Source organism: Leptinotarsa decemlineata, unplaced genomic scaffold (genome assembly GCF_025532065.1).
Source record: "Leptinotarsa decemlineata unplaced genomic scaffold, Ldec_3_MD MMD2_tig00000505_RagTag_RagTag, whole genome shotgun sequence".
NCBI lineage: Eukaryota > Metazoa > Arthropoda > Insecta > Coleoptera > Chrysomelidae > Leptinotarsa > Leptinotarsa decemlineata.
Genome location: NW_027412549.1, coordinates 19,418,919 through 19,680,880, shown reverse-complemented (window position 1 = coordinate 19,680,880; position 261,962 = coordinate 19,418,919). Strand labels below are relative to the sequence as shown.

Below are 261,962 nucleotides of genomic sequence, written 5' to 3'. Positions count from 1 at the left end.
CCCCTGCAACACAGAAACTCTGAAAACTGTACTTATATTCAACTCAAAAACTTTGTTTTACTTCAGTGTAGGTACTAATTAAGTGGTGATAGAATTAATTTCAATCCACTTTCCATGGAAAACACATTAAATGAAAAGTTAGAAAACTTCAGAAGTTAGAAAAAGTTAAATATTGATTGAATTGAAAGGCTATATTTTTAGGAGAGATTTTTTTTGAATTAAAGTTTTTGGCCTTCTACTTCTTCAGACACAAACCAGTAGAAAAAGCCCTGTCGAAACAGCTATTTACGTATAAACATTGAATTACACAAAAGAAAAATACATTCGACACAAATACTTTTATATGAACGCTGAATTATACGAAAAACACTTTTCTATTCCATTTGTGTTCCAAACATTCATATGAAGTCAAATCAGATATTATGTAGAAATTCTGTGAATATCTGATTTTTCGTATAATTCAGTGTTTATATAAAAGTATTTGTTTCGAAAGTATTTTCTTTCTTGTTATTCAATGTTTATATGAAAATAGCTGTTTCAAGAGGGCTTTTTCTTCTAGTTTGTGTCTGAAAGTTACTTCTTCACATGATCTACACATCTTTGTATAAAGTTGATTTTTTGAATTTAATTCCTTCCTTTCTTCGAAAAATTCCCACATTTTTTTTATCAAGATGGAGAAGCCGAAGGCGAAAAACTTTCTTTCCCATTAAATATTGAGTCGTTTCAAAAGTTTTGTCGGTTTTTATGAGCCTAATTTAAACTGTCGCGTACTTCTGATATGTACCGCTCTTGGTGGAATCAAATGTGCCAAGTCACTTGAACATTTCCCGTGAAAGTATCTATAGAAGAGAGACAAATCTCCAACCCAGTATGAAAGAAAATAATTTTAGAAGATAGTTTTGTTTAATATCTACTTAACACCAGAGGACTGGACCAAGATAATTTAATCTTGATAACTCACCCCGTACAAGTTAACCCAAAAATAATTACCTTAAACAATCTTTCACCCTATGCGCCTGTCTCAAGTTTATGCTAAAATACCTACTATGCGACCCTTGTCCCAGTTCAACTAGGATGCAAATGAAACAAACGAAAACTTTAATGAACTGTATATTAATTATGAGTGGGTATTTAATTCAAATAACTGAAGTATAGCATATAATTAATTATAATTGGTGAGAACATTGGGCCTGCACGTTATTAACCAATCGATGAATTCTTGGCTTCACATTGATCAGCGCAGATCATTTTCGACATGTATTTTATTTCTTGGCTTCGTTTTTATACCCAACACCATTGCAAAACTCCATTTACACAGACAGGTAGTCGAGAACGGTAAAAGAATACGCAGTACTTCCTTTTCGACAACAGTATAAATGGAATACTTTATCCAAAATTCAGTCAAATCCATGTGGCTAAAATTATCGTGAGCAGACACACCATTTTTCACGTTCAAAGCGTCTTCAATTCAATTTATTCATTGGTTTCACAGACTACAGTGAAATTAATATGAAACACGTCACAAATTACTAATAGGTAGACATTTCACAGTTGAAACTGACAATTTTGAAAATAGAGTACGTAAATTAAAAAATATTATTGAATGAAAGTATCCAATTAGCTGGAGTGAAATTCCAGCTTAATGCTTGTCTGTGTATCAGACAGTGTGTTGATATTATTGACGGATTTTTTTTGAGTAGCTTCACAAATCCTGAACAACAACCAATCATGCTAGGAGCGGCGTACTCCAATAAGATTTTTCCATCAAAACTCATGAGTATCGAAAAAAATCAGTAAATGCCGCCATAACATCAGAGGCTTGATGTTGCTTTTCAATCTTGAACAAATAGAAGCTCCTCTATGCTGTCTTCATATATGTAGCATGCAAATACTAAAAGTTGGCAACAATTTGCCACATCAGTGCTTTCACTACACTAGACTGCAAACCTGGGAGAAAATTTGCTCCCCTCCACAATCTAGTTTTGTAAATCTACACCCATATCATCAATATGCCTTCTCACTGTCTGAGACTGAAATATTTGGCAAATTCTTCTTATTCTGTGGACAGAGTATTATTTCTGCTGCTTTTCATTTAACAAACAGAGCTTTACTAGGGACTCGTCAACAGTATGAGGTTTTTAGCTATGAGCAGTGAAAGTTCAACAATTTTACCTGTTGATGGGGCGAACGACGCAGCTGTATTGCTGTGGATTCGTTTCATTTCTCGTCTTTTCATTACAAAATAGTCTTCTAGGTTGTTTTTAATGGGGCGTGTTTTGTTTCAAGATGTCACATGAGCTGTGTTGGTCACAAAGCACCATTTCTTAACACCAGTCGGTTCGACGTGGGTGCTTTGTTCACTGCTCACTCAAATCCACCGCCGTGTTGGTCGGTGGGTTAAGCCCCAGGCTGAACAATCGATTTTCACTTGCTATCGTCCAACCCGTGTGAGGAATCAAACGTTAAAAAGTAAGACCTCGTTAGTCCTTAGCTCACACAAGATTTGACTATACTCTAACTGTGTAACTGAATAAGTGTGAAACATTCAAGGTGAATATTACTGGAGTTTTTTCCCAACACCAAATCGTTATTTTCACACCTCGACACGTGTTTCGATCACCAAGTGATCATCTTCAAGAGGAAGATAAAACTAAAAACTACTCAAAACTAAAGCTACTTATAATCAGGTACATCATACAGGTAGGTAATCAGTAATACCACCCATACAAGTGCACCACCCTAAATTAATTTCACAATTGCCCTTTCTATTAGTTCACAATATGTCCTTATGTATGTTTAAATGTTACAGATATGTATATAGAACAATTTTCAACTATATAAAATTAGTTTCACATATTGCCTATCTAAATATATTTACAATGTGTCTTTTTGTAGTAATCAGTTAACCCAACAATATTATTTCAACAAGCTATATAGTATGCTATTTGGTATTGGTCCGTTATCGTTATTCATAATATTATTATGTTTACTTATTTCTACACTCTCATAGGCATCTAGCTGCCTGTTGTTGTTAACTTGTCTAACTAATCTTAAAGAACTGAAGTCTATGGAATGGTTTTGTTGTAAAATATGATGGGCGACTGCTGATTTTTCAGGTCTTCCATATTGTAAGTGTGCTATGTGTTCCTTATATCTCACTTTAATAGATCTTTTTGTCTGTCCATAATATTTTGCATCGCAGTCCTTACATTCAATTTCGTAAATTCCAGACTTTTCCAAATTCTCGACTTTGTCTTTTGGACTTCCCAAAAGACTCTGCAGTGTATGACTTGTTTTAAAAACCACCTTCATACCTAGTTCCTTGAAAATCTTTCCAAAGTTCTTCGTATATTGGTGATATGGAACTGTGATGTATTTATCTTGGTTTTTGTCCTTTCTGAAAGTCGAGATTTCGTTCATTCTTAACCTAAACTTCTTTTTCCTAATTATGTCATCTACAATACCCCTCGGGAAACCGTTAGTGGCTGCTATTTCCTGTATTGTACGTTTCTCTTTTGTGAACCTATCATGTGTTAGAGGGAAAGTCAAAAGACCATGCACCAAAAAATTCAACCCAGCACGTTTGTGCTGTCCACAGTGATGTGAACTGTCAGAAATATACCTGTACGTACTTGTTTCTTTTCCAAATATATCGTATTCTAACCCTCCATCTTTGCTCCTCATTACCAAAACGTCAAGAAATGGTAGTTGTACCTTATTTTCTAATTCATACGTGAATTTTATTGATGGACATCTATTATTTAAAAAGGAAACAAAGTCCTCGATATTCGATTTTTTGGTATCGAATACCGCGAAAATATCGTCCACATACCTTAGCCAAATCCTAGGAAAATACTTTGACTTTTCTTTAGTTTCCATTTTGAATCTGCTCATGAACAGGTCTGCCAGGTAGGGGGACAAGGGATTTCCCATGGCCGTTCCTTCCTGTTGTTCATAAAAGTAACCTTCTACCTGTAAACGATTTTGTTTCATACACAAATTGGTAAGAGAAACGAATTCATCGATTTCGTTGTTATTGAAATTATTTTTCTCTAGTAGTTCCCTGAGGTATAGCAAGGTCTATGGAGTTGGCATGCTAGGAAATAATGAACTAACATCAAGAAAACCAAAATCTCACCTTCTTGCAGAACCATGTTTTTTGTATGTTGTATGAACTCTAAAGAGTTTTTTATACTAAAACCTGGTTCTGCAATAGACAAGGTTTCAAATTCCTTAGTGAGCCACTTCGCTATTTGGTAGGTAGGAGCTCCAATAGCTGACACGATGGGGCGCATTGATTTTCCTGGTTTATGGATTTTTGGGAGGCAATATAGTTTCGACACCATTGGGTTGGAAACTTATAACTTCCGTTTCAGTTGAGGGGTAAGTATGTTGTCGCGACAACATTACTGCATCCATTAATGCTGGAGGAAGTTCCTTTGGGCGTCAGAAGGGATATGTTTTTTATGCATGATGGGGCTCCCGCTCATTTTAGTCAAGTAGCACGTCAGCATTCAACTGAAACAAATTCAAATCAGTGGATAGGTTGAGGAGGACCACAGAACTGGCCCGCTCGATCCCCGGATCTCAATCCTCTCGATTTCTCTATTTGGGGCCATTTACAGCATTTGGTTTATCGTACTCCTGTTCGCGATATAGAGGACTTAAGAAACCGCATCATCGATGCGTGCAGGGTAATCAGAGAGACTCCAGGAATATTTGAGCGAAATGCGTGGCTCAATGCGCCGGCGTCTAGACGCATGCTTAATGTCCGAAGGTAGACATATTGAACATTTACTATGATTTCTACATGTTGTGTGTTTTATTATTAATAAATTTGTTTTGTTTATTACCTTTTAATCGTTTAATGCAGGTACTAACTACAAAATAACAATAAATCCAGTTCGCATTTATGACAATGTATCTCAGCAGTTGTTTGTAAAATAATTTTTTGCTGCGAACTGGTTTATTTTGGGCAAAAAACCCAAGAGACATTTTTTGTTTAGAATGAAACAGGCTATCGGAATTGAATTTTTAAATGGTAAACAAATAAGACAAAAAGTTACATTGGGAATAAATTTTAGGGGTTGCGTTTTCCACCCCTTACAACCATGGGGTAAACCAAATAAATTACTGGCTAAGTGTCTTTTTGGTAGTACAAAACGTCAGGTTAATTTCAATATTGTAACTTTTTCAGTGCTTGTGATAAAATTGTTATACAAATTTTATGTACCCCCTTTAAGGGGCTGTATCTTAACAAGGGATGCTTCAATTAAGTTTCTTTGTATGACAGATCCTATCTTTTTTTCGATAAGGAATCACCTCCTTGAATGTTTTACACTTATTCAGTTACACGCTGTATTTTGTTTTTTTACTAGAAGTACTCATTTTTGCGTTACACACCTCAAAACAAAATAACTGCAAATAAATTTGCATGATTTCAAGCAAAATAATCCCAATTGATTAACAGGTGGAATAGTGAAGTCCTCTTTCATTTCCTGAAAATTTGTGACATAGGTTTACTTGATTATCAATATTTTAAAGGACACCTCAAAATACTTTTATTACTACTTAAATTACAAATGTTTGAACCTAACAAGATTGAAAAAAATATAAATATATACTTTGTTCTAGTGAAATACAAACATTCACTGGAAGTCCTAATACATTAATAATAACTTTTTTGATGCATGAGAATTACTATCTCATATATGCTTAATACTATCTTTCAGATGTATGATATTCGATGATATTAACATTTCCATTTCAAATCCGAAATAGATAATATTATTCCCAAGTCCAGTATCTGGAAATAAGTCTGTATCCCAATCACGTGCTGGTTATAACATCTGGTGGCATGTGGCCTGTATCACCCAAAACTCTTAAAATACACCTTCCGCTAGGTGTTATTGAAATCCATGTGATACTTCCATTATACAGAGACAATCTGAGCCAAGCCTCTGCTGGGAATTGAAGTGCCCTAAAATATATATATTTATATTATAAGTACAAAGGTTATATTTTGTCTCATAATGAAACCCTGTTGATTATAGAGGCCAATTTCTGAATGTGAAAAATAATATTGTTGCTGTCTCAACTCAAAAGCGGACTTATGAGGGGTAATGGGAGTGTGATTGACTCCCTCTCGACATCAACATTCAATACATTTCAAATGAGTATTGTTATACAGGGTGTCCAAACCAAAACATTAAAAAGTAAATAATAGATTCCTTGCAACAAGGTTTATCCAAATATACCCCATGTATATCATCCGATTTTTTGTAGTTTGTTTTTAGTAGAAATTTATGGCCAGTTCAAATTTTTTTTCAGTTCTTTACAAACAGTCCTGAACTATAACCCTTTCAGACCTGATTTTTATTATTTTATAAAAAAAATATTTGTTGTTGCTAAGTGTTTTCTATCGTATCAAAGAATCGTAATGTCAAAAAAAAAATAATTTTATTAACAAAAATATTATGGTGTGTACATTATACAGTCCATTGGGACTCAAAAGTTGCCGTTGTACATTTCCATTTGTTTTGCGACCAAAAGGTAGCAAAACAAATTTTATACATCTTTAAAATAATACTTTATTTTCTATGGAACTTCACGAAACAATTGCGATTTTTCGCAAGACAAAGGTGGACTTTACATTTTTGACAAAAAATATGACTTCGTTGCTTGCAACCTGCCAGTTTGCATCTAGTGGCTTCCTTATTATTGCTATACAGAGGCATATGATCAACATTTTCAAATTGAACATCAGCAATGGGTCTTTTCTCGCCTCTTCTGACAGTTTTTGATGATGTTGGTGTATCATCACAAGCTGAGCTGGGTCTTCCTCTTTTTTTTATATTCTCAATGGGCCTACCTGCTTTTATGAGACCATTAGTTACATCAAAGCAGAAATGAAGAAAATCCATAACTTTATTTTTGGGAATATTTTTTAGTTGACAGTCTCTTTTATATTCCAGCCATGAATTAGCCAGAACAAAATCTATCATGTGCATTATTAATCGCAAAGTCCATTTTCGTGATTTTATGAAAATTCTATAGGTGCTAATCATTTGGTCTAATAGGTCAATACCTCCCATTGATTGATTGTATTTTGCAATGACTTCAGGCCTCGGTATATTCAAATATTTATTAGATTTCTTGTACCACCTTCTAGCAATATCTTCCTTTCCTTTTCCAATGAAGTTGGAAGCCATGCAAACAGTTTTATTGTCTAACCATTTAACCAGTGAGATGTTATCTGCACTCCTAACTTCGCCTGTAAAACCCTTTTTGTCTTTTTTTATTTCTTTGTCAGATAACACAGGTGGATTTTGAAACTGATTCAGTCTCACGGTACCTGCTGCCCAAATTTTTTTTCTGTCAGAGCCTTCAAAACATTATAGGATGAAAAGTAATTGTCATAGTAGAGTTTATGATTATTTGGAGGAATTCTGTTAGCAAAATGTAAGGCAACACTGCCCCCTAGTCCATATTGGTTTAGATTTTGCTCATCTAACCCCGTTTCTTTTCCTTGGTAGAAGAGGAAATCATAGGCGATTCCACTTTTTCCACACAAACAATAATTTTTTTATGTCCCAAGGATATGGTTTTCCTTTTACATATTGCTTGATGTTAAGATTACCGGTAAATGGAACCATTTGCTCGTCGATGCAAAGGTCTTCCTCTAAAATCAGTTAGGAACAACGTTTCCTAACAACATCTAACAAAGGACGAACTCTAAAAAACTTGTCTTTGCAAGTATCAGGATGGCGAAGGAGGTCAACGAAATGCAAACATGTTCGTAGCTGAAAAAATCTGTCCCGTGATATATTTTCTAGAAATAGACTGATACCAAGAGTCGTATCCCAATATAATCTGAGTTTTGGAAACTTGTTAAGGGAACCGATGGCAATATGAAGTGCTATAAGAGTTTTCATTTCACGTTAATTAGTTAGCTTGAATGAAGGTATTCCTTTTTGCAGAGCATACATATTGGTGTACTGAACCATTTCTTGAAAAACATCATCTCCAATATATCGTAAAAAATACTGCAATGGCGAATCTAAACTTTGTGGTGGACTGTAGTTATTTGAATCTTGTAAAAATGTAGTATCTGGAGTAATAATTGCCTCTCGCATCCAAACAATTGTTGATTTTGTTTTTTTCTTCTTGGTACTTGTTGAGTTGATGACTCATTTATGGTTTCTTCAAGTTCTGGTTGATCTTCTTCAGATTCAGACTCGTTGAAGGATTCTGATGATACGTTTTTAGCGATTTCTTTTTGTCCAATTCTGTTGGTTTGTTGTGGAACATAGTCATCATCGCTGCTATAATCCGACCAAAAATCTATATCTGAAGTGTCATCTTGAATATATTCTAATAGATCTTGTATATCTGTACCATTATTCAGATTATAATGCTCTTTTCTCTGTCTTTTTTGTGTAGGTGTCCTTGATGGACCTTGAATAGGTGAAATTTTAGTGTCAACATAGCGTTCATTCAAGACCTAATGTACTATGTACAAAAGTTGTTACGAGGACCTAATGTACATGATACTGTACACTCATTCAAAACGTGGATTTGAACATCAAATATACTATTTCATGCTTCGTAGACTTATGTGAGAGTACATATTCATCAATAAGTAACTTATTGTGCGAAAATTCAAATGAAATTACTTAAAGTTTCAGCAAAAAACTACAATGAATAATCACTCAACAGGCAAATCCAATTTATCGTCGGCCATGTTCAACAAGTTATAAATTAGTTTAGTCCCTACCTACTAGATGTCGCTGGTCTTCTCAGTATTTCAAAACACATGTACATGAGAAATGCCACACGGTCCTAAAACGTAAATTGCGAACAAAATAATAATAATAATAACTGATTAATAGTATGTACACTATAGCGTACTATGGGTCTGAAAGGGTTAAGGAAAGTTTGGGTCGAGTATTTCTGAGAAACGATCTAGAAATCTACAACCTTTTCACACAGCTATGTCTCACACTAATTATATATTTCATGCTCAGGTCAACAGAATGCCAAGACTTGCAAATAGATATGACTTTCCTCTCAATAAATAAATAAATCATTATTATCTTACCGACAAGTAAAATACCGAATCACATTGGCATGACAAACAAGTAATGTGTATGAATCATTTTCTTGACTGGGTTCTGCCCGATGGAAGTATTTCCGAAATGCAGCTTCAATTCTTGATCCATCCTGGTAATACTTCTTGTTTTACATAAAAAATAAATCGTTAAAAATAAGCAAGTAAATATATTATTGACAACAAAAAAGTGACTTAAAAATTTTCTATTGAATATAAGAAAAAATAATTGTTTTCAAAAAGAATGGTATATACTGAATTTCAGAAAAAAAAAATTCTTACATAATTCTCCGGTTTCCATCCTCCAATGGGGGGTTCTGGAGGAACAGGTGCTCCCTCTCTTAAAAGGTCACAGTTTGACACAGGTACCTAAAGAACAATCACCTTTAAATATATACAGAACTTAATATTGAGGGAGGATATAAACCCTCGTTATGCTCATTAATTTGGTAAAGTACATAACATAGAATGGGGGTGGTACTCTTAATAATTTAATAAGATCTTCGAAAACAATCAGTAACTAACCCATCATAACCTAATCATACAATACAAGATAATGTGGAAGAACTCAGTAATGTTTGAGTAAATCCACAAAATTTGTTCACAGTCTCCATTACTGTAAAAAAAAAACAGATATTTTGAAGTTTAATTTTTATTCGACGTAATTGAGTAATACTTTATCGAGAGTTTTTCACGTAACAGTTTACAAAATCTAACATGTGTTTCACTAAATAATAGCTTCTTCAGGTGTGTACTATTAAACATATGTTGAGGTTTTGAAAACCGACATAGTTTTTTGATGGATTATCGAGATATTCGTTCAGTAAACACAGATTATAGGTACCTCGAAGTTTTTTTCATTATGGACACATAATTCATTCACTTTTTATATATGTTTACTTACATTTGGAATAAATTCTGATATGATGCTGCCAGTTTCTGACGCTCTGCACATGGTAGATTTAACTATATTTGTATAAGGAAAGTTCAATTCTTTTAATCTTTTTCCTGTATATTCAGCTTGAAGTCTTCCTGAAAATGAGATGAGAAAAAGGTGGTATTAAAATAGAAATAACCAAAAAACATTCAATTGCAGTGGAGTTACGTTGGGATTACATACCTAATTTGGTGAGACACCTGTCTTCATCCTTTTGTGCATTCAGATTGTATTGTCCATGTCTTATAAGAATCAGATGTCTACAGGCCTTCGGTATGGACAATTCCTTTTCTTCATTAATTTGATTTTCTTCTTTAATACTCAATTTTTTATGTGGTTTCGTTATAGAGTGTGGAGATCGACTTGAATAAATCAAAAAGATGTTAATGTCTTATCAGTAACTCAAGTTATAGCGCAAAACAGTGAATAAGTACCTATATGTAGTAAAATGTTTCTATAAAAATCAAGAATTTTTCTGGCTATATCCATGAGAAAATAAGTATATTAAAATATTGTTATTGCATTCAGCGTCGCCAATCTACCAGCAATTTCTGAAATTGTAATTTCAACCCTATCTGTAATTTGTGAGTAATAGTGATTTTCAAGGAATCTGTAACAATCAATTATTCAATGAACAAGAATTACACACTAAATATTATATAAGAGGAAATAGTAATTGACATTGATTTCAAATTTGAATTTTGTGAACTTGCACTTTCCATATTCCATATTATAACAATACAAGTCTATGTGACCAATTACAAAGTACTACTTAAATTTTCTTCAATAAAATGAGACACCTAAATTAGTGTGTCTCGCCCTGTCTCTTCTTAATTCATGAATCAATAAAAAATCTCTTGTCATGAACTATTATTGTGACATATTCAGCAAGTAATTTTCAAGGATCCAGAGTAATTGCCAGTTGATTTGAGATAGCAACTCTGATTGCACTATATGAATGATTATTCTTCAATGAATTTCAATTTATTCTTAAATGAAAAACTATAATAACAATAAATAAAAAAGTTTGTAAAGAAAGGTATCAATGATGAAAATTCATCATATTTACTTACTGATCCCTGTTGTAAATGGGATGGATTTTTATAATTTTATCGGTTTTAAAATAGACTTTGACTTTTCTCGTAATGACTTTTATTAATAATTTTTAACAACTGAACTCTACTTTATACAATAGTTACCAAAAACATAAAACAAAATTATTCCTATAGGGAGATAAAATATTAACATCGATATATTATAATAAACAATTCCAACATTCTCCCCCCATTTTGCAATCTAATTGCAAAATCATTCCAACCCAAAACGCTTCGGTATCTTCACTCTTCTTCCAGATCTTGTTATTACTTGTGATGAAGCCGTCGCATCTTGGTGTCTTCTTTCGCATCTATTTTCTCCCTCTTCATCTTCTCCTTGCTGTGTTACCTTTCCATTGTATATGCTATTGTTTTCTACGTTTCGATTTTCTGGTATCTCGTTAGTATCCCCTTCTCTAGTCTCCTTTAATTGGTTCGCCGTGTCTGCCTCAATTTCTAATGGAAACAATCGCTGAAGAGGACGAATTAATTCCCCTCGTTCTGTTTTAACACGTGCTACCCTTTCTATTCCATCTCTTCCTGGAAACAGTTGTAAAATTTTCCCCAATGGCCAGTTTACTCGTTTTTTGTTGTCACTTCCAATGAGTACAATATCTCCAATTTTGAGTGAAGTTACCCTTTTTTGACCAGTATGGACTAATTCTGCCAGATATTCCTTCCTAAATCGACTACGAAGGCCCTCTCGAAGTTTTTGCAGATACTTGTACCTTTTCAGTAGATGACCTCTATCAACCATATCCAACTCTGGAGTATCGGTGCTTGAGTTTGAACTGATAAACATCAAAGGCGTTAATGGAATCAGATCATCTTCGCTACTTGAGATATATGTGAGAGGTCGAGCATTAATATTTGCTTCACAGTCACACAAAACAGTCATGAGTTCTTCGTAATTTAACGATGATTTTCCCAAATTACGACGCAATAGTTCCTTTATAATTCTGACTATTCGCTCCCACCATCCTCCCCACCAAGGAGCAGTTGGAGCATTGAAAATCCATTTAATTTTTCTAGTTGTCGAATATTCTTCAATCTCTTTCCACGAAATTTTCTGCAGCAAATTCCAAGTACCTACAAAATTCCCACCGTTATCCGAATAGATTACAGAAATATTTCCTCTTCTTGCCACGAATCGTCTGAGTGCCATCAAGAAATCCTCAGTAGACAGGGATCGCACTAATTCAAAATGTACTGCCCTGTATACCGCACACGTGAAGATAACAATCCAAAATTTCTCGCCTCCTTTAAGAAAAAGCGGTCCTGCCAAATCCACACCAGTTACTTGGAATGGTGAAGACTGTTTGATTCTATTTAAAGGTAACGGTGCATACGGTGTATCTGCGGGGTTTTTCTTATGTTTCATACAAATCAAACATTTTGCCACAACATCCTTGACAAACTTCCTTCCTTTCAGTATCCAAAATTTTTCTCTCAATAATCCTAGAAGAGTTTGGACTCCTATATGACAATGTATTCGATGTTGTTGTCTAATCATTCTTTCTACAAGTTCGTGTTTGTATGGCAATATAATAGGATATTTGAAATCAAATGAATCATCACTTAGGATTAATTTAGTTTTTACCCTCAACAGACCATCTTCTGAACGAAACAAATTGATATTTTGAAGAACGTCCATATTTTCAGAAAAACTTTCATTCTGTATTGCTCTGAATAAACAAATTTCAGCATGTTCAATTTCATCGAAAGTTAATGGACCTGATTTTCTATGATTCTCTTTATTCGCATTATAACAAAATCTGAATAGCCAAGCAATCATCCTAGTAATTTTCGTGAACACAGAAAAATATTTGAATATTTGTGTAAACCACTGGTTTTGATTACTGACACAAGAAGTTACAGTCTTTTTTCTTTCTTTATCAACTTCATCATTCGTACAGTAAATCTCTACGTTTGGCCAGTGTTTTGGATCATTCTTCAACCACTCTGGTCCCTTCCACCATTGTTTCTCAACCAAAGTCTTACTCGAGCAACCTCTTGAAGCAACGTCTGCCGGATTTAAGTGACCAGGTACATGTCGCCAATCATTAACATTGCTCACTGAAGTTATTTCTTTCACTCTGTTACCTACGAAAGTATTCCAGTGACCTTGTGTTTTAATCCATGTGAGAGCAACCATCGAATCACTCCAGAAGTACGTTTTCAGAACACTCAGTTCATTCACACTTTTTACAGTTTTCCAAAGTCTGACCCCTATAACAGTGGCTAACAATTCCAACCTAGGTAGGGTTATATTTTTAGGAGCTATTCTTGATTTGGCCTCAACAAGTTCAACAAACACTCTTCCTTCCACTACATTTCTTAGAAATACGCAGCAAGCATAAGCAGATTTACTAGCATCCGAAAACACATGAATCGTTGCATGGTTATAATCAACTCTTTGGCCACTACTGAGTGATCTTGGAATTTTACACAGACTGAGAAAATGTATTTGTTTCAACCACATATCGAACGGTTTCACAATATCACTTGGCAAAACTTCATCCCAAGCAACTTTTAGATTCCAAATTTCTTTTAATAATAATTTTGGAATAAGTGTTACTGGGCATGTAAAACCTATCGGATCAAATACTCTATGTGCTGCTGATAGTATTCCTCTTTTCGTTCTTGGAGTGTTTTCTAATTGAATGAGTGCGTTTACATCACACGAGAGTTCATCATTATGAAAATTCCAAATCAATCCCAAAACATATATATTTTCATTTTGAGCTACTTCATCTTTCATGCCTGAATTGGAATTGGAAGTCCAATCTCTAAGATTGAAGCCTCCCAAAGACATTAATTGTTTGGATTCAATAATAAATTTATTCATATCTTTCTCAGAATCAAAACTACATAAACAGTTATCTACATAAAACGATTTCTTCAACAAATAAGCTGTGTCTTGGAATTCTGGAGGTGATCTAGATAAATGGTAGTTGATAGTTGCAGCTAAAAGGAATGGACTACATTTCAAACCAAAAACTACTCGACGATGCCTAAAAAATTTTATTTTTTCATATGAATCATCTTGCCACCAAAGAAATCTTAGAAAATCCCGATCCTTTTCAGTAACACTGATCTGTAAAAATGCTTTCTCAATGTCAGCTGTTACTCCTATCTTTCCTAATCTGAATTTAACTAAAAGTGATGGGATTAAATCAATCATATTTGGACCTTTTTCTAGACACCCATTCAAAGATACACCTCTCTTATCAGTTGCCGAAGCATAAAAAACCGGCCTCACCTTTGTGGTTATACTGACTTCTTTAATGACAGCGTGATGTGGTAAATAGTGTACTTTTTTGTCCTCAGCTTGTTTTGCTTCCTCAATAATTGCCAGTGTTTCCCAGTCATGAAGAATTTTTTCATATTCTTGTAATTTACCTGTATTTCTTAACTTTTTTGTAGTAGACATCAATCGAGAATTGGCCATTTCATCATTTCTCATTATTTCTGGATGACCTTCAATCCAAGGTAGATGAACTTCATATCTGTTCTCCTTCCAAGTTATCGTTTGATTAAACTTCTTTAAAACTTCTTCTTCATGTTCATCTTTGGTTTTGATATGTGCAACATCTTTTATTCCTATCACATCCAAATTCCATAGATCTGCAATGGAAAACTCAGTAAAACCGGCAAATATAGTAGAATATGTCGAACATTCACTTACTCTCTGACCCATTATTGTCCAACCTAAATAAGTTTCGAGAGCAACGTAGCCATTCATCAAATTTTCGATTTTTCCTGTCAAAAGCTTACCAAAAACATCGGCTCCTAATAATAATTGTATTTCATTTGAAACATCAAAGTTTCTAGTATCACTCAAAATTATATTTCTTTGTTTCAAATAGTCTATAACGGATAAATCAATCAAACGAGGTAAGTTGTTACATATTTTCACTTGTTCCACCACATTCACTTCTGTTTCAAACGTATTATTTGGATTTTGAATAATAATATTATACACATCATGTATTTTTGGTTCTGACTGAAACCCACCAAAAACACCTTGTACAATATTTTCCTGACGAACACTATCCAATCGTAATTCAGCTGCACATTGTCGTGAAATATATGATCTTTGCGATCCTGAATCAAGTAACGTTCTAATCAATTTCTGTTTGTCATTATTGACAATTTTGACAACAACCGTTTGCAATAGAGTTTCGTTCGAAAAATTGTTAGTTAAAGTATTTTCAACCTTATTGTTTGGATTTTTATCATCTTGATCAGTGATACCTTTCTTCACATGCAAATTAGGACATAAAATGGGGTAATGTTTCTTTGAACATATCAAACACCTAATTACAGCTCGACAATTCTTACTAATGTGATTCAATTTTAAACAAGAAAAACATCCACGTTTTTTCATTATTCTAGATTTTCTTTCATCAATTGAAAGACTTTGAGCTTTCAAACAATCCTTACTTGCATGTGAATTCAAATCGCAGAATAAACAATTATTTTGCTTATCTTTTAAATAATCTTTGGGATTAGCTGTGTACAAAGCAGCTGCTGTATATAATTCGGGCTCACCTTGTTTTGGAAAATATTTATTCTTACTGTCATGATATTTGTTGTGCTCGTGTCCTTTTCCAAATCCTTTTTGTGCCAAATTTATCCGTTCTTCTGACTCAACCTCCATTTTTAAAAAACCTAATAACATATTCAAATAATTAGTACCTTTGGAAGTGTCATTATCATCCTTCTCATTTCGTTGATTGAAATTACGATGTCTTTCCCAAGTTCTTAAAACTTCTGCAGGCAAAGCCGATTCTACAAGAGGGAAAAGCATAGCCGCATATTTTTCGCTAGTAACTCCTAGGGATTCCAAAGCTCTTAACTGGGTTTCAAGTTTATCATACAGATTGGAAAGAGACATACCTGTTTTAGCTTTTGAAGATTGTTGCAGTACAAGTTGTAATAGTTCCCTTACGTAAACTTCGATTAGGAATTCGTCCCTGGCAAAACGAGTCTTCAACTGGTCAATGGCTTTAATGTAATTGGGCCCAGACGGGGGGTAACTTTCTACTAAATCTCGAGCAACTGAACCACTTTCCGTCGCTTGTAAAAGATACTGAAACTTGTCTTCATTATCTATTTCTGGGTCGTTGTGAATCTTCTTGAATTGTCCCCAGAACCCAATCCAGTTCTTCACGTTCCCATCGAATTTCTTCAGTTCTATTCTTGGTAAATGAAATTTTCTCTGAATTTTCTCCGTTATAGAGAAATTGGCACAGCTCAAATTATCTTCTTGGGTCTTCGTAATCTCGTTCAAACGGAATTCGCATTTGGATTTATATTTTATCAGTTCGTCTCTGTAATATTCTACCTCGTCGTACTCCTCTTCTAATTCAATATCATCGACGGCTTCTAATGACAATTTTTCTTTAACTCCTTCATCTGCCTCGAATAATCTGCTACTCTTATCCTCCAATTGTCTCAGTAGAAACAGTAAATCATCTTTGGTCGAATCTCTCAGTTTCAAAGCTCCATCAAGCGCTTCAACAGATTTTTTGAAAAGTCTCCTCAACTGCTGCCTATTTTTCTTCAAACTATCCATCTTTTATGTCCTGTCACGGTCGCCAAATGTTGTAAATGGGATGGATTTTTATAATTTTATCGGTTTTAAAATAGACTTTGACTTTTCTCGTAATGACTTTTATTAATAATTTTTAACAACTGAACTCTACTTTATACAATAGTTACCAAAAACATAAAACAAAATTATTCCTATAGGGAGATAAAATATTAACATCGATATATTATAATAAACAATTCCAACAATCCCAATTATCGTCCCATTTAGCAAAGGCAGATGGAGTGTAATTTGTAGTCCATGCTGCGTGTACAGTATTTCTTTCCTTTTTCAAATAGCAAATAGTCACTACCCCGGACACTGCACCCAATCCAAGAAGCAGACGCTTTGCTTTACTGAAGGACATCTGACAAAAAAAAAATTAAGAGGGGGCCCGAATTTTTACTGAACTATTGCTAACCTTAAAGTCAAGGAAATGTGCTGTTTAATAGTACCAAACTGAACCAAAATAACTTTCTATCACTCAGAAAATCTATTCACAACCTCCTCCACTGAATAAAGATATTAAGCTTGATAATTAGCTTTGTTCGCTGAACATTTACTGTACAATTAATTTCAATATTGCTTTACTCGTCTTCGACTGGTAGCTGGTAGCTGGTACTGCTGGTAGGTAATTGCTCAACTTAACCTAAAATTCTTCTTCGTCTTCTTATTTTCCATACAATGGCCTCAGCAACTAAGGCTATGTGTCCAGTTAACCTATAATTCTAAAAAATACCCATGACCACGTTCCGTTTCCCCAGACCGTTACAATTTACATTTTGCCGTCCGGTTATTCTGATTAGAGGCGTGGCCATTTAATGCGCCTAAATAGAAGCGAAATTCATTGAAATACTGGTTGAAACGGGACGCGCTTCCTGAAAAAAATAACTCATCTGATTATAATTATATTTGCAGCACTAAAACAGTCAGACAAGGGTCCTGTGAGAAAATTGAGAAAGTTTTTAAAGGCAAAACATAAGCACTACAGGAAAATCTTTAAGGCACTCTCAGAGCGGTGCCTGTGAAGTTCGAGGTGTACTGAGTTGAACCTCAAAACGATGAGCAGCCACAGTCCATCGCGTACTTCTGACATGAACCGCTCTTGGCGGAATGAAATGTGCCAAGACACTTGAACACCTCCCATGAAAGTATCTACAGAAGAGAGAAACATCTCCAACCTTTCTTCGATGTTCCAGGCTATTGAGTTTACACATGATGTTCACGTCTCATCCAATCAGTGGGATGGCTCTTTTCTGAATGGAATCCAGCAACTTCAGGGTATGTTTGGGGGCAGAGCTCCATGCATGAGAAGAATACTCCAAAGAAGGTCTGATCTTAGCTTAATGAAGCATCAAAAGTTACTGAGGTGTGTACAGTTTTTTTGTTCGGAACAGTATTTCAAGCGTTTGAGAAGCAGCCTTTGCAATTCCAGCGACATGATTATGCCAAAACATATTGGTGTCCATTTCAACCCCAAACAAACTAATCGAAGCAGAAAGCGGAATTGTCTAACCCGAAATTATTATATCCGTTTCGAAGACTTTTATCTTCTTCGAGAAGACCGATGCCTGGGTTTTGTGTCATTGAATTGAACCTGGTTACTTCCACCTCAATTGAAAATCACTTCTAGATCCTCATTAAGATATGCAATCTACTGCTGCTGGTGAAGATATGTGCCTCCGTAGCCAATGTCCTGGAATCCAAATGGAATGACGAGACAAGTGTGCTATCGTCAGCAAAGCAATATATTGGATTCTTAGTTTTTTTCAATAATTTGTTGATATACAATAGAAAGAGGGTTGGAGACGATATGGATCCCTGGGGAACACAAGCGTTGATGGAAAAAGTATTCGAGAGATATCCAACCACGGCCACTTGCAGGGAACATTCTTACACAAAAATAATAGTTCCTAAAAAAGTATCATCGAAGTTTGGCCAGCAAACCCTCAACAAACATATCAAGCGCAACAGCTCTTGATTCTCGATGTTTTTCAATTGCGTTATTCTAAATATAGGTGACATACGACAGAAGATCGCCTGTTGATATTTGTTTCCGAAAACGATATTGATGATCGCTCAAATTTTTGAGGATATAGTGGTTTACGACCTTCTCCATGATTTTTGATATTACTGATAGCAAAGCGACTCGTCTATAGTTATTTGGAAGATTTTTCTTGCCCTTTTTGGGAATAGGCTGAACGCGAGCAATCTTCTAACAAGAAGAAAAAAACCCTTTCTTGTGAGACAGGTTTAAACGTCTGCAAAATACTGATGCAAAATACTGAAATTAATTTCAGCGAATGGATCATCGATAATTAGCATGAGATACCAAAGCACAAAAAAACAACTTTTTAAAAATCAACTCTCTATAATTGTATATCTCTCTATAACAAGCTACAAGAGTAATCACAGGAGTAATCGACAAGTGTTAACAAGTACTCGCACAGGGTAGTGAAATGTATGCGTTTGTGGTATTCGTTATTATTGAATGTATTTTATGTAATACAATGAGTGGCAGAAACTTTTAGATTTGTTGAATTATATGCACAACATTAATATGTCTGTGGAATATAAGTAGGTACTAACTCTTTTTTAGAGAAAATCTAAATTTTCAGGTGGCATTCCCAGATGATTTCTATAACTTGTAGGATCCTCCTCACGAAGTTCTGACAAGAGTGAACTTGAAGAGCTCCCATATTTGAGCGACGTTCAATCCACCTTCGAATCCAAACCCATTTTTCCTGTTTGTCTGTTCCCCCATAATTTCTTGTGTCTTTTCCATATCATCAAAACCACTTTCCACGAACAACTGAACTAGGCCGATTGCTTTTGTACCGAGTACTAGTATTGCGTGTGCAAATCTCTCCATAGTCCTCTGGGCCCAGTCACCAATTCGGGCGAGTGTACTAGCAGTATGTGTAAATGAGCTTCATGAAATATTACCATTTTGTCTGGGCTAATTCTGGACTAGGTTGACACAAAATAAACTGAAGATGTGACGACGCGTTTATTTTTGAATCACTAGTGGATCAATATGTGCAGATGACGTCATAGTGAACAATTCTAGAAATATCGGTATCCTTAAAACATTCGCAGTTCTTTGATTTGATTGTTACTAGCCAGGGTGGTTATTGTGCAAGTTGCACACTTTCAAGATATTTTGTTTACTACCAATTTGCAACAATAATAAACGAGATTTTTTCTTGTGCAGGTTCTGCGCTGTCTTTGTCTCTCTTCCATTGATACTCATTTCTATTCTGAATTATACTATGAATCAGTTTGATCTTCGTCTTTAAGATGATCACTTGGTGATCAAAACACGTGTCGAGCTGTTAAAATAACGGTTTGGTGTTGGGAAAAAACTCCAGTAATATTCATTACTACACCAAAGGTTCCCAACAGTACATCACAATTTACCATGAATAATATTTTTGACTTGACACTTGATGTTTTGTTTGACGATATAAACGAGTTCTTCATATGGCCGATGAGTCTACCGATTGATTCGATGGATTCATCTATTGCTCCATTAGTAACGTTGGCGCGTTTTCATTGGCTGAAGCATACAAAAATTTTCTGTTAGATTCGAGAACTCACTTTATACCTCTAACTTGAATAATTGTAGGTACTCGTGCCCAAAGAAGAAATATTTCTACAAAGATATACTTGATTTGTATTAATGCACGCAACCATAAAAAATTGTAATATTTTCAGTTTTCAATATCTGAAACTCAACCCACTCTCTAAGTGAGTTTAGGAATATTTTGATTTCTGCGATTAATATGTTTGAATTCCTGAGAATGATGAAAAATAAACTCCAAGAATACTGATTTTAAAGGGATCGTTCGTACGAACGATCGCCGAACTACGATTGATTCGAGAATAGCCCCACTGGTCGCATCACATAAAAAATAGTTTGTTTGAAGGTGATTGACAATGTTTCGTGATGAATTTCACTATTTCGGACTTCCATTGTCTACTATTTCATTTCAGGTTTATTGTTTAAAAAATCTGTTTAAAATCTGTTTTTCCGTTAACCAGCTGTCGCACCCCTACGAACGACAACCCTCAGAAGTCGAAACTTGTGCGAGCCAAGGATTAACGAGGTCTTACCTTTTAACGTGTGATTCCTAACACGGGTTGTCGGTAGCAAGTGAAGATCGATCGTTCAGACTAGGGCTTGAACCACCGACCAGCACGGCAGTCAATTCGAGTGAGTGAACAAAGCACCCACACCGAACCGCTTGGCTACCGACTGACCGTTGTTGCTTAATATAATTGTTAATATAATTGTTATTTTCAACTATTCTTTTTTAATTATTCTTTTTTACTTGTTTCAGGGATTTCAAATCAATTTATATAGTAGACAATGGAAGTCCGAAATAGTGAAATAAAAAATAGTAATACTCTACGACCACTCCTGGAAAATAAACTAAACGAGAAGACTGGGTAATGGGTAATTTCTTTAAAATAATACAAAAATAATAGAAAAAGTAGAAGAAGAAATAGAATTATGTCACAAAAACATTTAGAAAGTTAACATTTTCCTTTCAAATATTTTCAAGAGTAATATTATTTCATTTCACATCAAAAACCAACAGGTAATATGTAAAATTTCATCAAACAATTTTTTGAGTAGGTAAAGGACACTGGACTAAAAACCAACTTCATAATGAAAAAAATATTTAATTTAAAAATCCGTAACCAAATACGGCTAATGTCCAGTGTAAAACCAAAAGACCACTATAAATCTCTTGGTATAACTCCTTCGTCTACACAAGGTGAGATAAAATCAGCATATTACAAATTATCTATGGTTTACCATCCCGACAAAAACCAAGATTCAAATGCCCAATCTGCTCAAAAGTTTAGAGATATCACAGAAGCATATGAAGTTTTAGGAAACATTAAAACAAGAAAATTATATGACAAAGGTAAGATGTAGTTGTCTCGAGAAGGCTTCTTGTCCCAGTTTGTATCTGAAAGTAACTTATATACATGATCTACACATTTTTGTACAGAATTCATTTTGGAAGTAATTGCTTTTTTCCTACATTTTTGTATGAAGATGGAGAAGTGGAAAGTTAAAACCTTCCATTCCCAAAAGTTTATTTCTCCTAAAATTATACCCCATTCAATTTTCACAAAAGTAATCTTCATCAACTATTACTAACCAAAATTATATTACTTTCAGTAAAAGTACTTTGAATATGAATACATCATTTCCAGGTCTGTATTTCCGTTCTACTCCTTCAGCAACTGAAGAGGATGTTGACAAATTTTACAAATCCAGAGAAACCAGATCAAGACCCCCTCCCCCCTCCAGTGGGATACCAATCTATGATTTTGACGAGTGGTCTAAATCTCATTATGGGGCAACCTTTAGACGTCAAATGGAAAATAAGAACCGAACAAGAGAGTATATAATCAGACGTGAAAAAGAGAAGGAACATACGAAAATTGAAAATATGCTTCTAGTGTTTCTAGGAATATCTTTCATGTTTATGTTGTATTTCAAAGAGACAGACTATGATAAAGTATATGTCAATAACAAACCAGGCAGGCAACTTTCTAAAGAGGCCAGTAGCTGACGATAGGACTCCTATTAGATAATTCACCAGAAGTAATCCGACCATGTGCAGATGACTAATGGTTTTAATGACAGTTCATGCTTATTTGTTGTATATTAGAAATTATTTTTGTCAATAGAACGTCAAAATATTTGCATTTTAAAATATTGAATTATTGTTTTACAAGTCATGAGTGAGCTATCACAAGTTTTTAGAGTCTATCTCTAATGATGAAATGTAAAAATGTGATACTAATGATAAAGGAAAACTGGCAAATTATGATGTTATAATTTATTTTACTGTTATAGAAATACAGATAATATAATCCGATTTATTTAATTTATTCTTTCAATAAAAAAAATGAAGCGGCATACATTGAAATATTCTAGGGTTGATAACTAATATTTTTTTTGTGTCATCAGCATCAACTACTGTAGTCAATAGCCCGTTCCCAGTAGGTTATGTTGATAACTCTCCAAGCCACCTAAGGAGCATCATAACTATTTGCAGTACCGCAACTAGTCTTTATTCATTATCTAGAGAAACAGCTTTCAGTATCAGTATAAAAATAAGAACTGGTTTGAAAAAGTATGGAATTCCCCAGTAATACTGAATAGAATTTATTTATCGTTAAAATGTACACATTATACATAAACAGAAGAAAACACTATCTTGACTCATTAATTTTGGTTTAATTAATTAAAAATAAACCTGCCATTATTTTAATCGAAAGGGCGGAGTCCTTTCCGATTTTGATTCAAGAATTTCTCTAAAAAACATCCTCAGGTTCTAAACTCCAGAAAATAATACTTGAAGATCAAAAACACAGAACACGGAGTGAAACCTGGAAAAACGGCTCATTATACTTTGACTGTGAGAAACTACATATATAAATCAAGAAAGGGTAATGTAGTCAAGCTGCTGGAAAATAATTCTATTGAAATCAAACGATAAAGATGAGTACTATTCTGATCTTTTCCAATTTGATTTCAATTTAAGAGCCACCAGTAGACAGCTGTTTCAGCCTGTTGGGCATCATCAGTACTGGGCAGGCCGTCCTGACGTATATATATATATATATATATATATATATATATATATATATATATATATATATTTGCAAATGACTTCAAAGTCGAAGCCAAAACGTCAAACCAATAAAAACACAAGACCCTGTTGAACCTGGATTATAAATAATCATACTGCAGACCACAGAAAGCTTTTTATGTAATCAAAACAAACTTCATAGAATCTGATCAATATATTACAAAACTATATATTTTAGGTAACAAATTTTGCATGATTATGCAATATATGTCTGTAAGAAAATAGTTCATAATCACATTCTGATGAGTTTAAATTTTTGTTACCCCCATTTGGTTTATATATTACATTGAAGAAGCATAATCATAAATTACATCTATACTGGAATAAAGTCAGCTTATGGAGTCACAAAACGGAAGTTCCTCAATGAAGTTCAATATTTCCCTAGTTGTTGAAGATTTGTTTGTTACCTTTTCTGTTGTTACAGATTTCAATGTGGTGCTGAAATCTTGTGGTATATATATTTGGTCATATACCTGTTTTTTCCTATGTAGCTCCGCCCATCTTCTAGTTATTTTTTTACTAAAAGCCTTTCGAAATGCCATGCAATGTAAATGTGATAATTTCTCATATTTAATTCTTGAAAATCCAATTTCGGCTAAAATAAACTGCCACGACTTTATGACTTTTGAATTGGATCCAATATGGTTAGAGTCTGGAGTGATCAATACCAGTATTCCTTCAGTACTTAATAATCTGTAAGCTTTTTCACAACAAACTTTCCTTTGTGAAGGACTGGGTAAATATTCTAGGAATAAACTGAAAACTATTATATCAAAGTAGTCATTTGGAAGTTTTACAAGTTTGTTATTAAAATAAGTAGTTTCTCCACCAACTTCCAATTTTAAAAAATCACAATGAATAACATCGCTTACTGCTGGTGCAATGTCAATGGCTATAACCTCGAAACAGTCAAACTGATTAAATGGGTTATAACAACTACCCACATCCAATAATTTGAAACTGGTCTTTACTTTTTCTGAATGTGGTTGAATCTTTAGATCAATTTTTTCAGCTACACCAAATTCTTTTGTGCGCTGGTTAAAAATATCTTTGGCAAAATAATCATTACTAATATTATATGTCCATATAATTCTTGTTACATCTTTAGAGTTCTTTTCCCAGTGATTTGTTGCTAGTTCTTTCATGGCTGCAGCATATTGTTTCAAACAGATTTCATCTGCACAGTGATTTTCCCAAGCTTCTTCGGCTAGCAATTTATATTTTTCTCGCAATTGTTTATGAACATTTTTTATGAAATCTGCTAGCTCAATTTGGTTGTTCGACTCTATATTTTCATTTTTACTCGTCATTAGTAATAATTTTTCAAACTTTCCTCGTGCATATTGACATAACGTTATACAAATGTCATCTATAATGTCAAAGTCACAGAATAGTACTATTCTGTGGCAACATCACTAATGTCACCCATTCAAGGTAAATCTAGATTCCGGGCTCCAGTAAATAAGAGAAAAACGAGTTATTGACCATAAATTTATCACTTTCAATGAAATAATTCAGTGCTTCGGTCATACAGTATCTTATCTAATCACGTAAGATTTATATTGTTCATTCTAAAATAATTGAAATATGTGAAATGTTATTCTTAGTACAATACAATACACAACAATGCCATCTACCAATAATTGAAGTACTCATTGCTATGAGATTAAGATTACATGAGATGAACAAATAATAAATCTACTGAAAAATTTACAACCATTTCTACGTGAATAATGGCAGCTTGCCTCCAATAATCAGTACATGAAAAACGAACCTCTAACTACAGATAAAGAACTGTGTTTCGATTCCATTTCACGGATAAGGTTTCTGTGGCTATTTATGAATGACGGGATTTGTAGTAGTCGGAAATAATCTAATTAAATAACAGTAATTGAACCACATCATATACTTTTTCAGTTGTTGCAGGGATTCAGATACAAACAACTCAGTTGCTTTAATCTTCGATATCAGTGTCAGATTGGCCATATCCTCGAGGTGGCGTTGCCAGACCTGGTAGGCTACCTAGTTCGTTCGTTTGCACATTTTTGATCTAACAATTTCATTCTGAGTCGATCAAAATGAGAGAAAAATTGAAAATATTTCCCAAAAACTGATGAATGCATTCATTATAATTATATTTAGTGTTTCCGAACTGGATCTACTTGTTGCTTTTAAATAAGTTTTAAAAAAAGATACCTGATGATTCAGTATCGAACTGTATTCAATTAATGAATTGAAGAAAGTCAGATATACATATAAATATCTTTTCTTGTTGATCGAAGAAGTGTAAAATATAGTATACCTCATCGATGAAACTGATATGAAATCTGTGGTTTCTGGAGGAACGAGAGGAAAAGTTAAAAGAAATTCCTTTTGTAAACCTTTTAGAAAACATGAAAGTGGATTGTAAGAATTTTATATTTGAAAATAAAGTATTTTGGCAAACATTTTTTTATACTTATATAAATTATTTTATATTTTATACTTATATGATTATAAACTACGCATTATAAGTTATGTTATATATACAAAAATTTGAAATATTCACTCAAGTCATTTTAGCGACCAATATATTTGATTTCATTATATTCTTGTCTAAAATATGCTAGTTTTCTGATAAAAAAATCAGAATTGCCAATTTTCAGAATAAATAGCGTAATCTTTCAGTTAAGAAAAAAGAGATTTAACTTTATATAGAGGCTAGATTCAACAATTACCGTTTATCAGTCAAAAGTGAACGGTAAAGCGGCTTTATCGGTTTGAAGATGTTGGAGGCAAGTGATGACATTTGATTTGTCACGTGTCAAAAGCTATTTTTTTCTATCTTTGGAATAAGGACAATAACAATAACTATTTAGTCATATTAAAATGTCTATAGAAATTCTACAGGCCGATTGTAAAAGAGCAGTAGCTAAACTCGGTCATCTGAATAATGACGAATTGGATGGAATCATGAATGATGAAGAACAAATTCAAAAAATCCTCTCAGAGTTGGATCAGGTATACTTTCAATATATCTAGAAGTACATATTACTATTACTCATCATGTGTTTTAGTCATACTTGAAAGAAATAGAAAATGAGAAGGAAAATATGTTGGCCAGTAATAATTCCATGGCTGAATTCAACTTATCAAAAGAACCTGAGTTGGTAGAAGGACGTGAAAAACTTCAAGAACTATCTGAATTGGGAGAACAGCTTTCGAAAAGTGTTGAGGAAAAAACCAAAGAATTGAGTAAACATTTCTTGGCTTATAAATCAACATGGATAAAACCCTGGTGAAATGATTTGATTAGATATTGTTACTTTATAGATCCTTCAATGGCATTTTTAGTGTTGCAATAATCAATTGATCACTGTCAAATATCAAAAATGACAACCAAAATGTTTCGATGCATTTCCCTAACATCGTAGCTTCCTCGGTAGAAAGCTATGAGGAAATTACGATGTTAGAGAAACGCATCTAGAAATAAAAATGTTTGTGAAAATTTTTTAGTTATCATAGATATGAGGTATAGTTAAATCTTTCTCGGTTACTATGAACCACGCAGGTAATTTCCAAAACGAACAGTCCATATTTCATTGCTTTATGATATTGGTCAACATGGACCTCTTTAGTTTATGTTGCAAAGAGCCTTGCATGACTCTTTTTTATATTACTTAAAAAAACTTGCATAAGTTGCTTAGAGGGTAGATAGCAAAATGCATAATAGGCAGATTTAGCATTTCTTAGAAATCTTTCTCACAGCCTAGTCTGCAGAAGATGGTTTTTTTGTGTAGCTGTTCACTATGGTTGTTGAGTTTGAGATCTTTATCTATATTCAGTCCCAGGAATTTCAAATCGCATGTTTTTTATTTCTCCATTACTCAACTTAAATGAAGAACCAAAATTACCATGAAAAGTCAGTGAGTTTTCTTTAAATTGAACAGTAGTAGATTTGTGTTGAACCATTTTTTCAGTAACTTAAAATCAGGTCTGTGTGGTGTCATTGGCGAAAAGTGTAAATATCCTATATAAATTCAGGTGTGCTGGATTAATGTATAACAGGATAAAAATTGGTCCAAGTGGTCCTTGTGGTACACCACAACCAATATTTTTTGTATATGACAAGTTGTCTGCGATTTTCAAAATACAACTTAAACCAATTTATATGTGAACCTTTGAATCATCCATAATGAATAAGTTTCATTAGCAATATCTCATGATTCATTCAATCAAAAGATTTGGACAAATCATGAAATATTGCGGTAACCAGCTCACTATTGTTAGATTTATTATACTTGTTTGCAGAAAATGAAAATACGGCATTGTTGACCTTTTCAAAATCCAAATTTTCTTTCACTCAATGAGTGAATGAGAATGACATGAGAAATTCAACTTTTTTAAATATTTTTTGCCAGGGTTGCAATAAAATATACAGGGCATGATTACTAATTTTTGAGGTGATTTACTAAATCTGCATCAAATTAAATATTAGTTAAGTTCGGTCGCATGGATCCACGTTGTTAGTATTCTTGACTATTCTACTGATAATTTTAACTTCACTCATCAATAATTCAACTATAAGACACATATATCAGATTTTTTTCAACAAAGATTTATGCCTATAAAAGTGTTCAAGAAATTTCACCAGGGTTTCCATTCATCTTGTTGCAAAAAAAATAAATTTTGTTTTGTAGGAGATAAAGGTGGTGATATGTCCTTAGAAACCGCGTTAGCATTGCTTCAAACTGCTGCCAGTGAGATGGAAGAAGAATCTGACAAAGTTGCAAAAAAATTCTTGGACAGCGAATCAGAAATTGAAGAATTCATAGACACATTTTTAGAGAAGCGTAAGATTATGCATATGCGTCTGGTGAAAGCAGAAAAACTTTCAAAACTATTGCAGAGGGATCCATCACTTGGTAATCCTAACTACATAAATGCTCCCCCAGTCAACATCAATTCCAACTATTTTCCTGGTATTCCCACAAATACTCCAAGTTCACTACCATATCCTATTGGACCTCCTTCAGTGCCTTATCCCACAGGTCCTTTGAATATGCCTATGCCTCCACCTAGAAATAATTATTTTCAAAATCACTATTGATAAAAAAATAATTTGTTGTAAATTTTTTTTTAACGAACTGATTATGATAAAACTGTAAGAACTCGTGCATAAATACAGTCAGTCCTCTACTGAAAACAAAAGACAAAAAAAAATAAATTCAAATTGACTCAAATTTCTGCAGAACTGTTCAACAAGCCGAGAAAACACAAATTAATTTGTTTTATATTTTTTTGTACTAAAAAATATTGAGAAGTTGCCATCAACCGCATCCCCATTTGAAATTGTTAGGGGGGTGGTTTTTTTACCGTTAAGTTTGAAGTTAAAATGAAGTATGAATTTTAACAGAATGAATTTTTCAAAAATTAACTTGAAAATGTATATTTAGGTATTATCATGTAAGCATAGTAATTTAATAGTTGTAATAAATTTTGTTTCAATATTCGTCATATTTTTAAATAGGGAACTTCAAGAGTTGTAGATATTTTCAACATAATTCATCTGATTGAGATTATTATAAGATTCCGGCAGAAGGTCAGAAATCGCCAATTACAGTGCCTCAGAGAGTGTTGAACTTCATTCACAAATATTCTTCGAAGGAAAATTCGGTGTTAGCAGTTTTGGTATCAATATCAGTGTTGTTTGAAAATGAGTATTTTAAATTTTCAGTGAGATGAGGTGCATGTATCCTCTCTTGTCATTTTTCGGTATTGCAGCTGCCATAGTTCTGAGCGAGTTTCTCAAAGTTTTGCTGAGACAAATAATGAGCATTTTCACGAATTTTAAATTTGTTTTTCTCTCTCTCTTGTGGCCAAGGTTTTCAGTGTCAGTATTTTTCAGTTTTGAAGGCTGTCGATTTTTAGAATTTCATCCTGATATTTTACTGGCGCGAGTGGCTAGGTTCTTCAGAGGTTATACATCCTGAGTTTATATCCAATGACTAGATATTATGGCTGGGTAAAGCGTATTTATGTTAACTCAAGTGTGGATTAGGTAATTTGTCAATAACATTTGTTGACCTTTTTCTACCTGCCGTGATGCTGTATGCTAATCTTGAACTTCTTAGAATGGGACTCCATATTTGGTTGAAGTTCAAAGCTTCTTCTTTTCTGTTGAAGTTATTCGTATATTTGTGGTATTCCTGGTTGGGGGCAACAAATTTCGTGTTTTCAAACAATATGTATATATATTGAATATATATATATATATATATATATATATATATATATATATATATATGTATATATATATATATATATATATATATATATATATATATATATATATATATATATAGCTAAGTTGAGAAACAGTATAAGATTGGATCAGGTACTGCAGTCGGAGACAAGAAAAATGAGAACTTTTTTTCTGTTCAAGATTTCGAGGCATTATTGGCTCTTCTTCAGGAACTGTATAGTGTTATATTCTCTAGGGAATCTAACATGGTGTCAGGTGTGGTGTTAAAATCTTCATCAGTTTTTTCATAATTTTATTTCTGAAACATGCTTTGGCAAAATGTCCTATTCCTTGACAGGATGCACATGTCGTTCCATAGGCTGAACAAATTTTTCTCTCTGGCTGGAAGGTTTTCACATCCTTCCTCAGGGCATGAACTTCTTCTTCTGGATTCAATGTTTTTGAATGTTGTTTACTGAAGGCTATCGACACAGTAGTCTACAATTTTTGCAGTAGTTATATCTGGCTCCCTTATCAGCCTAGCTTGGATCTGTTTTTCATTTATGCCTAGGATTAATCTATCCCTTATCATACGTTCTTTGTAACTGGTTTTGCAATACTCCTTTTCACATATAAAACTGCACAACTTAGCTTGAGTTCTTAGTTCTGTAAGATATTGCTCTATCGTTTATGTATCTGATGGAAGAAGGTTATTGAACTTGAATGTTTCCATTGGTATAACTTTCTTTGGAATGAAATACTCATCATATGCTTTCAAGACATCTGCTAAGGTTTTCGTTTGCTCTGATGGTATTGTATTGAAACTATCAAGTCCTTCATCACCTAGTGAGTTCAATAAAATCGCTATTTTGGTATCTTCATCAACACTCTTTTTATTTGCTGCTCGTGAATAAATATCAAATTTCTGTTTACATACTGACCAGTTTTTTTTTATCATATTCTGTTAAAGGGTTAGGTGGTCTGAATGCCTCCATTTTGTGCCGTTTTCTGTTTGGTCTGGGTATAAATCTAGATCCCTCATTTTAATCTTAGCGTTGCTGTGAGCTTAAACCACAAAACAGCCACACATAGAACGGTAACGGCAATGTTGACGACAGAACCACTTTTCTCAGCGCCTCCAGTGTTTGGCAGCCGAACCTAAGAGATATAGCGCGAAATTCAAATAGTGGCTGTTCTCATTTTACTTTTTTGTTGAAACTTTTCCTAGAGATCAATTACCCTAACACCAAAGTGATATTTTTGCACTCGACGCGCGTTTCGCTAACAAGGTTAGCATCTTCAGAAGAAGAAAATTGATACAGTATCAATTTTCTTCTCCTGAAGATGCTAACCTTGATAGCGAAACGCGCGTCGAGTGCAAAAATATCAGTTTGGTGTTAGGGAGATTGATCTCCAGGAAAAGTTTCAACTGTTACACCACAGGTTCCAATCTCATCATTTATCGTTATTGTTGCTTCACTACCGGTCAGGTTTTGATTCCACAGAAATCATCTGGGAAAAACCTTGACCAATCAAAAATATCAACAAGTGAAGCAACAATAAATATGTGAACTGAATTACCTCAAATTATGATCAACCATATTTATTTTCAGTTAAATTTGTGTAAATGTGGTAATGAAACTATATGAACTCAGTTCAAAATTTATTGGAAATACGTAAACCTCAACTTACACTAATGTTTTTTCAATAAACGATTCTTTTTCTTCAAAAATTTTTCATGAGCAGACAATATAATTGGATCAATGAAATCGCTGTTTGTCTGGGTGTTCAAAAACCTAATGAATTTTTTATCTCTTCCCCTAGTAACCAAATTGACTTTTCTACACCAAAAATACAAACAGCATCTAACAATCAGATGACACAGTTTTGAATCATTGTCAGAATTATCTGGACAGTTGACTAGGTTAAAGGATAGTTGCTCCAGTATTATTTTCCTCAAAATTTGTGAAATATTTGTAAAATTACACAAACGCTTATTCTATTCCTTGTTGGTGTCCGGAAGTGACTTTCTTGCTCTTGCTCAAAAGTGGAAGTTGATGGCTGGTTTATATAGCTATTATCACAGCTTCCATGACCTGAAAAATTACATGAATATATAATTTCTCTTTCTTTCTTTCATATATTGTGTAAAATTAACAAATTGGTGTGTATGATGAACATTCCAAGATTTTTCTATTCAAACCTTGGGTAACACTGATAATTTCATTTCTGGAAGGTGTACCAAAACAAATTTCTTGCTCAGGTATGGAAGTGGAGGGCTGACACATGTCCTCATATTGTTCTTGGCCTATAAAATGAAATTGCAGCATTTGTATGGATTTTTTCTATAAACTACATATATTTTGGAACTACAGTTTTACAATAATTCTTACCTGCCACAAAAGACCTACTCATTCTTGCCATACCTCTTGGTTCTTCGATAGTTTCTGAAAACATGTAGAACACTATTATTCAACCACATGATAACATCTCTATTTTTCTGCAAATTCATATAGCAATACTTATGGTGCACTCGATGAGTGGTTAATCAAATTGTTGTTTAATAATGAGAATATGATGAATAAGATTTATAAACTAGAATTGCAAGATATCGAAAGGAGTAAGGATTATGCTTACTTACCAGGAAGAAATAAAACAGGTACAGCATGTCGTTTTAAACCTCTTTTGCTAGTTTTATTTTCAACAGCGAAATGTCTGTCACAAACTCGTGAGTTACAATAAATTGTCTCATGGGGTACATTGAAGAGTTCTTTATTGTTTATATTCTTGAGCCAAACATCGAAAACAGAGGGGTCATCTTTGGGAAACCGATGTTGACTACTATTCCTATCCTCACAAGAAGGAACGCAGCACTTTTTTCGATATCGTTTATGTTCGGAAGTACTCATTACGATAAATAAAAATATGAAACTGACAGTACACAAGCAAAAACACAATTTCAAAAGGAAAACAGTCCCAAACCATATTTATACATTATTATCACAACAAAACTAACGGACGTCCTACCTAATTTGAGTTCATTCTTCTTCTGTAAACAGTAATTTGAATCATGCGCGCGCAGAAGGCACGTGATTCATTACAGAAAACTGGAGAAAACCCCGATAGTGTCGCCATCCCTGGTTTGGCAGCCGCGTAACATATAACCAAGTGTTGCCATTTAACTTACATTTCTATGTGTGGCTGTTTTGTGGCTTAAACTAGCTGATCTCGTCTCCACATCAGACACCATTCCCTAGAGAATATAACATATAGTACATTGAGATATTATATAAATCATTGCAAAAAAATGGAAAGTAGTACTTACAAAAGATTAATTTATGAATATGAAGTTTTAATGAACCATTAAATCTGAAGGATATAAGAACACTTGTAGAGTTTGAACACATGGCACAGTAAATACATGAAACAGTACGTAGTAAAAACGGGGGATGACTCAAATGAAATCATAATAATTGTTTTCAAATTTTTGGACTTGTTTCTTGAGAGGGACACATCCAAGTCCTCTTGGGGATATATCCTTCACAAAAAGTTTATTATATAAGTTTGAAAATGTCCGTATAGGACGAAACTGCAGTAACGTTAGTTACAAATAAAAGTGGTAGAAAACATAGAAAGTTTCACTTCTCTTTTCTTAAAAAAAAATCTGTTTTTCCGTTAACCAGTTGTCGCACCCCTACGAACGACAACTCTCAGAAGTCGAAACTAAATTCGAGTGAGTGAACAAAGCACCCACATCGAACGCCTGGCTAGCGACTGGCCGATTGCTTGAAATTACTTTGTTAATAAGCCATTATTACTCGAAAATAAAAAATGGTTCTTATAGGTTATCCTAGATTGTGGACTTTTTCGTAGGGTTCAGCCAGAGTTTGCAATTTAAGCGCGAAAAAATTTTTATTTATGACATCACATTAGAAACCCCTAAAAATTATCAGTGTTCCTCCACTATGTTATACATGTTGTATACTCTATTGAAAAAAACCCGTATCAAAATTCGTTGCGTAGTTTGATATCTAGTTCCATTCGAAAGTTAACAGGGAGGACTTTTTACGTCTGTAAATGTGGATCACAAATTACTTACTCTATTTGTGATGTGGATTTGAAAATGCATCCCTTTGGGTATACTTTCCTTACGGAAGATCAAAAATGCAATGTTTCTGATTACACTGCAATGTTTTTGTAAAAATTTTGTGATTAGTAATTTATTGGGTCTCTTTGATTTTGACAGCGGTAGCTTAATCAAGAGCCCAATTTAGAAGAAACTGCAAGGAAATCAGAAATTAAGTCAAGAACTATGAAAAAAGCGAACCTCCCAGAAAACCTTATTTCATCGGCACTTTTTCAGCGATACAACGGTTATCGGCATTTTTTTTGAGCCGTTACTGGCATAAACATGAATAGGTTTCTAAAATATATAAATACCATTGAGAAATGTAAATTTACATTTTTCATATCAAAATTCACATTCAAGTTTGTTTCTTCAGGAAGTAGTTTTTTTAATAATAACTGAAATAAAACAGCTCAATCAGATGATTTGAGATACAGTAAAACATATTCGTTATCGTTTTTTATAAGCCGTAGCTATACATCAGAATTTTTCTGTAGGATTTAAGAACTAGTCCATATATTGGATGACGGACTGTCTTTATTGATGGTCCTAAATCCGTGGCCATACAAACGAGGAAGAAGAATACAAGGTTAACCTTAAAGGTTATTGGTTATGTTTTGTTAAAATTTTTAGACATTGAGGTAAAAATGGTCGAGGTAAACGATGAAAGCCTTGAAAAAGTGAAAAAGGCGTTAAATAGGACGGTTATTGATAATTTTACTTATTTAACGCATCAACAAGAGGCAGTGCGTTTTAAAGGAATCATAAATCTTCTCAGACATTTGTCCGGAGATGGGGATTCTGTAAAAGTGAGGTTATTCAACACTCCTGAAGCATGGTAATTTATTTTCTTTTTTAGGATGATGAAGTGAAATATGCATTTGGAAGAATAATTAGAGGATTAGGGGCCTCTACTAGTAATGCAAGGACGGGGTTTTATACGGCATTAGTGGCACTTTTGAATATCAAAAATGAAATAACAGTAGATGTTTTGTTTGAACACATTCTGAAACACTTAAATAAGTCGGGTAGTAATAGTAAATCAGTAAGTTCATGACTATTTTATATACGAAGTAGGATTTACCTTTTATTTGTAGGAAAATGCGGATATTTCTTCAGGACAAATATTGGCATGTGGGGCCATTATCAGATCAAATCTTTGGGAAAGAAGTTCATTCCAAGACAAATTCAAAGTATTTGAATGTTTAATGAAATCCTCTAGGGAACGATCATATCTAAAAATACTTGCTTATCAATTTGCAATAGCAGCACTAGACAAGGTGAGTTACAAATATCTGAAATCTTACCTATTTCCTTGTACCAGTAATATGTGATTGTTATTTCAGCTTGTTTGAATTTCCTTTTTCAAAATAACTTCAGTGAAGTTTCTTGGTGTTCAACTGGCATCAGTGAAATAACAAGAATTACATGTGCTAAATAAACAGCTATAACAAGAAGTATTTAATCAATCGGTGGTGTAACCAGTTGAACCTCTTTCCTATGTAAAATATTTTGTCATAAATATTAAACTTACTTGATACACGTTCTGAAAACTTTGCCATGTGACTCTGTCAAGTTGACATGTCAAAGTTTATTTTTGTTCATGAATTGATTGTTTTTATGTGTTTTTGGAACATTGATTTTTTTATTCAACATTATCGCTGAATGCATCTTTATAGAAATTTAAGATTGTTGATGATCTGAATTTGTGCCATATATAACTTGAGTTTTTCTTCAAGGAGTAATATTTTTTGATTTAATAAAGTGATTCAACCAGTGACTCTTTATCGTTAAAGATGATGGTTTTATCTGCAATTATTTGTTTGAGCAACAAAATTTTTGTTAGCCAAGTAAACTTTATCTGTCATCAGGTATTTTTCTTCAAGTTTATCATCTTTGTTCTATCTCCACAAGCATTATGGTAAACTGCATCACATTCCATACACACTAGTCCGGAAATAGCATTTATTTATAATATTTTCATATTTTCTTCAGTTTATCAAAACTATTGTTGTCATTTGCAGCCATCTCAAATTGTCTATAAATATGGGATATGTATTATAATATTTTCAGGTTGATGAAAGAGGCTTTCAGAAGATACTGCCGATTCTAGAAAATGAAATTGCCAAGCCCTGGTCTGAACAAAATCTGGACACACTTTATATGCTTTACAGTATCAAAAATAAGTGTCCGAATATCATAAATGAAATGTTTTTGAAAAAAGTCATTGGTACCCATGAAATTATTTGCCCAGAGAATATTGGAAATCTGTGTTTAGTGTTGATGGTAGGTTATTGTTACTAATTCTTCTCTTATTAATTTTATTATTTTGAGGTAAGTTATAATAACATTGAATATTTCATTTCAGTCTATACTAAGATTGGCATCGATGCAGCATTTTGTTTATGAACTTGTAGCAGAAGAAATAGCTGACTCTGTTCTACTGTCTGATTTCGTGGAAGAACTTGATAAGCACATAGATTATCCTAATAGAAATAAACAGCTGCTTGTAGCCCACATTTTTACGTTGGTATTGCAAAAGTTGAAAAACCCCTCAGTCATACCCGTTTTTCTGACCAAAAATTTCGTACAGCAAACTCTGAACTTTTATAAGACTCTCAGAGGTAAAAATCAGGACCCTGAATTTCAACAAATAATGCAAAACTTCTTTGACCAGTTGCTCGCTTCATTAAAATGTGATAATGTCAAATCTAAAACAAAAATTATTGTTCTGAGGAAGCTCCTTCTTTCCCCTGGAACATTTATATTTGAAAAAATCACCAAAAGTAAGCTCATTCAACTTGTCACCCTCAATTTGAATAATAAAGGGGTAAAAAAATTAGCAGAACTCTATCGAGGAGTAATTGATGGTACTGAAATCATTGACAGTCAATATGGACATGGTGAAGATTGGCTAAATAATGATAAACTGTATGCAGCTCATTTATTGATCAAACTTTTGAATCATACTGCCGTAAAAGAAGAAAATGATTGGAAAGTGGAACAACTCTCTTATCTCATGAATTTAGGGTTGTTGAGAAACGAGAATGGAACACATATAGGTTCTGAATTAGCAGGTAATTTTTTTTTTCAATTTGATCTGTAACATCTACAATTAAAATATGAAATAAATTGATAGATGTCGCCGTTACTACATGGTAGGAGATCATCATGAAAAATGAATATTAAAACTTCATAGTTACAAATACTTTGTATTTGTACCTAGGTCTCAATAAGATCCTGATGCTTTAAATGTTCAAATTCCTTAATATCTTCAGAACTTTTACCAGTTCTTCAAGTTCTTGTCTGCAGATATCCATTATCAAATCTTTCTATGGTCTATCTCCTTTTATGGTCTTCATGATTGTTTTAGCAGTCCAAAAAATAGTTTCTCTGTATTTTTATATAACTTTTTTCCCAAAGAGATGTTCATTTTGCTTCCTTAATTCCTAAATTAATTTTATGTCAATTATCTTCCGTATATTCAAACATTTTTTTTAAATATTGTTTCCCTCCATTTTTTTCTACTGTATTCCATTATAATGGTTTTTCTGTTTCATTTGTTTTTTTTTTCAACAAATCTCTGATTTTCAATATTTTGTTGCACTATCAGTTCAACTAATTTTTGTATTTTCTATTGCCAAGTTTTCATATTTCTGTTATTGAAGGATTGTATACTTTCTGAACAAATCAATTAAAATGTGAGCATTTATATATTTTCCAAATTTTGCAAATAATTTGAGTGTATGATGATTTGATAAAATTCTGAGACCTACAATTGCGGAATTATATTATATTTAAAATGGTTTGCTTGAAAGTAATACTTTTTATGAATTGATTTGAGAAATTGAAGTAGTATTATTGAGCTAATATTTCTTCCAGCCTCCTTGAAAACAGCATTCTTCGGTTCCTTAGATTTGAAGCTAACAAAACTGGAAGATTTACATGCCATCCTGATCCAACTTGTCCAACATTTAGATTCCAAACTAAATACAGAAGACCTAGGAGCTATTTTGAGAAACCCTCTCACAGAAGAACAGCACAATATTTGGAAAGAAACATTTCAAATCATAACAAAAATATTCAATAAACTCCAAAAGAAGAAAAAAGTGGGCCTTAAATCTGTGTTTCTTACTCTATTTCTTCATATGGGTCTTCAGTTATTCAATGAACCTAAATTAGCCACAGATTCCCTCAACGAGCTATTCATTTGCTACCAAAAAACAAAAAAGAATAGAGATATCTCCCAAAACTTTGACGATACAGTTGAAGATCATTCTAATGATAACAGTGATCTGTTGTGGATAGAAGTGGTTATTGATTTGATTTTGAATCTGCTTTCTCACAACTCTCATTTATTAAGAAGCATAATCAAGACAGTTTTCCCTCATTTGTGTCAATATATGACGCCGTCAACAATTCACCAACTACTTTCGGTCATGGATCCGAAGAACGAAGATAATCCATTGTCAAAAGGCACTGAGGAAAGTAGCAGTGAAGAAGATGATGACTCTGAAAATGAAACAAAGGAAGAACATTCTGAAGAAGACGATGATGATGACGACGACGACGATGAAGATGCTAATGATGAAACTGTCAATGATAAACTGCGCATGGCTCTTCATAAGGTGCTGATAAGTAATGGTTACAAATCTGATGAAGAAAGCATTGACATTGATCAAATGAGCGAAACTGAAGGTGAAAAGCTTGACAAAGCTTTAGCAGATGCTTTCAGGCAGTTCAAACCCAACCATGGTAGACGTAATAAGCAAACCAAAGATGAGGAAACTTTAACTCACTTCAGAATAAGGGTATTAGACTTGGTTGAAATTTATGTAGAGTCTACTCCCTCCATGCTCATTTCACTTGAAATAATGCTGCCTCTTTTGCAATCTGTAGAATTCTGCATAAGAGATGAACATCAGAAAGCTCTAATGACAAGGTTGAAATCATGCTTGAAGAAACTGACAAATTTGAAAAAGTTCAGTGATACCGACGGGGTAAATGAAACTGTTCTGCATGACCTACTGAAAAGTTTGTTAGACAAGGGCAGTAAAACTGCTTGGATTGTTCAAGATATGGGTTCACAGATAGCAGATTGTTGCCTTTTTATCATTCGTTGTTCAAATATTTTACTTTCTTCAGAAGGTACCCCTAAGAAGATTAAGAAACGATTGAAGTCTTCCATACAGGAAACGATAACAAAAGAATTGGAAATATACATGCATCAAAGAGATTGTTTCACTCCACTGATACTCTTCAAAAATATTCTTCGGCAGTCCTGGGATGGTTCCCTTGGGCTGGTGTCTTTACTTTTACAGTATATTTTTGATAAGAATATCAAGCCCTTCAAGAAAAATCAAGTGTTCGAACTACTGAAATTATTTTATACAAATCAAAGATATCTGAGTTCTAATTCAGATAAAGTAATAGAAATTCTGTCGGAAGATCATTCAACGTTTTCTGAAAATGTTTTAAACTTGTTTAGAAAGCTCTCCGAGAACGCCGAAGCAGAGAATACAAAAGAGAAATTCGTTTGTAACTTGTTCGATTTATTAGCTACAATAAAATCCACTTGTTTGAATGTTGATAATATTCGGTGGCAAGAAATTGCAGAAAATGTAAGGGAATATAGAAGCACGGTAACTCTCTCCAAGGATTCAAAAGCTTGTTTCAACAGGCTTTGCCATCGTTTAGGTGTGTCTAATGTTGTGAAGATGAAGCCTAGATCTATCAGTTCGGCAAAAGTTGTCACAAGTGATGCCGATGATAATGATGAAGAGAAAAACGTTGAAAAGAAGAAAAGAAAGTCTAAAAATAAAGAAAAACTGAGATTGAAGAAAGAGGCCAAGGAATTGAGGCTGAAAAGTTTGTCTGAAGGATTCGGAGGGGTAGACTTCAAAGCTGGGGCAGAAATAGATATGGAATCAGTAGACACCTATGCTATACCTTCGGATGTTGTTTTAGAATCCAGTAAAAATCCGGAAAATGGTATAGAGGAAGAAAGTGACAGTAGTGAAAAGACAAGTAATACTAAAAAAAGGAAAGTAGACAAAGAAGCAGATGATTTACCCAATGGGCAGTACAAACAAAAATCACAAAAGAAAAAGAAGCTAGATAAAGATGATGGGATTGGAGCCAAGAAAAAAGTTGTAAAAATAAGTTAATAAAAGTTATAAATGGCCATTAGTTTCTTTATATGCTCCTTATTGAAATGAACTAAATAATTTCCCCTTGATTGTATCGCATCTAATACTGCTTACATGTGGGGGTAATTTGAGAACGGAATATAACATCGTTATCCTAATTACAAAATTTTGTGAATAAGCTCAACAGATACTTTTGTTTAACTGAGTTGAAATAAATGAAATAAAATCTCGAAGTATTCATCTCTCCCAACTATCTACATCGTATATACTGGTAAATGCCTGCCGGAAAGCAAATACTTTCCCGGCTAATACCACGCTGGATATTGAAATATATCCGACAGACATTTATGCACAGAGGTTTGTATCGTAGTTGTTTCTCATTCGTCCAGTAGCAGTATCATCTTGATATTATACGGGTGGATCACCTACAGACTGGTTTCGAGGTAATACCTCTCATCAGTGCATCAAAGATCCGACCCAAATAGCAAAGTGACTGGGACTCGATTAATTTCAACACAGCTTAACTGCATTTATGAAACCTTCATGTAAGACAAAGATTGTTAACTAGTAGTAGTAGGATAGGAACATCCCTTGTACAGACACTGTTTCAGTATTGGTACATGGGATCTTTCTTTTCCACTTGGGACTTTGTTCACGAGATGGAGTTGTTATTTCTCTTGGAGGAAGGACATTTTGCTGTTTGGGTCGGATCTTTCTTGCACTGATTAGAGGTAATATTCCGATACCAGTCTCTAGGTGATCTACTCGACCGATTTAAGCATGGTTGGTCCTGTTGCTGGAAGAACGAGAAACATCTAAGAGACTAATCTCGGTGAGGAATCTTCCATAAATGTCTGTCGGATATAATTCAATATTCAGTGACGTATTAGCCGGGGAAGTAGTTGTTTTCCAGCATGCATTTACCTGTACCTACCGTGCAGGTAGTTGGGAGAAATGAATTTTATATATAGTAAAAATAAAATTAGTAGAACGTTTCCATCAGATTAAAATTACCTGATATATTTTACCCAAACAACGTTCGTTATTTTTGTAAATCATAATTCTTTTAAATTTATAAAGATTCAATTAGTCTGTACAGCTCCAAAAATGTATTCCTAACTTTTTTTTTTATACCACCACCGTGTCTGCATGGAAATATAATTTAAAAAATCATTCCGTGCCTGCATAAAAAGATATTTAAAAACATAATTCCATGCCTGCTTGGAAATATATTTTGAAAATATTCCATGCCTTCATGGAAAGATCAGAAATCTGAGTTGCCGTTCAGAGAAGGAAAAATGTTCTCAATCTACACAGAAAGAACTTACTGAAACTCCAAAAAAGTTTAGAAAGCTTGTCAGAAGTACCTTTTATGGAAAAATTAAATGAAACTAGAAAAGAAAAGGTGATATGAAGGCTAGAAACTAGAAAAAAAAATGGGAAAATGAAGAAAATACAATAGGTAACAATGTAACTACGGAATACAGTGTGTCACAAACTGTACTATAATTATAAACGATGAATGCAACCACGAACATTCTTGGCGTGAGAGGGTGCTGAGGAGCGTGAGGTCAGCTCTTTTGGTTTTTTCATGAATGAGAATAAATATTTCAAATCCAACTGATTCATCTTCATTTTTATTATTTACATATTCTTGGCCTAAATTTATTATTCCATCCATATGATTTCATTTCAAGTCACAATAATTTGTTTTATTTTCAAATTAGTGTTTCTATATTTTTTAAAATTTCATACTCATTTTTTCTCAGGTGGATTTTTTGTCAACTCGTATTCATTCGGAGTGAAATGTTCATTCTGATCAATTCGTAGACATTTTAATTAACACGTGATTTATTTGCCAAAATCACATAAATTAAATCTAAAATTATTAAAACGAAGCCAAAATCAAACATCCAAGTGCCAGAAACTTAAATAGCTGTTAAATGTATGAGTTTGAAAATGTCCTTATAGGACATTATAGGTCCTTATAGAAAATTATACAAACGGCAAGATTAGAATGAAAAACTCTTACGAATAAATGAAATATATGAAATGTATATTTTCAGTTGAATACTGTCTTTCACATGAATCCAATGAGGGAATCATTGCATGAAACAAACAAATTTTCACATAACAAATCGGGAGCCAGGCTTCAACCTGAACAAAATCAAGATGGATAATATAACAAATCCATATTTCTCTTGTCAAAAAGAGGCATTTCGTGTTGTACAGTTGGCTACCATACTAATAACAAATTTTCTTTTCATACAGTCTATAAACCGCATTTCACTTGACAAAAGATGAGGCATTTTGTATTTTATTGTTAGCTACCTTTATTCAAGGCAAATATTAAAAGTTCGGTTTCGTAGTAGCTGTAATTGATTGATTGCAATAAACGATTTTTAGGTGTTTTAATATATTTCATGATTTATTATATTCAACAGCAAGAGTAGCCAATATTATAACATAAAATGCCTTATATGTTTAGAGTGAAATTCGGTCTATCGACCGAGTCAAGGTTGGCAGAATGTTATGATAAATAAATTATTTTTTGTTTTCAAAATCACAAGTTGATTATTGTCAGACAATTAAAGGATCCCATATCATTTATATCTATTTTGCAAATCACATTTATTATTGTCCTTACAAATACAATATAAATTTTTGTATGATAAAACTATGGAATGACGTTGTTATCGTTAGCAGACGTTTTGTGAATTGTAGGACTCGGATTCAGTGCGCAGGCCCTTTAATGTGAAACATGGCCGGTCGCAGCGAGTATGATGAAAGGGAAAACAGGTAAAAATTAAACATTTACACTTAACCAGCCTGTAGTTATTGTATGTTTTCTGGTGATATTTAAGTCCGAATATTATTTTGTAATCATAAATTGATATATTGATGAATGCCAAGTGATATCAGTGATTTTCAAAGTTAGGCGGCAATGCTGTCCACGGATGCACATGCTTATTCTCGCCATTCAAAGAGGTTTCACTGCTTTGAAGTTATTTTATATAATAAAATTAAAACATCCGTAGTTTATTATGTATTGGTATCGATTGTAATGCATTATTTGCAATCTATATTTGATTACTTTTTGAATTAGTTTGTAGAAAATTTCAACAAACATACATGATTTCTTTATTCTAATATGCACCAGTGTTTTTCTTTCAAGCTTCAAAGTAGCGGGTTGAAAGTATCTATTTCATATGTATCTAAAGGCTTGACCAGGTTCATTAGCTTTGTCATTGTTTTATAAGAGTAAAGGAACCTATTTGGAAAAGGAACCTAAATTTGGTTAAATCAGAAAATAGATATTAATTATAGTTGATTTTAAAGTGCCTCGAATGGAGCAGTATGAATATCAATTATCAAAGGCAATAATGAATGTATTTTACTCTCAAGAATACTGTAGAAGATTTTATCTAACTTTGATAACTTTGATGATTACATTTATAGCAAGAACAACCTAATGTAGATGAAATTATGAATGTCACTTAAAAATACAAATATAATCCTGTAACAATTAAAGAGGATTTTTGTGGCTATTTTACATCTTAGGTTTCGAGTCGGAAGCATTCATGCAAGTGTTTTGAATTCAACAGTCTGAAAGTTTTGCGCCAATAATTCATAATAATAATGATGATTATAATGTCTCAAAACTTGTGAGACAAAACGTGTCATGGTTAGTAAGCTACCATGGCTGGTGTCTAACAAATTGTTCAATGTTTCCTGGTCTGTTAGCCGTAATCTGTAGGTTTTTTTACTTCACCTTTTGTCTGTTACTGTAGCAGACATTATCTAAGGCGATAGTCGAAGTGTGCTATCTTGTTGCGATATGCAAAATGAAAATAGTCCTGATGTGTTTGTACATATAATGGGACTAGGTGTCAGATGACCATCTGATCTTGTACCTGATTGGTGTCACCCTTCTTCAATTATTGGGAGAATCTTTGTGTTATGTAGTGCCGGTATCCATGACTTCTTGACAATTCAAGCTCTCTTCCCTGTGGTTGAAATGATTTTTGTGTTTATTTATTTCAATGGACTCTCTGAATAGCCTCAGATAGTACCTCTGGTTTTATCATTCGTTCGAAGACAATTTCAGGGCTACCTTCTAAGAGAGTATGTTCTGCAACTGCCGAATTATCATTTTTGACATAAAGGCAACTTCTTTTATAGTCAGTCAAGTGCGTTTTTAACACTTTTCTTTGTGATTCTGATGTGGAACAAACCACAACCACTGCTACTTCTTCTTTTATAAGGGTGAACACTTCAAATTTCCTTTTTTAACATTGGCACCACTTTCAATACCTAAAATAAGTTCCGAAACCTCTGTCCACATGTTGATAATTATAGTTAGGGAAAGAGTAAGTATCCCTAATTCTGTGGCTACTTCATTTCCGACTCTACTTGACAATGATGTTGAAGTTTCTACCATTGTCCCTATTTCAAAAGTTGAAATTTCAAATGAAGTACAGCTGCCGGACTGAGTCATGGCCAGTGAGAAACCCCTCAAAATATTTAGAACTTTTCAAAGAAAAACCAAGTCATGGGTTCTCCAAACTCCCCGCCTTCAAGTTCATCGAAATTTAATGTAAAAAATGTTAATTACTTCTAAAAATTATTCAGTTTTTTAAGACACTGATACATAAATTTGAATGTGATTCAAAAAAATATTATTCCTTTTGTAATTATGTGTTTCTTATGCATGTATTTATATATTTGTGTATACTCGTATGTCTATAGGATAGAATATGTTTATTTCATCACATTAACTACAAACAAGAATAACAATAATTGAACAATAGTTGTTGTTATACCCGCTGATTACATCTAAAACAATTATTATGGAAATAAAAAAAAATAAAAAACACATGTAACATATTAAAATATTAATGTCTCACAATTCAAATATTCCTCGATGGAGTAGAAACAGTGCCTTAATAGCGAGTGTTTAACTCTAGCTTTGAAACGGTTATAACTCGGACTGGTACTGTCTGTTGGTATTTTATTGTATAAATGTAAGTTGAGTGAATTTCGAGCTGATAGATCCAGTTTATAAAATTGAGGCCTCAGGTGTGCACCTCTTCGAGTATGGTAATTATAAAAGTCAGCATTTGTAAGGTACTTAGTATTATTTTTGTGAATCTCTAAAATGTTATAAAGTATGAAAATACATGGCAAAGGTAGAATTTTGAGTTTTTGAAATAGAGGACGACAGAGTTCTCTGTAAGAAACATTGGCTCTGATCCGGATTGCTTTTTTTTTTGGATACCAAAGGCTTTAATTGCATTTGAAGACTGACCCCATAAAAGTATGCCATATGCTAGGTGGCAGTTAAAAAGAGAAAAGTAAGTCTGTAATACCATACTTTGACAAATTTTCAACTGTCTTAATGTCTAGCTTGTGGTTAAGCAGCTCACGCTCAAGAGTTACCTTAATTCATCTGCAACACATAACATTTTTGTATAACTTGTGTGTCAATGAATTATTATTATTAAAAAATATTATTCATGATTAAAAATGACGCCCATACAAGTACAAATGATAAGATACAAATGGATGAATAAATAACTGATAATTGAAAAGTAACTTAATACTTGTTTCAAAGTGGTAAAACAAGAATAGAAATACATAAAATATACGAACGATATGAACAATCTGACAAAAGTCTAATCAATTTCCAATTAAAAAAAAACAACATATACACTTCACACATCTGCTTACACACCTATACGTTGAATATACTTATTCAGACGCACGCATATAATATACAGTAATACATAGTATAGTAAGTTGTACAAACCAGATTACATTTCAAAAGATTATTGATTTTTTTCCTTCGATGATGTCACTAATTGAATTTCTAGGTGCTTTTTGAAGAAAATATAATAGGGTTTTTTTGAATAGAAAAGAAATGTTGATGCTGGTTATTCTATATGAAAGAGAGTTGTATAATTTTTGTGCAATGTAGGTGTTATCTGAAGAAATCAGAATGATAAAGGTGTGCTTCTTAGAGCTTTGTTATATTTTATACTAGTACTATGTTGCTGTATCGCTGCTGTTCCAATTTTTTGACAGAATCAGAATTAACGAACACTGCTTTAAAAAAATTGTTCTACAGCGCCATCTAGTGGCAAGTTACAGAAAAATTGATAGCCTAAAAACCTTCTCTATGAAAAATTACTTATACATGTCAAGTTTCATTACGATCGGTTGAGCGATGTAGAAGTTTATCACTTACCAACCAACAAACATCCATTTTTATATTTTAGATAATTATGACAGTGGTGAATGCTGGAAAGTTTTCAGTTCACCTGTTTGGTATAATACATTTCAATATTTCTCAGGATAAAACTATGAATAAGTAGACAAGGTAATCAGTAAGAAACTGGAAAATATTTACAGACGTTGTGTATATTATTGAAACTACTTTTAAAAAAGTAAATTCAAATTATGTTGAAATGTGAGAGAAAGAGTAGTCCGTTCATAGTAGGTTAGCTTAAAAAAATGATGAGGTGCTAAACACTTGATTATCTAGGTGTTATTGAAAACCGAGGGTTGAATATTTGAGAACATGGAAATTTTATTATTTGCAATATCAAAAAGAAAGCTAAACTGCTCGAGAAGTACAAGAAAACTGGTAATATGCAGTACAATTATGAATTCAAGAGCCTTAGACTTGTCATCATAAACCAAATCAAAGCTGCATATGATATTTATTTAAATTCTATGCAAGAATCTGTAGTATCTAATCCTCAATCATTGTGGTCATACGTACATTCCAAGAATAGAACCTCTATTCCAGGTAGGATGGAATATGATGGCTTCACTATTGATTCTCCAGATGAAATTATAAATAGTTTTGTACATTTTTTTCAAAGTACATATTCAAACTCTTCAGTTGATGAAAATACTTTGCATCCATGCTTATCAATTTCAAATTGTTTTTATAATAATATAAACTTTGCAAACATCAGCGAACAGGAAATCTTGATTGCGGCACGTAAACTAAAAAATAAGTTCACTTCTGGTCCTGATAAGATACCGTCCTTTTTTGTAAACGATTGCATCGGTGTATTGGTCTATCCCTTACTGACACTTTTCAATCTCGCAGTTAAAAATAATAATTTTGCTGAATTATGGAAGATATAACGAGTTTGTCCCATTTTTAAGTCTGGAGATCCATTTGATATTCGGAATTATCGTCCTGTCTCAATCCTTTGCAAAACTTTTCGAAATTGTCATCTATAATCGCATACATTCCTCAGTTCGTAATATCACATCTCCGCAAAAACATGGATTTATGTCAAACAGATCCACCATAACAAATTTAATTGTATTGACTCAAAATGTCAGTGATATCTTAGATAATCGTGGTCAAGTTGATGTGATATATACTGATTTTGCTAAAGCATTTGATCGACTTGATCACATGATCAGTCTACAAAAACTCCACTAATTTGATTTCCATAATTCAGCAGTACTTTTCATTAAATCCTACTTACTTCAACGTGAACAGTTTGTATCTTAATTTCACAAACTACACTTAAACGATTTGATCTCCACTAACTTTATTGAAAATAATCATAACATGTTTCGCTAAAACATTAGCTTTTTCAAATGATTAATACATCCAAGCATCCTTACATTCATATTTATATACTACAGGTAACCACAATCGAGACTACCTGTAAGAAATTACCTGAATCTCTACATCACATACCTGCTCGATTATGCTTACCTAAAGCAAATTGCCTACCATCTACATCAATAATAATTCTTTATGGGTTTTTAAGAAAACAAGTTCAATAATGGTGATCTATTCAAATCTAATTGGTCATTCATTAGAATATTTGAATTTTTAAGTTTATTAATTTCCATTGCTTCTAAATGATTCAGTTTGAAACCTTTATTTTCAATGTGCAAAATTTCGAATTCTTCATTAAAGATGTGATTTTCTTCTAGAAGATGATTTGAATACGTTGAATTTGTTTTCTTGTTTACATAGCTCTTATGATGTTCCTGGATTCGATTCCTAAATGTCCTGCCAGTTTGACCAATATATACCTTAGGGCACGTTCCACACTTTAATTTATATACCCCTGATTTCTCGAATTTAGATGTCTTATCTTTATTATTTTTAACTAGCTTTCCCAACGTATTACTTGTTCTATATGCAATTTTAATATCTCTATTTCTCAAAAATGAAGCCACTTTTTCCGTTGGTTGTCCAAAATAGGTTAAAGCTCTATAATTTTGATTATCTACCTTATCAATGGGAAAAACGTCTCGCATCGCTTTTGTGTAGACTTTCTTGGCAAGTATTTTGTTTATTAATTCGGCTTTAAACCCATTGTTTACCGCAATTTGCTTGATGATATTGAGTTCTTTATCAAAATTATCTATTGAAAGAGGAACATTGACTAATCTATGAATCATGCTATTATAAGCTGATACTTTGTGTTGATACGGATGGGTAGAATCGTAATGTATCGTAATATCCGTATAGGACGGTTTGTGATAAATTGAAAAATCATGTTTGTTGTTCCTCCTACTAATTGTTAGGTCCAAAAAATTGATTGAGTTGTCTGTTTCTATTTCAATAGTGAATTTAATGTTCTCATGAATTTTGTTAATATCCCGATGAAAAGTATCTAATTGCCTCTTAGTACCTGTAAAACATACCAAAACGTCATCCACATATCTATGCCAATACAAGAAATTCTTAATCAAAGGATGTTTAAAGATTGACTTCTCTAGATTATCCATGAAAATTTCTGCAAGTAATGGGCTTAATGGATTTCCCATAATTAAACCTTTTGAGGAGGAATAAATATTGTTGTTGAATTGAAAATAATTTTGGTTGAGACATAATGACAGAAGGTCAATTATTTCTCGTTTTATGACTGGGTTCACTCTATTTTTATCTAATAATTCTATTACCAAAGTAGTAGTATCATCTGGAGGTATACTGGGAAATAGATTCTGCACATCAAAGGATAGTAATTTTGCGTTGTCTGGTAGAGATAAGTTCTCTATTTTATTGATTAAGTCATATGAGTTCCGTAGACTAAATTTTGGTTGGAAGTTACTATGGTTTAAGATGATATTGATAAGCCTTTCTGATAATTTCACTGATGGTGCAGTGACAAAGGAAACCACTGGTCTAATTGGATAACCCTGTTTGTGCAGTTTTATGAGTGAATATAATTTTGGCATTTGGGGGTTCATCAATGTTAATTTGAACTTTTCCCTTTCTGTAAAAAGTATGTTAGAATTTTTCAAAAAATCTTTCACTTGTCTTTGAAATAAATTAGTTGGATCACGTTTCAGCGTTTCAAAATTTCCTAAATTCAAGAAATCAAGGGTTCCGTTGACATAGTCCTTTCGATCAATAGCAACTACAGTATTGCCTTTATCTGCTCTAGTTAATATAACATTATTTTCGTTAATTTTACTACGTATTGATTTAACAAGTTTCAATTCATTCGTAAAAGTACCTTCTTTCAGAAATTCTGACTTTATGATATGTGACGCCAAATGTTTGTTATTAATGTTATTCAATGTCCCTCCTAATGCCATTTCAGTTTCTATTCCCAAAATTTCAAAGTTGTTAGTGCTATTTTTATGTCCAATGTTGTATTTGAAACCTTTTTCTATCAACCCATTTTCCATGTCTGTGAACTGAACTTTCGATAAATTTATGAACCTGTCATAAAATTTATGATTCGAGAAATTGTTTCTAATAGATAGAGATGGTTTCTGTGCTATTAGTGAATTTAGTTTTTTCTATCTTATAACGGCTATGATTCTTTTTATTCCACTTCTGTTCTTATTATTTATTAATGACCTCAATAATTATGTCCATTGTAAAAGTTATTTTTTGCATCCAAATGTAAAGTAGTGTCTTATAGTAAGAAAATGTCAGTCATCGAGTACAATTATCGAGTAGATATTATTTCACTGTCAAGAAGTAACTCAATTAAAGATCTTGGTGTATATTTTGATCAAAATTTGTCTTTTTCCAACCACATTCGATCAAAAGTAAGTGAAGCATTGAGAGATTATGGCTTCATAGTTCGCAATTGTAGATCTTTTTTAAACATATCTGCTCTATTGACTCTTTATGTAGCCTACGTAAGGTCAAAATTAGAATATGGCTCTGTTCTATGGTCTCCATTCTACAATTGCTATAATACATTAATTGAAAAAGTTCAACGTCGTTACCTAAAGTTTATTTACTTCAAATCTTATGGTATCTATCCTGTTAGAGGTATTCCATATGAATCTGTTACCATAACATTTAGTATTGAAAGTCTTCAATTATGCAGAAAACTTGCTGGAATAATTTTTCTGTATAAATTACTGTACAACAATGTAGATGCTATGGAGGTGTTTTCTTTTATAAATTTCTGTGTGCCTCATTTTAGAACTAGAAGCACAAAAACTTTTTACAGTTGACTGGCGAGAACCAATTTGTATCTCAAGTCACCTATCTTTAGCATTTGCAATAATTTCAATTTAATTTCAAATTTGTGTGATATCAATTTTGATTCCCTAGAATATATTGTTGACACTGCATCTCAGTATTTCATGGAGAAATTTTAATTTTCTGGTATAGTTTTTTTTATATTATAAATTCATTCATTTTCTCAAATTGTAACTTTGTAGTTATAAGGATCGATATAATTTTTTTAACATACTTAGTTAACCCTGTAAATGGTGCTATTATTATTATTATAAAAAAAAGTCGTGCAACGTGAATGACGTTATCTTGTCCTAAACTAACTCGAATAAGGGATTTGTTCGTTTAAATGGTTGCCTGTTCATAAATTCCTCTTGTATCAAGCTCCACGTTATTTACAAAACAAAAATCACTTTTATTTCTGAAAACCACAATTACAATACCAGGACACAAAATATTTTTCTATACCAGGTGTTACAAGAAAAACATCCTAAAATTCAGTTCTCTTCTGAGGGCTGAATGCATATAAGAAACTCACCAATGACCTTAAGACTTTAGGAAGTCTCATTATATTCAAAGTCAAATTGAAAAACCCCGCTTTCATTCACAATTAGAAACATATTTTCGCGTTTATAAATTCTTAACCATATTTTCTTTGACAGTACCTAATGTAATTTATTATTCTTGTTTTTATTTCCTGTGTAATTCAATTAAGTACAAAAAATGTGATATTTCTCATCTTTAAATTACCTGATGAAATCATGTTATTCAGGAATTAGGCTTGTGCTAAACGATCTTTATTATTTATCATCAATTTTTTGAAGTCAACTGGAAGAGCAATTAATAATTTATCAGTAAAAATTGGACGTATCAGTGGTTTTCAACTCATTCTCATGTGTCTCAACTTTATTTTGATCAACTTTTTATTAGTTGTGAGCAATGAATGCATTTTTTATTATTATTCTGTTACCTTTCAGAGACTATGGTGGAGGTCGAAGGGGTGGGGGGAGAAAACCCCTTCCAACAGAACCTCCATTCACAGCTTATGTTGGGAATCTTCCTAAGGGCATCATTCAAGGAGATATTGAACTAATATTTCCTCAACTCCACGTTAAGAATATAAGGCTCGTTATGGATAAAGAGACTGATGTCTTCAAAGGATTTGGTTACGTTGAGTTCGAAACATTGGATGACTTGGTGAAAGCTATTGAATTGAACGGTGACATAGACGTTGAAGGTCATATGATAAAAATTGATGTAGCAGAAGGTATGTTTTGAATGAGTTTAAATAGTTACTAGCTTTTGCATGTTTTATTATATCAAAATGTTTCAATACCGTTTGTCAAATGTATTGCGTTCGTGAGAAAACCAAGGGAGTTTATTTCATTATTTCTTTTTCTTCAATGATTTTGGTACTTTTTCTAGGTATTTCACTTGCAGCATTTTAGTATCCTGTATCGGACTGCTCATTTAGGGCAGGTGGTTCTTGCCAGCCGGGCCCTAAACTATGCGGCTCCGACTCTACCTACTCTCAAACAACTTATATACATACATAACAGCTCATTCATATTTCCAATTGCAAAAATGGTCGACCCTGAGCCATCTTTGCAACTTCTCGCTATTTTTTGAACTCAAAGGGGTCAAAAATATTATTGTTCATAATTATTGAGTTCCTCGAACTTGAAGGTATTTAGTTTTTTGTTCATCTTTGAATTACTTGAGCTCAAAGAATGATACTGCTTTTATTATGTTTTGAATAAATTATGTTCACCAAGCGATTAACTGAATTAGTGAATTTGATGCTGTATTTTTTTATGCAGGAAATAATGTCTTGAAAAATATTGAAGATATTTGAAAGTTATTTAGAAGCACCACTTCTTTGAAAGCGTTTTTGGCAATATCTTGTGAAACAACGCATTTTAAACTTATTTCAACCTTTTTCTTTAAAAAATTATTTAAATACTTAAAAAAGAGGAATGAAATAATGCATTCAACATTTAAAGGGATTCGTTTCTATTTCACCATTTGGCAACATCGGTTATAGTTAATAAAGGACAATGAATCTGTTACCTGTATGAGACAAACAAAGATGACATATTTTAGAGGCATGCTGTTCTGTTTACTTATGTTCCGAGTTCCGAGACATTCTGTGATATATGACATTTTGTGCACCTAACCTACCTTCCTCTATATAAATTGTTGTTTATGTGGCTTGTGGAGGTGGTATTGAACTATAATTTATATTTTGCCTTAATTGTTGATTCATAAAGATAATTTTCCTTTTTTAAAGTAGAATATCTAGGTACGTATAAATTATTTCAACTTGATATAAGCGCTGTTGCCAATCTCTGAATTAGAAACAAATCCCTTTAAAAATTAAAACCCAATATTTGAAACACCAATTTGAATACTTTTTGAAGTGAATTTGAAAAACGATAAAGTCAACGTAAATAATACCAAAGATTAAAAAAATAATACATTATCTGAAATTTCCAATTTCTAGAAAGCCAAATATCTGAAAATTAGATAGTTAAAAATATTGTCATTAGTATTTTGTTCTTGAATGAAGGGGTTAGCGAAATGAATACAATATACTGTAAACCTAACATTGACTCAAAATTTCTCAAAATATTTTAATTTAATAACAGATTTGGTTGCACATTTGAAGTTTGCTCGACCTTCTGACTTATCTTATTGAATGACAATAATAGTTTTAGCTGTTTATCCCATGAAAAATAATATTAGTAATTAAACTTTTGAATTATAATTACTTCAGTGCATGTCAAATGATATGTGAAAAATTTGTTTTTCATTGTACATCTAGCAACTCCAATTTCTATTTTAGATCCTTCATAATAATAATAATTTTCCCAAGAAACATAGTGTTTATACTAGGGAAAAACAATATAGAAAAAATTAACAGAAAGTTCAGATATTTTTTGGTTTTTTTAGTTTCATTTTGCTGACATTTTTCGGAGAATTTGCCAAAACTAATCCAATAAATGAATTGTTTTCCAATATTTGATCTAATATAATATACTTTGCATTTCCACTCGGATGTGATTCATTCATTGTGGCAAGTCATAATTAACTGATATCACGTCAGTTTTGATGATGATTTTAGTGGAATTATCAACTCGAATCAACTCAACTTAGAAAAACAACTACCTCCCCGGCTAATACCACGTTGGACATTGAATTATATCTGACAGACATTTATGCAAAATACCTCACAGAGATTAATCTTGCAGATGTTTCTCGTTCATCCAGCAGCAGGACATACTTAAATCAGTTGAGTAGATCACCTACAGACCGGTTTCGAGGTATTACCTCTTATCAGTGCAGGAAAGATTCCAAACAGCAGTGTGCTTGGGACTCGATGAATTCCAACGCTGATCCACTGCATGTATGAAACCTTCTAAGAGAAAGATTGTTAACTAGTAACAGCTCCATCTTGTGAACAAAGCCCCAAGCGTGACAGAAACATCCCAAGTGTATCAATTCTCTGACCGAAATCAAAATGAGTTTGAGTACTGTATCGAGGAGAGATACATTACATATAAGAAAATAAATATTTCGAAGGGATTGATATATATATTTTAATTTTTTGTCAAATATCAATTTTGACAAAGTAGGAGAATAAGAACATGTTCATGAATATTATATGATGAAATAGTAAGTTTTCATTATTAATATTTGATCAACATTTCACTATTCATATTATTGTAAATGTTGCACTATTGGACTTGTCAGAGACCTTTGACTGCATTTCCCACAGCATTATACTCGAAAAACTCACATTATGGTGTGAGAGGTACTCCTTTGGGTTTGACCGAAACTTACCCGAATAATCGTTTCCAGAGGGTTTTTTTAATAACAGCAGGGATGGGTTTTGGGCTCGCTTTTTTTATTTACATCAACTATTTTTACAACTATATGACAGAAAAAAGCTCTGAGAATTCTTGCTGGAATCGGTTTTAGGGATTATTTGATTACCGTGGCATAGTGCATCAGCAGTTCTTGCCACATGGTCGTACGGTCAATATAAGAAGTATTATCACAACACTGTAATCATGCCTCAGCCACCGTATTCACTAGGTTTGGCCTCCTGGAACTTTTTCCTATTTCCACGATCGAAGATTCCCATGAAAGGACGGCGCATTAGCTAAAACAACTGAATGTTCTAGGTTGAATTCAAGGGTTTTTACATATTTCTTTGAAAACTGCTCTTTGAAACAAATACTCTGAAACAAATACTCTGAAACTATTTTTGGCTATTTCACCATCATTTTGGAGACCTGTGAATTGACTACCCATAGCAAGCTTTTTTTTATGGATGACAGCTTCATTTGACAGTTACTTTATGTTGTTGGTTTCCTGAAAGATGTCACTGAACATGTCCACCTTGGTTGAGAGGAAAAAAGTACTTGTCCCACCCCTGTTTGGGTGCGAACCGGTACTAATTTTGCCTTTTGGCAGGTCATTTTCTTTGGCATTATTGTAATTTTAGTTTGAATCTACCAATGAAATCGTTTATTTTTCAACCGTTTATAACATTGTACTCGAACATATTTGCTCTCTATGTGGCACTTTTCCTTTATAAATCATAACGAGCCTGTTTACATTTATGTAGTTAATTTTTTTTACATTTCCTTTCAGGAAAACGCAACGATAGGGGTGGAGGATTTGACAGATCTGGGCGAGGAGGACGTGGCAGAGGAGGTGGAGGTTTCAGAGGTGATAGATATGGCAATGACGACTTTGACAGAAGAGGAGGGCCACCAAGAGGCAATTTTAATGACCGTGACAGAGCTGGTAACCGAGGAAATTATGGAAATTTCACAGGTAAAAAATTACTTTTTCAATAAAATTTTTATCATAATAATTATTTTATTATAATTGATATAAATTGGTAAAAAAATTGATTTGATATGGTTTCAAACTGTTTCTGTTCTGAATTTTATTCAAAATTGATTTATGAAATTAGCTACACTACATTAGTTATATTTAAAATTCGAAATACTCTTAGATTTGGATATGAAACATAGAAAATATGGGTTTCAGTTTCTTATATATTGCCGTAAACACATTTCTGATTTTAAGTTGTGTATGCTATAATTTTTTCCAAAGAGTCAGTATATTTGTTAATGAAATGTATGATTCGATTTCTCAACTCAAGTTAGCCTTGTCTCATTCAGCAATAGCACAGTTTTTATGAAATAAAATCCATAGATTTCTTGAAGTAGATTCTCTTGAGCACTCTGTCATATTGTCTCGAAATAACTTTTTCCATATGCAAAATCATTTTATCGCCACATATTGCACACTAATTCGTTTTTAACCATCACCTTCAAATAATTGATTCCTCAACCTGTCTGGTATCTATGAAATATATGCATTGCAAGGTCTGTTCAAAATAATGAGTTGAATGTTCAAATTTCTTGGGCTACGATTTTTAATTTTTTTTATGTTGGTACACTTATCTTGAACATATTTACACAGTTTCAGCTGCTTAACATGTTTAGTTTGTTTGTGAGAGACATAAAAGTTAGAAGTGTTTTGCCTATTCAGCGATTTTTTGCTATCAAAAACCTGTATCAAAGAATAGGGAATGTTCCTCCTGACGAAAATGAAGTAGTTTTCATAAAAGAGCTCTAAAACAACGCATTTTAAACTTATCATTTCAACCTTTTTCTTTAAAAAATCAATCAATTACTTAAAAAAGAGGGATGAAATAATGCATTCAACATTTAAAGGGATTCTTTTCTATTTTACCATTTGGCAACATCGGTTATAGCTAATAAAGGACAATGAATCTGTTACCTGTATGAGACAAACAAAGAAGAAATATTTTAGAGGCGTGCTGTTCTTTTACTTATGTTCCGAGTTCCGAGACATTCTGTGACATATGCCATTTGTGCACCTAATCTATATAAATAAATAACAAAACAACTGTTGTTTATGTGGCTTGTGGAGGTGGTATTGAACTATAATTTATATTTTGCCTTAATTGTTGATTCATAAAGATAATTTTCCTTTTTTAAAGTAGAATATCTAGGTACGTATAAATTATTTCAACTTGATATAAGGGCTGTTGCCAATATGTGAATTAGAAACAAATCCCTTTAAAAATTAAAACCCAACATTTGAAACATCAATTTGAATACTTTTCGAAGTGAATTTGAAAAACTCATGAATTAAACTCAAGTTTATTTTGTTCAAACTTGCATTTGCTGTAATAACCCAAATTGAGGAACATTCCTTATTTGCATAAAATTTTGTGTGAGAAATAGAATTATGTGCCAAAACACTTGAAATGTTGACAGCTTTTCACAGAAGATCAAGAAGATGTAACGGATCTATAGTTCATTTCGGTTAATTCAACTAAAAGCGACTTTACGTCACCGCGCCATCTCTTAGCGAACTTCTGCCACACACAACGGTAGTAAGATATATAGGGCACTGTTAAAGATCTTTTCCCATCAGCTTATTAGTTCAAGGTTAGATAGGAGGGAAATGGGGGGCGCCGCGCGTTTCACTTGTTGAATATTCGTTCTCGTTGTGAGGTTAGTTTTTTCTGTGTTGAAGAAAACGGGCCGTATTTTTTCTAGAGAGTGTGGTACGGAAATCGCAGAGTATCGAATGGTAGAAGATTGCTTTGGGTTTTCAAAGAACTGTGCATTCCACGGGATCTTGCACCCGCATATTTTATTTTAGGTATGGTAATTGTGATTGAAAGTGTTACTTGCTTAGTGAATAATGTTTTACGCCATGTGGTCGTGAGAGGTATCAGATCTCATTGTAACAAAATGTTCGTACTGAGACGCATATTTTATTATAGATACTCAAAATCAGAAGCCATATTACTGTCATCCAGCATTACTTGTGAAATACAAAATCGTAGCTAACTGGTGTTTCCAATTCCTTTTCTCGTCACCCTACCGACCGGCGTACCCAAACCCTGCATTCTAAGAGGCTCTTGTGCAAAGATATACATGATGACATTTGCACTGAACGCCTCAGCACATCAACAACCGATGAAAATGTTGAGAAAGTTAAGGAAATTGTAATGGAGAATTGTCGAATCACTATCAGAGAAGTTGCTAAGTATGTCGGCATATCGGTTGGCTCATGTCATGCATTAGCATCACACAGGAATTGTTGAGTGACGTTAACGGCGATCCAGATCGTCTTAAAAGGGTCATAACTGATGACGAATCATGAGTGTATGGTTATGACATACAAACCAAAGCCCAATCGTCTCAATGGAAGTGTATAACATAGTATAATTATTTGGTCCTCAGCCAATTAAATCTATTTTGCAGCAATAGAAAGAGTACAGGGCACAAATCATGACTACACTAATATTCTATGAGAATTGATCGTCCATTCATTAAGAACAAGCTATATTCATTTCAACTTATGCTTTCATCCTAAACCAGCCAATGGTGAAATCTCAAACTCTCGATTGTTGTTATTTTGTAGTGTATTTTTAATTTTTTTTTTCATTCATTTAGTGTTATGCTGTCTCTTAATTTTTATGAAGCAGTTGGTTCAATTTTGTAATTTCATTGAAATGATTTTTATCCTGTGAAATAAATAAACCAATTAAAAGCAGGTCTTTTCTCTTATGTAAGCCTCAAGATTTAAACTTGAGGTACTATAATAATCTCTGCTGATATCTATCACTAGACTATGAAATAAAAAATCATTTGAAATTTTATATCAAGTTCTGATAATAAAAATTGAACAGGTGATGATGGAGGACCTCATCAACAGCGAGGAGGCGGAGGTGAATGGAGTTCCAACCGTAACCGAGGAAATATGGGAGGACAAGGAGGATTTAGTGGTGGAGGTAGACCTCGCCAAGAAAGGAAAAGTTTCTCTGAGGATCTTCCTAACCCAGCACCAGGTAATTTTGTTGGTTCAATTATTTATCATTATTATATAATCATTTGTTTTCTTTTATTAATTTAGATACAAGCGGAAGGCCGAAATTGAAACTGTTGCCGAGAACAGTAAAAGCCCCTGTTAATGCCATAGCAGAATCGTCTCAGACTTCCTCTATATTTGGGGGGGCCAAACCGAGAGAAGAGAAAGTGGTGGAGGATGGTAACAACGTTTAATTTTTGTGTGTCCTTAATATTTAAGTTATTGTGGAAGGAAATTTTACATTTCGCAAAATGTAACCTGAATAAAACTACGTGCAGGCTGTTTTAAAAAAAGAACTACTACTGCATAAGTTGTTTTTTTGTTTCTCTTTTTATATGTACGAAAAAGATTTATTCACGCTGTTCAGTAAGTTATTCTATGTAAAGTTTTTATGGCGATCTTTTACTATGTTATGTAGAACTAGACGTGTCTTATAATTTTCAGGCACCAGTTTTAGATTTCATATTTGAAATTTTCTGATAATCGTGGTTCTCTCAAAACATACTGAACTTGAATATCTTGCAATCAATTTCAAACTGAAAAGGCATGTACGAAACAACGAATTATTGGAAACCTTGATTCTAATCAGTGATTCAATTTTTTTTCTCGGTTAATAATATAGCAGATGACGATGAATTGTGGAAGTGGAAAACCATGATTTGGTGAATAGGAGATATATCTTCAATTGGGTTATAAATTAATATGTATGGAATATTTCAATTATAGATTGAAAGTAGGCAAAACAGTTCAAATTGCAGGCACTCATTTGGAAGTAGTTGGTCATCATGAGTGTAGAGTAGCTATGCTGAAGATTGGAATTATTTAGTTGCAGAAAACAAATCCAGTCACATTTGTGGTTTGGGTTGCTCCATCATGTAATATGGGTTATATTTTCTCCAATATGTTTATAAACTGTCATTTGAAACCATAATGCAAGTTATATGAAAGCTATTTTCCGTGTTTTTTGACTGTAGTCTGCAGGTTTTGATGCCTGCCCTTTCGTCTACTACTGCGGTTGACATTTTCAAAGGCAATGTGGTAACGGTCGTAGTGCCTGTGTTGGTGTTCCCGTTGTTCCGAATGCATTTACTACGATGCTAGTATTTGACTCTGGTTTTATATTATTATTGGTAGAGGTGACTTGGGTTTATCTGAATTGGAATACCTAACCCTGTTTGTGTATAATATGAACAGGTAACCAGATTTTATTGATGTTCATTGCCTCTTCTTTTCTATTGGAATTATCCCTATGTTTTTGGATTTTTATTGTCCCTCTATATATTCTTGGATAGTTGAATTTTGAGTTTTATCTCATTCGAAGATTCAGTAATACACGATAAAACTCGCAATTACTATCCAAGTGTATATGGAGAGGCAATAGAAATACAAAAACAGGGATAATTTCAATAAAAAAAAGGCAACGAACATCAATAAGGTCTGGCTACCTGTCCTCAGAGGTACACAAACAAGGCAATGCCAATTGAGAGAAATTAAGCCACGCCCATTAATAATAATATAAAACCAGAATCAAATACTAGCAACGTACTAACATGTGTTCGGGCACCAACTCAGACACTGTGACCGTTACCACATCATCTACCGCGGTTCGAACGAAACGCCAGGCATAAAAACCTCCAGACCACTGCCAAAAAACCTGGAAAATAGCTTTTATAGTTATACCCTGCCGTTGAAGTTTACATTGCTTGATCATAATGTGATTTGTTACGATTATTTCCAAAATTTAAGTGTTATTCAGACACTTCTTTATCTGTTTGTGAACGTCTCATGTTTCTGTTGTTTCTGTTGCTGACATCTCTTGTCTAAGTATAAAATTACTTTTCTCAAAATTGTACTTTCAAGTTAGTGGTTTTGTATTTGGACAAAAGATGTCGGCACCAAATACAAAAGATTATCAGTAACAGAACTTGTCCTTCTTAAGTATAGATAAATAAAAAATATGAACACAATGACATGTTTTGAGTAATTATTGTTCCCAGCATTTTTATGAACATATTCAAATTGTCGGTTACTGGAATTAGATTGAATGTGTAACTCACGAAAATTGAATATTTAATTTTATTTTGAATCAACTATTTGGTAATATTAAAAAGTTATATATAGTTATATAGGAAAAATTACGTTAGTTCCATCGAGAGAACATCTCCAGATTTTGAGTAAACTGATTATTTTATAAGTTACCAGCTACCATCATGGTTGCTAGAGGGTGAAGTTTTGCAGACAGTGTTTCTGAAGTAGTTATTTTAGGATCTGAAAATGAATTCGGCGTAAGCTAATATATGTGAAATAGAAGTGTTTATATAGATCAGATAAATATTTCAAATTATACTGACAAGGTGAAAAAAATGACCATCTTGGAGAGTACCCGTGTTATTTGTAATATATCTTATATTTTTTAAACAGGAATGGAGTACATATTTTGTTTATTTAAAACTGCTACTTTTCTCAATTCAAAGTCGAATGTGAACCTAATATATTCAGATAAACATTAATAATCAAAAAATCTCAGAGTAAGAAAGTATTGATATGAATTGAAATATTCAGATATTGTAAATTGTTTGGGAAGTAATTCCGGTCTACGTACAAATTCATATGAATTATGTTCGCTTCAAAATTGTTGTTTGGAGAGGCAAATTGCTCATCACTTTTTTCCAAATCATCAGTTCAGAAAGCTAACCATAAATTACATGTTTGACTAGGCCTTGGTATAAATATATACTTTCAAAAACATATTGTTATAACAAGGAACAAACTGAAACATTACTATTAACAGGATTTAAAATTCAGCTTACGTTGGAACACAATTTCTTTGTAATATAACATTTATTATCAGTACTGTATATAATACCAAAATATAAAGTTCACTTTTGAATTGATTGCAAAGTGTGTTGAATAAGGTGTGACAGATATTATGCAATAACAATTTTCTTTATTATAAATTTACTAAGCTTCGTTTTATTTTCATGTATGTTTTGGAGAAGCTTCCATTACAAACTTTGACTTGAAATATTTACTATTGAAATGGTAGCATTGTAAAAATCCTAGGTACAAATTGTGATTTTTTGTATATTTTCTTAATTTTTACAATGCTATGGACGTTGTTTTTTGCACATATTGTGTGAATCATCAACGTCTGTGTATAATATAATAAAATAATGTCGAATTACACAGTTTGTTTTTCATTGAATCGGTGTTTTTTTTTCAGACTCCTTCAGCCTTTTCTATATCTTTATCTGAGAACGTGTATTTTCTGTGTACTTTCATTTTAGTTATTTATCACAAATGAATGGTAGTTGCAAACATCAAAATGCATATTGTGGCAATAGTGTTGTGTTAACCAGAACAAAGCAAATGAACTTGGAATTTATTTCAGAAAAACACAAATATTTACTTCCTAGGCTTCGTATATAGTTTTACACCTAATACACTTGCCATTTGAACTAAATAAGATGTTGGCAAAGAATATTACTGGAGTTTTTTCCCAACTACAAATTTTTTATTTAACACCTCGACACGTGTTTCGATCACCAAGTGATCATCTTCAAGAGGCAAGTGTAATTGAACCTCTGGTGTAGAATTAATTATCTGATCGATCCATGAATTACCTCACATGTTAAAGGGGCATATTTGCAACAAAATATTGATACTGGTGTTGTTGAGTTGGTGGTTGTCGTAGTATAATTTCTTAATTATTTTCTGATAGTCAAAATTATTGAAGACGACAAGTTACCAATAATTTATTTTTTTTCATGAAAAACACTTTGAATTTATGAAGTAACTTATGTTGAGAAAGAAGAAAATTGTTATGGAAAATTGTTGAATAACTGTAAGAGAAAATGCTGAGGATATCGGTAGGCTCGTGCCATTTTTTAATTTTTTTTTGAGAATTTTGGCATGGAGCGTGTTGCAGCGAAGTTTTCGAAAATTTCTGGATTTTGACCAAAAAATCCGTCGTATGAGCATTGTTCAGGAATTGATTAATGACAACGGCGATCCAGATTTGTTTAAAAGGGTTTAAACTGGGGGCAAATCATGGGTATATGGTTATAACAGTGAAACCGAAGTCCAATCGTCCCAATAGAGAGCCAAGACCAGAAAAAGCACGTCAAGTTCGATCAAATTTCAAGGTTTTGCTCACTGTTTTCTTCAATTACTGTGGCGTAGTGCATCAGGAGTTCTTGTCACATGGTCGAACGGTCAATAAGGAGTATTATCTTGAAATTAGGCGTCACTCATCAATTCTTGTTCGAAATTTTTTAATTTTTTAGCCAAAAACAACACCGTAATCATGCCTCAGCCACCGTATTCACCAAATTTGTCTCCTGTGACTTTTTCCTGTTCCCAAGATTGAAAAGACCAATGAAAGGACGCCCTTTTGCGACGATTGAGAAGATAAAATCCGAATCGCTGAGAGAGCTCAAGCACATCCCAAAAAGTGCATATCAGAACATCTTCGAGGATTGGAAAAAACGCTGGCACAAGTGTATTATATTTAAGGGAGCTAGACAGACCTCGTAGAAGAATATTTTTGATTCTTGAATTCAAAGTTTTTTCTTTTCCACCTTGACTATTCGATAGATCGTTTCCTGCAAAGCTATCTTGCTTCTCAAACATCCATACACAACATTTGAATAGTTTAAATTTGCCTGACATATAAACATATTGTCAAACTAGCTTTTAAGGTATGGACTTTTCCATAGATTTCAGGGAAATTTGCTTTTTGTGCCTTCTCTATCACATTTTATCTCAATGTCACATACTTTCTGCCAATATTCTCTGCCATTTTCAGAAAGCTACAGAACACTTATTGAGTCTGCTACATACAAAAAATTCTGCTGTTTTTATTGAATTTTTCAAACTAAGGTTCTTCATCAATAAATATTTAATGAACACGAATCAGTATGGGTTCCAAAAAGGCAAATCAACCTCAAATGCAGTGGTGACGCTTGTAAGTAGACTTTTGGAGAAGTTACGACAAAGGTATCAAAGTGGTTTGCACTTTTTTGGATCTAAGCAAGGCATTCGATCTTGTCAACCATGAAATTCTTTTAACAAAACTAGAACTGTACGGTTTCAGAGGAGTGGTACATGATTGGCTAAAAAGTTATCTAACAAACGGGATGCAGTATGTTCAAGAAAACAATCACACTTCGCTGAAAACAACAAATGATGTAGAGGTTTCCCAGGGTTCTGTTTTAGGTCCTCTGTTATATCTGATATACGTGAATGACATTTCTAATGAAAGTTGTATAATGTATGCAGACGACACCTCCCTCATAGCTACAGGGAGAGCAAACAGTCCTGAAGGCCAATGAAGAAATCAAAATATCTGAGGAATGGTTCTCTCCAAATGGATTAGTTTTGAACATGGAGAAGACAACGTTCATAAGATTTAGTCACTCAAATAATAAACTCGACCACAGCTTGTTGCTAAAATCTAACGGCAGATCTATCACTCAAGCACCTTCTACGAAGTTCCTTGGGCTGTATGTGAATGAACGCTGTACATGGACTACCCATATAAATGAAGTGTGCAAAAAACTAGCTCCAAAGTGTTATCTCCTGTACCAACTCAGGAAGACTGTTGAAAAATCAGTACTAATGATAATATATTTTGCACACTTTCGGTCAGTAATGACATATGGAATCATAGTATGGGGAGTATCACAGGAGGCCGATAGGGTACTCAAACTCCAGAAATGACCCGTTAGAAATATCGTTGGAGTGGCCAGGAGAGTAAGCTGTAAGAATATATTTGTACAGCTGAAAATCCTGACTTTCCATTCTTTGTATGTCATACACATACTGATATATGCCAAAACAGAGTTGGCCTCATTCAAAGCGCTGGAAAACAGTAGATATAACACAAGAAATGCAGCAATCCTGGAAGTGCCGAATCACCGTCTCCAAAAAACAGAACGTTGCCCAAACTACATGGCAACAACTTTGTTCAATCATCTTCCAAACTGCTACAAAAATCTTCCTTTGAATAAATTTAAAATAGTATGCATGCGTATTTTCATATTTTATATTCTATCAAACCACTTGTTTTTATTGCTTTTAGATGTTTTTATGTATGTTATGTGGTTCTTTTCTAATATAACATGTATGATCTGTAATCTGTTTATAAGTTAGGTTTCTTGTTTGTATAATCGAAAACTCGCGTGGACAAACTGTTCCTGACACCTGACTTGTTCTGTTTTATGTATGAAATAGTAATAAGAACCAATTACAAATAATTAACTACCAATATTATTATATTAAGCCCTTTTACATGCTGTCATACACTTAGTTACATCAATAACTATATTAATTATATTGACTACAATTTAGGTAAAATGTTTTTAATATTAATTTATCTTATACTGATACTGTACTATGCTGACTTGTTCTATGTCATGCTAGACATAATCTAAAGAACTAATAGATTATTATTATTATGTTTGGTTAGACAGAATATACTGTTTTGATGACTCATTGCCTGCAAACTCCTGATTTATCTACTACTAACCTTTTTTCTGTTCCTCTACATTGAACATTACCTCATGAAGTTGCTGCTTGGAATTTCATGAAGTTATTTTTTTATTATTCGATTGTTTCAAAACGTCAGCATAAAAAGTGGGTGCTCGGGATTCGATATAATCGACGAAGGTCGCTTCTGTCTAGTCCTAATTGGCGAAGGTTCTACCGATGAGAAAGTTATTGAAGTGCTTGAAAAATGGTAGTCACTTGGCGAGAGGTCTGTAGAGTATGGTGGATGATGTAGAACTCGGACGCTCAATTCATTTAATTTTCGTACGGGCGTTGTCGTGGAGTACGATTGGACCTTTCTGTTGACCAGCTGCTGACCGCCATGATTTTCGTTGGGTTTTCACCTTTGGGAAGTGTCTGGTGTCCAACCACTATTCTGTACGTCTACTGTTGTCGTACAGGATCCACTTTTCATCACACGTGACAAACCGATCCAAAAAATTATCAAATCATGAAACATCTACTTTTGGAGCTTTTTAACGTTTCCAATATGTTTTAACCATCAAAAATCCCATATTGAAATCATAGGTTAGGTTTAAAGTTAACCTGTTCACTGTTGGCTTGGTATAGTAGATTAATTAGTTAAAATATTCTGGACCATCATTATGTCTTGCTTTTTTAGAGGGTGGGTGGTGTAATGAAAAAAAACTCAATTTGCAATGCCATTTATTAAAATATTTCTTTCGTTCATGTTGGTGAGTAGAATGAGAAAAACAAGTTTTACAATAATCATATACACTCATATATTGAAGATTATTCTTTGCATTCAGTTTACCATCATTTACATACAAGTTTATCTCTGGTAATCTGAAAAAGCTAGGTTACATAGTGAGAGCATGTACAATGTAGAATATTTTCATAGTATGTCCAAGCTTGCAAAATTGCCTAAATTTCAATAAGACTTTCAATAATATTTTCAACAGACAGAAAAAGTTGTCATAATAAACTGCAGAATGCAAGAAATAAATCTTCAAAGATAAAAGGAAATACAAAATATTAAACTATAATAAAATAATAACTACAAAGTAGATGCAAAAATAAAATAATATGCTAAAATGATGCACCTAAACAACTGAAACATATTTGTTTTACTAAATGAGGACTTGTCGGGATATCACATAAATTATTTTTCTTGAAAATTGCTTTGAACTGTTGAACTTTCAAATGTACCAAAATATTTCAAATATTCAGATGGTAAATTCAAAAATAGTCCCTGCAGGATAAAAATGAAAGATATATAGACATAAACTACGGAATGCTTCAAGGGAAGACTGAATATTCCGAATTTTTTCCTCAATCATATAAATCCGTTTGTTGTTCAAAAGAAAAATCAGTTTAGAAGTGCATGCCAGATCTTTTTTGAAGGTAAAATCAATTTTATTTGAGAGAAACAGTTATTTAGATGGATAAAGAACAAAATGTAGATAAATGGACTGGAAATATATAACACTTGAAATAAATCCATAAAAAACATTTTAAAAACTAATAAAATATACATATTAGCAAAAATTTATTCAGAATGCACACACACACATCTTTGGTGAATGTAACACAACACTGACATTGGTGGGAAATATCAACATGTGAACTTCTAAAAAAATTTCAAAAAAGAAGTAGAAATTTAAAATATTGTGCAGAAAAATATGTTCTTCAAAATTTGAGTAAAAGTTTCAAAACTGATTTGCTGATAGCTGTTGATGAAGTATAAAAAAATTAAAATAAAATATCTGTTTTCAGGACATTAGAACTACAGAACTCTACAATCAGTTTATTACATGAAATACAGTGTAGAAGTTTGTGAGAAAAACTACTCCATATTTTAAAATAAAAAACTGACAAAAATAGATGAAAGATAAATTATAGATTCATAAAAAACTAGGTAAATGCGAGTAGAAAAATACATTGATTCATTTTACATTCTAGTATTTTATCTATGTGGGTCTCATCTACACTCTAAAATTACATTGTTTGGTAGCTTCAATGTAAAGTAACTACTATGGTACATGAACACCATTTTATATCGCCTTTCTCACTGATCAATGTAAATTGCTGTACATGGTCTTTTATACAGTGCTCTAAGTGATGTGTTGGTTGTAGATATATTGATTTATATTTCAATTGTATTACACAAATTGTGGTACCTCATTAACACTTTATTCTTCAGTACGATAGATTATTCAGAGTGAAATTATTTTTTTTTAAATGTCAATAGTGGAATGAACGTCTAATTTTTAAGCGACTTCATTTTTTTTCCTACCTTCTTAACTCAATTCTTTGGCACAATTTTTTAAAGAAAAAGTGAATATGAAGCTGTTGTAGATTATTGAATTTCCTACAAAAAAGATTCCATTAGTAAAAGCTGTATGATCCACAGTTTTCAAATAAATGAAAATGAAAGATAAATTTGATAAAAATACTCATTCAATTCCTAATAATTTTGAATTTATTGATGTTGTATGGAGAATTGACTAACAACAGATCTATATGGCTCTTGAATTATTGATTTTGGGAAGTAATCATTACAGTAACTGAATAAATATATTTTACCTTTTACCTATTGTTAAATTGATGGTGCCAGTTAATGTTTGTAATTTGTTTTCTATGCATTGTTACAACTTGTAATGAGTCAGGGACGTATACAAGGGGGTGCAAATGCCCCTCCCAGGGTACAGTAAAAAATGGAAAGGCTCTTATCATTTCATATGATGAACATGATTGGGATGCTTGATACCCTCCTCCCCCAGGAATACATTCTGAATATACACTGAAATAAATATTGTTTTTTGGCCTTCGTTGAAATCAAATATGGTCATAGGTTTTTTCTGTTTTTTTTCGGAAGATTCCCATATTTTTTGAAAAATGATGAAGAAAACAAAGACTTTTCTCCAAAAATAATTTCTCCTCAATTTGAATGTATTATAAGTTCCATTATATCTCCACAAAACTGTAGTTTCTAAATTTCAGATGGGACATTAAACAGTAAAATTCGAGTGTTTTTCTGTGAATAAACGAGTATTTTTTGAAATTATTAATTTGAAATCCTTCTGGAGTCTATTGTTAGTTATTTGTCTAGGTATAATATCAATAAATTCAATAAAAGTTTTTCAACACAAAAAAATCGGATTGAAACGATAAAAAATGTTTAATTTGTTAATAAAATTTAAAATCAAATTTTCAGACGTGCAAGAAATCTAATTTTGAACAGCTATGTTTTTTGTTTGTATATATCAGATATTCCGGCAGAAAAGAAAGAAAAATGCATAAGAAGAATATAACACCCAATGTGAGTCATAAGGAGTTATTTTGGATATAATCTGTAACAAAAGTTCAATGAAAAAGTTTAGGCTTAAAATGAAACATGTATTTTTAGTGGCATGTTCCATTATAAATTCTGAATAACCGAATTGGTCAGCTTTATTGGGCTGAATTAAATTGCCACTTATTTATCTCAGAGCACTGTAAGTTTTCCTCTCACATTTTTACACCTCACTTATCAGTTGGTCAGTAGCTGCAACCTACTTGAAAAAATAAACAATAACAACTCAACTATCGCATTTCAATCATCCATAGTAAGTTCACCATTGGATGTTCAAAAATAACTCAGAATGTAAAAAAAACCACTTCATTAAAACAATTCCTCTGCAAATGCTAGGTTAACCTTCCTCCCATCAAATCATGGTAACAGTTTGTCAAATTTTGCTAGCCTCCATTCTATGAACAAAGTTTCGAGATAAAAATATATTCACACGTTTCCGAAAATTACTAGAAATATCAAGAGATTTTGAAAAAAGCATTAAGAATTTTGAAGTGTTTGGTAGAAAACCAAAAATGAATGTGAATTTACATCTCAAATAGTTTACGATTTTGAACAAGATCTTTAGTTCGATATTAACCAATAGACAAAATTATACTTCTGATTTTACAGCTTAGAAATATTTCAGCATTCAATTTTGAAATTATTATACTTTATATCAAAATTAAAGCCAGATGCAATCCACTTAAAAAACTCTTTTTGAAATCTCTATAGTTTTTTTATATTTTCATTATTGTCCATAAGATTCAAAAAATACTTCGGTAATATAGTGAATAATATATTTATTTTGATTCAAATTTTTCAAAGTCGAACTCCAATTATTCGACATTGTACTTTGAAAATATATATTTTTCATTTAAAGTTTAAGTATAAAAAGTTCTCTAACGGAGCTTTTTTAGAAGATTTCTTTATGGCACTGGAGGTAACATCAGAAATAATGGTTGTGGCTGGAGCAAAATTTGACAAAAACAATAAAATATTTTCAATGAATTATTTGACAGTGGTTGGTACTCTTGTTACTGTAGCACCCGGTATTTTTCCCAGAACTTTTGAGATATCGACTCCCGTCAAGGCATTTACGGCAGGGGGTATTTGTCCTACTAAACGGGCTATGTCTGCCGTGGTATTATCAGGTCCGCCAATTAGAACAATTTCTTCGGTTTTGGCTAGAGGTGAAGCAACTTCGGCAGCAATCTGTAAAAATGAATATACATGACTTAAAGCGATGTTAATTGAGTTGGGTGAATAGTTCAGAGTTTTCAAGTTATGTGATAATAATAACAATAATAATGTCGTCTTTATTATATCATGAAATTAAAAAAAAAAAACAAAACATAAGTTATATACAAAAACCTTTGTATATAGACTAACCCTAAATACAAAGCAAAAACTATCAAGTGAATTAAAGGGCAAAGTTCAACGTCCGTATTGCAATGCATCACAGAGAATGTTTTTCCACTTAACCCTGGAGAAAAAAAAAAAATAAAAAAAATAAAACTGATTAAATTTCATTAGTTCGGACTTCCATTGTCTAATAATATATAAAATAATTTGAAATCCCTAAAAGATACAAATTAAAAATTAAAAAGAATAGCTGAAAGTAACAATTATAATAACAAAAAAACCTTAAAATAAAATAGCAGTGAAATAAAATACAAGTAAAAAAAATTGAACGACTGAACAAAAAATTAAAAGTTAAAAGATTCCAAACCAAGTTACTTGACGACGTTTTTATTGTTGGTATCTACAATAGTCTTCGGGTGATGACTGGACTAATTCCTCAGAGAGATGACTATTTATGGATCATTCAGTACTTTCACTCATCTCCTCTTTCCGCTTCACCGGTTTAGTGGGAGATGACCGTTTGAAGGAAGTGGCCATTTTTCGCTTGATTATGGGTTTCCATACGTTGCGTATCTCTACGTTAGCTTGGCTGAATACATTATTGGACATGTATGCGGCTTCTTTGAATTTCCTCCTAAACCAGTGTTCCTCCTTATGTATGATCTCAGCTTGGGACTACTCGAAGTTATGTTGAGGTGTCCAAACATGCTCTGCTATTCCTGATTTGCTGGTTTTTCCTCGCTGTGTGTGTTTCTTGTGCTCGGCAATGCGAACGATCAATGGCCACACAAGGAGGAACACTGGCTTAGGAGGAAATTCAAAAAAGCCACATACATGTTGTCCAACAACGTATTCAGCCAAGCTAGCGTTGAGATACGCAACATATCCCCATGATCAAGTGATAAATAACCAACTCCCGCCAAACTGCCATCTCCCGGTGAAGCGGAAAGCGGGGATAAGTGAAAGTACTCGAATGACCCATAAATTATCATCTCTAGGAGGAATTAGTCCATTCATCACCCGAAGACGATTGTGGATACTAACAATCGAAACGTCGTGAAGTAACATGTTTTGGGATTTTTTAATTTTGTATTTTTTATGTAATTGTTCTATTTGTTTACTTGTATTTTATTTCACTGTAATTTTATTTTAGGATTTTTTTGCTCAATATAATTATTACTTCAAGCTATTCTTTTTAATTTTTGTTTTGTATTGTTTCTTTTAGGGATTTCAAATCATTTTATATATTATTAGACAATGGAAATTCATCATGAAACATTTTCAACAACTTTCGAACAAACGTAAAACTGTTATTGTTGTATATATTAATATTATAAAGAGTTTAGTTTATCTATTTCCTACAAGATATCAATCATTTACTTTCATTTTATATCTTTATATCTAGTTTTAAAATTTGTGAAATTTATTAGTTTGATTGAGTTGGGGACAGAATTATATATACTTGAATTTGTTAAATGAAAGACCAAATGGATACTTTTGTTCTGAATTTTAGCATTGCAATCATATTTTTTATCGAATATTGAAGTTGGGGAAAACAGACAGCGTGAAATAACCTTCTTTTCTCCATGTTCAATCAACCACCCAATTCCTTGAAGCTTACATGAGATCCTTTGTCGAGGATCAATACCAAAAATTATTGTAAGGCACAAGTGTTGAACTTTTTGAATCTCATTTTTGTATTGAGTGGTTGCAAATGGACCATGAAGAACATCCGCGTAGTTGAAAACTGAAAACACCAATGATTCACATAAGGACTTTTTCACATAAAGCAAAATATGTCGATTACCATAAATGATTTTTAGTGCAGAGTAGGCAAGTTATAAGAGTTTTTTCATGAATTTTTCAAATATTCGATCTATCTCCATGAAAACACCAAGTTTTTTTGCTTCATTAACAATATCTAGAGGTCATTTTGAATGCAGATATTCGCCGATTTAATCACTAGGAAACGGTAAAATTTTGGACCAAAGATGATTGCATTCGATTTACTGAGACTTATAAATGAACAGTGGTCCGTTGCTAGTTCAACAAATCTCTTTATATTGACAAGCATCAAAAGCTGTGATGTATTTGAGTATCATCAGCGTATGAAAAGTGTGAAGTATATATAGAAAACAGTAAAGGGCCGAGAATGGATCCTTGAGGTACCCCTGATTTGAGATATAAGCTATCTGCTGATAAAGCGTTGGCTGGAAAACCAATATAATCCAAAATACCTAACAAAAGATTATGAGTGATAGTATCAAACGCCCGGATGAAATCTAGTAGGACTGGCACCATACATTTGTTTTCATCAATTGCTTCTATTACGTCATCCGCAATATGTAGAAGAGCGGTTGTACAGAAGGCAACAGAGAAAAGTTCAAGAGATGATTTTTAATTGCAAGTATATATTCTCTCTTTCTGGTACTTTTTAAGATTTGGTCAGATATAAATTATAACTGAATTGAAAAACCAATACAGTAAATATTTTTAGTCTATATAATAATCATGATAATAATTCGTCTTTATTATCTCCAATATTAAGTAATAACAGCTTTATACAATAACATTTTTATTACAGGGAAATGAAAGGCAAATTTCAGTTTATTTTCATTTAAGGGCCTAACCTAACCTCGAAATACCACTTTGAATATCTATTTTTAGAGTAATAGTGTAAACAAAAAGTATATACATAAATTTCAAGTTAAATAAATAATAAGGGCAACTACTGATTAAGCTTGGGTGATCTATACTACCATTCTAATCATAAAATCTATTGTAGGAGAAGATGATTTTTTATGCAGTCTTTGATATTTGAAGTTGTATTGGATATGAGTTCCACAATCGTGAGTGTTGTATTTGGTCATAAATTGAAGGAATTCTTTCATTCATAGATGTATAATGATAAAATACATAATTACTCACAGCTTTTTAAACCTACAATGCAGCTAAATTCTACAATCTCGTGCTTGGTGAATTCAAATCCTACACAATAAAAAACTTGAAAAAAAGACTCAAACTGCATTTTTTTCAATACCTAGTTCATTTTTCTCGTGCTAACCGTGGCTCATTTGTTTACGCAAAACGATTTGTTGACCAAATAATAATAATTTTTTGAAACTGTATGTATTGTATTTATTATTTTATTTTTTTCCATTCCGGGATTTGAGTTTGAATACAGATTTGCTAACACTCCGCTCATTCACCTCAATATTTTTTTGTATACTGTTTTTTATGTTGTTATATAAAGTAACTAACGACGTTTTATTATTATTATTATTAGTATCATAAAATAGAATAACCGGAGGTTGATCCTCAAGTGTTTATTTCAGTCAGCGGTATGTTCTTACTTTTGGTAGGGCTTCGAGAACAATAGACATAATGGCAGCATCTCCATATTGCTTATAAACGGCAGCTTTCTGTCTCATCCTTTCAGCATCTGCTTTACCAACGCTTGAAATGGCAGAAGCTTCTGCTGAACCTAGCAACTTTATTTTCTCGCTCTCCGCCTGAGCATTCTTCACCGTTTGAGTCCTGCAAAGTGTAATAAATTGATTATTAAAAATATCAGACTCCCTACGAAGCACTTCGAGGTTGAAACGCATGAAACATTACAAAAGTAATAGAAAACATTCACTATAGTTGACAATTTTTTTTTGGTATTAGGGGTATTGACTACTAGGGTCATTATAGCCCACCGTCAAACAGAATTATTGACAAAATTATTGTAAAAGTTGTTATATAAAAATTAACTCAAAAATATTTCTCATTAGCAACAATACAAAAGAAAACAGTACTTAATTGGTCAATAAATCATTATAATGGAAAAATCACTAAACGCTAAGTATGCCTATTTATTAATTTCTACATGTACCCATATTTATTGATTTCAATCAACATTTCAGTTTCTTTAGATCGATTTGATTAGGTCAGACCCCGAATAACCTACATATATTATGCCCAATTCAACTTGGAAATAAGTATCTTTCGGAAGATACCTCTCGAAGATCAAAAATATATACAGGGCTATTCAAATTCGTTTCTGTACATGGGGATCTCGTAAACGGTAAGAGATGGACTGTCGGTTAAATTGTGGCAGAGTTGCGTATTTTAGAGACCTATTCAATTATGTGAAAAAATCGAATATAGCTCTTTTGGTTCTGGAGATATACAGGAAAAACCAAAAAATCCCAAATAATTTTTTTGCCTATATCTTCTTTATTCGCAGACATGTTGAAAATCTGTCCACATTTTGCTATTGGCACTTGATGTGAGCTATCTGAATATGTTCATGAATCTTTTACATAGGGTGTCATCTGACTTGGGCCACCCTCATCTTTGAATTTTTAAATACGGACCTGTATTTTTTGTTGTAGTTTTTGGATCGTAGCCGTTCACTTTATACTGAGAAATTAAATTCTATTTTATATTCCTGGATGTTTCGGTAATATTTGATTATAATTGGGTGAATTATTCCCTTTTGAATTACGGCCCTGGAAATTGGTTAACTGAGTTAAATAAAAAGACAATAGCAACTTTTACGTCTCCTTATGTACCGTAGAGTTTTTAGAGAGTTTTGTTTTTTATTTTTAGGTACCTATTCATATTTTTTCATATTTCCATTGCTCTGAGCGTTTTCTACAATGAACTTCGGATTGGAAAATCTTTTATGATTATCTGAAACATATCTCCAACAAAAATATATTATATGTGTTTTTATGAGCACAAAAATAAATGATAGCATTAATAACATCCATAACAAACACTATAATTGTAATAAAAGATGAAATGAAGAAATTTATTTACACAAAAAATTAATGGCATAATAAATGTTCGAATTGGAGTCCTTCCATTTTGAGACAAATAATGGGCCAATAAGAGGGACTGCCAGATCACCAGATATTATGGACTTTTTTTCTATGGGGGACATTGAAAAATAGGATTTACGCTGGCAGAGAGATAGAAAATCTGGAAGACTCAAAATTGAGGATTTTGAATGATTGTGCAACAATGCAGCAAATAAGTGTATTAAGGGCAATAAATAATATGAAAAACCAGTTCAAAAATGTTCGAGACCCGATGTTGGCCCATTATTTGTCTCGAAATGGAATGGCTATATTGGTTGTTTCAAAAGTTTTGTTCGTTGTTCTGAGTCTACTTTCACACTGTCATTTCTCACAGAATACTTATTCAATTCAATCGAAACAAGCATCATTTCAATTGATGCACAAGTCGATTAATTCCGTCTGCATTAGGATTCGATGAAGTCGACGAAGGCCGTTTTTGCCTGGTCCTGATTGGCGAGGATTGTACTGGTGATGGTAGTCGGTTGGCAAGAGGTCTGGGGAGTATGTTGGGTGAGGAAGAACTTCGAAGCTCAATTCTTTTAATTTTCGGACGGTAATTTGTGAAACGTTGTCGTGGAGCAGTATCGGACCTCTTCTGCTGACCAGTGTCGGATGCTGCTAACGTATTTTTTGCCTTTGGGAAGTGCCTGGGTGGTTTATCAATGTCCAATTACTGTTCTGAACGTCTCCTGTTGTCGTAGAGGATCCATTTTTCATCACACGTGACGAACAGATCTCGAAACGTGAAGATTTTTGTCGATGATTCAAATCCCACACACTTTTTGAGCTTTTTGACCTTTCCAATACGTTTTGAAGCATTGAGATATGTAGCTACAGAAACACATGACATTGAAACGGACAAAACTTTTTCTATTTTTCATTTCACTTTATCGTGATTTCATCAGAAGTTCAACATAGTTTTAATTCTCGAGATGAGATGTTCGGGACAGACAAATAACTTCACAGTGTTTCATTTCAGTATTTGTGGATATCACGTTATACATATATTGACATTTTACCTATATTGAAAAGTGGGATATAGGGATATCGACAAATATTTTAGGGATATCACAAGTTCGTAAAATATTCTTTGGACATAAAGTTGACTGGGAACCAATCAGGAAATCTTCAACACAATGAAAAAATCCATTAAGAAAGAGTGACAGCTCACTCTCCTACATAAAGTCGTAAATAGACATTGAATTAGATTCAAAAAACCGTTTTGATAATTTTCCGATATCAGTTTAGTTGGTAGAGAGTAGTATTTTAACAATCCTAACAATCCTACATTAAAACAACACATAATCAAAAGATATCCCGGTTGCAAGTTTCATCCCCACTGACAAATAGGCATTACCTCTTTCCTTCGGCAATAACTTCAACCCTGTAACTTTCAGCTTCCGCTGGCAACCGCACTGTGGCGTTCAGTTCGCTTTCTTTTCTCATAACTTCTTGGGACTCTATCTCGATCTGCTTCTTTCTTTCCACAACTTCGATTTGAATTTCCTCGTTTCGGATTTTTTGTCGGATCTTCGCAGCTTGTAGTTCGTAGGCCAGTTGGGCCTGAGCTTTCTGTTAACATGAGATAGAAAAATGTATTGAAAAGAATATGAAAGTTTAATTTTTTCTTTTATATAATTGTTCTGAAGAATTTTTATAGTTTTCAGGGTAGGGTATTTCAGCAGAATGGAAAAAACTAGATACAATAATAGCTATTTATGATATGAGCGTTAAAAGTAAGGTTTTATTTTGTGAGTGAAAACGAGCGTAGCGAGTTGAACAATTTCACGAACAAAATAAAACTTACTTTCAACACAAATATCATACAAAGTTTTTTGTACAACTGTCCTGTTTCTATAAAACACACAGTTAACTATTTTCATGTTATCGCATTTGCTGTGAAGTGGCCGTGTCAGGTGACGCTGAATCACCAAAGAACAGGATTGTTTACAGCTCAAACGTTTTATTTAAAGTCACATTTGAAGTTCTTGCTATGTCTTGCATAATGAAGAACAATAGTGAGGAATTGTGTGTTCCTGACGATATTGAAGAGGCTGCAAAAAGAACTTCAATTGAATTGTTACCAAAAAAATCGGCTCAAAAGTACGACATCGCATATTCTAATTTTCTTAGCTGGTGTAGACTTGAAAACGTCGAAGGAAATTTCAGCGAAACCATCTTCTTAGCCTATCAAGAAGAGAAATAAAAAATATGGAACTCGTCATCTTTGTGGAGTCTAGTGCGCCCGTTAAAAATGGTATAAATCTGTTTAAAATCTGTTTTTCCGTTAACCAGCTGTCGCACCCCTAAGAACGACAACCCTCAGAAGTCGAAACTTGTGCGAGTTAAGGATTAACGGGGTCTTACCTTTTAACGTGTGATTCCTAACACGGGTTGGACGGTAGCAAGTGAAGATCGATCGTTCAGACTAGGGCTTGAACCACCGACCAACACAGCAGTCAATTCGAGTGAGTGAACAAAGCACACACGCCGAACCGTTTGGCTACCTATCGATCATACAATACAAGTAAATACATACCAATACAAGTAAATATTTCAAGGTAATAGCATTCTTAAAGCGAAAAAATGAAAGTTATAGGTCCAAAAAATCAAAAACTCTTACGTTGAACAAGTCCAGAGGTTTATAAATGAGGCGCCAGATGAAAAATATTTGATGATGAAAGTTGATACTATTTTCATAATATATTGAGCTTACCAGCGTGAAGAGCTTTGTCATTTATTGATAGAAGACATTAAAATAATGGATAAATCATTGATTGTTCAAATTTCAAATACAAAAACGAAAATAAGTCGTTCTTTTTGCATTGTTGGAAAAAACATTGACTATTTTAATAAATACATTGCCTTACACCCTTCTGTTATCAATCATCAACGTTTTTTTTTCTGAAATATTCAAATTATAAATGCAGTGCCAACCCAGTTGGTATAAACACGTTTGGGAAAATTCCCTCTACCATTGCTGAGTTTCTCAACCTCCTAGAACCAAAGGAATATACAAGTCACTGTTTCAGAAGGTCTTCTGCTTCTTTGCTAGCAGAATCAGGAGCAAATATAATGGATATTAAGAAGCACGGAGGATGGAAGTCTACAACAGTAGCTGTGGGTTACATCGATCAATCTATTTTTTATAAAAAGGCTATTGCTAAAGGAATAATCCCAACAGCTAGCTTCAGCGTTACATCATCGTCCTCTTCACTTCAAGAATTGAATGTTAATGCCCATGAAATTGTCAACTCAGATAGTTCAGATTACAAGGCTCTTCAACATCGCAAGGTATTGATATCAGCAGTTGTTCTAATTGTACTTATCATATTAATGTTCATAAATAATAATAATAATGAAATTAATGTATATAATACCTACATTTGTAACAGAATTTAATTGTATCTATATCTATTGTTCATAATAAAACTCCCTTGAAAATTGAATAATTATGTTTTTTTATTGCTATTTACTTGAATTGAATGTTGATATTAGCTTAAAAATAAAAGATGTTAGTTGTCGCGCCCTCTAGTAGCATATGTAGCAGTTACTTTGTATTCCCGTTCCTTTTCTAATAAAGCAGTTTCTTGCTGATAGTTGAACAAGTCGGAGTGTTTTTATTGTTTCCTTCCGCCTGCTTTTTAATAGGTTATGGGCCCAGAACACCACGTGTAAATAAAAACATTGAAACAAGTGTTACCGCAGTTTGTTCATTCAGTAAAGTGAAATGTCGATCAACTATTTAAACAGTTGTCCAAAACTACTCGGTCGCGAGAACTTCGACGAGTGGAGTTTTGCACTGGAAAACATCTTTGTCTTGGAGGGCTTGACCAAATGTATTGATGGGACCGAGACGGACACAGTTTTAATCGCGAAAGCGAAGGCAAAACTCATCCTTACCATTGATCCCTCTTTATATATGCACGTTAAAGATGCCGCTACCGCAAAGGACGTCTGGTTAAAAATTAAAAACCTCTATGAAGACACTGGTTTTGTCAGAAAAATCGGGCTCCTGCGTACGTTAATATCCCTTCGTTTGGAAAGCTGTGAAAACATGGAAAGCTACGTCAACCAAGTCGTTGAAACGTCTCAGAAATTGAAAAGGACAGGTTTTAACATCGACGAGGAATGGATCGGTTCTCTGCTTTTGGCCGGTCTCCCAGAAAGGTTTGCACCCATGATCATGGCAGTGGAGCATTCAGGTATGAAGATTACTACCGATTCAATTAAAACAAAGTTATTAGACATGTGCACAGATGGCACCACCAGAGGCAAAAGTGGAAACGCTTTCGTAGCTAAGCGAAACTTTACGACACAACCAAGAGATGGCAAGGCAAAGACATTTAACAGAAAATCGTCAGACAGTTGTCAAAGTCAAAACGACAAATATCAAAAACAAAAACAAAAGGATTTAACCGAAATTATTTGTTTTAAGTGCAAGAAAACTGGGCATTACATGTCTCATTGTCCGGAAAAATCAAATTCATCACAAAGAAATGCCTTTAGTGCAGTATTTCTTAGTGGCAAATATAATAAATACGATTTTTACCTAGACTCCGGAGCCAGTAAACATATGACTCCTAATGAAAGTTGGCTGCATGACTGTTCAGAAGCAACTGTAAAAGAAATTTTAGTGGCAAACGAAGAAATTTTACCAGTAAAATTCTCTGGGAGTTTGAATATTGTCACAGATTGTAATGGAAAATCTCATGAAATAGAAGTTGAAGAAGTTTTGTGCATACCAAAACTAACCACAAACCTCATATCAGTAAGTGAGATTATTGCTAAAGGTAACAGAGTTATATTCACCCACGAAGGATGTTCGATTGTTAATAGCTCTGGTGTACAGATAGCTACAGCAAGCTTAGTAGACGGCGTTTATAAACTAAACTTGAAGATAGAACAATGCTTATTGGCCATATCCCCTGAAACGTGGCACAGACGATTAGCTCACATCAACAGCCAAGATATGTACAAAATGAAGGATTGTGTGAATGGATTATCACTAAAAGAGAAGGTAAACATAGATAAATCTAACTGCATAGTTTGCTGTGAGGGCAAACAAACAAGATTACCTTTTTCAAATACAAGTAAGCTTAGTCTGAACTTATTAGACATAATACATGGTGACATCTGTGGTCCCATGGAAAATGTGTCCATTGGCGGCTCTAGGTATTTTCTACTTTTAGTCGATGACTGTAGTCGCATGTCATTTGTGTATTTCTTAAAGTCTAAAAGTCAAGCTTTTTCTAAGTTTAAAGAATTTAAAGCTATGGCAGAAAAACAGAAAAGCAAAAAAATAAAAGTATTCCGCACAGATCAAGGTGGTGAATTTTGTTCAAATGAGTTTAAGACATTTTTAAAAACCGAAGGAATAATACACCAAATGACCAATGCCTACACGCCAGAACAAAATGGGGTTGCTGAGCGCCATAATCGAACCCTTATAGAAAAAGCAAGATGCCTACTGTTTGATGCTGGCTTAGAAAAACGTTTCTGGGCAGAAGCAGTCAACACTGCTAGTTATCTAAGAAATCGTTGTGTAGCAAGTGGTATTGATGGAAAAACACCATATGAAATTTGGGTAGGACAAAAACCGGACCTGTCAAAGCTCAAAATTTTTGGAAGTTCCTGTATGGTGCATATACCTAAGGACAAGCGTACAAAATTTGAAAAAAAGGCAAAAAGACACATACTTGTTGGCTATTCAGAGAATATCAAAGGTTATAGAGTCTATAACCCAGACATTGATGACATAACAACCAGTAGAGATGTCATAGTTTATGAAGACTATACAAGTAAAAGATTTGAAAATACATCAGAAGTAGTAAACTATGAAGAAGTTGTTGGAATGTCAGAAGCAGTGGGGGATTTAGATTCCAATCCAGCTGTTGAGAATATTAGTGAAGGCAGTTCGTTCACTGACTTGGACGATTTAGATCCAGACTATATTCCAAACAATGCTGATGATGTTGAAACTCGAACAGAAGTAAGAAGATCTGGAAGAGAAAGAAAAGAAAAGAAATTTGAGGATTATGTTACTTATCTGAGCGCTGCAGATAGCAACATCTATTTTGAGGAGTTCCCAACCACATACTCACAGGCTATGGGTAGAAACGACAAAGACGAGTGGCAAAAGGCCATGCAGGAAGAGATGAACAACCTGGTGGAAAATGAATCGTGGGAAGTTGTCGACCTACCATCGAACGGTACATTGGTTGAGTGCAAGTGGGTATATAAAATAAAATGTGATACTGAAAATAATAAAAGCTATCGTGCTAGATTAGTGGCGAAAGGTTTTACTCAAAGAGAAGGAGTGGACTATGGTGAAACCTTCTCACCGGTAGTTAGGTATTCTACACTTAGGTTACTAATGGCATTGTCTGTAGATTTAGGTCTAGACGTAAGTCACTTAGATGTAACTACGGCCTTTTTACACGGACACTTAGACGAAGTTGTATATATGAGACAACCTGAGGGTTTTATCAAATCAGGATATGAAGGCAAAGTTTTAAGGTTAAAACGTGCCCTTTATGGCTTAAAACAAGCGTCACGTGTCTGGTATAAAAAAGTCGAGGATATATTGTTGTGTCTAGGCTATAGTGAATCAGCTCTTGAACCTTGCGTTTTTATAAAGCATGTCAATAGTTTTCTTACTGTGATTGCACTATATGTTGACGATTTTTTAATTTTCTCAAACAACATAGCCGAAAGTACAGATTTGAAAGAGAAATTGGCAGACCATTTTAAACTAAAAGACTTAGGTCAGGCCAAACATATTTTGGGAGTAAGTGTGTGCATTGATAAGAAAAACGAAGTTATAACCCTAGATCAAAGTAAATACATTGATTCACTATTGACTCGATTCAACATGATTGACTGTAAACCTATTGATACTCCTATGGAAAATGGTTTAAGCTTAAATAAGGGTGACAAAAACTGTAATTCATTGTTACCATATAGGCAGCTCATTGGTGGATTAATGTATCTCGCCGTAATGACGAGACCTGATATTTCTTACTCAGTCAGCTATCTTAGTCAGTACAATAGTTGCTTTGATGTTAGTCATTGGAAATCCGCAAAAAGAGTTTTAAAATATTTGCAGAAAACCAGAAATTTTTGTCTTAAGTATAAAAAGGGTTCTGGTCAATTACTGGGTTTTGTAGACTCTGACTGGGGTAGCAGCACAGTTGACAGGAGGTCTTATACTGGTTTCTGTTTTAAATATTCCGAGTGTGTTATTTCCTGGGAAAGCACCAAACAAAAAACTGTAGCACTCTCAACGACGGAAGCCGAATATATGGCCTTGTCTGAGGCATCGAAAGAAGCCGTTTATCTGAGGAACTTGTTAGGTGAAATTAAAGGCTCATTTAATTGTGTTCAGCTATACTGTGACAATCAAAGCGCAATTAAATTATGTAATAATCCTGTATATCACAAAAGAACAAAGCATATAGATGTACGACACCATTACATCAGAGATGTTGTTACTAACAAATTTATAAATGTTGTGTACATTCAAACAAATGAAATGGTGGCTGACATCTTGACTAAGGCTTTACCTTCTGTTAAGCATTATAAGTTTCTGAAGACTCTTGGAATAGAATGATTTTTATTGTTTAACCTAGTGGGGGTGTTGATATTAGCTTAAAAATAAAAGATGTTAGTTGTCGCGCCCTCTAGTAGCATATGTAGCAGTTACTTTGTATTCCCGTTCCTTTTCTAATAAAGCAGTTTCTTGCTGATAGTTGAACAAGTCGGAGTGTTTTTATTGTTTCCTTCCGCCTGCTTTTTAATATTGAAAGGGGTTATATTTTTAGGAGTAATTAATTTTTGGTAAAGAAAGTTTTTTGTGATGCACTGTTTGGAACCTTTGGTGTAGTAATGAATAATACTAGAGTTTTTTGGTGTTGGGAGAAAAAAAAACTCCAGTAATATTTATTGCTATTTGGTCGAAAAAAATTGTTACAAAAATACTTTTAACACTAGTGTTAAAAATATTTTCCACACGCTACTTTGTAAACATCATCTTTTAATACTCTTGGCAACATGGCAACCATTAAAAATGTCACTTTCAATGACAGTTGTACCAAACTTTTTTGCTCCCTATATTGAAGAGGCGAAGTGAAAAGCCAAAATAGATTTCTTTAATTTATTTTTCGTTTTGGTATTTGTTAAAACAGGTACTTACGGCAGTGTTGATTTCCTGATCAAAGTTTGCTTTTTGCAATTTGAACATCCTGGAATTATCTTCAATTTTTGTGTCTGTGGAATATTTTATGTCCATAGCTGATTTCTGACATTCGGCTTCCTAGAAAAAAATGAAACACAAATTAGAAACGATATCATTTGATGTCATGAAGTAATTGATAATAAAAGGAAAAACTGGATGAATATGAAATATGTCAAATTACAGCTTGTCAAATAACTTGAAGAGCTTATTTAAACTGAGAGGGTTATATTTTTAGGAGAGGTTAACTTTTGGGAAAGTTTTTGGCTTTCTACTTAATTTAAAGCTATCATATCTGACCAAAGGTGGATTCGAACTCAACACTGTCGGTCGAGATATTATTTTTTTCTATTGAAATAGATGAAGCTTGATCTTCATTTGATTTTTTGACTAACTTTTCATATTTATTCTGGAATAAACTTAGAAAATATACGTATGACATCTTTTCCCCGCTATAATAATTTCTTTGATAATTTCATTCTCATGTGAAATTCCCCATACATTTTCTTATACAGTGGATCTGCTTAAGTTCGCACCATATGGAAAACTTTAATATTATGAATTTTCGAAAATAGGTTATTATTCATAAAAATTTATGAACGGTCTCAAACCTGAAATGCAACGATCAGATATCAAATTTTATCAGTCGTGTACGAGGTTTGTCAGAAAATATTAATTTTGTCCAACAGTTGAGTAAATATATTTTTAAAAATATCAGAAACTTTTATCCGTTATCTCTTGATTCGTTAAAAATTCAATAACCTTTACGTTTCTTAACCTCTGTCTCATATTTTGATGATGCATCAAAATAAATAATAAATAACAAATAACTCATTTCACAATAATTATCAACTACATGAATACAGTGCAAATAATGATAATTGCGTAACAAGCGTGTAATAATTTATCATAAATTCAGTGTTGCTTCAACGTATCCGCCTTCTCTCACAATACAGGTTTCCGTTCTAGAAGAAAATTCCTTCAATACATATCTAATCATATTCAGAGTTATTCTCTGAATTGTTTCCGCAATAATTGTTTCCAAATGTTTTACGTTTGTGAATGGCCTGGGTTCATATACCTTTTCTTTTAAGTAACCCCAGAAAAACCTCCAATGGGGTTAAATCTGGCCAAAAAATATCGGAATATCTAGGAATTGACCTTCCATCAAAAATATTTTCAAGATATTGCCTTACTTTCATCGTACTATGATATGGTACCATATCCTGCTGGTACCATACCTGTTGCCGTCACGAAGAAAATCAGGCAACTGACTAATAATAATAATAATAATAATAGAATTTATTCATCAATCAAAGGTTATACAAGGCATTATACATACACATACATAACACTTATCAGACTAGTCAAGAAAGAAAAGAAGGTAATCTACAAATAAGTTGTTAATCGGAAACAAACCAGATAAATTGTACATACAATAGTCAGTCTTACAATTATGAGATATCACGAATTATAAAAAGTCTTCAACATTATAAAATACTTTTTCAAGAAGAAAGTTTTTCAATTTATTTTTGAATAGAATGTCATTCAGATTCACATCTATCAAATCTCTTATTTTATTGAAACACTTGATACCAATATGCTTTGGTGAATTTTCACTTGTCATATATAGTCGAAAAAAGGGCTAATATGTATGTTTTTCTAAATACTTATCTATTATTTCTATTAATGGCTAGTTGCTAGCTGGATTATCACAATTATTTTGTTCATGCACTTTTATTTCGAGAAAGCTACTTCTTGTTAGTTATTTGTTGGGTTATTGGGATATTTCTCAGTAGGAAGTCCACGTTGAATCTTAACTATGTAAAAAACCGTTCAGGACTTTTGTTATCATTGACGAACGGGGATTTTTGTGTTCTGTTTAGGAGATATTAAAAATTAAAATTGAATATTACATTCACCAGTTGTTTTGCCTTCAGTAATAGGTAGAAGCTCGGATGAATACGATGAATGGATTCATCGTTTGACAAATAAGTTTCACAAACAATATGAACAAATAATAGAAGCGACATACAGTGCATTCCATTGAAAACGAGCCACCCTGAATAACTTTTGGTACAATGATTTGCAGGAAAAATAAAAAACACGTCAACCATAGTATTCGGGGGGACATATTTTGACATATTCTCATTTGATGTTACTTCCCCTATCGCACCCCCAGAGCATGTCACCAACTTTTTTTTTAAATGGATCACCCTATATTGTGTATAGTTCAAGTAAAAGATATAGTGCCCCCTACCTTCCAGCAGTTCCCCTTTAATAACACACACAACGCGGTACTCATCGCTACATTCTGTTGGTCACTGTAACATGACTTCAAATTTAATATTATGACTCTTCAGCCAATCATAAAACTCGGTTAGTAAAAATTATCCAATACCAACCGCCAATATTTCAGTCTACGTGGACTAATTCGTTGCGGCATAATTCCTTTGTATTGTTTTTTTTTGCCTTTGACTTCGCCGACACCTTTAAGATTACTATATCGGTTACTTCGACTACAATCTGTTATAGTCGAAGTAACTGATTTTGTATTTGTCTCATTTTACAATAACGATTAACCACCAGTTGAAGTTACAATTTGTGTTTCTGTTTTTGTGAATTCTTGAGAAGCAATGGTTTATACGCTTCGAAAACGGATTAAGTTTGTAATACCAGAAAGGAAATAGTGCTAGAGCTGCTGGTCGTTTGTTCAATGATAATCATTCAGGAAGAAATATACGATACAAATACGTTTCGGAATTATTGAACAAATTTATGGAAACCGGATCTCTTGACAAAAAAAGCATAACCGTCAGGCAGGGCCGTTGTCATAAGGGGGGATGGGGGGAGCGTCCCCCCCTGCTTTTTCAACTTGGGAAAAAGTTGGGAAACGTTGGTAAATTTTGGGCCATGAAGATAGAAAAAAATAATAGTAAAAAAAATAATAAAAATAAAAAATAAAAATGAGAGAAAAGAAAAGGAGAGGTGATAAGAAAAGGGAAAGAAGCAGGAGAAAGTTGGGATTTCCCAACATGCATAACTTGAAGAGAATTCTGAGTTGTTTGAAATCTTCAAAAAAGTTTAATTTCTCCCAGGTAAGAAAACAGTTCTGAATAGTCCACAAATTTTGAAGTGACAATTTTACAAAATTCTCAACTTTTCGCTGTTTTTCCGACTTGGAAAAGTTGGGAAATTTCGGGCCGTGAAGATAGAAAAAATAATAGTAGAAAACAATAAGCACAATATTATTTAAGTGTTGTTTCCTTTCATTTGTATTGAATATTCCTATACATGCTGGATATGGTGGAAGACCAAGGACCTTGGTCCAAAGTGGAATAATTCCCATTATTATTTTTATAATTACCAAAATTTATTTTTGTTTGTGCATACCCCAACGGGCATAAGCATTCAGCCAATTTTTGGATAGCTAAGTAAGAAAATTAATATATTATAGTAGTAACTGATCCCTCGGCTTTCATTTCTTCGAAAGTTGGGAAATTTTGCTGGTGGAGTTGGGAAAATTTGAATTCCCTAACCCTCTGGCTTTTCTTTTCGCTACGGCCCTGCATTCAGGAGTTGTCAACGATGAAGCTATTTGCACTGCAGTTTTAGGGCACGTTGGTCTAATAGAAAATTCGCAATCTCTTACTAAGTTATCTCAAGAATCAGTAATCAGTCGTACCAATGTTTGCAGGATCCTTCATCAGTATAAATTTCATCCATATAAGATAAGAATAGTTCATGAATTGAACGAAGTTGATTTCAATAGACGCATCGAGTTTTGTGAAAGTCTCACTGAACGGATAAAATTGCATTAGAATTCCTTGTATAAAATTAATTGTTTGGATGAATGTACGTTTAGTTTGATTGAAGAGGTGAATCGGCAACATTGTCGATATTGGAGTGATACGAATCCTCATTTATACCGTCAAGTTCAAACCCAACGACCTCAAAAACTGAATGTTTGGGAAGGAGTTTTAGGTGACCATATCATAGGACCTTTTTTTATCGATCATAATTTGACAAGTGATAAATATTTGGATATGTTGAAGAATCGAATAATACTGTGTATCAACAGGACAATTGAGGAGGATATTAGTTTTTCAGCAGGATGGTGCACCTCCTCATTATGCAGCACCAGTGCGAAAATTTTTGGATGATCATTTTCCTGGTCGCTGGATTGGCAGAAGACGTCCTACAGAATGGCCACCATAGATTTCTTGCTATGGAGTCATTTGAAGTCCAAAGTGTATGAGATAGAATCAACAACATTAGAAGATTTGAAAGAGAATAGACATGAGGCATTGCAAAGACATCACTCCCGAGATTCTCAACCATGAGAGAGCGGCAATCTAAGCACGTTTGTACCATTGTATTTAAGTTAGTGGAAACGTTTTTGAACAATTACTATAGAATTTTTTTTGTCGATATGTCAAAATTTGGCCTCCTGTTTGATGACCTGTTTTTTTATTTTTCCTGCAAATAATTGTTTCAAAAGTTATTCAGGGTGGCTCGTTTTCAACTCAAATTATTTGTAGCTCCCGAACCATGAGCTTTAGACCATATATTTCATACTTTGTTGAAATCTGGTCATCATGGAGCATCTGATAATGCAAAACAATATAGGGTGATCCATTTAAAAAAAATGGTGACATGTTCTGGGTGTGCGATAGGGGAAGTAACATCAAATGTGAATATGTCAAAATGTGCCCCCCTGTATACTATTGTACACGTGTTTTTTTATTTTTCCTGAAAAATCATTGTACCAATAATTATTCAGGGTGGCTCGTTTTAAATGGAATGCACTGTATATATTTATATATAATATATAGAAATTTGATCTTTAACAACGCGACATTCCTTATGCGTAATAAAATTGAATGTGATGTTTGTACAATCATCTGAATCTGAAGGTGAATCACATTGAAAACAACCGGAAAGTTCTAAGAAATTATTATTGAAAGTTCAACAACCTTCTATACATACGAATGTGAGGACAGAACACGAAAAAACCTTTACATACGGGGAACATTAAAATAAAAATGATCAATGATCTTTTCACAGAACGATGTCTGAGGTAGCGGAGCATCGGAAACGGTAGGGGGATTCCGCTGAGATGGTTCAAGGCCAAAGTGACCACAAAACCGTTCTGTTCACTCTTCCGTTGTTTTAATTTTCACAATGAATGAACCTTTTTCCCGAAGTACGAAAAATCACTCCGAGGCAGCGCTAGTAGTTCGGTAGGGACAAACACTGCCTAATCCTCATATGAACATATGGTAAAGTACAATTAAAAAAGAATGTTTTCAACAGATGTTCCTGGAGCAAAACTAAAATTTGCAACTGTGAAGGATAACAATGTTGTAACATTAAAACGTTGGCTTGCATGCCGTAAAAGTGAATAGTATACAGGTTAGTATACAGACTCTAGTAAGAGTAGCGGTAGATTTAAACTGTAATAAAAGAAATTTAAAATAATTATGAATTTTTGATTTATTTACGAGTGAAATATGAATCAAATATAGATGGTACTGACATAAATTTAATTAAATATAATAAATGAATACAATTTAATGAGCGATTGAGGTTATATCTCATTCTTATCAATGGTAATTAACTATGAAAAATTTACTATTCATTTCATGTTTAGAGCATACATATGAATATTTATTAATTTTTTTGCACTGTTAAATCCACTCTCCTCGAAAAATGTATCCATTTCTTATCTAACCTCAATAATATGAGGTATTATAAGTGGTATAAAAAACAACGTTTTCTTCCGGATATCGATTATCCGTTGTACAATTCTCAAAACAGCATTGCTTTGTTGGCATTATACCAGCACAAAATAATTTTTCATATCAGATTTATATTTTTAAATAATGAATTAATATGACGTTATTATAATACTGTTTTAGGTACATGTGAATAGTTTATGTTTGTCCCTACTACTAGTGCTGCCTCTCGTGACACGTTCGCTGTACTATTCTCAGGAAAAAAAGGTTCATTGTCACAAAACATTTGGCTACTTATTTATCGTTCGTATAAATTTTATTAATCAAATACAAACTACGAACCTAAAAATCGTATCGTTATTTCTAAACCCGATACATAGTATTGGCGATGAGTTGGTGGTTTGTGTTCGAATGTCGTTTGTCTATGAACGAACCAAGTAATAAAAAAACAAGAACCAGGTCAGCGTCGAGAGTTCATTGACCTTGTCTGAAATCAAAGTTGTCGAAGTTTTTTTTTGTAGTGTGTTGGTATTGAAAAAAGTCATGGCATTCATAGGAATCATTGAACCGTCTAATCTCAAATATGATTTCACATCCTATATAGAGAGATTGGAGCATCTGTTCAAAGTAAATAAAACCGAGGAGGATATCAAGTTGTTAATGTTGATTAGGTACAATGGGTGGCCCTGAGCTATACAATATAATGAAGAGTCTGGTAGCACCAAAAAACCCGGAGGAAGCCACTTCGGCTTCCTCCGGAAGTTGTGAAACTGTCGAAAAACCATTTCCACCCAGCCAAGTTGGAAATCGCAGAAACATTCAATTTCAACAATTCAGCAACTGATTTACTCTGTTTCTGAATATGTGGTGGAGCTGAAAAAATTGGCACGTTCTTGCAAATTTGGAAAATCAATACTGTAGATTACTGAGGAGAGTGGTATGATGACTGCTACCTAGGACCTTCCGAATTATTTTTTAGCCTTTAGAACATTATCTTCATTATCTTTTTTTCAATAGAGACGTTTAACATATTTTTTACTTATTTTATTTTAAAAATAAGTATCAAATCTCTATATTTTCTGCGTGCCTAGAGAGAAGGTATGTTCACTATGCGTTCTAATGCAACATACTCATAGTACACACGCATCTTGAAGGCAACATACCTCAAAAAATTGTTCTGTACATCCTCAAGTTTCACTTCATGTGTAACGTTATGGGGGGACCCAACTGTGGAACAACAATCGAGATGAGATCTAACTAGGAAAAAATAGACTTACGAGTAATAGTGATGTTGGTGAAATTGCAGGTGGTTCTCATTATGAAGCCAAATATCGTCATGTATTTCTGAATTACAGCGGAAATGTGTGATTCATAGCTTAAGTGAGGAGTCTAGGATAACACCTAGGTCTTGAGTTTTAAAAGCAGAATGTGAGGTCAGATTATCTGTATTATAATCAGAAGTGATTGTGTGATGTGTTCGATGAAAACGAAGAGTATGGCATTTGGATGCGTTCAAACACATATCATTTTGCGTACACCCAGGGCCGCAGCGAAAAGAAAAACCAGGAGGGGGAGGGAATCCAAATTTTCCCAACCCCACCAGCAAAATTTCCCAACTTTCGAAAAACTGAAAGCCGAGGGATTAGTTACTACTACTACTATACTATATTAATTTTCTTACTTAGCTACCCAAATATTGGCTGAAGGCTTATACCCGTTAGGGTATGTACAAACAAAAATAGATTTTGGTAATTATAAAAATAATAATGAGGGTTACTCCACTTTGGACCAAGGTCCTTGGTCTACCACCATATCGATCATGTATAGGAATATTCAATACAAATGAAAGGAAACAACACTTAAATAATATTGTGCGTATTGTTTTCTACTATTATTTTTTCTATTTTCACGGCCCGAAATTTCCCAACTTCTCCAAGTCGAATGAACAGCTAAAAGTTGGGAATTTCGTTAAATTGTCACTTCAAAATTTGTGAACTGTTCAGAATTGTTCTCTTACTTGGGAGAAATTAAACTTTTTTGAAGTTTTCAAACAACTCAGAATTTCAAAGTATGGGATCTCCAAGTTATGCATGTTGGGAAATCCCAACATTGTCCTGGTTTTTTCCCTTTTCTTATTACCTCTCCCTTTCTTTTCTCTCATTTTTATTTTTTGAATTTCTGTTCATTTTTTTACTATTATTTTTTTCTTCACGGCCCAAAATTTCCCAACTTTTTTTTAAGTCGAAAAAGCAGGGGAGGAGGCTCCCCTCATCCCTCCATGGCGATGACCCTACGTACACCTATTAGATAGGCAATTTATATCGTTTTGTAGTATCAATGTTTCACTTATTTTAAAACATTTTAAATCGTCAGCAAATAGCAAATCTCCACTTTCATGAGAAGGAGTTTAGTTATAGTTGTTGAAATTGTGAATAGTTTGTTCAATGTCAATTGCATTTTCGTGATCTACGTTTTACGTTCAATAAAAATAATCAAAAATGTTATTACATTAAGGTAGCTCCCCTGATTCTTTATCTTCGTTTTGTTACATTTCACAAACATATATTACACACATATATTTCTCCTTAGTACATTTTTTTTTCATTCAATGGGGGTTCCCTTTTCTCTAAATTTACATACAGGAGAATAAAACCAGGTGTATACTCGGGATTGTAGTATTCACTTTAGAAGAAATATTGTGAATGTAAAACTACCCAATTCATAACAAATCCTGAATATTTCAAACTAGTGAAGGTTAAGTTATGTGTTCATTTCCATATTCAATTTATCAACAAAGAATTTTTTTCACTTCATACATTTCAATATTATATTTCCTCATCGAATATAAACAAATGAGTGAGTATTAACTAATATACTTTCGATGAAAATCAAGTCATTCAAAACCTTACCCTGATTCCGGCGTCCCTATTGGCTTCAGCGACCCCTGCGTCGGCGTCCCTCTTGACCATGGCCGTTTGTGCCTTGCCGAGAGACGTCAGATACTGGACATCATCGTAGACGTCCTTGATAGTGAAAGAAAGGATTTCGATGCCCATGCGGCCGACATCCGGCGCAGCCACCTCTCGCACAAGAGCAGCAAATTGATCTCGATCGCGATATACCTCTTCTACTGTAAGAGTTCCTACGAAAAACAAAATATTGTTAACAATGGATAGTACACATTTTGGTAAGAATGTAGATAACATAATATTGTTGTAAATCATGCCCCAAAGAAAATAACGCTGGCCGCCACTGGTAGCCATCTGGATCTGGATCTGGAGAGCAGGGAGGATGAGGGTAGGCCCACAGCACTTAGGCCACATGTGACCCATTGTATACCCTCCCAAAGAGTTGTTATCCTAGGTCATCATCCATCCTGTCCTTTCCAGGAAAGTGGAGAGGTCTCTGGGAGACATCTCCATTATATCGGCAGGTGTAGGCCAAGATTCGTCGTACACACACTCTCTTATTGACGATAACTCCGGACACTCGCATAAGACATGCCTGACAGTTTCATCTTCCTGTTCACACATCCTGCATAGAGGTGTGACCTCTAGCCCCATATTATAGAGGTGTTTCCTTAGTTGACAGTGGCCAGTCAGAAATCCTACTGTTAAGCATATATTTTTTTCCGGTTATCGCCAGATATTTTTTTGGCGCCAGCTTCCCAGGGTCGCCCAGGGTGATCCTGGCAAGATTACATCCTTTGATTCCATCTCATCTCTTTAGGAATTGAGCATGGGTGTGACATTTGGCTAGTTCCGCAATTGTCGAAGTCATCAGGCCATGTCACTGGGTCCTAAAATTCTTAGTCCAGCCGCTTCCTTGGCTAAAGAGTCGGCAATGCGATTACCTTTACTCCTGTCGTGCCCTTTAAACCACCTCAGGATTATGTTATTATCTACCGAGGCTTTGGCTAAATCTTGGTAACACGTTGTCGGTTCAAGGCTAATAGGCCCCACTTAATCCTTAGGCTTAGTGATCTGGAGTACACTCCACATCCTGAGCCTTGTTTGGTTTTTGAGCCGTCTGGTAACCATAAACCAATTGTGATGTAGCTAAGAGCGCGCGAATGTACGATGTTCGCTGCCGAACATCGTACATTCGTACATATAAGCGCCATCCATTCGCCCATTGGGACAGTTAAGTGGAAGTTACAGTGCGGTACGCGAAGCGATCTAGTAAGGCGATAAATATTCGAATAATAGTTGAAGTGTTTGTTGTATGTAAAGTGGAATAAAGTTAAGTTTGATTATGGTTCAGTGTAGTCAACTATTTTTAAACCCACGGGGAAAAACGTAACAATATCTCGATCTTCGATAGTCCGGCCATCACTAAGGAATAGTCCAAGCTCAAAAATTAAACCTGATTTGATAAAATGCTGGTTTTATCATTTTAATTTTTTCAATATGGCCATTACCCGGACGACGTTAACCACCAAGATCATTGGTCTACCTTTGTTATCCCAACAGAATAGTTATGATCATGGAATGTGTTCTATATTTTATTAGTTTGTTTCGAAAGTTTTTGCCGTTTTTGTGAGTTTACTTTAAACTGTGATATCTCAGTAAATATCTATTCAATTTCTGGTTCATTTTGTCGTTTACCTCACAATAGGACCCTGCTGTGATAGTTTGGTCTGGTTCCAGAAAGTTATAGTGAATCATACCAGTCGCTGACCACCATACACAAACCGTGCTCTTCTTTTGGTTGGTATTCGCTTTTGGAAAGTGTATAGATCGGTGTCCAACCAATGTCCGAAACGTCTCCTTTTGCCGTAGATGATCCACTTTCCATCACACGTGATGATCAGATCCAAAAAAGGTTCGTTTTGGTTGCGCAAAAGCAAAGAGGAACAGACCTCGAAATGTGACAATTTCTGTCAACCGTTCAAATCGTAGAGCACCCACTTTTCGAGCTTTTGGACCTTTCCAATACGTTTTAAATCAACAAAACTCGCATGAGAGCTGACGTCCAGTTCATGATAATAATAAAGATCTTCATTTTCCACCATAATAAACTTAAATGAAATTAAAAAGAATTCAATACAATGGGAAAAGGCTGGAGATCAGATTAGCTGCTGGCAGCCCAGTTATTATTCCCACTCACCGTTTGTGATGGAGATCGTTTTGAATGTTTTCCTTTACCTTGGTTTCACAATGTGAACATTTAAGTTTACGAAGAATAAAAACTCAAAGTCGTCTCTTCGCAAATCTACTGCACTCCGCTTTGAAATATAATGGACTTCTACCAGAGGTGAACATTCAAAGAATGAAGTATATTCTCCTCTGCTTCTGGGCCTTGATTTGACCTCTTTGACCTTCAAATGTCCTAGCCTTGACATGATGGAGTTGAACTGAGCCCAGATACGGATTTGGCGACTTCAGAAACCTACGACTGACCTAGTTTCGGTACGGTTTGTCATGGAGAGGAAAAAGGTCACCTAATATACGCCAGCTCCAAGATTGTCTCAAATTTCAGAGAAGTTTCGTCCTGGAAAGTAGGTATACAGTCGGGTCAAAAATCGAACATAAGACGGGAGCAGGAGTATACTGTTCTGGGAGAAGCTCACATCACAACTATAGCCTCGCTCAATATATACCCCTATTTCAAGTGGAGGTATATGCAAGCAGTACGGAAGGAATACCAATTTAAAGAGACCTCTACAAAATGAGCGGCTCAGTATTCTTAAAGACATCCAAATTGCATTGGGCCAAATTGATGAAAATTGAGTAATTGAGCAAAAATAGTAATATCTCCGACGTCTTCCAACAGTCCGAGTCTTCAGACGACACTGACCTGTGAGAAGGCATGTTAGTAGTTCATCCCTACAACTGTTTGGTTTCAAGCTTCGAAGGATAAATGAACGCCTTGGAGTGAGCCAATCCTGGAAGATTCTGCCAGAAGTCCATTTGCCATCCAGGTGTTAAGTGTTTGTTTGGCAAAACCTAAAGCGATGACAATGACAGGTTCCGATCCGATGAAGCTACTTCCAGCACCCTCCTTTGCAAGGGAGTCAGCAGCCTCATTGCCTTCCAAGCCATTGTGGCTAGGAATCCAGACTAGACACAATTTGTTAAGTCTTCCTACTGATGAGGGTTATTTTTTGCAATTTGCTACCAATTTAGATGTTGCTCGGTAGGAGCCAAGAGCTTTCAACGCCGCTTGATTGCTTGAAATACAGTCGCATAGGTCCCTAGGCAAGTTGATATCTCTGTCCTGGGTCTGCAACTGAAAACACCTGCACCAGAGCCTGAATGTGATTTTGATTCATCTCTGAACCAAAAACTATCCGCTCTTAATATTTCCTTCTACCGGAGGATCCAGACCTCTCTACTAGGTACTTCTACAATGATTACCAAATTGAAAGTGTGAGCCCTATAACAGTATTCTCCTGATGACACCGATCTATTTATTGAAATACTGGCTAAAAGGATGATGCAGTTTTGGGTATGGAGAAGCGTTTGTGATTTCTGTCTTTCAAGCGGTAGGCTAAATGGTGGGAGAGATTTGAGTAACACTGGTTTTTAATGATAGTAACTTGTTTAAAAAGTTTCAAAATTTATTACTTCGCTCTCATTGCAAAGTAGAGGACCAGAATAGGGAGTAGGCAGGTGTAACAAGAACAATAACAAGAACTTGTGACAACTCCTTTAAATATTAACAACCTGAGTATTGAAAAAGTTTTTGAATATTGTGGATGTGTATTTGAAACTCATAAAATAATTACAATGTATAGATCACCAACAGGGAACTTCCATTTATTCTGCCAGAAACTTCAGGGAATGTTAGACCAAATATTTAGCATAAACTCACTTTTATGGATCTTAGGTGAATTTAATATAGACTTCAACATCTTATCACATGAACGAGAGGAAATACTTGATATATTTGCACAAAACGGCCTTCATAGTATTGTTTATCAGAATACAAGAATATCATCAAGTTCTAGTACAAAAATTGACAATACCCCAAAATCGTGGATCACCGATGAAATCAAAAGGTCGAGTGTACAGTTGATAGATCTGTATATTCTTCGGAAGAATTACTCTATTTTGAAAGGTCAATATCAAATACAAAAGCGAAAACACCATAATCTTGTGGAAACTTGTAAAAGAAATTATTATAACCAAATAATTCAATTATCTGAAAATAAAAATGAAACCTCCTGGACAGTTATCAATAAATTGAAAAATAATAAGAAACCCAAATGATCCAATATAAAAATCTTCCATGAAAATAAAGAAATCTCCTGTCCTGACGACATTGCAAATCTGTTCAATAATTTTTTCATAGGTGCTCCCAAACAGGTTATAGACGATATATCACAGGTTAATAGTAACAACTTTGATCATAGCCTCAATAGAAATATTACTTCAATGGTCGTACTTCCTTTCACCGAGGAAGAAATGCTAAATATATTCTCTAAACTCAAAAATAAAAAATATTCGTCTGTACCTGATGACTTACCTAACAATGTAATAAAAGAATTCAAAAATGATTTGGTGAAACCTATAACTCACTTAATAAACTTTTCACTAGAAACAGGCATATTTCCCGACGCTCTCAAAATAGCGAAAGTGATTCCACTCCATAAAAAGAAGGAAACAAATATAATGAATAATATAGACCCATATCACTCACATCAGTTTTTTCCAAACTTTTTTAATATTGTATACTAGAGAGGCTAAACTCATTCATTGCAAGGTTCAGAATTATCCCAGAAGACCTGCATGGATTCAGAAAATCTACATCTACGGCAACCACAGATACATATATACACATTTTTAATGAATTATAAAAAAAGCCCTATATATTGTGACTTAAGTAAAGCCTTTGATTATGTTCCACACGATCGACTACTTGACAAGCTTTGGTCTTATGGTATCAGGGGATCTGCTTTTAGCTGGTTCGAATCTTTTCTCAAAAATAGATATCAGTATGTACAAAAATCTTGCAATGAGAATAGCGGTCAAAACACAATTCACCACTCTCATCTTGCACCTGTGGAAGTTGGAGTTCCTCAGGGGAGTGTTCTTGCTCAAGCTCTATTTTTAATCTACATAGCAGACATTGTAAAATATCTCTCACATTTTAAATTAACGTTATACGCTGATGATCTCTCCATATTAGTATCACAAAAATCTCACGATCTCAATCAACAAGCTTGCAATGATCTCATAAAAAAAATCATTCTATCGTTCTCCATTAATAGTCTTTATATCAATGCTAGCAAGACACACTTTTCGGGAGGGAGCGCCAGCATTATCAACCCGCAATGACCACTCCCCACACCGTAGGGTAGTGATCATTGGGTCCGAGAATCATGTGTCCTGAGCAACCGCAATGAGCTAAGAATGACAGCCTTCTGCATCTGTGCGGCTAAGATTTCTGCCTTAGTGCGGCAAGCCGGTATGATTTTAAGATTCGAGAGTAGAGAGGACATCATTCCACCAAGGACTCCAATAATCAGAACAACCATTATTAAACGAGATTCCTATGGCTCGGATTTAATAAAAAACGCGACTGAATGTTATTTACGTACTGTCATCGATGACATGGCTACTGAAGAGTCGATAAGGAAAGGGAGATTTTACTTCTTTCAATAATTATATTGTGTAGAAATTCTGTGAATGATATCTGATTTGATTCCATTACGAATATTTGAAATACAAACGGAATAGAGAAAAAAGAGTTTTTCATATAATTCAGCGATCATATAGAAGTATTTGTTTCGAAAGTATTTTTCTTACGTGCAATTCAATGTTTATATGAAAATAGCTGTTTTGAGAGGGTTTTTATTTCCAGTTTGTGTTTGAAAATTACTTGTTTGCATGATCTACACATCTTTGTATAGAGTTAATTTTTGAAATCGATTGCTTCCTTCCTTTCTTTGAAAGATTCCCACATATTTTATATCAAGATGGCCAAAAAATTTCTTTTTTCATTTCTGTATTTTCAAAATGTTGTAAATTTGTTGTGATCGGGGAAAAATCTTTATGGAAAATTGTTGAATAAGCAATAATTGATTCTTATATAAAAGTTTCTCAATCCCCAATTGAAAGTTCGTAAAATATATTTGCATCTTTCCTCAAATACCATTCCTAACCTCAGATGCAATGCTCATTCGTCCACAAAAAATATCATACCTCGCAATGACTGCAAATGTAACTCCCATGGTAAGACCAACATTTAACAAACTCATCCACAGCAATTCCATATCTCAACTATTTCCTTCACACTTTGAGAGTCTGAACACAAATATTTTTGGCGAAAAACTTATCAAGCGTACTTAAGTACTCGAAAAACCATCAAATGTCGAAATGGATCGGTTTCCGTAAATAACTGACTAATCGTATACGCGTTTCTGCCGATGACAGTTCAAGATTAACAAATCGACTCCTCGAACATATCTATTGAATGGATTATTTATTTAAATCTCGAGAAATAACTTATCGAAACAATCGAACAACTAATCACGCGACTGTCAGCTTTTTCGAAGGTGCATCTGCGCTATCAAAAACAGTTGGCTTTATATATTCGAATGGTTATTCGACGATAGAAGCACGTGTCTCCCCTTCCAAGGAGGTGATCACTTGTTACAATTTAAAGGCCACTTTGATTATTAACACAAATTACTCCGTATTAGCGAAAATCGCTGTGGAACTCGTGCGATTTTGTAGAGTCCAAAATGTGTGGAGGAAAGAGACCGATAACCAGTTTTATTGTGACGCTCTTTGCCAGTCGGCAATGACGAAGGTGGAAAGTATTTACTAAATAATTAAATTATATTTCAGACGCAGAATATGAAGATAATGTCGATGTCGTAAAGTAATAAAACACATTTTTTTTGTTTGATGACGCACAGTTTTGTTGATCAATTAAGATAAAAATCCAGAAACTTTGTCGCCTGAAAGTATGAGGTAGTATGAGTATGCTTCAAACTCGTTAGTTCTGATTTTTTGCAGACTAGTTTGTGATGTTGGCCTAATGAATAATCCAAGTTTGTGACCTCGGGCGCTGAACGCAACTTTGTCAAAAATCGAAAAAACCGTGAAAAAATCGGGTATTTTCTCCAATTTTGGCGATAATAACCCTAAAGGACTAGTTTTTGAAATCCGGTAGTTCTGATTTTTTACAGACTTGTATATGATGTTAGCCTAATGAATAATCCAAGTTTGTGACCTCGGGCGCCGAACGCAACTTTATAAAAAATCGAAAAGAAAGCGAAAAATCGGGTTTCTCTCTACAATTTTGGCGATAATAACCCTAAAGGACTAGTTTTTAAAATCCGATAGTTCTGATTTGGAGCAGACTTCTTTGTGATGTTGGCCTAATGAATAATCCTAGTTTGTGACCTCGGGCGCCGAACGCAACTTTGTCAAAAATCGAAAAAACCGAGAAAAAATCGGGTATTTTCTCCAATTTTGGCGATAATAACCCTAAAGGACTAGTTTTTGAAATCCAGTAGTTCTGATTTTTTACAGACTTGTATATGATGTTAGCCTAATGAATAATCTAAGTTTGTGACCTCGGGCGCCGAACGCAACTTTATAAAAAATCGAAAAGAAAGCGAAAAATCGGGTTTCTCTCTACAATTTTGGCGATAATAACCCTAAAGGACTAGTTTTTGAAATCCGGTAGTTCTGATTTTTTACAGACTTGTATATGATGTTAGCCTAATGAATAATCCAAGTTTGTGACCTCGGGCGCCGAACGCAACTTTATAAAAAATCGAAAAGAAAGCGAAAAATCGGGTTTCTCTCTACAATTTTGGCGATAATAACCCTAAAGGACTAGTTTTTAAAATCCGGTAAATCTGATTTTGTGCAGACTACTTTGTGATGTTGGCCTAATGAATAATCCTAGTTTGTGACCTCGGGCGCCGAACGCAACTTTGTCAAAAATCGAAAAAACCGAGAAAAAATCGGGTATTTTCTCCAATTTTGGCGATAATAACCCTAAAGGACTAGTTTTTGAAATCTGGTAGTTCTGATTTTTTATAGACTTGTATATGATGTTACCCTAATGAATAATCCAAGTTTGTGACCTCGAGCGCCGTACGCAACTTTGTCAAAAATCGAAAAGAAAGCGAAAAATCGGGTTTTTTTCCAATTTTGGCGATAATAACTCTAAAGGACTAGTTTTTAAAATCCGGTAGTTCTGATTTGGAGCAGACTTCTTTGTGATGTTGGCCTAATCAATAATCCAAGTTTGTGACCTCGGGCGCCGAACGCAACTTTATAAAAAATCGAAAAGAAAGCGAAAAACCGGGTTTCTTTCTACAATTTTGGCGATAATAACCCTAAAGGACTAGTTTTTAAAATCCGGTAAATCTGATTTTGTGCAGACTTCTTTGTGATGTTGGCCTAATGAATAATCCTAGTTTGTGACCTCGGGCGCCGAACGCAACTTTGTCAAAAATCGAAAAAACCGAGAAAAAATCGGGTATTTTCTCCAATTTTGGCGATAATAACCCTAAAGGACTAGTTTTTGAAATCCGGTAGTTCTGATTTTTTACAGACTTGTATGTGATGTTAGCCTAATGAATAATCCAAGTTTGTGACCTCGGGCGCCGTACGCAACTTTGTCAAAAATCGAAAAGAAAGCGAAAAATCGGGTTTTTTTTCCAATTTTGGCGATAATAACTCTAAAGGACTAGTTTTTAAAATCCGGTAGTTCTGATTTGGAGCAGACTTCTTTGTGATGTTGGCCTAATGAATAATCCAAGTTTGTGACCTCGGGCGCCGAACGCAACTTTATAAAAAATCGAAAAGAAAGCGAAAAACCGGGTTTCTTTCTACAATTTTGGCGATAATAACCCTAAAGGACTAGTTTTTAAAATCCGGTAAATCTGATTTTGTGCAGACTTCTTTGTGATGTTGGCCTAATGAATAATCCTAGTTTGTGACCTCGGGCGCCGAACGCAACTTCGTCAAAAATCGAAAAAACCGAGAAAAAATCGGGTATTTTCTCCAATTTTGGCGATAATAACCCTAAAGGACTAGTTTTTGAAATCCGGTAGTTCTGATTTTTTACAGACTTGTATATGATGTTAGCCTAATGAATAATCCAAGTTTGTGACCTCGGGCGCCGAACGCAACTTTATAAAAAATCGAAAAGAAAGCGAAAAATCGGGTTTCTCTCTACAATTTTGGCGATAATAACCCTAAAGGACTAGTTTTTAAAATCCGGTAGTTCTGATTTTGTGCAGACTTCTTTGTGATGTTGGCCTAATGAATAATCCTAGTTTGTGACTTCGGGCGCCGAACGCAACTTTGTCAAAAATCGAAAAAACCGAGAAAAAATCGGGTATTTTCTCCAATTTTGGCGATAATAACCCTAAAGGACTAGTTTTTGAAATCCGGTAGTTCTGATTTTTTACAGACTTGTATATGATGTTAGCCTAATGAATAATCCAAGTTTGTGACCTCGGGCGCCGAACGCAACTTTATAAAAAATCGAAAAGAAAGCGAAAAATCGGGTTTCTCTCTACAATTTTGGCGATAATAACACTAAAGGACTAGTTTTTAAAATCCGGTAGTTCTGATTTTGTGCAGACTTCTTTGTGATGTTGGCCTAATGAATAATCCTAGTTTGTGACCTCGGGCGCCGAACGCAACTTTGTCAAAAATCGAAAAAACCGAGAAAAAATCGGGTATTTTCTCCAATTTTGGCGATAATAACCCTAAAGGACTAGTTTTTGAAATCTGGTAGTTCTGATTTTTTATAGACTTGTATATGATGTTACCCTAATGAATAATCCAAGTTTGTGACCTCGAGCGCCGTACGCAACTTTGTCAAAAATCGAAAAGAAAGCGAAAAATCGGGTTTCTCTCTACAATTTTGGCGATAATAACCCTAAAGGACTAGTTTTTGAAATCCGGTAGTTCTGATTTTTTACAGACTTGTATATGATGTTAGCCTAATGAATAATCCAAGTTTGTGACCTCGGGCGCCGAACGCAACTTTATAAAAAATCGAAAAGAAAGCGAAAAATCGGGTTTCTCTCTACAATTTTGGCGATAATAACCCTAAAGGACTAGTTTTTAAAATCCGGTAAATCTGATTTTGTGCAGACTACTTTGTGATGTTGGCCTAATGAATAATCCTAGTTTGTGACCTCGGGCGCCGAACGCAACTTTGTCAAAAATCGAAAAAACCGAGAAAAAATCGGGTATTTTCTCCAATTTTGGCGATAATAACCCTAAAGGACTAGTTTTTGAAATCTGGTAGTTCTGATTTTTTATAGACTTGTATATGATGTTACCCTAATGAATAATCCAAGTTTGTGACCTCGAGCGCCGTACGCAACTTTGTCAAAAATCGAAAAGAAAGCGAAAAATCGGGTTTTTTTCCAATTTTGGCGATAATAACTCTAAAGGACTAGTTTTTAAAATCCGGTAGTTCTGATTTGGAGCAGACTTCTTTGTGATGTTGGCCTAATCAATAATCCAAGTTTGTGACCTCGGGCGCCGAACGCAACTTTATAAAAAATCGAAAAGAAAGCGAAAAACCGGGTTTCTTTCTACAATTTTGGCGATAATAACCCTAAAGGACTAGTTTTTAAAATCCGGTAAATCTGATTTTGTGCAGACTTCTTTGTGATGTTGGCCTAATGAATAATCCTAGTTTGTGACCTCGGGCGCCGAACGCAACTTTGTCAAAAATCGAAAAAACCGAGAAAAAATCGGGTATTTTCTCCAATTTTGGCGATAATAACCCTAAAGGACTAGTTTTTGAAATCCGGTAGTTCTGATTTTTTACAGACTTGTATGTGATGTTAGCCTAATGAATAATCCAAGTTTGTGACCTCGGGCGCCGTACGCAACTTTGTCAAAAATCGAAAAGAAAGCGAAAAATCGGGTTTTTTTTCCAATTTTGGCGATAATAACTCTAAAGGACTAGTTTTTAAAATCCGGTAGTTCTGATTTGGAGCAGACTTCTTTGTGATGTTGGCCTAATGAATAATCCAAGTTTGTGACCTCGGGCGCCGAACGCAACTTTATAAAAAATCGAAAAGAAAGCGAAAAACCGGGTTTCTTTCTACAATTTTGGCGATAATAACCCTAAAGGACTAGTTTTTAAAATCCGGTAAATCTGATTTTGTGCAGACTTCTTTGTGATGTTGGCCTAATGAATAATCCTAGTTTGTGACCTCGGGCGCCGAACGCAACTTTGTCAAAAATCGAAAAAACCGAGAAAAAATCGGGTATTTTCTCCAATTTTGGCGATAATAACCCTAAAGGACTAGTTTTTGAAATCCGGTAGTTCTGATTTTTTACAGACTTGTATGTGATGTTAGCCTAATGAATAATCCAAGTTTGTGACCTCGGGCGCCGTACGCAACTTTGTCAAAAATCGAAAAGAAAGCGAAAAATCGGGTTTTTTTTCCAATTTTGGCGATAATAACTCTAAAGGACTAGTTTTTAAAATCCGGTAGTTCTGATTTGGAGCAGACTTCTTTGTGATGTTGGCCTAATGAATAATCCAAGTTTGTGACCTCGGGCGCCGAACGCAACTTTATAAAAAATCGAAAAGAAAGCGAAAAACCGGGTTTCTTTCTACAATTTTGGCGATAATAACCCTAAAGGACTAGTTTTTAAAATCCGGTAAATCTGATTTTGTGCAGACTTCTTTGTGATGTTGGCCTAATGAATAATCCTAGTTTGTGACCTCGGGCGCCGAACGCAACTTCGTCAAAAATCGAAAAAACCGAGAAAAAATCGGGTATTTTCTCCAATTTTGGCGATAATAACCCTAAAGGACTAGTTTTTGAAATCCGGTAGTTCTGATTTTTTACAGACTTGTATATGATGTTAGCCTAATGAATAATCCAAGTTTGTGACCTCGGGCGCCGAACGCAACTTTATAAAAAATCGAAAAGAAAGCGAAAAATCGGGTTTCTCTCTACAATTTTGGCGATAATAACCCTAAAGGACTAGTTTTTAAAATCCGGTAGTTCTGATTTTGTGCAGACTTCTTTGTGATGTTGGCCTAATGAATAATCCTAGTTTGTGACTTCGGGCGCCGAACGCAACTTTGTCAAAAATCGAAAAAACCGAGAAAAAATCGGGTATTTTCTCCAATTTTGGCGATAATAACCCTAAAGGACTAGTTTTTGAAATCCGGTAGTTCTGATTTTTTACAGACTTGTATATGATGTTAGCCTAATGAATAATCCAAGTTTGTGACCTCGGGCGCCGAACGCAACTTTATAAAAAATCGAAAAGAAAGCGAAAAATCGGGTTTCTCTCTACAATTTTGGCGATAATAACACTAAAGGACTAGTTTTTAAAATCCGGTAGTTCTGATTTTGTGCAGACTTCTTTGTGATGTTGGCCTAATGAATAATCCTAGTTTGTGACCTCGGGCGCCGAACGCAACTTTGTCAAAAATCGAAAAAACCGAGAAAAAATCGGGTATTTTCTCCAATTTTGGCGATAATAACCCTAAAGGACTAGTTTTTGAAATCTGGTAGTTCTGATTTTTTATAGACTTGTATATGATGTTACCCTAATGAATAATCCAAGTTTGTGACCTCGAGCGCCGTACGCAACTTTGTCAAAAATCGAAAAGAAAGCGAAAAATCGGGTTTCTCTCTACAATTTTGGCGATAATAACCCTAAAGGACTAGTTTTTGAAATCCGGTAGTTCTGATTTTTTACAGACTTGTATATGATGTTAGCCTAATGAATAATCCAAGTTTGTGACCTCGGGCGCCGAACGCAACTTTATAAAAAATCGAAAAGAAAGCGAAAAATCGGGTTTCTCTCTACAATTTTGGCGATAATAACCCTAAAGGACTAGTTTTTAAAATCCGGTAAATCTGATTTTGTGCAGACTACTTTGTGATGTTGGCCTAATGAATAATCCTAGTTTGTGACCTCGGGCGCCGAACGCAACTTTGTCAAAAATCGAAAAAACCGAGAAAAAATCGGGTATTTTCTCCAATTTTGGCGATAATAACCCTAAAGGACTAGTTTTTGAAATCTGGTAGTTCTGATTTTTTATAGACTTGTATATGATGTTACCCTAATGAATAATCCAAGTTTGTGACCTCGAGCGCCGTACGCAACTTTGTCAAAAATCGAAAAAACCGAGAAAAAATCGGGTATTTTCTCCAATTTTGGCGATAATAACCCTAAAGGACTAGTTTTTGAAATCCGGTAGTTCTGATTTTTTACAGACTTGTATGTGATGTTAGCCTAATGAATAATCCAAGTTTGTGACCTCGGGCGCCGTACGCAACTTTGTCAAAAATCGAAAAGAAAGCGAAAAATCGGGTTTTTTTTCCAATTTTGGCGATAATAACTCTAAAGGACTAGTTTTTAAAATCCGGTAGTTCTGATTTGGAGCAGACTTCTTTGTGATGTTGGCCTAATGAATAATCCAAGTTTGTGACCTCGGGCGCCGAACGCAACTTTATAAAAAATCGAAAAGAAAGCGAAAAACCGGGTTTCTTTCTACAATTTTGGCGATAATAACCCTAAAGGACTAGTTTTTAAAATCCGGTAAATCTGATTTTGTGCAGACTTCTTTGTGATGTTGGCCTAATGAATAATCCTAGTTTGTGACCTCGGGCGCCGAACGCAACTTCGTCAAAAATCGAAAAAACCGAGAAAAAATCGGGTATTTTCTCCAATTTTGGCGATAATAACCCTAAAGGACTAGTTTTTGAAATCCGGTAGTTCTGATTTTTTACAGACTTGTATATGATGTTAGCCTAATGAATAATCCAAGTTTGTGACCTCGGGCGCCGAACGCAACTTTATAAAAAATCGAAAAGAAAGCGAAAAATCGGGTTTCTCTCTACAATTTTGGCGATAATAACCCTAAAGGACTAGTTTTTAAAATCCGGTAGTTCTGATTTTGTGCAGACTTCTTTGTGATGTTGGCCTAATGAATAATCCTAGTTTGTGACTTCGGGCGCCGAACGCAACTTTGTCAAAAATCGAAAAAACCGAGAAAAAATCGGGTATTTTCTCCAATTTTGGCGATAATAACCCTAAAGGACTAGTTTTTGAAATCCGGTAGTTCTGATTTTTTACAGACTTGTATATGATGTTAGCCTAATGAATAATCCAAGTTTGTGACCTCGGGCGCCGAACGCAACTTTATAAAAAATCGAAAAGAAAGCGAAAAATCGGGTTTCTCTCTACAATTTTGGCGATAATAACACTAAAGGACTAGTTTTTAAAATCCGGTAGTTCTGATTTTGTGCAGACTTCTTTGTGATGTTGGCCTAATGAATAATCCAAGTTTGTGACCTCGTGCGCCTAACGCAACTTTGTCAAAAATCGAAAAAATCGGGTATTTTCTCCAATTTTGGCGATAATAACCCTAAAGGACTAGTTTTTGAAATCTGGTAGTTCTGATTTTTTATAGACTTGTATATGATGTTACCCTAATGAATAATCCAAGTTTGTGACCTCGAGCGCCGAACGCAACTTTGTCAAAAATCGAAAAGAAAGCGAAAAATCGGATTTTTTTCCAATTTTGGCGATAATAACTCTAAAGGACTAGTTTTTAAAATCCGGTAGTTCTGATTTGGAGCAGACTTCTTTGTGATGTTGGCCTAATGAATAATCCAAGTTTGTGGCCTCGGGCGCCGAACGCAACTTTGTCAAAAATAGGAAAAACTGCGAAAAATCAGGTCTTTTCTCCAATTTTGGCGATAATAACTCTAAAGGACTAGTTTTTAAAATCCGGTAGTTCTGATTTGGTGCAGACTTCTTTGTGATATTGGCCTAATGAATAATCCAAGTTTGTGATCTCGGGCGCCGAACGCAACTTTATAAAAAATCGAAAAGAAAGCGAAAAATCGGGTTTCTCTCTACAATTTTGGCGATAATAACCCTAAAGGACTAGTTTTTAAAATCCGGTAGTTCTGATTTTGTGCAGACTTCTTTGTGATGTTGGCCTAATGAATAATCCAAGTTTGTGACCTCGTGCGCCTAACGCAACTTTGTCAAAAATCGAAAAAAAAAGCGAAAAATCGTGTTTTTTCTACAATTTTGACGATTGTAACCCTAAAAAGACTAGTTTTTGAAATCCGGTAGTCCTGATTTTCTGTAGACTTGTTTGTGATGTTGGCCTACTGAGTAATCCAATTTTTTTTCGTTTCAGTTGTTAACTGGCCAGCTGATCCCAGTGCCAGCCTGGGTTTGTGTTTTATATGTAAGGATACTTCAAGTGAAAAAAAATCTGTTTAACAACTCTGTTTGATAACAAAAAAGTTTTTATTTGAATTTTCATTGCTTGTTTAATAAACGATTACCTTTTTTCTATTAATTTTTTTCTCTTTCTACATAATGTAACTAACAAAAAGAACCATAATTCAAATGACGCATATTCTGATTGAACTGAATAAATATTTCAGTTTAAAGTTGACTTATAAAAACGGACAAAACTTTTGAAACAACTAATAGAAATAAATCCGCAGAAAGTTGCGGATTTATTTGACGTTTTCCATTCAAGAATCAAATGAGATAAATTGTGTCTATTAGCGACACTAAAATCTTCCGTTGTTGAGATGTGACTTCAATAGATCATAATTTACTTTTATGATTTGCTCGTATGTACGTCACACGTTTGCGGTAATTACTTCACTTACAATGAAAATAAAAATATCGTCAATTGAAAACATTTATTACATTTACAGATTACAGATACCGTATATTATAGTGTCAGTCAACATATTTCTCTCTTTCCCTCAGTAACGTAATATATTATTCAATATGTATAGAAAGACATACTTGAGGAATACTGAATTGAACTCCTTGTCGTTTTTGAATATTACTGTAGTTTTTTCCAACATCAAACCGTTATTTTAACACCTCGACACGTGTTTCGATAACCAAGTGATCATCTTCAAGGGGAGAATTAAATTAATCATACTTACAAAGTTATCCTTATTTATACCATAGATACCTGTTCTAGGTAACTGCGTCTTGAGTGTATTACATTAATTTCCCAATATTGAGTGATATAATAGTCTTAAATTAATTTTACAATGTGTCCTTGTGTAATAGACAGGTAAATATGATTATTAAAATATTATAAGCTATATAAAATTAATTTCACAATATTGCCTTATCTACTTGTCTTGAAATTAATTTTACAATGTGTACTTATGTAATAGTCAGGCAAATCTAATAATTAAAATATTTCAATAAGCTTTATAGTATACTATTGGGTATTGGTCCACCATCGTTATTCATAATATTATTATGTTTACTCATTTCTACACTATTATAGGCATCTAGATGCCTGTTGTTGTTAACTTGTCTAACTAATGGTAATGAACTGAAGGCGACTGCTGATTTTTCAGGTCTTCCATATTTTAAGTGTACTAAGTGTTCCTTGTATCTCATTTTAATAGATTTTTTTGTCTGTCCATAATAATTTGCATCGCAGTCCTTACATTTAATTTCGTAAATTTCAGACTTTTCCGAATTCTCGACTTTGTCTTTTGGACTTCCTGAAAGCCTCTGTAGTGTTTGACTTGTTTTAAAAACCACCTTCATACCTTCCTTGAAAATATTTCCAAAGTTTTTCGTGTATTGTGGTATGGAACTGAAATATATTTATCTTGGTTTTTGTCGTTTTTAAAAGTCGAGGTTTCGTTCACTCTTAACCTAAACTTCTTCCTTATTATGTCATCTACAATATCCCTCGAAAAACCGTTAGTGGCTGCTATTTCCTGTATTGTACGTTTTTTTGTGAACCTTTCATATGTAAGAGAAAAAGTCGAAAGACGATGCACTAGAAAATTCAGTCCAGCACGTTTGTGCTGTCGACAGTGATGTGAACTGTCAGGAATATACCTGTACGTGCTTGTTTCTTTACTAAATACATCGTATTAGCCCCTCATATTGGCTCCTCATTACCAAAACGTCAAAAAATGGAAGTTGTCCTTCATTTTGTAACTCATACGTGAATGTTATTGATGAAAATTTGTTATTTAAAAAGATAACAAAGTCCTCAATAATCAATTTTTTGTTATCGAATATCGCGAAAACATCATCCACATACCTTAGCCTATCCTAGGAAAATACTTTGACTTTTTTTTGGTTTCCATTTCGTATCTGCTCGTGAACAGGTTTGCCAGGTAAAGGGGACAAGGGGTTACCCATAGCCGTTCCCTCCTGTTGTTCATAAAAGCAATCTTCTACTTGGAACCGGTTTTGTTTCATACACAAATTAGTGAGAGAAACGAATTCATCAAATTCGTTATCATTGAAATTATTTTTCCCTAGTAATTCTCTGAGGTATTTAAGGTCTGTGGAATTGGGACGCCAGAAAATAAGAAACTCTCATCAAAACGAACACAAATCTCACCTTTTGCAGAACGATGTTTTTTGTATGTTGTATGAACTCTAAGGAGTTTTTTCATACTAAAACCTGGTTCTGCAATAAACAATTCTTCAAATTCCATTTTGCTATTTGGTAGATAGGATATCCAATAGTTGCCACGATGGGGCGCATTGATTTTCCCGGTTTGTGGATTTCTGGGAGGCAATATAGTTTTGACACCGTTGGGTTGGAAACTTGTAAGTTCCGTTTCAGTTGAAGGGTAAGTATATTGCCGCATTTTTTGAGGATGACTTACTTCGGCAATCATCTTTGGTAACGGGTTCCTGGACAATTTCGTATACAGTCCGTTAGTGATGAGAGTATTGACCCTTTCGTAGTAGACCGATTAATCCAGAATTACTATTTTGTTACCTTTGTCGGCTTTCAAGTGAAAAACGTTTTTGTCTTTCAATCGTTTGATAAATTTCTTTTGGTTTTTATTGTTTATTAAATGTTTCCGTATATCTGTTATCATGTTCCTGGAGATTATATTCCTGACTTTCTCCAAGGTGTCATTCGCTTCGTATTTTTGCCTAGAAAGTTAAGGAAAGGTCCGAAAACGCGCCGATAAAAATTACAAAAGTTATAAACAATCAAGTGAAAAAAAAATGGGGCTTTAGTTTTTTCTTAATATCTCGGAAAATTTTCAAAATTTTGGAAATTTGAAAAGATCAATGAATTTGCGTAAAAAACGTCTCGACTCCCGAAACTGTATCTCGATTATTTGTAATTTTCACAGTGTTGGGATACATCAATAAACAATAATCCGCAGACAAACAATTTTTATCCCAATTTTAACGCTAATTATAAATTTGTTAATTAATAACTTTTTCTGAATTGTTAATATAAAAATCCCTATAATTATTAAACCAAAACCCTGGCATTTTTTCCTTTGGTGAAGTTATCCTTAATAGGCAAAAAAATAGATTACCGTTGCCAAAATAAAAAAATTGTTATTTTCTATTTTTTTATTGACAATTGAAAATTATAATTTTATAAAAAATACATTACCTACAGATTTTTTTTTCTAATTTTTTATTGTTTCAATGTCTCATGGCTAAAAAATAATTAATAATATTTTTTTTCAATTTTTTACAGCTATTGTTAATAAATTTATCATAAACAAATACATTGTTTATGAGCAATGAGCCACCGCCACTAAAACGATCTGAAAGATTACAAAAAAAAATAATATAAATTATAAAAAACTTTCAACTGTACTAAACATGATTAAATTAAAAATTAAAAAATAGAAAATATTTTTTTTTATTTTGGCACCGGTAATCTATTTTTTTGCCTATTAAGGATAACTTCACCAAAGTAAAAAAATGCCAGGGTTTTAGTTTAATAATTATAGGGATTTTTATATTAACTTACAATTCAGAAAAAGTTATTAATTAACAAATTTATAATTAACGTTAAAATTGGGATAAAAATTTTTTGACTGCGGATTATTGTTTATTGATGTATCCCAACATTACATGAATTTTTTCATTCCTTAATATTTAGATTTAATATGTTTAAATAATTTTTTTTGTTTTCATGTCAGAGTGACGAAAGGCGCGCGGAAGCCAGACTAACCGCTTTTGACTCTACTTTCAGGGCTCTGTAAAAATTATAAATAATCGAGATACAGTTCCGGGAGTCGAGACGTTTTTTACGCAAATTCATTGATCTTTTCAAATCTTTTTTCAAATTTCCAAAATTTTGAAAATTTTCCGAGATATTAGGAAAAAACTAAAGTCCCTTTTTTATCACTTGATTGTTTATAACTTTTGTAATTTTTATCGGCGCGTTTTCGGACCTTTCCTTAAACTTTCTAGGCAAAAATACGAATCGAATGACACTTTGGTCGTAATTTTTGGACATGTGAACTAGACTACAGTCTTTTCGAGGAATCAGGCATACATTGAATGAAACTTTCAACACAAGCAACGTTATCCTCAAGGAATTTCTCGGAAAACGGGATGCCAAATTTTAAAAACAGTTGTTCAAAAGGTTGATCTCTTCCTTATCAAACGATTGTGATGAATAATTTTTGACAATATTTATGACTTTTGGAGTGGCTTCCTTTGGTTTATTCTTTGATATAAGGGTTTTGTGTTTCTTATTCAGCGTACACATTTTCCTTATATATTTTGATTCAATCATCCGAAAGATTCCTCTCTGAAAGTCATTCCAAATGAATGTTGAGCTTCGCTCAAAGGGTGTACGTTGACTGTTGAAAAAATAAGGTGATTTCATAGTTCGAACTGAAATCTCTGGTGTGAAATGAATCTATTGAAAATACTTTCCCAACACCAGAACCAAGTTACGGTCTCTCGACGCGCGTTTCGTTAACCAAGTCAGCGTCCTCAGGAGATCAATATGACGAAATTTGAACATTCATTTTAACAGACCTCGTATGCAATTTGATGATGTTAAAATCGAAAATTTGATATAGTAAATTTTTCTGATATTTACTTAAAAGTTCAAAATTGAGAAAAAAATATTTAATTCATTTCTGACATTGCTTCACATTGTAATGTCAAGAATGTTACAGGGTTGGATACGAAATTCAAAGACCTTTCAAATAAGGTGTCACTCCACTATTCCCAATAGGAAACTTGCATAAAAATTCAATCACGAAAATTACATTGAGAATCAAAAGATATCATTGTAATAAAGTCTTTGTTACCAAGAAACTATTTTTTAAATACTACAAGTTCTATAAAAACTGTTGAAGTTTACTAAAATTTAAATTTCATCACGTGACCAAAAACGCCCAGTCATTGGATGTGACGTCATACTGTATTTCCCTACTCGCCATTCCATTCATGTTGAACTGTTTGCATTTGCTGGTTCGAAGTTTCTGTTGTTATTGTGACATTTTTGTCCAGATCTCTGGTTTCTACTGAATTCATCTTCAGGTACTCTTATAAATATTTTATTGTGTGATTTAATGGAAGTATTTGTGCACAGAGGCAAAATGCAATAAGTATTTGTAATATTGTTTGTGTTCCATTGCCTTTGAAATTGAAAGTCCCTGTTAGATTTATAAATTCAACAACACACAAACAAAGCTGAATCAAGGTTAAACACAAATCACGAAACTATACCTACAACTCAATAATACCAATCTATTGAAAAAAACAGGACTTCATCACATTTTACACGAAAGCGTTTCGCTGCCGCTGCTTAAATGAGTAAAATTAAATCACAGTCACAGCCTGCGCCATATGCATGCGCCCAGATTGATACAGTATGACGTCATGACAGTTCGCGCTTTTAAATGCTTGTTTGAATGGGCTTGTTTCATGATTTTTGGTTTACAGTTCATTTGGCAGTAATTTCAAATTGAAAAATAGTGTAACTTGTTTCAGCTCTCTAAATAGCGTTGTTTTCTCGTAATTCATTATTGAAAATAGGATTTTTTTGGCCCGTGACGTAACGGGCCTAGTCTCGCTTCTTGTTCGATTGACCAATAGGAACAATACAAATAATGAACATTGCCAAATTGTAGAATTCACGCTGCGTATAAACAGTTTCTAATTCATTCGTGATTCAAAGTAAAATCACTCTCATTTCCGACAACGAAATCTAAGAAGAAAGTGTAAGAAATGCATTGGAAGGGAGAATCAATTATACATGGGATCCAAATAACACAAAATGCAATAAAAACGTTATTTTTGAAATATCTCCGGCAGTAGACATTTTCATGTTTCCATCACAAACATTTTAATAAAAGAAGTGTATATGAACCCGTTAACGTTTAAATTCATGAGAAAATTTTCAATATGAAATAAAATGTACCCGAAAACCATGGTTCTAAATAGAATTTAACGAGCTATATTTTTAAATGGTGCTCAAAGGCTCATGAACCCTAATAAAATAAATCAATTATGCATTCATGCCACCCACCAAAAATAAGAAATTCAACGTTATATATTAGTCATATTGCCACCCAGTCAGCTATATCTCTTGAATGTATGAGACCATATACTCTTTCTAATGTTTCATAACTTCGTATTTTGTTCAAATAATTGGCACTTGGCAACACCGCTGTAGAAACGATCAATTTTATTGGTTAACAGACACGCGGCCAATTTAAACTATTGTTTATCGAAGTTTTCTTTTTTCTGCAAATATAAAGAGCATATTTTTATACTCCAAAAATATGCTATCCGAATAATTGATGATCTAGAATGGCAACAGTCATGTAGAGATTCCTTCAAGAAATTGAGAATTCTCACTCTTGCTGGGTTGTATATATATGAATCATGTATTTATGTGTTCAAAAATATATCTTCATTTGAAGCGAATCGAGAAAATCATGGCTACTCAACTCGATCAAAAATTTTTTGGTAACTGCTGCACATCGGACTGCACTTTTTCAGAAAAGTTATCTATACCTTGGCCCAAAATTTTTCAATAAGTTAGACGGCACAGTGAGAGAATCTCCTAATATTTCGATTTTTAAAGCACGATTGAAAGCCTATCTCATCCAAAAAAACTGCTACACCATCAATGAATTTTTTGCAAACCAATAATTCTTCACTCTAGACGGGCAGCTATTAGTAAACAATTTACCCTCTCATATGTATGTTGACTATAAATGTTATAAATTTGTATTGTAATATATTTATTATGTTTTACACCCCATTTGTATGTTAGACGGTAAATGTTTTTAAATTTGTATTGTTTTATATTTAATATGTTTTACACTCCATTTTTTTAATTTGTATTGTATTATGTTTATTGTGTTTTACACACTATGGACGTCTTCCTTGTTACTGTGTACTATTTTGTGAAAGAAATTTTATACTTTTTAACGAGAGAAGTTAATAAATATTATTATTATTATTATTTTTATTATTATTATTGGGACCGATTAGGCTCGAGAAGTCTTTAAGCAAACCAGAATCATTTTCGATAGCATGAAACAAGCAAAAACAATGGTTTTTCAATACAAGAAACTTTTTATATTTTTTATAAACTGACTAATGATATTTCACTGCTCATATTTTACAATCGTTAATAGTTATCATGGCAGAACACATTTACGATGTAAAAAAAACTGCAAGTTCCCTATTGAAATTTTTGATAAGTGGGTTGTTGGCCGACATGGACTCGATTTTTTACTTATAAATGTTGTCTCTCGAAAACTAGAGTTGACTTGTTTCACGAAATGTTTTACATTCTCATCATCAAATGACAGGGTGTCATATTTCAACTGGAATGCACTCCATTTTAATATTCAATGAGAGCGATTGTTATAGCAATACCACGAACATTTTCTTGACCTTTCATAAAGTGTCTCTGTTGATTTAGAAGTTCACGTTCTAAGGATGAAATTCTGTAGTCAGGTCGAGTAGACTATAAATAACTTTTATGGTAATTGGGAATCGTAGGAAAGAGTAGCGGAACTGAAAACATAACGACGGAAATACATTAGTATTCAGAGAAGTAGAATTTATTCAAAGAAGTACAAGGACCATATTGTATTTGAGGAAAATATTAAGTTGAAAATTTTAAGAAATATGTCAATATATAATCTAGCATATTTTTTTCATGAATTTAGAGGGTATAGTTCAAAAACTACTCTTCTACACTTCGATTATTTTAACTATTACCGATAAGTCATCGTTGATGTGCATATGAAATAAATCGCGAAATTGTAGTCAAATGTAAGACGAAGTGGCTAATATCCCGATCAAAATTATAACGTGTAGGTAATGACAATAAATTAACATTTTCAAATTTATGGAAATGTCGGATCCCAACAACCTCAAAAGTTAGTTTTTATGTAGATGTGACAGTTAACGAAAAAGGTGGCATTGCAATGTTTCCAAAACATTTGCAGACATTAATATTAACAAACGAGTATCCATTAAATCAACCGTGCATAGATGCAGAGACACAGTATCACTGACGAAAACAATACCCAATAACATAAAACAATGATACTGTCAACTGTCAATATCATGTTTGGCAAATGTAGGTAAATTGTAAAAGACTGTCGGCTGTCTGATTATCTCTTTCCACTGTTATGAGTATTAATTGATCACCACTATAATATAAGTCTTTGATTAGAAGACAAATGTTAACGAATTGTCATCTGTTCGTAGCGGTTGATAGAAAGAGATGTTACATAGAGGGTGTGTGATTTCTATGATCATAAATTGATGACGTATCGGTAAAGTTAAATTAATCGAAGTGTAGTTATTAATGAAGACGGATTGATATGTTTTCTGAGAAAAATATTTGGATTAGATAGGCTTATATTGAGTTTATGCTTGAAACACTGGATTTTGTAATTGAAATACATCGATATAGGACCTGTTCAAAATGTAATGCGTTACGTTTTAAGCAGCCTACTTTAGAATTCCAAAAGGGGTTGGAACACCATATTTTGTTTTTTTTGCTGATCTGTATGAAATGTTTGATAGTATATTTTGAAAACACATATACAGGTAGTAGTGAAAGCAAGAATGTCAGCGGCCATGGATATCGTTTTAGATCTACCTCCTCTTCATATTTTTCTGAAGAGAGATGCTAGATGGACTGCATATAGACTTGTGCACATTACCAATTGCACAAATATTTAATGCAGAGTGCAACAGACTGTTGGTTGACACTGGAAATGACCTCTGACTTTATGCATCCAACTGTCAACTACGAACTGTACTATTATGTACTATTATGAAGTACTAATAATATTAAGAGCAGATAGTTGGTGGTTCACAGATGGATCAAAAACACCTTCCGTTTCTAGTGCAGGTGTTTTCAGTCGCAGACCCAGGACAGAGATATCAAATGGTAGCAAATTGCCAAAAAACCATTCTCCTCTATAGGAGGACTAAACAGATTGTCTGTGGTCTGGATTTCTGGCCATACTGTCCTGGAAGGCAATAAGGCTGCTGACTCCCTTGCTGCAAGCCGCTTCATCGGACCAGAACCTGTCATTGGCATCACTTTAGGCTTTGCCAAGAAAATATTGAACACCTGGATGGCAAGAAGATTAATGGACTTCTGGCAGAATCTTCCAGGATGGCTGTCTCCAAGGCGTTTATTCCACCCATCGGAGTTTGATACCAAACAGTTGTTGGATTACAGTAGGAATTAACCACAATGTCTAACAGGTCTTTATACAGGTCACTATCATTTGTTTGGAAAATGATGAAACAGCAGAGTATATACTTTGTGCCTGCCTTGCTGAGAACCGAATCAGGTTTTTAGAATTTCACTAGTTTGGACTTCCATTGTCTACTATATAAAATGATTTGAAATCCCTGAAACAAATAAAAAAGAAGAATTGAAAATGAATAGCTGAAAATAACAATTATATTAACCAAAATAAACCTGAAATGAAATAATAGTGAAATAAAATACAAGTAAAAATAGAACAATTGAATAAATAAAAACAAAAAAATGAAAAAAGAAAATAAAAATAAAAAATTGGAGAGATTCCAAGGCACGTTAGTTCACGACGTTTCGATTGTTAGTATGTTAGTAATGACTGGACTGATTCCTCCGAGAGATGACTATTTATAGGTCGTTCGAGTACTTTCACTTATCCCCGCTTTCCATTTTCCGCTTCAATGGTTCCGTGGGAGATGACCGTTTTAGCGGGAGTTATCCATTTTTCGCTTGATGGTTTCCATATGTTGCGCATTTCTACGCTGGCTTGGCTGAATACGTTGTTGGACAACATGTATGCGGCTTCCTTGAATTTTCTCCTAAACCAATGTTCCTCTCTGTGCAAGATCTCAGCTTGGGACCACTCGATGTTGTGTTGATGGGTCCAAACATGGTCTGCTATTCCTGATTTGCTGGTTTCCCCTCGCTGTGTGTTTTTTTGTGTTCGGCAATGCGAACATTCAATGGCCTCTTAGTTTCACCAATATAGGATTTTCCGCACTCACAGAGTATCCGGTAAATGCAATTCTTGGAATCGTAGTCCGCGTTTGGTGGCCTGGTTTTCGTGAGGCTGCTACGGATAGTGTTACCGGATCTGAAGCAGGTTTTGATGTTGTACTTGGAACCAATTCTTCTTATCCTCTCCGATAATCCTCTGATGTAGGGAAGTGCAAGCACTGGTTGTGACGGCTTCTCTTCCTTGCGAGGCTCCTGCTGTCTTCTAGCTGAAGTATTTTCTACCATCGCTTTGGAGTAGCCATTGTGGGTTGCGGGGGGGTCGAATAGACCCACTCACTTTAGACCTAACCTAACCTAACCGGCAGAGGTCACTGTCATTTGAATCATCATATGCAGAGACTTGGACTGTCGGAAGAAAGTGTGTGGAAAATGATGAAATAGCAGATCATTTACTTTATGCCTGCCCCGCTTGGGGACCAAATCAGGTTCTTAGAGTTCGGCAGAGCATACTCTTACCATCTGACCTGAAAGACCACTCACCACCACTAATCAGCTTCGTTGAGAAGCTGGGTTTATTGGGTCGAGTGTGAATAGGTGTGAGCCACAATAAACTCTTGCGGGTTGCGGTGGACCTAACCTAACACTCGTCTCGAACATATGTTCACAGCTTCAGATGTTTAGCGTGTTTAGTTTTTTGGTGAAAGGCCTCAAAGTAAAAAGTGTTTTTTTGCGTGTTCAGCGATTTTCTTCTATGCTATGATCAAAGTGTACTACTAATGAAATAAAGGTTATTGGTTGCTAATAGAGCTTTGTTTGTAGCTTCATATTTCAATAAATATTTATTTTAGTGTGTCACCGTGAATACTGTTCGACGGGAATTCAGTTAATTTTTTTCAAAATTTTGAGTTTTTGCCTCTTCTCAGTTCATTACTAAATGATGTCATTAAGCAATTTTTGGTCAGTTTTTCACTACGAATTTGAACTGGACCAAAGTGCTCCGAAACAGTCCGAAAAATTAACCAGGCATTTGGCAATGATAGTGTTAATAAACGCATTGTTCGAGGTTGATTTGCAAAATTTCGTTCCAGAGATTTTAACCCCGAAGATTAGCCCCAAAGTGGTCGACCTACAATAATTCAGGACGGGGATTTGAGGACTCTAGTGGTGACTGGGATGACGAAGGAATTGGGCGTTAGCTTCCATGAGATTTTTGATGTTGAAAACGTATTGGAAAGGTCAAAAATCTCGAAAACTAGGTGCCCCACGATTTGAATCGACATAAATTGTAACGTTTTGAGGTCTGTTCTTCCTTGCTTTCACGCAACCAAAACGATCCTTCTCCAGATCGGATCATTACGTGTGATGAAAAGTGGATTCTCTACGACAACAGAAGACGTTCGAGACAGTGGTTGGACACCAATGAGCCACCCAGGAACTTTCACCAAAAAAAAACCATAGTCAGCAGCTGCTGATATTCACTATAACTTCTTGCAACCAGTCAAAAACATTACAGCAGAGTTCTATTGCGAGAAAGTCGACGAAATGCACTGAAAATTGCGTCAGCAGAAGCTGGCACTGGTCAACAGAAGAGGCCCAATACCGCTCCACGACAACGTCCGTCCGCACGTTCCTTTAAACACCCTCCTAAAAGTAAACGATTTGAGCGACTACAAGCAGTTCGATATCTTTTTTACCGGTAGAACTTTCGGTTGAATTGAATGAATATTTACTAAGATATTAACGTTTAAAGTAGACTCATGAAAACGAATAAAACTTTTGAAACAACCTAATATTTATGACTGACGGTTGCCGAAACAATACTAGCTTGTAGCTACATTTTTATCGTCCTGTATATAAAATGCTTCTTGATGAGTAGATATGAAAAAGAAAGTTGAACAATATATTCTGTACGGAGACAAAAACAAAAATTGAACTTCATCATCATACTTGAATCTATTTCAACATCATATAAGCCACGAACGTAATATTAATAAGCGATGTGACGTAATTCCTTAAATCGTTGATCAACTCCAACTCTGTTGCAAATTTTATTACTTTGAACTTGGCCAAGACCCTGAGCCATCTGATCTTGTGTAAACAATTCCGAATTGAATAAACAATACGACTTATAAGTCCACAGTTCATATACGATTTTCATCAAGCCTCAAGCACTCGGATCCGTTTCCGGAATTAAGAAATGCCGTCTATCATCTCTAAAAAGCTGGGGCCGCACTGCAGGAAGGTTGGTTGGATGGTGGATGGTAGATAACTGCCTGGCGAATATCCTGCTATTTATAAACGTGAGTAACAGAACGACGGTAGCAGCAGTGGCCCCCCACTACCATCTAACCTCCAGAAACCATCCGAAGGTACTCCAGGCGTCTATCCAACCTAATCAGTCGTGCTTGATATTCCTACCGGGTAGCCTAGCTATGGAGGAAAGCGTATTAAGTTCTGTTTACAAAAGAATGGCAATTTGGGACCCAGCAGACCCATCAAGGAAAAATTTGCACTTCTGGAAAAAGAAACCAGTTCCGAAGAAGATCCGGGTTTGTGTTTCTTCAAGAGTTTACTTCCATATATGCGGGAATTAAGCCCAGGCCGTAGGCTGAGTCCGTGGGAAAATTCAAGACCCTATCTTGAATGAATATGAAAAAAAGAAATTTGTCTGTGGGAGTCCCTCAATTTGGCCACGAGTATGATAGTCATACCCAGTACTCATCATTGTCAAATTCTACTGATGTTTCATGCTTTTCGATGGAACAACAATCATTAGATTCGTATGGTGGAACACCTACAACTCAGCAGCAAGATCCTTTTTTTCATAATATGTAATTCTTTTCTTTAACGTTAATGTTCTAATGTTTAGTTTCAATGATTTTGTTTATTTATTAAAGAGAGGCATGCTTGTTACTTTTCCGCTGTCAGTTAGATACTGGCTTCATATCACTGCGTCCACGATGCATTGCCCCTCCACTATTCACCTTTACCATCCACCCTCCAAGCGACCATTTAGCATCCTGCAGTGCGGCCCTGGGTTAAATGTTCAGATGGAATTTTTCAGTTTTGACGGTTTCAATTGCTTGAGACTAACGGAAACTATTCCGCATAGATCTGCTGGAGTATGCAGTTTTGTTATGGTATGTTATGTTATATATGTTATGGCTGTATAGATTTGAAGCCAAAGGCAATGGAATAATTGAAATGAATGACTGAAGTAGAAAATATTGAATAGGAATTTGTGGAAAATTACAAATATTATTGACCACATCACCTTCACATCTTATTTCATTTTGTTTGACACTTCTCAGTTCAGTAATCAACATTTTTCCTATATTTATTTATCGATTTCTATTTTGTCTATTTTCAAAGTAGTCCCCTCAGATATGACACGCTTGTGCCAGCGTTTTTTTCAATACTCGAAGCAGTTCTGATATGCAAAACGCCGTTGTTTCATGGGTCTCTTCGAAACTGGGAACAGGAAAAAGTCGCAGGGGGACAACTCTGGTGAATACTGTGGCTGAGGCAAGATTACGGTGTTGTTTTTGTACAAAAACTTAAAAGAAGCAATGAAGAGTGAGCAGGTGCAAAAGTCATGTATTGTTTTTCCGCAATACCGGACGTTTTCTTTGTATTGCTTCTCGCAAGCGGTGCATAACTCAAAATAATACTCTTGCCACAGTAATCGCCATGGTAATCGAAGACAATAGTAAGCAAAATCTTGACATTTGATCGAACTCTGATCGTCCTTTCATTGATCTTGGCTCTCCTGGACTCTTCCATTGGAACGATTAGACTTTGGTATCAATGTCATAACCATATACCCATGATTCGTCACCATGTATGACACTTTCGAAAATTCTTGAGCAATGCTCATGCGTTGGTTCGTTGGTCAAAATTCAGCAGCTTCGGAACGAACTTCGCTGCCACACGCTGCATGCTCAACATTTTTGAAAAACTTGATATGCCGACATCCTCAGCAACTTCTCTAATAGTGAGTAGACGATTCTCCATCACCATTTTCTTTACTTTCTCTACCTTTTCATCGGATGTTTGCTGACTGTCTGGCGGGAGTTAGCCGTTTTCCGCTTGATTATAGGTTTCCATATGTTGCGTATCTCTATGCTAGCTTGGCTAAATGCGTTGTTGAACAACAATAATGCGGCTTCTTTGAATTTTCTCCTAAACCAAGATTCCTCTCTGTAGATGATTTCAGCTTGAGACCACTTGACGTTATGTTAATGAGTCCAAATATGCCCTGCTATTCCTTATTTCCTGGTTTCTCCTCGCTGTGTGTGTTTTTTGTGCTCGGCAATACGAACTTTCAATGGCCTCTTGTTTCACTGATGTAGGATTCTCCGCACTAGCAGGGTATCCGATAAATGCAATTCTTGGAATCGCAGTCCGCGTTTGGTAGCCTGATTTTCATGAGGTTGCTATGGATAGTGTTCCCGGATCTGAAGCAGGTTCTGTTGTATCTGGACCCAATTCTTATCATTTCCGATAATCATCTGATGTGAGGCAGTGCAAGCAGTGGTTGTGACGACTTCTCTTCCTTGCGAGACTCCTGCTGTCTTTTAGCCAAGTCTGTTTCACCATCGCTTTGGAGTAGCTATTTCCTTGAAGATCATCTCCGCTTTTTTTTTCCGCTTCACCGATTTAGTGGGAGATGACTGTTTGGCAGAAGTTGGCCATTTCTCGCTTGATTATGGGTTTCCATATGTTGCGTATCACTACGCTACCTTGGATGAATACATTGTTGGACAACATGTATGCGGCTTCTTTGAATTTTCTCCCAAACCAATGTTCCTCCCTATGTATGATGTCAGCTTGGGACCACTCGATGTTATCTTGATGGGTCCAAACATGCTCTGCTATTCCTGATTTGCTGGTTTCCCCTCGCTGTGTGCGCGTGTGGGTATCCGATAAATGCAATTCTTGGAATCGCAGTCCGCGTTTGGTGGCCTGGTTTTCGTGAAGCCGCTGCAGGTAGTGTTCCCAGATCTGAAGCAGGTTCTAATGTAATACTTGGATCCAATTTTTCTTATCCTTTCCGACAATCCTCTGATGTAGGAAAGTACAGGTACTGGTTGTGGCAGCTTCTCTTCCTTGTGAGGCTCTTGCTTACTGTTATAAATTGAATTGTTTATAACAAATTATTTATCGAATAAACAATGAAAATTCAAATGGTTATTTAGAGAGCAAGATGAATTATGATTAAAAAATGGTTCCTTGATATTACTTATAAGTGGTAGAAAAAATGTTGATTAACAATTCCGTTTTTGAGCAATACAATATTTTTTTTTTGGAAACGATTTTTTTAAATCATAATGTGCCTCAAAAAATTATTTTCGAATTATCCTAAACACAACGCATTTGTTCATAACAAGTTTTCAAACAATAGGAGATGAACATTTATGTAGTTAATGATTATAAAAAAACGGATCGATAATTAATCAATGATTAATTAAACTTTTTATTTTTAACCTGAGTGAATTGTTGACAACAAATTGAGAAATAACAATTTTTTTATTTTCCCATCGGAAGTATATTTGGAGGCCTTTCAAAAATATCTCAGAAAAAATAAAAAATCTCAGATTTGTTATTTAACAATTATTGCACTTGCAATGTTCCTGTTGTTAATTAACCAATGCATTATAAACTGGAAAATCACGATGAAAATTTTTTGACCGCGGATTATTGTTCATACATTTATCCAGTGTGTGCCTGAATTTTTTCAATTTTCAATTTTGATATTTAATAAGTGGAAATAATATTTTTTTATTGAAGCTCCAAAGTTGGAGTGTCTTGTGCAAGCGCAGATTGCCCGTTTCAGGAAATATTTTCAACCTTCTGGGAAAATTATAAATATTAATCCTACAGGATTTGGTGGTAATTTGGTGAAATTTCCTCCTCTATTTGAATCTTTTTTCAAATTTGAAAAATGTCTAATAGTTTTTGAAATATTTGCAACACACCAAACCCCATTTTTTCAGTTAATTGTTCATCAGTTTTCCAATTTTTGCAAACGGTACATGAATCTTTTCAAAAATCACCTATACGCTATTCCGAAACGAATGAAGAAGAAAAACGTTCAACCTGAAAGGCATTCGTAATCTTGTGAACTTTTACTGTCACTGTCACTGATAATAAACCGTATTTGACGTGTTGATTTTTTAATTTAATAGGAAATAAACGTCAACTTTAGTATATGATTCAGATAGTCCTGAAAACTTACAAAAAAACTAAATGATTCAGCAGAAGAATTCATAAATTGGTGTAACAAATTTTTCGATAGTGAATTCAGAGAAAACAGTCTGTATGCATTTCCATTCTAGGTGGAGATCTCCAAGATATCCAAGTGGTTGTCAAAAATAGTAACATCAATCTTTCTGAAGTTACGAAATTTCTTGGAACTTTTATATATAGTGGAATGAGTTGGGAAAATAATATTGATGCCATAAGCAAAAAAGTGAACACAGGTTATCATGCTTTATTAAAATTAAAAACTATGTTCAATACCAATCAACTCATCGATGTATATTATGCTTTAATCTACTGCAACTACTACAATCTACCAGTAAAAATGCTCCTAAAAAAGAATTATTCGACTCATTTTCAATCTAAAACCAGATGAATCGTGTCGAACATATCTTCAAAAATATAAAATTTTAATCGTTCCATGTATTTATGTTTTTAAATGTATAATGTATATGTTTAATGTTAACAGTTTCTCATTGCCATGGTTACCCAACTAGAAATAGAGACCTCATTAGAATTTCTGTTTTTTAATCATCTTCCCGCAAACTTGAGAGAGCAACGGAATAAAAACTCCTTCAAATCAGAATTGACAAGACAAATGTTACTATAGTATCAAAAAATTTCTTGTTGCAGAATTAAAATGTGTTTGCTCATATGTATGAATATGAAAGTAATAAATGTTTTCATGTATATTTTAATATTGTTGATTGTAAATTAGTCTGCCATCACACGGTTTTTCATTTGTGACGTATCCTATATCATGCTGTATGTCATCTGTAAGGGGTGAATAAAGATTATTATTATTATGGATGTCAAAAAACATCTTGTATTTTTATGATGATATGAATTGTATCAGTGTAAATACAAGGATCATCACGACCAAAAAATACAACCCAGAACTCTTGAGCTATGTCTAATAATAATAATAATAGTAATAATAATAATGATAGTCATTAATTTCCTTAAGACATTTACAAATCATATGGAAAAAGTCATTTGTTTACATTAAAAAAAAATACTAATACTAAAAAACTTATTTCTCCGCAAATTGCCACGACAAATATTCATCCAGTTTATAAAAACATTGTTCTGAAAAAATGATTTTATGATGCACTGTTTGGAACCTTTGGTGTAGTAATGAATATTACTGGAGTTTTTTCCCAACACCAACTTGTTATTTTTAACACCTCGACAGGTGTTTCGATCACCAAGTGATCACCTTCAAAGAGGAAGATTAAAACTTAAGTTTCTCTCATTCGAAGGAAGATATTCTAGGAGCCATATGACTGGGAGATTGGTGAGTTATTTTGAATTTTCGAAATGGAATTGAAAAATCATTCTTTTGTCTTGTATTGAAACTATGATTTTGTTCGCTCTTCACGTAAATTTCATCATTATTGTCGAATACTAGCACACTCAACTCTGATTTGACAAGACATGGTAATGTTAATATTTTCAGTTTCTTAAATATATATTTGCATGAATCAGTCTGTGAAAGCCACGTCATTGATCGTAAAATTCGTTTTTGTGCCACGAAGATATCTTTTGCTAGGGTAGATAAACCCCAAAATATCACACCGTATCGTAGCCTACTTTCAACTTGTGCATAGTAGAGCTGTATCGATTGATCAATATTGAGTACAGGCCGCAAATTTCTAAATTGAAAGGCAATCCAATTCAACTTTGAGAACAGGTAATGGGAGTGAGCCTTCCAATTGAGATTTTTATCTATGGTGATATGGTGAAATCTCAGTGCTTGCATTTTCGAAGTATTTATCATTCAATGGAGTCATCACTTCATTGCATTTATCACGCAAGGAAGGGTCCATTTTTTCAGATATGATTTACGACGTATCATCAGCGTACATTGTGAAGGATGCAGGTACAGAAAGTTTATCCAAATCATTAATATAGAACAAGAACAGAATTGGCCCCAATGTGGACCCCTGAGGGACATCAATGTCTGTTTCAGTTTGCTGTGAGAACTGAGTGTTGATTGCTACATATTGTGTACGTTTGAATATGAATGATTTTATCCAATCTAGAGGACAGCCTCTAATACCATGCGTTTAGTTTCTCGTCACATTTTTTATGAGTCGTACAAAATGATTCGATTACACAACTCACCTAGAATTGCTCTCAAGTGGCCTTCCAGAGTCTGCAGAATGGTCATCTTGATTTCCTTAACTGTTTTACCCAAAAACTGTTCCGAAGCTGTTTGCAAAAGTTCATCTGCCTTCATTATCTTGCACTGGGCTACTCCAGTCACCGAAAGCGGTACGCCCTGAGACGTTTCGACGCTTTCGCATTGAGGATTCAGGGTCATTACTTCCAAGGACAGACGTTGAACGTCCGTCACGAACCACCACGCCCATGACCATCCTCCTACTATGGTTACTTTTTTGGTGGATCCGCAGCATCCTCCTGAAATTTAAAATATATTATAAATTATAGGCAGAAGAAATGTATGAAAACAAAGTACATCGAAAAATGTCTTTTGAGACATTGTAAGATAGTTCCTCCGAAACAATCAGAACCCCCAGTTCGAACGAGGGAGGTTTCGTAAACGATTATAGTCGAAGTAAACGATATTGTGCACTCTTAAAGTGGCGGCACTCTCAAAGGTCAAAAAAACCAATACATAGAAATGAACCGGCAGCTAACTTATACACGTGGACTGTAGACTTAACGGTTCGTATTGGATAATTTTACAAACCGAGTATTATGATTGGCTAAAGAGTCATGAACATATTTGTCACCGTGTTACGGTGACAAATATAAATCGGGGAATCGGAGATGGTTATCGCCGTCGTGTTCAGTTCAGGAACTGATCGCGATTTGGGTGTTGAAATTCGATATTGGTGCAGTTATAATTACTTAAAGATTTTCTTATCTGTTTAAAATGTGGCGTCCTTGGATAACAACTAATAGTAATAAAGAGTGTAATAACAACCCAGACTTTTTCTAGTGTAGTGATTCCAATAGCGATAGTGAACAATGCGAAAAAGAGATACCAGTGAATAAGATTCGGATGCATTTGAATACTGAAACACAAAGAGTATGTTTCAATGTATATAAAAATCTACATCTTAAGTTTGGTGTCGAGGGAAAGAAACTATTACAAGCAACATCAGATTTGACCGAAATTCCTTTCTCAACTGTACGTAAAATAGTCAAAAACAAACCTTATGAACGTAAGACGCGATGTGATACAGAATTACCAAAACCTTTAGATGTTCATTTGATAAAATCATTGAAAAAAACAATATACGACTATTACAAAAGCAATGAGATTGCTACAACTGAAATCATAAGGAAGAAATTGAATATTTCCGGCCATAACGTGAGCTGCTGTGACAAAACTCTTCAGAATTGGATGAAGAAACTAGGATATAGATTTAAAATAATAAACAAACGCCAAGCAGTTAGGGAAAGCAGAAGAATAGTGGAATTGCGTAACAAATACTCAGAACAAATAACTAAACATAGACAAGAACAACGGCAAATTTTCTATTTGGACGAAACTTGGTATGACACTCACGACATACTTACGAAACGGTGGCTAGGTTAGGTTAGGTCCTAAGTGAATAGGTCTATTCGACCCGCCACCGCAACCCGCGAGGGTTTATTGTGGCTCACACCTATTCTCACTCGGCCAAACAAACCCAGCTTCTTAATGAAGCCGATTACTTTGTATGGTGAGTGGTCTTTCAGGTCAGATGGTAAGAGTACGGCTCTGCTGATGGACTCTAAAGACCTGATTCGGTCCCCAGCGGGGCAGGCATAAAGTATATGCTCTGTTAATGAGGTAGTCGGATAGTCAAGTTGCAAGATTCCCACCTTGATACCCACGACAACCTTCCCATATGAGGGTTTTTGCACGTCAGCTACACCTGACGATGCCTTAGATTCATCCGTGCAGGGCTTTTCTGCCTCTGGTTTTGCTGAAACCTCTCTTGAGCACAAACGTTTGGTAACCTGCTCATGGGGGGTTTAGTTCCCCCACCTGAGACAGATTCTGCGTACGCCGCAGCTTTCGCTCCTGAACTAAATTTACAGGGAGGTCAGTCGGTCAGGTCAGGTCATCCATCTCCTCTGTAGACTCGCTCCTGAACTAAATTTACAGTGAGGTCCGTTGGAGTCGTGAATTCGACATTCATCTCCTCTGCAGACTCGCTCCTGAACTAAATTTACAGGGAGGTATGAAAGGATGGACTGATGGTTCGAGAATGTGTACGCCTAACATGCCTGCAAACATAGGATCGCGACTAATCATTGTGCATTGCGGAGGAAGCGAAAGATGGGTTCCGAATTCTTTGAAATTATGTGAAAAAAAAAAAAGCTGAGAACTGCAATGGGTATTATCATAAAAACATGGAAGCTAATATTTTCGAGTAATGCTTTGAAAACACATCGATCCCAAATTTGGATGCGAACAGTGTAATAGTTTTTGACAACGCTTCCTATCATTCCGACAGCTCATCAAAGTACCGAATGAAAATTCGAGGAAAGATGAAATACAAAGTTTTTCAATGGAAAAAAATTTGTATTTTGAAAATTACTATACCAAAAACCAACTACTTCAAGTTTTACAGACAAAAACATTTGAAAAAGTGTATGCTCTCGAGAGTATTGCTGAAAAGTATGGACACACCATACTGAGACTTCCCCTCTATTTTTGTGTTTTCAATCCCATTGAGTTGAATTGGAGGAAATTGAAACAAAGCATCAGGCGTGAAAATAATTTTCCAAAATTTGATAAGAAAGTGATAGAGCTAATTAAAGAAGAAGTATCTAATCTTACCGAAAAAGACTGGCAGATATGGATTAAAAAAGTAATTTTAGTTGAAGACTACTATCTGGAGATTGTACACTTCCATATTAATGATGGAAATAAAATCATTATTGATTTAAATGATGACAGTGATAGTGAAACAGAGAATATGGAAGAGGAATTATCAGAAGAGAGTTAGTGATGTGTTTTGGAAGCGATCGATTGTATATATATATATATATATATATATATATATATATATATATATATATATATATATATATATATATATATATATTATCGAGTTTGCATGATACAAATCAAAAATGGAACAATTCGTGGACACAACACTCCAAAAAGGGGGGCAAACCGCGGACACGTGTTTCTGGCTATTGGCCTTATCAGCACGGTGCAGCCAAGTGTAAAGATGGGCAACACTTGTTTGCCGAAAGCAGGAAACAACACATACGCACGGAGTCAATAACAGAAGCCAACCGCACATTTGTGGTTCCAGTTAGAAGACCTAGAATTCCCAGGTTACATCTAACATGACCACGTAGGCAGCTATAGCTACCTGCGTGACATCCGGGTCCAGGATATAAATACAAATAGAGATTTTATCGAGTGTGCATGATACAAATCAAAAATGAAACAATTCTTGGACACAACACTCCAAAAAGGGGGGCAAACCGCGGACACGTGTTTCTGGCTATTGGCCTCATCAGCGCGGTGCAGCCAAGTGTAAAGATGGGCAACACTTGTTTGCCGAAAGCAGGAAACAACACATACGCACGGAGTCAACAACAGAAGCCAACCGCACATTTGTGGTTCCAGTTAGAAGACCTAGAATTCCCGGGCTACATCCACATCAAACAAGTGTTGCCCATCTTTACACTTGGCTGCACCACGCTGATGAGGCCAATAGCCAGAAACACGTGTCCGCGGTTTGCCCCCTTTTTGGAGTGTTGTGTCCACACATTGTTTCATTTTTGGTTTATATATATATATATATATATATATATATATATATATATATATATATATATATATATATGCGGTTGGCTCCTGTTGGTGGCTCCGTGCATTTGTATTTCTATATTTCTATCTTTTGGTAATCAAGTGTTGCCCATCCTTACTTGGCTGCACCATACTGATGATGGGCCAAAAGCCCGAAACACGTGTCTATGGTTTGCCACTTTCATGAGTGCTATGTCCGATATTAACTTCTGTTTCTATATCAAGACACTCAATACCTTTCATATTTATATATATATATATATATATATATATATATATATATATATATATGTGAGTCAATAGATATGAAAGATATTCAATGCAGAGGGGTGTTTTTATTGAACATTAAACATCTTTTCTGATTTAGTCGATAGTGTGGACACTTAATATTCGTCAGTTCTTTCATAAGGAACCCAGAGAGAAAATGAAATAAACAATCATTTCTTTGAAAATTTTTATTTTTTAAAACTTACCAATAAACACTTTTTAACAATCTCTGAAAACAGCTGTTCACATAAATCCTACTTTCAAATCACAAAATTATTCACTAGTCTTGTTAATGGAAAAACTATTGGTTTTCAAAACAACGGATCATATAATTAAAATTCCTTTAGTCTATTAAAAAACGTTACCACTGGGGTCTTCCACCGGTACGTACTCTGAATCAATAAGTGAAGAATTGAAAAGATCACCTTTCTCTGGTCATCACCGTTACTAATATGTCCAGGAATTTTGATTTTACCTGCTTACAGTCACGTAGGACGTTAGGAGTCTCCAACAAGTTTCACTTCTTTGAACAATTCGCATTAAATCTATATTAAATCCAACGAAAAAACGGGGAAATAAACTGAATCACCGTGACGATAATGTAAAGGTTTTTTTACGAAAGTCTTGATTCACTGACGCCATTCAGTATGGTAAGTGTGGAAGTGGAAACTTTTAATACCTTCTTCAGTGTCTTTATTTGGACATTCATTTTATTAAACTGAAAGGGGTAAAGTTTCAGGTGAGATTAATTTTTGGAACAAAAAGGTTTCGGCTTTCCATTTCTCCATCTTTATATAAAAAATGTGGGAATCTTCCAAAGGAAGGAAGGAAGCAATCGATTTAAAAAAATCATGCAAATAAGTAACTGGACACCAAAAACTGGAAGAAAAACCCCTTTCGAAATAGCTGCTTTCATATCAACATTGAATTATCCAAAAAAATACTTTCGAAACGAATACTGAATAACACTTTTCTCTATTCGCTTTGTATTATAGAGATTCGTTATGAAATTGAATCAGATATTATTCACAGGATTGCTACACCATATAGTAAATGAAAGAAGTGGAATTTCAATTACAGGTACACATCCGATATTTTGCCGAGCTCATCAGCTCTTCACTACCAAATCTGTACAACATTATAAGACAAAAAAAAAACACCAAATTTATTCATAAAATTGGCTACGACTTTATGTTACGGAATGAGTTTGTTCTACTCATGTCATCGATGACATTACGTAATGATATTCATTCGCTTATTTGCTGAATTCCCCCAGCCATAGGCGTAGGGATTTTGTTTAAATTGAAAGGGGTATAATTTTAGGAGACAATAATAAAAAAATATCTATTTGGTTTGCATTCCAAACATTCGTTATGAAATTGAATCAGATATTATTCACAGGATTGATACACCATATAGTAAATGAAACAGGTAAAATTTCACTTACATGGAAGACTATCATCCTTACTGGTACACATCCGATGTTTCGCCTTAAGACACTTTGCCTTATGGTCTCTTCAGTACCAAATCAGATAAAATTTTAGAAAAAAATATTCCATTTGATTAGATCCCAGCCATAGGAATTTTGTTTGAATTGAAAGGGGTATAATTTTAGGAGAGATTGATTTTTGGGAAAGAAAGGTTTTGAATTATTGGAATCTTCTGAAATTTCTACTGAAATTGAAGTTCCATTGACCATTCCCATAAATACATGTTCAAAATGGTTGTTTTTCTAAAATATTCAAAACGGGAATAATCAAACCGCTCTACAAAAAGGATAAAATTGATATGACTAATTACGGACCAATTATACCACCATTTTAATAACTTAGCGGCTATTTTCAGAACGTTCCATGTAACATAATAACTTTACTCAAGCTATTGTTCTTGTCATTCTGTACTAATTCATTGATCATTTTATCAAATACAAAATATTATATTTTGCGTTCAACCGTCAATAAACATTGTTGCTGAACTACTGTAAATATTAGCCTGATCGTAAGGACTATTTCATAACTCAGACTTTTTTTTAATAATTTTTCAACATTGATTTTATACTACTTCTTATGATGAATTTCAACTTACCTCATATGTACTAATTTTTTATTTTTTATTATTTACCGATATGGCTATATCACGTACAAGAAACACCCCTACGGCGATGATCCTTCTATGATGCCGTTGTTTATTTACTCCTTTTCATATTTGAGAATTATGTATACATTTTATCTTATATTAGGCGAATAAACATTATTATTAAAAAAAAAATTTCAAACAATTAACTCTATACAAAGATGTGTAAATCATGCAAAGAAGTAACTTCAAGACAAACTGGAAGAAAAGCCCTTTTGAATAATTCAGTTTTCAAATAAAAGTATGTTTCGTTTAATTCAATGTTTATATGAAAGTAGTTGTTTCGATTGGGCTTTTTCTTCCAGTTTGTGCCTGACTGACTGGGTCATCAGATATTATTCCAGTATGTATAAACCTCTGAAGAAGCTAGTCCTCGCACCAGCGAAACGTCATGAAGAAATTTAAAAAATCTACGGCCTTCGAACCCGAAAAATAGTGACATATCAATAGATATTTGTTTCACCAGTTCACTCAATACTTTATTTTTCAAAAATTGACATATCAAGTAACTTTCAAAATTATTGCAGATATAAAAAGCCTTAGTTTTGTACCCAATAACGAAAATGTTCTTTCTTCATTGCCGTTTCAAAACTTTCATATACAGATTGTAACTGAATAAGTGTAAAATATTTAAGGAGGTGATTCCTCTCGAAAAAACGATAGGATCTTTCATATAAAGAAATTTCATTGGAGCATTCCTTGTTAAGATACAGCCCCTTAAAGGGGGTACATAAAATTTGTATAACAATTTTTTTCACAAGCACTAAAGAGTTACAATATTCAAATTAACCTGACGTTTTGTACTATCAAAAAGACACTTAGCCAGAAATTTATTTGGTTTACCCCATGGTTTTAAGGGGTGGAACACGCAAACCCTAAAATTTATTTCCAATGTAACTTTTTGTCTTATTATTTGTTCACCATTTGAAAATTGATTTCCGATAGCCTGTTTCATTCTAAACAAAAAATGTCTCCTGGGTTTTTTGCCCAAAATAAACCAGTTCGCAGCAAAAAATTATTTTACGAACAACTACAGAGATACATCGTCATAAATGCGAACTGGATTTATTGTTATTTTGTAGTTAGTACCTGCATTAAACGATTAAAGGGTAATAAACAAAACTAATTCATCAATAACAAAACACACAACATGTAGAAATCATGGTAAATGTTCAATATGTCTACCTTCAGACGTTACGCATGCGTCTAGACGTCGGCGCGTTGAGCCACGTATTCGCTCAAATATTCCTGGAGTCTCTCTGATTACCCTGCACGCATCGATGATGCGGTTTCTTAAGTCCTCTACATCGCGAACAGGAGTACGATAAACCAAATGCTCGTGCGGGCCAGTTTTGTGGTCCTCCTCGACCTATCCACTGATTTGCATATGTTTCAGTTAAATGCTGACGTGCTACTTGACTAAAATGGGCGGGTGCCCCATCATGCATAAAAAACATATCGCTTATGACGCCCAAAGGAACTTCCACCAGCAGTACTGGATGCACTTCTCTTAAAAATTGAACGTATGCCTCACCATTTAATCGAGGAGGTAGAAAATGAGGCCCAATTAAATCATCCCCAATAACTCCGAGCCACACGTTAAGAGAAAACTGTTCTTGATGGTTAGTTTCGACAATAGCGTGAAGGTTTTCATCAGCCCATATGTGGTAATTATGAAAATTAATAATCTTGTCCCGAGAAAAACTACATTCGTCTGTGAATTCTATCGTCTTCAGAAAGTCACAATTTCTTCTAATCATTTCCAGAATCCAATTGCAAAATTCAAGACGGTTCGGAAAGTCTCGCGGTAACAGTGCCTGTACTCGTTGCAGATGGTAAGGGTATAAGAGTTGTTCCTTTAAAATTCGAAATACCGTCATATGATCAACATTAAGCTGGAAAGCAATCTTTCTAGTACTGGTAGTAGGTTGTTCTTCAATCAAATTAAGCACTGCTTTCTCAAGCTGTGGTGTTCGTACTTCTCGATGACGACCACAATCCTGCGTTCTTTTGTCGAATGAACCATATTCTCGTAATCGTTGATGAAGTCGAGTAAATATTCTATGTGAAGGATGCTGTCGTTGAGGATACATTTCAGCATATCTTCTAAAAGCTTCTAACCCATTCCCCTGCGACAGACCGTAAACGTAATGCATATCAGCCATTTCCTCATTTGTGTATGACATTTTAATAACAAGTGAATTACTGAAGTAACAAATTAAGAACTGAACAAATACACACAATAAGTATTATTTCAATTTCGAAAATTCACATACTGACAGCGTCATACCAATTTAATTGTCACTATCGCTAATAGCGACCTACTAGATAGATTAGTATCTCACGATGTATCTCGTAGTTGTTCCTAAAATAATTTTTTGCTGCGAACTGGTTTATTTTGGGCAAAAAACCCAAGAGACATTTTTTGTTTAGAATGAAACAGGTTATCGGAAATAAATGGTAAACAAATAATAAGACAAAAACTTACATTGGAAATACATTTTAGGGGTTGCTTTTTCCACCCCTTACAACCATGGGGTAAACCAAATAAATTTCTGGCAAAGTGTCTTTTTTGGTAGTACAAAACTTCAGGTTAATTTCAATATTGTAACTTTTTTAGTGCTTGTGAAAAAAATTTGTATACAAATTTCATGTACCCCCTTTAAGGGACTGTATCTTAACAAGGGATGCTCCAATGAAATTTCTTTATTTCATCTTTTTTTCGATGAGGAATCACCTCCTTAAATGTTTTACACTTATTTAGTTACACCCTGTACAATATGATTTGAAATCTCTAAAAGACCAAGATTGTGGATGTTAACAATCGAAACGCTGTGACGTAACTTAGTTTATTGCCTAATATAATTGTTATTTTAGGCTATTCATTTTATTTCTTAATTATATTTGTTCCTAAAAATATAACCCTTTTGATTCAAATTATATTATATTAGAGAATGGAAGTCCTAATAGTAACCTGTAAATGAATCTCCAATAACTCTCTAACGATCAGAGGATGATAGTGAGACGCTAGATATCGAATAAAGTGAAGACTAGAAATATGATCTGTTAAAAATTTCATGTTAAAATCTGTTTTCCGTTAACCAGCTGTTGCACCCCTAGAAATACAACTCCCAAAAGAAGAAGCATGTGCGAGCCAAGGACTAACAAGGTCTTACTGTTCAACGTGTGATTCCTAATACGGGTTGGACGATAGGAAGTGAAAATAGATCGTCCGGCCTTGCAGTTCGAACCACCGGTTGACACAGCGGTCGACTGAGTGAGCAAAGCAAACCACCCATGTCAACCCACCTGAGAATAATATGCTTTTGAAAATTGAATGAATACGATTTTGATACAAAAGAAAGAAACCAGTTTTGTTCAATCGCAGTTTAATTACATTTGCCATCTGGTGGGCGTACCTACTAAAGCACGGTATATAATTCATAACATTGTATAATTAATCAGTACCCAAGCGGAAAACGTAAATGTTTCAAATAGAGACTCCTCACCGTTACGAATAATAAGGTCGAATAGTCAGACAGAACAAATAGAAAGTGTCATTCACTTTTATAGCTAATTGAAAGAACCAACTGACCGATTGTAAGAAATTCCTTTTCGCCTTGAGAACGTAAAATCGGTCAGATGGAATATCAAGCATCCTTATGAAAACTGTCGCTAGAAATTATTTTCGGTAGAATTAAAAAAAAACTGCACTCTCTGAATTTGAAAAAAAAATTAGACGTAGATGTTTACGTACCTTGACGGGTAGATTACGAATCCGAAAGAAAAAATACGGGCTTCCCCTCATTTTCACAGATACTGCCCTTCAAAGTTCCATAAATTGAAACGTTTTATACAATAAAAACTATAGAAAAATACAAGTACTTATTTATTCACCACATCACTTTTACATCTCATCTCTTTTTCTTTGACACTTTTCAGTTTATTAAAAAAAGTTTATTAATCTACATTTTTCCTAATAAAAACTTGATTTCATAGTGGATCCGTTCTTTGGTGACAGTCCTTCATTTCAAGGTTACACAAGTGACATTTCGGAAAGAAGCGGTTGGTTACTCACTGTGCGATTTACTTATAAAACGCTTGAACATGAATTTGAACGAAATTTCAGAAGTTTTGTCTACAGTGTCGTGGTAGATTCTAATGGATAGAGATGCTGTTCATCTTTTCCAAAATTTTTTTTGAATTCTATGAATTCAAATTGAATCAAAGGTCTGCCGGTTAGGTTAGGTTAGGTCTAAAGTGAGTGGGTCTATTCGACCCTTCCCCGCAACCCACAAGAGTCTATTGTGGTTCACACCTATTCACAATCGACCAAATAAACCCAGCTTCTTAACGAAGAAAATTAGTTTGTGTGGTGAGTGGTCTTTCAGGTCATATGGTAAGAGTACGGCTCTGCCGAACTCAAAAAACCTGATTCGGTTCCCAGCGAGGCAGGCACAAAGTAAATGCTCTGCTGTTTCATCATTTTCCAAAGAGAAGCGGCACACACTGTCTTCCGACAGTCCAAGTCTCTGCATATGATGATTCAAATGACAGTGACCTGTAAGAAGGCCCGTTAGACATTGTAGTTCATCTCTACTGTGGTCCAACAACTGTTTGGTATCAAGCTTCGAAGGGTGAATAAACGCCTTGGAGTGAGCCACTCCTGGAAGATTCTGCGAGAAATCCATAAATCTTCTTGCCAACTAGGTGTTCAATATTTGTTTGGCAAAGCCTAAAGCGATGCCAATGACAGGTTCTGGTCCGATGAAGCTGCTTGCAGCACTCTCCTTGGCAAGGGGTCAGCAGCCTCATTGCCTTCCAGGCCTGTATGGCCAGGAATCCAGACCAATTTGCTACCAATTCAGAGGTTGCTCGGTAGGAGCCAAGAGCTTCCAACGCCGCATGACTGTCCAAGAAAATTTTTTTGGCTTATGTATGAGGTTGGATTCTTCCAATTTCTCTGCACATAATTCAATAGCGTAAATTTCCGCATACAATACAGTCGCATAGGTTGCTAGGCAGGTTGGTATATATGTCCTGGGTCTGCGACTGAAAACACCTGCACCAGAACCGGAAGGTGTTTTTGATCCATCTGTGAACCAACAACTACCTATCTGTTCTTAATATTTCTTTCTACCGAAGGATCCAGTCCTATCTACTTGAGAACAATACTTTATAAAGCAGTTCTTAGTTGACAGTTGGAGACATAAAGTCAGAAGTAATTTCCAGAATGCTGTGACTTCCAGTGTCAATCAGCAGTCTATTGTACTCTGCATCAGATTGATTTGGGCAATTGGCAATGTGCCCACGTCTATATGCAGCCCATTTAGCCTCTCTCTCCAGAAAAATGTGGAGAGGAGGTAGATTTAGAAGGATCTTCATGGCCGCTGATGGTGTGGTACTGATGGCCACCACTGATGGCCAGACAAGCCTGTCTCTGTAAGCCAGAGAGCTTCGCCTAGGCCGTTTTCTGTAAAGCCTGCGGCCACCAGGCAATTACATCAAAAGTTATCAATTGTTTGACAATCAACACATAAATCCAATGGATTTGTTTGGGACCTGAACCCCAAGTTTCACCACAAATCCTTCGACATGTCCATAGAGACAGTCTGGCTTTGTGTAAAACTTTTTCCAAGTGAGCGTTCCAGATGAGTTTTTCATCAAGGACAATACCATGATATTTCACCTCCGTTTCAAATAAAATGACCTCATCAATGAGGGAAAGTGGCGTTAGTCCAATTTACTCCTCCTGTTGAAGGAGATTTTCACAGTTTTGCTGGGGTTGACAGACATCTGCTCCCTCAGGCACCAACTGTGAACAACTTTCATCGTGCTTTGGAGGATATTACACGCTACCCTTCCCGATGGTAGTAGATTTTTCAAAAAATGCTATGGATATTATTACCTTCAAAATTTATTGACGTCTTTGAGGAAGGTTTCTGTTTTTAGCTGAACGCCGTGCTCCTCAAGATATATGAGTTCGAATTTTTGCCATCTTGGAATTTCTCTAAAAAAAGTCCCACACTATTTGAGATTATTCAATAAAATTGTAGAACATCCCGGAACAATCTGGAATAGTCTGCAACCTAATGAATAGTTTCAGAACATCTCAGGTTATTTCAGTACAATTTCGAATACTTCGGAATGTTTTGGAACATTGTGGACCATTCGAAATTTTTTTGAAAGGGGTATATAAAGCAAAACCCAACAAGTTACCAGCTGTAACTAATAATAATGATCTTTGATCAAATTCAATCAAACAAAATCATGTTCACAACTATCAATTTCAATTTTTAAATAGCTGAGTACCTATCTATCTAAAGACAACACAAAACAAAAATGCGACATTAACCTTCAAAATGATTCACCAAGTTATAAAGGCAATCGCCACCTTTCTTCATCACGCGTGTCGCATTAATTTTTATCGCGTGATAGTGGTAATCTTGCGGTATTGATGTGAATTGTATGATGTAAAGGACCATTTTGATATGCAAGAAATGTTTGGGCAAATAATGAAATATAAATAATAATATGAAGAATAATATTGTAAAACATTTCAAAATTGGGATTTTTAGGCAAAAATTAAAAACTGAACTACTAGGTAAACAAACTTAAATACTCAATAGTTTATCCATATGTATATATATTTTTTTCTTTGTTGTTATTGAAATGCTGATTGATATCAGATGTATAATGTATTACTTTTTCAATTATTGTTGTTTGTTTGTATTTGTTTTTTTTTTGTTGCCAGTTCTCGTAGCTGGCTGTGGGGGTTAAGTGGTAGAACAAACCTGTAGTGTTCTACACTGCAGTTTTGAACTTCGCCTTTTGGATGTTATATTGTATTTCACCCAATAAAGACCATTATTATCATTATTATTATTATTGAGTATCTCAATAGCTTTCCAGTTAACACATTATATGTGACCATTATTTTAAGCACGACAGAGGCTTGAATATGGCTAGGAAGTATTGTGTTGAGTAGGTTTGTTTTAAATTTGTCTATATAACGTGTGTATCTAGTTTAAAATATCAATTGTTGAATGAAAGTTCATCTGCAAGCATCAATTTATAGTGAATTCTTTGAATCAATGGTATCACAAAAGTATAAGCCAAATCAAATAAATTCATAGAATTACTCCAGTTTTTTTTTTGTTTTTTTAAGGACCAAACACAAATGCACTACAGTAGAATCCTTAATCTAAGATCGGTGCCTATGCCAAAGTATCGATCCACGTTGGATTTGAATCATTTTAAAAAACGTTCACAGGAAGTTCATTCCTCATAAACGCAGTTTATATTTGGTCAAAATATGTATGAAAAACCCACACATTACTCTTTCATTCCCTTGGAATTTCTGTTATAATTACCAAATCAAATTATCAATTTCAAGGGGTCTCTTAATAAGCTTTTAATGACTTTTTAACATTCTTGTGTAGAAACAAACTTTATCGCGAAGTATTTTTAGTTGGTTTTGAAATATATTTTCTTGTGATTTGATGTAGTGGTGTCCTCTAAACGGTGTGTAAAAAATATATTTTTTCTCAATATATCTGAAAAGTATCAATTGAAAAACAGCAATATTTGTGTGTAGGTTCAATCCTTGTGGCAGTTCAACAAGGTATGTCTCTGTATTGGCGGAGGGTTAATCAAAAAGAGGGGATGACGTTCAAATTGAAAGGGGTAAATTTTTAGGAGAGATTAATTTTTGGAAAAGTGAGGTTTTGATTTTCTACTTCTTCATCTTTATACAAAAAAGCAATTGATCACAAAATAAACTGTCTATAAAGATGAGTAAATCATGCAGAGAAATAACTTTTAGACACAAGCTGGAAGAAAAAACTCTCTCGAAACAAATATTTTCATATAAACATTGAATTACACGAAAGAAAAAATACTTTCGAAACAACTACTTTTATATGAAGAGTAAATTATACAAAAACACTTTTTTATTCAGTTCATACTTCAAACTTTCTTTATGGAATTGATTCCGATATCTTTCACAAGATTGCTACACAATATCGTTTATGAAAGAGGTAACATTTCATTTAGATGGAATACTATCATCTTCGATGGCGGACATCGATGTTTGGAAATAAGACAGTCGTCATATTAACTTTTTAACAATAATCTGGATAACATTACCAGATAAAACACTAGCAATAGAGGTAGTTGCTCCACTAGATTAGATTAGATTGTCGGGGAGCTAGCCCATGACCTGATTCACTGCAATCTTTTCAGATCTATTGTGATGCTCCTTGAGATTATTATCTAGCTTGATCTCTTCGATGAGACTCCATAGCCTCAACAGTGGCCCCTTTATGTAGCAAGCAGCCTCTGGTTTCTCTTCCTCGCATCTTGCATCTTAGTCTTGCTATTGTTTCGCATTCACAGAGCACATGCAGTGCGGTTTCATCATCTTCTTGACAGAACCTGCATTTGGTTTCTTCTGTCAGACCCATGTTGCTCATATGGTTCCTCAGTCGCATATGCCCCGTTAATAGACCCAACACTACCCTTACAACCTTACGGTTGTGGTTTAGTAGGTCTTCCGTGAATCTGGGCGATGGTTTCTTTATGAACCTTTCGCCTGCCTCATTCCTGGGAGCTTATTCCACCAATCTATTGATTCGGCTTGTATCCATGAATTTATGGTAGCTTTCGCTACCCCGCAGAAGGGTTCTAGGCCAATCATAGCCTTGGATGTGCCTTCACCGGCCTCCTCATTGCCCTCATGTCTAGGTTCCCAAGCTAGAGTGACCCTATTTTGGGTACTTAGCTTCTTGAGAGCGTTCAGGCAGCTTCCCACCAGTCTTGAGAAAACTTGAAATGAGCTGAGCGCCTTGATTGCCGCCTGGCTGTATACAGTGTTCGATAGCCGCTACTCCTGTCTGAAACACAGTTGCATTATGTTCGAGGCTGAGTGGGATTCTCGTCTTAGCTCTGCCTCCCTATACACCGGCTCTCACTCCTTCTTGGGTCTTTGAGCCATCTGTATACCAAGTTTCTTCTGCTTTCAACGGTGGGCCGTTTTGCCAGTGCTCTCCACTTGGTATGATGATTTTGGAATCATTTTGAAAGTTATACTGCGGAACTGTGTTATCTACGAGCATTTCTAGTATTCGATCTGTACAGTTTCAAGTATTCTGCACCATTCGAGCTTCTCTTTGTATGTAGTTGGGGTCGTTCTCATGGCTTCCGCGACACCACGCCAGCCTTTGATTGCTCCCCTATAAACAGTGTGATTAATCTACAGGAATATGCCATTCGAATACTACTAGTATCATTATTATTATCATTTCATACGCAGACCAAATCACAAATGATCAAATTCAAGATACTGACCTTGATATTGGAAGGAAACAGCGATATAACAACTAAGATGATAAAAAGATACTTTCAACTATGCGAATATAATAAATATAATGAACATACGAGTCGATAGAAGACACCAGGCGATGAAGAAGCATTAATTCGCCATATTGTATTCCATTTCATGAATATTAGATCTGAAGAATGAGAAGATGATCACATTAGAATTTAATAAGGATTTGAAAAATTTCAAAAATCGGTTGTTTCATTTGGAATAAAAATAATAGTTTCAATATTGGGAACGTGCATTTTTATTCAAGTGGAACTTGAAACGAAATGATCAAAATCATAAGGAACAATGAAATGAAATTGGCTCAATATCAATATTTCAGATATTTTTCTCACCGTATAGCATCGAGCACACATTTCACCTAAAGAACTGTAAATTGTGGTCGGACTCGAAGAGATAGTGAATATTTTCTTCGACATTTCTCCGGTAACTGTACAACGTTACACCAGAAGTCAGTCAAGTTCAAGAACAAGAACTATGTGCGATTGATCTTGAAGAATTCCGTTCGTAACGTGGTGGTGACGACGTGATTATAGATTGGGGCAAAGAGCCATTATATACTCATAACTGTGTTTTTAACAATCTCAATTCGGTCATAGATACAATGTGCGTATCGCTGAAAAAATTAGAGTGCTACATTATGCTGAAGTTATGTGATACTGTGACAAGTAAATGAATTAATCAGAAAATTGCAACTGAAGTTTAGTACAAATAGTTCGGTTGTGAAATTGTGACCTAGGTGAGTTGAATTGAAAAAGGGTTTTCAACTGCTTACCTCCTAGTAGCCGCAAGTAAATTGATATTAGTAACTGTTCTCATCTGCTTAACACTTGATGAATATACAGGGTGTTTCCTCATTACGTTACGGAACTTCCTTAGGTCGATTGTGTTTTCTTCATATCAAGCTTGGTTTTCGAGAAAAAAAAATCACTTCTAAAAACTATCCATGGGCAACATAAAATAAAAACCAAAACTTAATAATAAACAATTTCGACCTTGAAGTAAATGAGCAAAATGTCATCCTTCTGATAAAATACACCACTGCAATCGATTTGTCATTGATTTTACTACAGGAAAATTCTTGAGGAGCTCTAAGAGCGGTCCATGTGCGAAAGTTGCGATTCACCTTGGATTTGAATCGTTGGAGAATAAATTCAATTGAAAAAACATTCTCAGAAAGTTTATTTCACATATATGCAGGTATACAAATGAAAGAGTTCTTGAACAGTGAAGTTCGAGGTGTACTAAGTGGAACCTCAAAACGATGAGCAGCCACAGTCCGTCGCGTATTTCTGATATGTACCGTTCTTGGTTGAATCAAATGTGACAAGTCACTTGAGAGAATTCTGAGAAGCAGCCTTTGCAATTTCAGCGACATGATTATGCCAAGACATATTTGTGTCCATTTTAACCCCCAACAAACTAATTGAAGCAGAAAGCGGAATTGTCCGACCTGACATTATATCCTGTTCAGGGACATTTATCCTTTTGGAAAAAACCGATGCCTGGGTTTTCGTGGTATTGAATTGAATCTGGTTACTTTCACCCCAATGCGAAATCACCTCTAGATCTTCACTAAGATATGCAAACTCCTGCTTCAGGTGAATATGTGTATCCGCAGCCGATGTCCTGGAATCAAAATGAAATGACGAGACAAGTGTGCTGTCGTCAGCAAAGCAATGTATTGGACTTTTAGTTTTTTCCAATAAGTCGTTGATATACAATAAAAAAGAAGGTGACAGTATGGATCCCTGGGGAATACCCGAGTTGATGGTAAAAGTATTCGAGAGATATCCATCGACAACCACTTACAGGCAACGTCTTTCAGGAAGCTGAAGAGCCACACAAAAATGATCCGACAAGCCATAGCATCGAAATTCGGCCAGTAAACCCTCATGCCACACACTGTCATATAGTCTAGTTCACATGTACTTTTTTTTTGTAACATTTTTCAGCCCTGTCCAAAAATTACGACCAAGGTGTCATTCGATACGTATTTTTGCCCTTAAACTTTCATCAATGAATTTGCGTAAAAAAAGTCCCGACTCCCGAAACTGTATCTCGATTATTTATAATTTTTACAGAGCCCTGAAAATAGAGCCAAAAGCGGGTAGTCTGGCTTCCGCACGCCTTTCGTCACTCTGACATAAAAACAAAAAAAATTATTTAAACATATTAAATGTTACTATTGAGGAATGAAAAAATTCATGTAATGTTGGGATACATCAATAAACAATAATCCGCAGTCAAAACATTTTTATCCCAATTTTAACGTTAATTATAAATTTGTCAATTAATAACTTTTTCTGAATTGAAAGTTAATATAAAAATCCCTATAATTATTAAACTAAAACCCTGGCATTTTTTCCTTTGGTGCAGTTATCCTTAATAGGCAAAATAATAGATTACCGTTGCCAAAATAAAAAAATTGTTATTTTCAATTTTTTCATTAACAATTGAAAATTAAAATTTCATAAAAAATACATTACAAATTTTTTTTTTAAATTTTTTATTGTTTCAATGTCTCATGGCTAAAAACCAATTAATAATATTTTTTTTCAAATTTTTACAGATATTGTTAATAAATTTATTATAAACAAATACATTGTTTATAAGCAATTCAAATTTTTTTTTGCATTATGTTAATTGAAAAAAATCATGATTTAGAAAAAAAAATTATTTCTTAAAAAAAATTCTTTGTTGCTAAAAAATGCGTTTGTTAATTAACAATCGTTTTTTGCAGCTAAATATTAAAATTAAGGGACCGTTTTTTTTAAATCATAAATTCTATTGTTCTTCAAGGTTTTGAAAAAACTTTTTTTATTCTTTTTTTAATTGTTTATTTAAAAAAAATATTGTTACAAACAAATTATTTTTTTATATATATTTTGTCGATACTTTGTTCTATAATAAAAGTAACTATGTATTTTTTTTTTAATTTATTCTATTTTTTATAAAACTTTCAATATTGTAATACCTTGATACTTGTCCTTCGCTTTTATAATTATAATAACTTTCAAACTATTGCAGTTATGATAAATATGCTTCAAGTCTTTTTTGTTCATTATGAAGTTACTAACAATTTAAGCCTTTTACTAAAGTTGTAGTCCTATTATTTATTTAATTATTCACCGTTATTTATTAAAAAAAGATTTTTTTTTAAGTCTTTTCAACATAAACTTCGTGTGATTATTTGCACTTTTAGTAGATGTAGGATCATTAACATTCATTTATTGTCATATTTGTATGGAGTTTAAGAAAATTAAGTGAAGCAATCAGTCATTTTGTTAATTTAATTTTAATGAGTTTACTCATTAACCTTCTTTAAATTTCCGATGCTCACAATTTTTTCAAAACCTTAAAGAATAATAGAATTTATGATATAAACAAAATTATAATGTATTTTTTATAAAAACAATTTTTTTATTTTGGCAACGGTAATCTATTTTTTTGCCTATTAAGGATAACTTCACCAAAGAAAAAAAATACCAGGGTTTAAGTATAATAATTATAGGGATTTTTATATTAACTTTCAATTCAGAAAAAGTTATTAATTAACAAATTTATAATTAACGTTAAAATTGGGATAAAAATTTTTTGACTGCGGATTATTGTTTATTGATGTATCCCAACATCACATGAATTTTTTCATTCCTTAATATTTACATTTAATATGTTTAAATATTTTTTTTGTTTTTATGTCAGAGTGACGAAAGGCGCGCGGAAGCCAGACTTCCCGCTTTTGGCTCTATTCTCAGGGCTCTGTAAAAATTATGAATAATCGAGATAAAGTTCCGGGAGTCGCGACTTTTTTTACGCAAATTCATTGATCTTTTCAAATCTTTTTTCAAATTTCTAAAATTTTGAAAATTTTCCGAGATATTAAGAAAAAACTAAAGCCTCATTTTTTTTTCACTTAATTGTTTATAACTTTTGTAATTTTCATCGGCGCGTTTTCGCCTTGGTCGTAAGTTTTGGACAGGGCTGAAAAATGTCACCAAAAAGAGCTAACTCGAGTACATGTAAACCAGGCTAATAGGCCTTAGAAATATCAAGCGCAACAGCTCTTGACTCTCCATGTTTCTCGATTGCGTTATTCCAACCTATGGCACTAGATTGATACTGAAATTAGCCTTCATATTTTTTATCAAATTAGGAACTAAAGTATGTCAAGTAACGGTGAATTACCAATCAAACGGGAATTAATGAATTCAATAAATTGTTTATAACGAATAACTCAATAACGATTTGTGAAAATGAAATGAGAAAAACAACACTGGCAATGTTTCCAAATGGTATTTAAACGATTGAAATTTTTCTCATCATTCATTTGTTCTCATCATTCATTTGTTCATAATTAGTACTAAAAAATAATAATATCTCTTTTTAGGAGTGACAAATTTTGTGGGAAAGAGAGATTTCGCTTTCTACTACTTCATCTTGATACAAAAAAAGTGAGAATCTTCCAAAGAAAGGAAGAGAGCAATCAATTTCGAAAGAAGTAACTCTATATACATAGATGTGTAGATCATGCAAAGAAGTAATTTTCAGACACAAACTGGAAGAAAAACCCCCTGAAACAGCTACTTTCATATAAACATTGAATTACACGAAAGAAAAATTCTTTCGAAAGAAATATTTTTATATGAACACTGAATTATACAAAAACACTTTTCTCTACTCAGTTTGTATTCCAAACATTCGTTATGGAATTAAGTCAATTCTACACAGTATACTAAATGAAAGGTAAAAATTTCACTGATATGGAACACTGTCATGCTCACTGGTAGACATCGATGTTTCGCCTTAAGACACTTGCCCTAAGGCTCTTCAGTACCAAATTGGATAACATTATAGAAAAAACACACAATTCATTCATAATTTACGATTTTTATCAAATCATTGTCACGAAAACATACTACTAATTGTTAATTATGCAAACATCAACTGTCATCTGCGATATGGTATTCTTAACTGGAGTACTTGTACCTCTTGGTCACGTGTTCTCGCTCTACAAAAATTTTCTGTGAGAATTGTTGCAGGACTAAATTGGAAGCAGTCATGTAGAGAGGCTTTTAAGCGACTAAAGATCCTAACTTTGACAGGCTTGTATCTGTATGAACTATGTATATATGTATTACAAACATAAAGATACATTCTTCAATGGAACAGATCATCAATATGACACTAGATACAGAAATCTTCTTGTGCCTGCTGTGCATAGAACTAATCTATACTAAAAAAGTCACTTATATTTGGGATGCAAAGTTTTTGATCACCTCGATGTCTCTATCCAAACATCTCCAAATATTAATATTTTTAAATCCAGACTTAAAGCATTTCTTATTGAGAAGAACTGTAACAGTATTAGTGAATTTATGACATAATACTATATTTTATGAAGATGTTTTCTTGTTGACAATTCAAATGTTATAATTGTGCTGTTGTTTTTCAACTGACAGTTGTCATTCATACTATGACACTTTTAACCTTTTTCTTATTTGTTCTAGTTGTGTCTTTTTTAATTAAGTCGGTAGGTTCTATGAATTTTTTATATTTCTATATAATTATATATTTTACTTCTTTTATATTAATAATAACTTATGAAATTCATTTCTATATTAATTATGACGTTTTTGTCAGTTACTGCTGGAATGTATTCATACATTTATGCTTTTTAAATGAAAAATAAATATTTATTATTATTATTTTGTAGCGCCATCTGTGTGTTAACCTACGGAATTTTCAGCCCGCCTAATATCACAAATGCCATTGAAAAAAGTGTACCGTGAAAGTTTTATGTAAAAGCCCCAGATACAACGCCATCTTTATAATTAAATTAAAATAACAGCTAGCGTCGTTTCGATCTGCCATAGCTCTTAACAGTGGTACTAGGCTAGGTCATGTACGTTACAACTCGTCCCTAACGAGAACAATCTTAATAGAAAGATTTAACAGATTGTCTCTGGTCTGGATTCCTGGCCATACTGGCCTGGAAGGCAATGCGGCCTGCTGACTCCCTTGCAAAAAAGAGGGTGCTGCAAGCAGCAGGTTCTGGTCATCGGACCAGAACCGCTGCTTGCTGGGGACCGAATCAGGTTTTTAGAGTTCGGCAGAACTGTACTCTCACCATCTGATCTGAAGGATCACTCGCCATACAAACTGATCGGCTTCGTCAAGAAGCTGAGCTTATTTGGTAGAGTGTGAATATGTGTGAGACACAATAAACCCTTGCGGGTTGCGGTGGAGGGTCAAATACACCAACTTACTTTGGACCTAACCTAACCTTACCTAACGAGAACAATCCCTTAAGATGACGTATTGGTGAGGAAAGTCCTTATCGATCGACATATTTCAGTATTCATACTTTAACCCATTTACTGCCATGGTTTCGATAACGCAACATCAAAAATATAATAGACAAAATCGATTTTTTCATTAACTTTAATTGGTATCGAATAGTGAAATATCTAAATATACTGAAATTATTTTTTTTAGTACTGAAAAATATTTGAAATTTTTTACGTCGATAACCATTCTTTGATAATTTTCCACCAAAAAATTCGATAATGATAAAAAGTCATTATAAAATCATCGATTGACTTTTTTCATCATTTATCAAAATATTCATACGAAATAAACTTCCTCATTTCTTCCTCTCATTTGCCGAATGAGAATAAAATTATTGTGGAACATTTTTTCAAGTTGTTTGAATATATGGTTGCGAAAACGCAACATTGGTACGAACAGTTTAGTAGTTGTGGAAGTCGTCAATTTTCCTGTCGGAACTTGTAGTTTCACGTCTGGACGATTTCACTGTTCTTCCGTTGCGTAGGTACTAGGTAGGGCCATTTTATTCTCATATGCGCAGTGCTATAGGAATGTTGAGAAGGTTATCGTGCATTAGAATATCGTCATCTTGAGGACTGCAGAGTAATAGTGAGTATTTCTTGTTGCCCAATGTGCGTATTTCGAATATTCATAATTGTTTCAGAGTAGAATGAACAATAATGACTGGAAGAGACCATTGACTCTTCGAGAATTAGAAGCAATTGTTGAGGATCTGGACCTGAACGAGGCAAATGATATTGATATTTGTTATATACCACCCGAGGTCGATGATCTTACGGATGAGGAGAATATCGACGAGGATGTGACAGGTAAACTAGAAAATTTGTCTGTAGATTTAGCAGGAACGTTTGAAATAATGCATGTGGCTAACGATGGCGAATTTGAAGAAAATATGCCTCATGAGGCAGCCTTGCCTCCACCAAAAAAAGCGGCAAGGATGGAAGATATGATTTGGTGTAAAACACCTGTCGACTACGAGATTGATGCAACTTCAAATGAATCAATGGTTGAGGAACTTAATGGAAAATCAGTACTAGATTTCTTCAAGCAAATGTTTGATGGGGAAGTGATGCAGTTGATAATAAATAATTCCATCAAATATTCCAGAGATCATAACCGTCCCAATTTTGAGTTAGAACAGGGTGACTTAGAGATATTTTTTGGAATATTGATTTTGAGTGGATATCACACTCTTCCACAATTACAACTCTACTGGTCTTCTGATGAAGATAAAGGAGTTCAATTTGTGAAAGATGCAATGTCTCGAAACATATTTCTTGATATAAAGCGAGATATTCACCTTGCCGACAACAATCAGCTGGATAAGGAAGACAAATTCGCCAAAGTTCGACCACTAGTTGATATTTTGAATGCGAATTACTTGAAATATGGTGTTTTCAGACATCATCTGTCGATTGATGAACAAATGGTACCCTATTTTGGTCGTCATTCGGCAAAAATGTTCCTGAAGGGAAAACCGGTACGTTTTGGTTTCAAAATGTGGTGCCTAACTTCTAGTGATGGATATTTATACCAATTCATACCTTATGGTGGAAGAAATCCTCAAAAAGTCAGAAAAGAATTTGGTTTTGGTGAAGAGGTTGTTATTGATCTATCGAAAGTGCTAAAAACTAGATCAGCTCATAAGATTTATTTCGACAACTTTTTCACAAGTTATAAGCTACTAGTTCACTTGAAAAATGAAGGATATTTTGCAACTGGAACTGTACGCGAGAACAGGATTCTGAAATGCCCATTAGAGAACAATAAAACTATAGGAAAAAAAACTGCGTGGTAGTATGGATTCCCGTTACGATCACGTGAATGAAATTGGCATAGTACTTTGGAATGATAATTCCGTGGTAACAGTAGCAACCAATTGTGAATCTGTGCAGCCTCTTGTATCTGTGAAAAGGTACAATCGAAAGGAGAAACGCGAAACTTTGATTCTCCAACCTAACATGATTGCCAGATATAACAAATATATGGGAGGCGTTGATTTACATGATAACGCAATCGCAAACTATCGAATCAATATTCGTGAGAAAAAATGGTGGTGGCCATTGTTTATGAACATGTTAGATTATTCTGTGGTGAATGCTTGGAAACTTCACCGGCTTGTATATAGTGATAAGCCTATTTCGCAGCTGGATTTCAGGTCCGAACTTGCACGAAGCCTCATGAGTACCAACAAACGTAGGGCACAATCTATTCAAGGACGTGGTTCCACATCATCTCTACCATCTTCTGTCAGACTCGATAATGTTGGTCATATAATAGAAAAAAATTCAGAGAACTGGAGAAGACGATGCAGGTTATGTAAAAGCACAACGGTTTTCATGTGCAATAAATGTAGAATTCCAGTACATTCGAACTGTTTCAAGTAATATCATGAATTATATTTGGAAATTTTTTATGCATTTGTTACCAATGTTGCGTTTACGCAACTCAAAAAAATATTGTTTAGTTTATTATTATTTTTTGTTCAAACCCCAGAGATGTTTTAGTATATATGAATAAATATGTATATGTCAAAAAATTGGAGATTTTTCTGAAAATATTGGTAGTGGTTTTAAATGGGTTAAGAAAGGTTTCTCCATAAATAGCAACGGACTATGTACTCGTAAATGCTTAACCGCACGTACACAAAAAACTGTTATTACTATTTTGTAAATCATTGCAACCATTTTTCGAAACCGTCGATATAAAATAACGCGAGAGGAATAATTAATGAAACAATAAGAAAGATATAACTTTCTCTGCTATGCAATTTCATCGTCTCATTTGGTGGTGTAACGAAAAAAACGTGGAATCTTGAATCACAAAATTCCTACAAACTATATCAGTAATCAGCGATCCTTATTGGGAATTCGTCGATGAATTTTCACTCAAGATTGAATTGAATGAAATGTTCTGTCATTGTTCCTTCGCTTTGTAATAGTTTCGGTACGGGGATTTGGTAGAAAGTGATATGTGACCAAAATTGAAAAACATTTCGCTGGCCATATATCAAAAAAATTTGAATCATGTTACTTTTGTGTGTGGTGTCTTGCAGTTGATGTACTAAAATCCGCGATAATGGTGTTTTTTACCAGTGGTAAGTGGGAAAAAATTGTGGTTAACTGGTGTGCTACATGAAGATGTGTTATAGAAAAATCATCTAACGATAAATAAGCAAAAATGTTTATTAAAGATTGACACTCCAGGAGATATTATGTAACATCATACCTACTACGGATGAATGAAAGATATAGTCAGTTTGTGTATAGTTTGATAGATAATCATCTCACTCACTCAGGTGAGAATTTTGGAAATGTAATGTAGGTATGATTTCAACTGTATATCAATTGTAATAAAGGGCTTTTCATGATGAGCGTTAATTAGCCGTTTCTGGCAAACTATTCAACGGATCAACCTGAAAATTCCACAGTATGCATAAGTCAATATGACCTATACGCCTAAAATATTTTAGACGAAGCGGCGTTGTCGCTTCTACTATAAAGTAGCGGCTTCTTTGATTTATCAAATAAAACACCCCGTATGTAATATCATATCATGATTCATTATCACTTTGTCAACAAATTCATATACTATTTCCCTCTACCTATCTATTACCGTTTAGAAGATATAAATTAATTTCGATATTTTTTTTACCAAACATGAACTTTCATAAATGCTGATAATATTGAACTCTTTTGCACTAAAACGATCAAATTTGAAATGGAGTGGAGTGATACTATGAGGATCTTCACTCCGAGTCATATTTTCATTCGCCTCATACAGGGTCTTGAAAAAATGCAGATACTTTGATCTCATGAAAAAATTAATGGAACCCAATTTTTTCAAATGGAACACCCTGTATATTTCAACATTTTTGAGGTCTACATCCAATTTTAGATTAACTTGGTTCATATAATACTATTTCTATTTTGAACCGTTTTCGAGATAAACTGTTTCAAACGGAAATTGACATGGTTTCCTTGTTCATCACTTATTTTTGTAAAAAAGATTTCGTTTGATGTTTCTCAATTAGTCACAGATAATACAATGAAAAGATAATTATTAAAATACTCCTCAATCATTGAATGAAACTTCTCTTCAAACAATAGTTTTATTAACGCTGAAACACGAACTGAAAATAATAAACCCATAAATTAATGAGTTAATTTAATCGTCAGTGTATTTCAGAATATGTTCAAACACATTTCCACTTCTATTTAAACAACATATAATCTCTTCAAAAGATTGTCATGTGTAGCGCTTCTGATCAAGCCTGGAGTCAAACTATTGAAATAGGTTGTAACTCTCGATTTCATATCTTCCATTGTTGTTATTGGAGTAGAGTAAACCATATTTTTATTGAAACCCCACACGAAAAAATCCAATGGATTGCCATCTGGTGGTCCATTATTACCAATCCATCTGTCTACGAAGATTTCGGTTAAAGCTTCGCTGACTGAATGAGAATTATGGGGTGGAGCACCATCCATTTGGTACCATACACGTTCTCTTCCTGGTCTATTATTTAAAATAATTTGAATTCCTTTCCTTAGTAAATCTTCATATTTTGATGCATTCAAATTATCATCATAAAACTCGATATAAAAAATTGATTCATTCTTTATGGCACAAAATACATTGAATTTCCATCTTTCTTGAAAACCCCTTTGGCGGACAACATGGGGATTTTCTGGCGCCCAATAATGACTGTCGTGTCTATTGAAAACTCCATTTTTTGTGAACTTGGCCTCATCTGTCCATATGATATTGTCAAGGAAATGTCCATCCTCTTGAGTCTTGACAAGTAACCATTCAAAGAATTCCACTCTACGAGGTAAATCAGTCTCTTTCAAATGTTGGACACAGTAGAACTTATAGGGATGCCATTTATGCTTATTAAGAATTTGACAAATTGTCACGTAGGGTATACCTATCTCCCTTTTAGCCTCGTGCAGAGAAGCATTTGGAAATGCATGAAAGTATCCCAAAACTGTTATACCATTGTCATCATCATCCACTTTAGTCTTCTTACGAATGATTTTTGGGCGGAAGATTTCATTCAACCTACAGTTTTTTAGTAGTCGATTTATCACATTATTATTCGGCTTCGGAAGTTGTGGATATCTTTCATGGAATACTCGGCATATTCTACTTGCAATTCTATTGCACTCACCATAAATTAATAATACATTCAAGAAATCTTCATTACTGTAACCTAATCTTGACATTATTCTATTATAATTGGTAGCTATCACAATCAGTCAAACGAATCACAATCACCAACGAAAGTCTGACGTTAAATAATTGGTTTATTTATTTTTCCAAAGCACACTATTAAAAAATATTAATGTGTACTGTTGTACGTTAGAGACCAATACCTCAATGTATAGAAATTGTAACTTTTTCTAAGGTAGGTACATACCAATTTCGAATTGACTGATCTAAGACAGTTAAAAAACTGGATCAAAAAGAAATATTGCTAAGTAAAAAAAAATGCATTTTCAGTGCTTTTCTTACAGTCTTGGGTGACATTCCCGTCTGTTCTGATACTGATCGTGAGGAGCTCGTGGGCTCTGCAGCGAATGTTCCAAAATATTCAATTTGAGCTGCTTCATTTAGTACTCTGGGGTAAATCAAGCACAAAATCAAGCACATACTGGTAACATTACAATTTGGATGTTTTTCGTTAAAAAGACATGCCGCACTTCGTGCGCACTTTCCAACTTCTCCATAAATTACAATCATTTCAATTCTGTCTTGAAGAATGTAAATCTTTTTCAACACTTTTATACACTTATTAAAGTAATCACTAATTGAATAGAACTGACCGATACTTGATGAAAATCCATATTTAAAAAACTAATGAATAGAGTTAATCTATGATTTTCACTATAAGCATAGCTTCTTCAAGCATAGGTGAAGTTATGCTTGAAGAAGCTATTGTATAGCGAAACACGTGTCGCGGTTTTTGTAAAACCCTTATAGTGAAAATCATAGATTAACTCTATTTATTAGTAATCACTAAGCTCAGATCAGACCTTCTTTGAAGTATTGTCCTCTTTCATTTAGAGAACTAAGTTTATGTAGGGAACTTCTTGAGAACGTTTTTCCAAATGGATTTAATCTCCAGCGATTCAAATCCAAAGTGAATGGCTACTTTCGCATAGGCACCGCTCTTAGAGCGGCTCAAGAATTTTTCTGTAGTGCTTCTGTTTTGTCCTTGAAAAAAAATTGGCTTTGTCATGGCAGGATCGAACCTCTTCTGTGGAACAGTGCCGGCTGCTACTGACGCAATTTTTAATACATTTCCTCGATTTCCTCAGAAAAAGACTCTGCTGTGATGGCTTGAAGTGGTTGGAGAAAGTTATAGTGAATTACACCAGCCGCTGGTAACCATGTTCTTTTTTTGGCGGGTTTTCGCCTTTGGGAAGTGCCTGGATGTCATTTCGGTGTCCATCCATTGTCTTGAACGTCTCCTGTTATCGTAGAGGATCTACTTTTCATCACAAGTGACGATCCTATCAAAAAAAAGATAATTTTGGTTGCGCAAAACCAAAGAAAAACAGACTTTGAAACGTGACTATTTCTGTTGATCGTTCAAGTCGTGAGGCATCCACTTATCGAGCTTTTTGACCTTTCCAATACGTTTTAAACCATAAAAAATCCCATTGGAGCTGACTTCCATTCCTTCCGCCATCCGACGCACCTTTTGTGATGGATCAGTATTCACCAGAGTACCCAAATCCTAGTCCTGAATGTAGGTCGACCATTTCTTGGTTCATCTTCGAAGCTTAAATCTCCGGAACAAAATTTCGCAAACCAACGTTGAACAGTGCGTTCATTAACACTATCATTATCATATGCCTGGGTAATTTTTCGGGCTTTTTCGGTAGCTCTTGAGTTCAATTTGAATTCGTGAACTAAAACTAAAATTTTGAAAAAAAAATTAATAACATCAATGTATACAGTACAAAATTCTCTATCGCTCAGTATATACTTCGAGATAGTAAAATAAATATTTCAAATCAAAATATACTTTATTGTCCGAAAATTTGCATCTTATTGACAAAGTTCAAGATATAGATATAGAAAAGTTCCAAAAATATATAAATGTAAATATAAAAAATGTTCTAAAAATGTATAGATAAAACACCACCATATATAAAGTGATAGTACAAAGAATAAATTGCTAATTTATTGTCAAAAGGATTCGCTAAAATACTCTTCCAAACTATAATAGAATCAAACAACAATAAGGTTCTTCACCGCTTTTTTGAAATGAATGTTGCTTAGATTTGCAGATCTCATTTCCAATGGTAAATGATTGAACAACTTACCACCATTATAGTATATGGAATCCTTGATTAAATTCGAAGTTGGGATGTGAGGTCTGAAGGTATAATTGCTATTATGAGTAACAAAGTTAAACTTCGATTTATGTTTATAAATAAGGCAAACCGTCTCTAAGGTAAACAGTTCGATGACTGTTAAAATTTTATTGGCAGGGAACAACTTCCTGCACGATTCTCTGGGTTCTCTTCTGTAATATCAATACAGAAGAGAGAAGGGATGAGTTGCATGCTCCCCAAAAATGTATTCCATAACCTAGTCGAGATTCAATAAGTGCATGGTGAACGGTCTTTGCGATATGGAAACCCAACCCACTTGAAACTACTCTAACTGCGTAACATCCGGAGGAGATCTTACTCTTGAGTTGTTTAAGGTGTTCATCAAATTTCAGCCTATTTTCAATGAATACACCAAGAAATTTTATGTTTAATTTGTTTTGTAATATGGCAGCGTCTATTGAAATTTCATCAAGAGAGAGTAAATTTGCATCGCACCAGCTCTTCACCTTCTTCATTATTATTTTATTTAGTTTCACTGAGTTTTTTTCATTCCACAATATTGTAGTATCTTCCGCGAATAAAGTGAAACTACCAGATATGCCAATCATAGAGATGTCATTCATGTATAGTAGAAGTAGAGTAGAGCCTAACACAGAACCCTGTGGCACACCAGATTCAAACTAGGTGTTCGTTACACCTCTAGATCCATATTTATGAACTTCTTTTAATAACATTACAATCAAACACCTTTGGATTATCACAAAAATAGCGGCGACTACTTCACCAGCATTCAACTAAAGAAAATTTCATATAAAAAAGAGAAGATAGCATCATTTGCATCTGAAACCCAAATTGGTTTCTGCTTATAATACAGTGCAGTTTTAAGAATTCATCTAAACGTAGGTACTTTCTAATTTCTCTAATTTCTCAATAATGTTTGCTGAAGTCGGTATCAAGAAAATAGGACGCAGATTGGAGGGATTATCTAAATCACCAACTTTATGTAGTGGAATGACAACGGAAGTCTTCAGAGAAGAAGGAAATGAGCCAGTTCTGAATGAGGTATTGAGATATTGAGAGGTATTGCAGATACAAAAGCACATGACATCAAAACGGACAAAACTTTTGAAACAACTTACAAATTCACTCCAGATCGGAATGGTGTAACTTCTTTTCGTCAAGGTTTCGAGACAATTTAGCATCAACTAGTTCTTCATAATGCTGATTGATACATTTTTGTTTTTGTTACAGCGATGAGTGCTCTAGCAGCACCCTTCTATGGGTTCGGAGCTATAGGAGCATCGAATTTGGCCTTGGTTCTCCCAGCCCTGATGGCATCAATAGCCTATTTTCAGTATGAACAAATGGACCCAGAAAGTAGACCCATCGATGTCCTCACTGACGAACTGCTAGATCGATACGATTTTATAGTAGTGGGAGCGGGATCAGCAGGTAAACAACATTCTCCATGTTGATAAGTCAATTTTTATAAAAACATAAAATTATTTCAAGTAGGTTATTGATATTGGGCCTTCAGGCAATTTATTTTTTTCGTGAAGTGTACACATACCATCATTTTAGCCTTTTTCAATAATTTGGGATTTTTTTGTGGGAATTTTCAATGGTTCATGTTATACAAAATTCGAGTTCCAGAGCAGAATTATGGACATTTGAGAAATCTGAATTTTTTTTATGAGCTAAAACCGAGTTCAATATCTGGGTATAGTCGAAGTAACCAATATAGTAATCTTAAAGCTATCGGCGAACTCAAAGGCCAAAAAAAACAACACAAAGATTTAATGCCGCTAGGAATTACTCCACGTGGACTGAAGAATTGGCGGTTCGTATTGAATAATTTTTACTAACCAAGTTTTATGATTGGCTGAAGAGTCATAAAATTGAATTTGAAGTCATGTTACGGTGACGAATAGAATGCAAGCCGTCGTGTTGTCAATGTTCAGTTCAGGAACTGATCGCGATTTGAGTATTGAAATTCGATATTGGTGCAGTTACCTAAAATTTTTGTTATTTGTTTCAATGCATATAAGTATCTACGTATCAAGTTTGGTTTCGAGGAAAAAAAAACTTTACAAGCAACATTAGATTTGACGAAAATTCCTTTCTCAACTGTACGTAAAATAGTCAAAAACAAACCTTATTAACGCAAGACGCAATTTGATGCGGGATTACCAAAACATTCAGATGTTCATCTGATAAAATCATTTAAAAAAACAATATACGACCGTTACAAAAGCAATGAGATTCCTACATTTGAAATCATAAGGAAGACATTGAATATTTTCGGCCATAACGTGCTGTGACAAAACTCTTCAGAATTGGATAAAGAAACTAAGATTTAGATTTAAATTAATGAACAATTGTCAATCAGTTATGGAAAGCAGAGAATAGTGGAATTGCGTAACAAATATTCAGAACAAATAACTAAATATAGATAAGAACAACGGCAAATTTTCTATTTGGACGAAACTTAGTATGATACTCACGACACAGTTACGAAAGGGTGGACTGATGGTTCGAGAATGTGTACGCCTGCAAACAAAGGATCTCGACTATAATTGTGCATTGCGGAGGAAGTGAAAGATGGGTCCCGAATTCTTTAAAATTATGTAGAAAAAACTTGAGGACTGCAATGTTGACTATCATAAGTACATAAAAGTTAATATTTTTGAGGAATGGTTTGAAAACACATTGACCCCAAATTTGGATGCGAATAGTGTAATATTTCTTGACAACGCTTCCTATCATTCGCGACAGCTCATCAAAGTACCGAATAGAAATTCTAGAAAAGATGAAATACAAAGTTTTTTAATGGATAACATTTTGTATTTTGAAGATAACTATAACAAAAAACCAACTACTTGAAGTATGGACACACCATATTGAGACTTCCCCCTATTTTTGTGTTTTCAATCCCATCGAGTTGATTTGGGGAAAATTGAAACAAAGCATCAGACGTAAAAATAATTTTACAAAATTCTAATATTACCGAAGAAGACTGGCAAAAAAGGATTAAAAAAGTAATTTTAGTTGAAAAAGACTATATGGAGATTGGACACTTCCATATCAATGGTGTTAATAAATTCATTATTGATTTAAATGACGACAGTGATAGTGAAACGGAGTATATGGAAGAGAAATTATTAGAAGCTTTCGAAAAAAGTTAGTAAAGTGTTTTTGAAGCGATCGATTGTATATATATATATATATATATATATATATATATATATATATATATATATATATATATATATATATATGTGAGTAAGTAGTTAGGTTAGGTTAGGTCACAAGTGAGTGGGTCTATTCGAGCCTCCACCGCAACCCGCTAGGGTTTATTGTGGTTCACACCTATTCAAGTGCGAGTAAGTAGAAAAATTTTCAATCATCACTCTGTTATTTGAATCCCTACTTTCCCTACTTTCCCACTCATCTTTCCCTCTCAGAAATGATTATTGAATAATAAAATTAGTTAGCTCCCTAAGTATTTTATTAAAGGGAAACTGCTGGAAGGTAGAGGGCACTATATCGTTTACTTGAACTATAATTATTTAAAGTTATGGTCTGTTTCCCGGTGATATAAAAAAGCTTGAATTGTACGTTATTCACAGGTACATTTTTATTGAAAGACGTATTTCAGGTGTAATTGCTCAGTATCCTCAGTTTTAAACATACAATATAAATCTGAACGTTGGAAATGAGTAATAGGTACATGCAAAAAACAAGGTTCATTATTATATCTACAATGATAACCATAAGTACCATAACAAAAACGCTACATATGAATAAAAGTTATTCATTTATTTATACATATATATATATATATATATATATATATATATATATATATATATATATATATATATATATATATATATATGCTCCTGTTGGTGGCTCCGTGCATTTGTATTTCTATATTTCTATCTTTTGGTAACCAAGTGTTGCCCATTCTTACACTTAGCTGCACCATACTGATGATGGGCCAAAAGCCCGAAACACGTGTCTATGGTTTGCCACTTTCATGAGTGCTATGTCCGATATTAACTTTAGAGTATGGTAGAATATGATGTGTTGTTTTGTGATGATGATGTGGTGTTTTTTCGACTATCGAATAGTACACAACGGATGAACACCCGGAAAAACAACACATCATATATATATATATATATATATATATATATATATATATATATATATATATATATAGAATTAGCTGAAGTAGAAAGATCTACTCTCAGAGATGGAACAGAAAAAATGTCGAGCTAACAACTTGCAGAATTGCATTTGATACACATGTTAAGCAGAGGTGAACGTTTCAGAATATTTGGTGTTGGTGGTGTTGGCAGATGAAAGGGATTAACCACTTCAGAGGTTAGTCTAGGTACATTGAAATTAAGTTTTTGCAGAATATGTGGGTCGAAAATTAAAATATTTATCAGTTTAAAAGGAAACATTTTGGAGTGACAATCACGACGGCAACTCAAGCTATTCATAGCACGTCTCCAATTGGAGGATAGATATTATCTTATCTATTGGAGAGAAGTTTTACGAAACGCCGTTGTATCGATTCAACTTTCTCTGGATACAACTGATGAGATGCATATTCTAATTTTGATCTGACGAAAGCATAGTATAAGGTTTTCGATGTAGATGGATCCAAATCTCTGGAGATTCGTGCAATAAATCCATACATTTTGTTTGCAGCAGACAGAATGGCTTCAATACGTGGTACGAAGGAAAGTTTTGTGTCGAAGGTAACACCTAGATCTGTGGATGTGAGAGGCCGTAATAAGTATTGAAGCATTGCTGTTCATTGCTTCACAAAGAAATGAAAAAAAAATAATAAGACATGTAGACAAAGGGAAAAAACAAATAATAAAATTGTTAACAGAGAGAATACCATGAAAAAAACAATTAGTCCCAGAAAAGTTTTTTGAGTTTTCTTATGGATTAATTTCTCACTAGAAACTTTTCGATTTTTTCAAGGTAACCTGCCAGTTATTTTTATTACGTCCGGTAGATATTTAAATCAAGCTACGACACAGATCGATGAGCTATAGTATATTCAGATCATGAAAACTAATTCTCTGGTATAAAATCGAAATCGAAGTTATATACAATTTATATTTAGAAAAAAGAAGTTGATACAAACTGGACAAGGATTTCTAAAAATTATATCTAGTTATCATATGGGTTCCATTACAACTATAGTGTTTGCACTCTCGACCAAACTACTTGTCGGTCAATTGACAACCAATGCGGCATCTCCGTTGAAAATATACTGAAACAAGCAAAAATTCCGAAAATCTCAGCAAACAGATTCTTTGTGTGGAACAGTTCATCTCTTTTGGAATTTGTTGTAGTTTAATCTTGTCACTTTCATATATTTCTTAGTTATTTACTATGCCTGACTTCTCAACCAACTCATAATGGTTGCGGGAGAGTAAAATTGCTAAATCATTTTTTTTACCGAAGTATGCGCTAGTCAGGCCCTATCCCCCGATGCCCTGATACATTCGGGAGGGCGCGCCAGCATTATTAACCAAAGACCACTCCCAACACCGTGGGGCGAGTGATCATTAGGTCCGAGAATCATGTGCCCTGAGCAAGCGCAGTGATCCAAGAATGACAGCCTTCTACATCTGTCCGGCTAAGATTTCTGCCTTAGTGCGGCATACCGTTATGATTTTAAGACTCTAGAGTAGAGAGGGCATCATTCCACCAAGGACTCTAATAATCAGAACAACTATCTTGACAGAGTGGTCTGGATAGAGTCTGCGGAGTTCGAAGAGAAAATCTTGATATTTTAACCGTTTTTCCTCCTCCTTTCGGACGGTATTCGTCTCGCTAGCAGCTGAAAACTCCACGACAAATATCGTCTTGCTCTGGTGGTTAAGAAGGACTACATCAGGCTTATTAACTTGTATGAGCCTGAGGGTGGGGAACGAATAGTTCTAATGAATTCGGCACTTCTCGTTCTCCACAATGGATTCAATATCCTCCGGAGCGTAGGTCAACAACGGTGTCTCGTCAATACCTTAAGAGTGCCGTAGATGGTAATATAGCACTCTTAGGGCCGCGTTATCTCCATGGATATAGGTCGAGACCGCATATGTTGGACATGCTAATAGCAAGTGCATTAGGGCCTGGAAAGTCTCGCGGCAGTCCCTGCACCTTGTGTCAGGAAGCTGTATGCGGTAGACTAAGGTGTTGAAGACACCATCTTGGCAAGCCATGATGAACCCCTCAGTTTCCGATTTCAGTCCACTCGACCTAAGGAACGGGAAAGTTAGGCGCTTTGATAAGCCAAGGTCTTCAATGTCATTGAAGAAGACCCCATGCATTGGCTCATCCTTGTGTTTCCACAGAAGTGAGGTGATCTCTGTCGCTTTTTTATGAGCTTTCTGCTGAACGGGTTTCAACTCGGTGATCACCTCGTTCAGTGAACCAAACCGAGTTTATCAGCTGCTCGGACAGCAGCACTCAAGAGAAATGCTCCGATTCCTGTTCTCTCATGGTCGCGGACCATGCAAAGAAGGGGTCCGAAATCCTAACGACTTTACAGGCTACATCCAGTATCATTCTGTTATGTAGACATTCCAAACTCAAAAGTCCACGGCCTCCCTGTTGTCGGAGGAAGTACAACCGTGGAACGGACAACTTGGGATGCGAACTCTTATATAGTCATTATTTTTCGGGTCTTTACGTCGAGTTGATACAGCTCTTCCCGACTCCACTTCACTACTTCAAACGAGCAGAGTATCATTATTATTATTAGACTTTTTGCAGTTTGATGGATATACCTCCAATTCTTCCATTCCATCTCTGGATTAAATATTTGTGTTTTCAGGTGCTGTCGTCGCAAATAGATTAAGTGAAGTTGAACGATGGAAGGTTTTATTGCTGGAAGCAGGAGGCGACGAAGCCGAAATTTCCGATGTCCCACTGATGGCCGCATACTTACAATTATCTGCACTAGACTGGAAATATAAGAGCGAACCCCAAGGACAGGCATGTTTGGGTAAAATTTCACTCATTCAAAAAGTTATACGCTGACAATCAGATCATCTCCCAAAACACTATCAAAATCACTTTTCAAGCAATGATCCCTTTCACAAAGTCTGATTTCCTTCAATGAAATTTCAGCCATGAACAATGGAAGATGTAATTGGCCAAGAGGTAAAGTCATAGGCGGCTCTTCTGTACTCAACTACATGTTGTACCTACGTGGGAACAAGAAAGACTACGATCTTTGGGAATCTCTAGGAAATCCAGGTTGGGGGTCCAAGGACGTGCTCTACTACTTCAAAAAATCCGAAGACAACAAGAATCCATATTTGACAAAAACTCCTTATCATTCCACCGGAGGCTACCTTACCGTTTCTGAGGCTCCTTATCACACGCCTCTGGTCGCTGCTTTTGTTGAAGCCGGAAAGCAATTGGGGTACAAAAATAGGGATATTAATGGAGAGTATCAAACCGGTTTCATGATGGCACAAGGTATGCATTTGAGAGAAACTTTGGAATGGATATAACCCAACTAGCAATTTCGTATTTTATAATAGTTGCGGAAACGTTTCGGAGAAACAAATTATAAAACTGCATTTCTCCCAGAAATGTTTTCAATATGTTTATAAAACTGCTATAAATAGGAAATTGGCACCGTTTTATAAAACATTATAGTTATCATCGATATTTTGTAAGGCCTTTTACAAACACTACAATACAGTTTTATAAACATTTTGGCAGTTACTATAAAATTTGTCTGACGCTCTTAAGAAGTAGTTTTGTAAAGACTTTTGCAACATATTTAAGCGATACTTATAAAATAATCAGAAGACAATTTTATAAGAGTTTTTTAGTAGTTCCAAGTAGGTGTTATAAAATATAATACAGCCGAAAACGATAACCATAAAATAAAAAAGTGCTAAGAATGTTTTCTTGAAGATGCAAGAAGTAATTTTGTATTGGACACCAGGAAAATATAATAGATATGTCACCAACTGAAAACTAACAAATAGAAAGGTTGAAGCCATTTTAAAATTTCACTACTGCACTCATAAAACTGTTAAAGACATTGTTTATGCTTCGAAGATTGATATTTTTACTGCAAATGAAATTTTATTGACAAATATATAGCCTATTATTAGCAAAATTTAAGCGCGCCACTCATTTATAAATGTTATCGGTAAAATTATTAATTATACAAAAATTCACTCTGTCGACGTATTAATTTTCTAGTCGCAAACTTAACTCACTTTATTCTAAATAATATAATGTTATAATATTTATGTACTTTTCAGCTGTAAATATCACTATATGTGCGGTATTTCATATTTTCAACTCATCTAATTTCAGTTCCCGGATCGTTATCATTACAAATGGCGTCGTTCTATAAAATGAATTGGTAAGCATTTCAACGTATTTTAGCTACTATGTTACCCCTATAAAACTGTTAAGAAACACTTAGTTCTGGGAGTGATGGTATTGCGGCAGAGTCGGACTACTTTTAAAGCTTTAGGTTTCTACAAAAATGCTAGTATGAATAAAAGATTTCTCACATATAGTTTGGATAAATATTATCTGACTTTGATGTTTTGGCTGAAAAGTTTCTTTCATCGATTATAAAGGCTAAACGACGGGTTTTAACCATTATCATAACCTTTTCCTGATTTTCGCAAGAAAAAATTGAAGCACTAGGTTAGGTGGGATAATTTAAAGTGTTTTTTTAGTATTTCCAATATACAGGGCGACTCAAAAAGCTTCCAGAAAGTTTTTTATGGAACACCAAGTCATTTCTACGTCTGTTTGAAGCACTTCGAACTGAATCTAAAACTATTATATACCCCCCAATAAATGTTCAAAATGGCTGAATTATACAGAAGATACTTTTCTCTACTCAGTTTGTATTTCAAACATTTGTTGTGGAATAAGAATCAGATATCATTCACATGAGTTCTACTTTGAATGAATGGTAATAAATTGTACTCACATAGAACACTGTCACCCTCACTGGTATACACCGATGTTTCGCCTTAAGACACTTGCCCTAAGGCTCTTCAGTACCACTGAGGGTGACAATGTTCTATGTGAGTACAATTTATTACCATTCATTCAAAGTAGAACTCATGTGAATGATATTTGATTCTTATTCCACAACAAATGTTTGAAATACAAACTGAGTAGAGAAAAGTATCTTCTGTATAATTCAGTGTTCATATAGAAGTATTTGTTTCGAAAGAATTATTTTCTTTCGTGTAATTCAATGTTTATATGAAAGTAGCTGTTTCAGGAGGACTTTCTTTCAGTTTGTATCTGAAAGTTACTTCTTTGCATGATCTACACATTCATGTATAGATTTTCAAATTGATTACTTCCTTCCTTTCTTTGGAAGATTCTCTCATCCCTTTTTTTGTATCAGATGGAGTAGTAGAAAGCCAAAAACTTTCTTTCCCAAAAAATTAATCACTCCTAAAAATATAACCCCTTCAATTCAAACTGTATTATGTTCACCGATCATCTAATACGATCAATTAGCATTTTGGAAGTAATTATAAAATACTAATAAAATAAAACTGTTGCAACACCATGGAATTATAAAACAACTTTGCTGGTTGGGAATTATTAACTTATTTAGAATAAGCATTTTCATTAATGTATGACATCTGCGAACCTGCAAATAGTAGTCCTGAAAAGCATTTGTTCTGTGGAAAAGTTAAATTTGCATTCCATCAACGAAAACACTTTTTTTGAATATTCATTGATCTTACACATTTCAACATCAATAAAAAAATCCCCCCATTTTCCATACTGTTATTTCCTGGCAACCTATACTAGAGAAATCTCCATTTACTGACTATGTCACAAAGGAAGATTTCAACATTTTCCTTCAAACACGGAGACAGCTTGGAGATCTATCTACTTCACAGCAAAAAGGTCGAAAGAAACAACATACCCTTGTCCAATAAAAGTTCGGCAAAGTCACTCACTTCAAAGCATCATGCTTTCAGAATATTTTTTGGGAACCCAAAAATAAAATGTGTGCAAGAGTCCAGATGTTGTATTCCGTCCGGATCCAATCAAAGAAATCTTTCTTGGCCTCAGTTTTCATTTCTAAAAAGATCTTTGAACTCTCAGCTGCACACTTTCCTGTCCAATACAATAACGCCATCGCAACATGGAAAATCAAGAGCTATTGCGCTTGATATTTCTAAGGCCTTTGACCGTTTATGGCATGAGGGTTTGCTGGCTAAACTTCGATGCTATGGCTCGTCGGATCATTTTTTTGCATAGCTTTTCAGCTTCCTCAAAGAACGTATCCTAAAAGTAGCCATTGATGGCCACTTTCAGGGTACCATCAACGCAGGTGTTTCCCAGGGATCCATATTGTCTCCAACTCTCTTTTTATTGTATATCAACGACTTATTGGAAAAAACCAAGAATCCAATATATTGCTTTGCTGACGACAGCACAATTGTCTCGTCATTCCACTTGGATTCCAGGAAATCGGCAGAGGAATGTTGCATATCTTAATGAGGATCTAGAAGTGATTTCGAATTGGGGTGAAAGTAATCAGGTTTAATTCGATGCCACACACCCCAGGCATCGATTTTCTCCAAGAAGATAAATGTCTCCGAACTGGATATAATAGACAATTCAGCTTTCTACTTCGATAAGTTTGTGGGATTTAAATGGACATCAATATGTCTTGGCACAATCATGTCGCTGGAATCGCAAAGGCTGCTTCTCAAAAGCTTGGAACACTGTTCTGATCCAGAAAACTGTACACACCTTAGCCACTTTTGATGGTTTATCAAGCTCAGATAAGATCTTCTTTGGAATATTGTTCTCATGTATGGAACCCCGCTCCTAAGCTTTTCTGAAGATTCTGGATTCCATTCAGAAAAAAGCCAATCGCGTAATTGGATACACGAACGTCACTTGCAACCTTAATAGTCTGGAATGTCGAAGAAGAGCGGTACATTTCAGAAATACGCGACGGACTGTGGCTCCTCATCGTTTTAAGGCTCAACTCAGTATTCCCCGAACTTCACTGTTCAAGAACGTTTTTCTAAATTAATTTAATCTCCAGCGATTCAAATCCAAGGTGAATCGCTACTTTCGCACAAGCACCGCTGTTAGAGCGCCTTAAAGACTTTCCTGCAGTGATTGTGTTCTGTCCTGAAAAAAAAAGTAATGGAATTCAGTCTTGAATTGATGGAAATCGTGTGTTCAATAAACTACCAGAAACAATAATAAAACTCACCTTAGTAATAGATTCTGAAAAAAAAACTGTGAAACTGTTATTGCTGAGATGCTGAGTTAAGCATTTTACACCAGTGATGTTATTAATAACTTCACAAGTCAGCTTTGTTACACAGCTGACTCGTAGTCCCTTCAGCTATATAACTCAATCTCCTCAGCTATGAAACGTAGCAGATCCAACCCAATTTCAGTTAAATAAATTGAATATTTGGTCGAAGTTGGTTTCCAACTCAGGACTCCAGGGTCGGGAGCCGTTACACCGACAGTTCACGGCACTAGTGCCGTCCTATATGATGATATGAAACGTGAACAACTTGACCTATTTTTTGTTTCAGGAACAACTCGGAGGGGAGCAAGATGTTCTACGGGAAAAGCGTTTTTGAGACCGATTCGCTTGCGAAAAAATCTCCACATTGCAATGGGAGCACATGTTACACGAGTTCTGATAGATCCCAAATCCAAAATAGCCTACGGCATTGAGTTTATGAGGGACAACAAATTAATCAGGTTCGTTGATTTGACTTGAAAATAAAGTAGAGCTTTTCTCTACATATTTAACTAGCACTTTTTTCTGTTATCATCCACACAACATGAATTTTACAGTGTGCATTGGCAGAAAAAATGAATGGTTTCTAATATCAAGCACAAAGACTAATGAACGTCTTAGAGTTGCTGTTTAGACCCTTCAAACTTTTGCAAACTTAAACGGGACCTAACACAATCAACGTTAAAGAACATTAACAAAATCATTCTCAGAACTGAATCCGTTCCATCTAGGCTCTGCGGTCTTTCGAAGGTACATGAAACCAACATGTCACTGAGACAAATAGTTTGTGCCCCAGGCTCGGCGACCTACCACCTGACGAAACATCTGGACTTGCTCCTCCAGCCTTATGTGGAAAAAAAACTGCTACGTCAATGATTCGACAGACTTCGTTGGTGAAATTAGGGACCTAACTATGGAGCCTACAGATATTCTGGTCACCTTCGATGTTGTGTCTTTGTTTACCAATGCCCCACTGGAAGGCTCTTTGAGGGGGCTATCCTACTTGTTTTCAAGTGATATCGTCGGACCCTTCAGAGAATGTCTCACGGGAAGTTTCTATCAATAAAAGGGTAACTTCTATGAGCAACTAGATGGCGTAGCGATGAGAAGTCTACTTAGCCCAGTGATAGCCAACTATTTCAATAAACGAAGAGAAAGCAAACAAGACCTTTGAATTGAAACCAACCTTGTGACTATGTTACGTGGATAACACCTTCGTCATCTGGAAACAAATCTTTTTTTTACACCATTTTTGAACGCTCAACACACCAGCATCAAGTTCATCATGGCGACTGAACAGGACCAACGGATAGCATTCCTAATGTACTCATCGAACGATGGGTGCTAGACTGACCCACAAAGTGTACCGAAACCCATGCACACGGATAGATACCTGCACGCACCATTAAACCATCATCCTAGTCAAAAGAGAGAAGTCATCTCTACTCTAACTGAACGGGCTCGAAGAATGTGTGAACAAGAGGGTCTCGAGGAAGAACTGGAACGTCTTCAAGTGACCTTGAGATTGAATAGAAACAGTGTACTCGAAACTGAAGATCTACGCGGTTCAAACAGGGAGGAAGCTCAGACGGTTGCACGTGCGTATCTACCATATCACAGACAAGATCAAACCCACCATGGAGCTACAACAAAGTCTCAGGTCGGCTAAAGACAAGAGAGAGTCACTATCAGCAACAGGGAGATATCACATACCGCGCACTTGTGGGATGGTATACATTGAAACCACCAGAAAGAGCCATGGGTAGGTACAAGGCTAAAAGAGCATGAAAAAATCTGCCCTCTAGGCCAAACGGACAATTCGGCTATGGCGGAAACCATACTTAGTGAAGAAAAACACAGGATTCTGTTTGAAAATACGAAACTCTTTCCCCCAATCAGGGATACTATAGCCAACTGGTACGGGAGGTAGTAGAGATCCACAAGCATACTCTAATTTCAACAGAAAAGAAGAAGCTGTGAAACTCAACTGAATATGGAATCCGAATCTGAGAAGTTCAAGAATAGCAAAGAGCATGACGCCAGGTAGAAAAGGGTCAGTCAACCAGAGTACACCAAATTGTCATGTGGTGGCCTGTCACCCAGCGGTGCTGACATAATATCCAGTCATCGGAGATAACTCAGGATGAATAAACTTCTGAAGAAGCTAGCCACTTGCGCCAGCGAAACGTCAGGAAGAAATTCCAAAAATCGACAGCCTGCAACCTATTAAAAACACTATTTCTCAGAATTGCACAGATTTTTGCTTTTACAAAATAAGGAATTATCATGAGAATATCAACAACGTCATTTACATTCTGAAACACACGGAGTAAAAGTAAAATAAGTGGCCATGTTAGAGCAAACTTTTATTATAAAACTATTCATCCAGTAGTAAGTCTAAGCGTTGAAGTGATTTTATTTCCATTTCAGAATTCGCGCGAACAAAGAAGTCATCCTTTCGGCAGGTTCGGTCAACTCCCCGCAACTGCTGATGCTTTCGGGTGTTGGTCCCAAAGAAGAATTGAATAAACACAAGATACCAGTCATCCAGGATCTGAAAGTGGGCCACAATTTACAAGATCACATAGGCCTAGGTGGTTTGACCTTTTTGATAAATAGGCAAGATTCCATAACATTGGACAGAGTATATTCAGTAGGTGAGAAATTGATGGTGAACCATAAAATTTAACAATGGACGATGTACGGTTTGTATTAGATTGTTTCAAAAGTTTTGTCTATTTAAATGTCATGTGTTTTTGTAGCTGCATATCTCATTGAATATTTATTCTACTGATCGATAGAAAATTTTGTACTCTATACATTGATGCTGTTTTTTTCAAATTTTAATTTTCTGCCTCTTTTCAGCTAATCTAATATATAAAATTCTCGTGTCACAGTTTTAGTTGCCATACTCCTCGGAAACGGCTTAACCCATTTTTATGAAATTTTATATGTATATTCGGTAGGTCTGATCTGTTTGTCATACCCCTAAGTGATAAGGATGCCGCACCCCAAATATGATGTGGCATCTGAAAGTACATATAACCCTCAATTTCAACCCTTTTATCATCAACCCCTATTTTTATCAGCCACCGGTCTCACTCCTCACTCAGTTAACATCACGGAGTAGGGATGACAACTTTGCCGGTCTCCTGTCTTTCTCATACAATGAGCCTTTTCTCACTCCCTACACAGTTTTCGGCCACTATTATTGTTTATCCATCAATAGTAGATACAGTTTGCGATACCACCGAAGCTGTGAATTATCCAACAGAGTTTTTGAACCCACTGGGTTTGCCAGGCATGCCACCGCATAATTTACAACTGTAGGTTGGATCGTTCCGTAATTTGAATCCACCCGGCTGTGCAACAGCACGCGATTAGTCATTAAAGAAATTACTGAGAAATGTTGCCAACCCAGCATTTTGAATGGCAAGTTCCGAGGTGGAAAATATATTAATAACATGAATCCCTATTATACCTACAGATGTGCCAATTCATTTTAAACGAGTGCAATTTCCAATAAGATTGGCATTTGTAATGACTATCAATGAGTCCAAAGGCTAAACAATGTCCAGTTTGTTTGTGTTAGCTAACGAAAAACATTGTACACACTGAAGCATTAAGAGATAAATATTATTTGTTCAAGAGCAAAAACGTATTCTAGAACTTCAACTAGCGATTCCTAATATGACTAGTAATCAATCCGTGCAAAGCTCATTATTGAATCATCTGAAAATGGAACTTATAACAGGTGATGATCGACTATATTGCCAAACATGCGCCAAAATAACTGACTGTTACCAGAAAACAAGTATAGCTGAGGCACCAGTCAATCTAGTAATAACACTGATGATCTTCAAACATGACTCATCCTCTGACGGAAGCACCAAACTTTTACGAAGGTTCGAATTAGATAAACACTTCAATCTAGCAGACCACTATTATAATCTTCATACAGTCATTGTTCACTGTGTTTCTGGCGTTGAATCTGGTCATTATTACGCCTTGGTCAAGGACGAAACGGACTGGTTTAAGTTAGACGATAGTCGTGTCACTAAGTGTTCTGGCGATGTATTGAAATTAATGGAGCCTCTAGAGACACCCTATATTTTGTTTTATGAGAGAGATAACATTGGCAGATCAAGATCTTTAGATGATGTGGTGCTGCAGGTTTTTCCAGATTTTCTTGCAACTGAAAAAGCAAATGCGCCACTGGAATTAATGAAGTCGCCCCGGAGCGCCAATTAATTTTTGTTGTTGTTTTATAAATTCATGATTTGTTTTGATATGAATGATTTATGTGGCGAAACAACGTTTGCCGGGTCAGCTAGTTGGTTTGCAAAATTTCGTTCCGGATATTTCAACTTCGTAGATGAGTCCCGAAGGACGAGAATTTGAGAACCATGGTGGAGACTGACTCATCACAAACGGTGCGTGGGATGACGGAAAAACAGGGCGTCGGCTCCCATGCGATTTTTGGTGGATCATAATGTATAGGGGAGGTCAAGAAGCTCGAAAAGTGGGCGCCCCACGATCTGAAGGATCGACAGAACTTGTCACGTTTTGAGGTATATTCTTCTTTGATTTGCGCAACCTGCTCCACGATCCTGGAGGTCCGATCCTGTTCCACACAACACTCGCCCGCACGTTCCACAAATCACAAATTAAACGAATTGAGCCACATCCATCATACTCCTCAGACCTCTCACCAACCAACTACCATCTTTTCAAGCACTTAGATAACTTTCTCACCAGTAGGACCTTCTCCAATCAGGACCAGGCAAAAACGACCTTCGTCGACTTTATCGAATCCCGAGCACCTAATTTGTAAGTTAGCGGAATTAATCGACTTACGTTACGTTGGCAAAAATGCACCAATTCAAATCGCGCTTATTTGGATTAAATTGAATGAGTATTTACTGCGACACTACCTACTCCAATACTACCTACTGTAGACGAACCGAATCTTGTAAGAGATATTAATTTGAATATTTTGAATAACACTCGCAAATTTATAGATTTTTTGGAAGCTTACGGTTTCACACGAGTAAATGATAAACCCACTAGAGTAATAAATTCAAGTGCGTCCCTGATTGATATTATTGCTGTATCCAATACTGAATATATTTTAAGCGGACAGACAATAAATTCAGATATAATTTCCGATCATAGTTTAGTATTTTGTGAGTTAATTTTTCATTCAGAAATTATAAACCTTTGACACCTAATAATTTGAGGCCCATAAATATAGTACCGGCAATATCAAAAATTGCAGAAAAGGCAGCCTATAGTCAGATATACTCTTATGTCTCTGATAATAACATACTGCCTGAACACCAATCTGGTTTTCGAAAAAATCGCAGTACATCTAGTTCTCTGTTGAAAATGACCGACGATATTTTTTCAGCCACCGATAATGAAAAGGTCACTATTTTCTTGTCTCACGATTACAGTAAGGCTTTCGACATCATGATTCACGATCTGATGTGCGCTAAACTTGGTTTTTTTGGTTACGGTAAGGAGGCATGTGATTTTATTAGTTCATTTCAAAAAAATAGAAAGCAAGTGTTGTGATAAAGGGTAGTCAGTCTGATAATATGAGTATATGTTATGGAGCCCCGCAAGGTTCAATTCTCGGCCCGCTACTCTTTATTATCTACACATCTGACTTCTCCAAGGTTCTTAAGTTATTCAAATTTCATACATATGCAGACGACACTAACTTGTACTACTCCGATAAAGTAAGTCAGCTTATTGATCACGAAACATCGCTCAATGATGATATAAAAAATCATGTTCAGATTTCGCAGCAACACTGTTTAAACCTTAATCCTAGTAAATCATCTTTAATAATTTTTGGAAAAGCCAAAGATGGTGGAAGGGCCATAGATAATATCGATTTGTACATTGATGGACATTATGTGGAGTTGACTGACAAAATAAAATGTTTAGGACTTCATATAGACTACAACCTCAGATTTGTTCATCAAGTCAATACTTTCATTCAAAGGTCGAACGGTACTCTGAAACACCTGTATTCAAACATACACTATCTTAGTAGGTCTTCCTTTCAGACGTACTGATTCTACCTATGTTTAATTATTGCGATGTTGTCTATGGCCCTTGTATCGATTCCATAACTTCTGCAAGAATCCAGAAAGTACAGAACGCCTGCATTAGACTAATATTCAGCTTGAATTACAGAGATCATGTGACTCCTTCAATCAATCAAGTGAATTGGTTAAAAATGCAAAACAGAAGAGAATTGCATTTCGCCTGTTTCATTTACAAACTGATAAAAAAACACTCCACCTATTTGGTTAATAAACTCTTTCCCAGACATCAGATACACACAATAAACCTTAAATTTAATAATAATTTTGACATTCTGAATCATAACAGCACTATCTATGAACGATTCTTCACGTATCATGCTGTAACATTCAGTGAATCTTTGAAAAATTCATCACTACCGCTGTTCAAAAGTAAATTTAAAACTGAATTGCTCAGCCAACAGTGATTCAAACATAAATATTTATATTAAATTTTACCATTATCCTGAAATTGCCATTTATTTTTTGTAATGTTTCTTTTTTTTTAAAACGTGGTTGAGTGGGAGAATAGCGCTTTGCTAAACTCCGCCACGTGAAATAAACACCATTTATCATTATTATTATTATTATATTACAGTTTAAAGTAGACTCATAAAACGAACAAAACTTTTGAAACAACCCAATACTAAGCAATGTTTTTGTAAAGAAAAACGATTTTACTTCAACAAGACCGTTTGACGTTGAAAATATTATAAATAAATGGAAAATATCAATACCCAAAAAAAACCTTAACCATAATATACACATATATACATTCAGTAACGCAAACCTGCGAATACATAATTTCAGGTCCTTTAATGCAGTATGCTGTCTTCGGTGGAGGTCCGCTGACGATCATGGGTGGCGTGGAAGGTTTAGGCTTCGTCAACACCAAATACGCCAACGCCTCCGATGATTTCCCAGACATCGAATTCCATTTCGTTTCCGGATCTACGCATTCGGACGCAGGGGCGCAAATTAAAAAAGCGCATGGTTTGACCGACGCCTTCTATGATAGAGTTTTCAAGCCCGTCCACGGAATGGACGCCTGGAGTGTTATTCCTATGTTGCTAAGACCAAGGAGCAGAGGTGAATACTTTTGTTTTTGATTATTTGGAAATTTGAAATCTCAAGACTCTCTCATGGCAGTATTTTTCAAAAAGTACGTTACGTGAGAGCTTCGCAAACATTTAAGTAAGAAGTTTTTTAATGAATTTCATTAGTTCGGACTTCCATTGTCTAATATGATATAAAATGATTTGAAATTCTTGTAAGAACCAATGCAATTCAAAAATTAAAAAAAGTAGCTGAAAATAACATTTGTATCAAGCAAAAAAACCCTGAAATGAAATTACAGTGTAATAAAATACAAGCAAAAAATTGAAAATTGAACAATTCGACAAAAAAAAAAAGATTTCAAGCCGTTACTTCGAGTAGAGAGGATTGTTTCCTCCGGGAGTAAGAAATATCGAGAGCAGATAGTTGTTGGTTCACAGATGGATCAAAAACACCTTCATTTGAATTTGCCGATGCAGGTATTTTCAGTTGCAGACCCAGGATATATCAACAAGTCAATGAAAATTTTCTCGGACAGTCAATCGGCATTGGAAGCTCTTGGTTCCTATCGAGCAACGTCTAAGTTAGTAGGAAAATGCCAAAAACGACTCTCTTCAATATTATATATATATATATATATATATATATATATATATATATATATATATATATATTTATATATATATATATATATATATATATATATATATATATATATATACATATATATATATATATATATATATATATATATATATATATATATAAATTAGGATGTAATCCTCCCAATATCGTAGGGCCACAGCTCTTCAATAAGTTATCGAATTATATTACCGAATCCCCAACCTTGAATGTTTTTAAAAATAGATTAAAAGATATGCTCGTAAAGAAGTGTATTTATTCTGTGGATTACTTTTTGTCCGGAACTGACAGATGAAAATTATTTATATTCATCCATTTCTTAATGTTTTTTATTAGGTAAAATGATTTCTGTTTATCTGACGAATCCCATACAATGTATATTGTAGAGTGGAAAATAAAATATTATTATTATTACTTCAATATTAAATTCTACAAAAAGGATTTGAAGCTTTATATCTTCTATTAATTATCTGCGAGCGCTCTCGACAGTTGGTAGTACTGTCATCATCTGGCATCATCATCTGCATCAGGTACTCTTTTTCGTGTTAGATCTTCTCTAGGAATGTGTATTGTTTTGTTCAATATATTGAATGTGAGATCTTGTTGTGTTTTGATTTGTACTTGTTCCTATGTCTGTTGAATTTATGGATGTTCAAGTTTTCTCAAATGTCCATGCGGTTTCCCTTGTTGATTTGTTTTATTAGTTTTATGTTCTCTGGTGGGGGGAAATTATGTTTGTTTTGTATGGAGTGTGTTGCAAGGTTTGATTTATTTACTGTTGGATTTATGTATGCCTTTTTGTGCTCATTGTACCTTTGGATAATTTTTTTCTTGGTTTGGCCGATATAGAATTTGTTGCAGTCCTAGCATTGTATACTGTATATCCCGTTTTGGTCTTTGTCTTTTTATTTTCATAGTTGTTTATTTTTTGTGTTATCTTCGTGCTCGGCTTGTATGTGATATTGATGTTCAGTGGTTTGAAGATGTTTGTTAGTTTTTTGGTTTGGTGTCCTACGTACGTAAATGCTGTCAATCGTTGTGTTGTTTTGTCTGTTGGGGTAGCTTGATCCTTGTTCTGTATTTTTTGTTTGATTCTGTTTTCTAGTTTATCTATTGTCTTTTGGGTGTATCCGTTTTCGTTCGCAGCGAACGAATTTAATATTGAAATACTCAAAATAAAGGAAAATTAGTTGCATCAATCAAAAAAAAAATAATATTATTATTATTATATGAGTTTATTTGTAATGCATGATTATAGCATTCAGGAAATTATCGCTTCAAAAATTATTCATGCCATACTCCCCTGCATTGACATTGGGTTCAACAAACCGTTGTTGGATTATAAAGAGGTGATTCTTTTGGCCGTCATTTGATGTAAATGCATAATGAAATCACTAGAGACCGTTCACTGGATTTTTTTGACTATAGAAGTCACTGAATGTTTCATTTCATTGGTTGATATAACGCTTTCTCAGGAAAGGAAAAATGAGATTGATTTCGTAATTTCAGGTTTCATCAAATTACGCAGCAAAAAGCCTTTCGACCCGCCCCTCATTTATCCCAACTATTTCATAGACGACATCGATATGAAAACATTGATCGAAGGTGTGAAAATTGGAGTGGCACTGAGTAAAACCCCAGCATTCCGATCTTATGGTAGCAGGCTTCTCGAATTCCCAGATTGTGCCCATATTCAAAAATACACTGATCCTTACTGGGAATGTATGATCAGACTATATTCTGTAACCATTTATCATCCTATAGGTGAGTCTAAATAAGTTATGCGCTTAGCCCTACTACAAAGCATACAACTAATAATATTATTGAGTATTTTATCAACGTTTTTGGGTACTTTCACCTTTCACAACCTGATAAATATGAAAATTTATACAAATGTAGAAAGGGCAAACTTTTTAGTTACTGAGTGAAATGTATTTTTCACAACGAAAAATGTTCTATTTATCAGTAACTTGTCGTATTTAACAATTTTTCCTATAAAAAAATTGCTAAGAAATGAACAATACTTATCTTAACGTTTCGGAGGCCAAAATCTGCCGCCGTCTTCAGAAATGGACGAAAAATTTAAAGATATCAAATATATAATTCAAAGAATAATCAGTGAAGGGATAACATCATCATCTTTGAATTTTTTGTCCATTTCTGAAGACGAAGGCAGATTTTGGCCTGCGAAATGATAAGATAAGTATTGTATTATTTCTTAGCAAAAATGGTCTATGAAAAACTGATTTTCCTCCTCGAAAACTGACTTTCGTTCAATATTCTTGAGTAGCAAATGAAAATATAATCAAATATTTCTTAAGTTCCGTGTTGAGTTGGTCCAAAGAGACTACTGGCACCCCTGTGATAAGGTACATCAGTCGCTTGCTCACAAATATCTTTGCTGTTAAAGACTACGTTATTTTGCTAACATTATTCATACTGATTTCTTTGCAATTTCTTCGTTTGTACTTTCTACAACATTTCAAAACGATTGAAGCCAATACAATACTTATGTAATTCAGAACACAGCAGTCAAGTGAAATTTAAAACAGTTAGAAACAATATTCTCATTTAATTTGAACCGAACCGTTAACAGTGATATTTTTTGTTTCTCATGAATCTATTCAACCTACTATGGGTGCAATCCTTATTGGCAATTATAAGTCAATGGGTCTTCAAGTTCATAACCTGAGGTCCATGAAAATGAAATGAGATAGATTTCTCATAGTTGAAGTTTGAAAGAAAAATCGATCGGACCAGCAATTTTCATTTGGAGTGAGAAATCTTTCAAACAATCCACAGAGGCGTGGTGTGATATAATCCTTATATTTCAAATGATCAATAATTTAGCTTCGTTCCTATTGATTTAATTGAAGGAACCAATGCGAGAGTAATTAAGTGCAGGTAGCAACATTTTAATAATGCTAATTTCCTCTTCCCTTCGATTAAAATTATTTCTATGTTTCTGAATTTACATCACCTTCCTATATAGTCTTTGATATTATCTACAGTGTGAACCATTTTTAATGGAAACACCCCCCTAAAAGTTGAAGTTGTAAACCGATTTTAATATTTTTTTTTAAATGTCAAGTACTAAAAGGTTTACCTTGAAATGTTTATTAAAGTTTCAGGGCATACTACAATATTTTTTCTTAGTCGAAAATCGGGATTTTTTATTAGCGATTTTTTTATTGAAAAAATCACTACGCCACTGGATTCAGAGTGCCTCTAAATAGGTGTGACCAAAATTTCATGAAAAAATATTCATTATTAACAAAGTTATGACAACTCAAGAATTCGAAAACTCACAAAAAACACCCTATATCAACAGATATAGCCATGAGAATTTTTTTTATGATGCCAGATGAAAAAAAAAAGCGTAAATATTTTTAATGAAAATAACGAAATTACATTCAAGTTTTCACGCAAATTAACTAAAACTAAATTAACTAAAACTAAAAACAATTTAAATCTTAGTTGCCATGGAAATGATATTACAGTTTGACACTTGTGAAAGATTTAAGTGTACTATTGTCAACAATATTCACCTTACAGCTCTTCGAATTATTTTGTGTCATGGCTGCAAGATTGAGCGTAAGAGAGAAAATTGAAATTCTACGCCTTTCGGGAGATGACGTTAGGAGTGCTACAGAGGTTTGTAGAGTATTTAATGAGAGATTTCCAGATCGTCCTCGTATTAGCTGCGGTACGGTAAATAAAATAAATAAAATATTCAAAGAAAGTGGTGCAGTATCAAAAATAATGTTAAAAAGTAATCCTGTACAAAGACGAAACAGGAGTGACAGGAATGATCAAATCATTTTAGATTATTTCTAAAGCAAGACGCCTGGAATATTGTTTATGGGCCCAAGGGAAATATTTAAACAATAGAAATTTCCTAAAAAATATGTTATATACCGACGAAACCACTTTCACTACAAATGGGGTAGTGTCATCACTGAATTGTCGCTATTGGGCAGCGGATAATCCTAACTGGGTAATAAACTGTAAAAGCCAGTATTCCCAAAAAATCAACGTCTGGTGTGGGATATTGGAGAACGAATTATTGGCCCTTTCTTTTTTGAGGAAAACATTAATGCGCAGAGGTTTCTACAATTTTTAAACACAGAGTTTTGGGATGCTATTCACGAGCTGCCAATCAATGAACGATCAAATTTAATTGTCCAGTTAGATGGGTGTTCAGTTCATTATGCCAGAGCTGTGAGGCAATGGCTTAACGAACATTTTCCAAACCGATGGATAGACCGTCGTAGTCCGTTTATAGAGTGGCCACCCAGATCTCCAGACCTAACAGTTTTGGACTTTTTTCTCTGGGGACTTCTCACACAAAAGGTTTACAAAAACCGCTCAAGAGATAGAAATGAACTTTGTGCAAAAATTCGACAGGTATGTGCAGATATTAGCCCTCAAGAACTAAGGAACGTAATCAGAAACATTCGTAAGCGCTACGACACATTATCGAAATACGTGGTGGATTAGTAGAGGCTACTAGAATATGAGTTAGAATTAATTGTTGCACTGAATCGAAACATTTCAATAATTAGTTACGTTTATTAAAATTTTTTGCTTCATTGTTAGTTGAATTGTGTGAATGTAATTCCGTTATTTTCATTAAAAATATTTACGTTATTTGTTTTTTTTATCTGGCGGCACTTTATTGTTGAAATCATAAAAAAAATGGTATATTGTGACTGTTAGCTGTGTGAGTTTTCGAATTTTTTAGTTGTCATAACTTTGTTAATAATGAATATTTTTTCATGAAATTTTGGTAACACCTATTTAGAGGCACTCTGAATCCAGTGGCGTAGTGATTTTTTCAATAAAAAAATCGCTAATAAAAAATCCCGATTTTCGACTAAGAAAAAATATCGTAGTATGCCCTGAAACGTTAATAAACATTTCAAATTTTGTCGCAAGGTAGACCTTTTAGTACTTGACATTTAAAAAAAAATATTAAAATCGATTTACAATTTCAAATTTTAGGGGGGCGTTTCCATTAAAAATGGGTCACACTGTATGAGTTCTTTCGAGCACTTAGATCACTTCGAAGATGATAACACCAGTACCTTCTCTAAGTGTTTGTTCCGCTACTGCTGTTTGTCGGTAATTGACATAATGACCAATAAAATTAAAACAAGAATGAGATTTCTCCTATTAGATGGATTGGTCGAAAAAAAAACAGTAGAGTGAGCCGCAAGATCACCCGATTTAGGTTCATTAAACTGTTTTGTGGGGGAATTTGAACAATTTTTAAAATGATAATGTAGTAAATGTTGAATGCTATTCATTTCGAGTGTCCTCCTTTGTGAGGTTGAAATAATTAACTTTTGCTTGAAATTAATGATATTTTTTTCCACAAAAATTGAATTCCAAAATTTAGAGTAACTTCCTTTATGTTGTTATTAACTTATGAACAGAATTTCTCGATATTCACTGTAACAAATGACATTTTGAACGAGGTCTCACTTGATCGTGATCGTGATTGAAAGGACCGTTTTAGTATGCAAAAACTGAGGGTTGAATAACGTTTATATTTATAATTCATAAACGAATCATTCCTACTAATAATGAAAATTACCAGTGACCCGTGTTAGAAATCACACGTTAAAAGATAAAACCTTCTTAATTCTAAACTCGCACAAGTTTTGACTTCTGAGGGTTGTCGTTCGTAGGGGTGCGACAGCTGGTTAACGGAAAAACAGATTTTTTTAAACTAATGGAAAAATATTATTTGTATAAGTTAATATGAATATAACTGAAAAAACCATTTGAAAAAGGGTGAAATAATCGGTGAAGATTAATTATCATCGATACTGACAACCAATTGACCAAGTAGATGAAATTCTGGAAAGCAAATATCTTATAAGGGTGATTTGAACTAAAGATCTTTGGTTAGTGACATTTGGTTAATGCATCCGGCATACTGCGCCAATTTCCTACATTATTTTCACAATTTTTTTTTATAGGAACTTGCAAAATGGGCCCCTACTGGGATCAAGACGCCGTGGTAGATCCTCAACTGAGGGTTTATGGAATTAAAGGACTGAGAGTTATAGACGCCTCGATTATGCCACAAATGGTCAGCGGGAACACAAATGCCCCTGCTATAATGATAGGCGAAAAAGGATCTGACATGGTGAAGGAGTTTTGGATGAAAGCTGCTAAATTCGGTCGAATACTTCACGGGGCCTAAAAATATGAGTAGGTCATACTAATGTATTTATGAATTGTGCCATGATTGGCGCCCCATATGAAAAATTTGAAATTAATATGGACTGAAATATTTCAGTGAAAATTTTCATACAAAATTTAATGTGAACAATGGATCGATAGTGTTGGAATATGTTACGAATGGATAACATATAAAAGTGATGAATTAATTGTATAGCTCTATTTAAGCATGGAAAATAATGACACATTCAATAATCTCGATTATATATTTATGTCAAAGTCACTCCTTTCACTGAAAGTTTCTATAAAATAGTAACACACTTTATATGTCAAAACATTTTTTTGATGAATGATACATTTATGTGATCCGATATAAGATTATTATTAACATATTTGAATGACTGCTGTAAATTTCAGATGTATGTAAATGAGAATGAGAGGGTTTTTGCGATAAAAAAATACACTTTCCCTCTCGACGGTGTGAATGAATATTTCATAAATCAATTTTCACATTACCATTCTTATTTATTCCAAAGATACTGTATTTTAATTAAATGTAATATAACTTTTTCAAAGTACTGTTATTTTGTGCCAAATTGTCCCCTCATCATCATCTTGAAAAATATACTATATTGCATTCTGAACAATCAGGGTTCAGACCGGAACACAGTTGTGATACAGCCTTACTTGACATTGTTGATGATATTATTAGAGAGACAGATGCAGGAAAAACAACTGTTCTTATTCTGTTAGATTATTCAAAAGCATTTGATACGATAAACAACGAAATTTTATTGTCTATTTTACACTCTAAAGGTTTTTCGGTCAGTGCTATTATCTACAGGACAGGAGTCAATATATGGAGACAGCTGTGGGTCAGTCGGCAAGAGAAAATGTCACTTGTGGGGTTCCACAAGGGTCTTTACTTGGCCCCGTACTATTTAGTATATACACAAGTGATTTCATTTCGAGCTTTACAACATGTGAAGTCCACTTTTATGCTGATGATACACACCTGTATCACTCATTTGCTCCAGAAGATTGGTTTGAGGCTCAAAAAGTTATATGTGAAAACTATATGTAAGTACTATAAAACTATATCTATTTTGAGAAAAAATTAGAGACAGTCTCTTGGCGAAGAATGAATAACTCAATGTTTCCACAGATATTTATTTACACTACAACATTTTTAAAATGAAAATGAAAATTATTTGCATGCGAACAATTATGATTAAACTTATAATCTGGGGCTGAACTACAACTTTTTCAAATTATTTTCAAATCCTTTTTGTATTCCGCTCCGGGGGATATTGAATCCGTTGTGGGGAACGAGAAGTGCCGAATTTATTGGAACTATTCGTTCCCCACCCTCAGGCTAATACAAGCTAATAAGCCTGATGTGGTCCTTCTCGACCACCAGAGCGAAACGATATTTGTCGTGGAGTTTTCAGCTCCTGACGAGACGAATATCGTCAGAAAAGAGGAGGAAAAACGGATAAAATATCGAGATTTTCTCTTCGAACTCCGCAGACTCTATCTAGATCACTCTGTTAAGATGGTTGTTCTGATTATTGGAGTCCTTGGTCGAATGATGTCCTCTCTACTCTCGAATCTCAGATTCTGCCTTAGTGCTTGCCGCACTAAGGCAGAAATCTTAGCCGTGCAGATGCAGAAGGCTCTCATTCTTGGCTCACTGCGCTTGCTCAGGGCACATGATTCTCGGACCCAATGATCACTTACCCCATGGTGTGGGGAGTAATCATTGGTTGATAATGCTGGCGCGCCCTCCCGAATGTATTGGGGCTTCGGGGGATAGGGCCTGACCAGCGCACACTACGATGAAGAAAATAATAATAATAATAATATATATATATATATATATATATATATATATATATATATATATATATATATATATATATATATATATATATATACATATAAAACTAAGATGGCCAATTTCCTTAATAGTCCGAGCCATTTTTTTAAATTTGGAAATTTTCGCGAGTCGCAATACACGTATTTAGGTATGCAAAAAAGGTAAAAAAATTAAAGAAATTATTTTTATTGAAAACATATAAATAAACGTACAGAATATGTTGGAAAAAAAGTTTTTGGCTTTCTATGACCCCTTCTGGATACAAAAAATGTGGGAATCTTCCAAAGTATAGGAGGGATGAAATCAATTTCAAAAATTAACTCTATTCAAAGATGTGTAGATCAAGAAAATAATTCACTTTCAGACATAAACTGAAAGAAAAAGCCCTCACGATAAAGCTATTTTTATATAAACATCAAATTACACGAAAGAAAAATACTTTCGAAACAATTACTTTTATATGAACGCTGAATTAAGCAAAAAGCACGTTTATCTATTCCGTTTGTATTCCAAACATTCATGATGGAAGCGAATCAGATATCATTCACAGGATTCCTACACAATATAATTAATGAAAGAAGTAAAACTACACTTACATAGAACATTATAAAAAAACACTCAATTCGTTCATAAAATTACGACTTTTTATAACGGAATGAGTTGAATACACCCATGTCATCGACGACCCTACGTAAATAACATTCATTCGCTTATTTGATTAAATTTCAGCATTTTACTGTGTCCCAGCCACAGGAATCTTGTTTAAATTGAAATGGTATATTTTTAGGAGAGATTAATTTTTGAGGAAAAATTTTGGCTTTCTATTTCTCCTTCTTTATACATGAAATGAAATTGATTGCTTTTTTCCTTTCTTTGGAAGATTCCCACATTTTTTGTATCAAGAAGAAGAAGTAGAAAGCCAAAAACTTTTTTTCATAAATGAATTGAGTGTTTATTCTACTAAAAATATACCCTTACAAAATATATGTATTGAATTTAAATAATAAAAAATTTAACGCATTTATTTTACTTCCCTTGATAATTCTTTAATATTTGGTGACAGCACTTCTACGAGTGGTAATGCGGAATAAAATGATTCACATAAGTAGTAATAGAGGAGCCCAAGCGGGGAATTTGGGATTTACTAAAGCGCGGCAGATTAATGTACAGGTTCTACCCGGTTAAGTACCTCCACCAAATATGAGCCTGTGAGGGATAAAGGATCAGATCAGTAAAAAAAATTGATCATCAGAAATTCTCGAGCGCGTCAGATTAAGGTAGGGTGAGTTAATTACCTGCTAAAAAGTGTATATTCCAGTTTTCTGACAATTTGAGAATGACGTAGTGAAAGGGGAGGGCAGCAAAGTTGTAAAAAAATAACGTCATTTCGACATTCTCGAGCGTAGCTAATTTTTTTCATTTTTTAGGAAATACCTAATTCAAGGATAGCGAAAAATATATGATCTGACGATTTCCACAAGCCAAAATAACGAAAATTCGTCGATAAAGTTTAATGCGTGCAGCTGTGTGATACTTACATTTCCCTCTCAGTGTTTCTATTCCCCTATTCTCTATTCACTTTTTCTCTATCTATTCCTCTCTCACTCCGTCCCCACTCTGAATTCTGTTCCCATGACGCTATCACAGCTGATCACAAAGAGTTGTTCGTGATGAAGATGAATATGGTGATTAATTAATCAATTAATTGATGGTTGTAGCCGTTACTATCACTTGAAAATGTCCTTATAGGACGAAACTGCAGTAACGTTAGTTACAAATAAAAGTGGTGAAAAACATACAAAGGTTAATTTCTGTTTTCTTCACTAATTAATCAATTGATTATAAAAAATTAAATTTTTTTGAGCATTTTTTAAAATTATTTTCTTATAAATACAAGTATTCTACTTAAAAAACATACACTTATTAATTTGCATGCTATTTCCTGAGCTTTTCAATTATTTAAGTTCAATGAATTAAAAAAATTGAAAAAAAAATGTTTTTGTCAGATTAAGCGAATCCCTCTAGATAATCGTCAGATTATGAGACAGCACGTCCAAAACATAAAGATGGACCCTATATCTTAATCTGACGCGCTTGAGTATTTCAACAATGACGATTTTTTTTGCACCTCATAATAATGGCCGCGAGTTTGCGTCAGATTATTGAATGAGAGCTTTTTTATTGCACTTATCACCCCCTTAGAAAATCTGACACGCTCGATCATTTTTTTTTCTTTTAACTTTTAACCCTTACGTACAACCACCCGCATCATGCAAACGATCAGATTAACATACGAACATTATTAAAAATACGCAGGACATTGATGCTATCGCACTCGAGTATGTCCATGCAACAGTATTTTTTACATATTTAAAAATTTATAGTCGCTTTCCCCACCGATAAAAAGGTATATATTATAACATTTTTTTCTTCTTATCATCTAAGCTTTGCAACCTAATATGTCTCAATGACGCTCGAGTAAATCCCCATTTTGCATCGTGGGCTCCCCTGCTATACCTTGTTCCGAATAATGAAACAATTCGACAAAAGCAGCATTTTTTGGATCAGGATACTTCGATTCTGGTACAAATTTCCATAATTCAGTATTTGACGTCGACTTATATTCTAATTGTAGAGCTTGATCTTCGTGCATTTCTATTAATGCTAAAGCTCCAGATTCTCTTTAACAGAAAGATTCAGAGGCAAGTTAAATATTGCCATCGAATTTTCTCTAGATGGATTAGATATCAACAATTGTACAGCAGACAATGTGACCCTTTTCGTTATAATCTATATGCACTTTCGAATCACAGTGGCTCTACCTACTGCGGACATTATACAGCATTCTGCATTCTGCTATTTTGGAATTCCATCAATATTCCTTCTAATCTTTTTATATACTTGTTGAGTTTTTTTTTGTTTAATATTGGAACATTTTTTCAATTCGAGAAAAATTATAAAATGTATCATTTTTAAAGTTCTTTTGAAAGAGTTGTAATTTAGTTTGATATGCACTGTGAGAGGTCAGATATTATTTTATTTTTTTCCTGCAATTGTGAATTCAGTGTTTGCAAATGTTTCATGGAATTGAAAACATTAAGTCTTGTAACCACTCGTCATCATTTAATTCTGCAACGTTGCACTCAGTCTTTCAAATTTGTAGTCAAAAATACATTTTGAAACACATTTAAAACGATGATGACTTTTTTAAAATATAATAGCACAAAAATTACATTTATCGAGAGCCACAAATAATTTTTCAAAGAGCCGCATGGCTCGCGAGCAGCAGGTTGCCCCCCCTGGCATATAAAATAACACCTTATCTTTAAGCGAACCTTAAAACCTCTAAAACCGAAGAAGTTTCACAAATCTGAAGATTACGCAGATGAAATTATTTCTGACGAACCGTTATTCTTGCGATATTAACAATTTCAAATCTCATATTACGATTATTTTATTTCGAATAATCGTCATTTTGTTCGCTAAGAAAACACACATGTTGTTTAACATTACTCGATATCTCATTTCCGAACGGTCAGCAAATCTCCGTGAATAAATTTAGATAACATCTAGAATTAGCAAATGAAAGTTGTGTGAGAAAAAATAGTGAAAAGTAAGTGAACTTTGAAGTTATACCTAGTTATACTTAAATGTAGAAATAACAGTGTGCGGTATTTAAACGGAAAGCTCTCAATACTTCAGAAATATTTAAGAATAACAGTACCAAATTTGGAAAGCATCGTTGAAAATGATGAATTGAAATTTATTGTTAGCCACGTTGCCAATTTTCAGTTCTTTAAGTGATTATTATCAACTTTTTTCATTTTAGTAGTCTGGCTTCTAAACGTGTCATTTTGTTAGAATGTTCTACTCGTCCAGAAATACTAACCAGGATTGAGATAGTATCCGACAGATTAAGGAATATCTAATAATCGCTGAATTTCAATTTTTCTTATTATATTCTAGATGGTCAGAATTTAATGAAAGTCCTGAAATTGTTCCGAATTCTTGGGTTTCTTGTTGAATACTCTTCGTGAGCAGGAAAATAGCAGAGTCAATACTCCCGGCCGCTCTGAATTGAATGATTCCGTACAGTCTATCTCGTCTTGTATTTGTAAATCTTGTGCTGGAAAAATCCTCACTTGTTTAATTTGTAGTAAATGTTCAAGAGGTAGCAAAAACGTATGTGACTTTCTGGAACTTCAACTAGCGTTTCCTAATACGACTGTAACCAGTCCGTGCAAAGCTTTTAACGGGTGATGATTAACTGCTTTGCCAAATATGCGCCAAACTAATTGACTATTATGAGACAACAAGTATAGCTGAGGCACCTGTCAATCTAATAATAACACTGATTATCTTCAAACCTTCACCACATTCTAGTCGATATATACCAGATCTACTCCCTTTGTCTAATTTAGGTTTGGCATTAAATACTCTGTTTCCTAAATATCCTTTAGATGTTTGTAGATTGAATTTTGAGAGATAATTTTTAATATTCTCGGAGATTTTACCTGCATAATTGATACTAACATATTTGTTTGGGAAAGAAAGTTTTTGGCTTTCTACTACTCCATCTGATACAAAAAAAAGGAAATGAGAGAATCTTCCAAAGAAAGGAAGGAAGTAATCAATTTGAAACTCTATACATGAATGTGTAGATCATGCAAAGAAGTAACTTTCAGACTTTCTTTCAGTTTGTGTTCAGCATATTCCCAAAAAGAGCAAGAAAATTCTTAGACCAATCGCTTTGCTATCAGTGATATCATAAATCATGGAAACCGTTGTAAACCGCCATATCCTTAAATATTTGGAAAGCTTCAACATCTTGAGCGATGATCAATATGGCTTTCGGAAACAAAAATCAATAGACGACCTCCTGTCGTATGTCACCTATATTTGGAATAACGCACTCGAGAAACATGGAGAGTCAAGAGCTGTTGCGCTGGATATTACTAGAGCCTTTGACCGTGTGTGACATGAGGATTTGCTGGCCAAACTGCAAGTGGCCCTCGATGTATATCTCGCTGGTGTTACCCAGGAATGCATATTATCTCCAACCCTTTTTTTATTGTATATCAACAACTTATTGGAGAAAGAAAAGAATCCAATATATTGTTTTTCTGACCACATCACACTTGTCTCGTCATTCCATGGATTCCAGGACATCGACTGCGGATGCACATCTTCACTGGCAGCAAAACGTTGCATATCTTAATGAGGATTTAAAGGTGATTCAATGTGCTATCCACGTTCAAAAGTATGTTGGGGGTTAAAATGGACACTAATATATCTTGGCACAATCATGTCGCTGGAATTGCAAAAACTTCTTCTCAACACCTTGAAACACTGTTCCGAACCCTAAAACTGTACACACCTCAGGTACTTTTTTGATATTTCATAAAGCTCGGATCAGACCTTCTTTGGAGTATTGTTCTCATGTATGTAGCTCCGCCCCTAAGCATACCCTGAAGTTGCTATAGTTACCATCCGGAAAAGAACCATCCGCCTGATTGGCGACACAAACATCACTTGCAACCATGAATTCGTATTTACAGAACAAATAATCAAAATCGAATTTGTGAAATCAGGAGTTCCATCACATCAAATTAAAGTCCAATACATCACTAATGAGTTTTGAAATGAGAAAAGTTCAGTGATTTTTGTTTATTTTGATATTTTAATAGTTGGTGTCTACTAACAGTTTCACAAATTTCATTATCCAAGAAATAATTGTATATACCAGTATTTTCAGTTCCACTGTAACACAGACGATTGAATTAGGACTGAAGAAACAAAAATTAATACAGTAACATCATCAACATTATTATTATTATTAATTTCAAGTTAGGAATCATACGTTAAAAGGTAAGACCTCGTTAGTCTTTAGCTCGCACAAGTTTCTCAACTTCTGAGAGTTGTCGTTCGTATGGGGGCGATAGCTGATTAACGGAGAAACAGATTTTTTTAAACAGACTCTCATTCGTTTGATACCTCCTAAAATTGTATGTCTCAAAATAGAAAACGAGTCTCAGAAATATGTCGTCAGTTGCAGGTGGTGAAAAAGAAATCTTGAGGAAGTGAAAAAAAATAAACCACATCGGAAGGTTATGATATAGTATTATTCATCGTACGGCTTTTATCAATCCAGATACTGATTATAACTGAGATCTTTCCCAACCAAACGCCGTGTAAAAATGGGATATGAAGATAGGAACAGTTTAAATTTTTCCAAAAGTGACCTCTATGTTTATGCAAAGGTGACAAACCCTTGTACGGCTTTTATAAAAATATATAAAATCATTCATATAAATTATAACGGAGCGGTACTGAAGGGTCTTGGTTGAACTGTTACTGGTGTTTTCAGTTGTGCGACGTTTCGGTTTCGACTTTGAAGCTATTTTCAGGAATTATTGACTACACTGAGGTCTCAATTAGCCTACACCCAAGCGTCGACTGTGGATCCACCCCTCCATGTACCACAAAATAAATTTTGTGAGAAAAACGTTTTATCCCATTCCTTCCACTCCTGCTCTTACGTGAGCGGTCCTCAATCCTTGCTGATAGGCACTTCAGCAAGATTACCTCCATCGGTCGAAAGTCAGCCTTTAGGTGCTTTTACTTTCTAAAGTAGTAGTAGTAGAAAAGGAAGTGTTTGTTATCTGTTAAAAAAATGTTTATATTTAACGGAGCCGCCTGACTGCGATTCTCAGAGGTGGACGTTGGATTTGCTTGGCTGGCCTTCTGTGTTTATCTCTCTCAGAATCCGGGGTCATTCTTGTTTAATGCATTGTGTAGATCGCGTAGTGCTGGATTGTCGTGCGCTCGATCTGTCTTCTGTATGTCACTGCGCAGTGCAGACATACAGGATTTTTGTTAGTAGTACAGTCTTTATCATCAGCAGCTTCACTTTCACTCCCATGTTGCTTCTTCGACCTATTATTGGTAATAGGTTTTGTCGGGCAGATCTTGCCAGTCCTATTCTCTGCAGTACGTGAGACCTTAATGTTAATCTTTTGTCTAGGGTGACTCCCAGGTATCTAGCTCCGTTGGTCCACGGAATCTCTTGTCCGTTGAAGGTGACGTTTCCTTCCGGGTGTGCCCGCCTCCGGGTGAACAGCATCGCCTGACTCTTGTCAGGCTGTATACTAATCTTCCACAGGTTGGCCCATTCCTCTAATCTATTTGCCTGTTGCTGCAAGTATCTAGAGACGTGCGCTTGGCTTGTTGATTTCGTCAGCATAGCTGTGCCGTCTGCGTAAAGCGCCGATTTGTTAAAGTTGTTCTCCGGCTTGGTCACGTCTGCGGTGTATACTGAGAAGAGCTGTGGCGAAAGGACTGCACCTTGTGGGACCCTTGCTTCCAGTAGTCCCATAGTTGAGAGTTCTTGTTCTACGCTGTAGCGCCATCGCCTGTCAGCTAGAAAAGACTCGATTAATCTCAACATTTCTTTCATGTAGCCAAAATTAAAATGCCCATTTTGGCCAGAAGGCCGTCATGGCAAACTCTGTCGAGTGCCTTGGAGACGTCTAAGAAAATAGCTCCGATGTTGTATCCTTTACCGAGATTGAAGCCTTTCGTCGCAAAGTCTACTACCTTCAGGACTTGCAGCTCTGTCGAGTGTTCTGATCTGCAACCGAACTGTTCATCTGGTAGGATTCCTAGTCTAACCTGTGTGTCCACAGGCTCTGATCTGGTATTTATATCCCTGGACGAGTGGAGTTGGTAGTGGGAGTGGGGTGTGACTTGCAGAAGCGAGATGTGCAATGTATCATTTCGTTTGTCGACTTAGTTTTCAATTCTAATAGCTTCGTGGATTATCCTGGCCTGAAGAGTTTTGTAGGTGTTCCATGAAAAAACTCTGTTCCTCGATGATGTTTGATGAGGGATGAAGCTGGATCTGATTTACGGACAGCAAGCTCATGTTCATAGCGATCCAGCCTCATTTCCCTCCAAATACCATCGTGGAACAGGTCACACAAAGAGCTTCGAAAATACCAAAACCATTGCCACCGAAAAAAATCTTCAGGCCGCAGAGCTATTGACATTGAAAAACGTCCCAACTGCCTCAAAAAACCAGATGATTTACAAAGATGGCCTAATTCATGGAGTTCACTACAGTCACGCCGTACATGTCACAACATTGCACACCTTGCTTCTGTGAGTAGCACCTCTGTTTCCACTACCAATTTCACCCTCGCTTCCACTATCGGTCCACCCTACCATCTTGTCCAGGGACATGAATACCAGACCAGAGCCTGTGGACCCACAGTCGACGCTTGGGAATAGGCAGATTGAAACCCCGGTGTCAAGTCACGAGACTCTCACGGCGTGTCACTACCTGAGAAGCAGATTGATACCTTATTGCTGTTGAACAGCTGAATGTCGAACAACTGAAAAAACTAGATGGGGTTCAACCCGGATCCGAAACGTCGACCTTTGAAAAATACACAATGGATGAACTTCCTAAATATTTTTACAGGAAAAAAAATGTCGGCGATCAACCAACAGATGAACTTGTTTTCTATGACGAGAATGGCTTTAACTATGGGTCCAGGATTGGGATTTCTCCTATACTTACATTCTAGCACTATGAACTCGAGGCCTGACATCATAGATAGAGAACACCGAGTGAGAGATATTCCGAACTATCGAGTTTTGGAAACGTATGATTTTATTATAGTTGGTGGTGGAAGTGCGGGGACAGTATTAGCGAATAGGTAAGGAACATAGAAAGTAGAAAATATTAATAATGATATATGATCACTTAATTCTTATTCGAGACAACGTCAAAACTTTCGAGGATATTCACTGAACATCATTCATAGCTTTCGAAATTTCTAGATTATTTTATGCATTTTCTCAAAATCGACTACTTAAACTGTACCATTTTGAAACAATGTGAACCTAAGTTACAAGGAATATAAACATTGCCATCACTAAATTAATAAATCTCAATTCAAACGATTAGTCGAAGAAACATACATAATTTTTCAAAACATTGTATGTGGTAAATTAATAAATATCAGATCGAACTAATTAATAATTCTCAGATCGAAGTGAAGATGAAGGGTGGGAAAAAATAACAGAATTTAAAAAATAAAAATAGAACTCACTATCAAACAAGAAATCTGATGATACGCGTCCGGAAAGTCGATAACGAGAGTTTTTTCAACTCTGGTGGTATTTTATTAATACATTTGGTGATGTGATAGGAAAATGAACGTCTGTAAAATTATGTGTGAAACTTCGGGAAAGTAAGCAAACTTTTTCGTTTAATGTTAATATTATGTACATAAGGACGAAATGTTATGTTATTGTACAAATACGAGGGGGGGGAGGTTGGTATTTTAAAACTTTGTAAAACAAGCAGGCAGAATGAAGGAACCTTCGATCATTCATATTGAGTCATTTGTTTGTTTTCAGTGTGTATGAAATCCTATCGTATTTCTTAATGCCAAGCAACTATTTTGAAGCTTTAAAAGCTTTTGAATTCGTTTAATATCAATGGAGTTTATACAAGGAGCGTAAAGAACATCGCAGTAATTCAACTTGAATAATACTGAAGAGTCACATAGTAAACTTTCAATTCTTTTATTAAATAACTGTCTATTTTGATACTACAGTATATTTTTTATATACTTGTGCTGATATGATAAGAAAATCTCATATCTTCGTCAACCCACAAACCCAAATTCTTAATTAGAAAGTGTTAAAGGACCCCCTCCAATCTGAATGATATCAAAGTAGTTTGTAATAAATTGTTTTCTTGCATTCTTTCTATCAAAAACGATTGCAAGAGTTTTATTTGAATTCAGTTTTAGGCAAGGATTATTAGGAAATTGGTCAAGATTATATAAATCAAAATTTAAAGCACTAATAGCCTGAGAGTATTCTTCTTCAGGTTTGAATGACAAATATAAGTGTGTCTCATCAGCATAATAGTGCTGCGTACATGATAGGAAGGACTTAGGAAAATTGCAAGTATATAGACTGAAGAGTAGGGGCCCCAATACTGACCCTTGTGGTACTCCTTTATCAATTTTCAAAACTTCAGAAACTTTTCCACCATTGCCTGAGTTCTATCGCCTAAATAACAGAATAGAAATTTCGTAGCTTTTCTGCTGATTCCTACAAAATTAAAAATGGCTTGTAATATTCTGTGATTGAGAGTATCAAATGCCTAGGAATAATCTAGTATTATCAAAACAGATACTTTTTCTTTATCAGTAGCATTAATTATGTCATCAGAAATTTTTAGAAGAGCCGAAGTGCAGGTATGACCTGACCTAAAACCAGATTGGTTATTTTGAATAATATCGTTTTTTTATAAATGTTTTCGAATTTGGTTTTCAGTGACATTCTCCAGAATTTTTGACAAAGTGGAAACTATACTAATTAGTCTGATATCATTTAAGCTGCTGGATTAGAATTGTTCGGCAGAGGTATAATGTGAGCTTGTTTCCAAGCTTTTGGAAAACAGAATTTTTTAGGCAGTAATTCATAAGATGTGTAACGTATGGCAGGAAAAATGGAGTTCAAATATGTAACGTTAAAATATCAATGCCATACGTACCTGTTGCTCTGCTTTTCAATTTTTTTATTACATTAAATATTTCTGTATCATTGACTTGTTCAAAATCCAAAGAGGAGAATATGGAATTTTTCAGATTATTTTTCTAATATTCAATAATATTCTCATCATGTTCGAAATCAGGAATATTGTTAATGAAATGATCATTTATAGTATCAGTATTATTCAACTTCAACATTCAACTTCAACTTCATAACTTAGAAAGTTATGTCTCAATTTTCCAAGGATTTTGAAATATCAATAATATTTTTGAATTCACTATTTTGATTCATTGCTTACGTTTATTTCGCTAATTTTGCCGCTCTAAATTGCAGATTGAGCGAAAATCCTTTCTGGAATATTCTCCTTCTAGAAGCCGGACCCGACGAAATATCCATAACGGATATGCCACTTTTGTTTCCAGCTCTGCAAATGACGCCTTTTGATTGGCAGTACCGTACTGAACCAGGCAGCAAGTACTGCTTGGGTTTCAAGGACAAAAGGTGCAATTGGCCTAGAGGAAGAGTCTTGGGAGGTTGTTCGGTGTTGAACGCAATGTTGTACATTCGAGGAAATAGAAGGGATTATGACAGGTGAGAGAAGCAAAGAACTTTGTTCTATTAGGTATTGTTTCTAGGTATTGAACAGTTTGAGTTTGGACATATTTTTATAAAAAGTTGTGTTTGTAGCTAGCTGTCAAATTAGGCTGCGATACCTGAAAAAAATTACATTTTTCACCCTACGGCGAACGACCTTACATCTTTGTTTTCCTATTACATTGGAATTCATAATTCCTAGGTGATAAAACAATAAAACACTTTAAGAATTTTACCTAGGAATCCCCAGATAGTAGAATTGGTGAACAAAGGGTGTTTCATTTTTTACCTGTGGGTCTTTAAAAGGATTGTCTTTTACTTTTACTTGGCATTACAGGTTCGTTGTGGATGTTGTAATTATCAATGCTTATTTCGGATAAAAAACTCTAACTATTAAACGATTTCTGACGTCCTCTTCTATTTCAAAAGATTGTGCTAAAAAACCTAAATTACCGGCCAATCGTAAATACGATGAAAGCTACTTACAGTACGGTTTTATAGTGAAGCCATGGACTGAAACCAGTGACATTCCTATTTCTCAATGTGTTGTATGTCTTGAAACACTTTTGAACCAATCCATGAAGCCTTCTTTACTTATGCGACACTAAATTACTGAGCTCCCTGATTTATTTGGTAAGACTATTGAATTTTTTGAAAGAAAATCTAATTTTTTAAAGAAAGAAGCCCAATGCTTGACGAAGTTTGTCAATACTGATAGTAATTTGATAAAGGCATCATACCTTGCTAGTTTAAGAGTTGCAAAAGATGGAAAGCTTCACACAATAGGTGAGACGCTTTTATTGCCGGCCGCTGTGGATATGTTTCAAACCGTGTTAGGAGAAAAGGCAGCCAAAGAAATAAAAAAAATACAACTGTCAAATAACACAGTAAAAAGACGAATTGACGATATGTCTAATAATATTGAAGAACAACTGGCTTTAAAACTCCAAGAATGCACTTATTTTGCACTTCAAGTTGAAGAAAGCAGTGATGTTACAAACATGGCGCAGCTACTTGTTTTCGTGCGATTTGATTATTATAGGAAATAGAAGAGTTTTTTTTGCAAACCATTTGAGTCAAATACCACAGCGGAACTCATTTTTAAGGTAATTGATGAATATGTGCTTAAAGTAGGCATTTCCTGGTCCAAGTGTATTGGCTTGTGTACAGATGGGCAAAAACCAAGTCATGAAAATTCACATTGCTCCTGAATGCAAAAGTACGAATTGTGTCATCTATCAAAATACATAAGCTGCTAAAATAATGCTGGAAAATCTTAACTCCGTTCTATCAGATGCTGTGGAAGTTATTAACTTCATAAAGGCTAGGGCTCTAAACACAAGATTATTCTCCTTGATGTGTGAATAAATGGGTGGTAAGTTCAAAACTTTACTCGTGCATACAGAAGTGAGGTGGTTATCTCGCAGGAAAATTTTGAACCATCTCTTAGAACTGAGATCAGAAGTTTTCATGTTTTTAAGTGAAAAAAATCATGACATGAAAAAATTGTTTGCTGATGAAGAATGGTTGTCGAGATTGGCTTACCTAGCCGACATTAATTAAGAAAGCCTTTGAGCACTTCTAGAAAAGTAAATATTATATGTCTATTAAAATATTAAGTTCTGGTGGTACGCCAATATTTCTCAAAAAGTCAAGTGGTACGCAGGTGCAAAAAGGTTGTGAACCCCTGCCCTACAGTGAAAATGAATGTCCCAAACCACAGTATAGCTAAAACCAGTAGTGTCACTCTTGTCGGAACCTTCGATGTTTGAGTCTTACAGTTTTATTTTCTTAGTGCTGCTGCGAATCCATAATTACCCGTCACGAGTGGATTTGTCAGCGTTTGACATTTCATACACTGCTCAACAAGTGAATAATAGATATAACCTGCTCGACAGTAAAACACATTTTATGAAAAATTAAATGGGTGTTCTGTAGTAATGTAGAATATTATGAAAGGCTTTTAATTATTTATTCAAATTGTTCCACGTTTTTACTCGCTCCTTGTTTGGTTCAAATTTTGTAATAATAAGTTACCGAGGAGCTAAAGGGGCTTGCAACATCAAACATAGCTCAGAACTGGATAAAGTGCAATATTTTGCACTTAATCAATAAAATACTTCTTAGAGAATTGGGATGAGCGGAAAAGAATTAGGAATATTTTGCAACTATTGTATAGCACTAGAGATGATATATGAACTGATGTTAGTTTTCTCAACGACAGCTCTCGCTACACTCGTTACTGCATGAATCCCAGCACGTTTGTCGTTCTAAATATTGCGAGTATTCTCAAACTGCTAATTATCTGTATCGATTTAAGACTGTATACGACACCAGGAGAAATCATTTCTTATAGTATTTAATGCAAGAATGGTCAAATGGTTTTTTAAATAAATCTCTGATTTCGTTTAAAAAATAATTCAATGACTACATATCTATAAAAAACTGATAAATTCTTCTGATATAATCTGACTATTGGCATACGGCGGATACGCCGCCGCCGCGTGGCATACCATACCTGTTGGAAACCGTTGCAGCACCGCTCAGGCGCCGCGCAGGAGCCGCACTGCATCGTGTGGCCTAGCCCTAAGGGACCCGGAGCGGAACTCGGTGTACTTACTGACCACCGGACATAACTCCTGTAGACCCGTCAGATTTTATTACACTTCATAATGAGTTTCAAGAGTGCCCCAAAAATGAAAAGAACTTTTTTATTCCTTTTTGCACAAAATTTGATTGTTCATAAAACAAATTCAAAGTTCTAAATACATTTAAATCTGATACAGACTATGAAAATATGAAAAAAATAACAGATTGAAGATCTGCTCAGGAGTGAGTATCACCATTTTCTTTGCGAAGAATACTTTGCTTTTCTTCTGTGTACGGTTCTCCATTACAATTTTTATTTTCTCAGATTGTGGAAGGTGAAAAAACTTAAAAAAGGGTCTTTAGGGGGCTATGATCAAACTCAATGACAAAAAATTATATTTTTGATAATCACTAAGTTAGGACACATACCAGGTGATGAAAATTCAATTGCACACTTTTGCTGTCTCAGTAATGATAGAAAATACAAAGTAGAGGTGATGTGAACTGGCCACCGAGATCGTGCAATTTAACCCCGTTAGACTTTTTGTTTTCGGGTTTAATCTGGTCTAGATTCCTGGCCATACTGGCCTGGAAGGCAATGAAGCTGCCGACTCCCTTGCAAAGGAGGGTGTCGCAAGCAGCTTCATCGGACCAGAACCTGCCATTGACATCGCTTTAGGCTTTGCTAAACAAAGATTGAACACCTGGATGGCAAGAAGATTTATGGACTTCTGGCAGAATCTTCCAGGATTGGCTCACTCCAAGGCGTTTATTCGGCCTTCGAAGCTTGATACCAAACAGTTGGGATGAACTACGATGTCTTCTTACAGGTCACTGTCATTTGAATCATCATATGCCGAGACTCAGACTGCCGGAAGATAGTGTGTGTCCGCTCTGTTTGGAAAATGATGAAAAAGCAGAGCACATGCTTTGTGCCTGCCCCACTGCTGGGGACCGAATCACGTTTTTAGAGTTCAGCTCCGTTAAGAAGCTGAGGTTATTTGGCCGAGTGTGAATAGGTGTGAGCCACAATAAACCCCTGCGGGTTGCGGTGGAGGATCGAATAAACCCACTCACTTTGGACCTAACCTAACCCACTTGCTTGATTTCCATTGAAATGAAAGTAGTAACTACCAATCAGAAATAGAAACTCTGATGATACTGTGATTTTCAAAAAAGGAATAAAACACCCCTACTTTTTAGATGGGAAGCTCTCGGTAATCCAGGATGGGGGTATGATGACATTTTGCCTTACTTCAAGAAGTCAGAAGATATGAGAATTCCGGAACTCAAAGATGATGAATATCACGGAACTGGTGGATATTTGACTGTAGAACATTTCCGGTGAGTCAATACTATTTATTGAGATAATTATTATTAATTATTTTACTGAGAATTGAAAGAATAATGATAGAATAAGGTTATGTTCTTGGAGGAGATTATATGTTGACTCAAATTAAAGGAGATTTAATCATATTTTTTGAATTATGATTGTACAATTGTATTTCTACAATAATAATGATATAATGGGAACATAGGGTTGACATTTTGAAATATTACCTACAAAACAAACGAGAATGTTTACAAATGGAGTAAAATTTATAACATATATGCACGAAAAAAAAAATTAGTGAAGTATGACTATATTTTTCAATAAAATCATTATATGAATATTTCAACCAATATAAAAGAATTTAATATTTAAAATACGATCACAGTAACGAGATTGCATTAATGATCATGTTACGATTGCGCACGGCTGGTGTTAACCTCGAAGTAGGAATGAGTCAATTGGGGCTGATCCTATGGCGAGAAGCGCTTACTGCACAACCTCTGCTGCAGGCAGCTAGTTATGCAATTGAACCCAGGTTTCTGTTTAATCAACCCTACAAAATACAAATAAAACAGAACAGAGTCAGATGCTACAAATGCAATACGCATATAAACAGACGGCTCAAAAACCAAAGAAGGCTCATGATGTCGAGTGTACTGCAGATCACTAAGCCTAACGACCGAGTGAGGAATGGGAAAAAATACCAGCGTGGTTCAAACAGAACTAGTTGGTAGCTGGTAACACAAAAGAAATAACTAGGAAAGGAATTTCTGACAAAAACATAACAATCTGCACTGATTGTAGACAAGCTCCATTAGCTTTGAACAGACAAGGTGTTACCTCAGGGTTAGCACTAGAGTGCCACCAAGATTTAGCCAAAGCCTCGGTAGATAACATTATCCTGAAGTGGGTTAAAGGACACGAGAGGAGTAAAGGTAATCGCATTGCCGACTCTTTAGCCAAAGAAACAGCTGGACTAAGAATTTTAGGACCCAGTGACACTTACGGTCTGATGACTTCGACAATGGCGGAACTAGCCAAACATCACACCCATGCTCAATTCCTAAAGAAATGAGATGAAATTAAAGGATGCAATCTTGCCAGGATCACCCTGGGAGGCAATGCTGATTTCAATTTCAAAATATTTGTCATTTCGTTCGATGATGCAGGTACTGATGTGGTGAGGATGTACCACCCACCCCTCACTATGATTGGTAATAGTGAAATATTTTTTGAATTAAATATTTACAAATTATGGTACACTCTTGAACGAATGAAACAATGTTTATTAAATCAGTACCAGTACGTAGCTTACCAGTATTCACCTATTTTATATTTGTTACGTTGAAAGTTCATAAAAAGGCAAATATGATACGATTTTGGCAAGCGATCAAAAATTTCTGAAAGTAATCATTAATTAATACAATCAATTGTAATATTACTAGCTGACCCGGCAAAAAGTGTTCTGCTATATAAATTATTCACAAATTATTTATAAATCATTTCCAAATAAAAAAATCACCCAGTTGAGTCGATTCAGAGGAGTGCGATCACAACACATAACACCAGGTTTCTATATACCTATTAGAATAACTCCTGTCTCATTGAGTACCAAACCTAGTCTATATTTCCTGTTATGCATGCAACTTTCAATACAGCGGACATTATTACATAAGGTGATATTACAAAGACGAACAAAGCTTACGTCTCCTGTCCTGTAACGTAGGCAACTTGTAAGGCCGCCGACCTTAATATTGAAAGGGTGTGTATTACAAAAGAAAAACATTTTATGAGTCATAATCGTAACTCTCCAATAAACAAAACAAAATTACTGAACAGTTTAACAATTAATTTTTGGAAATGAAAAAAAATATAGATTTCAATCGATACATGTTGCGCACGTAAACTTAGTCACGATAACTATAAATATACTGATTCGCTTTTATGTAAGTGGGAAGGTAACTGTCTCTCAGGATAACCACTTGAGTTAAGTTGAATTAAACTGAATCAATTAAAATGGATGTAATAAGACCCAAAAAGCTTGTTTCCACCTGTAGGGGCTGCTTTGACCTTCCTTTTGCTTTTTTAAAAACTGAAAATATCGAAAAAACTTAAAATATTTATTCTTAGCCACTGTTTTTGTTAGCTGATCGAAAAAAAAATCATTAAGTTTCTGTTTTTATTGATGTAGTCTCAGGAATTATATAACGAAATGGCTGAACATTGCAAATCGCTTTGAAAAATGTCTCCAATTCGAGATAAGTTGGAGATAACAACTTAAAAAATGAAAATGCAACTATAGTTTAGGAAATGTTGATAAATAATTGGAAATTTCATTTTCTGTTAAAAGGGTTGAAAACTTCCAAAATTTTCAGAGAACCAACGATATTCTAATCAACAAGTTCCATTAGTTTTTTTGAAATAAATAGTTTAGGAATTATGTGACTAATTGCCCGAAAACTATTATTCAACTTGAAAAATGTCAACGGAAAAGAAAAGGGAAGTGGCAATGGTTGAACATTTCCAAAAATTTCATAAAAACGATTATGTTCCTTCCACTCAACGAGTCCAATAAAAAATTCAGGATTTTTTTATGAATAGTCCAGGAATCGGTAAAAAATTGCATCAAAATTGTTAATTGACTTGAAAATTTCATCTTCATGCCCAAATAAGTTAAAAAAATACTTCATTGCAGATTTTCCATATTTGCTATAGTTTTGAAGTTGGGTAGAAATTAGAAAAATCTTAATTTCACTTCGAAGTTGGAAATGTTCAAAAGTTTGACAAAACATATTTCTCCTTTCGCCTCGTAACTCATACACGAACTTTACAACGTCACATTTACAATATTGTTTACATTGTATATAGACTAACTTGTTTATGTTCATTTAAATGAGTAATAATAATTTGACCTTTTCTGTGGAAGATGGCGCTACTACGTCCTTTCCACATATCGTTGTGTGAGAATTGTCTATAGACAGATATATCTATAGACAATGGTGTGAGTATTACAACTAGGTAACTACAAATTTGGCCAAATATGGATAACTGCAAAGAAAAATTTTATTAGAGGTGCACAACATACTACAATTAGTACAAATTTGGCCAAATATGAATAACTGCGAAGAAAAATTCTATTAGAGGTGCACAACATACTACAATTAGGTTGACTGTTGCAGATAATTCACAGGTGCTAGTTGGAATTTTCAAAACTAGATACCTAAGGTAATCATCAGAGAAAAAATCCATTCTAGACAAGTTCACATAACTAGTTGTGTAATTTATTGATTTGTTTGCTGTTTTTATGGAATTTGTTATTGGTTTTTTGTAAAATGAGAAAATTTTTGCAGTGCTTCATTGTATATACAATAATAGATCGCAAATAAACAATTTGTTTACAAGCCTGATTTCCTTAATTGAATATAAAACAAACAAAAACATAATTTTTTTAAATATCATATTTGAACATTTGGTATCTAAATCAACATCAAGAATATTTTTAGTAGTGCTAGAACTTGGTTGGTAGTAGTAAAATGACATTTAATCAAGTCTTTACAGAAAATCGTGCATAAACATTAATTTGACTTTTCCCTGAAACATGTGATTTATAGTTCCCTAGTTGTAGTATTTACCCCACGATATACATTTAAATCCATTTTTGCATAGGTATTTCATAACCTTAACAGTGGTAAAGTAAATTTGTCGCTTTTTCAGTAAGTAAACTAGTCTCGTTACTCTCCAGTATCATGCAATAGTTGAGTCTTAATGATATGATACGATTCTAGTGGATAATTGAAAATTTCTGAAAGTAATATCAATTATAAACAATCATCTACAGCATTATTATTTAATAACTCCTATATATTGTCGAATGCAACACCTAGCTTATTTCTCCTCTCCTGTAACATTGGCAACTTGTAATGCAGTCAACTTCAATATTGAAATAGGTGTGTATTACAAAAGAAAAGCCTAATATTCAAATTTATGAGCCATAATTGTTATTCGCAAATAAACAAAACAAAATTACTGAACAGTTCAACAATTAATTTCTGGAAATGAAAAAAAAATAGATTTCAGTCGATACATGTTGCGCACGTAAACTTAGTCACGATAACTATAAATATACTGATTCGCTCTCATGTAAGTGGGAAGGTAACTGTCTCTCAGGATAACCACTTGAGTTAAGTTGAATAAAACTGAATCAATTAAAATGGATGTAATAAGACCCAAAAAGCTTGTTTCCACCTGTAGGGGCTGCTTTGACCTTCCTTTTGCTCTTTTTGAACTTATAAACTCAAGAAATCTAAAAAATTCAAGGTCATTTATTGCAGGTTACAAGAAGCTTCATAACACTTTTGTTGTATGTGCTGTAGTGTTATGAAAAATATTATACGAGTTTTTTCTTTGAAGGAATAATTGAGGAACTGTGTAATAAATTATAACCTCAAAATTGTTAATGAACTTCAAAAATGTCATCAATGGAAAACAAGTTAGTGAGAAAAAATAATAGAACATCTTTTGTTCCTGTATCAGGTAAGAGGACCAGAACACTTTTGTCGTTCAGAAAGGGTTATTAGAAAATTGGGATTCTTATTTTTTCTCTGAATGGGTTAAAAATATCCAAAATTTTCATAGAACCGACTGTGTTCAACTTAATGAGTCTCATGAAAAATGAGTTTAAACATTGTGTAACAAATTGCCTCACAATTATGATTCGACTTGAGAATTTCGTCTACGAAAGATACATTTTAAATAAAATAAATCTGCTGTAAGTGTCGTTTCTACAGAATAAGATGGCTTTTTCTACCATGAATAGGATTGTGTGGTGCCATCTACCAGTCACTAGATTAAAAGAAAAATTTACCGCGAACATCAGAACTTTTCCCTGAAAATTATTTCATTATGCAATGAAAAAGTGCAGATGGAGCTGCTATTACTTTAAACTAAGAAAAAAAAACAAGTATCTTCCATTTTCTAAAGGAGTAATTTGATTTCATTTTCAATAATATCTTACTAACATTTCCTTTGTGGCGAAAATATGATTTATTGAAATAATAAATAATCAAGGTTTATATCCCGAGTGCACAAGTTTGATCCGTTTTAATATGTATAAAAAATCCATGTTTGCTGTTACATGAGGTGAATTATCATTTTTCTTAAAAAATATTTATTTATTCATCAATTTCAAATTTGTTCCCATCAAATTAGTCTTCCTCAGACACACTTGTGCCTAAATCGTCACAAAAAGCCGTCCAGTTATGGGTCATTTGAATATCAAAAACAAAAAAAAATCACAAGGGAGCAAATCTGGTGAATACGGTATCTGAAGCATGATTACGATGTTATTTTTGGCCAGAAAATTAAGAACAGGTAATAACGAGTAACGGTAAGAAAAGAGTAAGCAAAACTTGAACATTTGATCGAACTTGGCATGTTTTTTTGGTCTTGACTCTCCTGGGCTCTTTCATTGGAACGATTGGTTTCGATGACATAACCATATACCCATGATTCGTCACCAGTTATGACCCTTTTGAGCAAATCTGGTTTGCCGTTGACGTCATTCAACAGTTTTTGAGCGTTGCTCATGCGAAGTTTTTTTTTGGTCAAGATTTAGCAATTTTGGAACGAGCTCCGCTGCCACACGCTTCATGCCGCCCAAAATTGCCGAAAAAATTGCATAGCATGAGCCAACCAATATGTCGACATCCTCAGTAACTTCTCTCATAGTGATTAGACATTTTCAGTGTTTTTAATATACTTCATATTGTGGGGAACTATATAATAATAGTAATAATATCGTTTATTATACATAAAAAATACATTTATACATATAAGGAAAAGGGTTAGCCAAAGGCTCCCACCCCTCCCAAAAATGTTACAGTGAGTGTAAGAAAATAATTACTATCATAAATCATAACAATGATAAAGAAGAGAAAAAAATTATAGATTATACAGTTGCTAATAACTGTTGATATTCTTAACATTATTTTGGTTAATTTAACAATTTCATTGCATTACCATACATTGAATTTTAAGTTAGCACTGAGCAGTAAGAATCTGTGATTTTCTTTTTTTCTTGAATTGATGAATATTATGATTTAAAAGGAGTAAAATTTCATTCAGATAAGAAGGGGCTATATAAGAAAAACATCCTTGAAATTTGGAACTACGGTGCTTAGGTATGTTGAATGAGTTAATTCTCAAATTGACCATAAGTATGTCAGAATGCCTGCTTAATAAAATCTATAAATAACTAGGTGTTTTAGTGTGAAGCAACTTAAACAAAAAAAAAATTATCAAATATTGGACTCTGTACCCTCACATTTAGCTCCTTCAGTTTTAACAAAAATGGTGTGACATTTCCACCATATGGTATACCTACAGCATACGAATCGCATGCAAGCATTTTGTATACGTTGTAACTTCTGCTTGTTATATTGCGGCAAAAAATTGTAATACACCGAACAACAACAATACTCGATATGGGGGTAAATGAGAGTTTTAACTAACCTGAGTTTCATTTCTTCTGATAACATATACTTGAATTTGTATAGCGATTCGAGTTTAAAGAATGATAGTTTGGAAATGTTTGTTACATGCTCATGGAAAGACAAAGAGCTATCTATGGTTACGCCAAGATTTTTAGCACTGTCTACCCAGTCAATGTCTGTGTTATCGAGAGTGAGTCTAAAGTTACAATAAGTTTCTACTATTTGTCTTTGAGATCCTATGCATTAGGCCAAAGTTTTATTTGGATTGATTTTCAGACCATTATTCTCCGAGTATAGGAATGTTTTGTGCAAATCTGTGTTTATATTGGCCACGCAACTTTCTGTATCGGTGTTATGAGAAGACAACTATAACTTTATATCATCTGCTTTTAGATGTACTTGACAATATCATCGAAACAAGTGTGGAGAATTGTGGGCTCTTCTTTGATTTGCAGTTTGCAAAAATCTTGATGTTACAAATGTTGCGCGTTTTGTTTTGTGGTACTTGTGTGATTTGAAGTAGATGAAAATATCAGACATTTTATAATGCAAAGCCCTTGCGAGATTGTATCGTTATTTGTAGCTATATATGGTGCTAAAAGTAACATTGGCAGAATAAGCTGATCCGTTGCGAGATCGAAACCAATAATACCAAATGCCTCATGCCTTTGTATAGCAAACAAAATTTCATTTTCTGATTTGAATAAGGTGCTAAAACAGTAAACGCTTCTAAAGGTGAAGTTTTGCGGACTCGCATCCATCAAAGTCTTTTGTTTTATACAGAGGCCAAGAGCCTATCCAAAGGGTAGGTGTTGATAAGAGTTCTTGAACTTGCAGATGAATTATTAATGTTCCTACAAAATGATAGATCTCAAAATACGAATTATTTTTGTGACCCTGTTTGCTGCCAGCTATTTTCGCTGATTTTGGCTGCCTTCTGAATGTTATGAAAAGAGCCTCCAAGGAAAATATTGACCTCCTAACTACTGATGTTATATTCAAAGGTTTCCCTGAGAAACTTTTTTCATGGTCAAGATCTTAACAAAAATTATTCACGAATCGTTCGTTGGCGTTCAACAGATTTTTGTAACTATAACAGACCTATCGATACAAAGTTTGCATGTTTTGGAAGGAAAATCGACTCCCTTTTCGAGACTGGATTCAGAAGCTTACAATAAGCGTAGATTTATGTTTTAGGATTAGTTAGTTAGTTTTTTAAGTTATAGGTTATATTATAATATCCAAAATAGCAAGGCTTGAGTGGTAGAACTCCCTCGGGTGAACTTTCCCTTGGGATTTCTGAATTCATAAGGAGAATACTATGTACCATTTTATCCACTACATTCGGAAGGGCCCGCCAGTAGTATCAACCAACGACCACTCCCCACACCTTGGGTTAAGTGATCATTGGGTCCGAGAATCATGTGCCCTGAGCAAGCGCCGCTTGAATGAGCCTGAGGGTGGGAAACGAATAGTTCCAATAAATTCGGCACTTCTCGTTCAATATCCCGCGGAGCATAGGACAACATCGGTGTCTCGTCAATAACATAAGAGTGCCGTAGATGATAATATATATAGCACTCTTAGGGCCGCGTTATGTAGATGGATATAGGCCGAGACCGCTTACATGCTGATAGCAAGTGCATTAGGGTCTCGAGCGCCTCGCGGCAGGCCCTACACTTTGTGTCAGGAACCTCTATACCCATCACGCGACTGCAGTAGACTTAGGTGTTGAAGATACCATTCTGGAAAGTCATGATGAACCCCTCAGTTTCCGACTTCAGCCCACTCGACTTGAGGAAAACGAAAGCCATGTGCTTTGATAAACCAAGGTCTCCAATGTTATTGAAGAAGACCCCATGCAAAGGCTTATCCTTGTGTTTCCGCAGAAGTGAGGTGATCTCTGCGGCTTTTATATGAGCTTTTTGCTGAACGGGTTCCAACTCGGTGACAGAGTTGTGGTCACCTTGTTCAGTGTCGAAAATTAAACCGAGTTCATCAGCTGTTTGGACAGCTGCCCTAAAGAAAAATGCTCCAATTCCTGCTGAGAAGGGGAAGAGAAAAAAAAAGACAATATTATTATTATTCTGTTTAAGAAAATCTGTTTAAATCTGTTTTTCCGTTAATCAGTTGTCGCCCCCCCACGAACGACAACTTTCAGAAGTTGAGAAACTTCTGCGAGCTAAGGACTGACGAGGTCTTACCTTTTAACGTGTGACTCCTAACACGAATGATATTTTTCCATTGTAGTGTAGGACCTATAAACACTTGCTTTTTTACCCGCGATACCCTAATTAAAGCTTCGCGACCCCCCTGGGGTAGCGACCCACATGTGGAAAACCATTGTTGTTATGAATAAGTTCCAGAACAACCACAGTGAACTCATGGCATGACTGTAAACCATTCAAACTCGGATGAAACAAGTTTTGGTTGGTTTCCACGTTTTGCCGTTGTCTTCTTCGGGAACATTCTCCAGACGTTTCAACTGCCACTACAGCAGTCATCTTCAGTGGCACGGTCTTCTTGATACGTCAAGAAGAGACCACGCCACTGAAGATGACTGGCGCAGTTGCAGTTGAAACGTCTGGAGATTGTAACCAAAGAAGACCAAGGCAAAATCCGGAACCTAACCAAAACATTGACGCCAGGTGTGAAAATCTACGTTCTTATATCAAATGAAATGATCACACAGCTCCGATTTTTCAGGTACCATTCGCCAATAGTTGAATGGTTTTTGGAAGCAGTTCAGGAAATGGGCTATGCAGTTCGTGATGTGAATGGCGAATATCAAACCGGCTTCACGTTATCCCATGGCACTCTTAGAGAAGGGCTACGTTGCAGTACCGCTAAGGGATTCATAAGACCGGTTGCGAAAAGGTCAAATTTGCATGTTAGTCTTCATTCACTGGTAAGACAAAAATTGACTGTATCATCTAGATCTCATTATTTTGGAGAATACCATAACATCAATGAAGTCAGTTTTATAAAAGCTTAAAACTGGAAAAACAATAGTCATCAGCACAAGTCAAAAAATGATTTTTGTCATAACTTGGGTAATTTATATCACTGTAATTTACGTAGAGATCTCTGAGTTTTCTAAAAATGAAATAGAGTAAATTTTACTCGCTGATGATTTAATTTTCAGTAGGTGAAATAATTTTTAAAATCTGGTAAGTAGTTTTTGATTGCTTCTTTACAAACGAATATGATAAAACAAATCTTTTTCTGAATATAACTGGAGTTTTTTCCTAACACCTGAACTGTCAGGACGTGCTTGTTTCTTTTCTAAATATATCGTATTCTAACCCTCCATATTGGCTCCTCATTACCAAAACGTCAAGAAATGGTCCCTTATTGTCCCTTATTTTCTAACTCTTACGTGAAATTTATTGATGGACATCTGTTATTTGAAATGGAAACAAAGTCGTCAATATTTGCTTTTTTGGTATCCAATATCGCGAAAATATTATCCACATACCTTAGCCAATTCTAGGAAAATACTTCCAATTTTTTTTTGGTTTCCATTTCGAATCTGCTCATGAACAGGTCTGCCAGGTAGGGGGACAAGGGGTTTCCTATGGACGTTCCTTCCTGTTATTCATAAAAGCAACCTTCTACCTGGAACCGATTTTGTTTCATACACAAATTAGTAATAGAAACGAATTATTGAAATTATTGTTCTCTAGTAATTCCCTGAAGTATTGCAAGGTCTGTGGAATTGGGACGCTAGGAAATAAGGAACTAACATCAAAACAAACCAAAATCTCACCTCCATGCAGAACCACGTTTTTTGTATGTTGTATGAACTCTAAAGAGTTTTTTATACTAAAACTTGGTTCCGCAATAGACAAGGTTTCAAATTCCTTAGTGAGCCACTTTGCTATTTGGTAGGTAGGAGCTCCAATAGCTGACACGATAGGGCGCATTGATTTTCCCGGTTTGTGTATTTTTGGGAGGCAATATAGTTTCGACGCCGTTGGGTTGGAAACTTGTAACTTCCGTTTCAGTTAAGGGGTAAGTATGTTGTCGTATTTCTTGAGGACGTCTTTTACTTTGGCAATCATCTTTGGTAACGGGTTTCTGGACAATTTCGCATACGGTCCGTTAGTAATGAGAGTATTGACCCTTTCGTAGTAGTCCGATTTATCCAGAATTACTACTTTGTTACCTTTGTCGACTTTCAAATAAAAAACGTCCTTTTCTCTCAATCGTTTGATAAGTTTCTTTCGGTTTTTATTGTTGTTTATTGAATGCCTCCGTTTATCTGTTATCTTGTTCTTGAAGATTTGATTCCTGACCTTTTCTCGAACTAGTCCCTTCAATGAATCGGGCATATATTGAATCGAACTTTCAACACTAGCAACGATATCCTCAAGAACTTTCTCGGAAGGCGGGATGCCAAATTCCAAACCGTTGTTCAAAAGGTTGAACTCTTCCATACCACCAATATAAGAGGAATTTTGGAAAGATTCTCAAGGAACTAGGTATGAAGGTGGTTTTTAAAACAAGTCATACACTACAGAGCCTTTAGGGAAATCCAAAAGACAAAGTCGAGAATTCGAAAAAGTCTGGAATTTACGAAATTGAATGTAAGGACTGCGATGCAAAATATGATGGGCAGACAAAAAGATCTATTAAAGTAAGATATAAGAAACACATAGCACACTTAAAATATGAAAGACCTGAAAAATCAGCAGTCGCCCATCATATTTTGCAACAAAACCATTCCATAGACTTCAGTTCATTAAGATTAGTTAGACAAGTTAACAACAACAGGCAACTAGATGCCTATGAGAGTGTAGAAATAAGTAAACACAATAATATTATGAATAACGATGAAGGACCTATACCAAAGAGCATACTATATAGCTTGTTAAAATAAAATAAAATAATGTTGTTGGGTTTACTGATTACTACATAAGGACACATTGCAAAAATAAATTTGGCAATATTGTGAAATTAATTTTTATATTGCTGAAAATTGTTTTATATGAACATTTATTGTAAAAGAATAGATAAGGCAAAATTGTAATTTAGGTTGGTATACCTGTATGGGTGGTACGTCTGGATGATTTACCTGTATGGGTTACCTTTATAGCATAAATAGGGTTAGCTCGCATTAGTTTCTAGTTTTAATCTTCTTCTTTGAAGATGATCACTTGGTGATCGAAACACGTGTCGAGGTGTTGAAAATAACGATTTGGTGTTGGGAAAAACTCCAGTAATATTCATTACTACACAACAGGTTCCAAACAGTGCATCATAAATATTTTTCTCTGTATCTCTTTAAGATGTGTAATACTAGTCTAGGTCACCAGATTCTTTTTTTGGAACTTCGGTCCGAAGGTACCGAAAATTATGATCCAGGAATTCAGAATGACCTCTAGCAACTTTTTGAAAAATTTCAAGAGGGGCTCAAAAAAATTGCAAAAGCTATAAACAATTTAGTAAAAAAAGGAGGGTTTGCAAATATATCGGAAAATATTGAAGATAACCGATATTTGAAAAAAGATCCTTAAAGAGGAGGAAATTTCCTAAAAAGAAGTACCACCTTCTGGAAGTTTATCACCATTATTTATAACTTCAATTTAGAGGCGAAAATAGCGCTAAAAGCGGGTGATGCGCGTCCCGCACGCACTGACCTTTGAACCATAAAAATTATTTTAACCTGCTAAATATCATTATTGAAAAAAAAATCACATACCTTCTAGACACTTGAAACAAAAATTTTTACAAGTTTTAAATTAACATTAAAATTCTGATAATTTTTAAACTGAAAACCTCAATTTTTGTTCACTTCTTGGAGCTTTTTTTGAAAGCCGACAAAAAAGATTCTCGTTGGAAAAATTATTAATCAAAACCGTTAAAAAGTGAAAAATTCAATTAAAGCAATGAAAATTTCTTTTTTTTATATTCAAATTCATTTGTATTCTTATTATTCAAAGTAACATAAAAATTATTTTTCATAATTTTTAGCTCTATTTGTTTAAACAATTGTTATAAACAAATGTATTGTTTATAAGATATTTGAAATATTTTTGAAGGGATTTTTATCAGTGACGAATATTATGATTTTTAAAAAGAAAATCGTTTTTTAAAAAAAATTAATTGCTTAAAAACGTATTTGTTGGTTAACAATTTTTTTGTTACTAAATATGAATATTGAGGAACGATTTTTTTCTAAAAATCATAATTTCTATTTCTCTTTGATATTCTAAAAAAAACTATTTTTAATTTATTTTTGTTTTGTTGTTTTCAAATTTATTTATTTAATAAACAATTCGTTTTAAACAAATTGCCTCCATTAATTTATGAGTTATTTTAATAACAATGATTGAAAACCATGAGGAATTGCAAATTTTTATTTTTTTAATTAGCAAAAAACCTCTGAAGACGTAAAACACTTTTAACTTTAATGCCTTTCTCCAACAAAATAAACATGCTAAACCGTGAACATATCTTCGAGACGAGTGTACCAACATAAAAAAAATAAAAACATCGCTAATTAAAAGTATGTAGTCTGCGAAATTTGAACATTCTCCTATTTTTTTGAACAGTCCACTATATAGCTTATTAAAAACGAAGTGACATTTTGTCAAAAATGATTGATATTAGTCGATTTCTTTTACATTGATTATTATTGCGAATGTGCTTTTTTAAAAATAAAAAATTTCAGGTAGAAAAAATTTTGGTGAACAAGGACACAAAACAAGCTTACGGAGTCGTTTTCAACAAGTTTGGGACTCGAAAAACTGTGTACTCGGACAGAGAAGTGATCCTCAGTGCTGGTTCTTTGGCAAGTCCTCAGCTTCTGATGTTGTCTGGAATAGGGCCTCGAGATCATTTGGAAGATATCGGCATTGACGTTTTGTTAGATTCTCCTGGAGTGGGATTTAATCTACAGGTGGGTGTTTTTTATTTAATATGAAAATACGAGTAATTTGATGAATCAATACGTTCATTGAAAAACATTAAAAGGTATGAAAACTCAAAATTATCAATGTTGAATGAAGAATACCAAAATATTAGTGATCCACAGTTCTCTCACTGCCACCTACGATTTTGAGGAATGATCTTTGACAGCCCTCTACGACTCTGAGATATGTAATTTGAACTGGTAGACCAGGATTTCGAGGAGGATACACGGAAATACACACATCGGAAAAGTCTAGGGATATTTTTATAACATACTAAATATCATAAAAATAAATGCATGAGGTCGTTTAATTTCGATTAAATTGGTACACTCGACCACCCTGTAGATTTCTATGGGTTGAACAAAGTCTGCAAAAACGGTAACTAATCTTTTATCAAGTTTTTTACAAACTGTAGGTTTTCGGCTAAAATGAATAATCTGAAAGTGTCGAGTTTGTACATTCTATGCAGTTCTTGCTCAGCAATTAAACTGGAAATATTGTGCTTTAACATGGAACGCCATCACTTACCATTGGCTGAGATGAATAGAGCTGTAGGGCTTCTTCAAGGTGACAGGCGACAAAATGATGCAGCTCTTTGTTTGGGGGTCTCCCAAAGTGTTATCAGTCGATTGTGGCGGCGTTTCTGTGAAACTGGCAGTCCAGCCGAATAACATCCAGGGCGAGGACGCGCTACAACTGCAGTTCAAGACCGATTTTTGGTCTTAACCGCAAGAAGACGACCGACAATCACAGCACCTGAGTTGGTTAACGTGTTGCAGCAGACGCACCAGGTCACCATTGGTCGTGATACTGTCAGAAATCGACTGCATGAACCAGATCTCCACAACAGAAGGCCACTTAGATGTCCACCTTTGTCGAGAGGCAATCGCGGTAGAATATTAGAGTGGTGTCAAGAACATCAAAACTGGGATGTAAATGATTGGGCCACAGTTTTGTTTACAGACGAATCCAGATTTGGATTTCATCCAGATTCTCGTCGAGTGAGACTGTGGAGACGACCTGGATATAATGAACGTTTGAGACACGTCCAGGAAGTCCACACCTACAGAGGTGGTACAGTAATGCGATGGGGCGGAATCATGATCGGCGGCAGAACCGGTCTCGCTTTTCCAAATCGCTCCCTCACAGCTCGACAGTACCTCGACACCATTCTTCTATCTATCGTCCGTCCGTTTGCTGGTGCTGTTGGTGAAAACTTCCACCTAATGCACGATAATGCTCATCCACATGTCGCGCGTCTAGTGACTGACTGGCTCACCAACGAAGGAGTTGATGTATTGCCATGGCCAGCACAATCACCGGACCTGAATCCCATCGAGCGTGTGTGGAACATGCTTCAACGAACAATTACTCCGCATATGGGAAACATTCACACAACGTTTCAATTGAGAGAGCTTTTAATCGCTGAATGGGCAAATGTACCTCAACAAGACATTGACAATCTCATTTTGTCGATGCACGATAGATGTAGGGCCGTAATAAACCAGCGTGGAGGCCATACTTTGTACTGATTCCAATTTTTTTTGTATTATGATTTTTTTTCGGGGTGCCCAAGAAGAGCCATATTTTTTTTTAGTTTTGCTTATATGCGCACTCAGTATTTTTGACCATTTAATAAATTTTGTTGTAAGTTACATTCCTTTGATAATCACCCGTCAACTTTTTTTTCCTTAAAGCGATCTAAAAAAAAATATTGCCATTTTTAATAATATCCCTAGACTTTTCCGATGTGTGTATGTCACGTGGAGTCCAATGACTAATGAATTGGGACCAAAATACGGAAGATAATTCGTGTATTATAATCATTACCATTTTCAAGATTGTTATACCTTACCTATTCTCCAGAGATTATTACCTCATAACATAACGGTGTTCTTTACAAAGTAACTAGTCTTAACCAATAATAAATTCATTTCAATTCAGAAACTTTGTATAGAGCAGAGGTTCTCAAACTCATTTTGTCTACCGCCCACTTCGAGAATCAATCATTTTCTAGCGCCCACAATTTTTTTTTACTTTACTACATCTTAAAAATCAGAATCGCAGACATTATTTTAATAATTAAATTATGTGTTGAATGTGAAAATAAGACTTTCTGGTGAGGGTAATGTAAAACACCATTTTTTGATTTTAGGAAAACCTAAATTCATGTTATTAAAACAAACATTTCAATCTTAATTTTAAAACTAATCTAATGTGAAGAATGGATTTGATTATTTTTAACAAGTTTGTTAATATCAGGCTCGAATCTATTCAAAAAAAGCCGTAAGTCACCGCGTTCGGTAACCTGCAACCGATTTCCCTTTTTAGTTAGCAACGTTGCCACAGCACCAAATCTACGTTCACACAAATATGATGATGGGAATGCTATAAAAATCCTTGAACGATGGACCACAATCCAGGTTACAATTGCGGGATTGGCTTCTGAACCCAAAATTCTTGGTATCCATTTTTCAATTTTATTTTTATTTCCTCGTTCATTATCAGTTTTATGAATTCTTCCTCCACCTGGGGTGATTCTGCTGTGTTGACATTTGAAAAAGGATCCAGTACCCAGTTCGGTATTTCCAATTTTAAAATGTCCTGGAATCGTTCTGCGAAATCACTGTGGAGGTTCTCCAAGTATTGGCAGGGAACAAGCAATTCGTCGTTGTTGAAAGTTACTGCTGACAAATTAGGGAAATTGCGAAACTCACGTCTGCCGATATTATTGTATAAGAGCAATTTGGCTACAAAAGCAGCAATGACATTTTTTGTTTTAATCAAATTCAAGTCGTCACCTTGAAGGTGGAGATTGACATCATTAAATAATTTATACAGGCCTGTCAAGTACGCAATTTCATTCTTTGAATTGATGGGGATGTTGTGCAATTCTTAGTCTTTGTTTTCCAAGAACTCTATTCCAGAGTCAAATAGATTGTAAAATCGAGTCAGACAGTTACCTTTTGATAACCAACGCACTTCTGTGTGAAATAGCAATCGGTTGAAATCTTCATCATTAGCAACACAAAGCTGACTAAATAATCTGTCATTTAAAGAGCTGTTTCGGATTTTATTGACTGCTTTGATGATATATTGTAGTGTTTGAGAGAGGCGCTGACTCAAATTTTTCGCAACCAAATGTTGCCTATGAATGACGCAATGAACAAGGTGCAGCATATCTGGAATTTTATTTTTTGATTTCGCTATGAAGCCTTTGTGATGTCCTGTCATAACCGGAGCGCCATCCGTAGCAGCTGATATAATATTCTTCAGTGGAATTTCTTTCTCATCACAAAATTTTTCCAGTGTTTTATATATGGTTTTTCCTTTTTTATCCGTCCCTAATTTTCTGGCAAATAGTATTTCGTGATTTTCTCATTTTGAATAAACCCCACGTATGGCTACAACAGTGCTTCATTGGTTGGTAAAGTGGACTCATCTAACTGAATTGAGAATTTAGAAGTCTTCAGATGATTGCACAATGACTCTTCAATGTATTCAGCCATCTCATCAATTCGTCTTTGCACGGAACTATTGCTTAAAAGAAATTTTTCAGATAATACCTGCCGCTGGTTTATGGGGCACAGTAGTTATTACTTCTCTTATTGCCGGTAAAATTAAATCATCTCCAATAGTGTGAGGTTTACCTGTTCGAGCAATCAGCAAGGAGAAATTGTAGGAAGCTCGGAGTCCGTCGTCGTCTTGCTTAGAAGCTGCTGAAAAAAGTTTCGACACAGTTGGCTGAGCTGAGTGTTTTTTTTTCCAGTTCTCGAAAATAAGTCACACTTTCGTCTTTTTTATCTGAATGCGTTTTATTCAAATGATCTTGTAGCCTTGAGGGTTTCATCGCTTCATTCAAAAATGTTTTTTGACAAAGAAGACACAAAGGCAAAGATGGATTTGTGTCATTTTCAATAAATCCATATTTTATATATTCCGCGCTATACTGCTGTTTCTTCTTTTTTGCTTCCGACATAATTTTGACTTCAAAAATGCCGAAGTAAAGAATCGAGTAATAAAAACTTGCTAATGACACCACTTACAGTATTCACCACCGCATGTACAGCACTGTACCTAGCTAGTCGCTAACTAAATTCACTTGTTTTCGTAATATCGTTGAATAACATTACTGACTGGATGTCTTTCGCGCTTTTATATAAGGCAGCGGGCGGGCCTAGTACTTTCGAGAATGGAGACTAGAGACTTCTCGCTTCGCATTGAAGGTTACTAGCTTACCGCCATCTATTATACAGTTTGACAACTATCAGACAGGAAATAGTTAATGTCTACTCCCCTAGATGGCGTTACACGAGGAAACGCGCATTAAGCGTAAAGGAGCGGTAAAGTTTGTGTTAAAAGCAAAAAAACGTTTTTAAATTATCCATCGCCCCCCTAAACTACTTCAACGCCCCCAATCTTCTCTGTGCCCTTTACTGCCCCCCTATAGGCCTCCAGCGCCCACAAGGGAGCGTTATCGCCCACTTTGAGAAAAACTGGTATATAGTATAGAGTGAGTGAGTTACGTCCAATGAAAGTTTCATAACACTCGAAGAAGAATGGGAAAAACATAAGATTTACAAACAACATGGATTGAGATCCGATATGTGCTCTATCCTTTCTAGCATTTCGTAACAGATCATGGCCTAAGAACAGCTTTCAAAAGCTATTGTCTTCATCATTGGCTGCAGAATAGCTGTAGAAGACATGGGTCTTCTACAAATTGTTTGGTCTATCATACACACTACATATTGTAACGAATTTGAAGCCGGTCCTGACCGATATCTCAGCCAGCGAATAAACAATGACTCACCGCGAAAGGAATGCACTCGACGAACCACCGCGAAAGGTTCGTTGCCGATATAAAAAAGGCCGCTTCCCGTCCCGAGCGGTAGTCTGTATCCAGAGAGTGAATCGTGCGTTTTAATAAAGAATTCGAACTGTGAAGATAAATTACGCGTTAGTTGTATAAGTGTTGTATATAAATTAGTTATGATAGTGAAGTATTGTTAAAAATAAATTCGTTCAAGACAGTTAATTCTTTAATTCGTTACAATATATTTCCTGATAACTGAAAAACACCATTTTCACCCGTGTTGAGAGCCGTTGCGAGCAGTACTGTCGCAAGATGATGGATGGTAGATGGTAGATGCTGTTACGTTGTTCAACGGGGGTGGAAGAGAAATTTGGTTTTGGAATGAAAGTTAAATCCCCCTTCGGTATATTCCACCCCCCTTCGGTATATTACCGTATTGGTAATAAAAATATTTTTTTCGGTCACTGAAAAGTTTACTCAAATGACCACTCGGCTAGCTCAGCAATTTGGGGGTGAGTATGGAGAATAAATCCACCAAAAGGTGCTGTTCTTGATATTTTACAAAAACTTTATTGAATCTTTAACAGGTTTCAAATAATATACAATGACAAATATCAAGAGAGAATATGCAGTGTTTGTATCAACCCAAAGTGTTTTTGAGGGGTATTTCTCAAAGCTGATTAATATATATATATATATATATATATATATATATATATATATATATATATATATATATATATATATATATATATATATATATATATATATATATGATGTGTTGTTTTTCCGGGTGTTCATCCGTTGTGTACTATTCGATAGTCGACGTTTCGCTATCATCTCAGATCTCAATAAATCTATCAATAATAATTCTATTCTAACACTGAATCAATTACAAAACTCAGTAATTACAAATTTGATACAAATCAAAGTTACACTGAATGATAAGGGCAAAATAACAGTTTGATGCAGCACTTCTTATGAAATAGAGGCGGCAAATCGTGTTAAGGCAAGTCTCCAGTACTCGTGAAGCGTTAAGAATGCTAATGATTACGCAATGTGTTGTTAAACAAACTGAATCGGTGTCAAGCATAGCTGCGGCAGTGCTTTAGGCATTCTTGAAGCTATAATAATTGATCAAGTGTGTTTATATGCCGCGGAATGCAGCAGGATACAGCGGAATGCAACAGGATGCAGCGTGCATGCAAGCTCACGATGGTATTTTCTAGGTTGTGACATGTATTGCACCAGTTAGGCCATAGCAAAAATAAGCGGACTCACCAGGATAAATCAAATGAATAATGCTACTGCTACTTATCATGCGGCTCCGTGATGTCCAACTTAAATGCAATATCTAACAATGGCGGCTGGTGGTCTGAAGCGGCCGTTTCGAGAGGCTAGGGCAAAACACCAAATCCGACCTCTTGTCGGGATCCCGTACCAGCAAACTCCTTGTACTCGTACTCGGGACTCTCGAGTCTTTCCCATACGAAACCCAAAATACTTTGGAATACAACAATTTCTCCAAATTGTTAACAAAATTAGGAAAGACCTCTTGTTTCTTTCTCGTCTCCTCGAACCAACTCCTCGTTTTTTCTTCCTTTTATCCCCACCTCTCATAACCTATTTCCGCCTTTCGAATTCCTATTTATTGAAATTCCTCATATAACACTCTTTCTTGCCTTTAGACTTCCTAAAATTGATCAAGGTCATTGCGAACTACGACGGCAGCAAATGACACACACCTATGACAAAGGCAACCTCTAGGTTTTATTTACTTTTTCAAATGCGCCAATTGAATATCAAAACAGGAATGCCAAGTAAGTATTGACAATTGTAACATATTGGCCTTTCCTCTACACTTATTATTTTCATCTCTTTATATAAATGAATGAAGATATTTTGACTTTTCTTCCTTTTCTGGAGTACCAAGTTTGTTTATAATAATAAATTTCTATAAAATGTTCCTTATCAAAGGTAGACAACCAACCCTACTTGGCAGTTGTAGTGTGGGCTGCCTATCTGAACTGATATTAGTGTATTTACATAGAATAAAATAGCCCAATGTTACTTGGCGGGAAACCGGCACGTAACAATGCTGATTCCACCCGGTGAGATACCATCGCAACGGCTTAGGCAGCGTGAAGTTGCTTTCGGGCTAACGTTTCGTTGCTGTGCCATTGTCTCCGGATTCAACGGTGGGAATATAAGGAAGAATGCATGATGGCGCTCTTAGGGTCGAAATACTCCGGAGGTAAAATAGCTCCCCAATCGGATCTCCGGGTAGGAGCAGATTCAAGGGTATCAGCCTGCGGAAGTTATTCGAAGACCAGTAGGGTAGTCCTAACATTAGTCTATAGTAAAATAGCATAGTAACTGCAGTTGCTAAGTGGCCTGCTAGCAACTTTAAAATCGATTTCTGCAAAATCAGAGGACTCAACTCAATATACCACCAACAAATAGTCCTCATATTCTTGCACTCGCAGAAAGCAAAGTCAGTGATTCAATATGTAACGCTTATGTAACGCAGTAACTCTTTGGGGGCAAACTTGTATATTCTTTATCGAATGGGATTTGTTTATTTTTCAGATTGTGGAAATTCAAATATCCAAAAATAGTAAGAAACTTTTCAAATACTTTCATTTGGAGAATGGAATATAGTTTTTTACGATTTTTAAAATTGAAATGAAATAAATATAGATCGTTACTTTTGCAAAGACACAGCTCTTACAGCGGTTTAGAAGATTTATCCCGCACTGCTTGGGTATTTCCATAAAAAGTACTGGAATATTCGACTATTTGAAAGTGAAATGAAGTAGTTTGATTTCTATCATCAATGCAATTGTCTAAAAATTGTACAAAATAGAAAAACTTACGAACTATCTTCTTGGTATCACCGGACATGCAAATTTTGTAAGAAAACTCCTCGCTGAAGTTTTCTGGTTCATACCTGAAACAAAAAAGAACTTGATGAAATAATTACGCAAAAAACGACACCAAAATAATATACAATGTGGACGTGAATAGTGCTCTCCCTCTCTTAACTTCTGAACGAGTCAAGATATAATGACAAAGTCAGTCTTGTGACCTTATTCTCCGCAGAGAGGGCGCTAATTGTTTAATTTTTCATCTAGAAAGGGGGTATTGTGACCTTCGCTCGAAATGTATTTCAATTCTCTATACAAAGACCTTCACTGTTTTGAATTTGGATAACCGGTTGCGGAGTTTTTGGTGAAGTAATTGAAGGCTAGGAAAAGTGATAATTCGTACCTGCTACCAAAAAAGTATCACATCAGGTTACATAAAGTTTGTAATGTGTAAAAACGGTTTTCCACCAAACGTACACAAAAAATAACAACTGTGTTGATTACCACAAAACAAAAACTCGAGTTGTCAAAATATGAAACATTTTGAAGACTTTGTGTCGCAAGCCACTGTTTTTGTCAATAACGGAACGTCCCGCTGGCAGGTGGAAATATTTTGGTGTTTTGTCTGTGGTGTTGTGAATAGAGTTCTCTATATAAAAACTTAGGGGTGATGCTTGACTCTGATCTTAGATTCACTAGTCATGTTGAAAATTTTATGAAAAAAGCTCATAGGTCATTGAAACTGTTATACCGTAATCGTTTTATTTTGAGCCAACCTCTGAAAATAATGCTCTGTGATAGTTTGGTGCCAATCCATTTCAATCACTGTGACTTCATACAGTGTGACCCATTCTAAACCCTAACATTTGAAGTTGTAAATCGATTAATACTTTTTTTTAATGTTAAGTACTGAAATTTCTACTTTGCGACAAAATTTTAAATGTTTATTAAAGTTTCAGGGTATACTACGATATTTTTTCTTAGTCGAAAATCGGGATTTTTCATTAGCGATTTTTTTATTGAAAAAATCACTACGCCACTGCATTCAGAGTGCCTCTAAATAGGTGTGACCGAAATTTGATGAAAAAATATTCATTATTAACAAAGTTATTACAACTCAAAAATTCGAAAACTCACACAGCTAACAGTCGCAATATATCATTTTTTATGATTTCAACAATAAAGTGCCGCCAGATGAAAAAAAAAACAAATAGTATAAATATTTTTAATGAAAATAACGGAATTCATATTCTCACAATTCAACTAACAATGAAGCAAAAAATTTTAATAAACGTAACTAATAACTAACTATTGAAATGTTTCGATTCAGTGCAACAATTAATTCTAAAACATATTCTAGTTAGCCTCTACTAATCCAGCACGTATTTCGATATATGTGTCGTAGCGCTTACGAATGTTTCTGCACATACCTGTCGAATTCTTGCACAAAGTTCATTTCTATCTCTCGAGCGGTTTTTGTAAACCTTTTGTGTGAGAAGTCTTCAGAGAAAAAAGTCCAAAACTGTGAGGTCTGGAGATCTGGGTGGCCACTCTATAAACGGGCTACGACGGCCTATCCATCGGTTTGGAAAATGTTCGTTAAGCCATTGCCTCACAGCTCTGGCATAATGAACTGAACACCCATCTAACTGAACAATTAAATTTGATTGTTCATTGATTGGCAGCTCCTGAATAGCATCCCAAAACTCTGTGTTTAAAAATTCTAGAAACCTCTGCGCATTAATGTTTTCCTCAAAAAAGAAAGGACCAATAATTCGTTCGTAAAATATTCCACATCAGACGTTGATTTTTTGGGAATACTGGCTTTTACAGTTTATTAACCAGTTAGGATTATCCGCTGCCCAATAGCGACAATTCTGTGATGACACTACTCCATTTGTAGTGAAAGTGGCTTCGTCGGTATATAAAATATTTTTTAGGAAATTTCTATTATTTTAATATTCCCCTTGGACCCATAAACAATTTTCCAAGCGTCTTGCTTCGTCGCCTTCTTGAAGTGTGTCTAAAAATGTTGGCTTGAAAGGTTTAATATTCTTCGCCTTGAGACATCTCCGAATAGTTTCTCGTGGAATATTCAAATCTAAAGTGGCATTCCTTATACTATCATTAGGATTATTTACGAAATAATCTAAAATGATTTGATCATTCCTGTCATTCCTGTTTCGTCTTTGTACAGGATTACTTTTTAACATCATTTTTGATACTGCATCAGTGTCATTGAATATTTTATTTATTTTATTTACCGTACCGCAGCTAATACGAGGACGATCTGGATGTCTCTCATTAAATACTCTACAAACCTCTCTAGAACTTCTAACGTTCATGAAATAGACACTGAAGAACTTAGAAAATCCATATCCGACCTCAAGGAAGAAAACACGTTTCTAAAAGAAAGACTATTCAGGGTTGAAAGAAGGTATAAAAAGAACAATATTCTCATCCACGGATTGAGAGAAAATAATAACGAGAACACCTTCGTGTTTTTATCCGATTTTATCCTCAATAAGCTCAACATAGAAATTCAAGAATCTCACGTCAGAAATATCTTTCGTATTGGCTTAGCTGATGATAGAGTGAAGCCAATTCTCCTTGAATTACTTCACAATAAAATAAAAAGTGATATACTGAAGACTGCCTTCAAGCTGAAGGGCACAGGTGTTTACATTAGTAACGATCTTACCGAAGAGGAACTCAGTAATCAAAGGATCATAAAAGATTACTGGAATTGCATTGGAAAATAAAATTGAGGCAAAAATCGTGAAAGGCAAGTTATTAGTTGACAACAAAGCGTACAGCGTTGAAGAAATAAAAAGCGATCCACTAAATATAATTAAGAGCGAGGAAGATAGGAAAGACGCTGCAGGAGAACGAAACACACGCCTGAAATCCAAGAGGACTAAAGGAGAGCTAGAATCAAACAACAAAAAAAATAAGCCTTCGAAGTGATTTATCGTAAATTTTATATCTGTTCTACCTAGAAATATATGCCAATTGTTTTACATATTTCTCCTTAATATATTTTTTTATTGTATCTAATCATTTATGGTAGCATTTATCAATTTTGTTCATCTGAATCTGAGGTCTTTGTTCACTGGACTTGACTATCTCAAGACTTCTCTAGAAAATCATGAAATCCATATCTGCGGTCTAAGTGTAACATAGCTTAACTCGGATATCGATTCTGAGTCTGTGGCTATTCATTCTTATCATATTGTCAGATCCGATAGAGATGGTAGAGGGGGCGGCGTAGCTATGTATATAAAGAACACCTTAAACTATAATGTTGCCTTTCATAAAATCAGCCCTGAGCTCGAACAGTTCTGGATCTCGGTAAATTCGACGGGTAAAAACTTTCGTTTTGGAATATTATATCGTCCACCCAAGTCCAATATTTTAACGTGCCTCAATGAATTAGAAGAAACGGTTTCTAATCTTTTACCTGCGAGTGACTATTTTATAATGGCGGGTGACTTGAATATTAACCTTATGTCAATCGATAACCGTTCCAATCTCGTTTATCAATTTCTTTCGACCTTTAACTTCAGCCAGTTAATTACTTCCCCCACTAGAGTTAGCCCTCGAAGTCAAACTTTACTTGATCTCCTGATTGTTTCGCATCCTGAAATAATTTCAAATGTAAATATTACTGATATTCAAGGAATCTCAGATCATATGGCCATTTCGTGTACTATCAAAAATTTTGGCACCAAAAAGAATAATGTCAAGTGGATTTTTTATCGCGATTTTTCAAATTTTGATAAAGACTGCTTTTTGACTGATCTTACATCAATTGACTGGGATGAAATATATAGGTTGGATAACTTTGACGACATGGTAATAACATTCAACCACAATCTCATTACTCTATTTGATATCCATGCTCCTTTTCGAAATATCAGAGTTACCAAGCCACCCGCACCTTGGTTGACGTACAACATCCGTCAGATGATATCTTCAAGGGACCGCGCATTTAAAAAATATACGCAAACTAAAACCATTGTAGCATGGGATAGCTATAAAGAACTGAGGAACTATACGACATCTGCTATTCGTCGGGAGAAAAAGCGTATCTTCAATTTGTTCTTTTGAAGAAAGATGCCAAGGCAACGTGGAGCACATTACGTAATTTAGACATCTTGCGTCAGAAGTCAAATCCTGAACTACCACCTAACCTGAAAAATCTAGATGAAATCAATCAGTTCTTTTGCAATATTACCCTCCCTGACAAAACACAATTTCAATCATCGCTTTTAGAAAAGTACCAAACTAAGAACACTGCAAATTCTTTCAGATTCTCTCTTGTTGACGAACATACTGTACAGAAGTTTTTAAATAAAATCAGAAGAAACGCTGTAGGTTCGGACAGCATCTCACTTCGAATGATTCGTTTGGTGGAAACACATCTCTTGGAATACATCACCTTTATACTGAATTCGTGTATCATTTCCTCGTGTTTTCCTTCCCCTTGGAAACATGCACTTGTGATTCCTTTGGCTAAGTGTAACTCTCCGACACATTACTCTGATCTTAGGCCCATTAGTATTTTACCCTCCCTATCTAAAACGCTTGAGTTGATTCTCAAAGATCAGATGATTGAATTCATCACTTCTTACAATATCATAACTAGCGTTCAGTCTGGGTTTCGTTCTCAACATAGCACGACTTCCGCACTCCTCTCCATAACGGATGATATTTTCAAAGCAACCGATAAAAATTATGTTACATGTCTAGTTTTATTGGACTTTAGTAAAGCTTTTGATACCTTAGACCGCAGTCTTTTATGTAATAAACTTAGTCACTTTGGTTTAGATAAATGTGCCGTAGATCTTATTGAAAGCTTTCTGGAACACCGAACTCAGTGTATCAGCCTTGATCACTTAAAATCTGCAGTTCTGAACAAAAAATTTGGAGTTCCACAAGGTTTCATTCTTGGACCTCTCTTATTTAACATCTATATCTCAGATTTCTACAAATGTATTAAATTTTGCAATATCCATCACTACGCTGATGACACTCAAATTTACTTATCTTTTTCGGAAGGCAACCTGGAAGCACAAGAACTGATAAATAGAGATCTCAATTCACTGTATAACGTCTCGTGCGCATATAACTTGAAATTGAATGCTGAAAAATCATCATATATGTTATTTGGACCCAAATCTAAAAGGAGCCTTATTTCCAACCTCATCAAGATCCACATAAATGATGTTGCCTTGCCTTTCACTTCTGAATGCAAAAACTTAAGTCTGTGGATTGACTCCGATTTGAGATTTTCTAAACATATCAGTCATCTTTGTAAATCGTCCTATAACATTCTCAGACAAATTTTTCCCAATAGAGACATTCTTTCTACACAACTCAAACTTAAGCTTTGCGAAACTTTAATTTTCTCTAAATTATCTTATTGCGATTGCATATATGGACCTGCACTTACTCAATACGACTCTCTTCGCCTCCAAAGAATTCAAAACTCTTGTTTGAGATTTTCCTTCGGTATACGTAAATTTGATAACATCAGTAGTAGGTTTGATGACTCCGGATGGTTAAGACTTGAAAAACTACGCACTCTACACATCCTCACAAATACACATAGATTACTATTAACAAATAAACCTGATTATTTATATAATAGACTTGTTAGTTTTTCCCAGACTAACAACTATTATACTCGAAATGGATCTGTCTTGGTCATTCCCAAACACAACTCGGCACTTTTTACTCGAAGTTTCTCCTATATTTCCGCTAAGCTGTATAATAAGCCCAGTGACTTCAGACTTTACACGATAATGACATTTAAAAAACGCTTGAAACTTCTGCTTAAATCCTGGTAATTGGTGCTCTGTATGTCGATTTTTGCAAAACCCTTATTATTATTCATTTTATTCAAGCTTTTATTATTGTGTTTATTGTTGTATTGGTTAATTTATCTTCTATTCTATACTTGTTATTATTATAGTTTTTATTGTATATTTTTGTAAGGTTGATTTGAAAAACAGCTTATGCTGATAATCCGCCTGTTCATCTAATTTATTTTTGATGAATAAAGTCGATTTATTATTATTATTATTATTATTATTATCTCCCGAAAGGCGTACAATTTCAATTTTCTCTCTTACGCTCAATCTTGCAGCCATGACACAAAATAATTCGAAGAACTGTAAGGTGAATATTGTTGACAATAGTACACTTTCACTGTCAAACTGTTATATCATGGCAACTAAGATTTAAATTAAAATATTAGGTCTTAGTTTTAGTTAATTTGCGTGAAAACTTGAATATAATTCCGTTATTTTCATTAAAAATATTTACGCTATTTATTTTTTTTCATCTGGCGGCACTTTATTGTTGAAATCATAAAAAAAATATTCTCATGGCTATATCTGTTGATATAGGGTGTTTTTTGTGACTGTCAGCTGTGTGAGTTTTCGAATTTTTGAGTTGACATAACTTTGTTAATGATGAATATTTTTCCAAGAAATTTTGGTCACACCTGTTTGAAGGCACTGTGAGTCCAGTGGCGTAGTGAATTTTTCAATAAAATATTGCTAATGAAAAATCCCGATTTTCGACTAAGACAAAATATCGTAGTATGCCCTGAAACTTAAATAAACATTTCACAAGGTAGACCTTTTAGTACTTGACATTTAAAAAAAATCATTGAAATCGGTTTACAACTTAAAATTTTAGGGGGGTGTTTCCATTAAAAATGGGTCACACTGTATATGGGCCATACTTATATGATTCAGATGAAAAAAGAGTACAAAAAGTGCAAAATTCTTGTTGCCGCCTAATTTATGGACTTCGTAAGTATGATTCAGTTTCTAAAGTCTTTAAAAATCCAGCTGGCTCAATATGAAAAACCGTATGATTCATCATTTGAGTTGACTATAATGAACGGCGGTTTTTTTATAATCGAATTTTTCAGCAAAAGGAGCAAAAGCGAGAAAAACCAAGATACTAGATGAGATTTTTGGGAAAGAAAGTTTTTGGCTTTCTACCACTCCATCTTGAAACAAAAAAAGGGATGAGGAAATCTTCCAAAAAAGGAAGGATGTAATTAATTCGAAAATAAGAAATTCTATACATGGATGTGTAGATCATGCAAACAAGTAACTTTCAGACACAAACTGAAATAAAGTCCTCAGGAAACAGCTACTTTCATATAAACATTGAATTACACGAAAGAAAAAAAATTCTTTCGAAACAAATACTTCTATGTGAACACTCAATTATACAAAAGATACTTTTCTCTACTCAGTTTGTATTTCAAACATTCGTTGTGGAATAAAAATCAGATATCACTCATGTGAGTTCTACTTCAAATGAATGGTAACAAATTGCACTTACATAGAACACTGTCATCCTCACTGGTATACACCGATGTTTCTTAAGACACTCGCCCTAAGGCTCTTCAGTACCAAATTGGATAACATTATAGAAAATACACACATATCATTCATGAATTACGATTTTTTAATGTCAAGGAATAAGCTTGATTTGCTTATGTTATCGATGACATCGTAATGACATTCATTCACCTATTTGATTTTATCCCAGCCAAGAGGAATCTTATTTGAATTGAAGGGGTTATATTTTTAGGAGTGATTAATTTTTGGGAAAGAAAGTTTTTGGCTTTCTACTACTCCATGTTGATACAAAAAAAGGGATGAGGGAATCTTCCAAGAGCCTTGGGGCAAGTATCTTAAGGCGAAACATCGGTGTACACCAGTGAGGGTGACAGTGTTCCATGTAAGTGCAATTTATTACCATTCATTCAAAGTAGAACTCATGTGAATGATATCTGATTTTTATTCCACTACGAATGTAAGAAATACAAACTGAGAAGAGAAAAGTATCTTTTGTATAATTCAGTGTTCATATAAAAGTATTTGTTTCGAAAGAATTTTTTTTCTTTCGTGTAATTCAATGCATGACGAAAAAGCGCATTTCTGTTTTTCATTTTTGTGATCGATTCACTCCGTGTTACCCCGTGTTACCCTAGTAACCAAAAGTATTGAATTCGGTTGAAAACGGATTGAAAACGGTTTTCACTAGATTTTTAGAGGAAAAAACAGAATCATTCCTTAGGGGAGACCGGGTATGGTTGTTTCATGGGTTGGTTGTCACAGCGGCCATATTGGAAAATTGAACGAACGAAAGAGTTTATCGAACAAAATCGAAGGAACGCGAGAGCAATATCTGCATCCTAACGTCACTTCAGTTTACTCTCATGGTGTGTGAGGAAGACATGTACATTTGTTTTTTTGGATGGCAAAAGTAGATTTTTGTGCATTTGTGTCGAGTCTCGTAAGTACTCACTATACTAAAAATTTTCGTAGATATTATTTCAAGCATTTTTGATGTGACATATGTGGTTCATATCACTATCCGTTTTTATGAATGAATATCGATTCAGAGTTATTTAAGCGGGTTATATTTTAAAATGTGTCTTGGGGCTACTTTTGTCAATTTGACAGAGGCTGGTAGTCACATGTGACAACCAACACCATGTATGTGTGTTGCATTTTTTGTTGGCTTTTTGAGCTTCTGCTGCATACAATTTTGTTTGTTTCAGAAAAAATCATAGAAATGTCATGGCATCGTATGACAAAATCTGATCGACTAGTATTACACGCACTGCAAAATAAGTGATTTTCGGATTAATTATTACGACACTCTGACAAGGTTTTGTAAAAAATTCACTGTCGAAGAGTTAAGCAACACGGTGTTATCAATACCATCAACAAAAATTGGTAATCAAAGGTATAGGCAAATCTTCACCGACAAATTATTATTATTATTTTATTATTATTTATTAACTTCAGGTACAATATAAAATATAGAATATAGACAGAGTAAAAACAAGTTAAGTTAATAAACTAAGAAGTCACATAAACTGTTTCCAGTTTGTGTGTGACTGTGAAAATTACAATCAAAGTTAAAAGCACTTAAAGAAAACTAATAAAGTAATAAAAATACAACATTCATATTCAACCCTAGATATATCCTTATTTACACTTATATTAGCTAAAATACATATATAACATATATACATATATATATATATATATATATATATATATATATATATATATATATATACACACATACACACATATATACATACATACACATATACACATACATATGGTCAGTTTGTTTTTCGATTTAAAGATATATTTATATAATAACGGAACACTATTTGAGGTTAATAACTATATATGTATGGACACAGAAATATTATCAATACACTATTTTATGTATCTCTGTACGTGGCAAACTGGTAATGTAGTCATTTAATCGTTTTTTAAATTCATTTTGGTTTTTTGAACTTTTTATTTGATTGGGTAGCGAATTAAAAAATTTGAGGCTGAGGTAGCTGTAGATTTTTTGTCCTACAACTTTGTTCATAAACGGCATTTTGAAGTTAAGTTGTTTTGTTCGAGTGTTGTATTCGTGTTCTATCCTGGGGTGTTTTTGTTTTGATTTGAAGCATTTTATATTAGTAAGCAGAAAGAAGAGCTGCACGGGATCAAATATATTCGTTTCGTGATAAAGAACATCTGTTGGGTGATTCCTCTTTTTTTTGAAAATTATCTTAAGGATTCTTTTTTGTGTTATTATCAGTTTATTCATAGTAGTCTTTCCAGCTGATCCTTGTGCCAGTATCCCGTAAGTTATATGCGTTTGGATGAGAGCGAAATATAACGTTTTGAGTGTTTTGTTGTCTAATATGTCTCTTAGGACCTTGAAACGGTGCATTAGAAATTGGAGTTTTTTTATTACATAGATTATATGGGATTCCCATTTGAGTTGGTCATCTATAACAATCCCGAGATATTTAAACTGTTTATTAGGTGTGATATTAAACAAGCTGGACACATTGAGGAAAGTAAAAGATGGTGAGGAGCGCGCAGAAGCATAAATTGGTAGGTAGTACGTTTTGCTGAAATTTATTGTGAGGAGTTTATGTGAAAACCATTTTCTGATATTTCTGAGATCAATCTCTACTTTATTTTTCAGGGAAGACCAGGTAGTGTCCTCATAAAAAATGGCTGTGTCATCAGCATATGTGAAAATTTTTCCTATTGTTGGTACTGAGAATAAGTCATTAAGGTAAATATTGAAAAGAATTGGGCCCAGGGTAGTTCCGTGAGGCACACCATATTCTATATTCTTGTATTGACTTTTGTGGTTTCCAATTTTTACGCATTGCTTTCTGTTTAGCAGGTAACTCTGAAACAGCTTTGGTGTTGTTTCTCTTATACCTATGTTTTCAAGTGATTTAAAAAGGAGTGGGTGGCTAACTGTGTCAAAAGCTTTTGACAGGTCTATGAAGACACATAGAGATGCCTTCTTGTTATCCATAGCAGAATACATTTCAGTTGTTAGGTATAGGACAGCATCTTGGGTCGACATACCTTCTCGAAAACCATATTGTCTACAGGAAAGAATGTTATATTTTTTGAGGTAGGACGATAGTCGTATTTTTATAATTTTTTCGAAAATTTTGGCTACAGAAGTGATCAGTGATATTGGTCGATAGTTTATAGGTTCATTTTTATCGCCGTTTTTATAAATTGGTATCATTTGTGTCAATTTCAGCGCGGATGGAAAAATACCGTCTATGAAAGATTTATTTATTAAATATACTAATGGTTCGGCTATGAATGGAATTGTGTTTTTCAAAAGTTCAGCCTTTATTCCATCGACCCCCACCGCTTTTCTGTTTTTTAATGATAGAATTATATTTTTTATTTCGGTGGAATCAGTAGGAAATAAAAACATTGACATATGATTATTGATATTTCTTCTCGGACATTTATAATTTGGATCAACTTTTATTTCTCTTGCTAATTTTTTGCCTATATTAATGTAATGATCATTAAAATCATCAGCAATTTCGGGAATATTATCCGTGGATCTTCCTTCTATATTTATATGTGTTATTTTATTTATTGGCCTTTTTTTGCCACAAATTTCTCCAAGAGTTTCCCACAATTTTGAGTTATCACTTTTATATTTTTCAATATCATTCCGGTAAAAAGTAATTCGTGCCTTTTTTATAGTACTGTTTAATTTATTTCGATAGAGTTTGTACTTCCTTTTCAAACTGTCATCATTTGGGTTGCGTAGATACTCTTGAAACATGCGGTCTCTAGTGTTTATTGAATTTATTATTCCGTTTGTAATCCATATTTTCCTTTTTTTTTGCTTAGACTTTTTTTTGTAGCTGCATTCGGAAATTTTATTATCTAGGATTTCTATAAAAAAATTTGTTGCAGATTCTAGTTTAGTTGCGCGATATACTGGTTCCCAGTCAACCGTCTGAATATGCGTCCTAAGTTTATTATAGTCTACTGCTGTATAATTATTCACAAACCGTTCACTTTCATTAATTTTTTTATCTAGTACTATTTGGAGATATGTTGTATAGTGGTCTGTGAGTTTTGTTGTAATGATAATAGGTAGTAAAAAATCAGTGTCGGATTTAGTTCTAATAAACATGTGATCCAGACAAGATTTTGTATTTTCTGTCACCCTTGTATGATTATTTATCAAAGTTATAAATTCAAATTCCCCCATAAGATTCAGGTATTCAATTGTTGATATATCCATATTCTCATCCATTATGTCAATATTTATGTCTCCAAGAAAGAGGAAATAATCTGCCTTATTTTCGCATTGTGTGAGATATGCTTTCAAAGAATTTACAAACAGTTTACAACAATAGGGAGGGTTTTTATACATAGCGAGAATAGATAAACTTCTGTTATTGAAATAAATATGGCAAAAGATCATGTTGTTTTCGTTGCTCAATTTCACTATTTCATATGTGAACTCAAGATCTGATTTAATGAACATCACTACACCATCGTTCTGATTGTACATTCCTTCATTGTATACTATGTTATAACCATCGATGTGATATAAATTCAAATCTTGAATTTGTCTCGTCTCAGTGAGAACAATAACTTCTGGTTTATCATTTAGTTGTTGCAAGTAACATAATAAGTCGTTGAAATTTTTATGTATACTCCGTATATTATTGTGGATTATCTTAAAATCTGCCTTATTGTTGTTTATTTTCACGACTTCATTACATTCTGCCAGGTTAGATAATATTTTTGTCTCAACTGTACTCAATTCAAAATTCTTAATATACTTTTCCATTTCACAGGAGTGACTGAGAGGTTTTTATTTGGGTTCATCAATTCAAAATTTTGCATAAGTTAAGAATATAAAGTTCATTAAAACATAGAAATTTAAGACTAGTTATTATGCTAAAAACAATTAGTTTGGTTTGGTTATTGATGTGGTTCTTGGATTACTTTCAATATTGGTTTCTGGTTTATTTTGGTGCTTTGTATGTTTTCCAGTTTTTGATGTCGTTTCTTCTTTGTTCTGTTCACTATTATGGAGCAGGAGTAGATTTTGTGGTATTCTCTGCAACTTTTCCTTTGTTAAAATATTTTTGTTGGTGGGAGTCTCAGATGTTTCCAACGTAAGTTTTGGGTATTGAATAGTTGGCGTTGCTGGAGCACTTTTTGGGCTGGTATGGATATCGCTCGTTTCTTGCAGTTCTTTTGCGTTATAAGCTACTCCATTTACAAATAATTTGTTTCCCCGAATGTAGCATTCATTGGATGTTTCCTGCTTTGCAAGAAGGAGATGCTTTTTCAGAATTTTTTTCTCTTCTCGCTGTTGTTGGGTGAGGTCCTGAGCGATGGATATTTGTTTACCTCGAAGTTTATTGCAATTTCGGAGTACAATTTTCTTCGTATAGTGGGAGATAAACCCAATTTTGATAGGACAGCTTTCCGTGTCTCCAAGTGAGTAGATGTCGTTGATATGCGTTTCATTCAGATCCACATCAATCAATTCTTTCAGGTCTTTACATATATTTTCAGGAGTTAGATGTTCTTTTCTTTTTTTGAGTCCGAAAACTATAATGTTATTCTTATTCTGATTACGTTTCAGATATTCAATTTCATTTTTTAATAATTGGTTTTCTTTCTCCAATTTTCTGAAATTCAGTTTTACTTCTTCTTTGCTCAGTAAGAGGTTTGCTTCTGCCGCTTCTATATAATTTTTTATATGATTTCTATTGTTGACAATATCTTGGTGTAAAGATTCTAGTGTAACTATTTCTTTTTACATTATTTGAGCAAAAGGTTTCAAGTTGTATTAGTTAAAATGACGAGACTATTGGTGGGATACTTCTACACTGGCACGTATTTTATCAGTTGACATTTATTATTCACCTTTGTTCTTTGTTTACCTTTGTTGATTCCTAAATGAGATGCACTTTAATCACTGTCCACGATGGTAGATCGATGCACTTCCCTCTTAATCACACCTTAGGCACTGTTTCGCAATTTATTCCTTGTTCCAATTCGTCATTTGATGCACTTATAAGAGAGTAAATTTTACGTGATGTTACCCTATTCCACCACCAAGAAAGAATTAGAAAGATACATACTTATGGCTTCAAGTATTTATTCCGGTTCGTCTAACAAGGTTATTCAAAAAACAGTGTTACATTTACCAGGTCACAATTGCCATACCGGGTTACATCTTCCATAATTGTGATTTCGAATATTCACTGAATTTTAGACTGACTAAATATAATTTCGCTGGAATAGGTATTTTTAGTTTACAAGCATTGCGGCCTGGTGGATATTTTTGTTATTTTAGTTACCAGAAGGAAGTTATTTATTTGGAGCAAATATGTTTTTTTCCTACAAATGAGACACTTTTTTTCTCTTTCTGGATATAATTAATTACGTATATGAAAATATTCATTTGAATGTTTTTATACCCCTCAAATACCTATGTGACTACCTGTCCCAGATGCTGTGACAACCATCCCGGGCCCGGGGTTGAAAGTCACACTTTTTCTTTTTCATAAAAATTGTTATATTTCCTCTATGGAAGAGAAAAAAAAAAGAATATTTGTTTCCAAATGAGTATGAAAACACTATTTATTAATTGAAAAATATCATTGCAATTTTATAAAAAAGGATACTAAAAATGCGAAAGACAAAAAATGTGACTTCCAACGCCGGTCACCACTATTTACACCGCAGCTGGCCGCAATTTTCATGACGCAGAAAAGGTGTTGAAAGCAATCTTTTTTGATGATCTGATCTGACGAAAATATCTCAGAGAATTCAAACAACTGGAACTGTAGCTAGAACTAGAGGAGCTGCAAAAAAACCGTTGAGTCTACAGTGAAAACCCTTCTGCAGTGCACAACTGTTGCTCGTGAGGAACTGTCACCGTCAAGAAACCGTTAAGAAATACCTCAGAAGACATAAGTTTCGTCCCTATAAACTGAAGATATCACATGAATCAAATGACTCTGACAGAAGAATGAGTTAATGTCCGAACGTTTGATTGTAAATCGAAATTGTTTTAGTGACGAATGAACTATTTGCGATATTGATCAGAAGGTCACACTCAAACTCCTGAGAAAATGAATGTCTGGCCAGGAATGTTGAAAAATTATAGTCGGTCCAAGATATCTAGAGGAAAATCTGACTGGTATTCATATTTGGAAGTTTTTCACAGTCTCATTCACTCACGGTTTAGGAATTTGTAGCCAACATTCAAGATGCATTCAAACAATTCACTTACAAGATGGTGCGCCCTCATATTTTTGAAGTCCTGTAACTAAATGGTGGGATCAGACATAGCTAGGCATGTGGATTGATAGGCGAGGTCCGTTTGAATGGCCTGCTCGTTCACCGGATTCGACTTCTCTTGAATTTTTCCTCCAAGGCTACATAAAATTGGAAGTTTGTTATGCAACCTGGGACAATACGGGGACTTAGAGACAAAATTACCAAAACTTGTGCGAACATTACCTCAAAAACATTCGAAAATGTAAAAAATGCGTTCGAAAATAGACTGTTCTACTGTCATCAGGGTCGAGGGTAACATTTTGAACATTTGCTTAAATGATTTCAGTTGAAAACAACGGGCCAAAAAAAATGATATCGTTTTTTGTCCTTATCTGTTGCAAAAGATGTTACTAATTTATTTTTGTTTCGAGTGAACTTGTATTTCAAATCCAATTACGAAATTCCTAGTCTCAAAATCAAAAATCAATAAGTCCACAACCGGTTATCGAAATTCGAAAAAGCCAAGATCATTGTGAACGGAATATCACAAAACCTCCATTTCTATAAAAAAAAGTTGAAATCGCCCTTTCGACGACAAGTGATGTCATACTATTGGCTTTTTTCATCAAATAGTGAAAAAAATGACTCCTTCCAACAAAAATTTTGTCCGACATCAAATCTTGCCCCTTCCAAAAGTTTAGAGGGAATATACACGTTCGCACTGTATATGGTCGTTATTTAATTCATTTATCTTTATATTCAACTTGCACTTGAAATATATTCAATTAACAGTGTTTGAACAGATTTAGAACCGTAATCATTGCATTTTCTGACAATAAAATACATACCAATTTTAATTCAGAGATAACAATGTTGGATAGAACATAAAATCTAACTCACATTATTTTTTTCAGATAATTAGTCTAATTACGTCGAACTACAAATTTTTTTTCAAAACAACTTTTTTACCCCTCAATTATCATTATCTATTAGGTGTAATGAGGAATTCATTAAATGTTATAAATAACGTAGGGTTATCATAATAATCGAGATGCCGATGACTCAAATTAAAACGGTTTTTAAGTCGTTTCGAATGGTGTTGAAAGTTATGTTAGAACAAGTAGAGTTGCCTCATTTCCAGTTGGTTGCTATATTGAGTATAAAATGTATATTTGTAAATTGAAAAAACTAAATCTAATATTCATGTAAATGCTTTTTGTAATGTTGAAATGGAAAACAATGTGTTCTTTGGATTTGCAAAAATTGTAACCGCTCTTGATATAATTGGAAGCATGGATTGCAATTAATGAAGAGTTATTTGAAAAAAAATCAACTTACTGTTATAACTAAATCAACACTATCCTTTGGAAAATCTTTGAATTGATTTAAATTAAACAACTCCGCCGTTGTGAAGACGAATAAAAAGATTTGCGAGTTTTAATTTGTCCTGTTCAATGGCAACGGTGACGGGTCCAAAAAAGAATTGATTCTAATCATATTCGTCTGGTTTCAATTTGGGCTCTCTCATATATATATAAATTATAAAAAAAACTATCAAGTTGATAGATATGTTTTTGGAAAAAACAACGTTGAAAGTAAATGATATTTTTTTTAACTGAAAATTAGAAGATATAAATGTATGAAAGTTGAAAATAGTTAGTTAAAATAGTTACACACCACTAACTCGGACTTTTTGTGTTTCCAATTTTCTTAAAAACCTTGTAGATTGTAATCATATCACGTTGCTTGTGTAATAACATTTTTCTAAAGAAAAATTCATAATCCAACCATATCTACGAATAATTCGGAAGGTCCTAGGTAGCAGTCATCACACCACTCTCCTCAGCAATCTACGGAATTGATCAGATGAAAAAATAATAAAATCGTTAGGCGTAATGTTACCCGAGTAAATATGTAACTACTACTCCCAACGATATTATTATTTTTTTATCTGATCAATACCGTATATTGCTGAGGCGAGTGATGTGATGACTGCTACCTAGGACCTTCCGAATAATTTTTTAATTTTTAGTACATTATCTACATCATCATTATCTTTTTTTCAATAAAACCGTCTAACATATTTTTTTTACTTATTTCATTTTAGAATTTTCATTTTCTAATTTTCCAATTCTTTCCATTTTGTTTAGTTCAGTATATAAGGTTGCGGCCATCTTTGATTTACAATGATACAGAATTTTTGATTTGTATTGCCATCAAAACTAAATGTGCGTACCAAATATCAGATCAATCTGTCAACCGGATGGGGCTCGAACTTCAATTAGTAAATTTGACCCAAACAAACAAACAAGCAGGGCAAGCCAAATGAAACCATTTAAAAATGAGGCAACTTGACATTTTCAAACATGATATTCTTCAAATGGACTGCCACATAATTGATTATTGATAATTTTGTAATACAGGACCATGCGGCTCTGGGAGGAGCCACTTATCTTTACGAAGCAACCGAAGACTACAAGAATAAATCCTGCAGTTTTCAACTTCCAAAGATTTTTTCCACTGAGACCATAAATGAATTCACAAAAAACAAATCAGGGCCTATGTATTGGCTTCCGGAATGTGAGGTAGGTCATATATTAATTCAAGAGCTGATAACGAATTTGAAGAAATTACTTCAGCCCGTTTGAAATAAAAAAAACTTACTATTCGGTTGTTTCTAAAGTTTTGTCCGTTTTCATGAGTCTAGTTCAAATTGTAATATCTCAAGTGAATGCTTATTGAAGTTGATTGAAATGAGCTTCATTCGAATCAATGCACTTTTGCTAACGTAACAGAAGTTGATTTATTCCGTTAGCATACAAATTATGTGATCGGGATTCGATGAGGTCGACGAAAGCCGTTTTTGCATGGTCCTGATTGGCGAAGACCTTCAGGTCAGAAAGCTATCGAAGTTATTGAAAAGATGGTAATCAGTCGGAGAGAGGTCTGGGGAGTCTGGAGGTCTGGACGGTGATTTGTGAAACGTGCGGACGGGCGTTGTCGTGAATCAGTGTCGGACTTCTTCTGTTGAACAGTACCAAATGCTGCTATCGAAATTTTTGGTACATTTCTTTGATTTCCTCACAATAGGACTCTGCTGTGATGGTTTGCTCCAGTTGTAGAAAGTTGTAGTGAATCACACCAGCCGCTGACTACCATACAGTAACCATGGTCTTTTTGGTGGAATTTTGACTCTGTAAAATGCCTGGGTGCCCCGTGGGTTGGGCTACCTCCCGTGGGTTGAGCTACCTCCCGTGGGTTGGACTACCTATCGGGCGCGTCCTCAGGTGGCAGATAGGGGAACCGCCAGGGGACTGGAGGCCCTGTTCGGGAAGCCAATGTGGCCTTACGGATGGGGTCGCCGGACTCCTGGTCAGTGGCAGAGATAAGTAGGGTGAGGGGAACAGGAAAGCTCCCTCACGCGTGCACCTCCGCGGAGGGAACCCCAAGAAGGTTGAAGAAGCCGCGCAACGCCAGTAATATCGCTGCACCTTCAGTACGCTTAAAATTATCAAACACCGCATGGGAGCTGATGCCCAGTTCTTCCGCTATCCCACGAACCGAGGACCCTGGTGAAGAGTAACCCATCACAAATGGTGCGTGGGATGGAGGAAAAACTGGGCATCAGCTCTAAGCGGTTTTCGATGATCAACAGCATATTGGAAAGGTGAAAATGCTCGAAAAGTGGGTGCCAAAACGATATAAATGATCGACAGAAGTTGTTGTCACGTTTCCAGGTCTGTTCTTCTTCGCTTTTGCGCAACCAAAACAACCTTTTTTTGGTTCGGATCATCACGTGTAAGGGAAAGTGGATCCTCTACAACAACAGGAGACATTCCGGACAGTGGTTGGATACCAATGTGCCACCCAGGCACTTTTCAAAAGCAAAACACACCAAGAAAAGAACATGGTAACTGTATGGTGGTCAGCGGCTGATATGATTCACTACAACTTTCTGCAAGCATCCCAAACCATTACATCAGAGTCCTATTGTGAGGAATTCGATGAAACGTACTAAAAATTGCGTCGGCAGCAGCCGGCATTAGTTGAGAGAAGAGTTCTGATCCTATTCCATGGCAACCCCCGTCCCCCCGTTTCACAAATCGCCGTCCAAAAATTCAACGAATTGAGCGTTAAAGTTCTGCCTCACCCACTATACTCGCCAACCGACTACCATCTTTTCGAGCAATTCGATAACTTTCTCACCGGTAAAACCTTCGCTAATCAAGACCAGGCAAACATGGCCTTCATCGATTTCATCGAATCCCGAGTACACAATTCTCATAGTTGTCTACTTTGGAACAAACAAAGAGTCAAATGCAAACCGCATGATTTCAGGTAATGGGTTTTGTTAAAACAAAATACGAAAACGAGTCTGATGACTGGCCGGACATACAATTCTTCTTCGCCTCGTATGCAGACAACACTGACGGAGGGCTCTTTGGAAAGCGGGTGGTGGGTCTTTCCGACGACTTTTATACGGCGGTGTACGAAGATATAATATACAAAGACGCTTTCAACATTATCACGCTGCTGATGAGGCCTAGAAGTAGAGGAAGGCTCATGCTCAAGGATAAGAACATTCACTCGAAGATTCTCATTTATCCGAATTATTTCGATGATCCTCAAGATTTGAAAGTGATGGTAAGATTTTCAATAACTATTTCCAAGACTGTTTTGTGATTGAGTACTGAAAATAAGAACAATCTAGATCAGAGATGTCACACTCAATTTTGCAGAGGGCCTTATATTAAATTTAGAATCTGTAAGTGAGCCAGATCCAAATAAAAAATGTACTGAATATTATAACATTACATTTATTTAATTATATAGTATATAATATACGGTTTTCAAAAATCATATCAAAGTTAAAAAACAGGGAAATTATTTTGAGCTCGAGGATCCAGATACCTGACTTCTCTTGTTTTTGACAAGCTCATTGATGTCAGGTATCATATTCGTTGTAATTATTTTGAGAATTGATTGGCTCACAACCAAACATGCACAGAATGCGTGCTTCATACTTTCTCATCTCCGGGTAACTATCCAAACTCTTGAAATGTTGTATATAAAATGGAAGAGCGTTAGCCTTTCAAAATCTGTCCGATTGAAGATCTACAGGATGTAACTAAGTAAGTGTAAAACATTTAAGGAAGTGATTCCTCATCGAAAAAAAAAGGATCTTTCATACAAAGAAATTTAATTGGAGCATCCAGTTTTAAGATACAGCTCCTTAAGGGGGGTACATAAAATTTGTATAACAATTTTTTTCACAAGCACTAAAAAAGTTACAATATTGAAATTGACCCGAAGTTTTGTACTACCAGAAAGACACTTGGCCAGAAATTTATTTGGTTCACCCCATTGTTGTAAGGGGTGGAAAACGCAACCCCTAAAATTTATTTCCAATGTAACTTTTCGTCTTATTATTTGTTTACCATATAAAAACTTATTTCCGATAGCATGTTTCATTCTAAACAAAAAATGTCTCTTGGGTTTTTTGCCCAAAATAAACCAGTTCGTAGCAAAAAATTATTTTACGAACAACTACAGAGATACATCGTCATAAATTCGAAAATACGGAACTAATCTTTCTAGGAGGTCGCTATTAGCGATAGTGACAATTAAAATGGTATGACGCTGTCAGTTTGTGAATTTTCGTAATTGAATTAATACTAATTGTGTGTTGTTGTTCTCTTCTTAATTTTTTACTCTAATAATTCACTTAAATTGAAGGGGTTATATTTTTAGGAGTGATTAATTTTTGGGAAAGAAAGTTTTTGGCTTTCTACTACTCCATCTTGATACAAAAAAAAAGATGGGGGAATCTTCCAAAGAAAGGAAGGAAGTAATCAATTTGAAAATAAGTTACTCTATACATGGATGTGAAGATCAAGCAAAGAAGTAACTTTCAGACACAAACTGAAAGAAAGTCCTCCTGAAACAGCTACTTTCATATAAACACTGAATTACACGAAAGAAAAAAAATCTTTCGAAACAAATACTTCTATATGAACACTGAATTATACGGAAGTAGAGAAAAGTATCTTCTGTGAAACGAATGTTTCGTCGTCCTAACCATTCTCATCTCATCTTTCTTCAAGGACATTTTCATACTGAACATTGTGGTACGGGGCATTGTCCCTAAACAAAACGCTTCATTCTGGAAGATTGGGAATTAACATTTCTTGCAATCTTGCAATTCTTGTAATTGTCGTTATTCATTTGGCTATGATAGTCGCTCGATTTCGTGTTGGATTTGAATTTTAGATATGAATTTTTCACAAATACATTTTATCGTCCTGCATTCACAATCATAAGTCTCTGCCGTTTTGAAATTGGTGCAAGCAACCTTTCATTCGAATCATCATTCCAACTCTTCTCTCGTGTATGTGAAACATGGATGTACAAATTTTTTTATGTATGCGGCGTAAGGTGGGAATTTTTTCTCAGTAATGTAATAATTGATTATACATGGCTTTTCATGATGAGCGTTAATTAACCGTTTCTGACAAACTATTTAACGGATCAACCTGAAAATTTCACAGTATGCATAAATCAATATGACCTACACGCGTAAAATATTTCAGACGAAGCGGCGTTGTAGCTTCTACTATAAAGTAGCGGCTTCTTTGATTTTTCAAATGGAACACCCCGTATATAATATCATATTATGATTCATTATCACTTTGTCAACAAATTCATATACTATTTGCCTATACCTATCTATGAAAAAAACTAAATTGAAAAATAACACAAAAAAATGGTATTCCCCTGAAATCAAGGAAATGCATGCTCAACTTTGTGAAATGGAAAGGGTAAAAAACAAACACAAGACAAGAACTACATTGCAGCATATGAACAGTTTAAAAAAAGAGTATAAATGCCGAGTAAAACATTTTAAAAAACAAAAAAATGATGACAGACTTTTTAATTCACCTAATATCATGAGAGAGAGCTGGAAAATTATTAAAGAGGAAAATTGTACCAAGCAGATAAATAAGGTCAATATTGTTGATAATCAAGAACAGACAATTACTGATCCAATGATAAAAAGTAACTTCATCAATGACTTTTTCATAGACTCTTCTCACAATTTCAACAAACCCAATAATGGTGATAAAAAAATCAACAGATTCCACAAAAGTTTTTTCCTAACACCAGTGACACCCATAGAAGTAACATCCATTATAAATAAGACAACAGCTAACCAGTCTGCTGGCATAGATGACATAAATGGGAAAATTCTCAAATCTGTCTGTACTCTTGTAGCAGATATCATATCATATTTAATAAATGAGTCTTTCACATCTGGAACATTCCCAGATGTTAAGGAATCAAAATGTATACCTGTATTTAAAAATAAGGGCTCTGCTTGTGACATACATAACTATAGGGCTATATGCATACAAAGTCAAATCGCTAAACTATTCGAAGCATCCTATTGTGATAGATTGACCAAGTACTTGGAATATTTTGAGCTCATCCCAGCAAATCAGAATGGTTTCCGTAAGCACAAATCAACCAGCTCGGCAATTTCTGATTGCCTAGAGTTTATCTACAGTGCAATGAATGATAGAAATAATGTTCTAGGACTGTTCTATGACTTCAGTCGGGCTTTCGATACCATTGATCATCATTTGTTAATCATGAAATTGGAAGGGTTAGGAGTCAGGGGTGTTCCGCTTCAATGGGTAACATCATACTTAACAAACAGAACCCAGACGACAGTTGTGAATGGTGTGAAGTCAGATTCAAGAGTAATAAATTCAGGGGTTCCACAGGGTTCAATCCTGGGACCACTATTGTTTGTAGCTTTTCTGAGTGACATTGAAGACACCTGTAAATTCGCAAATCAAATGATATTATATGCCGATGACACAAATATTCTGATGTCACACAATAACATTGATCAATTAACAAATTTAAGTAACAAGGCATCTAATGAAATAGAAAGGTATAGCTTTGAGAATGGCCTCAGCCTGAATGGAAAAAAAAACCAATTATGTCCGGTTCTTGCCAAAAAACATGAATCCAAATTATGACCTATACTTAACCATATCTGGTAAATCTATACAATCCATGGAAACCATCAAGTTCTTAGGTGTTACTTTGGATAGTAAGCTAACATGGGAAGCACACATAAATACTGTATGTTCGAAACTAAGCACTACATGTTATATAATAAAAAATCTGCGAGATACTGTATCAGCAGACATCTTGAGACTATGTTATTTTGGGATGGTACAGTCTACTCTACAATATGGCGTGATATTCTGGGGGTCGTCTTGTCACTTTGAAAGGGCATTTGTATCTCAAAAAAGGACGATTTGTCATGCTCATCCATCCACAACATGTGAACCTTTATTCAAGAATCTCCAAATACTAACCCTTCCATGTTTATATATTCTTGAACTGATTATGTACATAAAACGTAACCAAAAAGAACTAATGAGGAATGAAGACACTCATATGTATAATACTAGGAATAAAGAAAAACTTCGACAACCCTATTCAAGGTTATCAGTCTGTGAAAATTCACCAAAGCATATTGGTATCAAGTGTTTCAATAAAATAAGAGATTTGATGGATGTGAATCTGAATGACATTCTATTCAAAAATAAATTGAAAAACTTTTTTGAAAAAGTATTTTATAATGTTGAAGATTTTTATAATTCGTGATATCTCATAATTGTAAGATTGACTATTGTATGTACAATTTATTTGGTTTGTTTCCGATTAACAACTTATTTGTAGATTACCTTCTTTTCTTTCTTGACTAGTCTGATAAGTGTTATGTATGTGTATGTATAATGCCTTGTATAACCTTTGATTGATGAATAAATTCTATTATTATTATTATATTATTATTATTACCGTTCAGAAGATATAAATTGATTTCGATATTTTTTTTACCGAACATGAACTTTTATAAATGCTGATAATCTTGAACTCTCTTGCACTAAAACGATCAAATTTGAAATGGAGTGGAGTGATACTATGATGATCTTCACTCCGAGTCATATTTTCATTTGCCTCATACAGGGTCTTCAAAAAATGCAGATACTTTGATCTCATGAAAAAATGAGTGGAACTCAATTTTTTCAAATAGAACACCCTGTATATTTTTGAGCTCTACATGCAATTTTAGATTAACTTTGTTCAGATAATACTATTTCTATTTTGAACCCTTTTCGAGATAAACTGTTTCAAACGGAAACTGACGTGGTTTTCTTGCTCGTTTTTTTGAATTCATCACTTATTTTGGATATTCAACATTTTTTTTATATTCAGTAATATTTCTTTTTGATCCAGTTTTTTTTAACTGTCTCAGATCAGTCAATTCGAAATTGGTATGTACTTACCTTAGAAAAAGTTACAATTTGTATACATTGAGGTATTGGTCTCTAACGTACAACAGTACACATTAATATTTTTAATAGTGTGCTGCGGAAAAATAAACAAACCAATTATTTAACGTCAGACTTTCGTTGGTGGTTTTGACTGATTGTGATAGCTACCAAGTATAATAGAAAAATGTCAAGATTAGGTTACAGTAATGAATATTTCTTGAATTGCAATTAGAACATGCCGAGTATTTCATGAAAGATATCCACAATTTCCGAAGCCGAATAATAATGTGATCAATCGACTACTAAAAAACTGTAGGTTGAATGGAACCTTTCGTCCAAAAATCATTCGTAAAAAGACTTAAGTGGATGATGATGACAATGGTATAACAGTTTTGGGATACTTTCATGCATTTCAAAATGCTTCTCTGCACGAGGCTGAAAGGGAGATAGGTATACCCTACGTGACAATTTGTCGAATTCTTAATAAGCATAAATGGCCCTATAAGTTCTACTGTGTCCAACATTTGAAAGAGACTGATTTACCTCGTAGAGTGGAATTCTTTGAATGGTTACTTGTCAAGACTCAAGAGGATGAACATTTCCTTGACAATATCATATGGACAGATGAGGCCAAGTTCACAAAAAATGGAGTTTTCAATAGACACAACAGTCATTATTGGGCGCCAGAAAATCCCCATGTTGTCCGCCAAAGGGGTTTTCAAGAAAGATGGCAATTCCATGTATTTTGTTTCATAAAGAATGAGTCAATTTTTCATATCGAGTTTTATGATGATAATTTGAATGCATCAAAATATGAAGATTTACTGAGGAATGGAATTTAAATGATTTTAAATAATAGACCAGGAAGAGAACGTGTATGGCACCAAATGGATGGTGCTCCACCCCATAATTCTCATTCAGTCAGCGAGGCTTTAACCGAAATCTTCGAAGACCGATGGATTGGTAATAATGGACCTTTTCGTTGGCCTCCTAGAACACCAGATGGCAATCCATTAGATTATTTCGTGTGGGGTTTCATTAAAAATATAGTTTACTCTACTCCAATAACAACAATGGAAGATATGACATCGAGAGTTACAACTGCTTTCAATAGTTTGACTCCAGACTTGATCAGAAGCGCTACACATGAAATCTTTTGAAGAGATTACATGTTTGTTTAAGTAGAGGTGGAGATGTGTTTGAACATATTTTGAAATATACCGACGATTAAATTAACTCATTAATTTATGGGTTTATTATTTTCAGTTCGTGTTTCAGCGTTAATAAAACTATTGTTTGAAGATAAGTTTCATTCGATGGTTAAGGAGTATTTTGATAATTATCTTTTCATTATATTATCTGTGACTAATTGAGAAACATCTGTTTTACAAAAATGAGTGATGAACAAGGAAACCATGTCAATTTCCGTTTGAAACAGTTTATTTCGAAAACGGTTCAAAATAGAAATAGTATTATGAACAGAGTTAATCTAAAATTGGATGAAGAGTTCAAAAATGTTGAAATATACAGGGTGTTCCATTTGAAAAAATTGAGTTCCACTCATTTTTTCATGAGATCAAAGTATCTGCATTTTTTGAAGACCCTGTATGAGGCAAATAAAAATATGACTCGGAGTGAAGATCCTCATAGTATCACTCCACTCCATTTCAAATTTGATCGTTTTCGTAGAAGAGAGTTCAAGATTATCAACATTTATAAAAGTTCATGTTTGGTAAAAAAAATATCGAAATTAATTTATATCTTCTAAACGGTAATAGATAGGTATAGGGAAATAGTATATGAATTTGTTGACAAAGTGATAATGAATCATAATATGATATTATATACGGGGTGTTCCATTTGAAAAATCAAAGAAGCCGCTACTTTATAGTAGAAGCGACAACGCCGCTTCGTCTAAAGTATTCTAGGCGTGTAGGTCATATTAACTTATGCATACTGTGGAATTTTCAGGTTGAATCGTTGAATAGTTTGCCAGAAACGGTTAATAAACGCTCATCATGAAAAGCCCTGTATATCGACGAAGGAGGTCTTTGTCGAAATTATCAAAACCTGATTAGGCGTTGAAAAAAAAAGATGTCTCACCATTTTCAATTGTTTTCATTTCACGAACCGTTCTTATACGTAAACTTATTCCCGCCGCTTTTGTACAACGATTTTAAACTTTTTTCAGGTCCACACTTATGCCATTATCAGCTTCTCGTTGCATGAAAAAAAAAAATACATTGCTAGACCACACAAAACTTTTCGCTTCAATTTCAATTCGAATGTCATTTTCTTAGAGCAGACTTTTGTCGCGTAGTATACTTCACCGAAGTACTGAGCTCCGATCGTCTTTAAGGGTTTTCTACTACGTGCATCTTAGGGTAGGTCCTAAGCCGAGACTTTGAAGTCGCTTCCTAGATTTGACAAGCTGTGCTGATTAACTGAGCATGTTCAGTATTTGTTGAATTTTGAAACTTCATGTACTGAATATTCTGGAACATTTCAAGGTGGAAGGAGCAAAAATTGGACACCGGATTGCATTGTCCCAAACAATGATGAAGTATAACACCACCTTCAACAAGTTACGTATACCTGGCTGTCACCATTTAGAGTTCCTTTCCGACGAGTATTGGGCTTGTCAAGCCCAACATTATACCATGACGATATATCACCCTGTAGGAACAGCGAAGATGGGCCCGGATGAAGATCCCACAGCTGTTGTAGACCCACGGCTCAGAGTTCGAGGTGAGCGAAAATTTCGTTATTAAAAATAATAGCCACTTTCATTTTCGAAATCTGTCAACCATCATCAGTGGACATCAAACAGTAAAAAGCATTCACAATTACGGATTCACTATAGTGACGTTATGAAAGTAGTAAATGTCAAATTGGGAATTTGGAATGATTTCACAAGCATTTCTCACTTATTCACTGACCGTTCTCTAGAACATGTTGAGAGACACTATACCCCTCACTGGACTGTGAAACCGAATATTTGAAACATGTTCCTAGTAGCGAGCTATACAGGGTGTTTATGAAACATGCGGAAAAAATTAAGGGATTATTCCTTGGACTATTCTGAGGATATTTTGTCTCCAGCAGCAGCAGGGGTACCTCAAGGGTCAATCTTGGGACCCCTACTATTCCTAATATATCTTAATGGTCTTCCACACCATATGAAACCCCTCAACACGATTCAGTATGCCGATGATACTACTATTTAGGAGAGTCGCCCTGAACATGAATATCCAAAGCAACAAACTGACAACGTGTTGAAAATAATCGAATTTTTTTAAAGCCAATAAGTCATGCTTGAATGTCGAGAAAACTGAAACAAAAAGTACTGAAGGACAGTCAAAAATCCATTAAGTTTTTGGGGGTAACATTGGATCAAAAACTTAATTGGAAAGAACACATCAAAGGTCTCTCTACTGAGCTGTCCGGCACTCTTTACCTGCTTCGTAGAATCAATGAATTTGTTCCCTCTCATATTTCGAGAGCAGCTTACATGGGGTTATTTCAGCCCAAACTGTCATATGGATTGGTTTTTTGGGACTTTCAACTGATTGGAAAAGGATATTCATTTTACAAAAAACGGCTTTTAGAATCCTGGGAAGGGCACAACAAACTGACAGCTGTAGACCTCTATTTAAAAAACCTAACATATCAACCATATTAACCATTTGTATTATTTTATCTACCTTGACTATGCTAAATCTGTTATCTGTTTAAAAAAATCGGTTTTTTCCGTTGACCAGCTATCGCACCCCTACGAACGACAGCCCTCAGAAGTCTAAACTTTTGCGAGCCAAGGATTAACGAGGTCTTACCTTTTAACCTGTGATTATCGAACACGGAATACTGATAATAATCAAATAAATTGATTGATTGATTGATGATTTTTGATAGAGCGCTTTGTTTTGAAGATATGGGAAAAAAATTTCGACAATAACAATTTTGGTAATTTTAAAATTATTAACGTAATCAGAATCAAAGTATGACTTACTACACTGTACCTACCACGTAATAAAAAATCTAAAATTTCCCTTGATAGTCGTTACTACGTGGTAGGAAATCGTAATGAAGAAAAGAGAAACGAAACTTTCTATGTTTTTTACCATTTTTATTTGTAACTAACGTTACTACAATTTCGTCCTATAAGGACATTCTCAAACTTATACAATAAACGCTTGTTTATTGTATAAGTTTCTCAACTTCTGAGAGTTGTCGTTCATATGGGGTCGATAGCTGATTAACGGAAAAACAGATTTTAAACAGATTTTTTTAAACAAATAAAAGTGGTACAAAACATATATAGTGACATTTCTCTTTTCTTAATTCCGTTGGTATCTATCATCAACATTTCGATTACCACAAACGGCTGTAGACATTCAATTTGCTGGTTGTAACGTAATCAGAAACGATCCTGGTGTTTTTGAAAGAGTTCAGGAGTCGATGAGGGGAAGATTGGATTCTTGCATCTGAGCGGAGGGTAGTCATTTTTAACAGTTCTTGTAGGTTAAGAAACATTACATGTAATTTTTGGTAATAAATTGTTATTGTCGAAATTCTTTTTCGCTCCGTATCTTCGAAACAAAGCGTCTTATCAAAAATCATCAAAGGACAAAATATCCTTACAATAGTTCAAGTTTTAGATTTACATAAAAACTTTGATAATTTTTGAACTGAAAACCTCATATTTTGTTCACTTCATGGAGCTTTTTTGAAAGCTTTCAAAAAAGATTTCCGTTGGAAGTATTAAAAAAATTTTCTTTCCACTTTTTTATAAATAATTAAAGACGTAAAAAAGTGAAAAATTCAATTACAGCAATGAAAACATTTTTTTAATATTCCAATTAATTCGTATTCTTATTAATTATTTACATAAAAATTATTTATTATAATTCTCAGCTCTATTTGTTTAAAAAATTATTAAAAACAAATGTATTGTTAACAAGATATTTGAATTTTTTTAGGGGAATTTTTATCAGTGATGAATATTATGATTTGAAAAAAATCGTTTTAAAAAAAATGTTTTATTGCTTAAAAACGCCTTTGTTGATTAACAATTTTTTTGCTACTGAATATTAATATTAGGGAATGATTTTTTTCAAATCATAATTTCTATTTCTCTTTGATATCCTGGAAAAACTTTTTTCAAATTATGTTTTCTTTATTTATTTAATAAATAATTTGTTTTAAATAAATTAGTTTTTACGATAATTTTTTAAATACTAAAAAAACCAAAACAACCATGTGCCCTGGATCATAATTTTTGGTGCCCTTGGACATCAGTTCCAAAAAAAGGATCTTGTGACCCAGACTAAATGAATAAATAAGGAATGTTGAGACCGGTACACGACAACAGGTTTTTGGATGTATTAAAAATTTTGAAAATCGAAAAATTGTGGAGATGGAATATATAAACAGATACAAATGTCCTTGATCGATTGATCGAATCTTCGTGAACTGACAAAATCAATCAACTTGTGTTACGTTGGTAAAAGTGCATTGTTGCAAATGCTGCTTATTTCGATTGAAGTGGATGAGTATTTACTGAGATATCACAGTTAAAGTAGCCTCATAAAAAACGGACAAAACTTTAGAAACAACCTAATATTTTCTAACATTTCTAAAAATTTCGTTATAATGAAGAATGTTTCAACAGGAATAAAAAATCTGAGGGTTGTGGACTGTTCTATTATGCCGTATATTCCCACTGGAAACACAAATGCCCCTGTCATAATGGTCGCAGAAAAAGCTGCCGATATGATCAAAGAGGATTGGGGTGTTCTCCACAAGTTTGTTGATTCCAGCGAAGAAGCCAGTACAGAAGAAGTTGAGCAAGACGAAAGTGCTGGTAAGTATCTAAATTACAGTCCGTCGCGTATTTCTGATATGTATCGCCCTTGGTGGAATCAAATGTGCCAAGTCACTCGAACATCTCCAGTGAAAAAGTATGTATGAAGGATAGACACATCTCCAACCATTCTTCGATGTTCCAAACTATCAATGTTGCAAGTGATGTTTATGTCTCCAATCAGACGGCTGGCTCTTTTCTGGATGGAATCCAGCAGCTTCATAGTATGCTAAGAGGCAGAGCTCCATACATGAGAACAATACTTCAAAGAAGGTCTGATCTGAGCTTTTCTGTATCTGTAGAGTAGGGAGGGTGAGTGTAAGCCCACAGAGCTTAGGTCACATGTAACCCATTGTACATCCTGCCGAGGAGTTGTCCTCCTAGGTCATCGTCCATTTTGTCCTTTCCAGGAAGGTGAACAGGTCGCTGGGAGACATCTCCTTTATATCGGCAGGTGTAGGCCAAGACTCGCCGAACACACACTCTCTTATTGACGATAACTTCGGGCACTCGCACAGGACATGCCTGACAGTCTCATCTTCCTGTTCACACATCCTGCATAGAGATGTGTCCACTAGCCACAGACCAGCTGACTACTGGCCGTAGTCAGCTGGTCTGTGTGAATGGAATTAATTCTGTAAGTAAATGTATAGTAAGAGGGGTACCTCAAGGCTCTGTTTTAGGACCTCTTTTATTTTTGGTTTTTATTAACGATCTTCCGAAATTTTGTTCGAAAGCTTCCATTAATATAATTTTTGCGGATGACACTAACAACTTGGTATCTGCGGAAACTATGTCCGAAGTAATTGTCAAAGCTGATGAAGTAACTGATCAAATTGAGGAGTGGTGTTCTACAAATGGCCTGCTGCTAAATTCTGCCAAATCTCAAATGCTCAACTTTGTTACTAAAAATATAACTATTGATAAAAGCTATTTGGTAAGAATAAATGATGAAAGATCACTTCAAGTTAATTGTTCTAAATTCTTGGGTGTTGATATTGATAATAAACTTACCTGGAGTTTCCATGTTGATAGTGTCAAACTGAAGCTCAGTAAACATGTATATTTACTTCGTAGGTTGAAACAAACACTCTCTTTTGATGTTCTCATGCTTTTATACCACAATTTAATTCAGTCAGTGATTTCCTATGGTCTTGAACAGTGGGGCTCATCAGCTAAAGCTGATGAAGTGTTTTTACTCAGAAAAAGGTAATCAGAATTCTGGCTGGGGCATCTTCAAGTGCAAACTGCAGGCCATTATTCATTCGTTATAGTGTATTAACAATGTCTAGTTTGTATATCTACCAAACTCTTATATATATATATATAAGAAACAATATTTCAATTATTTCTAGAAATGAGCAAATCCATGAACATTTCACCAGAAATAACCTTCAACTTTATCAGCCTTATAGTAGATTGACAGTATCAAAGAATCACCCCATGTGCTGTGGGATCAAACTATATAATAAGCTTAGTAATGACATTAAGTCCTCAAACATCAATGTCTTTAAAAGGAAGCTTAAGGTTTTTCTATTGCAGAAAGCATACTACTCTGTGGATGAGTTTCTCCTTGAATCATAATCATAATTTGATTGTAGCTTAGTAATTTTATTTTTATTTAAGTTGTGCTTTGTATTTGTTTTTTTTATAATAGTTTGACCTGTTGTATCAGCCAGTATTTTATGTAGCTGTTTGCCTAATGTGATTGTAAATTAAAACTGATTCAATAAATGTTTGATTGATTGATTACGGAGGTGTTTCCTCAGTTGACAGTGGCCAGTCAGAAATCCTACTGTTAAGCGTAGATTTTTCCTGGTCATCGCCATATATTTCTTCGGCGCCAGCTTTTCCATTCAAGGTGATGCTAGCAAGATTGATTCCTTTAACTCCATCCCATTGAGCATGGGTGTAGCATTTGGCTAGTTCCGTAACTGTCGAAGTCATCAGGCCGTAGGTGTCACTCTGATTTGAGCTTTATAAAGCATCAAGAGTTGCTGAAATATGTACAATTTTCTGATTCGGAACAGTATTCCAAGCTTGTGAGAAGCAGTCTTTGTAATTCCAGCGATAAGATTGTGCCAAGACATATTGGCGTCCATTTTAACCCCAAATAAACTTATCGAAGCACAAAGTGGAAGTGTCTGTCCTGACATTATTATATCCGGTTCGGGTACATTTATCTTTTTGGAGAAAACCGATGCTTGGGTTTTTGTACCATTGATTTGAATCTGGCCACTTTCACCCCAATTCGAAATCACTTCTAGATCCTCATTAAGATATGCAACCTCCTGCTGCCGGTGAAGATGTGCCTCCGTAGCCGATGTACTGGAATCCAAATGGAGTGACGAGACAGGTATACTGTCGTCAGCAAAGCAATATATTGGATTCTTGGTTTTTTCCAATAAGTCGTTGATACACAATAAAAAGAGGGTTGGAGATAAAATAGATCCCTGGGGAACACCCAGCGTTGATGGTAAAACTATTCGAGAGGTATCCATCGACGGCCACTTGCAGGGAACGTTATTTCAGGAAGCGTTTAGGACAATTTTAATGATACATTTTGCTCATTGTCTGCGGAAATTCGCAAAATTAAGCAAAAAATTTATATTTTCACACAAAAATTTTTTCGTCAGTGGAGAACAGTGAGGGGCATACTCGTGCCAAATTTCACCCCTATAGGTGCGATTCTGGTGAAAAGAAAAATATTTGAAATTTCCAGCATTTTGAAGTCCTTTGGCAAGTTTTTGTCGGATTCAAATTCAAAACCCCACAGATTGAATACGGCTGTTGATTGTGGTGAAAATCGACACTCCTCCTGAATAAGTCTTTTCGATTATGACACTTACCTTCGGTAATACAAAGATAGACCACCCAAGAGGGTTATATTGGTTGGAAATAAAGCTGACGGACTGAGTCATGGCCGGTGGGAAGCCCGTCCCTCAAGATGTGCAGTAGATGTGTAGAAATCAGATATTAGTCTGTTAGATTATTAGAGCCGTAAACGTAAAATTGCGAACAAAAGTTTCTATTCCTTTTCTCCTGATACTTTCTGTCATACACCGACCCTAACTTTACGCAGATATGTTTTCCCACAGGACATGACTAAGTCCGGTTGCTGTACGTATACATACGTGTATGTACTCGAATTTGTCTTGTAGTGTATGTATACCATTAGGATTTACTGTATCGATTAATGAAGTCATCCCGAGTGATGAAGGTTGTTACTTAACTCTGGAGAAGAGAGAGCTCAGTTCTATACAGATAACCGAATAAAGCGGTAGCGTCAGTAAAGTGACGAGTGTTTATTTATTGTTTCCCATTGAGTATTCTAGAGGTCTTTCAATGTGTTTACTTGTTCCTACAATTTTAATTCCTTTTCAATTTTTTGTTTCAGAAAACATCATTGGAATGGAATCGCCAAAGCAGAAAGCAGCAAAACCCAAAACGCTTTCGTCAATACAAAAGACGCCAGCGAGAAAAGATTTGGATTATTGGTAAAAGTAATGATAAAAAAAAACACTCGAAATTATAATTATTTTAAGGTATTTTATTCCAATTTGAGGCCACACCAGTGCCGCCCTGTAACATAGGAAGAAACTGTTGATAAAGAAAACGAAAGATCAACCTTTGAACTTATTTTGGTGATAAGTAGTGGAATCAACTAACTCATGTGAAATTGATATAATTGTGTTGTGAATAAAATGAATAACGAATAACGTAAGCAATATACCCAAAAGTAATCCTACCCATCATCCCATTATTCTTCTGATACTAAAGTTGTTTTGTTGTGGAATTTGCCCATACTTAAAGAGATTATTTTAATTTAATTATTTTTGATGTTTTCATCCATAATTGGCTGATGATTATTATTTAATGAATCTAATTATTGTTTTTACAACAAAAATATACAGTGCATTCCATTTGAAACAAGCCACCCTGAATAACTTTTGGTACAATGATTTTTAGGAAAAATAAAAACCTATTCACATTTGATGTTACTTCCAATCCCCAAGAACATGTCACCGATATTTTTTGAATGGATCATCATATATTGTTTCGCATTATCAGATACTCCATGATGAGCATATTTCAACAAAGTATGAAACATATGGTCTGAAGCTTATGGTTCGGGAGCTACAAATTATTTCAGTTGAAAACAAGCCACCCTGAATAACTTTTGAAAAAATGATTTGCAGGAAAAATAAAAAAAAACAGTTCAACATTTATACAGGCCACATTTTGAAATATTCGTTGTGAAGACAAATATAGAAGCAATAAATCAAAAAAAGAGATTTTTTACTAATTCTTGAATCAAACCCTGATGACTGGACAATGAGACAAAAAATCTATAGTAAGTGTTCAAAAACGTTTCCACCAACTTGCCAACAATGGTACAAATAAATTCCATTACCGCCCTCAGATGGTTGAGAATCTCGGGAGGTATTTCTTTGCAATGCCTCATGATATTCTCTCTCTTCTAATGTTGTTGTCTCGTACACTTTAGACTTCAAATGACCCCAAAGTAATCTACAGGAGTGAGATCCGGAGACTTTGGTGGTCATTTTGTAGTACATCTTCTGCCAATTCAGCGACCAGGAGAATGATCATCCCAAAATTATCGCTCTGGAGCTGCATAATGAGGAGGTGCACCATCCTGCTGAAAAACTATTTCGTTTTCGAATAAATTTATATCCTCCTCAATTGCCCTATTGAAGCACGATATTATTGGATTCTCCAACATATCCAAATATTTATCACTAGTCAAATTATCATCGATAAAAAAGGTCCTATGATGTGGTCACCTAAAATTCCTGTCCAAACATTCAGTTTTTGAGGTCGGTGGGTATGACCTTGACGGTATAAATGGGGATTCGTATCACTTCAACATCGACAATTTTTCCGATTTACCTTTTCATTCAAACTAAACGTACATTCATTTGAAAAACAAAATTTATACAAGAAATTCTGATGCAAGTTGATCCGTTCAGTGAGGTTTTTACAAAACTCGATACGTCTATCGAAATCATCTTCGTTCAATTCATGAACTAGTCTAATATTATATGAATGAAATTTGTACTTACGAAGGATCCTGAAAACATTTGTAAGACGGATTCCTGATTCTCGAGATAACTTAGTCCATTAGTCCTACGTGCCGTAAAACTGCAGTACAAATATCTTCATCGTTGACAACTCGCGAACGGTTATGCTTTTTATTGTTAACAGATACAGTTTCCATAAATTTGTTCAATAATTCCGAAACGTATTTGTGTTGAACATTTTTTCCTGGATGATTATCATTGAACATACGGGCAGCAGCTCTAGCACTATTTCCATTCCGGAAGAACAATTTCTATTTCAATCCGTTCTCGAAGCGTATAAACTATTGCTTCTCAAGAATTCACAAAAATAGAAACACCAATTGTAACTTCACCTGGTAGGTAATCGTTATTGGCGAATGAGACAAACACAAAATGAAGAGAATATCGAATTCTAACTACACTAGGCAAAATAAGAATTTTATAAACCTAGGTAACAGATTGTACAGAATCATTCAGGGTGGCTCGTTTCAACTCAAATAATTTTTAGCTTCCAAACTATGAGCTTTAGACCATAATGTATTCTACTTTGTTGAAATATGTTCATCATGAAACATCTGATAAAGCAAAACAATTGATCCGTTTAAAAAAATGGTGACATGCTCTGAGGTTGCGATGGAGAAAGTTAGATCAAATGTGAATATGTCAAAATTTGTCCCTCTGTATACTATGGTTGACATGTTTTTTTATTTTTCCTGCAAATCATTGTACCAGAAGTTATTCAGTGTGGCTCGTTTTGTTTCTTATATAAGAGCAAGTAGTTTGAATGTGTCATCTTTTTTGTTACTTGATTTATAGTTTTCTATACGATTTTAATTTGCCGCATTTCACCACTACTCAACTCACACCCCGTCTTTTCGTTTAACAGAGCTGACAAACAGGACAACGGACAAAAGTGTGACAAAACATTGTGATGAAATATCTGAAGGTCACAAGCCAGCATTGAAGAACGAAACATTATGTACAAACAACAAACTTCACTAATCAGACATAAGACTCAAACCTCCAGACAGAAATACTATAACAATCTACAAACTACAACCAAGGATGTCTACTACCTGAACTATAATTTCATATACTATACTAAAACCAATAATGATTGAGAGTAGAAGTAAGCCCAGTTGACAGCAAATCGGGGCCGTGCTTATTAATTTTTGAGAGGGTTAAGAATGAAAGAAAAATTCTTAGTACAATTAGTTAAAATATTCATACACATTTTTTATTTATTTCATTAAAACTTTGCAATATCGTAATTTACCTAATCGTTGTAGTCATTAGGTGGGCCTTAAGAAAACGGAGTAATAATCGTGGTAATTATAGTAGGTACCAAATAAATTAACAATTAATAAAAAACACAATACATATATATATATATATATATATATATATATATATATATATATATAAAATTTATTTTCACTATTGGGTTGCAGCAATTGATAAGTGAACTCTTTATAACTATTCTCAAGCTTTCGAGTAACTTAAACTCATCGTCAGGGGTACTAGAAAATACAAATTACAAATTTTTGATAATAGAATATAATATAAATGTAAATGTACAAATTTTCGTCTAATCTTCAACCTCAGATTCGTCACTGTTGCTACCGCTATTATCAAAGTGAATTATGATTGGTTCAATATTGTGTTCAATACGGTTGTCTACGTCCCACATTTTTTGCTCCTCTTTTAAAACATGCTGCATGCATTTCTTCCAGTCTTCTGCAGAAACAGTTCGAATAGCTTCTTGTAGGTGATGTTGCACGTCCACTAATTTAAATGTTCTGTTTTCTCGTGCCACATATCCTTTTACTTGCGCCCAGATTAATTCTATTGGGTTTAATTCGCAGTGGTATGGTGGTAACCTTGAAACTGTAATTCCACGACTTAACGCCATTTCATCCACTGCGAATTTTTTATATTTATCTGTGTGTAATTTTGTTAGCTGAAGTAGTTCTGCCTTTAAACTATCTTTGTTATATTGGATGTTCTTATTAATCAACCATTCTTGAATTGATGCTTTTTTCCATGTTTGTTTCGGTAATGGTTCTAAATGTCGACTATGGTATGGGGCATTGTCCATGACGATGACAGACCCAGGTTCCACAAGTTGAATGATGCCTTCAAACCATTTTTCAAACACCTCCGCATTCATCTCTTCATGGTAGTCGCCTGTTTTCTTAGATTTAAATATTAATTCACCATTTGGTAAAAATTTACTGTCGCTTCCTATATGCGTAACTATCAGACGACTACCTTTTCCAGATGGCTGTTTTAACCCAACTGACAAACCTTCAATAAAGGCTTGTCGTCCACTTGTTATATTACCATCCTGCCATACAATTTTTGACCGTATGTCCTTGGTTAACCCATGTCTCGTCCATGAAGTACAATTTTTTTTGAGCTTCCGAAATTCGTCAATTTTTCTTAGATAGTTTCTTCTCCATGCTATCATTTCTTGACTTTCAATGAGAATTCTTTTCCTGTCAACTTTTCCGTACGTAAATTTCATTTCGTGTACAAGTTTCCTAAAAGTTTCTTTACCCATTTTTGCTAAATAAGCTGAAGAAAAGTGAGATAATTGATCTAATTGTGAGTAGTGTAACAACGTATGTTCTGGCTCACCGGGAGTGGGGGTAACCTATCAGCGTCATCGAAATCGACGCAGGATGGAACGAGTATCGTAGCGATTTGAGCGTAGAACTCCGCCCCTCGGCCCCCTTGGTACTCCACCTAACCTATCGGCCCCCTCGGTACTCCACCTAACCTATCAGCTCCCTCGGCCCCCTTCAGTCACGTGATTTTAAATAAAAAAAGTTTATAGTTATGGGATTCGAACCTGGGTCGTCCGCGCCGTAGATATTGTCCTTAGCCTCTACACCATCGTAAGATATTGAAGTTAACTGCGAATGTTGGGTATTTATAGCGTTAGTTTTGTCAGGACCGAAATTGACTCATTCATTATACTTGACAGCATTTTTATTTTTGATTTCCGTAGAATGTAATCGTCATTATCATATTGAAGATAGGAAAATATACTTAGATTTGGGAAATAATTATTATTTCATGTAAAGATGTGTATGTGTGTGTAAGAGCGAGAGGCGCGTGTGACGTAATCGATGCAAAGAGAGATGGAGATTGAGGTTTTACCGGTTGCTAGTGCAAGCAGGTGTTGCCAGTTGTACAATAAATCAATGTTTATGGAGTAATGTAGCGTTGCCGGTTTGAAAATTAAGTTATAGAACACACAGAGTCATCTATGAGTCACTAGCTGAACTATCTATTAGTTGAAGAAGGGCACTGTAAACACTAGACTCTATAAGACTATACTTAGATTTGGGAAATAATTAATATTTCATGTAAAGACGTGTATGTGTGTGTAAGAGCGAGAGGCGCGTGTGACGTAATCGAAGCACAAATTTACGTAGCTTTGCGTATATTGAGAGATTCATTTGAATAATTTATCGTACAGAATTGTTTCATGTCCTGTTATCAGTAACCGCACAAAAATAGGCGCTGGATTCATCGATACAAAAGTATATGGAAACACCAAAGTTATAGAACACACAGAGTCATCTATGAGTCACTAGCTGAACTATCTATTGGTTGAAGAAGGACACTGTAAACACTGGACTCATAAGACTGCATTTGTCAAATGTCAATACATGCCAGCATGGCAGGTTCGGCGTTGCCAGTTGTACAATAAATCATTGTTTATGGGGCAATGTAGCGTTGCCGGTTTTGGAATTGATCGTGAACTACTCGACGAAAATTGGAAGCGCGAAAGTGATATATTAATAATAATGAATCAGATTTAAGAAAAAACATTACAGATTAATGAGGCTGTATCGTTTCAAAGTGTGATCCCTCAGTGTTACAAGGTATCTCAAAATACATCATTGAAAACAAACATGACGTCGAAGTGTACAGGGTGCGTCAAAATACATCATTCAAGAAAGAACATAACAGTTCCACGAGGCTGTAAGTTTTCAACGTGCGATCTCTCAATGTGTATAAGGTATCTCAAAATACACCATTGAAAAACGAATATGACGTCGAAGTGTACAGGGTGCGTCAAAATATATCATTTAAGGAAAAAAACATGTCGATTTGAAATATGATATTAATGTGTATACAAACATGTCGATTCAACAGAAGTCTAGCGTTCCAACATGTCGGAAGTCTCGTATCTTTGTTAACCAAGTTAGCATAAGCTGGAGAAAGAGGAGATCCAAAAGTGTCGAGAGGTTGAGCGTTGTGGACTCAACGTGAGGGCAATGGGGGAGCGAAGTATTCGACAATGACATTTCAAAATACGTTGTTTTCCATGCGTTTTCGATCGTTTTTCGTGCGTTTACGATCGTTTTTCGTGCGTTTTCGACCGTTTTCCGTGCGTTCATTCGTTATCGTTTCATCGTTATTGTCGTAACGGTTTTTCGTGTTTCAATATGGCAGTCATTTATCATTTAACGCGTTTCGCTAATCAAGTTGGCATCATCAGGAAATGACTAACGTCCATGCTTTGTCATATGAAGATTCATTTTGCGAATTTTCGTGCGTTTACGATCGTTTTTCGTGCGTTTTCGAGCGTTTTCCGTGCGTTCATTCGTTACCGTTTCATCGTTATTGTCGTAACGGTTTTTCGTGTTTCAATATGACAGTCATTTATCATTTAACGCGTTTCGTTAACCAAGTTAGCATCATCAGGAAATGATTAACCTCCATGCTTTGTCATATGAAGATTCATTTTGCGAATTTTCAGACTCTTGAACGAAACCTTGTGGAACACCCAACCTAACTTCTGTTACAGAGTAGTGTCGGTCAGCCAATCAGAATGGAGAAATCAAATATCGCTCGATTGATTGTGCTAGATGAAATTGAACTGGAGAATGAGGGTCGAATAATAATAATAATAGTGATAAAACATTAAAAGCTTGAAAGTGACGTAGTCAGCGTGATAGGTGGTGGCGTGTGTGATAATGAATGAGTTATTATAAAGAATAATAGCGCAACTGTCAGAAGGGCACTGAGTTGTATATTTACTAATAATGATCAGATCGTCGCATACGGCATGTCAAATGAAAGGATAAGAAATGGAGAATTCGTCGACAGAGAAAAAACAAATATGGCGTAATGAATATAATATCCAACGCCTAATGTGAAATAACATAGGAAGAATTGCAAATTCAACAAAAATCACTGAAAAAAACTTGTAATTAAAAATTGTTGGGTTATGAACAACTATAAGTTTATTCCAATTGCAGAAGCTTGATTCAAAACGCAGAATTTATTGACAAAAAAATTTAAAAAATCATTGGATACTGAAACATATGATATATTTGGATTCCTTAGGGTGAGAAGGTTTCGAATCCATCAAAAAACGACCACTTCCGGTTTCCACTTCCGGTCTTCCGATTTCGATGATTTCAACATCAATGGATTCGGTTAGATGTCATGAAACATAATTAATCATTTGTCGAAGCCAAAAGGGCCTTATAACCTATTTTCATTATACTAGCAGCAACAGACCGATGTGGGTACTCATTTCAAATGATTTCATTTGTAGATTATGAAAAGTATAATATCGAGCATCTAATGTGAAATAGCATAGAAAGAATTGCACATTTAAAGAAAATCATTGAACATATTTGAAATTAAAAGATGTTGGGTTATGAACAACTACGAGTGTAATGTAATTGCAAAAGTTTTATTCAAAACACATGATTTGTTGACAAAAAAATGAAATAATCATCGTATACTGAAACATATGGTATTTTTGGATTCCTTAGGGTGAGAAGGTTTCGAATCCGTCAAAAACAGGTCACTTCCGGTTTTCACTTCCGGTCGTCCGATTCCGATGATTTTGACATCAATGGATTCCTTTAGATGTTAAAAAACATAGTTAATCATTTTACGAAGCCAAAAGGACCTCATAACCTATTTTCGCTATACTAGTCGCAACAGGTCGATGTGGGTACTCATTTCAAATGATTTAATGTGTAGACAATGAAAAATATAATATCGAGCGCCTAATGTGAAACAGCATAGGAAGAATTGCACAGAGAATCATTGAAAAAACTTCGGATCGCCACGTACATCATGTCAAATGAAAGAAGAAAAATTGCAGAATTCATCTATAAAGAAAAAACAAATATGGTGCAACATGTCAGAAGGGCACTAACCCACATCTTCATTAATGATAACTGAATCTCAACGTGCAGCAAATCAAATGAAAGGAAAACGAATGCAGAATTCATCAACAGAGATAATAGTCGCATTATCACATGTAGCACTTCAAATAAAATGGGGAAAAAAAGCAGAATTCATGTGTTTGTTGCGCTATTCAAATCCAAGGTGACATGGATCAATGTCAACGCTGAATATGCATATAACAAAGACTCTTTGATTTTCTTTTGTTTCATTTCAGAATATGTCATCACTAATTTTTATATTCAAACCCAAAGTGACATTGATCACTGTCAATGTCGAATCTACATCCGGAGATATGCAGTTCTCAAAGCGACGAAACAAAGGCTCTTTGTTTCATTTTAAAATATGTCATCACTTATTTTACTATAAATACGTCATGCATGGCGAAATGAGTTAGTTGCATCCGTTGAAAGTGATACCAGTGACAAGTGCACCGATTCTATTTGAAAGTAAGTGTTTTAGGTTTGACTCTTTCCTCAGATGAATTTATTCAAACGTAATTTAATTGAAAATTGGTGAGAATTGTTGAATCATTTGATTTCCAAAATTTTTTTCGATATATATATATATATGTTGGATGATATCAGTCAAATGTTATACATGTCGTGGTTTGTTTGAGATAGTATTCGCATATATTGTGAATCAAAACATAAAGCTTTCATTTTTTATTTTTCACAGATGGATTTACAAAAGTTGAATGCAAGTTCGATCGTGAAGAGAAAGCCAAGTATCAAAGTAGCAGATTTGCCTGTGGAGATGCCGCAGAAAGGAAAATTTGGTGAGGCGGTCTTGTTAGATTTGGGAGATAAAGTATCATTTCTGCCCCACCGAGTGACGGAGGCGTATCGTCCTCACTTAGAAGAATTTTCATTAGGAAAATACGCTATTGTGTTCAAAGGGTTAATGGACATTGGGAAACCGAATCTTGTCATTTCATTTGAAATTGTACGAAATTAAGGTTAGTACTGTTTCCAATTTTATAGGCAAAGAGTTTTTGGGTGTATACAATATTTTTCATTCGGGTCAAAAATTCTCACTCACAGATATGATCCGCATAAAGTAGTGTTTTCATACAATATATTTCCTTCACTTAGTACGTGCAGAATATGTGTTTTAAATTCTTTATTTTGGATGACACTTGATTTTTTATTTTCATTATAAGTGTAGCAATTACTTCATGAAAGACATTACCCTCTCTGTTGGCAAAAAATTTTTTTTAGGGTATGTTTTTATTGAAAAATCGAATTTATTTCAGTGTATTTTTTTATTGAAAAATCGAATTTATTTCAGAATAATACATCAACGTGTGCAGTATCAGTCAGAGTCAACTCAACAACAACATTCAAAACCGTCATAGCAACCTGTCCAGAACGAGATTCAAATCTCAGCAGTTTCCATTTTTTTCAGTCTATAGTTGCACATTATGAGGCTAGAATTTGTCGATATTCAGTGATTTGTTGGACAAACTGCGTCTATTCAATATATAGGTACACAACCGTAATGAATTTGGAAGACTTTGAAGATTCATCGTGGTGTGTTCCAAAATTCAAGAAAAACACGCCGTTCTGTATGGGTCATTTCAAAGGAAATTTGTTCAGCTGCAGTCTCAATAACGTTGATATTTTATATAAATGGCTTTATAATATACTACCAAAATAAATAAAATACATATCACACACATCTTTTTTTGAAAATGAAAACTTATCTTATACAGGGAAAGTTGTCAAAAATATGCAATAACAAAAAATTATATACCAGATTTTATAGAGATGAAGAAACATCATATTGAAAGATACTAAGTTGACAAAAACAGGATATTTTAGAAATAAAGGAAATAAGCTTGTCTGTCATTTTAAATTCTGATTCGTTGGGTCGATTTAACAAAAAGTGGCATTTTATATCTTGAATTTTATTCAGGACATTATTATAGATGATTGACATTTGTCATTAAATTTCAAGTGTGATATTTATAAATTCATTTCGTATTGTAGTTTTTTCGAAATTCCCATTCAAAATAGCATCCTTTGATATAGATACCACCGGACGAGTCTATTATGTGTAGATAACCTGAGTTTTAATTTTTCGGAGTTCTGAGTTCTTGTACATATAAACATAACAAAGTAACGATACAGACAAATATGAAAAATCGTCATAAAATAATTCAATTCCATTCAACTGAATACATGAGTTGAAAGATATAACCTCAACTTCGATATTCTGAAACAAAAACACACAGTATTCACAATTCCATCTTTCGTTATTCCAAGTTCATAGTCATCAAAATTGATACGATTATAATATATATAGGAATATAAAACTATCTTCAAATACAGTTGCATGAATGCACATCAAGCATTTTGTCGTAGTACGGTGACCGGGGCAAAGTTACAACTTCAGCATAATATGAATGTTTATAAATATTAGGGAAGGTGAAGATCATCAACAGGTATTAAGAAATTCATTCGGTCTCCAAAGCTTTCGGAATACAATGCAAATAATTTTCTTTATGACTATTCGTTCGATATCAAATACTATTACCTCAAGATATATCGAAATCATAACACGTTTGCGATTCATTTTTTCAGTTACATTTGAAAAGTGAGTTTCAGTTTGCAGAAATAATAGCCCACACATGTTGGAAATTTTGCCATAGTGTGGTGAAAATCGTATTGAAAATTCTACGAAATATAAGCGCATACATACAGAGTGAATCAATATTTGAAATATGTCGTTTGGAACCCCCCATAACCCTTCTCTATCGAATTTTGGCAGAAATAATGCTGAGTCGTATTGTAGAGTTAACGTTCGAAATTGGGGAAAGTGAAGTATTCAACAGTTTTGCGTGCGACGGTTTTGCGTGCGTTTTCGAACAGTTTACGTGCATTTATTCGTTATCGTTTCGTCGTTATTGTCGTTTTTTTTCCTATTTCAATATGACAGTCATTTAACACTTAACGCGTTTCGCTTACCAAGTAAGCATCATCAGGAGATGAATAAAGTCCACGCTTTGTCGTATGAAGGTTCGTTTTGCGAATTTTCAGACTCCTGAACTGAACCATGAGGAACAATCAGCCTAACTTCTGGTACAGAGTGGTGTCGTAAGCCAATCAGACTGGAGAAATCAAATATCAGTAGAATGATTGTTTTAGATGAAATTGAACTGAAGAATGTGGGTCGAATAATAATAATAATAGTGATAAAACATTAAAACTCAACTTGTGTTACAGAGTGGTGTCGGTCAGCCAATCAGAATGGAGGAATCAAATATCGGTCTAATAATTGTGTTAGATGATATTGAACTGGTGAATGTGGGTCGAAAAA

At 34.6% G+C, this 261,962-nt stretch overlaps 9 protein-coding genes and 2 long non-coding RNA genes across 14 annotated transcripts; 7 read left to right on the top strand and 4 right to left on the bottom strand.

Moving 5' to 3' along the window:
• Nucleotides 1-21,237: 21,237 nt before the first annotated feature.
• LOC111502849 (dnaJ homolog subfamily C member 30, mitochondrial) lies at nucleotides 21,238-22,639 on the top strand. The gene is made up of 2 exons (XM_023157014.2): nucleotides 21,238-21,673; nucleotides 21,969-22,639. Exons 1-2 carry the CDS (start codon nucleotides 21,412-21,414, stop codon nucleotides 22,328-22,330), a joined length of 624 nt encoding a protein of 207 aa, XP_023012782.1. The 5' UTR covers nucleotides 21,238-21,411; the 3' UTR covers nucleotides 22,331-22,639.
• A 916-nt stretch (nucleotides 22,640-23,555) lies between these two features.
• On the bottom strand, nucleotides 23,556-24,799 carry Samtor (S-adenosylmethionine sensor upstream of TORC1). Its single transcript, XM_023157015.2, has one exon. The coding sequence runs from the start codon at nucleotides 24,724-24,726 to the stop codon at nucleotides 23,746-23,748; it is 981 nt and encodes a 326-aa protein (XP_023012783.2). The 5' UTR covers nucleotides 24,727-24,799; the 3' UTR covers nucleotides 23,556-23,745.
• Nucleotides 24,800-26,279: 1,480 nt separating this feature from the next.
• Nucleotides 26,280-28,907, top strand: Vps37B (Vacuolar protein sorting 37B). Its single transcript, XM_023157013.2, has 3 exons — nucleotides 26,280-26,416; nucleotides 26,473-26,650; nucleotides 28,096-28,907. The coding sequence occupies exons 1-3, from the start codon at nucleotides 26,285-26,287 to the stop codon at nucleotides 28,503-28,505; spliced, it is 720 nt and encodes a 239-aa protein (XP_023012781.2). The 5' UTR covers nucleotides 26,280-26,284; the 3' UTR covers nucleotides 28,506-28,907.
• On the bottom strand, nucleotides 28,250-34,111 carry LOC111502850 (uncharacterized). The gene is made up of 3 exons (XR_002721798.2): nucleotides 33,979-34,111; nucleotides 33,739-33,919; nucleotides 28,250-28,473 (listed from the first exon to the last, which is right to left on the bottom strand). It is a non-coding gene; the product is annotated as an uncharacterized lncRNA (long non-coding RNA).
• On the bottom strand, nucleotides 31,115-32,846 carry LOC141481853 (uncharacterized). Its single transcript, XM_074174139.1, has 4 exons — nucleotides 32,281-32,846; nucleotides 32,033-32,086; nucleotides 31,843-31,947; nucleotides 31,115-31,735 (listed from the first exon to the last, which is right to left on the bottom strand). Exons 1-4 carry the CDS (start codon nucleotides 32,546-32,548, stop codon nucleotides 31,596-31,598), a joined length of 567 nt encoding a protein of 188 aa, XP_074030240.1. The 5' UTR covers nucleotides 32,549-32,846; the 3' UTR covers nucleotides 31,115-31,595.
• A 247-nt stretch (nucleotides 34,112-34,358) lies between the features above and the next one.
• On the top strand, nucleotides 34,359-39,949 carry Mybbp1A (MYB binding protein 1a). 2 transcript variants are annotated; one of them, XM_023157011.2, is made up of 6 exons: nucleotides 34,359-34,574; nucleotides 34,625-34,810; nucleotides 34,863-35,045; nucleotides 35,839-36,051; nucleotides 36,134-36,842; nucleotides 37,648-39,949. In XM_023157011.2, the coding sequence occupies exons 1-6, from the start codon at nucleotides 34,413-34,415 to the stop codon at nucleotides 39,930-39,932; spliced, it is 3,738 nt and encodes a 1,245-aa protein (XP_023012779.2). In that variant the 5' UTR covers nucleotides 34,359-34,412; the 3' UTR covers nucleotides 39,933-39,949. The 2 variants fall into 2 exon arrangements, with proteins under 2 accessions (XP_023012779.2, XP_023012780.2); XM_023157012.2 differs by lacking the exons at nucleotides 34,359-34,574; nucleotides 34,625-34,810; nucleotides 34,863-35,045 and adding an exon at nucleotides 35,496-35,636.
• Nucleotides 39,950-42,480: 2,531 nt separating this feature from the next.
• On the top strand, nucleotides 42,481-61,522 carry eIF4H1 (eukaryotic translation initiation factor 4H1). Its single transcript, XM_023157010.2, has 5 exons — nucleotides 42,481-42,713; nucleotides 51,363-51,652; nucleotides 55,045-55,230; nucleotides 58,139-58,297; nucleotides 58,363-61,522. The coding sequence occupies exons 1-5, from the start codon at nucleotides 42,676-42,678 to the stop codon at nucleotides 58,509-58,511; spliced, it is 822 nt and encodes a 273-aa protein (XP_023012778.1). The 5' UTR covers nucleotides 42,481-42,675; the 3' UTR covers nucleotides 58,512-61,522.
• A 3,993-nt stretch (nucleotides 61,523-65,515) lies between these two features.
• Flo2 (flotillin-2) lies at nucleotides 65,516-217,523 on the bottom strand. 2 transcript variants are annotated; one of them, XM_074174198.1, is made up of 7 exons: nucleotides 217,481-217,523; nucleotides 124,948-125,244; nucleotides 91,254-91,486; nucleotides 82,568-82,687; nucleotides 75,731-75,945; nucleotides 72,877-73,060; nucleotides 65,516-69,373 (listed from the first exon to the last, which is right to left on the bottom strand). In XM_074174198.1, the coding sequence occupies exons 1-7, from the start codon at nucleotides 217,506-217,508 to the stop codon at nucleotides 69,170-69,172; spliced, it is 1,281 nt and encodes a 426-aa protein (XP_074030299.1). In that variant the 5' UTR covers nucleotides 217,509-217,523; the 3' UTR covers nucleotides 65,516-69,169. The 2 variants fall into 2 exon arrangements, with proteins under 2 accessions (XP_074030299.1, XP_074030300.1); XM_074174199.1 differs by lacking the exons at nucleotides 124,948-125,244; nucleotides 217,481-217,523 and adding an exon at nucleotides 97,494-97,968.
• LOC111502843 (glucose dehydrogenase [FAD, quinone]) lies at nucleotides 140,812-179,988 on the top strand. Of its 2 annotated transcripts, none has more exons than XM_074174138.1 (9): nucleotides 140,812-141,135; nucleotides 155,348-155,548; nucleotides 160,965-161,135; nucleotides 161,261-161,614; nucleotides 165,715-165,886; nucleotides 167,856-168,082; nucleotides 172,331-172,609; nucleotides 174,728-174,982; nucleotides 179,206-179,988. In XM_074174138.1, the coding sequence occupies exons 2-9, from the start codon at nucleotides 155,350-155,352 to the stop codon at nucleotides 179,430-179,432; spliced, it is 1,884 nt and encodes a 627-aa protein (XP_074030239.1). In that variant the 5' UTR covers nucleotides 140,812-141,135; nucleotides 155,348-155,349; the 3' UTR covers nucleotides 179,433-179,988. The 2 variants fall into 2 exon arrangements, with proteins under 2 accessions (XP_074030239.1, XP_074030238.1); XM_074174137.1 differs by lacking the exon at nucleotides 140,812-141,135 and adding an exon at nucleotides 149,639-149,844.
• Nucleotides 184,767-251,054, top strand: LOC111502842 (glucose dehydrogenase [FAD, quinone]). Its single transcript, XM_074174187.1, has 11 exons — nucleotides 184,767-184,902; nucleotides 189,772-190,009; nucleotides 192,198-192,455; nucleotides 196,251-196,391; nucleotides 205,578-205,779; nucleotides 209,548-209,775; nucleotides 234,543-234,704; nucleotides 236,458-236,763; nucleotides 243,983-244,220; nucleotides 247,144-247,335; nucleotides 250,733-251,054. Exons 2-11 carry the CDS (start codon nucleotides 189,780-189,782, stop codon nucleotides 250,834-250,836), a joined length of 2,061 nt encoding a protein of 686 aa, XP_074030288.1. The 5' UTR covers nucleotides 184,767-184,902; nucleotides 189,772-189,779; the 3' UTR covers nucleotides 250,837-251,054.
• A 7,662-nt stretch (nucleotides 251,055-258,716) lies between these two features.
• On the top strand, nucleotides 258,717-260,315 carry LOC141481852 (uncharacterized). The gene is made up of 2 exons (XR_012465219.1): nucleotides 258,717-259,599; nucleotides 259,932-260,315. It is a non-coding gene; the product is annotated as an uncharacterized lncRNA (long non-coding RNA).
• Nucleotides 260,316-261,962: the final 1,647 nt, after the last annotated feature.

Excerpts from the sequence above, each read along its gene's own strand:
- Mybbp1A (XM_023157011.2), top strand. The coding sequence starts at position 34,413 with ATGGTCGAGGTAAACGATGAAAGCCTTGAAAAAGTGAAAAAGGCGTTA. Across the intron at positions 35,046-35,838 it reads CAATAGCAGCACTAGACAAG|GTTGATGAAAGAGGCTTTCA; the intron begins GTGAGTTACAAA and ends TAATATTTTCAG. Across the intron at positions 36,843-37,647 it reads TATAGGTTCTGAATTAGCAG|CCTCCTTGAAAACAGCATTC; the intron begins GTAATTTTTTTT and ends TATTTCTTCCAG.
- LOC111502842 (XM_074174187.1), top strand. The coding sequence starts at position 189,780 with ATGTCGGCGATCAACCAACAGATGAACTTGTTTTCTATGACGAGAATG. Across the intron at positions 196,392-205,577 it reads TTGACTGTAGAACATTTCCG|GTACCATTCGCCAATAGTTG; the intron begins GTGAGTCAATAC and ends CCGATTTTTCAG. Across the intron at positions 247,336-250,732 it reads TGAGCAAGACGAAAGTGCTG|AAAACATCATTGGAATGGAA; the intron begins GTAAGTATCTAA and ends TTTTTGTTTCAG.
- Flo2 (XM_074174198.1), bottom strand. The coding sequence starts at position 217,508 with ATGTCCGGTGATACCAAGAAGATAGTTC. Across the intron at positions 75,946-82,567 it reads ATCAGGAAATCAACACTGCC|AAAGCTCAGGCCCAACTGGC; the intron begins GTAAGTACCTGT and ends TCATGTTAACAG. Across the intron at positions 69,374-72,876 it reads TTCTCGAAGCCCTACCAAAA|ATTGCTGCCGAAGTTGCTTC; the intron begins GTAAGAACATAC and ends TCATTTTTACAG.
- LOC141481853 (XM_074174139.1), bottom strand. The coding sequence starts at position 32,548 with ATGAGTACTTCCGAACATAAACGATATCGAAAAAAGTGCTGCGTTCCT. Across the intron at positions 32,087-32,280 it reads ACCTGTTTTATTTCTTCCTG|AAACTATCGAAGAACCAAGA; the intron begins GTAAGTAAGCAT and ends ACATGTTTTCAG. Across the intron at positions 31,948-32,032 it reads GAGTAGGTCTTTTGTGGCAG|GCCAAGAACAATATGAGGAC; the intron begins GTAAGAATTATT and ends TTCATTTTATAG.
- LOC111502849 (XM_023157014.2), top strand. The coding sequence starts at position 21,412 with ATGAAAAAAATATTTAATTTAAAAATCCGTAACCAAATACGGCTAATG. Across the intron at positions 21,674-21,968 it reads AAGAAAATTATATGACAAAG|GTCTGTATTTCCGTTCTACT; the intron begins GTAAGATGTAGT and ends CATCATTTCCAG.
- LOC111502843 (XM_074174137.1), top strand. Across the intron at positions 168,083-172,330 it reads GGACAGAGTATATTCAGTAG|GTCCTTTAATGCAGTATGCT; the intron begins GTGAGAAATTGA and ends ACATAATTTCAG. Across the intron at positions 172,610-174,727 it reads GCTAAGACCAAGGAGCAGAG|GTTTCATCAAATTACGCAGC; the intron begins GTGAATACTTTT and ends TCGTAATTTCAG.
- eIF4H1 (XM_023157010.2), top strand. The coding sequence starts at position 42,676 with ATGGCCGGTCGCAGCGAGTATGATGAAAGGGAAAACAG. Across the intron at positions 51,653-55,044 it reads AAAAATTGATGTAGCAGAAG|GAAAACGCAACGATAGGGGT; the intron begins GTATGTTTTGAA and ends ATTTCCTTTCAG. Across the intron at positions 55,231-58,138 it reads AAATTATGGAAATTTCACAG|GTGATGATGGAGGACCTCAT; the intron begins GTAAAAAATTAC and ends AAAATTGAACAG.
- Vps37B (XM_023157013.2), top strand. The coding sequence starts at position 26,285 with ATGTCTATAGAAATTCTACAGGCCGATTGTAAAAGAGCAGTAGCTAAA. Across the intron at positions 26,417-26,472 it reads TCCTCTCAGAGTTGGATCAG|TCATACTTGAAAGAAATAGA; the intron begins GTATACTTTCAA and ends CATGTGTTTTAG. Across the intron at positions 26,651-28,095 it reads GGAAAAAACCAAAGAATTGA|GAGATAAAGGTGGTGATATG; the intron begins GTAAACATTTCT and ends TTTGTTTTGTAG.
- Samtor (XM_023157015.2), bottom strand. The coding sequence starts at position 24,726 with ATGACGAGTAAAAATGAAAATATAGAGTCGAACAACCAAATTGAGCTA.